Source organism: Pipistrellus hanaki (genome assembly GCF_964339955.1).
Source record: "Pipistrellus hanaki genome assembly, chromosome: 18".
NCBI classification, from domain to species: Eukaryota; Metazoa; Chordata; class Mammalia; order Chiroptera; family Vespertilionidae; genus Pipistrellus; species Pipistrellus hanaki.
Genome location: NC_140520.1, coordinates 30,222,368 through 30,487,194, shown reverse-complemented (window position 1 = coordinate 30,487,194; position 264,827 = coordinate 30,222,368). Strand labels below are relative to the sequence as shown.

Here is a 264,827-nt window from a genome sequence, read left to right as displayed (position 1 = left end):
GGGATATTTACAATGTTTAAAGAGAAGTGAAGAGCAGAAGTCATAAGACAAGAACAACACATAATGAAAAGGACTAGATCTGATTAAAAAATGACAAAGCAAATTCTAAAAATTAAAAAAATATATAGTAATTTACACTTTCGCATCTGGCCAGACAGCATAACTAGTGCCAGGCTTGACCTGCTACCATAAAATACAAGTCAACTGGATTACATATCGTAAGGTGACCAGATGGTCCCACTTTTGGCAGGGCAGTCCAGATTTCTAACCATTTTTCCCGCGTCCTGCTGCGTTTTTTTTTTTTAAAAAGTCACGATTTTTGGAAAGAATCTTTCCAATCTTTCTAATCTTTCCAAAAATATGGACTTTTTTAAAATGCCGCGGGACGCTGGAAAAATTGTTAGAAATCTGGACCAGGACGATGGAGAGAAGTTGTTTTCAGACATTAAATAACAGCTGAAGTAGGACTGTGATTCCTGAGGGAGGAAAACAAATTAGATGGCTCCTACACTTGCTCTGGCTTCTGCTGGAGACATATTTTGGATCAAAACAGAGAGAGGGACGCCCTCTCAAAAATGCTGAGAAGTGAAGGTCAGAGTTCAGGAAGTCTGAAGCGGCAGAAGCTGTAGGGTGGAACAATTGTAGGGTAGAACGTCAGCCCCAGGGTGAATTTTTCCTCCTCTGGCATAACACAGGTCATGTGTTAGACCTCCCTGACCGTTCACATCACTGGTCATTCAGTTCGGACCCTCCCCTGACCTTTCCTTTCCTGGCATTTTGCTGGCCATGTGGTTGACCCCCTTAGAGGAGGAGCAAGGGGCTAGGATAGCCTCATTCTACTCCCATAGAAGCCCTTGCACTACCAGTCCCTTAGCTTAAGCATTAAGGCCTAGAGATTCAATTGAGTTTCAGCTCCAGGTCCAGAAAAAGCAGCAAGGTCAGGAGGAGTGACCCCCATGGCTGACATCAGGACCAGCTGCAATGACTAATGATCCCTGTGCTGGCACCAACCAATCCGTAGAGACCACAACCCTGAAAAGACACACCTGGAAAGCTGATGAACATTCTAGTGAGATCCTCCCCCCAGAGAGTGCACCTGCTCTTCCCACCTCCCTGTCCCACCCTCTTCTCTCCCTAGGGTGCACAGAGGAGCTGTCTTCCTCTCTCTCTCTCTCTCTCTCTCTCTCATTCTTCCTCTCCTTTCTCTGGGTGTATAATGTTGCCTTACTTTCTCCTAAGCTCCAAGGACCCTTCTTTTGCCTCTGTAACTCAAGCATGTCAAATTCACAACCACAACAAATATTTTTGCAGCCCAGCCAATACAGTATAACGGTATGTAACAAACATTTTAATAAAATTTTCCTTATTTAATTTTTACAATATCTTGTTATATGTAATTATTAATAATGAATTACCACGTTCCCTAATAACTGATTACTATAATGGTGTTGCATTGATTTCCCTTACACACCTATGCGCAGGCACACCATTTCTCTCCACTAATACTAGCAGTGAATAGTTTAGCAGCCAACTGCCATGTCATTAGTCTTGGACTGACTTGTTTGGTGTGTGCAACAAATATTTTGCTTTCAGATAACAAGAAAAATAGGTTTATTTGCCTTACGCTTATTAATTTGTGCAGTTATTCGATGTCTGGTAAAAAAAATATTAATTACTAAAATGCTCTATTATTTTATGCTAATGATGATTCATTTACTTCAGCCATTTGTATTCAGCGTGTCTCTATTGAAATAAACCTCCGTTTCTACGAAAATTGAAGCTTTTTGATGTTTTGCGGCCCACATAAACTTAAACATTGTTTATTTGGCTCATATTAGTATTTGGGTTTGACATGCTTGCTGTTGACAACCTAGCTGACTCACTTCTTTCTATTTCTGTGGCTTCCTAAGGAAACGTTATCCTTCCATTGGATTTCCTTGACCCTGAATCCTTTCTTTGCCAAACTGAAGCACCGAGGTTGCTGAGCCAAGGTCCAATTATAAATAACACCTGGTACTGTTCTATCACTACCTTGTTGATAGACATTTGGGTCATTCCCATATTTTGACTACTGTGAACAATGCTTCAGTGAATATTGGTGCACAAGTGTTCATGTAAAAAAACATTCAAACTTGTAAAGAACTTTTGCGAGTTTATTTGAGCCAAACTGTGGACAATTGCCAGGAAGCAGGATCTCAACATATCGGGATAGTGCTTCAGAATGGCAGTTTTTCACCTTGCTTTGTATATTACCATCAAAGGAGGGGATGAAGTGGGTCACATGAAATCCATTGGTGGTAGATTGGGGAGGCGGGAGAAAGCAAAGCAAGGAAACCTCTGGGATTGGATAAAAAGTAAAATGATGGACACACACTTCTTTTACTTAAGGGGCTATGCAGTGTTTCCCAAACTTCTCTCATGATGAGAATCACCTGGTGGAGTTGTTAAACTACAAATTCCTGAATCCCAACTAAGAAGTGCTAAACTAGAATTTTTGGGAACATATAAGTAAGCTTAGAGCACTTGTTAAGTATACAATTTTATCTGTATGTTCCCAAAAATTCTAGTTTAACACTTCTTTTTTCTTCTTCTTCTTTTTAAAAAAAATATATTTTATTGATTTTTTACAGAGAGGAAGGGAGAGAGAGAGAGAGAGAGAGAGAGAGAGAGAGAGAGAGAGAGAGAGAGAGAGAGTTAGAAACATCGATGAGAGAGTCATCGATCAGCTTGCACACCCCCTACTGGGGATGTGCTTGCAACCAAGGTACATGCCCTTGACCGGAATCGAACCCAGGACCCTTCAGTCCGCAGGCTGATGCTCTATCCACTGAGCCAAACCGGTTTCGGCTAGTTTAGCACTTCTTAGTTGGGATTCAGGAATCTGTATTTTAACAACTCCCCTAGGTGATTCTCATCATGAGAGAAGTTTGGGAAACACTGGGCTATAGGATAGTTAACAGTCAACAACTAACTTGATAACAATAGCAATTAAGGAATTTGTGGTCTCCGTCCTGGTGCCCAGGTGCATGTGGTTGTGCCCTGAGGAGTCTGGGAAAGGGAAGTTACAAGTTACCCTGACATTTCACAGGATAGTTATCTTAGATGCAAAAAGACAATAGACTCAATAAAGATCCGAAGTTGATCTTTGTCAAGGAAGATACTGGCCTAGGACATGACTACCCACTACAAACTGCTTTTTAATGAAAGGTTTTTAATCTTAGACCATCCTGTGTGGTTATTTACTAGTAGGTCTCCATGCAGGCCTTCCCTGAGTTAGCCAGGTTAGCTATCAGCATATGGCCCTTTTGTGCACACAAGTATGTATTGGAGTTTGTGCTTTCAATTCTTTTGGGTCTATACCTGGAAGTAGAATTGCTGGATCATGTAATTCCTTGTTTAACTTTATGAGAAATTGCTAAACTTTTCCACTGTGGTTGCACCATTTTAACTTCTAGTCAGTAATGTATCAGGGTTCCATTTTAGTTCTTTTTTGGGGGGGAAATATTTTAAGTTGATTTTAGAGAAAGGAAGGGGGAGGAAGAGAGAAAAAAATCGATGTGAGAGAGAAACATTGATCAGTTGGTTGCCTCACACACACACCCCAAATGGGGATCAACTCTGCAACCTGGGTATGTGCTATGACTAGGAATTTAACCTGCCATCTTTTGGTATACTGGACAGGGTTCCATTTTCTTCACGTTCTTCTTTTTTAAAATATAATTTTACTGATATCAGAAGGAGAGGAAAGGAGAGGGAGAGATAGAAACATCAATGATGTGAGAGAATCATCCATTGGCTGCCTCCTGCACGCCCCCTAATGGGGATTGAGCTCACAACCTGGGCATGTGCCCATGACCTCCTGGTTCGTGGGTCAATGCTCAACCACTAAGCCACATTGGCTGGGCCATGTTCTATTTTTAAGCTACTTAAGTCAATATAGTTTTCAGATCCTTCCTGAACAGCTGGAAGGAATTTCATTCCTTCCTTTGCCCTTCACACCTACACCGGGACTGTAATGAAATGCAAGAAGTGGTGCTGGGCCCTTTGGTCCACACAGATTATCACTGAAATGTTCTTTGCTGCTGTCTGACACCTTCATGGTTGGCAGCTTTCTCTCACCGCCCCTTGAGACAAGGGACATTCTTTTTTTCTCTCCTTCATTTTTTTATTAAGGTTTTATATGTGTACATATCTTACCGATTCTTCTCCCTCTCATATATTCCCTCCCTCCTCGGAGTTTTGCCTCCATTGGTTATGCTTATATGCATACATACTGTTGTGGGGTCAAACCCTGGGTTAAAATAAGACCACCGGAGGCTGATTAATTAATTTAAAAAAGCAGGCAAGGATTTATTGAACTGGCCAGGACAGCCACAAGAGCACCACACGCAGGTGGACTCCAACTGACTGCACCATTTCAGGGGTAGGCAATTCCTTTTAAAGGTTTAAACCGCAAGAATTTTCCTTTTGTTCCTAAATCCTAAAGACTAAATTCTAAAGACTGGGGACAGCCTGCAGAGTTGGTTCCCAGTCACATTATGCTGGACATTGGAATGTGGCCCTATCTTGTGATAGCAATAACACAGAAGCAGAGCTCGGTGGTTAGTCTCTAAAGGTTATCTACAGTTTCTATCCCCAAAGCTACTGAGTCAGTGGGAATTGATCTCCTGTGGTCCTGGTCCCAGGCAAGGGAAAATTGCCTTAGCCTCCAGGTCTTTACCTGGAAACTGAGGTAAGTACCCAGTGTTTTAATCAGATGCAACAGCCACACTTAGCAGGGTTAACATTCAAACAGCAGTTTTTACCAGAGTATGGTTGCCACTATATTTCACATACAAGTCCTTCTGTTGCTCTCTTATCTCCTCCCTAAAGGGACATTCTTGTAAAGCAGAGACTCCCAAGGTTTGTATCTTCTACTCCCCACACATTGCTTGTAGCCATTCCCCTTTGAGGTTATGTAAGCCCCCAGGTCTACCACAGACCCCTCTCTCAATTCCTTAAAGCATTTTGCTCTCTGGGAGCAAGTCTTATTGCCCTTCCTGTTTGTTGAAACCCCCCAATTTCTCTGAATAATTTTGTGCATCTTTACATCCTCAAACAAAAGACCGGAAATCTTGCAGATAACTTCTGCTTTTCTGCCAGCCACATACTTTCCCAGAAACAAAGCAAGCCCCGGGTCACAGTAAGTTACCTGGTCAATTGAGCAGGGGAAGGAAATGGAGAAATTTTAGGAGGAGGGCAGAATTCATACTTCAGAAGACTATCCAGACTAGTAAACAGATAGCAGAAAGGAAGGGGGAGGAAGATGGAGGAAGAGCCATTTCTACTAGTTCTGAGAATTCTGAATGACAGACAACCTACTTACATTCTTTTGATCATTTTCATCCACTGTTTCTGGTTTTATCTAGATGCTTGGTGCTGCTGTTTATATTTAAATTAATTATATCTAAGAAAAATGGAAAATTCAAGTCCCCAGGCATACTAGTCACACTGAAAATATTCAATAAGCACATATGAATCTTATTGTAGAATGTTCTATTGGATGTCATTGCTCTAGTTCACTCTTGCTCATCTGAAATTGCAGTCCCCCATCCCCCCGCCACCCACACCTGCTTATCATTTCCTCTTTATTAAAAAATATATTTTATTGATTTTTTACAGAGAGTCAGAAACATTGATGAGAGAGAAACATCGACCAGCTGCCTCCTGCACACTCCCTACTGGGGATGTGCCCACAACCAAGGTACATGACCTTGACCGGAATCGAACCTGGGACCTTTCAGTCAGCAGGCCGATGCTCTATCTACTGAGTCAAACCCGTTAGGGCTTATCATTTCCTCTTATTACCTAGCTCCCTCTCCTATATTTTCCAAAACACCAAACCCACGTTGCTGCTGGATATTAAAATAAAGGTATTTGCTAAAGGTTTAGCAATAGCAGAGGACAAAGACAGGAAAATAACTGAAAAAGAAATAGCAGGTGTCGCTGTTGCTCAAATTCACTAACCTGCAGGTACAATGTATAAATCTAACCAACCAGTAAACTGACTGGGCCTCAGTTCTGCAACTGGTGGGTAGAGAAATAGTTACCTTTTTATTCAAGTTTTAACAGATTTTGTGTATTTGTCATGATGCTCTTCTCTTCTAATTAAAAGCACCGCGTAATAATAGATGGCAAAAAGTTTAAAAATTAAGATCAAGTATTCTTATATAACTAGAGGTTTATTTTCATTTCAGAAGCAATGTTTCCCTAGTGCCTGAACTTCTGCTCTATGGTGGACCTTCCTCTTGCTTCTTTTCTCTTTCTTGCTCAAGGTCTTGAACACCCTTTCAGGATACCACTGCAAACACTGAGACCTCGTGATATGATGAGAAATTTGTCTCTGAGTTTTCTAAATCTCTCCTTATCTAGACTGGCCTATGGCCTTTGTCCAGCGCCAGAGATGCCCCTTCATCTTTCACAAACCAAAGGGCAGCTTTTCTGTGTGAAGAACATTGTCATTCTTCTAAAATGCTGAAACAGTTCCTGGGAAGTTTCCCGTTATAACTGGCAATTTGTCTTCCTCCTTCATGCTGCTTTTTGAATTTCCCCATGTTTTCCAGATTTCTGTGTAATATTTCCTTTATAGATCCTATTTTACTTAGCTATCCATGCTTTTAGATATTTGCATGTTGGGTTTGTTTTCATCTTACTACAAACACAGAGATTAGTAACTTTGCAGGCACTACTCATTATTTCCCTAGGGCAGATTCCTAAAAGTGAAATCATTTGACCTGTAATAATTTAGTAAATATTCCCTGCTGGCCCACAGGAGAGAAGTTTACATTCCCTTACCCCTCCTCTCTCACCATTGATGTTGGCCTTGGCCAAATGACTTGCTTTGGCTAGTGAAACTTTAGCAAATTTGACACAATCAGAAAACTTAGATATGTGTCTGCATTTGCCCCACTGCCCTTTGATAAACAGCCATGAAGACCTTTAGACGAGGCCGTGGCCGGGGGGGGGGGGGGGGGGGGTAGGCTTGAGTCCACCTATAACCTTGGGTTTACCAATAACCTAGCCCAGCTTCCTCCTTCTAAAGCAGAGCCACCCAGTTGAGCCCATCCTAAATCAGCCAAACTGCCATCCACCTACAGAAGCAGGAGCATGAGAAAAAATATTATTCATGTGGCAGTGAATTTTAGAATGGTCACACAGCATATTGTAGTGTCCAAATAATGTGTTTTTCATATTAAGGTTGCATTCAGTTACAGGGTTTCCCAAATGTTCTTGACAAGGGTTCTAGACCAAACTTAATGGTTCTGTTTCCAGAAAACTCCAAGACAAATCTTTACTGTGACTAAAGAATTGTCTTATATTATTTTAGACTATTCGTTTGTTCTTTTTTTTTTAATTTATTGTTGATACTGTTATAGATGTTCACCACCCCCTCACCTGTTTCTCTCCTCCAACCACCCTCCACTCCCCAGCCCCACTAGGCCTTTGTGACGTTATTATCTGTGTCCATGGACTATGAACATATGAGTATCTGTTCTTTAGTTAATCTCTCCAGTCCCTTCCTACTCCCCTCCTCTCTTAGATTTGTCAGTCTGTTCCATGTGTCCATGTCTCTGGTCCTATTTTGTTCACCAATTTATTTTGTTCATCAGATTGGACATATAAATGAGATCATGTGAAATTTGTCTTTCCCTACCTGGCTTATTTCACTTAACATAATAATCTCCAGGTACATCCATGCTGTGTCAAAGGGTGAGGGATCCTTCTTTTTTTAGAGCTGCCTAATATTCTGCTGTGTAAATGTACCATCTCTTTGTTATCCATTTGTCTTCTGATGAGCACTTGGGCTATTTCCACACCTTCAAGATTGTAAAATAATGCTGCTATGATCATAGAGGTGCATATATTCTTTCTGATTTGTGTTCTGATTTGGATTCTTAGGATATATTGCTAGGAGTGGGGTCACTGGGTCAAATGGAAGGTCCATTTTTAATTTTTGGAGGAAACTCCATACTGTTCTCCACAGTGGCTGTACCATTCTGCATTTCCTGTGAACTAGTGTTCCCTTTTCTCCACTTCCTCACCAGCACTTGTTGTTTGTTGATTTATTGATGGTAGCTATAGTTCCCAGTGTATAAACTTTTAAATGTATTTCTGGATCCAATTTGCTAAATATTTTGTTGAGGATTTTAGCATCTATGTACATCAGCAATATTGCTCCATGATTCTCTTCCTGTGTAGTGTCTTTTTCTGGTTCTGGAATTAGGAAAATTCTGGCCTCATAAAATGAGCTTTAAAGTCTTGACTGCAGTGAGTGTCCTGTGGGATCCAGTGGTATAATCTCTTTGATCTCCTGAGCTGCGTGCTGTAGGAATGCCCATTATGTGGGTTATGTGGGCCACCCTGGTATAGCTGAGGTTTGATTGCTGTTGTCCGGATAATGGGTGGGCTCAGCTCTTGAGTCTACTGATAGTGCGGTTCAACCCCGGCAACATTGTGCAAACTGTTGTACAGGTACTGACAGAACAAAACAAGACAAAAACAGGATCAAACTGAAAACAAAAGGAAATATGAAAATCACCATAACCAACAAAAACAGAAACAACAACAATAATGCATAAGGAGAAAAAAGAGACACACACACACACACAAAAAAAAAAAAAATAACAAAAAATGCAAAAAGGATTAGAGGAGAAAAAACAACTGAAATATAGAAGAGAGAACATACAAGGAAAGATAGAAAAGAAAAGTAATAAAAATTTAAAATAAAATAACCTTAAAGAGTAATAATATTGTAGTAAATGATAAAATATAGGATAGAAAAAAATAGAAATAAAGAGAATAAAAAAAAAAAGGAGAAACCGAAAACCGAATAAGAGAAATATGAAAAAAGAGAAGAAAAATGGAAATACAAAATAAAAATAAAAAAGATATATATTTTTTAAAAAGTGGAGTGTCCCCTCTATGAGCTGCTCTCACCTTTCCCCACAAAACTGCACTCAGCAGGGCATCCAGGACCTGGCTGGGTGGTTTAAACAGACTCCCATTGCGGGTGATGCCCCTAACCTGTAGGAGGGCAGTAGGCACACTTCCTCTTCCTCCCAGGACTGCACAGGCTGACCTCACTGGAGAGCTCAGATCTGCTTCCCCATGATGCAGCCTCAGAGCCCAGAACATGCCTAACCCTGGCCAAAGGAAGTGCGTGGGGAAGTTGGCACTCTAATCTTTTCTTGTGGCCGGCCTCAGCTGGGTGGGCCCCTGACCAGGCTCCCATCAGGCCAAATGTACACTCTTCTGCCCGCACCTCCCCCCCACCCCAGCCCCCAGACACACACACCTTCAAACTGAACAGTAGGAGTGCACATTTCCAGCCCAGCACCATTCCCCTTTGCCTCGGATCACAGCAGGATGGGGCAAACCCAGGAGTTTAGTCGTTGGGTGGAAGGTGGGCTGGAGGTGTGCAAGATGAATCCTCTTTCCCAAGCCACACATTCTAAGTCTCTGACAGGTGCTTTACCCAAGGTCCTGTCAGAGAATAGAGGACCCCTCAATGACACTGCTAGGTGTATCGAGCAGACCCCTCTACCAGCCCCAAGTACTGGTGCGAGGCCCTTCCTGCAGTCCCAGACCAGAGCTAACTTCCTAGGCTGGTGTTGGAACAAAAAAATCGCTCTTTGCCTGGGATGATGCAGTTGGAGTCTCCCAGGTGGACCAAATCCTCACTGACTCCCACCACACAGTTGGGCCCCCTTTTCTTCTCTGTTGCCCTGGATAGGGGATCCTTGGCTAGGGCTGAGACCCTACGTTCCGTGATAAAATGAGCAGAAAAGTACCGTAAAACAGTTGCTATGGCCATATTTCATAGGTTCAAAAAAATAATTAAAAAAGCATGACATGTATAAACAGACATAATCCAAACTGCTGGAAGTTAAAACTAAAATATGTAAAATGAAAAAGAGTGGGTAAGATTAACAGTGTATTAGACATTACAGAAGAAAAGATTAGTAAACTTGAAGACATAGCAATTAAAACTGTCCAAATAAGACACAGAGAAAAAAAAAAAGTGCAGAGTATTTTTGGGCTGTGAGGTAACTTTCAGTCAACTAATACACATGTAATAATTCGATTTCTTAGAGATGAAAAGAAACACAAAGTTTGAAGAAAGAATGACCTACCCATAATTTTATCAATTTGATGAAACATTTAAAAGAAATTATTTAGTGTGCTGTCAAGATGGATTAGAATGGGTAAGGCACAATAATTGATTGGAAATTAATGTAAAGACTAGTATATTAATTCAGATTAGAGATAGTGGTAATATGGTAGCAGAAGATACGGAATGTGATTATGGATAGAAGAGATGTTTAGAATGAAGAATAGACAGATTTCGAAGATGGATTAAATATTGGAGTGTGAAGAGTGTGGTGTCTGAAAATTTTAAGTTATGACAGTGGATACAGGGTTGTTTCTGGCCAATGAGATTAGAAGCATTGGAGAGAACTAACTTTGGAGGGAGTTTGGTAGCTGACATAGTATTGAAACTGGAGCATCCTTGTGGAGATGTGAAATAAGATATATAAGGTCTAGGCTTAGAAAAGAGGTGTAAGATAGATTTACAATTTTTAAAAGTCATGTATATATATATTTGCCTGTGGAGATATAATAGAATGTGAAGAGAGACAGGCCAGGCTTGAGTCTTGAGAAGCGCCATCATTTTTTAAAATATATTTTATTGATTGTTTAAAAGAGGAAGGGAGAGGGTGAGAGAGTTAGAAACACTGATCAGCTGCCTCATGCACACCCCTTACTGGGGATATGCCTGCAACCAAGGTACATGCCCTTGGCCAGAATCGAACCAGGGACCCTTTCAGTCCGCAGGCTGATGCTCTATCCACTGATCCAAATTGGCTAGGGCAAGAAACACCATCATTTAATTAACAAGTAGAGGAGAATGAATCTGCAACAACAATGAAAACATTTTAATGATAGAAAGGAAGAGCAGCCAGAGAGTTAGGTAGAAAATCAGTACATAATATTCATGGAAGCCAGCAGAACAAACTATTTCAAGAAGGAATGTGTGGCTAACAATGTCAAATTTTACCAAGAACTGAAAAATGTCCATTGGGTATGGCATTATGGAGGTGATTGTTAAACCAAGTGAGAGGGGCAGAGGCCGAATTAAAGTAAATTGAATATTAGTAAAAGCTGTTGAATAGAATAGGGAATCTATAACTGTAAAAAATGTTATATGTTTAATTTTGAAAGTAAGAAGAAAGATTGAAAGTGAAGTATTTAGAAAGGGGTCTAAATATCAGAGGTTGAAAAATAGCTTTAGAATTTTATTTACCATTTAAATGTTTAAAAATGTTTAATTTTTTAGGTCATTTAAACATTTTTAGTTTTATTTGACATACAATATTATACTAATTCCAGCTGTGCAACATGGTGATTAGATTTTTTATACTTTACAAAGCAATCGCCCTGATAAGTCCACTATCATCTGGCACCATACATATTTATTATAATGTTATTGACTTATTCCCCATGTAATTCTTTATATAGTTGTAAATATAAACTAATCCCTTTTAACTTTTTTGTCCATCCATTCAACCTCCTCCCATCTGGCAACCATACAGAGATACAACCATCTCTGTATCTGTAAGATTGTTTCTGTTTTGTATGTTTGTTTCTAGATATCACATGTAAGTAAAATTATATGGTATTTGTCTTTTTCTATGTTATTTATTTCACTTAGCATAAAACCCTTTAGATCCACCATGTTATTGCAAATGGCAAGGTTTCATTTTATTAATAGATGAATAATATTTCATTGTTTATATTTACCCATTCATCTAAAGTGGATGCCTATATTGCTTCTATATCTTGGCTTCAAAATATTTTTTAGCACATTTAAATGCCACTGGGAATGATCCAATGTTAGGAAGCATTTGGATATGCAGAATAGAGAACTATTTGGTAATATAATATTTTTGAAATATTAGAGAAGAGTAGAATCCAAGACTCAGGTGAAAAGATTTACCTTAAATAGGAGTAGAGATGTGGGGGAAAAGCAGAAGATAGGTTTAGATGAAGGTTCATAGAATTGGTAGAGGGAAATTCAAATATATCTCTGATGGCGAACCAATGTTACCCAATAAATTCAATTTTTAAAAAAGAATGAGGCGAGAAGGCAGAAATGGGGGCAATACGCTTGGAAGAATAGAGAGAATAAAAAGGATTCAAAGTTATTACTAAGAAAATGAATTAAGAAGAAAAAAACTGTAAAGTTGCCTTGCAATGTGAAATAGACATTTGATATTGGTTACTGAATTTATCTACCAGTACAACCTGCAATTGAAGAATAAGAAGGTACAAGGGAAAGAGAAAAACAGAGTTGATCCAGATTTGGAGTTTTCTAAATACTTTTAATAAAATAACACTATATAATAAAAATCTAATATGCTAAGTCCCCAGTCGTTCAATCGGCTGTTCAGCCAATCAAAGTGTAATATGCTAATGATATGCTAAGGCCTCTCAATTGCTCTCTGTGACATCCACTGATCACCAGGGGGCAGTTAACCAGTCAACCAGTTGCTATGACATACACTGATGATTAGGGGGCAGACACTCCGACCAGTAAGTTAGCTTGCTGCTGGGGTCTAGCCAATTGCTCTGGAGTCCTCCTGCAATCCCTCCCCAGCTGGCCAACCTCCCACATTCCTCCCTGGCCCCGATCATGCACCAGTGGGGTCTCTTGGCCTGGCCTGTGCCCACTCACAATCCCAAAACCCTAAGGCACATGTGTCAAACACACGGCCTGCGGGCCAAATCCAGCTCGCCAGGCCTTGCAATGTGGCCCGCACCGCGCTGTCATCACTGCACTCCGCTGTCAGTTTATGACATTGTCAGTTTATGACTGTGCAGTAAACCATTCGGCCCGCGATTTAGGCTGGATTTTAGATTTTGGCCCCTTCTCTGATTGAGTTCGACACCCCTACCCTAAGGGAATATCAAAGAGCCAGTTTCAGCTAGACGATGGAATGACCAAGCTATGACATGCTCAATGCAGGAGCTGCCTCCTGGTGGTCACTGTGCTCCCACAGGGGGAGCACCACTCAGCAAGAAGCCAGGTTAATGGCTGGCAAGTGTAGCAGTGGTGGTGGGAGCCTCGCCTGCCTTTTCGGCAGTGCTAAGGATGGCTAAGCCATCAGTTGAACATCCCCTGAGAACTCCCGGACTGCAAACTGTGAGAGGGCACAGGCTGGGTGAGGGACCCCCCAAGTGCATGAATTTCGTGCACTGGGCCTCTAGTATAATATAAAAGTGTACCATGCAAACCGACTGAGCAACTGAACAGCAGAATAACTGTCCAGATAACCATGCTATAACACGCACTAGCATCAGGCCAGCCAAGGCAGGTGCAATGTGATTGGTCAGGGGGCGGGTCCCGCTATCACCCAATGATCACCCCACAGAGGGAGGCCCAGGCCACCCTCTGCATGGCAATTGATGTGAAGCCCCAGCAGGGTGAGCGTGGCTTCTCTCTGCTGGGCAATTGTTCATGAAGCCCTGTGATCGATCGCCCTGCAGCAGAATGCCCAGGCAACCTGGCTGGTGGCCACAGAAGAAGGCCCAGGCCACCCAGCTGCTCAGTGCTGCAGTGGGTGGGCGGGGCCACTGGCCAGTGATGCTTTGGGGAGTGTGCAGAGCTAGCCAGTAATCGACCTGCAGAGGGAGGCCCAGGCCAGCCAAGCAATTGCACTCCACACCTGTTGCCCACAGAGGCGACTGGTGGTGGGGGAGGGGAAGGGCAGCACCCCACAGATGGCAAGCGGTGGCAGAGGTGGGGGCAGGGCCAGCTGCCAGCAGTGGTGGGGAGGAAAGCCCCCAATAGGCCCTGATCACTGGTCAGGCCTAGGGACTCTGCTCGAGGGGTCCCAGATTCTGAGAGGGCGCAGGCTGAGCTGAGGGACACCCTCCCCCATACATGAATTTTATGCACTGGGTCTCTAGTTCTATATAATAAAAGCCTAATATGCTAAGTGTCCAGACATCTGGTTGGCCATTCAATCAATCAAAGTGTAATATGCTAATGATATGTTAAGTCCCCTCAGCCACTTGCTATGACATACACTGGCCACCAGGGGGCCGACAGTCAACTGGTTCACCAGTTGCTATGATGTGCACTGACCACCAGAGGGCAGATACTCTGACCAGTAGGTTTGCTTGCTGCTGGGATCTGGCCAATCTGGACTGAGTGAGGTGGGCCAGATATATCCTAGAGCCCTCCCTTGGTCTCTCCCTGGCTGGCCAACATCCGCATCTCTCCCCAGCCTCGATCATACATTGGTGGGGTCCCTTGGCCTAGCCTGCACCCTCTTGCAATCTGAGACCCCTTGGGGGATGTCGGAGAGCCAGTTTCGGCCTGACCCTGCAGGTCAGGCCGAGGGAGCCCATTGTTGCATGAATTTGTGCACCGGGCCTCTATAAGAAAATAGAGAGGAAAGGAGGCTCATATAATTGGTAGAAGTGCTATTGAATGTGTGGATTATAGTATCTAGATTGATTAAGAAACTGAAGAAAGAGTGAAGTGGAGGGGCTACACAAGGTCCTAATTTGGTCAAACAAAAGTCAAGAATGGTAGAAGTTTATTTTCTTTAAAAATTTTTTATTGTTTTCCTTTTTGTTGACTATATTGGGGTTGGTGATGGAAGAAGACTTGACTTAGACCAGTGAACATACAATACAGTGTATAGGTAATGTGTTGTAGAATTGTGCACCTGAAACCTGTATAATTTTGTTAAAGAGTAAGTAGAAGTTCCTAATAGAGTCAAAGGTCAAGAGTGAGTAGTTGAATAAGTAATTGGATATAAAAGAGATAATAAACAGAGAGCAGGATGTTGAATTTGGTGAATTAGTGATTTTGGAAGTTATGCAAAATTATGACACAACAAGGCCTAGAGTGTTACCAAGGAAGTGGTTTGTTTAAAAATACCTGCTTGAAACTATGCTAAATTTTAACCTTGCTCTTAAAGTCCATATATAGACAAGTATCATTTTATTAGTTGCTATTATTTTAAAAAACTAAATCCACTAGAGATAAATGTTCAGCCTCTCAATCCATTCTCACAGATTTTATTTACATATTTTAAACTAGCAACTGTAAAAATTTATATTTAGGTCGCATACTTCCTTTCAATAGCATTCAAATTTCTTTTACCCACCTACCAGTTCTACAGCCTTGGCTGATCACCAGAGTCACCTGTGGAGCTTCTTAAATTGATGAATTCCCAGCCTACCCCCAGGGAACCAGTAGATTAAGTAGTTCTCAGGTGGAGGATGGGGATATATACTGGCTTCCCAAGTAATTCTGACTATTCATAGGGGTGACAACATTGAACCATTGGCCTGAGAGATGGGGAAGAATTCTGCCTCTGATTTCCCAACTCCTCAGCACAAACTTTGAAACTAGTCATCTAAAAGGAAGCAGTGGGAACAGTGGGAATGCTTGAAGAAGGTGCCACAAACTATAACCAAATGAAGTCAAAATGTACATTTCATGGAGCCAAATTTATGGATTTTAAGTAATTTTAAAATATTAAGATATTCCATTATTTTATCTCCTGGTTATCTTAAAAAACAAGGAGCAAGGGCTATCTCACAATTTCTCTGTTATAAGAGTACAATCAAATTATAATAACTTTATTGTAACATTATATAATAACTGTATGATAAATTGACTTTACTATAAAATGGTATAATTATTTGTGACATTACTTTCAAAGTGTTCTTTTAAAATATTCTCCTTCTGCCGGGACCGGTTTGGCTCAGTGGATAGAGCGTCGGCCTGCAGACTGAAAGGTCCTGGGTTCAATTCCGGTCAAGGGCATGTACCTTGGTTGCGGGCACATCCCCAGTGTGGGGGGTGCAAGAGGCAGCTGGTCGATATTTCTCTCTCATCGACGTTTCTAACTCTCTGTCCCTCTCAATTCCTCTCTGTGTAAAATCAATAAAATATATTTTTTTAAAAAAAATAAAAAATAAATAAAATATTCTCCTTCATATATAATTTTTGAAGACTGAAAAAAGAGATAACTGGAAAGTTAATGTAGAAGACTTATTACAGGTGCTGCTGAAAACCACTAAAAAAGCCAAAGGAATACAAAGAAGAGAAAAGAAGAGAGTGATTTATGATAGGATAGAGACAACTTCGGATTAGGGATGGTATCCTCAGATTTCTACAAGAGCTCTAAAACTAACTTTGTATAAGCTATATCTTTTAAGTGACAAAAAAAAATAAATTAAAAAAATTTTATTTAAAAAGTAGCTTCAAATCATGTTTACTTCAAATTACATAACCATCCCTAATATTAGCTTATTCTTTAACAACAACAAAACCAATCAGAGACTTAAAACCAACTTTCAAAGTTGCTGTTGTCACAAACACTCTTTAACCTAAGAAGGACCAGAAAAAGAAGAATTGAAAAGAAGTGCAATGTACCTTGTTTCCTATTTCCCATGGGAACTCTGACAGCAGTAAGACTAAAACCTGCGGGGGAAGGAAGGAAGTGAAGTTAAGTAAGTCAAATCACAAAATAGCTAGAGAAAAAAACAGCACTAAGACTCACCAACTCCAGGTAGAGGCAACGTAACCCTTTTAAAGTCCATAAGTTAAGAAACCTAGTTCAGTGACTATACAATACTACTGTGAAGCACATACATGATCTACAACTTAGTGCTTCAGTTAATTTTACTTAAATCCTTACAAAATAATTTTTCTTTGCAATTGATAATTCACCTTAAATAGAAGCCTGACTTTGGTCCTCTCAGTGATGTGGAACAATTATTGATGGCAGGTGTATGAAATTTGTGGTTGCTATGAAGTATATTAATAAATGAATAGCTTACAGAAAGGAGAAGGATCCAAAATAATACTGACATAGGAAAACTGTAGGCCAAATCTAACATAAAGAAATTTTTAAAACATAACGATAAGTGCTGGTACTTAATTATTTTAAAAAAATCTTCAAATGTTCAAATGCTTAGGTTCAGCATGGGAACTAACATGACCTAAGAGCAGCATGTGTGGAAACCATTCAGTATTAAATTAACTCAGTTATTCGCCAGTAAGGTGATAGAACATACTAAATCACTGCTGTTGTTTTGGAAAACATTAGTGCAAGTATAGTGTTCAGGAAAAGGAAAATGATAATCTCATTCTTATCTTCACTGAACCCTGCATGATGGTGAGGTCAGCTCTGCCCACCATATTTCAGAATGAGCAAAAGCAAATGGGGCTGTTAGCAAAGGGAAGATGATGGTACAAGAACTTGACTCTAATGTAATTAATTAGAGAAGTGAAATAATTGGCCTATCGGAGAGAAAGATACAGCTGGTGTCAAATATGTAAAGTAGCATTAGCTCATTCTGTGTAGCTCCAAAGGGCAGGACTCAGTCAGCCCAATGGCTGATGGGCGAATTTTGTCTCCATGCCAAAACAAGTAAGGAGAAAATGCCTTTACCAATTTCAACTCAAGGGACAACTAGTAAAGCTCTCCGAGGATAATCCTATCACAGAGTCATGCTTTAGACAGAGGGATGAAATGTTCAGAGGCTTGAAAAGTTGTTCAAGTATTGGTGCCAAGCTAACAACATCAAAATAATAACCTGGGAGATCATTAAAAACAAAAGTTCTAGATCCTTCACTTGGGGCTTCTAAATTATTTGGACTTAATTTAGGTTGTAGCACAGGAATCTACATCTTCAACACGCTCTTTGGTCATTGTGATGAATCGTATTATTTCGGAAAGCCTATTCCAACTCTAAATGTTATAATCCCAAATGCATGCAAAAGATGCTGCTGTTGGCCAAATGGTCTAATGAAATATTCAGTGAGGTTAAGGTAATTTATATTTATTAATTTGTCATTAGTTAACTTATAAGAATATCCTAAAAATATAACCTGAAAGAGATTTTAGAAGAATTAAGAAACAAAAAACAACGCTAGGTCGTTTATTGTCTAATTATTCTACTAGACAATTTAAGATCATTGATGTTGGTTAGATTTTATCGAAGCTCTGGGGTCAAATATAATATTCCTTTGCTATCCTGCAGAAAGCACCGGTCTTTCTTAGTGTAATACAGGGATTTTCCAAAGAGAGCAAAGGACCTTTTGTCCAACTAGCCAATTGTACTGTCTCGTTAAAAAATACATATTAGAAAGAAAACTGATGAAAAGTTTCACAAAGCACAAATGTCCTTTAGTCAGCATGAACATAAGCCAGTAACTCTCAGGAATTGTTTATGTAATATCTGTTATCTACTCCTGGATTCTATTTCCACTTCATTGTACTCAAACAGGCAACACTGGGACCCCAGACAATCATTTGTTTCCATAGAGCAAGGACAGCTGAACTGATAAAGCTGTGATAAAGGCAGCGATTCTACAGATGAGTCTATAGGCCTGTTTTAAGTATATCAGTCTTAAAAGTGCTAATGAAGAGACTTAAAAATCATAAAACGTGAGAGCTAACACGGCTCTCAAGAGTATACATTTCAAAGGCCAGGAGAAGTAATGTGACTTGATGGAAGTCTTTCCCTTTGACACTGATGGGACTGAGAGACTAGAATCTGAAACTCCAGTCTCAGGTGTGTAGGAAAAAGAAAATCCAAGAGCCTCTATCTGAGATACCACTATTGGTAAAATTAGCCCCCATATAAATCCCCCATGTAAATGGAGGCAGGCAATTGTGATGGGAGATGTAATTAGCACTCAGGTTACTCCGTGCTGATGGAGGGGTAACTGATGATTTGCTTTTCATATAGAAGGTGTACATGTAGCTTGACTATGGTAGGGGAATCAATAACAGTGGTGATTCAAGAACAAAGGAAAAGAACTGGAGGCTAAATTCAGGATATTGGGATGGACATTTAACCTAGGGTCTCTGGATTAGGATTTATAAGATACCATTTATATAAGTTATAGAAAGAGAATCAGAAACAGTGCAGAAAGAAGACAATCCTGCAAAGCAAGAGATTTTTAATGTGTTCAACACCTTGTGAATTTCTTGAGGTACTGGAGGCAAGGAGAAGATACCTAGATAGGAGTAATGGACTTTATTTATAACACTAGAGGCCTGGTGCATGAAATTCGTGCGGGGGAGAAGGGCATCCCTCAGCCCAGCCTACACCCTCTCCAATCTGGGATCCCTTGAGAGATGTCTGACTGCCCATTTAGGCCCTATCCCGGTGTTGTTGGCAAAATGGCAGTCGGACATCCCTCTCACAGTCCAGTACTACTGGCCCCCAACTACTTGCCTGCCTTCCTGATTGCCCCCTAACCACTCCCCTGCCAGCCTGATGGATGTCTAATTGCTTCCCTGCCAGCCTGTCTGCCCCCAACTTTCCTCCTTTGCTGGCCTGTTCACCCCTAACTGCCCTCCCCTGCTGGCCATCTTGTAGTAGCCATCTTGTGCCAACATGGGTGCAGGATCTTTGACCACATGGGGGCAGCCATCTTGTGTGTTGAGGTGATGGTCATGTGCATATTATTCTTTTATTAAATAGGATTGGCCCTGAAGTAAAGTCCTAGAGCAATTTTAAAAAATCAAAATGAGTTAAATAGTAAAATTCTCAAATAAATTAGTGCCTACAAAAGAATATTAAAAATATTCTAGAAGAAAATTAGGATTTTGGTTCACTTATCAAATTGGAGACCAACTGTTACCGAACAAGAGATCATAGCCTGGAACCTGCAGAGTTGGAAACTGAACACCGGGTTTTGCAGTGAAGAGAGTAGAGTTGCTTCATTTGCAGAGAACTAAGCAAGGAGAATGAGAAGCTGTATTGCTTAAAGCCTGAATTCCCCAATGGCAAACAATCAGTAGGTTTTAAGGTTAGGAGCAAAAAGCGCACACCCAAGCTCTAGCTGGTTTGGCTCAGTGGATAGGGCATCACCCTGTGTACTGACAGGTCCCTGGTTTGATTCTGGCCAAGGGCAGATGCCCAGGTTGCAGACTGGACCCCCCAATAGGGGTTGTGCAGGAGGCAGCCAATCAATGGTTCTCCCTCATGATTGATGTTTCTATCTCTCTATCCCTATCCCTTCCTCTCTAAAATCAATAAAATATATTTAATAATAATAATAATAATAAAAAAAGCGCACAGAAGCCCTGGAGGGACAAGTTTGACAGGAGAGTTTTGGAACTTGACCATTTATGGCAGTGGTCTGCAAACTGAGGCTGGCTCGTTAGCCACATGGCAGCTCTCTGGCCCCTTAAGTGTTCTAACGCCACTTCTTCAAAATAGACTCTCCCAGGCCAAAAACCGACTTCTGCGCCATGAAGCACAGGCCATGAAGTTTCATTCGCACTGTACATGCGTGCCTGCACATGGCATTTTGTGGAAGAGCCACACTTAAGGGGTCAAAGAACCGCATGTGGCTCGAGAGCCGTGGTTTGCTGACCACCTGTTTATGGTAAGGGGCTTCAGCACTGGATATCCCTGGAAACAGCTTTTGCTTCTGAAAGGGTTCTGGTGTTCATGCTCCAGTTAGGCCCCAGTTTTGGGGTTCCATGGGAAGAAGCGAGATTTGCCAAGAGAAGTCTTCCCTCTTTGTTTTCCCAGAATCCCACCATAGTTAGAACGTAAGCAGAAGTTTTGGGGTATTTGATTCCAGCATGAAAATCCTTTGCAACTTGATATGACTAAGGATATTTTCTTTTTTAAAAAATTCTTCTCTAAGTCTTGATGTTTCAAGTTTTTAAATTATCCTTCACCTGCTTCTTTCATTGGCTCCTTTAAAAAAAAAATGTTTTTATTGATTTCAGAGAAAGGAAGGAAGAGGAAGAGATAGAAACATTAGTGATGAGAGAAAATCAATAGGCTGCTTCCTGTATGCCCCCTACTGGGGTTCGAGCCTGCATCCTGGACACATGCCTTGACTTGGAATCGAACCCTGACCTCCTGGTTCATGAGTTGATGCTCAATCACTGAGACATACCAGCTGGGCCATTCACTCCTATATTGATTTGAGTTGCCCCAAAAACAAATTTGAGTGCTCATGGTCCTTAGGGGAGACAACTCTGTAATTACTACTGGCAAACATAGTTTATAAAGTAGTAAATACAGACATAGACTATTGAAACGAGGAAAAGAGCTGCAAACAGGTTTGCCATGAGAAAAAAAAAATGTTACGTGAAGAAGAAAGAAGAAACTGTGTGATGTCTTATTTCATGTTGAAATTGGGAAACTGACATCAGACGCAGTAGAAGCATCTTCACTTTCCAAACACATTTAAGCGAAGAACAAAGGGAGAAGCATGACAAACTTTGCTGACGAATGAATGAGTTGTTAAGGGTTGAAGAAGTTAAGGTTAAAGGCACAAGGAGGGAGTGATGCCATGTGGGAGTTATTCAGAATTAAAGCAGTCAAAGGATAAATAACAACAAAGCCTTTTACTGAGGCCTAAGCAAGAGCCTCTGCAGGTGATTATGCAGTTTGCTCTGCTCAGAGGTGAAGTAGCTAAAATAGAGTCCAGTTCAAGTCCAGCTTCTGGGCACAAGGTTCCTTCTGCCTGAAGGGGGCCCTGTTCTAGAGGCTATGGCTAGGGGTACAAAGTATGTCAAGAAATCTTCATGACTGCTGGTAAGCTTGCAAAATCACCAGCCAAAGAAGCAGTAATAGCTTGTAAAAAATAATAATAATAAATAAATAATCCCTGGGGGAAAAACTGCATGTCTACTCACTCTGAGCAAGTTCACATATTATTATTTATTCTACTTCTTCTACAAGCTGTTTCAGAGAAGTAAATTTTTAGATGTATGACTTACAAATACCAGGGAATTCTTATATGTAATTTATGGAATTAAGTGATAAATGGTTAGTTACAGGAACAGAGAATATGTTTATTTTATTTTATTTTAAAGATTTTATATTGATTTTTATTTTTTTATTTTTTTAAAATCAATCTTTATTGTTCATATTACAAAAGTTCCTCATTCCCCCGCCCCCCACACTCCACCAGGTTCCCACCCCACCCTCTGCCCTTTCCCCACCCCCCATTGTCCTCATCCATAGGTGCACAGTTTATGTTCCGTCTCTTCCCCATCCACAGAGAATTGTCAGTCCACACCCCTCCCGTATCTCTGATTCTATTATAATCAACAGTTAATATTGTTCATCATGTTTTTTAATTTCCTTGTTTTTTAAAAAATTAATAAACTTTTATATTTTTAAGAATAAATTTTAAAATCTAATAATTTTAAACCTTGTTTTTTCTGCCCTGGGAACTGAGAAGCAAATTTGTTTACATGTAAACTTGCCCTTAGGCTATCAAAAGGTGTAGCCATTCAAGTGTAAATGGACACATTGTTTAAAGATAGCTGCTGGCTGGAATTGGATTACCTGTTCTGGGTTGGTAGGGCTTGTCCTCCCCTTTCTCCATTAAAATTAAGGTGTTAGCTTTAAAACCTCTTTTTGGCAAGAGACCTTAAACTTTCAGAACTTTAAATTTTTCAGGTAGCAAATCAATTACTTAGCATTTTCTCAAGTCAATAATACTTCCACATTCCCAAGGATACACTTCACACAAAAGACATTTCCAAATAGATCAACCAACCTCATCCAGGCCCCACACAAGGCACTCACAGATCAACACCCCAGCGCTATACTAACTCAACATATCCAGATCTAAGACTTCATCACTTGATTCAGCAGACCCTCAAGTTCCCCCAAAAGTTTTCAGCCACGTCTGAGAAGCAGCCCTGGGGCATGGGCAGGTGAGGAGCGAGCTGTTCCTGCCCGGAGTGGCCTGTTGCTCCTGCCTGTTGCTCCAGGCCTGGCCACTGTTGCTTCGGGCCGCTCCATGCCCAGCTGCTCTGGGCCTGGCCGCTGCTAGAGAATATGTTTAGATGCAGTGGTTCATTAATAGTTTCATGCATTATTTAGCTTGGATGCATGAACTATTTTCTTAAACTTTGAAGGAAGGAAACTTTTATTTGCTATATATTACAATGGAACTTAAAATAGTTGTTAATTATCACTTAAAATCATATGTTCACTAGCAAGAGTTTATAGACTTTCCGGGGGATTTACAGTTTGGGAGATAATAGATTGTTTAAATTTCTTATCTGCTGTCACTGTTGATTTTATATATCTTTGCTTCCTATTAATTGGAATCAATAGTGAGATTGTATATGCATGGGAAAGTCGTAGATCCTTAATGAAATTTGCCCTTTTCATTTATTTACTATATTTGCAAATATTAACTATCATTGATCTACTGCTATCAAATATATATAAAAATATCCCAATTTCAAATTGTGTGGTGCTGCCCAATGACCTGGGAAGTTTAAAGAGGGATCTTTGGAAATGCTTATAAAATAAAGTTTTTATTATATTTATTGTTGATGTTTTTTTTAATTGCTTTTAATTTTAGAGAAATTGATTTTATTTTTAGCTTTAAATCCTAGTCTTCATAGTGAGCAAAGTGATTTAGAGCTTTTATAGAGCTGTTAAAATTGCTTTTGTAAGCTTATTAATTTGTATGCATATCATTAGTCTTATCATGATCAAACTGACTTTTTCACTGGATTAGTTGTAATATTTGTCATATGAATTATACATTTTACAGCTTGTGGATTTAAATGAAATTCAAAACTACTTCACTTGATTATGCTTCATCTTGTTTCTAATGTTGAGAATAATTATTTCAAATTCCTCTTAATACAAAAGCTGAATTTCAACTCATGAAAATTTACTCTTGAAGATAAGTAATGATGGAAGAAGGACTTGACTTTGGGTAATGAATGCATGATGCAATATATAGATGATATGTTATTTAGAGTTGCACACTTGAAAACTGTATAATTTTATTAACCAAGGTCACACCAATAAATTCAATAAAAAATTTAAAAAGAGAAAATAAGTAAAATTGTATGAAATAAAGTAACAAAAAGAAATAACATGCTCTTGGTCTTTAAAAATGCCTTTAAAAAAAATCTCACTTTTGCCAATCTGGATGTGGCTCAGCAGTTGAGTATTTACCCAAGAACCAAGTGGTCAACCGATTTGCCTGGTTTTGAGGTCGATCCCCAGTTTAATTCTCTCTCATCATTGATATTTCTATCTCTGTCCTTTCCTCTATGAAATCAATATATATATATAAAATCTTTCTTTGTATATGAATATACACACATACATAAAAGCATATATACATATGTTTAATTAACTAATAATAATTCGTATAATTTGGCACTGTCTTTCCTCAATCTTAAAATTTTCAGTGAAAAACTTTTAAAAAAATGATTGATGATTAAATTAAGGAAAGTGCTTTCTTTTTAATGAAATTGTGTCTTCAGTGTTTGGAATTTAATGTAATGTCGTTAGTACATTAGTTTGTTAACATTCTTTTAACAGTGACTTGTAGGCAAGGAAGATGAGCTAAAGGACTTCTTCACGTGCCAAGGAGGACTAGGAATAAAGACAAAGTCATGACTAATCCTTATCTTCTAGAAACCAAAGATCTTTGTTTAACATTTGGACAAACCCAAGGAAGAAATAAAGGAGCCACTGAGAACGGGTGGTGAAGTCTGGAAGGAGAGTGAAGAGACACCCTCTTCCACTACTTACTGGCTCCTCACTGCTCTTCTTAGCCAGGCCACCTCAGGAGGCAGACGGGATGCCACAGATGACAGCAATCGGTCCCATTCCCAGGGGTGGTCAGGGGGGCATTCTGAGTATCCTGTACTTCTGAAAACTGTAATTTTTCAAACACAGAATCTGAAATAGGCTAAATGCAGTAAAATATGACATGCAAATCCATGAGTTTTGCAGGAAGGTAGGTCCAAATGGCAACAAAACCTTGTCTGCCTTGACTTCAAAGGAAGAAACTATAAATGCTAATGAAATTTCTGTGAATCGTTAGGTAGCCTGGAAAGCCCCTGTGAATGTCCCTCTCCCCTAGCCTCCTGTCCATCCCCCACCATTGTCACCACCAGCACCACCACCTGGTCTCAAGGTGGCAACCCGATATTTGACCATTTTCGTGGACAATTCATTCATTAACATCATGTGATAGAATTACACTGAGGTAATTTACAATACAGGGTGCTGGTTTTAAACTGGTCACTCGCTGAAATCGTTACTTGGTTTAGGAGGGAGGGAGAGGGGGAGAATTGTCCTAGCCAGGATCTAGACACAGATTCCGCTAGATCTGATATTACATTAATTCTGCTTTCCAAAAGGGAACAACATTGCTCTTTATGTGACTTCTGAATATACTTCTTTCACTATTGAGGATGCCACATTCCACACCACACAGCCAATATGGAAACTCCCCCACGAGAGAGCAGTTTCTCTTCTGCTTTTCAAGTGAACCAGATTTCCCCCAGTAAATCTCTAGGAATTGATTTTCCTTTAAAACACCCACACACACACGAAACATGATTTTTTATTGTATTTAAGAGACCCACATTCCAGTTAGATGGTGTAAACATTGAAGCTGTTTTAAACTCCATATTAATGTCATGACAGGATTAGTGTCGTGACAGATCCCTAAAACACTATTTGAGTTGGGGAAAATTAGGTCCCGTGGAGAATGATATTTTTCTCTGGTAGCTATGTGGGGGCTCTCTACCATGCCCAGACACTCACTGTACATGTGTGTTCTTAGCAACATGCCAGGAAGCTCAGGTCCCTTACCCTGTCACCACCCAAAACCCCAACTTGCATATGTGTTAGCCCCATTTGTACAATGGCAATCGTCATACAGCGTGCTAGCGCAAGGATCCCATCCATAACCTCGGGTTGCTTTTCACCATAGTACGGTTTAGCAATTCCAAAACTTTCTGTGTGTTCTAGGGTTAAGCAAACAAGTTCATGCATCGTAGATAATGGGAACTAGGTATCTCACTGTGGGAGAAGGGAGTTGCAAAGATGGAAAGAGGGAAGTTTACGTTATCTGTGGTAATGGACTGGAATGTGAAGAATTGATGAAATACATGACTTAGATATAAATCTATAATAATAAAAGTGTAATATGCTAATTAGACCGGATGGCTGAACGACCTTCCGGATGACCTTCCGGACGAAGCCAGGGCTGTGAGGGCTGACCCCCTTGCACAAATTTCATACATTGGGCCTCTACTATAGATATAAAAAGATTCAAATAGACATAGAATAGGTACACATACATATATTTCCCAGAACTGCTTTCTCAGAGGGGGTAGAAGCAATGGTACTCAAATAGCAATAAGCACACTCAGCATCAAGATCTTGGTTTTCAAATACTGTTTTTTTCTAGAAGAAACCAGCCCTCTTTGGAGAAATGACAAGTTCCATTCTATATATGAAAAAATACAAAGTGAGTCTGGGACATTTTGTGTTGCCAAAAAGAAAAGCCAAAGAATGAGGGGGTACTGGTCAATATGACACAGGAGCTAATTTGAGAATCCCACTGGCAAAAACAGGGCAAGCTGAGCACCAAAATAAATAATGATAATAATAAATTATGAGCCACTGAATAAAGTCTATATTGATATATTGAGTCCATGTTGATATAGATAAATGAATGAATACATAAATGGGAACATTAGCCAGTTTTTCTCAGTGGTTAGAGTGTTGGCCCATGGACTGAAGGGTCCCAGATTCGATTTCAGTCAAAGGCATGTATCTCAGTTGCAGGCTCGAACCTCACAAAGTTGTCCTTGATAAATGAAAGAGATAGAGATTTCTGGACAAGCAAAAGCTGAAGTAATTCATCACCACAAGACCAGTCTTATAAAAAAAATGTTAAAGGAACTTCTTTAAGCTGAAATAAAAGGGTGCAAATTAGTAATAACATATGAACATATAATCTCACTGGCAAAAATAAAAATTTAGTTAAATTCAGAATACTCTGGTGTTGTAATGGTAGTGGGTAAATCACATTTAAAGAAAATTCCATCTAGCAGCAGAAAAATACATATTTTTTAAGTGCACATAATACATCCTCTAGTATATGTTAGGCCACAAAACAAGTATTAACAAATTTAATAAAATTGAACCATTTCAAACATATTTTCTGACCACAATGGTATGACCTAGAAAACAATTACAAGAAGAACTGAAAATGTTTTAGATATGTAGAGATTAAACGACATGCTATTGAACAATCAATTGATCAAACATATCAAAATAAAAATAAATCTTGAGACAAAAGAAAAGGAAAATACCACACACCAAAACTTATAGAATGCAGCTAAAGCAATTCTGAGAGGCAAGTTCATAGCAATAAATACATCAACAACAAAAAAAAAAAATCTCAAACAACCAAACTTTATATCTCAAGGAACTAGAAAAAGAACAAAACCCAAGTTAGGATAATGAAGGAAATAACAGAAATATAGGCTAAAAAGACAATAGAAAAGATCAGTGAAACTAAGAGCTATTTTTTCAAAAGATAAAATTACAAACCTTATCTAGATTTACCAAGAAGTAGAGAACTCAAATAAAATTATAAATGAAAAAGGAGACATTACAACTTATACCAAATAAATACAAAGGATCATGAGAGACTATTATGAATAATTATAGACCAACAAATTGGACAACCTATAAGAAATAGATAAATTCCTAGAAACATACAACCTATCAAGATTGAATTATGAAAAAAAATTAAATCTTAATAGACCAATTACTAGTAAGGATATTGAATCAATAATCAAAACCCTCCCAACCTAGAAAAATCCAGGATCACGTAGCTTCACTGGTGAACTCTACCAAATATTTAAAGAAAAATTAATACAAAGCCTTTTCAAGTTCTTCCAAAATTAAAGAAGAGGCAATACTTCCAAACTCATTTTAAAAGGCCAGTATTACCCTCAGATGAGAACCGGAAGAGAATGCTACAAAAGAAGTACATTGCGGGCCAACTTCTCTCATTATATTTAAAAATCTTCAATAAAACATTAGCAAATGAAATTCAACAGTACATTAAAAAGATCATATATATCATGACTAAGTGATATTTATTGCAGGGATATAAAGATGGTTCAACATTCACAAATCAATCAATGCGATATACCACATTAACAAAACCATATGGTCATCTGAATAGATGTTAAATAACATTTGACAAAATTCCTGTTAGAATGGCTATCACCAAAAAGACGAGAGGTAACAAGTGTTGGAGATGATGTGGAAGTCTTTTAATGGGAATGTAAATTGGTGCAGCCACTAAGAAAACAGTATGACAATTCCTCAAACAACTGAAAATAGAACTACCGTATACTCCACTTCTGGGTATATATCCAAAGGAAAATAAATCACTACCTGGAATAGATGGATAAGTGACTAAGGAAAATGTCACACACAGAGACAGAGGAATATCATTCAGCCATTAAAAAGAATGAAAACTTGCCATTTGTGACAACATAGATGAACCTTGAGAGGGCATAATGTGAAGTGAAATAAGTCACATAAAGAAAGACAAATACTCTATGCTTTCACATATATGTGGAAGGTAACAAAACAGAGATCAGGTTGGAGAGTGCCAGAGGTGGGGGCCAAGAAGTGGGGTAAATGGATCAAGGTGGTCAAAAGACACAAATTTCCTGTTGACAATAAGTTCTGGAGATGTAATGTATAGCATGTTGACTATATTTAATGATACTGTATTGTATATTTGAAAGTTACTAATAAAATAGATTTAAAAAGTTCTCATCATAAGAAAAAAGGGTGATGGTAGTTAACTAAACTTACTGTGTTAATCATTTCACAATATATACATCTATCAAATCATTATGTTGTGTACCTTAAACTAATATAATATTATATGTCAACTAGAGGCTTGGTTCATGAAATTCATGTGGGGGGCTGGAGTAGGGGGGGATGCTCAGCCTGGCCTGTACCCTTTCCAATCCGAGACCCCTTGGGGAATGTTTGACTGCCTTCTCGCAATCTGGGACCACTGGCTTCTAACTGCTCACCTGCCTGCTAGTCTGATTGCCATTAACTGCCCTGCCAGCCTGGTTGCCCCTAACCACCTCTGCCTTGGCCTCCGCCACCATGGCTTTGTGCAGAAGGACATCCAGATGGATGTCCAGAAGATGTCCAGTCTAATTAGCATATTATCCTTTTATTAATATAGATTATACAACATAAGCTTTAAGGTAGAATTGCATTAGTAGAAATGAAGAGACATTTCATTTAAAAATGTATATTGGTTTGATATGATAAAATCCACTTTTTGAGACAAAAATCAAGTCTTTAAGAATAGGATTGCTTGCCCTAGCTGGTTTGGCTCAGTGACTAGAGCTTCAGCTTGAGGACTGAAGGGTCTCAGGTTTGATTCTGGTCAGGGCACATGCCTGGGTTGCGGGCTCGATCTACAGTAGGGCACATGTAGGAGGCAGCAGATAAATGATTCCCTCTCATCATTGATGTTTCTATCTCTCTCTCTCTCCATTCCTCTCTGAAATCAATAAAAATCTATTTTAAAATATAAAAGAATAGGATTGCTTTGCTATCAAAGCCAACCAAGGTGTGTCATGATGAAGTCTAAGCAGATCAGTTGCTAAGCGACTTCGCTGGGTTCTTATCAAATAAAATCCATGGAGAAGCAACTACACCCACCATGCATTTAAGCTATAAAGACGGAAAGTTGTGGAGGTCAGAGAGCTTCTGGGGTAGGAGACTGTGAGGGTCAGTGGCTGGGAGGCAGGGAAGACTGGAGAATGCCCAGTGCCTGGAAGCATCTGAGCGCCTGGGATATGCAAATCGGCTGGGGGTGGGGTCAGGCTCTGTGCTCTGAGAGATCAGGTCCAAAGGGAGGGCAGGGGTGTGGTTACAGAGATCCCCTTCCTCGGAGGCTTCTCCTCCTCCCTTTAATCCCCTAACCTGTCCATTTGGATGAAGGGGGGGGGGGGGGGGGGGGTAGCAGGTACGCAATGCCTGGGCAGTCCCGGATCTCTCCGGGTCAGGGGCGGGGTGCTTGTATTGGTTTATTTGATTCTTCTTACACATTGAAGGGGGTGGCAGGGGAAAGTCTGCCAGACACGGTTTCCTTCTGCTTAACTCACCAGAGCTGCCCCGTGTGATGCCTTTTCTCTTCCTTCCCCGCTGCCCCGAGCTAATGCACGTGAGATCACCAGGGACAAAACTGGGGTTCCTGTTGTATTGCGTGGAGATTGCACTCCACAGGAACCTGCCTGATCCAGGGAGGGTTAGAGTCATCTACTATAGGGAAGGCTCGATTTAAACCAAGCCCCCGCTTGTCACCGCTTTGGATAGGCTCTGGCTGAGCCATTTACAGAGGGTTTATCATCCCTTCTGGCTCTTTCCTTGGAAACCACAAACTCAAGAGAGCAGAGCAGGGGCTGCCGCTTCTCAGCGCTGGCTCTCCTCAGTCAACTGCTGAACTTACTTGAAGGATGTAGCATAATTTTTAAACTATACAAAAGTGTGTACAGTAAGGTCAAAGCATTATGCAATTTCCTATTAATTTGTATGATTGAGGGTCCTGAGTGTTTGAGGATGCCAGCTTTCACAGAGCTTAGTGATTGTAACTATTGAATTTAACCAAAGTCTCCAGTGACTCTTGTGGCTGGGTGGCCTCTGGGCCAGGCAATGTGGCAGGCCTGTGAGGGCCTGCATGTGCCTACACCAGTGGCCACTTCCACTGGGGGCCGTTCCCAGGCCCTGACTGGTCATAACTGCTAAGGCATCTGGGCTAATTAGCATATCACTCAATTATCATATAGGATTAGAGGCCTGGTGCATGAAATCTGTGCACAGGGTGGGGGGATGTCCCTCAGCCCAGCCAGCACCCTCTTTAATCTGAGACCCCTCAAGGGATGTTAAACTGCCCATTTAGACCCACTGGGATCAGGTCTAAATGGGCAGTCAGACATCCCCCTCACAACCCAGGACTGCTGGCTTCCAACTGCTTGCCTGCCTGCCTTCCTGATTGCCCCTAAGTGCTTCTGCCTGCCAGCTTGATCACCCCCTAACCACTCCCCTGCCAGCCTGATTGATGCTTAACTGATCCCCTGCAAGCCTGTTTGCCCCTAACTGCCTTCCCCTGCAGGCCTGGTCACCCCTAACTGCCCTCCCCTCCAGGCCTGGTCCTCCCCAACTTTTCTCCCATGCAGGCCTGGTTACCCCCAACTTTCCTCATCTGCCAGCTTGGTCATCCCTAGCTGCCCTCCCCTGCAAGCTTGATTGCCACCAACTGCCCTCCCTTTCAGGCCTGGTCCCTCCCAAATGGCCTGATCACCCACAACTGCCCTCCCTCACAGGCTTGGTCCCTCCCAATTGTCCTCCCCTGCTGGCCATCTTGTGGTGGCCATTTTGTGTCCACATGAGGGCAGGATCTTTGACCACACAGGGACAGCCATCTTGTGTGTTGGAGTGATGGTCAATCTGCATATTACTCTCTTATTAGATAGGATAGAGGCCTGGTGCATGGGTGGGGACCAGCTGGTTTCTCCTGAAGAGTGACCCAGATCAAGGTGGGGGTTCCCTTGGGGCTGGGGTGGCCTGGGCGAGGGGCAGACCCCCTGGCGACCCAAGCGGAGGCCCTGGTATCTGGGGTTTATTTATCTTCTACAATTGAAATTTTGTAGCCTGGAGCAGAGCCAAGCCTTCTGCTTGCTCTGTGGTGGCAGCCATTTCTGTTGGGATTTACGTATCTTCTATAATTGAAACTTTGTAGCCTGGAGCAGAGGCCTGGGCTGGCCAGGGTGTGCAGAAAGCTTGGCTTCCTCCATTGCCGGGAAAACCCAAGCCTCCCTCCTGCTCTCTGTGGCTGTAGCCATCTTGGTTGGATTTTTTGCATATTTGCTCCTGATTGGCTGGTGGACATGGCTTATGGGTGTAGGGAGTGATGGTTAATTTGCATATTACTCTTTTATTAGATAGGATGATATCTCAGTAGAACTTGGAAAAATAGGAATAAAAATAAATGTCAGTTACCACTATAAAAAATGTTCATCTTATTCAAAAGTGGTCTTACAAAAAGACTCAGAATAATGTTTGACCATTATCTGGGTTCATAAAATTAATCATCATGGTATCCAATGGGATATCATGGAAATAGCATAGTATAACTTTGGAGGATGGATTTTAAAAGACACTGTGGCTTATGCCTTTCTCATTATGGGAGAAGAAACCAGAACCATGTTTCAAACATGCTGGAAGGATACTCAGAGTCCTATGATGGGGTCCACATGGTAAGAATATGGGGCCTCCAGCCAAAAGCCATGTGAGTGAGCCATCTTGGTGAGGATCCTCCAGTCCCAGTTGGGCCTTCAGATGAGTGCATGTCTAGCTGATGTATTGACTGCAACCTCATGAGAAATTCCAAACCAGAACTACCTCCATAAGCTGCTCTCAAATTCCTGACAGAGATACCATGTGAGATAATAAATGTTTATTCTTGCTTTAAAACAATATGTTTAGGGTAATTTGTTACTATGCAATAAATAACTAATTTAAACGTCATTCTACTGCTGACTGGCATGGCTCAGTGGGTGAGCATTGACCTATGAATCAGGAGGTCACGGTTTGATTCCCAGTCAGAGCATATGCTCCAGTTGCAGGGTTGATCCCCAATATAGGGCGTGCAAAAGGTAGCCAATCAATGACTATCTCTAATCCTTGATCCTTGATGTTTCTATCTCTCTCTTTCTCTTCCTTCCACTTTGAAATCAATAACCATTTTTTTAAAAAAGTCATTCTATCAAAGTAATTGATGCGTACTCTTCAAAAATGTCAAGGTCATGAAAGACAAACACCTGCATGTGCATGCCCAAACACACACACACACACACACACACACACACAATACAAACAAACCTGAAGACTTTTATCAGATTAATTGAGACAAAAACATACATAACAGTCAAATGAAATGTATGATCTTAGAACAAAAAAAATGTGTGTGTGAGCGTGTGTGTATTTGCTAAAATAAACATCATCAAGGCAGTTGGAGAAATTTGAGTACTATCTGTTGCTTAGGTAATAGTATTGTACCAATATTAATTTTCTGGTTCTGCTCATTGCATTGTAGTTATGTAAGATAAGGTACTCATTTTTAGGAAATACACACTGAAGTATTGAGAGGAGGGGTGTCATGCCTGTAACTTATCTCAGACAGTTCCAAAGTAACAATTTTATATATATTCTAGAAGCCCAGTGTACGGAATTCATGTAAGGGGTGGGGGTTGGGGGGTGGGGGGAGTCCCTCAGTCCTGCCTGCACCCTCTCACAATCTGGGACATCCCTCTCATAATCCAGGACTGCTGGCTCCTAACTGCTCACCTGCCTGCCTGATCAGCCCCCACTACTTCAGCTTCGTTGAAGGATGTCCGGTAGGTCATTCAGCTATCTAATATAATTAGCATATTATGCTTTTATTATTATAGATATATATCCATATATATAGCACTATATCTATCTATTATTCTATATTTATTCTATATTCATCCATCCATCCATCCATCCATCCAAAGTGAGAATGAGAGAGAAAACAGTGAAATGTTAAATGAAAATTATATACATATTATAATTTGTACCATTCTTGCAAGTTTTCTGTAGAAATTATTTCAAAATAAAAAGGACATAATAGTAGAGGTTTGCTGCTATTCATAAGTTTCCTTTCTAAGTAAACTGTTGTTTTGAAATGAATTTCATGGACCCAAGCCAAAAAATTAAAAATAATAATAATAAATAAAAGGGAAGGGAAGGGAAGGGGAAAGGAGAAGGGCGGATTCAATCACTGTAGATTAATCAGAGTGATTACTATTTCGTGAAACTTCTGTTTCAATTCTCCAAAGAGGCAAAAGTGGATACCCTGAGATGCTTGGGAAGTTGGGAAGTCACTGCACTTGAGGGCTGGATTTGAGCTGAGGCTGGATTTGAGCTAGGGGCTGGATTTGAGCTGAGGGCTGGCGTCCCAGTTCCTCCTCCTGCCCGCCCGCCGGCACGAGTCCCGCCCCCAGGCAGGCGGCCTGCAGGTGCACGGAGCTGCACGTGGTGCCAGCCCCTATTTAAGAGGCACCTTCCCCGCATGCAGCCGCCTCCCGTTCCCGCCCGGCTCTCCCGGAGCTGCCAGCGGCTCGCGGGGCTCGGACACATCCCGCCGGGGCTGCCGCCGGGGCATGGGTGCCGCGGGCCTGCTGTGGGTGTCCTTGGCTCTCCTCACGCCGGGGGTCCTCGGTGAGCGGGGAGGGGGAGCGCGGAGGGAGGGCGCGGCTGTCTGGGGCAGGAAGACCTCTGCGCCGCCATGCAAAGCAGGGTCCAAAGCCAGACGGCGGGGGGCAGTGCCAAACGCCTGCCTGCCTCCTGCTCGCTCTGGGGGTCCCCTGGGAACTCTGGGTCCTGGAGATCCTCACGCTGGGTCCCTGGGGCTGGGACCACCAGACCTGGAGGCGGGCACTGTGGGATGTGCCTGGGGAGGCGGTGGGTGCGCTCTGGGTGCCTTCTGGGTGCCCTCGCCGGGCTCAGCAGGTGCTTCTCACTCTCAGACCGGAGGTCTCGGGACCACGCTGCAGGCTGCATGCTCCACCGGGCGCGGGAGTTTCTGCAGCCGCTGAGTCCTCCTCTGCCCAGTAAGAGCAGCGGATCCTCCTGCAGTCTGCCTTGAGTCAGAATCACTAACGCCTAGTGCCCAGGCATGGTGCTCACTATGCATTTCTATTTAACTTTTTGATTTGTCATATTGGTCATGAGATCCTCACCTGGGGTTATTTAGGACACGTGAGGCATGGATTAATGCTGGTTGTCTTTATGCTGTGTGCCTTCTGCCAGGAGGTCTCATTGAATATTATTGGTACCACTTCTAACCCTCAGGAGTGGCACAAGTGAAAGAAGTGTTTTATTTATTTATTTTTTAAGATTGGAGCCTCCTGGAGAGAAGAGAGGTCTCACTACCTCCAGGGTACAGTGAATTCCTCGTTTATTAAGAAGCTTGTGGCAGGCAGACCTCCCTCACTGGGTGACCTTGGGCAAGTCGTTCAGCTCCCTAATCCTCAGTTTCCTCCTCTGTGAGATGACTCCAGTGTTAAATAGCCTTCCAGATCTGCCCTGAGTGGCAGGTGAAATGGGCAAATGAGAGTTATGATGCTAGCTGTTACTACTGAATATCAGTAATAAGGCTACACTGTATGACCATTCTTACGGAGCCAGCACTTCAGCTTGGCCACCTCCAGGTAGCTAAGGGCAACCACACAAAGTGGTTCTGTTACAACAGATGGTGTCTGCCTCCCGACGTTTAACTTTCTCCTGACCAACAGCTGCCTTTGAACGCACCTTCACAGCTTCCGCCAACCCTTCTCTCAGGCTCAGTTGCAGACCTGACTTCTCAGCAGCATGGCATTCCCATTTCTAGATGTTAAAGAGGTTATTATCAAGGGAAAGTCAAGCTCTTCCCTAGCCCTGCCAATTCATCCTTCCTTCCATGCAGGCCGGAGCATCCCTCCCAGGACCTGCAGGACCCTCCTGTCACTCAACTCCACACACAACCTCCTCTGGCCATTCTGATCTCAGTCCTTCATTTTTCCAATAGTGAAAATCAGGATTTTGAAACTGTGTGTGTGTGTGTGTGTGTGTGTGTGTGTGTGTGTGTGTAATCATTATTCTACTTCTTTGCTCAAAAATCTAAAAGGATTTCCTTCTACCTATGGGATTTAAAAAAAAAATCCAATGTCTTCAGCCTTTCAGGCCATTTGTAATTGGATCCCACTAAGCATGACCCTCCAAAATTCCCTGTTCTTCTGTCATGAATGCATCATTGATTGTCTTTGCTGACTGTTGTTTCATGGTTCTTTGTTCATGCTTTGCCCATACTCCCATCCAGACTTTTGCTCCTACTGTGATCCTTCCCTGGACTATCCCTTGGCTCCTGGCCAGTCCTTGCCCTTGAACATGCTTAAGAAACACTCCCCGTGCCTTTTTAAAATGCAGTGTTCTTGGTCCACCTTTCCCCCCTCCCCAGAGATTCATAGATTTGGGTTGTGGCTCAGGAAGCTGAGGTTTAACAAGCTCTCTGGAACATTCTGAGGCTGGTGTCCATAAGGCACATGGCTGTGAACAGTCCTATGGGCAGCAAATTTCTTTCTTAGAGTCTTGCTCCACTTCTTTCTTTTGTCTGTTTGCATACACTGATTCCTTTGCTGTTTATATTTCTCTTTTGCCAAAAATCTCAACTGGGAATTTTCTCGTTTTCTAATCCTCTACCTCCATCAGAGATCGGATCCTTTTTCTCTGTTGATTAAAACCTGCCAAGGGCTTCCCATCACATTAGAACAGTCAATGCCCCTTATCCTTGACCCCAAGCCTCTCTCTCTCTCTCTCTCTCTCTCTCTCTCTCTCTCTCTCTCTCTCTCTCTCTCTCTCTCTCTCTCTCTCTCTCTGAAATTCTTCTCTGTCCTGCCCCCTCACCTCCTCTACTCCAGCCACATTGACTTTCTTTTCATTCATTCCTTGAATATACTCCACGTTTGTTTAGCCTTTGCACTGGGTGTTCCCTCTGTTGAAATGCTCCTCCTACAGATCATCTTGACTGTCTCCTTCTGGGCATTCAGGTCTCAACTTCATCTGGACACATCTCCGACTCTTACGTGAAACAGTCCTCTGCCAGGTCACTCTGGATCACATAACCACGTTCTATTTCCCAAAGAGCCCCCATCCTCATATGAAACATTCTTGTTTACTTATTTACTTGTTTGGGGCTTGGTCCCTCGCCGGAATACAGCTTCCAGTGGAGCAAGACTTTAACCTGATTCATTACGCAAGTAATTCTAGAGTGAGCATATAACTAGGTGTTCAATAAGATTGATCTTTTCAGAAGCATCGAAGAAACTGTCAAACTTCAACAGGAAGGTAGGGAAGATTTGGGGGCGGGGGTTGACAGTAAGAGATCAACCAAATGACTTGTATGCATGCATATAAGCATAACCAATAGAGACAGACACTAGGAGGGTGAGGGCATGTGCCGGGGGTGGGGTGGGGGAGGCCAAGGGGAGGTCAATAGGGGAAAAGGGAGACATATGTTCTACTATTTGTAATACTTTAAATAAGAAAAAAAGAAAGAGAGAGAGATGGGGGGGGAGAAAGACAAGAAAGAAAGAAAGAAAGAAAGAAAGAAAGAAAGAAAGAAAGAAAGGAAGGAAGGAAGGAAGGAAGGAAGGAAGGAAGGAAGGAAGGAAGGAAGGAAGGGAAGGGAAGGGAAGAAGGGAAGGGAAGGGAAGGAAAGGGGAGGGAGAAAGGAAGAAAGAAAGGGAAGAAAGAAAGGGAAGAAAGAAAGGGAAGGAAGGAAGGAAGGAAGGAAGGAAGGAAGGAAGGAAGGAAGGAAGGAAGGTTTTTCCTCCTGTAACAATGGAAAAGGTATTCTTTCTGCTGACAAAATCATCTCCTCTCCCTGTGTTCATGACCAGCTTCCATCCCCTCTTGCCTTTGGAAGGACTTTACTTCTGCAGAAGTCCCTGACTGGCATCATTGCATTTATGCCACTTGTGTCTCAAGCCCACCAGCCGTTAAACATGCCCTAGGACGTCTTCTATTTGGGAAAGGGAACTTCTCATGATATTATGGAGCTGCATTTTTCTGCCCCTCTTCTCATCATTCTCAGCAAAACTCATTGACTACTTGCCCACATGACTTAATCCCCTTAACCCACCCCAGACAGGCTTCTTTCCCTACCAATCTCCAAAAGCTGCTCTCAGCAACGTTACTGCTGCCCTTCATGCTGGCAAATCCAGTGGTCATTTTTTATTCTTGGCTTTTGCAGTCTTTTAGCAAAAGCTGAATAGTTCCAGCCTCTTTAAACAGCCCCATTTCCATTTTCCAAGACAAGACACTCCTTTTTTCTGGACTTCCCTGGCTGCGCTTGTTCCCTTTTGCCCTATCTCTAAATATTCAAGGGTTTGGAGGCTCAATGCTGGACCTCTTCTATTTTTCTCAGCACTTTTTCCTCCTAAGCGATCTCATCCAGTCTCATGGTTTTAAATACTTTTTATATGTTAATGACTCATTATCTTTAGTCCTGACCTGTCTCTGAGTGGCAAATTTGTACATCCAACTGCCTATCTGGCATCTCCATCTGGAGACCTAGTAAGTACGTTAAATATACCAAATCTAAGGTGCAATTGATTCTGTTCCTACTGCACTAACACACACACACACACACACACACACACACACACACACACTGGTTCTTTCCCATATCAGCATATAGTATTACAGGCAAACCAGTAGTTCAAGTCAAAAGCCTGGAAGTTATTACTAAACCCTTTCATTTTCTTATGTAACAAAATGTCTTAATTCTACTTTTTAAATACATGCTGAATTTCATCCACTTCTCACTATCTCTCTGCAGTCTAAGCCTCACTTTTCTGTCTGAACTGCTATAATGGCCTCCAGACTGTACTCTTCATTCTTGACAGTAAAAGTTCAGTCCATTCTCCATCCAATTGCCAGACTATTCTTTTTAAAAAGTAAATCAGACCAAATGACTCTCCTGTTTTGAACTCTCCAAGGATTCGACTCAGGATAACATCCAGACATCTTCCTGTGGCCTGAAGAGCCCCCTGTGATCCATCCTTACAGAGCCTGCCCACTTGATCTCATGCCACTCTGTCCACTGATCACCACATGCCCACCACACACGCTTTTTGTCTGTCCTAAAGTATAGTAAATCCATCCCTGCTGCGGGCCTCTGGCTAAAATGTGATTGTTCATTGATATCCTTCCTGTGCTTAGGACAGTGCCCTGGTTAATACTCATAACCACCATTCAGAAATGGATCAAGTAGCCAGTGTTAAGGCATTTGATTATGATAATTCTCAATGATCATTTCCCCTACCTATTTTCCGACTGAATTTTTGGTTTTATTTTTATTATCCTCTACAGTTATTCTTCATTAATTTCAAGTGGGTTTCTAAGCCATGCTAGGTAAATCCCCTTGGATCTAAATAAAAAGTTAAATCTATCATTATTCCGTAGAAACTGCTTCGCCTTGTTAGTTTTCACCATGGTTCAAGGGATGTCTATGTCAATGTCTTCTATTTTCGGTCGAGTCACGATTGACTCTGATTTTTATTCTGGATTTTAGGAAGATGCCTGCAGGATTAAGAAAATTTGTATTCCTTAACGATTCATCGACAAACCTTCCCTTTTCTGATATGGAACAGACAATGATTGCTGGAAATTCTGTCTCTGATTTTGGCAGTTTCATGACTAATGAGAGCTAGTGTCTGTCAAAAGAGAAAGAGTCCCCAGTTGTCCTTATTGGGGATAAAAATTTCCCACACTATTTTCCATTTGGGAAGTGTTATTCTACTTTCACTCCAGAAGGTCATGATATAAAGTACCTTTCTGCTTTTGCTACTTCAAAACCTTAAACCATATTGCTGCTGATCAAATCTTGTGGACTTACATTGGCTTTCCAACTGTTATTGTCCTTATTTAAATTGGATAATTGCAGGTTAAATCACTTGCTTAGAGTCAACTGGCCACGTCATGATAGTGAAGTTGGTCAGACCCTGTCTTTTCCTAGAGAGTCTTACTGATTGGCACAGGCAAGCACTTGGGAACGTTTGTAGGAGTTAATAGAGGAAACTAAGGAAATTCAGGGAAGAAACAGGAGGAGACCTACAGTGAGGTCTAGGTCCCAGCAATGATGGCTATTAACCCAGTCTATCTGACTCCTCCGACAGAAGTGTTGAGCTGCAAAAAGCCTGGATCTGGCTACAACCTTGGGAGCTCTGTTTGTCTTTGTGTCAGTCCATAACTTTTCTTTGACTTTCACCTGTATCTGTCTCAGACTCATTTGAGAGAAAAAAATAAATAAATTTCATGTTCAAATATATTGCCATTATGGAATTAAAAATTTTCCAGGCATATCTTCAAAGTATATGGGTATCATAGATTCTTATCTATCTCCTAGGATAAAATTTGTTTAATCATTAATATTATTTAACAGGTACTGACTTGAAATGACTAGTTCCTTTTATCTAATACAGTTCAGGAAGAAATTACTAAGCTCTCTTAGAGAGCATGTTATTCCACGAGGTTAATGGAATACAATCATAAAAAATAAAACATAAACATTTTTATTGCCAGGACCTAAAGTTTTAACGATTAAGATAGTAATATGAATTAAAGTAATGTTAGAGAATCAAACATGTGCTCAGTATATAAGGTCTCTTATGTACTTAAGTTTCTGATGCTATCCTGGAAAACGTTTTATTTGTAAGGTTTTAGTTTTTATTTATGAGGTTGAAAGAATATAAAATTATTCCAAGGTACATATGGAATTTTATGAAAAGTGATTTCCTCCATATCTTCCTAAAATCTCTAAAGTCTATCCTAAAATGTCTTTTTACTTCTGAGCTTATTTCTTTATGTATGTACCCCCAACTGTGAGATATGTTTTTTTGATGCCAGAATTTTTTGTCCCATATTAGGTTTACTTTCTAAAGATTAAAGTTGTCAGTATACTGGAGACAAAACAGAAGCGGAGTGCAAGTTTTAGCCTCTCTTATTTTGATATTCCTGTGGTTTTTGTCTGTAGGTCAGTGTAAGTTCCTGCCAAGCTATTCTTTTGCTAAGCCTAAAGATATGAGTAATCAGTCTGAGTTTGCTGTTGGGACATCTTGGAAATATGAATGCCTTCCTGGGTATACCAAAAGGTCATTCATAATCACCTGTCTAGAGAACTCCCAGTGGTCAGATGCCCGTCAATACTGTAAACGTGAGTATTCTATAATAGAGGCATCTTTGGGCCTATTAGTGTATCTCTGTGAGCTAACTTGCTATTTTTCATAGTAAATGACCAGCAAATTAGTAAATCCTCTTAAAGAAGGGGGTTGGGAGAGGCTGGGTTTTCCATGTTCTCTTTTACTCCTGAGGGCATTGAGTATTGAGGTTAAGTCATCACTGCTGGCCAATCCTCCTTACCTGTAATCTCTATAGTTTGCTCTATGCTCTCTGTGGTAGAGTGTTATAAGTTAGTATACAAGGGATATTAGTTTCACTTCATTCTTAACCCCATATATTCAAGAGATATTTTTTAGTAACTAATAGGTATGAAGCTTTAGGGGCTGGAAAAAACCATAAAGGTTTACCAGTCCTTTCCTGTGAAGAATTCCATTACTAATTATAAAGACTGACTTTAAACAAATACTATAATATGATGTAATTTCAATCATTCATAGAAATAAATTTATATGGGATCATAAAGAAGTAAATAAGAAATGCTGTCTAGATGAATTAGGGCAGGGGTCTTCAAACTTTTTAAAGTGGGGGCCAGATCACGGTCCCTCAGAGAGCTGGAGGGCTGGACTATATGAACTACTAATCCCTACTGTAACACCTCGGCTGCGCTCACTGCCCAAAAAACCTGGCGGGCAGGATCAGACTCCCCTGGGGGCTGCATGTGGCCCGCGGGCCGTAGTTTGAAGACCCCTGAATTAGGGAAATCCAGGCATTATAGGTTGAGGAAATAGCATATGCAACATCATGAAATATATGATATATGAAATACCATGATATCTGTGGAAAATAGAAAAATTCAGTGTGGTTGCAGTACCAGGTGCGTGATGAAGAATAGTAGTTGATTAAGTGGATTGGATCTTAACTATGACAGGCCATGACTTTTTTTTTTTTTAATCAACAATGGTAAGTCATTGTAAGTTTTTAAATGTAGGTGGTGGCATGACCACATTTGTGCTTCTGGAAGATAATGTGTGCAGTGGTAGATGTGCATAGAAGATGGAGACCAAGGCATTAGAAAGGGAAATTTTGTTACTCAATGATCCAGTGAGAGATTACAGCAGTGATGACATAGTTGGTTTGGAGAGTTTTGGAGTTCAGTCACTAAAATTGGGTGATCAAATGAATGAAGAGCAGGGGATAAAGAATGAGTTACAGAAAGGAAATAGTGACTGTACGTGTGCTTTTTTTAAGCCACAAGGCTTGGTAAATGATGCCATCACCCGACAGAATATAAAAAGGGGAAAGAGAGATTATAATTATGGTTGGCCACAAATTACGTTTGCATGCACACTCAAAATATAGACTATGTGCTTTAAACAAATACTGTTCTAGAGTTGACTGTTCCCTTGGGAGATAGAAATTTTGTAAATGTCAAAAGATTTCTTTGAATAAACGTAAATAAGCTAGTCAGCAAGTCCAGTCAGGTTGGGATTTAATATAAAACACAAAAGGTCCCTCAAATTCCAGCCCCAAATCCTGTTTCATTTTGTTTTCCCCTGTAGGTAAATCATGTGTGAGTCCTGGAGAACTCCTCTATGGCTCTGTCCTCACACCCATGGGTATCGTGTTTGAGTCAACAATTACATTTTCTTGTAATCAAGGGTGAGTTGGCAGGCGATATCTCCAGGGCACAGGGGTTTCACAGCAGCCTTCCAAGATAAATCTGAGTAATTGGCACCTACTCTTCTAAATAGATAAGCAGAAAAAGAATCATCTACCTGAATTGCTCTCTAGACTACCTTTCAGGACTATCCACTGGAGAGGATCCCTAGAAAACAAAATGGCGCCTGAGCTACTCTCCTATCTTCCAATTTTAAATCTCTAGTGTTACTGACAAGAAGGCAACTTTTGTTTGGCTTTAGATTCTTTAGCCTTTTGTATGAGTCCTTAGTCTATCACTGCTATTTTTCATACTTGGTTTTCTGTGTTTTTGCCATTCTTTCAGTGGACAAAGAACTAAGCTTTCCTAAAATGTACATGTAGCTGGGAGATGATCACTCATCTCTTTGTCTTTAGATATCGACTCATTGGTGAATCATCTGCTACATGTGTTATCTCACACAACAATATTCTAATCTGGAATAGGGACATGCCTGTTTGTGAACGTGAGTAAAATGAACCCTGTATTGCACCCTATGTAATTCTGCTTATAGCCTTCTAGAAGGAAATGAGGCATCTGCATATCAAAATGAGTACCCAGGAAAGTTATAGTTGGTTTGGGAAGTTCTGGGCACAGAGGAGTGGTTTGTTTATATACTTCTAATCCCTCCTATTCCTACCGCACTTTCCCTTGATGATAAGTTATTTTATAGTGAATAAGGGTAAAAATCTAAAATATGCTATGAGATTACAGACTGTCAAGTTTATACCATGCACAATGTAGGTCATCCCAGGTGCCTCCTACAACAGTTTATCTGTATTTTGGGGATGAGATCTACTGATAGGATCATAGCTTTGTGTTTTGTTTTGGTGGAGGTGGTGGTGGTGGGGGGGGTGTGTGTGTCTGTGTGTTGTTGTTGGTTCTTTGTTTTTTTGATGTTTCATTAGGGAAGATTCATGTATCTTCCTACCCTTTTCTTCTTATTTATAGCCATCTTTGAGATAAGGATACACAATTTTAAAAATGGGTTAATTGTAGGTTGAATTAGAGTTCGGTTTGCAAGACTGAAGACAAAATTCCTAGAAGATATAACATTAAAATGTCTTCTTTCTTTTCCCACCTAACCCCAAAAAAGCTATTCCTTGTAAGTCACCCCCAGACATCCTCAATGGGGAATTTTCTGGCAGCAGTACAGATAACTTTTACTATGGAATGGTGGTGACTTATTGGTGCCGTGCTGGACCGAATGGGAAAAAGCTCTTTGACCTCGTGGGTGAGAAGTCAATATATTGCACCAGCAAAGACAATCAAGTTGGCACCTGGAGCAGCCCTCCTCCTCAGTGTATTGAGTTAGTCAAATGCCCATTTCCAGAAGTTGAAAATGGAATTATGGAATCTGGATATAGTCGTTCATTTTCCTTAAATGATACTGTGGTATTTAAGTGTAAGCCTGGCTTTACCATGAAAGGCAGCAACAAGGCTTGGTGCCAACCAAACAATAAATGGGATCCTCCACTGCCAAGTTGCTTCAAGGGTGAGTTGGATTGAACATTCGGTGATCTATAAGTGAAATGAGACCTTTGATTGAATAGATGGCACAGAAGCTATGAGAAAGTAGTAGAGGTGCTTGGATATTCTTGTTAAAGAATTTGGTGTTGAGGACAAATATGTGAGACCTTAATTAATAAAGAAATTAAAAAAAAAAAGAATTTGAAAGTAAACTTGAAAGCAACATCTTAATGTTGAAAAGGTAGGAAATTTACCATATCTTGGAACAGTGTAGGGGAATTTAGATGCTTAAAAAAGAAAGAAAGAAAGAAAGAAAGAAAGAAAGAAAGAAAGAAAGAAAGAAAGAAAGAAAGAAAAGAAAGAAAGAAAGAAAAGAAAGAAAGAATGGAGATAGAGCAGAGCCAAGGATCAGAGATTTTTCTAAAACATATGATTAAATTTTATTTAAGTTGGGATAAATAAATTCTCAATCTTATTGGCCATGAGGTTGGGAGAAGTTTACTAGTGTCTGTATTTGATTCAGACTGTAGACATTATACATTCTCATATTGGATAACGTAGCCTTTATGAGGTTAGAATTAAGATTGAGTCTCTTCCCTCATTCTTCCTTTCTCCCCTACTCTTTCTGAGAAATGTGTAACTTATCCAAACTAAAAGGACAACATTTGGAGCCCCTCTTACACGACTCAGAACCTTTATCAACTTGGTTTGGGGAGCAGGAAAATTGAGGTCAAATTTGGTAGTGATTGTGTATTACCAGAGTTTGAATCTCTTGACTACAATATTAGTGAGAGGATGACCAGGTCATTTTAGTCAAATGAAGTAGAAAATGATGAGGGATGTAATGTTTCTTAGTACAGATCCAGAGACAAAGCAGGTGGCTGTATACTTCACCATGTCTAAAAAGAGAAATGCATGTTAGCCCCCTCCATCTCACCAAAGGAGTCTTCCCTTTACATTGGGGAGAGTTGACAGGACCATCTTCATTCCATCCCTGCCAACAACAAGTTGGCTTAGGTTGTAGAGAGGAAAGTTTTTATTTCAGAAATAAAAAGCCTCTGGCCCTGCTCTTTTCTCAGGGTGTCTACCACCTCCACATGTCCACCACGGTAATTATAACAAAATGGATAAGGAATTCTTTGCAATTGGACAGGAAGTGTCCTACAGCTGTGAGCCTGGCTACACTCTCATTGGAGTTAATCCTATACAGTGTACATCCTTGGGAACCTGGAGCCATACAGCCCCCAATTGTAAAGGTGCCTAAAGCTCTATTCCATCTTAAGGGAACTCTACTGTTAACTAACTCTTTGTGAGCTAGCCTTGTTTCTTTTCTTTTCCCCCTAGTGAAATCATGTGATGCCATCCCAAACCAACTTCTCAATGGCCAGGTGGTGGCTCCTTCAAATCTCCAGCTTGGGGCAAAGGTTTCTTTTGTTTGTGATGAGGGGTGAGTGTGGGGTGACAGGGTCTGGACTGAGACCGTGACTCGTAGCTAAGCATTGCAAAATGTGATTTGTAAAGACAGTTACTGGTTTTTTATTTCCTGTCTTAGCCTTTCCCTTTTATGACTAAGAATTCTCATTCTCTTATTAACCAAACCTTACTGGTTTTCTTCAAGTGTATGTATTGTGCATGGCCAGCCCAAACTGGGAATTCCCCACTTATCAATTGAAAAAGCAAAGTTTGGGGTCACAATTTAAGGATCCTCTTTTGGAGACGCATGGATAATAGGGGTTTAGTAAGTGGGGCTCTTTGGGTGAACTTAGGGAACAAGGTCTTTGATATCTTTTTTACTTTGAACCTGAGATTGTTTTCATTCTACATGGTCAAGAGATCTTGACATTTGGATACCAAAGAGAAAAGGGATAACTTTTTAAAAAAAATATGTGATCATTAGGATATTTTTCTCTGTGTTTTCACCTGGTCTAAAGTCTTCACCTGGTCTGATTCACAAACAATGTTGGACTTTTTCCTTAACCCTTTAATGCTGAAAATAATAGAGCTAATTTATATCACTTACGTGAGAGACATGATTAAGTCCATGCAACTGAGAACTGGTTTGTTCTGATGATTTGCTGCCCCTTATTGTTTAAGGTACCGTTTAAATGGCAAATCTTCTAGTCAGTGTGTCTCTGAAGGAATGAGAGTACTCTGGAATAATAAGTTTCCTGACTGTGAACGTGAGTAGAAGCAAAAATAAGTATGAATCTCGCCTCTTGAATTTTGGTGTGTTCTCATGCATTCATCAGTTATAACATCTTATTCATATGTATACTTTGAACATGTACATGCCACTCTTTGGTATGTTCTACCATGTAGACCAAGACTGAATTTATTCAGTTGAGTACATCTTGTTTTGAGTCTTCTATTTATATTAAGGTAAAGGCTCTTATCTCACTGGAACTGAGCAGCACTGCAGTGCTGAAATGGTGTGGTGTGTGTCCTTATCCCAGTTCCTCTACTCATGAGCAGCTCTTGGAGCTAAATGGAAATCAACCAGCAGTTCTGGAGATTGGCACTTTTCTATTTGTTCTGAGACTCACTCAGGAGAGGTGTGCATATACCAACACAGCTATAAATAATTAACAATATGATAAGTATCTTAAGAATATGAGATCATTATTCCAAACTCTTGATCACTTCCTGTGGCTTTTTCAGAGGGATTCAGCATCAAAGGATGAGAAATGACTGTAATGAGGCTGCAGTCTCTTTAGTAGAGAGGCAGAATGTACTTCCACCACTTGTTGCCCCCACTGTGTGTTTGAAATAGGCATCTGATAATTTGTACGCTTCAGGTATTTGTTCTTGTTCCTTTCAGGTACTTGCATCTCTCTGACTTCTCATTTCAACATTATGAAGTAGCTTAATTTATACAATAGACTAAAAAACTGAGGCTTAGAGAACATAAGACTTGCCTAAGGTCACTCAGCTTTTCAAAAACAGTGGGAATTTGAAACCAGGTCTGAGTTTATATTTCATTAGTCCATGGTACCTCCCCACATGTGATTATCATGTTATTAACATATTATTTTCACAGCTGTTTAACTTTAGTTTTATTAAAATTGATTAGATTCAGAATTATTTAATAAATTCTCTTTCATTATTATTGTTTGGTCAAGATTGTACTTTTAAGTCCTATATTGATTTTTTTGCTGAGAATCAAGAGAAAGGTAAGAATTTAGGAGCTTGGGGATAAGTAGGGACTCTGAGTCTCTAAGAAATAAATTATACAGATTTCTAAGTCTGTTTCTGGTAAAGTGACATACACTGTATTTGGAGCTTTAATCTACATCTGAATTTTTCTCTTGTCATAATCAATATTACCACATATTTCCTTTTCTATTTTTCAGGGATTTCTTGTGACCCTCCTCCTCCTATCCAAAATGGTCGGAATAGTTACACTTCTGGCCCCATACCTCTTAACACTTTGGTGAGGTACAGTTGTGCCAGTAACCACCGCATGATTGGAGAAAAGAATCTTTTTTGTATAAGTAAAGACCAAGTGAAAGGAATCTGGGATAAAGCTGCTCCTACATGTGAATATTATAGAAGAGTTTCTTGCTCTGAGCCCAGAGTGGCAGGGGGACACAAAGGTAAAACATCTAGACCGCCATACAGACATGGTGATTCTGTGACCTTCACCTGTAATGCCAACTTCACCATGAAAGGAAACAAGACTGTTTGGTGCCAAGCAAATAGCAGGTGGGGGCCGACACCACTACCAACCTGTGAGAGTGGTGAGTAATCAACCTCAAGGGAGTGTGGATCCTTGCATTTCTCTGCAGATAACGTTTTGTTTCATTCTGAGCAAAGAACAGTGTCGATGTGCAAAGGGTAGGGGTGAAGGAGGAAGCATAGCAAAGGCTGCAAATTATTGTTCCCTGTTTTTATTTTTATTCACCAAGGATATGGATGTTCATTTAACAAACATTAGTAGAACAGAAAAAATCTTAAAATATGATGAGAAAAAGTAATTGAACTGAATGAGTCTCACAAGATTGAGGGTGAGACTTTGATGGTGCTGTGTGAATTGTGTGGTTTTAAACTATATATGTGAGTTAATGTTAAAATGAGAAGAAATATACTGAATGTTTTAGAACTCACCTGTACATAGATATTCATATGGTTTGGCAGAAATGCCTGTTCTATGAGACCTCTATAAACACTTTCTGACATGATGCACTACTGTGCCAAGTCATCTCTCAGACATAACATTTCAAATCAAATGACTTTGAAAGTAAGGATTACTATGAGTTGTTTACTTATTTTTTACTTAGGTTTATGTTGTTGCAGAAATCTAAATCTGAATTTTAATCATACAATTACAGGGACTGTCATATTTGACTATTATAATCAAAAGTAGGTATTTATTTTCTTAGTAAAGCACAATATCAATTGATGAAGCTGAAAATTTTTTATTAGAAAAATATGATTCTATGTATTTGTAGGTAGATACATAATCTTGGAGGTAAGGAAGATGTGAAGATAGTCACAATATGAGTGACTATAGAAAATAAGCCATTCTAAAGATTTAGGTTGACCTATATGTGTCAACATGGGAAGATAACATAAATAGATTATTAAGCAAAGAAAGAAAGACATAGAATAAGACGTGAGTACTCATATAATCACCCAATATGTATGTATCGATAAAGTAACACATGTGGGATCCTATAAAACTATAGTACTAATATCTAGCAGGATAACCCCCTAATAATATGCAACTTTTGGACTAGAGAGTAGGATAAGAGTATTTGTGAAAATGGACTATTTTTTTGTAAATTAAAAATTTCACAAAAAAATAAAGAATAACTGAAAGTGGTAAATAATGAGCTATATGGTGTATAAAATGGATATTACATCACACTTGTTTTAAAGATTGAGTTGAAAATTTATGATGACTGGTTACCACAGATAATGTGTCATTTAGTTGGATGAATGTACTATGCCAAAATCTCGATTGTGAAGGATGTGTCATCTGATGGCCTTTTCTTCTAATGTGCGTGTGTAAAGATTTCCCCCTGGAGTGTCCACCACTTCCCATGATCCCCAATGGACATCACACAGCAGAGGGCATTGGCCTCTTTGTCCCTGGACTGTCTGTGACTTACAGCTGTGAACCTGGCTACTTGCTTGTTGGAGAAAAGACCATTCGTTGTTTGTCTTCAGGAGACTGGAGTGCAGTCATCCCACAATGTGAAGGTACCCCAAATTTACAATCAATTTTCAGAAACTAGGCTATTCTGTTATTGGCCTTGCATTGAGCATCTTTGGCTTGTTTCCATAGAGGCACAGTGTGATGCTCCAGGACCATTGCTAAATGGGCAGATAAAGGGGCCTGCAAGTCGACGGGTTGGAGTAACTGTGACCCTTTCCTGTAATGAAGGGTGAGTGTCCGGAGGACCTAGGAGATGTAACTTGCTGGGCTTCTCCATGCGTGCTATGACCTGTGAAAACTCCTCTGTGAGGATCTGATAGAGCCCGGGGTGAGGTTATGAGAAAAAATGCTAATAAGAGTTGATGCACACAAATGAGTTTGTATTGAGCTTTAAGTAGAGATTATTGATCCATATCAGAAGCTATCTAATAGTTCTTAATGACCACCCTCTGTCTCCAGATATCGATTACGAGGTCAACCTTCTAGTCAGTGTGTAATTGTTGGACAGAGAGCTTTATGGACCAAGATGCCAATATGTGAAGGTAGGTTATGCGAACTGTGGTTTGAACTTAGTTACTTATCTGAGGCTCAACAGGGCACTTTTAGCTAAAAGATTTTGATTCAGTCATCACTTTATACAACCTTATAGAGCCAATATCTCTCCTACACATCTTTAAGGGTTATAACTGAAGCATCCTTCAATTACCTCTCTATTCTCTGCTTATTCAAGTAAAACAGGCTTCCTAGGCTTTTCTTTCTCTAGAGCTAAGTAGACGTGTAAGCCAGGCCAGGCACATAAATGAGCTAGCATATTCAGTAACGGAAATCCAAGGATCAGCAAGATATACTTTCTTATATTGTTACTAGAGGCCTGGTGCATGAATGTGTGCATGGGTGGGGTCCCTAGGCCTGGCTGGCAACCAGGGCCAATCAGGGCCATCTAACCCAGTCCCAATCAGGGCCTGCTGGCCAGGGGGAGAAATGGAGAGAGGGACCACGGGAGGTTGGCCAGCCATGGGAGGTTGGCTGTGGGAGTGCACTGACCATGAAGGGGCAGTTGAGTCATAGCGACCCATCATTCCAGTCATTCTGTTGTCCAGTCATAACGTTCACTTAGGCTTTTATATAAAGAGATAGCTGCCTTGATGGTTCATCAGCGATTCAAATATTCTAGGTCCCTGAACCTAGGAGATGAGAATGGCATTTCAAATCTGAGGGTTTCTTGTGTGTAGTACAGCTGCAACCTTGTCATTTCTCTCTCATTTCTCTAGAAATCCTTTGCCCACCACCTTCTCCTATTCTCAGTGGAAGTCATACAGGCAACCCTTCAATGAATTTTCCATATGGAAGCACAGTCACTTACACTTGTGACCCAGGCCCAGAGATAGGAGTGGACTTCATCCTGATTGGGAAGAACACTCTCCGTTGTACCAGTGATAGTCAGAAGAATGGCATCTGGAGTGGTACTGCCCCACGCTGTGAACTTTCTACTCCTGCAATTCATTGTCCACCTCCCCAGATCCCAAGGGGCAAAATATCGTATGGGAAGAAAGATCAATATTCATATAATGACACTGTGGTATTTGGTTGCTTGTTTGATTTCACCTTGAAAGGGAGCAATAGAACAAGGTGTAGTGGCCGAGGCACATGGGAGCCATCTGAACCAGTCTGTGAAAAGGGTGAGTGTTCCAGTACCAAGAAAAGGTTCTACTGATTTTGTCTTTTCTAAGACTTATAGGTAGGGTCTTGGGGTGTAAGCAGGTTATTTTCCAGTTTGTAGTCGCTTCAGTTCTTAATATGTATAGTGTTTATAAATCACGTAGAAGGCTTTTTAACAACACACCCACCGATTGTTCATTTTGTAGAAGTGTCCTTGGGGAAAATAACATTAGGAACCATTAAGTTGCCTATTTCTGTATGGGAAAAGTGTTTGTTTGTGTTCATACTGATTTCTTAAAAGGAAAGTCATCGAAGTGCCCATTCCATGGGCACATTAGAATCTCTCCTTGAGAACATATGAGGCGATTCCTTAAGAAAGGAAGAAATGAGTGGAGGTAAAGCACCGAGTGGAAACAGAACAAAATGTGCAGCAACCTAAGTGCAAAGAAGAGAAAAAGATCGTGAAACGCTGATCTAAAATCATCCCAAGCTGGGCTGTAAGATGCCTTCTGTGTCACACAGCTGCCATCAGAGAGGAATTATAGCATTGATGTCCATTTCTTTGGCTGTTTCTCCCTGTTGCTGATGTTTATTCAATAAAACATTCCCCCCCCCCCCCCCCCCCTGTAGATTGCCAAGCCCCTCCTAAAATCCTCAATGGGCAAAAGGAAGATACACACAGGATCCGCTTTGAGCCTGGAGCATCCATAAAATACAGCTGTGACCCTGGTTACGTGCTGGTGGGCGAAGAATCCATACATTGTACCTCTGAAGGGGAGTGGACACCCACTGTCCCCAAGTGCAAAGGTATCAGGACTTGCATGCAGATGTTTTGTAGTTTTGAGATTGCTTGAGTTGATTTCTCATCTTAGTCTCTTTTTCTTAGTGGCAGAGTGTGAGCCCATAGGAAAGTATCTCTATGAAAAACCCCAGGATCGATTCATTAGACCAGCTGTTAACTCTTCTTGCGATGAAGGGTGAGTGAGTGCTGGCTCAGCCTGAACTGGGTCTGGCTTATCAGTGCATACTGCAAGCTGTGTGTAAGAGTTTACCTCAAAGACCCTCCCCTGGCCCGTGCCCATGGGAGTGCTAATCGTGCTAGCTTTCCATGTGCGGGGACTCGGCCTGTGCTAAGGGTGATGGAGCTGATGCTGGCTACACTCTGTTCGTGTTGCTTCTTGTCCTGAAAGTGGTGAGTCTGCTTTTGAGCCAATAGCCCTTGCTTAGTTCAATGGTCTCTAGACGGCAAAATGATGTGACTCTATCTCTAGGTTCCGGTTAGGAGAGAGTGCTTATCAGCTGTGTCAAGGTGCCATTCCTTGGTTTAAGGAGATTCGTCTTTGTACAGGTGAGTGACATCTATATCTGCCCTGGGAGATTTCTCTTCTAGGCTATGTTGTGGGAATAAGAATATTAGCCTCTGTTCCAAAGACTTTGTCAAGTTTTCCTGTCTTAGTACTGTCATCCCTATCCACTTCCAAGCATAGCAACCACTTAATTTACATGTGTTCAGTCACTGGTCCTCTTTTTCTAATTTAAGTGTATAAGATGATGAAAGCATATGAGTATATGAGCCATCATGTTTAATGTGGGGTTAAGCTATAGTTTGGGGAGAAAAAAGAGATTGGTGTGGGATCTGATCTCTTATTCTGTATCTATGGCTTCATATGATCTTGGGTGGTTTATGTAACTTCTTTGAATTTTTAGCCCCTCATCTATAAATTCAGCTTAAGATTACAGACTTCAACGTTATTTTACTTAATGGTATTATCTCTACGTTTTAAGTTACAAAATTGTGTGTTGGTAAGTAGATACTCAATCAAGAATAAATATTCTTGGCTCAACTAATCAAATAACCGCCTCACAAGGATGAACTAAAAAAAAAAAAAAAAAAGGCTTAATTCTGTGCCTCGGTGCCTTTTATTCATCTATTGTTTAGTTAAAAAGGAATTTTTGCTTTAATTAATAATTTACTACTGGCCTTTACTCCCTCGCTATATGATATTTATATACATGTTCACTTTTTTTCTTTTTAATATTTTTATTAAATTATTATACATGTTCACTTTTAACAAAGCTTTCCATTATAAAAATATTTGTTATGAAACCTGCTTAAATTGAATTGTGTACACATAGGAGCTTTGCTATAACTCATATAATCAAAACTCACCCACATCCTTCAGGAAATGTGTTAACAACAGATTTATATCCAGCTTCCTTTCTCTTCTATGGTGTCTAATACTGGAACAGAATTATATAGTCACTTCTCATCTCTCCAGAAATCACCTGCCCACCGCCCCCTGTTATCTACAATGGGATCCACACAGGGAGATCCTCAAAAGACTTTCCATACGGAACCACAGTCACTTACTCATGTAACCCTGGGCCAGAGGAAGGCGTGGAATTCAAGCTCATCGGAGAGAGCACCATCCGTTGTACAACCAATGATCAGGAGAGGGGCGTCTGGAGTGGCCCTGCTCCTCTCTGTAAACTTTCCCTCCCTGCTGTTCAGTGCTCACGTGCCCACATTGAAAATGGATACCTGATACAGGGCAAGGAAGCCCCATATGTCTACAATGACAGTGTGACAGTCAAGTGTGATGAAGGATATACTTTGAAGGGCAGCAGTGAGATCCGTTGCAAAGCCAGTAATACCTGGGATCCTGAAATACCGACTTGTGAAAAAGGTAAACAGCCCAATGAGAGAAAACAAGGTATTTACTTAGTATTCTCATCTCCCACACAAAACTACACTCATGGGAAAAGTCAATGGGACACAGACTACTATCCTATTTCTTTCATTTGTAACAATGTTATGGTCCATGTGTGTTGTGTATGTTCATTATGTAAATGGCTCTTGTATCCAGGATATATTCAGGGTAGATACTGAGAGGACCTCTTTATAGAAGTCTAGTTCTTTCAAACAAGCAGAAAGCATTCAGTAATGAATTAGAGCTTTCTGATCTGTGGCTAAAATGCTTAAGATTGTCTGTTGTCAAATGGTGTGCTGTTAATGTTCTTGAGTATAAATTCTTCTTTTGTTGGTATTTATGTGGGAAGTTTTTTCTTCAGACTGCCAGCCACCTGCTGGGCTGCACCACGGTCGGCACACAGGTGGAAATAGGGTCCTCTTTGTCTCTGGGATGACTGTACACTACACCTGTGACCCTGGCTACTCGCTTGTGGGAAACAAATCCATTCACTGTATGCCTTCCGGAAACTGGAGCCCTTCTGCCCCTCGGTGTGAAGGTACTTTAGCTCTAGCATTGCCTTTCCCTTTGATAGCCAGCATGTGTGAGTAACTCAGCTATGTTCCTCTAGAAGCGCCATGCCAGCCTATGGGAGAAGATGTTCAAGAGCTTCCAGCTGATTCGCATGTGGTTCTAGTTAATAGATCCTGTCCGGATGGGTGAGTATGAGATGATCCACCCTGGGAGGGTCCCCCTCTGTTTAGTGCGTTAGTTCCACCCTCAGCTTGTCTTGGTGACTCTTGTTGGGGTTCCTCATTGCCACACTCACAGAGAATATGAGGTTCCAAAGGTCTAAGTAGCATCTCTGACTTGTTAGTTCTTTTTTTTTTTTTTTTTTTAATATATTTTATTGATTTTTTTACAGAGAGGAAGGGAGATAGAGAGTTAGAAACATCGATGAGAGAGAGTCATCGATCAGCTGCCTCTTCCACACCCCCTACTGGGGATATGCCCGCAACCAAGGTACATGCCCTTGACTGGAATCGAACCCGGGACCTTTCAGTCCCCAAGCCGACGTTCTATCCATTGAGCCAAGCCAATTTTGGCTTGTTAGTTCTTTGTTGACATGGAAATAGCTTTGCTGTGAGCAACTCTCATCTAAAGAAGATTGCTTACTGGGTGGGTCAGGGATTTTAATTCCTCTGTACGGAAATTCTTATGTAGGAGTTCCTCTGTATTTATGGTGTGATGAGGTGAGGTTTCAGAGACATGATATTGGGAAAAAGAAATGTATTATAATCTCTCTCTAGGTACCGGCTGTCTAGGTATACTTTTCAGAAGTGTGAAGATGATGGGAATAGGGTTTGGTTCCAAAGGATTCCACTCTGTGAAGGTAAGAGAGAAATTAAAGTTTTAAGTGAGGTGGTTAGGGGTTAGAGAGGGCAGGCCCCATAAGAAGTAGCTTGTACCAGTAACTACTTAACTATCTGTATTCTATCTCAATGTACCTGAGGTAAGAAATACCTGTCACAGTTTGGTCAGCACTCTCATTGACAAGCAAAGTTGTCAAGTAGGAACTACTTGACATCTATCTGCTAATTTGTGTGTGTGTGTGTGTGTGTGTGTGTGTGTGTGTGTGTGTGTGTCCTATCTAATAAAAGAATACTATCCAAATCGACCATAACTCTGCCACACCCACCAGCCAATCAGGAGCAAGTATGCAAATTAACCCAATCAAGATGACTTTGGCCACAGAGCAAGCAGGAGGCTTGGGTTTTTTTGGCAATGGAGGATGCCAAGCTTCCTGCACACCCTTCACTCAAGGCTACAAAGTTTCAATTATAGAAGATAAATAAATCCCAACAAAAATGGCTGTGGCCCAGAGCAAACAGGAGGCTTGGGTTTCCCTGGTAATGGAGAAAGCCAACCTTCCTGCATACCCTGGCTGGCCCAGGCCTCCACTCAAAGATAAAAAGTTTGAATTATAAAAGATAAATAAATCTCAGATCCCAGGGCTTCTGCTTGGGTCACAGGGGCATGGCTGGCCTGCAAACCACCACAGGCCTGTCGCCCAGGCTGTCTTACACCACAGGGGAACTCCTGCCCTTATCTGGGACATCCTTCAAGGCAAACCAGCTGGCTCCCACCTGTGCACAGGCCTTTATTCTCCTATCTAATAAAAGAATAATATGCAAATTGACTGTCACTCCAATACACAAGATGGCTGGCCCCATGTGGACACAAGATGGCCAGCAGGGGAAGGCAGTTGGGGGTGCCTGAGCCTGCAGGGAAGGGCAGTTAGGGGAGACCCAGGCCTACAGGGGAGGGCAGTTAGGGGCACTCAGGCTGGCAGGCGAGCAGTTAGACATCAATCAAGCTGGCAGGGGAGTGGTTAGAGGGTGATCAGGCTGGCAGGCAGAAGTGGTTAGGGGCAATCAGGAAGGCAGGCAGGCAAACTGTTGGGAGCGAGCAGTACTGTATTGTGAGAGGGATGTCCCAGATTGGAGAAGGTGCAGGCTGTGCTGAGGGACACAACCCCCATGCACAAATTTCATGCACCAGGCCTCTAATATATATATATATTGCATGTATTTCTAGTTTTTGGTAATATAGTTGTATTTCTTATTACTTTATTTTTTAAATTTTTGGAATGAATTTATATGTATTACTCATATAATCTGAAACATTAATAAAGCTGTTTTGGTGAGAACACAATGCAGATTGTAACGCTAAATAATTATATGGTTATGTGTCATACATGCAGTCACATAGTTTTATTTGCATCCGAATGACGACTGTCCGCCTTGGTACACTAGCTGAAGCCGCATTTCCCAAATCTCTTCTGCAGCTATTCTCTGTCCACCTCCTCCACGGAAGATTGACAATGGGAGGCACACAGGTGTGATGGCAGAACAGTTTCTTTACGGAATGGAAATCTCTTATGAATGTGATCCCGGATTCCTTCTTCTGGGAGGGAGAAAAATGCGATGCATAAGAGATTCCGAAGGACATGGATCTTGGAGTGGACCTCCCCCACGGTGCTTAAAACCTCCTCCCGTAGCCTACTGCCCTCACCCACAAGTCAAACATGGCTACACGCTGAATAAAACTCGTTCATCGTATTCCCACAATGACACTGTATATGTTGCCTGCAACCAGGGTTTCATCATGAATGGCAGTGACTTGATTAAGTGCCATACCAATAACAAATGGGTGCCAGGTGTGCCAACATGTATCAGAAAGGGTAAGTTATTTTAAGAAGTTAACTATGGGATATTGCTTAGAATAAAGAAATGTTTTTTGAATCTGCACTTGCCATTTGAGCTAAAGAAAAGCATATAAATGCTGAGACAATTATAGTGTTTTATAAGACACTTGCCTTATCCTTTCAGTAAATTCTATCCCCGTACTCCCCTTCCTTACTAAGTCAGTTGAGCAAAAGTACACGAAAGGATTATGATTAACTTCCAAAATGATGGCTTCTACAAAATTTATTATTTTTCTTAAATTTGATTAATAAAAATTCACTTATCATTTTTGGGGGCAAATGTTGGCAGTAATATTGCTTGATAATTTTATATTTAAGGCTATAATACCAGTTAGAAAGAGAACTTTGAGTGTTCAGAAGCATGAAGCTGGCCTTCGGACCCAGTGAATTGTCTTTCTTGTCATTTTAGTTATCCTTTATTTTAGTTATCATTTAGTCTTATTCTTGTCAGTGACTAGGTGACTATGTACAACAGGGACTGGCAATTAATGACCCATGAGTTGAATTCAACTTACCAGAACTGTTCTCTTTGGCCAACACAGTAGTCTCTCTCTAAGTGAAACCCATATCCAAGCCCAAGATCAATGTTGAACCCGTGATCCAGTGAGGGCCTCCTCTGCTTTCCTGCAAGGCAACAATTGCTTGAATTGGGCTTTTGGCTGTCATTTGTAGAAGGGCACATACTTTCCCCTTAGTCATATCTGGTGGCTTCACAACCTGGCTACTTGTGTGACCCTTAGACTACAACCTTTCTGCGATTTAAAGGGAAAATGAAAGAACACTATTGGCTAATAGAGCACAATTGTGGGCTGCAACCACTGAAGTTTCATTATCTTACTTTTGACATTTTTCTTCAGGTCAGGCCCCATAAGAAGTAGCTTATACCAGTGACTACTTCAACTATCTAGGCACCAGCTGACTGGGTATACTCATCAGAAGTGTATACAACATACGTAGGCAGTGGAAATCTCTGTCCAGTACTGCTGGGTTTGTGTGGAATGGATATTACTAGATACCAGTGGGTTGGCTTGTTGCCTGCATTCTTCCTGTATGGCTCTCACTCACAGATAGTATTGGCTATGTGTTCCTCTGTACCAAATTAAAGACCCTTTTTTATTGGTGTTTAAGCCTTCATAGGATGTCAACCTCCATTTGAGATATCCAATGGGAATCATACTGGTGGTGAGAAAGCTCGATTTTCTCCTGGGATGTCAGTCGTGTACAGCTGTGACGAAGGCTACGGGCTGGTGGGAGAGGCACTCCTCATTTGCACACACGAGGGCACCTGGAGCCAACCTGCCCCTGTCTGTAAAGGTGCATTATCTATTTTGTTTTTTTATTTTTAACTCAGATCTGTCCCAAATCTATATATGCAATTAGGTACTTTCGATTTAAAGTCACCAAATAATTGCCTCAATTAGATAATTTAATTAAATGTATTTCTTTGGATTAATACATGTGGTTACTCTAAATACCACAGAATAAGAAAAATGACTTAGAGTGTAGTCGCTGTTGATTGATCACGTAGTAAGTCATTTAAATACAGAAAATGGAAATGCTTATGTAAATGAAACAATCAAAGTATAGATTGAAGTTACACTGTGATTGTAGATATTATAAGTATGCATCTGGAAAAACACTAATGAAAAAGCACAATGATTTTTTTCAGTGTATTTCCTTTGAGCGATGGTAGGATTATGGGTATATGTTTTTATGTTTCATTAAGCATATGGAATATGAGAATTGAGTTAATATGTAATATTTGTTGAGCACTTTTTGCTGTATGTCTGATACTTTGCACTGCATTTGGAGTGCTCTGTCATTTAATCTCTTTGAGAACCATATGAAGGTGGTCCCATTATTATTCCTATATTAGAGATGAGGTCTCAGTAGAACAGGGGTCCTCAAACTTTTTAAAGTGGGGGCCAGATCACGGTCCCTCAGAGAGCTGGAGGGCCGGACTATATGAACTACTAATTCCTACTGTAACACCTCGGCTGCGCTCACTGTCCAAAAAACCTGGCGGGCCGGATCAGACTCCTCTGCGGGCCGCATGTGGCCCGCGGGCCGTAGTTTGAAGACCCCTGCAGTAGAATGAAGAGGTAACTTTCCCAAAGTCACACATTAGGAGGTCCTAGAGTCAGGATTCATATCCAAAATCTCACAGTACTGACCCCCTACACTGAAGATATGAAAGAAGGAAAGAAGTATGTACGTGTCTGAAGAATTGGAGAGTAAGAGTCGATACTGACAAAACAGTAATTTAGAATTTGTACCCATTTAGCCCTAACAACTCATTAACATTAGCCAACTATTAGTTAGAAACTAAAGCATAAGGAAGGAAAATAATCAGGCTTAAGTTACCTAGAGATTATTAAAATAGATGACTGACACTGAAAGACTCTACCTAGGTTATCATTTTGTTACTTCAAGGAGGCTGTATTTACTGAGAATGAACTAAGTTAATGGTTTAATAAAGCTTTCCAGTAAGAGCAGTATCGACTTCATTGGTAAATTAGATTCCTTTCATTTCAGAGATAAACTGTAGCTCCCCAGAGTATATGAATGGAATCCAGAAGGGGCTGGTTTCTGGGAAAAAGTATCAGCATGGAGCAGTTGTTAATTTGGAGTGTGAAGAAGGGTATACTCTGGAAGGCAGTCCCCAGAGCCAGTGCCTGGAGGATCATGGATGGAACCCTCCCCTGGCTGTTTGCAAATCACAAGGTAAGTGCAAGGGACTTAGCTGGTACTTGTCTCACTAGAGAGAAGACAGTAAGGGGTATCCCTCAATGTTAAGGACTCCTGGATTTTAAATTGGCATATAGGCCTGTAACCAGTGATACCACAGATAGATTTGAAGTTGGATGTCTAATCTAAAAGAAATAAAATTTTTTCTGAAGGATGAGGGAAATAAAGAAAGAGAGGAGCACTAACTTAAAAGGTGCAAAACTATTGTAAGATTATATTTTGTAAGAAGTTGCTGCTGTGACTTTCCTTATTGCTATAGCTTGATTTATCATTGCTTAAGGATTTGACAGGGACCTCAGAAAATATGTTAACAAGCCAGTTATAACACTTAATATTTGCATTCTAACCCAGAAGTCCCTGGTTATACTGAGTATATTGGTTTTTTATTTGGTGAACTATTCCTACTTAATGAAAGTGAAAATATGTTTAAAGTCCAATGAGTTGTTATATAAAAAACGAAGGAAGAGTGGGTAGACTTAAGGTTTGGATTAATTTTTTAAGTAGAATGCGAGAGATAGGAGTGATAACTTAGAAAGAATGCGAACTTCAGACATTGCCCTGGGTCTTTGGACTTGACTGAATCATGCAATAGACTAATATGTTCATGATTTTGGATTCTCCTTAGGTTCACTCACTCCTCTCGTTGGTGGTAAGTTCTCTTAATTACTTAAAAAATGTCTTAATGATCTTTTTTAAATAAGCAAAAAATTTGAACAGTTTTAAGTCATTATTTTATTTTTAGCCTTAAATTTTGAAATAATTTCAAACTTAAAGTTACAAAAATATTGTAATAAAAGCTTTGATATATAATTTAACTATATTTACCAATTGTTTATATTTTGCTACATTTGCTTTAACCCATATATATCTCTCTACCTATATATATCCAACACATTATTATTATCGTTGCAAAAACAATTTGAGACATCAAACCCTTTACACCTAACTACTTTAGAGGGTGGCATCTCTGTTAGTTTTCATGAATTTGATCAAGGTGATATTTTTTTTAAAAATTTAGATAAAATTTGAGGTCTTGTATCCTGCCTAAGTATTACTAATCTTTTTTTCTTTAACTCATAAGAAATTGATCTTTTTTGGTGTTCATGGAATTTTTAATGTGCCCCTCACATTACAAGCTGTCACTTTTGGATCGAGTTGAATAAATAATTAGAACAGCCAGTTATTCTCAGTTTTTAAGCTGAAAGTTTAGTTTACATTAACTCTTAGTCTTTAGCATGGTTTGGCAGTATAAGAATAGGCTGGCTTATTTTACAGTACAAAAACTATTTCACAACTGACAGTCAGATGTTATACAGAATTGTAGGATCCTGGTCTTCTGAGCTCCTAATTTTACCCCAGTGACTGGAATATTACTAATAAAACTAAAAGAAAAAGAATAGTCCCACAGAGCTTGACTAGAATCATGTGGTGAAATGCTTGATGCTTTAGATTAAATGTGGACTCGATTGAATCAGAAACACCTTAACCCCAACTATCATTATTTGGGAATTAAATATTTATATGGCTCAGAAAGAATAAGTATAAAAGTAACATATTCCCCTCCACTTGGAACAGGCCCCACAATCACTTCAAAACCATATAGGTCACATTTTCCTGGCATTTGATACTTGCTGTTTTGTTTTCTAGGTCTTTCTGTAGGTTTGCTATTTCTTCTCTTCTTGACTGCTGTCACCTTATACCTGCTACCAAAACACAGAAAACGGTAAGTTCAATGCATGCTGGACCAAAATTCATTAAAGGTTTCGGCTTCAACTAAATAGGGAAACACAAGTTACCTGAAAGAATATAGCAATGTGAGAACCAGTAAGTGGCATTTTATGCAACATAGGGGAAGCCCTATCTGGCAGATCTTAATTGGTATCGGACGCATGTTTTAATGATATGTATTCAAATGACTCATTATAAAAATTCTAGAAAAGAGAAAGACAAAAATCCTAGTGGAAACAAATGCAGGTATTCTGGTATGGTCCATCTGATCTTTTTCTTACATTCTTTTTTCTTTTCAAATTGAAATTTTGACATTATAATCTCCTGTCTTAATTTTTTTTCATTTGGCGTATGTGCATAGTTTTGTGTCTTGAAATCATGCTTTCTTTTTAATTATATAATAGATCATTCTGTTTCACGTATTTCTATATTGTGGTAATTTTAGGTTGCTTCTGCATTTATCTTGATAATAAAGATATGATGAACACCTTTAATAAACCTTTTCATATACATGTACTTATTTCCAGAGCATAGACTTCTAGAATTTCTAGGGATAAGTGTATGATGTTTTAAGATGCTTAGTAATAAATATTGCCAAATGACTTTCCAGAAAGTTTGTCCTAACTTGATAGACTATCAAATTATTAATATATTTGCATATTTTGTATTTCTGGACTCTTTTTTTCTGCTTCATTGATCTATTTTATCAAAATCACCTTGTATTTAATAAGGATGGCATTCTACTCTTATAATATTTGGTAGGGCAGGAATCACCTCGCTATAATTTTTTTATTTTAAGGATCCCCCTCCCCCCATTCTCTTCTGTTTGTCCTTTCAGGTGATTTTAGATCATTTGTCATTTTCTAAAAACAGAAATGTTGTGATCGCATGTAAGTCCATAGATTAATCTGTGAGAAATTGGCATCTTTTCTGTAAAGTCCTATAATAAAGAAGCCAGTTTCATGATTTTTAAACCAGTGTTTCCTAAACTAATTGGACTATCCAACTCTTTTTATCCCCTCCTCTCTCTCACATAATGCATTTAAAAACTCTTGGAACTAATGTTCCACTTAACAGACATTTGAGGAATCTAAGGAGGAGTCAGGAGCTAGATCATCAAAAGCCTTCCGGCCATAAGGAGGAGTTAGGGTGTATCCCATAGGGACTGAGGCAAGAGAAAAGTGTGTTCAGATTCGCATTTTTTAAAGAAGGGGCGGGGGTGGGCCATCAGCCCTAGCAGTAGTGGCAGGGATCCAGAGAGGGGACAGATGTAGGATGTATCTTCCCTGTGGAGAACCTAGGATTCCAGGACTGAGTGTCCTGTGGAAAGGAGGGACAAGGGGCACAGAGAATGAGCCAAGTGGCAGTCACTTGATGGTTCCAGTGTTTCACCAAAAGAGGAAAAGGGCAGGTTTGTGGGGAAGATGATGAGTTCAGTGCTGACCTTGCCAGTTTGTGGTCCTTGGGATATAGGACTGGAGAGGGGAGCCTGAATTCAGATAGGTGATGTTTAAATCACCATGGAAGCCTTGGCACCAAAATAGACTTAAAAAGTAACAATAGGGCTGACAGCCAATTCCAGAAGGACAGTGTGCTTAAAAGACAAGAGGGGAAGAACCAGTCAGAAGTAGGAGAGCCAGGAGACAATTGTTGCACAGAATTCAAGGGAGAAAAAGGTCTCAAAAAATAAAATAAATAATAAATAGAAATGTCATTTGCATGGCTTTCCTCACAGGAAGTTAGAAGATAATTTTAGCCATGAGTAATAACAAATTTAAATAAGTAGAGAATGTGGTCTCTATCTCTTTCCTTCATGCTCCTTCCTAAATTTGCTATCAGGACCTAGCATGTGTAGGAGAATATGCAACCTTTGGGAATAATACAACCTGAAATAATTATGTTTATGACTAGAGACCCAATGCATGAAATTGGTGCCAGGGGCTTGGCCCTGGACCCCAACCACCACCATGGTAGCAGGGGCCTCTGCCAAGGCCCCCACCCACTGTGGCTTTGTCTGAAAGGAAGGACATTTGGAAAGGACGTCTGGTCTAATTAGCATATTATGCTTTTATTATTATAGATTATTATGAAGTGTATTAACATGATTACATTACATACCATTATTTAAGTGCCTCAATTGATATGAACCAAATGTTCATATTAAACCAAATTCCTAAGCATCACCTTCTTGTTTTATTTCCATTTTCTAATCAAATTCAATTTATTTTTTATAGTTAATATAAACATTTCATCTGCCTTAAGTACTTTTTGCAAATGAGATGAGGAATCACTTTAAAAAGGATGTTTTGTAACAAAATTAAATATTTATAAAAGCCATCTAAACATTTGAAGGAGAAACTATTCCTTTTTAGGCATCTAAAATCGTTTTATGAAATGTAAATGTTAAATTGACCTAAAATTACCAATTTATAACATTCTTAATGTATCTTCCTATAATCTGACCTCATAAATACCATACTTAGGGGCATGCTGTAAATAACCCTAGAAGTAAGCTTTTTTCCCCAGCAATTTTGTAATACTTTATTTCAGAGTTTTACGTGGTAGAACAATGACATTTTCTGGTCCTTTCCTAATTTTAGCAAAGTGGTTTTAGAAGCACAGCAAAGTACATGTGCTTTCAAAGAAGAAAAATAAAAATATTCACTTAAAATCATTTAAAGCTTTCAGTGGTATATGACTATGTTTTAAACATCAAATATAAGATTTTCCTTTTAAGTTGATTTGAAGATTATGTCCCCCAAAGGCAAATCTATGATGATGTCCTAAAAAAAAATAGCTTTGATTTTATTTATTTTTCTAACAGGGAGTCATAGTTATTAGTCATTGAGAGTCCTGAATCTAAAGTAAAGCTATGCTACATCAACTTTTGACCAGGGCACTTGGCAACCTAGCAAATCTTTCATTTTTATGGGCCTTTCCAAAATTGAGGATTATAGTGATTATTTCATAAGTTGCTTAGGACAATAAAGTAGTATCATCCATGCCCTAGCTGGTTTGGCTCAGTGGATAGAGCATTGACCCTGTGGAATCAAGGGTCCTGGGTTTGATTCCGGTCAAGGACACATGCCCGGGTTGTGGTTTGGGTCCCCAGTAGGGGGCTTCCAGGAGGCAGCCAATCAATGATTTTCTCTCATCATTGATATTTCTATCTCTCTCTTCCTCTATGAAATCAATAAAAATATATTTAAAAAAATAGTATCATCCATGAAAGTACTTATCATGTGTTGGGAGTTATGTAAAGAAAACAACTGTTACATCTTTATAGTAACCATGGCCTGTGAGTAAAGATTTTACTTTTTCTTCCTTCTTCCATTTAGCAATTATTATACAAACAAAAGCCCCACAGAAGGAGATCTTCACTTAGAAACACGAGAAGTATATTCTATTGATCCGTACAACCCAGCAAGCTAACTAGAAAAAAAAAGGTATTTAATTAAAATGTTTTAATTAATTTCTATGTCAAAATGTTATTCAAATTCTACTCATCAATAAGCACAGTGTTAAGTATTTATTCTATTGCAGTTTTTAAATCTTGCATAGAAATTAACATAATTAGACTATGTTGCCAATTAATCTTCCTGTTATTTTTTGTTCATCTATCAATTCAACAAATACTTAAATAGCAAAGTGATTCAGAATACTGTAAATAAGAAGATGGTAAGTATTATGAACACAAATAAAGCAGGAGAAGGGGATAGGGAGGGCAGGGCAGTCGGAAGGGAAGACTTCAGTTAAGAAAATGGCATTTGAGGAAAGATGGGATGAAGTAAGGAGCCAGCCATGTGGGGGAAGCATATTGCAGGGAGAAAGGACAGTAAGTGCAAAGATCATAAGGTGTTGTGTGCCCACAGTGGCCATGTGGCTTACTATGGACAGACCAAGGGAGAAAGTGGCAGAGATGAAATCAGAAAGAGAAAGGGGAGGAGGTAAGGGATGATTCATCAGTATGCTAGGTCTGTGGTCGGCAAACTGCGGTTCAAGTGCCACATGTGGCTCTTGAGCCCCTTGAGTGTGGCTCTTAGGCCAGCTTAGGAGTACCCTAATTAAGTTAATAACAATGTACCTACCTATATTAAGTTTCAAAAATTTGGCTCTCAAAAGAAATTTCAAACATTGTACTGTTGATATTTGGCTCTGTTGACTAATGAGTTTGCCGACCACTGTGCTAGGTCTTTGAACGGACTTGGTGTTTATTCTGAGCTGGAAACCATTGGAATGGTTAAGTGGAAAAGCTAATGGTCATCTTAACTGCTATGTTAAGAACAGAGTGTAAGAAGCCAAGTGCGGGAAAAGGGGGAGTCACTGAGGACTCTATCACAATTATCCAGGCTTAAGCTGTGAGTGGTTACACCAAGCTGGTGGGAAGAGGCGGGTTCTGCACACGTTTTTAGCACCGTGATCGGAGGATTTGCTGACAGTTTGAACTTAGGTTTGGGTCATTAATTGACAAGGGTAGAATTCGAGCTGACTTCAAACAGCTTTATCCCACACAAACTATAAAATAAAAATACCACTTCTGATCTCTTGGAACTTATATAGTAAAATAAAAAAATAACACACTCATAGAATATATTCCATAAGCAAGATACAGAAAAACTGCTGTGGCAGTGGAGCAAGAAACCTTTATATGCTGCTGGTGAGTCAGAAGAAGGTGGTCGAGGAAAACAGGGGGGGAGGGGGCATGCCAGAGGGACCTCTAAATCTAAACCTGTGGCAATCCACAGTGAACCTAGTACATCAGCATTTGTTCAATGCGTGTGTGAATGAATGAGGATGAAACCATGGCTTGATGTTCTATTGGTTCTAGCGCTTACAATTGGTCTATACAGAGAATGCTAACATTCCATTATTTAAGCTTTGGTTCGTACCAATGCTCTCCATGCTGCCTTCTCACCAGGAATTCTTCTTGCTTGGAATCCCGATGAACACGGGTTGGAAAGAAACCATCTATCAGCAAGCCTCTTTGCACGGGTGCCACCTCACTGAAATGATCTCTTAAGCTGTAGCTTCCTATTTGCACTTATTCTCAAGCGGCACAAGGAGCGCTCACCTGATGAGAAAGACGGGAGCCCAGTTTCACCACCTCCTGCTCTTCAAGGACTTTCTGAAGCCTCACCTGGGATGTGCCTGGAGCCAGGCTTTGGCTACAAGCAATTACATAGCTCTGAGGAGTCACCTTTTCTAGGAAGGCACTGAACTGAACTGTCTTTATATGCAGACTCTTCCTTTTTTGTAATCAGCATACTTACTGTTACCACATACTTTTGGTGATAGTGCGGTTTTAATTAAGCTAAGTATGAAGCGTTGTATGTGGTTACGATCGCATAACTTTGTTGGGAAGTCCAATTTTACTGTAATAGTAGTCTCCTCCTCAGATATGATTAAACATTTCACTTCTTTTTTCACTTGGCTTGAATTTTTCTCACAACATATTGCCTTTGGTTATTGATTTTTTTTTTTTGGCAGAATTTATTGGTTTATTTGCCTTTCCTCAATCACTCAGTAATTCTAATTTGCACAATTTTTTTTTTTAAGTTAAGAGAGTCAAGTTTTAATTGTAACGTTTTGGTGTACAATTTATACTTTGGGTGTTTCCTTGGCAGTTTTGTCAGAAGCTCTGGTTGCTTGTAAAATGTCATTTAATAATATGTACATTTGTTATTAGAATAAATTTTATCTTTAAGAAATGTGCCTTATATGGTATTTTTCTGGATTCAATGAACTCCTGAATACAATCATAGGGTTTTAGAGTTTGTGATTAAACATGTATTCATTCTAGATACCACCACTTTGGGGGCTTTTTTGGCCAAAGTCTTAAATCACAATCTTATTTCCTCATCCTCAAGAATTTCTCTTACAGAGAAAATAGGAAAGATGCAGAGGAAATGATCTGTTGGTTTTGGCTGACTCACCTCTTCAGGCCACCATTTTGCCAGCTTGGAGTAACAGAATTCCCTGAAGCCTTTCCAGAGTCAGCACGCCCCAGGACATGCTCAGGACTGCTGAGAACCTCTGTTTCTACCCCTCTCTTCTTGGAAATCCTCATACAGAACCCCAACCCCATTACCGTCTTAGCCCTGTCATGCCGGACCTCATCCCCAGCCTGGAACTGTCAGAGGCCACCAGCTGCTGGAAAGCCAGAGAGGGAGAATTGAAGTCTGCTTCTTGCTGCTTTAGAGCCATTCAACTCTGAAGGAAGGGGCCTCGTTTTATGGTTGAAGCAAAAGAGGCCCAGGGAGGACCTGCCTAAGGCCATGCAGAGCAGAGAATACAACACAACTCCCAGCCGGCAAGGGCCGGCTGGTCCAGGACTGGCATCGCTCAGACATCCCCTTTCCAGAAGATCTGCTGACTTCTTGACAGTAGAATTAGTTGTCATCGTCATCATCATCATCGTCACCATCATCATCATCATCATCATCATCATCATTATCTTCATGTACTAATAGGTCTTTATGCCAACTGCTTACAGAGGTATCTCAGTCAGTCCTCAGAACAACTCTAGGGAGTCAGGTATTATTTTCATTCCACAGATGAGGAAACTGAGGCTTAAAGAAGTCAAGTACCTTGGCAAAAGAAGGAAGTTGTATCTGAAATCAGGTTGGAGCCTGCATTTCAACTTACTCCTAACCACTGTGCTCTCCTGCACACAGCCAGCTCTCTGGAGGTATTTGTAGAGTGATTATGCCTGGAACAAAGCAAAAGGAAATGTTGCACAGAAATTAAAACAAACATTGTCCATATTAAAGAAAAGTCATTTCTTCCTTTAGCCACAATTGTGCTAGCTTAATTCTATTGCTAATTTTCCTTGAGGGCATTTATCTTCTGGACAAAATCATAGGGTGAAAAAGATCTATTTTGTGTTTGGTCAATACCAATGGTTCTATTAGTACATCTCTGAATAAACAGCTTAAATTTTAAGTTAAAAAAAAAAAGAATTTTTCTTCCATTACTATTAGCTTCCTCCAGCGCATCATCAACCCTCTTCTCTCTGGCCACTCTCTAAATCCAGCTGTTGATTTTCTCTGCTCCAGCATTTAATCTATTGAGAAAATAAAACCCTGCTTACTGGCTACCAATATTTACTCTCCCAATCTCCTCTCAGACTATACATGCTATTTGGCATGTTTTTTAAAATTGTGGTAAAAAGTATTATAACATAAAATTTTTCATCAGAACCCCCTTTTTGTAAGTGTACAGTTCAGAAGTGTTAAGTATGTTGACATTGTTGTGCAATAGATCTCTAGAACTTTGCTGTGCTATAAAAATTAAACATTACTTCCTTTAAAAAAAAACTCTACTTTCCCCCTGTCCTCCAGTTCCTGGCAACTACCATTTACTTTGTGTTCCCGTGAATTTAACTAATTTAGGTACCTCATATAGGGGGAACCATACAGTATTTTCCTTGTGTGACACATGTATTTCACTCAGCATGTTGTGCTCCAGGTTCATCCCTGTTGTAACATGTGCCAGAATGTACTTTCTTCTTCAGGCTAGATAAATCATTGCATGTGTATGCATTTTGTTTCTCCATTTATTTGTCAATGAACATTTGGCTTGTTGTCACCTCATGGCTGGTGGAAATAACACTGCTTAGAACACAGGTGTGCAGTGAATACCTTCTGAAGACATCGCTTTCAATTCGGTTGGATATATAGCCAGAGGTGAGATGTTGTTCAACATACATTATTCATTCAGAGTGCAATTTTCACTTCCCCACACTCTCTGTTCATGCACTTCAGACCATCTACTCTCTTCTACCATCACTTCCATTATTCATCTTTCACTTAGCAGATGAAAACATCACACGGTATCTCTCTCAATTTTCTCTCCCTCCACCTCTAAGCTTATCTATATCCATCCATTCCACTGACCACTTTCACAGACTGCACTGTTTTCCCCCCTCCCTGTTTCTTCCAGGACATGGCTCCATCAGTTATTCCCTCTCTCGTCGCTGGCTCCTTCCCACCTGCCAATCTGATTGAGCTAGAACCCATTTTATCTCCAAGTCACAGAAATCTTATCTCACACTGGCTTAGACCAACATTTTATTGCATCACATGACAGAAAAGATTACGGGTACTGCTGGCTTCAGTTAAAACAGGAAAACATTCATATCACATCCTCTTCCACTCTCTGTTTTGCTTTTCTTTTCTTTTTAAAAAAAATATATTTTATTGATTTTTCACAGAGAGGAAGGGAGAGGGATAGATAGCTAGAAACATCAATGAGAGAGAATCATCGACCAGCTGCCTCCTGCACACCCCCTACTGGGGATGTGCCCGCAACCAATGTACATGCCCTTGACCGGAATCAAACCCAGGACCTTCCAGTCCTCAGACCGATGCTCTATTCACTGAGCCAAACTGGTTTTGGCTGGTTTTGCTTTTCCATGCTGGCCTCATTCTGTGGTGGACACTCCCTAAAAACTGTGTTTGGCCTTGTCAGGAAAAGTATTTGCTGAGAAGGTCAAACACACACTTTGTCAGCTTAGCATTCTAGCACAGAGAGCTCTCTAATAACTTCAAAAGTCCCTTCATTAGCTCTAATTTGTCAAAAAAAAAAAAAAAAAAAAAAAAAAAGTCACATGTCTCCAACTGAACCACTTCCTGGGGCCAGGGCAGTGAATCAGCAGATGGCGAGGCCTGAGCTGCCTGCCCACAGGTGGAGCTGGGGTAGGATTGATGGACCCTTCTCTTTACAACTGCTCTACCTAAGAAAATAGTTAACCATAGCTCCCTCAATCACTTCACTCACTCATTCAACAAATAATCATGTGCATCCTTTGGCGTGCTAAGGAATGTTTTAGGTCATGGGATATAACAGTGATAAAATGGTAGTCCCCGTGTAGCCTTTATTCTACTGAGGAGAGAGACAATAAGCAGATTTCCAAATAGTAATAAAACCAAACAAAAGTACAATATTTTAAATGATCTAAATCAGTGAAAGAGGGAAGAAAGTTCAATGGACAGGCCAATGAAGGCGTCCTTAAAGAGTCACACTTGAGCTAAAGATTGAGGGAGGTAACCAAACAGACAGATATCTAGTCAGAAAGTATTCCAAGCAAAAGGACCATTAGGAGGAAAACAAAGGACCGTGCGTGCTGTTTTAGAGAAATGACATATCTGCATGCTTAAGGTAAGCTCTGTAAGAAAGGGGGAAACAGTGGTACGAAGAAAGAGAGGAGAATTCCTGGAGTGATGGTTTTTGAAAAAGTGAGAGCGGATGATCTATGCTGCTATAGAGGTGAGCCTTAGATAACCGTGTGAACAGGATAACCATGCAAATAGGAGAGAAGGAAGCTACAGAGGCCAGATACAGGCCTTGGGGGAAAGTGATGAGAGAAGTTTGTGGAAATTCTCTTGGATTGCTTCTATTTTTCGCAGAAGAAAAGCAGCAAAAGCATGAACAGAAATTGGGAATGATATAGGAGACGTCTCCAGTCAGTGTCAATATGAAAAATATGAAACAGCCACTTGGGAGTATGATAAATGGACTAGGCAAATATAGTAGGGATTCCTAGCAGCATCACAGTGGTCCATTTGAAAGGAGCCATCTTTAAAGTAAGAGTAGGTATCCTGGATACAGGTTTTTCTCTTTGCCTGTTTGGTAAAACCTATGAATCCTTTCTCAAATTATTGTTTTTAGCTAAAGGTCCAGTGCATGACATTTTTGCACTGGGGTGGGGGGCAGAAGGTCCTCAGCCTGTCCTGTGCCCTCCTGCAGTCAGGAGATGTCCACCTGCTGGCTTAGCTGGGAGCAGGCCTAAGCTGACAGGCGGACATCCCCCAAGGGGTCCTTAGTGCAGTGATATACAAAAAAATGTTAAATGTTTTCTTTTTAAAAGGCCTCTTCTTAAGTTTTTCTGGAAATCTAGCTTCATAATCAACACCCTACCTATATTGCCAAGCTTTTCCTAGAACATTCCCACATCCCCGGGACCTCAATATACTCCACCTGTCCCATACCCAAGGCTTTCTCAGTCAAAACAAAACAAAACAAAAATATTTTATACTTTTTTTCTTTTCTTTTTTTAAAAAAATATTTTTATTGATTTTTCACAGAGAGGAAGAGAGAGGGATAGGGAGTTAGAAACATCGATGTGAGAGAATCATCGATCAGCTGCCTCTTGCACACCCCCCACTGGGGATGTACCCGCAACCAAGGTACATGCCCTTGACTGGAATCGAACCCGGGACCTTTCAGTCCGCAGGCTGACGCTCTATCCACTGAGCCAAACCGGTCCCGGCTATTTTATACTTTTTTTTTTTTTTCCATCCAGCTACCCTCTCTTCCCTCCATATTAGTTTCCTGTCACTGCTGTCACATGTACCTTGCTGGTTAAAATGACACAGGTTTATTCTTTCACAGTTCTGCACAGAAGTCCATACAGAGTCTGACAGGGCTAAAACCTCGGTGTTGCCAGGACTGGTGCCTTCCGCAGGCAGGGAATTCCTGGCCTGCCTTTACCAGCTTCTGGAGTTGGCTGTCATTCCTTGATTTTGGCAGCATCTAACCTTTGCTTCAGTCATCACCCTCACCCAGGGTCCCTCTGCCTCCCTCTAACAAGGACCCTGTGATTACATTACCCAAATAACCCTGGGCAGTGGTCTGGGCAGTGGTCAGCAAACTCATTAGTCAACAGAGCGCCAAACCATGCTCACAAACGGCATGTGGCTCACGAGCCGCAGTTTGCAGACCACTGACCCAGGAGAATCTCCCATCTCAAGCTCCTCAGTGTGAGCACAGCTATAGAACCTCCTGTCACATCAGGTAACAGATTTTCAGGTTCTGGGAATGAGGACCTGAGCATCTTGGAGGAGCTGTTATTCAGTCTGCCAGACACATCCGTTTCTCTCATCCTTCTTAGCCCCATGCTCCAAATTATGTCCCACCCTTGATTTTTTCACTCCAACAAATGGCAAAACCATTCCTTTAGAATCCTGGGGTGAATTAGTTGATTTTGCTTTTCTCACCACTCACTTTCAGAAAGGAAGTAACCAAAGTGCAAGGCAAAAGTGGTGTTCATTTCTCCTCCAATATCGTGTAATTGCCCACTTTATCTAGCCACGGCCACCACCAAAACTACCCAGTCCAGTCTCCCTATTACAGATGAAATTATATATACAGTTAAATATATTTTATTGATATATATATATATATATATATATATATAATTTTTATTTATTTATTTATTTTTTTTACTGAGAGGAAGAGAGAGGGATAGTTAGAAACATCGATGAGCAAGAATCATCAATCAGCTGCCTCTTGCACGGCCCCCACTGGGGATGTGCCCGCAACCAAGGTACATGCCCTTGACCGAAATCGAACCTGGGACTCTTCAGTCCGCAGGCCGACCTTTATCCACTGAGTCAAAGCGGTTTCGGCCGGAATTATATTTTTAAAAAATTCATATCTGATTCAGTCACTCTCTTTAAAAAAAAAAAAAAAAAAATCATTCAGCGGCTTGGTATATCTCAATTCCACACAGAGAAATCGGTTCTTCATCGTCCCTGTACTCTGTGCCTGTTGTCTGCATCTGTCCACACACACAGCTGGCATTTAAGGAGCTGACCCACCCACGCCCATTTTTGCAAAGAGCACAGGTCAGGCAGGAGCAGGAGGGAGTGGAACCGGGAGAAACCGCCGCCTGGACTTACCCACCCAGAGCCACGGAAGTTCTGCTGGACGGCGACCCGGTGTTCACAGGGGACCTGAAGGTGGACTTTGGATGCCGAACTCGTCAGAAACAATGCAAATTGGGAGCGGGCATGGCCGCCCCCGCCCGTTAAGGGGAAGCTGTGGTCAAAAGCTTTTGGTTCCGCAACCCGAGCTGCGCTCCCCAGATCCTGGGCGCGCCTCCTGAACTCTGGTCTCCGGCCTCTGAGCTGTGCTTTCTAGTGACTTGGATTTGCTCCCCGAGAAGGAACATCGGTGACAGCTCGGGAGCTCGGGGAAGATGGGAGCCCGAACTCGGAGGAGCAGGGAGCAGCCTCTCCGGCCGCCAGCGCCCTCCCTCTCCGGCTCCGGAGGAGCCCTCCCGGCGGTGCTGGTGCTGCTCGCGCTGCCGGCTGCCTGGGGTGAGATGCGGGCGGGCGGGCGTGGGGAGCGGCTCCCGCGGGGTCCACGGATCCTGGGGTTTCGTTTCAGGGGGGCTCATCTTGCGAGAGGGCGATGCCCTCTGTGACCTCAGACCTGCCTGGCCTCGGGCTAGAGCCAGTTCCCCTCTGCAGGGTCCCACGCGGTCCCCAGCGCAGGGGAGGGAGAACGCAGATGCGCAGGTGGTGCCGCGAAGGTGACCAGACGTCCGCTTTTGGCGGGACAGTCCCGACTTTTAACAATTTGTCCCGCGTCCATCGGCGTTTAAAAAAAAAAAAAAAAAAAGTCCTTATTTTCCAAAATTTTTTAAAACGCCGACAAATTGTTAAAAGTCGGGGCTGTCCCGCCAAAAGCGGGACGTCTGATCACCTTAAGCATGAAGTCCCTGCCCTCCTTGTTAGCCAAGCCTGGCTGGGTGAGAAGGGGCGCGGATCCTGGTGCCAGGGAGAGGTCTGGGAATCCCACCAGCCTGGGTTCTACTCCTGGGAACTTCTTAACTGTGAGGGAAGTGACTACCCCAGCCCGCGTCCCCTTCCTCTTCTGTGAAATGGGAACACCATAGCCCTACCTCGGGGGATTGTTATCTAAATGGCATAGAGCATGCATGCTAGGGGTCCAACCCAGAGCAGGTCACTCAATTTCCGTTCTCCAGCCATTAGCTCTGCACGTTGCTCATGGGGGTGTTGGGATCAGCACTACCTGGAAGTGCAGTTTTCACCCAAAATCTGCCCTGCGTCAGGCCAATATTCAGCCCACAGCACCTCCATCATCAACAAGAAGGCACTGAGCGGCTACAGGAGGGCATGTTCCTGGCAGGACACTTAGGGTTAGGAGAGCTAGTGACGCCCCAGGACCCTTAGCGCAGCTGGCCTCCCCTAGAAGGCACCTTGGAAGTGTGGGCCCATTTTAGCTGTGTGTTTGGGGAAAAAATAAGCCCATGATAACTATTATGGACATTTTGAGGTCATGCCTCCCCTTCCTTCCTTCCTCCCTTTCTTGGCTTTAGGTCACATGTGTCAAACACAAGGCCCGCAGGCCAAATCCAGCCCGCCAGGCCTTGCAATGTGGCCCGCACCGCGCTGTCATCACTGCACTCCGCTGTCAGTTTATGACATTGTCAGTTTATGACTGTTCAGTAAACCATTCGGCCCGCGATTTAGGCTGGATTTTAGATTTTGGCCCCTTCTCTGATTGAGTTCGACACCCGTACTTTAGGTAAACAACTTCAATGAGGGCCCTTCACTTCTTATTTCTGGCTTTCCCTGAAGACCTTCTAGTGGCTTGGGCCCGTGGGCCACATCTCCGTTAGAGTGACAGTCTGGGTTGTTGGCCGTGCGTCTGCTGGACAGCTGAGCTTGGCTCTTCCCTGTTAGTAGACACTTTGCGTTGGTTATTGGGTGGCGCCCTCTCCCATGGGAAAAGAAAAAACAGGTTTTTAGAAAAGTTGGTAGTCCTGTGTTCTTAGAGAAATTGGGTTAATCAGAAAGTAACCCGTTGGGGAGGAAATGTAATGGAACCTAAGGTTTTCTTTTCAGAAGAGAAGTGTCCCCAGTAAGTGAAGGCAGCTGTTGTCAGTGCTTAGCTATTGCTGTGGACCTCGTGACCACCCGGCTCCCTTCTTACTGGAATGTTGTTATAGCCTCCCGCTGTTAACAACCTCAGACACTGTTAACTGCCCCCACGTTATTTTACGAAGGTGATCACACCAGCTGTGAAACAGCCTAAACCAGTGGTCTGCAAACTGTGGCTCTTTGGCCCCTTGAGTGTTTAGCAAAGGCCAGCTTAGGAGTACCCTAATTAAGTTAATAACAATGTACCTACCTATGTAGTTTAAGTTTTAGAAATTTGGCTCTCAAAAGAAATTTCAATCGTTGTACCGTTGATATTTGGCTCTGTTGACTAATGAGTTGTAAGCTAAGTAGTGATTTACTTGCCAAAGTAATTTAGATAGAGACTGTTGATGGGATGCTGAATGTCATAGCACTTTGGAGCTGAAAAGAAGTCTGGGAGAGCCATGCCTCCAAAGTGGATTCATATAGACCTATGGGTGAGGTTTTATGAAATCTTTATCATTAGGAGACCCAGCTTCTGGTTTGTCCAGTGTCTGCTACATACCAAGTGGCGGTCTTGGATCCAGCAGGTCAGTTAACATCCCTAACTTTCAGCGTCCATGACTATAAAATGAGCATATTTGACATGTTGTTATCTGAGAGGGCTCTTGCAAAAATTGCATGAGGTAGTGCATGTGGTAATGTTTTAGAACCTAGAAATCCCTCTGCAGATCTAAGAGACCCTGTCTAGGAAGCCACACAAAACCTCAAAGCCACAGGAGGTCTGAAATGGAGCCATCTCAGCTTCAATGATCAGAAAAGACTGAGTGGAAGGAGCATAGCTTAAGCAGCACGTAAGGAGGGAATCCAAAAAATCAGCTGTACAGGATGACTCATAGGGATATTTGATTTATATACCAAGCAGCACACTCAGGAGTATTACTAGTGTTCAGTAGAGCAGTCTCTGTTGCCCTCTCCTGGCCCTCAGGTCAGCTCTCACTCTTGTCCCCTGCTGTGTGGACATGCAAGGTCAAAAGGAGGGGCATTCCAGTTTGCTTCTATGTTTTGTGACATATTTTAGTTTACACACATAGATGCTCAGATGAGAAGGTGTGTATGGTGTCCATTGCTTAGTTTTACCTAATGTAACCTTCACCATTGGACAGGTAACTTCAGAATTGTCTTGCACAGAAACACTGAGTGAAATAATTGTAATACGGTGAACTCAAGCAAGTACGGAAATAGCACACCTGACAACACTCCCACACACACAGACACACAAACACATACACAAGCTTGTTGTCAGAGAAACACTGTCAGTCTCATCACAACTGACCAAAGGTTGATAAAAGGAAAAATGTAGAAAGTATTAAGCAACTAGGTGATAGATAGTTTTATATCCACCATTACTAACAGAGAAACTCAGTGTACGTAACTGTATTTTTGTCTCTTCAAATGTTAGTAAATGATCACATTATATTATGATTAGTAAAGCATTGATAATGTTTATTTCATCTCTATTCCATTTCTTTAAAATTCTATTTATATATAATATACAATGTAAGTATCTAGAATATTTGAGCAAATATGATTAATTGTTAATTGGGCCTCACTGGCATACCTAAGACACTAGACCCACTACCACAGATACACCTTTAAAAAAATACATCTGATACAGTTACATCAGTTGATGATATGCTGAGACATACAATTGTCAATAAATTTCAAAACTTGATAATAAATCTGCAGCTAAAAATTTTCTCAAATGTTTATAAATTATGCAAAACATTGCTAACTAAGCCATGGGTCAGTGAAGAAATCACCATGGCCATTACCAAACATTTTGAGCTGGAAAAATGCATTTGTACACTGGAAACCTATATAATTTTATTAACCAATGACACCCCAATACATTTAAGAAAGCTAAACTTAAGAAACCTGAAAATATGGCACATCAAAACTTTGAGAATACAGCTAAGTCTATCCTCAGAATAAAATAATATGAATGCTTATTTCAGAAATTATGTAAAGCTGAAAATAAAAAAAATCTAAGTTACCATCTTCAGAAATTTATTTTTAAACTCAGCAAATAAGCTCAATACACTTTTTATTTTTATTTTTATTTTTTTATTGTCAATGTTTAATTTTTTTTTTATCTGAATGATGGTTACATTAACATTATTTAAACTGTGCATGCAATATAAGTATTAAGTAATATTGTCAATATTTAGTTAAATGAGAATATAGTCATGATATGATATATGTAGGATGCAAAAAATATATTCTGTGGTCCCAATCTCCTGTTCAAAGGTCACCTTCTCAGTGAGAATTTCCCTGATAACTATTTAATGTAGAAACTCTGACACTTTCTGTTCCTCACCATACTGCTCTCCTTCTCTCCCCCAGAACTTTTATCAACATCCTTCAAAGTTATTGTTTACTTCTTTTATTATTGTCTGTCACTCTTTCATAGAAGACAAACTCCATGAGCTCGAGTTTTTGTATGTCTGAAATGTCTTGTAGATCTGTTTTGATTTTAGCAATATCAGAAGCATCTGGAAGTGTCTGGTGTTTGTTAGATGTTAAATACCTTTTGAAGGGAATGTAGATCCCTCAGGTGACAAAAGACATGTCAGTGCAAGATCACCAACTGGCAGCTTCTGTCTGTGTTTTCTCTGAACTGCTGAGTTTTCCATCTTCTAATTTGGAGCTAAATATAGGCTAAAAGGTTGGCTTTCCGGGAACATAGTGTGGGAGGAACTAGGAGGCCCACTGGTTAGTGTGCGAGGTTCACTTCATCTTCCAGGCTCAGTTGCAAGGCCTCTTTTTTTTTTTTTTTTTCTTTCTTTCTTTTTAAAAAATATATTTTATTGATCTTTGACAGAGAGGAAGAGAGAGGGACGGAGAGTTAGAAACATCGATGAGAGAGACATCGATCAGCTGCCTTCTGCACATCCCCTACCGGGATGTGCCTGCAACCAATGTACATGCCCTTGACCGGAATCAAACCTGGGACCCTTCAGTCCACAGACCGACGCTCTATCCACTGAGCCAAACAGGCTTAGGCTGCAACGCCTCTTTGAGCATGCTTTCCAAATCTGGATTACTGAGGGTACATTTCTCAAGCAAGGAAACCCTCGTCTCCATAAGAGTAAAATAATAGCCTCGTTGTTCTTGTTTTGAAGAGCTGTAAATAATTCTTAAATGCGATTCAGTTATCCCTTTCTCTGGAATTTACCTGAAGACCTCAGACTGAATGTAATGGATTCAGGACCACATGTGTCTGAGGTTTTCCATCATACAAGACTGTGTGATTTCAATGATGCCTTCTTCAGCTGGTGCCAGAGAATTTGAGGCCCTGATAACATGTACTGGCAGCACTCGTTCCATTATCTCATCCATTTCCAGTATCAAACAAACAGTGTCTCCGTGCCAGCCATTTCCTTAAAACTCAGTAGGTCTCAAAGTGGCTTGTGGACCACCGGCATCAGAATCCCCTGGGAAGCCTGTTTAAATGCAGATTCCTGTCCCCGCCCCTTCTTTCTGAATCAGAATATTATTTTGTAGGGTCTCAGTGATTCTCTTGCATATTGACCACCACCATTGACAATTTAGTCAGACAGCCAACCATGTATTCAGTTATTTAGAATTTTACACTGATCCTTAAATATAAACATATGGTCTTTTGGGGTTATATGACAGACAAGGAAAAGAACTACAAGAACTCATTATTTCTTAAAAATTTTCTACTTTTAGAGGGGCCTTTGATAGTCAGGGTATTGCTTCTGGGGAGGCCATTTTTGCAGCCATGGGTACTGCTTCTACACCAATGAGATAAGCATAGGGAATTACGCTTTCTCGCCTCTATTGGTAAACTTGAAAAATCTGGCTTATCTTCACCATCCATGATCTCTCTTAGAGAGAGAGAGAGAGAGAGAGAGAGAGAGAGAGAGAGGGAGAGAGAGAGAGAGAGAGAGAGAGAGAAAGTGAAAGGATACTTACCCTCTCCCCCAAAATTCACACAAATAAATTTCATACAAAAAAGTAAAAAAAAAAATTTTTTTTAAATGGTGGAACTCGGGAGGCCAGCCGAGCGGAGACATTGGGTGGTGGTGAATATGTGCTTTTCATATGATGGAGGCTTTCTTGATCATGGATGGTGAAGATAAGCCAGATTTTTCAAGTTTAAAGGAGGAAATTGCTTATTGGAAGGAACTGTCCTTAAAGTATAAACGAAGCTTCCAGGCAGCTCGGAATAAGCTAGTTGAATTTCAGGAAGGAAGCAGAGAATTAGGAGCAGAGTTGGAGGCACAATGAGTACAGCTGAACAAAGAAATAGAGACTTGGAAGCTGAAAACCAAAGGCTGAAATATAAAGTGGGAGCATTACAGGAGAAACTAGAATATGCACTGAGCTACAAGCAGGTCTTAGAATTAGAAGATGATTTAAGCCGAGACCGGTTTGGCTCAGTGGATAGAGTGTCGGCTTGGGGACTGAAGGGTTCCGGGTTCCGTTCTGGTCAAGGGCATGTACCTTGGTTGTGGGCATATCCCCAGTAGGGGGTGTGCAGGAGGCAGCTGATCGATGACTCTCTCTCATCGGTGTTTCTGACTTTCTGTCTCTCTCCCTTCCTCTCTTTACAAAATCAATAAAAATATATTTTTAAAAAAAGAAGAAGAAGATGATGATGATGATTTAAGTCAGACTCAGGCCACTAAGGAGCAGTTGCATAAGTATGTCAGAGAGCTGGAGCATGACCGCCTAGAGTGAGCATCCATAGTTTCACTGAGAGACTTTAAAGGCTAAGTCAGGCCATTGAATGGAATGCATTTTTAGAAAATGAACTTGATGAAAAGGAGTCTTTACTGGTCTTGTTATTCTAACAATTCTCCAGATTGGTGGACACCTATAATCAAAATGTCTTTATTTTGTGTGCCTTTTTTTTTTCTTTCTACTCTTAGACCCTTAGTGTCAGAAAGGTGTGGTAATGAATGGAGAATTAAGGCTCTATTTCTATCAATATAGCATGGGATATTCTTTCAAATCAGGATGAAAGAAAGGTAGAAGTCTCACTGTCAGTGAGTCTACATGGGTCTAATATAATACCAAAAATCTATTTAGGGAAAAGACTGTATAACATACTTAGGAAAAGCTGTTACATGAAAGGCAATGTGCTTTGGGAGCTGCATTTTATAGATCATTTGGAGGTGAGCTAGATTTCTGGCACTCAAGTCACAAAAGTCCTTAAGAGAACTGCAGAACAGTGAATGGCATTTCTGTAATATCATCCTCTGATGTCCTTAGCCTACATGTCCTATTATCCAAGCTCATTACAATGGGGTATTTCAGCTTTGAGCTCCCAGCATAATTGAAAATGAAGTAAAAGTATCTTTATTTATTTTTTTAAATAAATCTTTATTGTTCAGATTATTACAATTATTTTTCCTCCTCTCCCCCCCTAGCTCCCCTCTACCTGGTCCCCACTCCACCCTCTGCCTTTAACTCCCCCCCCCCCCCCCCCCCGCGCTGTCCTCATCCATAGGTATATGATTTTTGTCCAGTCTCTTCCCATACCCCCCACACAGATACCCTTTTCCCCCTCAGAATTATCAATCCCCTCCCATTCTATGCCCCTGGTTCTATTATATTCACCAGTTTATTCTGTTCCTCAGACTTTTTAATTCACTTGACTTTTAGATTCACTTGTTGAATATTACTTGCTACTCCCATCTGGCTTGCATAGTTTCTGTTGAGAAATCAGCTGATAATTGTATGGGTGCTCCCTTGTAGGTAACTAACTGTTTTTCTTTTGCTGCTTGTAAGATTCTCTCTTTGTCTTTTGCTCTTGGCATTTTAGTTATGATGTGTCTTGGTGTGGTCCTCTTTTGGATTCCTTTTGTTTGGGGTTCTGTGCACTTCCTGGACTTGTAAGTCTATTTCTTTCATCAGGTGGGGGAAGTTTTCAGTCATTATTTCTTCAAATAGGTTTTCAGTGTCTTTCTTCTTCTGGCATCCCATAATTCTGATGTTGGTATGCTTGAAGTTGTCCCAGAGGCTTCTTACATTATCTTCAACTTTTAAGATTCTCTTCTCTTCTTGCTTCTCTGGAAGAGTGTCCTTTGTCTCTCTGTATTCCAAATCTTTGACTTGATTCTTGCATTCTTCTAGTCTGCTGTTGGGAATCTGTATAATATTTTTTTATTTCAGTCAGTGTTTGTTTAATTTCTAGTTGGTTTAATTTCTTTTTCATATCCTTGAGGGTCTCATTATTTATCAGCCCTTTCTAGGAAATTCTTGAAAAACCTTATAACTGTGGTTTTGAACTCTATATCCAGTCTTTTGTTCTCCATTTCTTTTGTTTGAGATCTCCTTCCTTTTCTCGGCATTTTCGCTGCTTCCCTGAGTTGGTAGGGTGGCTTTATGTGTTAAGGTGTCCTATATGGTTCAGTGGGTCAGCCTCCCAGTTATCTGAGGTGGACATTCTTGGTGCACCCCTTTGTGGACCATGTGTACACCTTTGTTGTAGTTAAGTCTTAATTGTTGTTGGTGTCACTGGGAGGAATTGACCTCCAGGCCAATTGGCTGTGAGGACCTGCTGTGTCTATAATGGGAGAATTGCTATGCTGGAGACACGTTTATGGGGGAGGACTTGTTCTCATAGCGCTTTGGTGCTCACTGAGTCTGTCTCCTGAATGTATCCCTGATGAGATTAGTTGAAATCTGTTGTCATCTCATACCAACCACTAGATACACTAGTTTCCAGATCTCCAATGGGGTGCAGTTCAGCTACTGTCTGAGGCTATCCAGCAGGAGCTATCACAAGAACTACAGTTTTCTCCTCTTTGCTTGGGATTTGGTGGTTTTGGAGCAAGAGCTGCAGTTTATTTCGGTAAGCTGCCACAATATAGGCCATTTATATGCAAAAGCAGCTGTGTGGAGCTTGGGTGGGTTTGTAGAATGTGTGTGTGGGGGGGGAGGGGCCGGGGCCTGAGGGCAGGCGGAGTTTCAGGACATCACTAGGCTGGGATGTGGCAAACAGCAATGGCTGCCGTCAGCCATCTCTGCCTTTCCACGTTTCCATGTCCCTGAGTTTCCAAGTCCCCGTGTCCCCACGCTCCAGTGCAGTAAACAATGATTGTTGCGCACACCTCTGCAAAAAAGTCACCCTCATTTTTAGACCCAATGGCCGACAGACCAGCTTCTCCCCATAGACGTCTGGATCTCCTGCGTGACCCCAGAAACTGGATTTCAAAGTGATTGGGAGCTTGTTTCCCTTTGGGTTGAAAAAAAACCCCACACACCCAGTTGCCCACCACCAGCCCGATTCGCGTGCCTCTGTACCTAGGCTTTTCAGCTTTTCAGAGCTTGTGCTCCTTTCTCTTTCAGCCAGCTTTCCTGTGGTTCTGGGTGATAGACGTTTTGTCTTTTAGTTGTAGTTTTGAAATTATTGTGTGAGACAGCAGATTAGTTGTTTACCTACACCACCATCTTGATTTTTCCTCAATAAACTTTTTGAAAGGTAAAATAAAAATAAGTACAAATCAATAAATTTAAAAGTTGATTACTTAAAGCCTAGTAAAATTGAGTAATTGATTTATTGGTCTCAATCTACCCTCCATTATTTAAATTAAGTAATAAGGTGTGTAGAAAGAAATGGAAGATTAACCAAAACAGAAGAGAACCTATTTCTAATGTAAAATACTTTTCTAATAGATATTTCTTCTATTTCTAATGTAATAACATTAGAGGCCCAGTGCATGAAATTCATGCATGAGTGTGTGGGGAGGTGTCCCTCAGCCCAGCCTGCCCCCCTCACAGTCCAGGAGCCCTCGTGTGATGTCAATTGATGGCTTAGGCCTAATCCCCAGAGCAGCAGTCAGACATTCCTCTCACAGTCTGGGCCTAAGCCAGCCGTCGGAAATTTTTAGCTCTGCTGTGGAGGAGGAAGAGGCTATTGCCTCCGCCACTGTGCTCACCAGACATGAGCCCAGCTCAGGGCTTTTGGCTAAACATCACTTCCCCAGGGGAGCTCACTGACCACCAGGATGCAGCTCCTGCATTGAGCATCTGCCCCCTGGTGGTCACTGCACATAATAGCAACCAGTCGTTCCACCATTCAGTCTATTTGCATATTAACCTTTTATATTATATAGGATTGTTTAACTCGAAATGGTATTTTTATTAGTTTAAATTAAACCTTTAGAAAGAAGTGACTGAGTCTAATATTTAATTCAAGATATGCATTATAAAATATAGGCCCTTATAAAGCTTAGTTGTTGAGCTTGGTTGGCAACATCTTTTAACAGTTGTGACACTACTGAAGGCCAGAGAAGAGGCTGTTGTTCTTTAGGTCTGGGTGGTCTACTGCGAATGAAGATAGATGGTGAAATGCAAGCATGCTGCTTATTATACAAGAGGATGGGATAAATGAAGCAAGAATGTTCTGATTGACTAAAATGTGAAGCTATGAATTAGTTTTTCCTTCAGAGAAAGAACAGATAGATTAGAGATATAGATAGATGAAATAGATATAGATTAGATATAAATGTGTATTGGTATAGATATAAATATATCCTAATGGCCTTCAAAATAACGGGAACTTTTAAACTGCATAGATGCTGTTTTAAAAAACTCGTTTCTAAAGTTCCTGCTAAGGGAAGCAATCTTTTTTACCAGTATTAAAGTGTTCATTTTCTTCTTCAATCGCATCTATGAAACATATTGGAGGTGGAATCGAAGTTCCCTCCTTGACTTTGATGTCCCTGTGATCTTGGTCTTCAGGTCAATGTCAAGCTCCAAAACGTTTAGAATCTGCCATGCCTACAAGACTGACTGATGAGGTGGAGTTTCCCATTGGAACATCTTTGCAGTATAAATGCCGCCCTGGTTACCAGAGGAGAGTTTTCTATATCACCTGCCTAAGAAACTCAGACTGGTCAAGCCCTCTAGACTGTCCACGTAAGTAACTGGACTGAGAACTCCTCTGTATCAGTGAAACACCCCTAAGAACTGACGCAATTGTTCAAGTTTGGGAATGAAAACCTCTATGACTTGTAAGTTTGCCTCATTAGTAGGTGAGAGAGTGGTTAGGTCATATCTTCCTACTGCTTTGAATTCCTGGCACCTTCATTAAAAGTTCATTTCATAAGAAACTGTCATTATAGGGCATGAGAGGGGAAATCTCCATTCACTAGGCTAATGGTCGGCAAACTCATTAGTCAACAGTACAAGTATCCACAGTACAATGATTGAAATTTCTTTTGAGAGCTGAAAACCGACATCTGCGCATGGGCCACAAAGTTTCAATCGCACTGTTCGTGTGTGCCCGCCCATGGTATTTTGTGGAAGAGCCGCACTCAAGGGGCCAAAGAGCCTCATGTGGCTCACCAGCTGCAGTTTGCCCACCACTGCTCTAGGCACCTGCCATTTTCACAACTGAAACTGATATATGACTCAGGAAAGGGAAAAAAAAAGTGAGAACAAAAGCCCTGACTCTGAGACCATTACACTGATTGAATCACAGAGTAAACACTTTGGTAACAAATAAAGTTTACATTTTCCTGCAAGGCATGAGATGAGGATTAGATAGAGCTGGAGGGGAGGTCTTTTTAAAAGTGGTGCTTAGATAATAAAGAACATTATAAAACAATGAACGAAAAAATAAAGAGCCAGTAAAGCAACAAACAGACTGTCAAATTACAGTGGGAAGGTTAGGGAGATATGGGGGAGGTAAGAGATCAACCTAAGGACTTATATGCATGCATATAAGCATAACCAATAGATGCAAAACTCTGGGGGGTGAGAGCATGTATGGGAGTGGGGGTGGCAATGGTAAAATATGTACACATATAATACCTTAATTTAAAAAAAAGAAAAAAAGAAAGTGGTGCTTAGTAGGTGGCTGATTTTGAGATGGTCTTATGAAATTCCCCAATGTGGCACAATCTGTAGGACTACAAATGTTCTTCAGTAAGCTACAGCCCCATTGGGTCTTTACTAAGAGAAGTTCAAGGAATTCTACCCCAGTCCTCAACTTCTGCTTCTTTCCCATAGGTAAATCATGTGAAACTCCTTCAGAACCCATAAATGGCAAAATGGAAATAAATGGAGAAGCCAAGTTTGGAGCAGTTATTCATTATTCTTGTAATGAAGGGTGAGTTTGCAGTAGCATTTGGGGGGTGGGGGTGGGGGAAGGGTGACAGTCCAAAAATTGTAACACCTATTTCTAAACAATAGCATTAGAGAGGAGAGTCAAACTACCTATCCGTTCACACAAACCAATAGGATTTCTAAGTGGAAATACCCTTGAAAGGATTAAGCATATATTTCAAAAATAGAAAAAAAAAATCTAGAGAATGGGGGTGGGGTGGGGAGGGAGGTGCCTGTTGCACACCATATTAATGCACATGAAACAAGTGAAGAATTCGTTAGATGGGAGGACCAGCTCTCTACAGAAGCAAATGCAACAAACACTGGTTGACCCACAAATATGTTCTCCCCGCAAAGCCACAAGAGCTGGGGATGGTGGATTCAGGGGGAAGTGGGAGTGATTTGTTTGGAGGATGGAGCAAGTGTGAGGAATGGGCAGATAGAATTGCAATAGCACCTCTCCAGAAGCGCTCGCAGTGCAAGCATCATGCTGTGGACATATTCTTGGCATATCTTTGGGGGAGGCATCCCATTTAAGAAAGAAGTAGGGAGATTGCTTCAACTTTTGCTTTGTTTTTTGTTTTGTTTTGTTTTTTGTTTTTGTTTTTGCTTACTTAAAATACATACAAAATAATATACGTGAACAATTAAAATAGCGGTAACAATAAAATGAGCTCCAATGTGTAAACTATTCACCTTAAGAAATATTACTAGTACCTTTGGAGCCTCCTGTGTATCCTTCCCAATTCTCATTCCTCCACCACCACAAACCTCTCCAGAAGTAAGCACGATTTTGAATTTTATGTTTTTTATTCCCTGGAGTTTCTTTTTTTTTTTTTATCTTTTCCTATGCATAATCCTATATATTTTTTTAAAATACATTTTTATTGATTTCAAAGAGGAAGGGAGAGAGAGAAACATCAATGATGAGAGAGACCCATTAATCAGCTGCTTCCTGCACATCCCCTACTGGGAATCCAGCCCACAATCCACTCATGTGCCCTGACTGGAAATCGAACTGTGACCTCCTGGTCATTTTTCTGTACCTTTCCCATTTTTTTCTACAATGAAAAGCTATTGACTTTTATAACCAGCTTCTAAAGAGTTAATACTGCAGCCTCCAGTTTCAGGACAAGACGGGAAGACTCACTTTTCCCTGCCTGTCTCTGTACATATAATTAAATAATAACCTGGAAATAGTTCAAATGCAACCATTAAAAGGAACACAAAATTTGGAAAGAGGTGGGTGGTCTAAGGACCAAAGAACTTAAAGAATGACATAACTTGTGAGTTCGTAGGCTTTCTCTCATACTGGCTGCTGTGCTGGAAAGGAGTATAAGCAGGAAGTAGCAATAGGTAGAGAGAGAGATCCAGAGAGAGAGAGAGAGAGAGAGAGAGAGAGAGAGAGAGAGAGAGCAGCTCTCTGGTCATAGGACTGGGAAAGAGGGAGCCAGGTAGAACATAGTAGTGAGACCCATGCTTAGTGGCAATGGTGGTGCAATCTGCACATGTTAGCAGCATAAGCAGAAATCAGGGATGGAGGGAGGCTGTCCTTCCCACGTCCCACACCCATGTCCCACACCCATGAAGGCAGCAGGTCCACAGAAAAGAATAGCTGTGTCCATAGCAGATTATTCTGGGTGGTATCTCGGAGAAACCTCCCATGCCCATGTCTCCTGGTCCTCTACCCAGCAGCAAAAGACAGTCTAGATAAATGTCTCCTCCTGTTGGCACCAACACATATGAAGTGAGAAGCTCATCCTCACTAGAAAGCCAGAGAACAGGCCAGAGAGTTTATTCTTTGTCTCGAGGGATGGACATCCCCCATTCCCCATCTAGTGATATCAATCAGCCCAGCAGAGCACCTTCACTCACACCGGCAGCAGGGATACATCCAGAACTTAGCAGAGCCAGAAGAATGAAGGAAACCAGAATGGCATTGTAAGGCTCAGAGGCTGAGTTTTCATTGGAACTAAAACTTACAAAAGGAGGAGAGAATCTACCCAACAACTATATAACATCCACTGCTGTCACACTTTACATTTATCTCTGATTGGCTTATTTTGCTGTTTGAATAAAGCTTGCATTGCCAAATATATGTGTGTGTGTGTGTGTATACATACATATACACACATAGCTTGCATTGCCAAATATGTGTGTATACATACATATACACACATGTATACATACATATATAGACATATATGAATGTATATATGTATATATAAACACACTAGAGGCCCAGTGCATGGATTCGTCTGGTACATGGATTTGTGCACTGGTGGGGGTCCCTCGGCCTGGCCTGCTCATTCTTGCAATTCAGGATCCTTCAGGAGATGTGAGAGAGTTGGTTTTGTCCTGATCCCCACAAGCCAGGTCAAGGAACCCCACTAGTACATGAATCCGTGCACCAGGCCTCTAGTATGCATATAAGATCTTTGGTTAATCTCTTCCCACCCTCCTGCCTTCCTCCTTCCCTCTGAGATTCATCACTCTGTTCCATGTTTCTATGCCTGTACACTGAGCATCTGCCCCCTGGTGGTCAGTGTGTGTCATAGCTACTGGTCGAACAGTCAGATGGTTGCTTAGGCTTTTATATAGAGAGATGGCATTGTTCCAACTATACCAAATAACACTTGACAATTATTTGATATTATTTGTCTTAATTTGTAATAGTATCAAGTTTGGCCCTAGCTATACCAACTCTCGTGAATGGCCCAGCCCAGCATTCTATCTCTATACAGAGCTTCTCTTGAAGGAAATATAAATGCCATTAAAATTTCCAAATTTTATGGCACACTTTAAACAGTTTGGGGCATACTAATTAAGTATTTCTGCCTTTAATATTTAAAATATGAGATTAGTGTTCAACTATCTTTGTTCTGTTTGGATTTCTTTTGGTTCTACTTTGATGAATCTTATTTACCTTAAATTTACATAAAAATGTATCTGAAGTTGATAAAGAAGAGAGATTCCATCCAGTTTAGAAGGTATAAAGGAGAAAATTTACAAATCCCAATACAGACATAAAATTGATAGATTTTTAGAGAAATTGATAGTTTGACAGAAGGAAATTATTGATATGAATTCTTCAATATGGTGGTCGCTTGTAAATAACAATCTAAGCAGGGACACTAGAATGTAACATGTATTATTCTTTGCCTCTAGATACCAACTCATTGGTGAAACTTCTAATTATTGCAGCATCGTAGGCAATACTGTTGCCTGGGAAAATCGAGTACCTGTTTGTCAGAGTGAGTTGAAACCTTCTTTTCTCTTACCTTTACCAGTAGAGTCTAAGTTTCCACCTGAATTTATAAAAATTTGAATTGAATTCCTTTTATGCATTCAGTTCTTCAGATAGTTAAAGACAGCGCTGCTGTCCTCAAAGTACTTGTGGGTTTCCCGGCAACTGTTTAAGTTCTTCCTTATCTCGGGATGTGCCTTTTGTGAATCTGGGGATTTAAAGGCATAAAAGCCTCTAAAATGTATTTCTACTTCAGTTAATTTGGAATTGTGTTGGTTCTACCATCCCCAGTATAATAACCATTCTGCTTGGCAAATAAATATAGAATGATAAAGCTATGCTCTCCAAGATTCATGAAGCTATGGAAGAATCAACACCCTCATGTTCGAGGGTTCAACAAACCCTCTTGAAAGGCACCATCCTATCTAATAAAGAGGGAATATGCTAATTGACCCTCGAGCCATCACAAAGGTGGTGGTACCCACAGCCAATAAGGAGGGAATATGCTAATTTATGGCCACACCCTCAAATATGATGGTGCCCACAGCCAATAAGGGAATATGCTAATTGGTTGCCACATCCTCAAAGATGGCAGCGCCCACAGCCAATGAAGAGGGAATATGCTAATTGAATGCCACACCTTCAAAGATGGCAGCACCCAGAGCCAATAAGGAGGGAATATAATGCCCTCTAAGATGGTAGAGCCCACAGCCACAAGATGGCAGCACCCAGTCCCCTTAGCCCCACCCCTTAGCAAGAATTTTCATGCACTGGGCTTCTAGTGTACTATAAGCCTCAAAAGTACTACAAGACCTACTTCTCAGAATTCACACTGAAGAAATAAACACAGCTTTCTGTAAGGAGTTCACTGTAAATTTGTCATTGCTGCATTCTTTATAATAGTGAAATTGTTCCAGTGACCTAAATGTACTACATGTTTCAAAACATGATTTAGAAAGAATCTACCAGAAGGAAAGAAACATGATAAAATGACTACATAGAATTTCCTAAGGAACATAAAATAGCCATGCAGCATTAGAAGAAATAATCTGTACACTGGAATTCTATTCAGCCATAAAAGAAAAATACATTGGAGAAGCACTTAATGACATATAAAAATGTTTATTATATCTATCTGATGTGGGGGGGGGGGATCAGATGACAAAACAGTTTGTATGGCAATAGCTCTTTTATACGCATATAAAAATACGCGTATTTTTATATTTTCATCTTTATCTCTATTCTGTAACCATTTTTATATCCCAACCCTGGTAACTGGTTTTGAGCCTCTTTGGTGAAGGCTGAGGGGGTAAGGGGAGGTAGTTTCCTATGCCTTTTGGCTGTGTAGCAGGATGCTTCCTCAAGAAGATCCAAACTCCCATCTCTGGGACATTGAGCTTATACCTGTTTGTAGTTTCCATGGAAAATTGCTGGGATGGGGAAACAGAGTGGGGAAAGTCTGGATTAACGTTTACAAGGTATATTTTGTGGTCTGTTTCCCTTTTATGGTATAGGTAAGTGATAGGTATGGCTAAGTGGCTAGTCATCAGTCTTTGCAGGAATGTCCTTGGTTCCGGGGTCCCACCCTCATGGTCTGCTTGCATCTTCATGTCGAGCAGCACGGAGCAGGCCCCTGGCTTCACTTTGTTTGGCTTCAGTTCATTTATATCGTTTTCCTGCCCCTCTCCTCTATGAATAGGATGTCTTCTGAGGGATGTTAGTAAAGTTTTGGTCTTTCCACTTCACCGGGCATGGTCCACACTCAAACCATCACATTGAATTCAGACTCTCACTTCTTTGGGTGCATTTGTACCCTGGGACAAATATTGGAACAAATTTGGAAGCGGAACTACTATCAATGTTAGGAAATGAGAGATTTGTTATGAAATTAGACCTTGCTGTCTGAGGAGCTGCTCTAAAAGCTGAGAAATACCTCTCATCAGGTGCCAGGAGTTGGCACTTTCAGGAAGCTAGCTAAGCTCACCTGGCTGCTGGCCTGGAGCTGGGAAGGGCTCATGCAGGGAGCTGTCTTGTTGGCTTTTCACAGCTGCTGCTGCTGTCAGTTTAACGGGGATGCATGTGACCTTGGGGAGGAATCAGAGCAGGTGAGCGGGACCAGCATTTGCAGAGAGCTGGATGCAAACATAGGGAGAGCAAGAACAAACGGGGGGTCCCTGGCTTCTCTGCATCTGTCCCCTCATCACCTCCAACGGAGAATGACCTTCAGAGGAGAATGGCTGTTGCTTCACTTCTGCCTCTCAAATTTCAGGCCCATTTCTCAAGCTCCAACCCTAACCTAGAACCATGAAGGCAAAGTACTTCTGGGGAACCTAGTTCCAATTAGCCTGGGTGACACTGTACAAAACCACTGGATCAGCGGTTCTCAACCTGTGGGTCACAATGCCTTTGGGGGTCGAACAACCCTTTCACAGGGGTCGCCGAAGACCATCGGAAAACACAGATACGATTCATAACAGTAGCAAGATCACAGTTATGAAGTAGCAACGAAAATAGTTTTATGGCTGGGAGTCACCACAACATGAGGAACTGTATTAAAGGGTCATGGCATTAGGAAGGTTGAGAACCACTGCACTAGATAAATAAAACTTTTATTTTTTTCTTCCCCCTTTCCCCCCTCCCTCCTGGCCCATCTCTATCCACCTTTGTAGCTTTCTCTGTCTTCTTAAATTATTATTAGTAACTTATGTTTTTATTTATGTCATTTAGATTTTCAAAATGTTTAACACATTTGTCTACAGTTTCATAAATAGTCTCATGTATATGTAATATATTCAAATTTTATTTCTTACTGCTGTATATCTGTGTTGTCTCTCCTTATATTTTTTTAAATTGATTTTTTAAACTTTATTATTGAGAGTATTACAGATGTCCCCCTTTCTAACCCTGTTACCCCCCTTCACCTGGTTCCTGACCCACCCCAGACTTTCACCACCCTATTGTCTGTGTCCATAGGTAATGCAGAATGCATATAAGATCTTCGTTTAATCTCTTCCCTCCCCTTCCTCTGTCTGTTCCATGTCCTCATGCCTCTGATTCTATTTTATTCATCAGTTTATTTCGTTCATTAGATTCCTTCTTTGTTTATTTATTTTATTTTTTTCTTTATTGATCAAGGTATTACATATGTGTCCTTATCCCCCCAGTGCCCACCCCCTCCCCACCGCCACTCATGCCCTCACCCCCTGGTGTCTGTGTCCATTGGTTAGGTTTATATGCATGCATACAAGTCCTTTGGTTGGTCTCTCTCTCTTACCCCCACCCTCCCCTACCTTCCCTCTGAGGTTTGATGGTCTGATAGATGCTTCTCTGTCTCTGGATCTGTTTTTGTTCATCAGTTTATGTTGTTCATTATATTCCATAAATGAGTGAGGTCATGTGATATTTATCTTTCTCTGAGTGGCTTATTTCACTTAGCATAATGCTCTCCAGTTCCATCCATGCCAATGGTTAAGGATTCCTTCTTTTTTACTGTAGCATAGTATTCTATTGTGTAGATGTACCACAGTTTTTTAATCTATTCACCTACCGATGGGCACTTAGGCTGTTTCCAAATCTTAGATATGGTGAATTGTGTTGCTATGAACATAGGGCTGCATATATCCTTTCTGATACCAATATCCTTTCTAGTTTCATGGGATATATTCCTAGAAGTGGGATCACTGGGTCAAATGGGAGTTCCATTTTAGTTTTTGAGGAAACTCCATACTGTTTTCCACAGTGGCTACACCAGTCTGCATCCCCACCAGCAGTGCACATGGGTTTCTTTTTCTCCACATCCTTGTCAGCAGTGGTTGTTTGCTGATTTGTTGATGATAGCCATTCTGACAGGTGTGAGATGATACCACATTGTCATTTTGATTTGCATCTCTTGGATGATTAGTGACTCTGAGACTGTTTTCATCTATCTCTTGGCCTTCCTTTTATCTTCTTTTGGAAAATATCTATTTAGGCCCATTGCCCATTTTTGATTGGATTGTTTATTTTTCTTTTGTTAAGTTGTTTGAGTTCCCTGTAAATGCTGGAGATTAAACTCTTATCGGTGATAAGATTGGTAAATATGTTCTCCCATGCAGTGGGCTTTCATGTTGTTTTGCTGATGGTTCACTTTACTGTGCAGAAGCTTTTTATTTTGATTTAGTCCCATTTGTTTATTTTCTCTTTAGCTTCCATTGTTCTAGGAGCTGTATAGGTGAAGAAATTGCTTCAGCATATGTCTGAGATTTTGTTGCCTGTAGATTCCTCTAGTGTTTTTATGGTTTCCTGTCTTATGTTTAGGTCATTTATCCATTTGGAGCTTATTTTTGTATATGGTGTAAGTTGGTAGTCTAGTTTCATGTTTTTTTGTTTTGTTTTGTTTGTTTGTGTGTGTGTTTTTTGCATGTATCTGTCCAATTTTCTCAAAACCACTTATTGAAGAGACTATATTGATGCCATTATATGTTCTTGCCTCTTTTGTCAAATATTAATTGAGCAAAGTGGTTTGGGTTGATTTTTGGGCTCTCTATTCTATTCCATTGATCTATGTGTCTGTTCTTGTGCCAGTACCAGGCAGTTTTGAGAACAGTGGCTTTGTAATACAGCTTTAAATCTGGTATTGAGATCCCTCCTACTTTGTTCTTCTTTCTCAGAATTGCTGCAACTATTCAGGGTCCTTTTTTATTCCAGATGAATTTTTGAAGAGTTTGTTCTAGGTCTGTGAAAAATGCCATTGGTATTTTAATGGAGAGTGCATTGAATCTGTAGAACACTTTGGGTAGTATGGACATTTTAATGATGTTGATTCTACCAACCCATGAACATGGTATGTTATTCCATCTGTTTATGTCTTCCTCTATCTCTTTTTTCAGAGTCCTGTAGTTTTCTGAGTACAGGTTTTTACCTCTTTAAGTTTATTCCTAAGTATCTTAATTTTTTTGGTAAAAGGTATTGCTTTTTTAGCTCATTTATTTTGATTTTTAGATTCAACTATTGATAGATATGTATTTGTTCCTATTTGATTGTTCATATTTTTTTATCTTTTTTTTTCTTTTCCCTCTTCTTCTTCTTCCTCTTCTTAAAGAACACCCTTCAACATTTCATTTAATACTAGTTTGGTGGTGATTAACTCCTTTAGCTTTTTCTCCTTATATATATATTTTAAATTATTATTAATAAGGGTATTTTGATTTTATTTTTTTAAAGCTATACTGGTCTCATAACAAAAATGAAAATTAAGAAGGCAGTTGGAAAAGAGTAGGAGGAAAACTGTGTAAACTATGATATAATATTATTGAAGAGTTATTTGTAATGAAAAGAATGTGAATTGTATTACTATATGGATATGTTCATAGGAAATAATCTAAGTAGATAAAGCAGAATTATGCTTTTCATTATGCCCACATAAATTACAACTTTGGAAAACTTAATCTACCTGTTAGCAAAGATGAAAAGCAAATTAGTGTAAAAATCATAACCATTTAGTGACATTGGATTGCTCTCAGTAATTACTTCAACTCATTGTTATTTCAATGGCTTTCCCTTTTCCCAGGAATTCAATGTAAGCCACCACCAACCATCGACAACGGAGATTTCATCAGCAACAGCAGAGACTATTTTCCATACGGAATAGTGGTGACCTATCACTGCAATCCTGGGATTGGAAGAGAAAAGTTTGTACTGGTGGGCGAAAAGTCCATATATTGCACCAGCACAGGTCAAGTGGGCCGCTGGAGCGGCCCCGCCCCTCAGTGCATCATACCTAACAAGTGCACGCCTCCGCACGTGGAGAATGGCATCAGGGAGTCTGAGAACAGAAGCTTGTTCTCCTTAAATGAAGTCGTGAGCTTCAGGTGTCAGCCTGGCTTTGCCATGCAAGGTCCATCCCGTGTGCGCTGCCAGCCCCAGAACAGATGGGGGCCCGAGCTGCCCAGCTGCTCCCGGGGTGAGTCTGATTGAGGCTCCGGGGGGGCCTGCGGGTGCCAGGAGCTGTGCGAGGACCCACAGTTCAGTGTTTGTTCTGGGAGGGAGATGTGTGGGGAGCAGTGTGAGTATGTTTTCTAGGGATGATGCAGGAAGCATGAAAGGAAAAAGGGGTGTGGGTGCCCGCACTCCTGTGGGTGTGCCTTCATCCTGAGAAGCAAGAGCATAATTCATCAGGGAAGGGGGCATTTGGGATGCTCCTCCTGAGCAGTTCTCAGGGCAAAGCACCAGCTCTCAGTCAGAGAGAAGGGTTTGAGCCTTCTGGTCAGCTGTGTGATGAGTACTGCCTGTGCATCCTCTATCAGCTCTTGACAATCTTCCTTTGAAAGATGCTATTCTCTTATCAGTGTTTCCCAAACTTCTCTCATGATGAGAATCACCTGGTGGAGTTGTTAAACTACAGATTCCTGAATCCCAACTAAAAAGTGCTAAACTAGAATTTTTGGGAACATATAGGTAAAATTGTATACTTAACTAGTAGTGCTATAAGCTAGTTTGGGAAACACTGAATTCTAAGAGGTTGAAGAAATCATCCAAATCATGGGCCAGGAATAGAATGCACATGCGTCAGGCCCTTTGCTAGACCGGAACCCTCTACTTATGAGTTCCTGACTCTTTGGATGAGTTAAGATTTAGCAAAGAATATTCAACCCATCACTGACAGGAGCGTTGTGCCTGCTCTTTCCCCAGTTTGTCAGCGGCCTCCAGAGATCCTGCATGGCCAGCACAGCCCCAGCGACAAGGACAGCTTTGCCCCTGGGCAGGAAGTGCTCTACAGCTGTGAGCCCGGCTATGACCTCAGAGGGGCTGCCTCTCTGCGCTGCTCGCCCCAGGGAGCCTGGAGCCCAGCCGCCCCCATCTGCACAGGTGCCCACCCTCACTCCCCCCCCCCCCCACCCTTTTGGCAGATGAATGTCTCTGCACCTCCCAGGGCAGTCTCACTCCTCATTTGTTTCTCTCCAGTGAGATCATGTGCTGCCTTCAGGGACCAACTTCCTAATGGCCGTGTGCTCCTCCCACTGAACTTCCAGCTTGGAGCCAGAGTGTCCTTCGTTTGTGATGAGGGGTGAGTGTGAGCTTGCCGGGCTCCCTGGACACTACATTTGGAGTTAGAAGTTAATTCAAAAAGGGGAGGTTTGGTGTGGCTAAAAAATTAATGCAGGGGATTGCATCTTGGAAGCGTGTAAGGAAAGTAAGAGTAAGGAACAGATGAAAAAATAGCATGCGATATGAAGGAAAAATTGGGACATAGATGAAATGGCAGGTATAAAGACAAGCACAAGGACAGTTTATGAATATATATATATATATATATATATATATATATATATATATATATGATGCATTAATTGAATAAAATAATATTTCCAAGCAGAAAAGAAGAAGTAATTTGGAGAGTCCCACAAAAAATGTGATATGTGAAAAGAAGCGTACTAAAAATAATTAAGATTATTTAAGTCATTTTTCCCCATCAAAAGAAAGATTTGTGATAAGAGTAAAAGCATAAGAATGGGTATTTTAATCTAAGCATGTATCTTCTGGTTGGTGATGTGCTTGGGGCTCTGAAATGGGTCACATTGGCTGGTGAACGTTTTAGATAAGGACATTGTTCATGTTAGCCTGGTGCTCTTCCTAGTGTGCTCATCTCTGCATGGGAAGGATCCAGTGTGAGCAAAGAAGCACCTGACCTCAGACTGTTTCAAAGAACCCTGGCAGGCACCCAGTGACAGCACCCACTAAGATTTAGGAGCCATCGGGGTCTCACATGCATCGACCATTCTGGATGATCGCATACAAAAGTCATTTCTGACCTCCTTTTCCTTCTCCTAGAGCAGTGGTCGGCAAACTCATTAGTCAACAGAGCCAAATATCAACAGTACAATGACTGGGATTTCTTTTGAGAGCCAAATTTTTTAAACTTAAACTTCTAATACCACTTCTTCAAAATAGACTCACCCAGGCCGTGGTATTTTGTGGAAGAGCCACACTCAGGGGACAAAAGAGCTTCATGTGGCTTGCAAGCCGTGGTTTGCTGACCCCAGCCCTAGAGTACTCAAACTTACTCAATAGCCCAATGTGCCTTCTTCACAGCCAGAGAGACAAAAATCCAGTTACTCTCTGCTTTTTCCATCCAAACTGGGAACTGTTTTGCTCGCTGTCCCAGTATCAGGGTTAGGAGAATTAGGAGTCCGTTGCATAGAAGACTGGGTATCCCATATGACGAGGACATTTACCAGGTTGATCATGGGATGATCAGCTAGAGATTCACTTCTCAGAATTTGGGTCCTGGATCAAGGAGATGGCTGCTACACAATGACTGCCTTCTTAGTTCAGCCTGGCACTATAAGTTATGTGGCCAACTAACCGTCCTCCCTAACTGGAGGCTGTGATTTGTCCAGATCGATATGGCCTCCAAACTTCTGCCACCTGTGGTTTCGGATGCTGAGGTTTTTGGCAGGGCCTCAGATTCTTGCAGACTGAGACAGCTCACCTGTGCACTACCATTTTCTCCTTTAGATTCCATCTACAAGGCAGCTCTGCTAGCCATTGTGTCTTCGTTGGAATGGAGAGCCTCTGGAATAGCAGTGTCCCGGTGTGTGAACGTGAGTAGAAGGAATAACACTTTTGGACAGTTCCTCCCTTAATGTATTTAGTATTTTGACGTATGGCAACCCCAATATGGTTTTTCTATTTTCTAATTTGAATTATTGGGAGATAGTTGCTTTTTAAAATAGTGTTCATTTATGACCAATTTGTTGTGATGCATGTTATTGTACATTATGTGTTTTAGGAACCATTTTCTCTGTCTCTGTTATTTTGAATTCTTCACTCTAGGTGATATATCCTGCAATAGTTTGCCTCTAGTTCAGGAGAGATTAAATGATGTGAAGCTCCGACAATTTTCTTCCTTTCTTCTTTCCTTCCTTTCCTAATTCTTTCTTTTTCTAATATCAGGATGTAATCACTCCACATTTTTTTCTATCTACTGGCTAACATGTAAATATGAAACATGCATTCATTCAAACAACTGTTTATTTACTATGTGCATGGTATTTTCCTAAGCACTAGAGTTATAGCGGTGAAAAGGATAAGTTAATGCCCCGTCCCCATGTTGTTTATACCCCAGTGGGGAGATGGTCAGGAAAAACAATAAACAAATAAATGTTATGGAAGTGGTAGATCAGAGCAGTGAAAGAATGAGGGAGAAGTTGGGAGCAACATTACATGGGGTAAGCAGTTTATGATGTCTTAAACTTTCCAAACACATACATAAATAAATTATGTTGAAAGATTCAAAAGTAATCTGTTTAAAAAAAGAGTCTCCTGCTACAGCTGGGTGGCTAAGTTGGTTGGAGCATTGTCCTATACACCAAAAGTTGCACCTTGGATTACCAGTCAAGGCACATACCAAGGTTTCGGTTCTATTCTGGTCAGGGTGTGTATAGGAGGCAATCAATTGATGTTTCTCCCACACATTGATGTTTTTCTCTTTGTTGTTTTCTCTCTCAATCTCTCTCTCTCTCTCTCTCTTCAATAAAAACATATCCTCAGATGAGGATTTAAAAATAAGAGTTTCCTATATGTAGGGTCAATACTAAGTTCACCTGTTCTACCCAATTATATTTTGCCCAATAAAGAAAAGACTTTGCTTTATATCTTGACAAAAATTATATATATATATATATATATATATATATATATATATATATATATATATCACATTTTACTACAGTGTTTATGTTGCTAGAAATCTATTCAGACATCAAAATGTGCTGTTTATAATAAAACTTATGAAAAAATAGCTTACATACTGTTATCACTATCCAATGTTTCTTGATGGGAATGATAAGTGGCTGTCCTACTGGCATGCGATTGGACATCTTTCTTATTTTCACAACTCTTACTATTGATGTAGCTTCCTCAAAACAGTTAGTTAGAAACACCAATTAGAAGTGAGGAGGGGATGGTTTTATACAGACAAGCAGATACTAGAAAGAGGTAACAAGTTGAAGCCCGACAGAAAGTAAAGAAAATTCAGTCATAAACAGATCCATACATTTTAAAAAACAAAGTAATCTGAGTTGCTTAGAATTTTTATAGTGACTGCAGAGGCTTCAATTCCTTGTGTCAGCACACTGTCTGTCATAATCAAAACTGGTGGCCAGTATCAATAAGTTATCAAGGAAAATTTTCACATCTTTAAGGTGATTAATACACATAGAATACATTGTCAAAATATTTCTTGAAAATACTTTCCTTAGAGGACAGTGACTTTTTACTCTTCATCACTATACTGCAAGGCTCCAATGAGTGACTGACAGAGTATGTGCTGAAGTAATATTTATTAAGTAGTTGAATGAGTTATCCTCTAAAGGGTTTAAAGGGTTATTATTCTTTTTTCAATGTTTTGGGTGATATGTTTCTATTATCCAGAAGACTTAACTATCAGGAAGATTCAATATAAGCAAATTTCTTTTGTACTTTTTTCATGAACAATGAGATCGAGATCTTATTTCATTTAGCCCATCTCATCAAAGGCTGACAACAAAGATACAATCATTGGTGTTTTCTAGGTAGCACTAACCTATGCCCGTAGACTACCTCTAGTGAAAACTCCTCAATGAAACTAACAGCTCTTACGTTCTTTCCAGAAATCGTATGTCCAAGTCCTCCAGATATTCCCAATGGAAGACACACAGGGAAACCTCTAGAAATCTTTTCTTTTGGAAAAGAAGTAACTTACACGTGTGACCCCCATCCAGACAAAGGGATGGGCTTCCATCTCATTGGGGAGAGCACCATCCGCTGCACAAGTAACAGTCAAGGGAAGGGGATCTGGAGTGGCCGTGGCCCTCGCTGTCGATATCCAGGTTAGTACATACTATGCCACATCCCAAATGACTCCAGAAGTATCTAGAACTTCCAGAATCTTCTAATTATAGCATCCTGCTAATTTGTGCACTTGACACAATTAAATGCAAAATCAGTTGTAAATGATTTTAAGATGTGTTAACACGTAAGTGTTTGATAACTTTTGTTGCTAGAGAGTTGGTGAAAAGAGAAGATAGTGAGCGGTAGTTCTAATTATAACTAGCATTGGAAGAAAAATGTATTGAAAGCATAGAAAGTAAAAGCAAACACCTATGGCCTTTAATTAGCATAAGTTATGCCATCTACAGTTTCTGGAGGGAAGCACAGGTCAGTAGAGTATAAGGACAGGCAAAATCACTTTTTATTACCTATTTGGCCCAAGACCCCTGTGCATTCTCTGTGAAAACTGAGTTGCACTGTAGACGAACTACATGGATTACTGTAGCCAATTTGGGCTAAGCTCTAAATTAAAATAAGGCTTATTTGCTCCTTTGCCTCCAGTTATTTTAGTTTTTGAAATCTTCTCACTGAGGTGGAAAGAAAAGGCAAAGGAAAACTCAAAAAATAAAGACCGTGTGTATTTCTAAGGTCTGGAGAAGATTTCCTAAGATACCCAACCCCCCTGAGATATCAACCTTCAGGGAGTGAATAAGGGAAGGAAAAATTAAATTGTAGAAGGGGCATTATATACTGAACACTGGGAAAGTCTGAGAGAAAATAACAATTCTAAAAGGAAAAGGACCGCCCTGGCTGGTTTGCTCAGTGGATAGAACATCAGCCTATGGACTAAAGGGTCCCAGTTTGATTCCATGCCTCGGTTGGAGGCTCGATCCCCGGGGACATGCAGGAGGCAGCCAATCAATGATTCTCTCTCATCATTGATGTTTCTATCTCTCTATCTTCCTTCTTTCCTCTCTGAAATCAATAAAAACTATATTTAAAAATAAGAGGAAAAGGACCATGTGATCCCCAGCCAGACAGAAGTCATTCCAATCACTCAGAAGACATTTGGCCCTACTCTCCTTCTCTCTCACCAGAGCTTCCATTTGGGATGCACGTTTAATCTTGTTTACCAGTGTAGAGACCTAGTCCATATTTACTGAATCAATAACAAGACACAATCTTCTCTTAAGTTTTATGATTTTTTTTCATTAGAAACCTATCTAAGATGGCAACTTTAGTTTTATCGGCTAGATTTTTAGACTGGAGACCTGCCAGGCTACTTTCGTGTGTTTTGGCCTTCATGGTAAATTTCAGTCCTTTTTGATCTAGAAGCTAGTAGAGCTGATATTTAAGCTATAAGATAAAACTAAACAGGTAAGATAGATGAATACATTTCCTATTTAAAAAACTTTGCAAATAAGCCACATTTTATATTGAGAAAAATCAGTGAATTGTTTTTAAGAGATGAGAAATTGGTTTGCAAATCCTCCAACAGAAAATGTTCTGGGTGCAGAACTGGCTGTCGTATAGCCATAACTATTTAATAAATAACCTGAAAGAAGGTGGATGGCAGCTGAAAGAGAAGCTAAAATAGAAGGGATTGCCAAAACCAAGTGCATATGATTTCTATTTTTCCAAGCTTTGTGCTGTTTTGGATTCACATTATTTGACCCTAAATCTAATAGGCCACAAGAGCATGGAGCTAAAGCTAGAATTTGATTTATTTCACACTTACACAAACAAATGTTTTCTTCTAATAATAAGTGTAGTTTTGTTTGTTTCATTTTAAGGAAATGCTACTTATTTTCTCCTTGTGTTAAAACAGCTTACTTAGGAATCAGACCTACAAAATAGGTGGCCCCTTCCTAGTGTCAATGAATACCTTGAGTTCTCCTTTCATGCTTGTGAAACCTCCATTGGGGCTTTGATTCACTGAAGTACAAGAAAATTTCCTTTTTGGCCCAAGATCCCATGCATCCAGACAGAAATGGTGGGACCTGAGTGGAAGAACTTTTTTTGGCTCCTTAAAAATGTGAAAAATTGAATTGAAATTGTCTTTGACAGCAAATTATATGAGCAAAATAACCAGATAGCAGAATAGTTTTCCAGATAGTATATTTTCTAATGGGCTGGTGCTAATGGAACTTTCCCTCCCAAAATTACAATGAAATTATCTTTCCAGAACTAAAACTTTCTTTTGTTCTGGCATCAAATCTAATGAAAGAGAGAGGGAGTATGTGTGGGGAGAGAGAGAGAGAGAGAAGGAAGGGAGGGAGGGAGGGAGGGAGGGAGGGAGGGAGGGAGGGAGGGAGGGAGGGAAAGAATTGGGTATCTTTATGTTAAATCTGCTGTTCTTGATATCTTGGTTTTTAGGTTACTGTAATGCTCCAGATCATTTTCAGTTTGCTGAGTTGAAAACCCAAACCAATGAATCTTTATTTCGTATTGGGACATCTTTAAAGTATGAATGCAGCCCTGAGTACTACCGGAGGCCATTCTCTATCAGGTGTCAAGGCAACTTGGAGTGGTCAGGTGCCCAGAATGTCTGTAAACGTGAGTAAAACCTGTACTGGAGCTTCCCGTATCTATCGAACTCTCCATGGGATCTTCTTCAACTTTTACAAATTTTAGGGATAAGAAAACTTTGCTTCTCAAAAGTGTCCAGGTAGGTGAATATAAGAGTTGGTGTTGTAGGTCATCCCTAATTATTAGTTGAAATGTTTATTTCATGAACTGTTTTAATAAATATTTGCAGGGATGGGGGGGATCTTTTTTTTTTTTATGGGAAAGTAAGTAATGAACAACTTCAGACCAGGGAAAAAAACGTAAGGAGTCATACACTGAGTGGCCAGGTTATTATGATCTCTGAACGCATAATAATCTGGCCACTCAGTGCATAATTTATATATATAAATTAAAGGCCCAGTGCATGAATTCATGCATGGGTGAGGTCCGGCCAGCTGGCCAGGGGAAGGGGATATAGGTGGTTAGCCAGCCTGCCTGCTGGTTGAACGCCTGGTCGAGGGGACAATTTGCATATTAGTCTTTTATTATATAGGATATATATTGAGTGGCCAAATTATTATGTGTTCAGAGATCACAATAATCTGGCTACTCAGTGTATACTGTTTTAATAACCAGGAAGGAAAAAAATTATACTGGTAGGATATAAGGTTATAATTAACCTCTATATTTTGATGAGCAATTTGAGGTACATATAAGACAGGTGTAGATGGGAGATCTTTTTTATAGTGGTACTTAGAATGTGGCTGAACTTGCACAGTCTGATGAGGCAAAAATTTGTGGAACCATCAGAATTTCATGTACTCTTTAGTAAGTTACAGTCACATTGGGACCTTCTGTACTACAAAAATTCAGATTATTCTACCTGGCTCCAAAATCCTGTTTCTTTTCCACAGGCAAAGTATGTAAAACTCCTGCAGAGCCTAAGAATGGCATGGTGCACATTAACACAGACATCCATATTGGGTCCAGCATTAATTATTCTTGTAATGAAGGGTGAGTTGACAATAACATTTCTCGGGTCAAGATTTGCAGAATAGACTTATATTACAAAGGGAATGGGTAAAGTATATATATATATTTTGACATTAAAATTGAGAAAATAGGCTTAATATATGTGCTGAGTAATTACACTATATATGCACATGAAATGAAATTTCTAATGGAATAAAATTGGATAATAATTAACTTCCCAATTAATAGAATACCAAAAGAGGTTCACCTATTGGGTTCCTATACTGCAGAAAATAAGAAAGAGGAAAAGGGAACAGTAAGGGATATATCTGTCTCTTCTGCCAAAATGAGTCCCTCCTGTCTGAGGCAGATGTGTTTTATTCATTGCTGCATCTTCATCTTTGGACACTATGAAGCCAGTAGTCTAACTAATAAAGACAAAAGCAAGATCAAAAACACCATTTAATTCAGTAGAGCTGAATGGTTTCATCTTCCTATTGAAAGACAATGGCTTCTAAATGGGATTAAAAGCATCAAATATGGTATTAACAAGAAACTTGCCTAAATTAAAATTACATAAGAGTGTTCATTATATGTGTATATCAGGAAAATGCAAATAAGTTTTTAAATGGCAAAAATAATATGAGAATATAACAGGATTTAAGAAATTAGCAAATAGTTCCACAAGCGAATTATTTTATTTTGGTTCTCATACAATCAACAATGAAGCCAAAAATTAAGAAGCAGAGTATTGCCCTGAGAAATTAAAGGTGAAATATCCCTCTCAATCGTCAGAGGGTAGGAAAAGAGAAATGAGAAAACCCAGATAAAATAGGTGGAGTTTGGGCCAGTGCTTAGGCTTCTCCCAGATTGTACTCTGGCTAATCTGCCACGTATGCGTGCTGTGAGGAAGCTCATGGGAGGTGGATGGAATAATTTTCACTTTTTGCCTTTAGGTATCAACTCATAGGTCACTCATCTGTCAAATGTATCCTCTCAAGCAATACTGCCATTTGGGATAGGGAGCCACCAGTCTGTCAACGTGAGTTAACATCTCTTCCCGTCCATCCCACCAGTTCATCCTAGCGGTGTGCCCCGAGAATTAGGAAGACTCCATCTCATCCATCTTGGCAAGGGTATCCTTCCATCACTTGAACGAAAAGAGTCCTATTCTGAAAAGTGTTCACAGTGTTCCAGACTTCTAGTTCCTCCTGGTTTCCCTTATCTTGGGGTATAATTTAAAACAGCCCCCAACTTCCTCCTTTCTTGGTTGTGCACTTCCCAATTTGAAGATCACTCTCTTCTGCGAAGTAAACAAACACAAAGTTAGTGAAAGTAGCCCAGCTTCCTCTCTGCCCACTCAGCATCGGGTCATATTCTGAAGCAGTGGCTGTCTCCCTTCCTTCCTACTCTTTGAACAGTGGCATGCTGTCTTCCTGGGAGTTGTTTGGAATATGAGCTTCCTACACGTCAGGTAGGAAGAGCAATGAGCAATCACAAATTAGCCAAGTGTATAAAGGGGATACAGCCCTGTGTTTGGTGGCAATGTGAAGAAATCAACACTCTCACAGCCAACTCCTGGTAGGATAAGTGGGAACAAATTTTCTAAAAGGCCAATATACAATAGGTGTCAAAACCCTTAACTGTATACATGCCTTTAATTGAGAAATTTGACATTTTCTAATTTATCTTTTAAAAAACAATGACCATGTTTTTTCCCTCTTACCTACATTATTGTTTGTGATAGTGAAAAAGCCAAAAACAATATAAATGTTGAGCATATTTCAAACAATGTTTCAGAAATAATGTTTTATCCAAACAGGAGTGAGATGATCCTTTAGAAATTAGGAAGAAAATACAATCTCTGAATATATTTAGTTTTATTTTGTGCTTTAAAGATTTCTGTTTATCTGTTTTTAAAGTACTTAATACATTAGTATTTTGCATATGCACATTATTTCCAACTCAATAAATACACATATATTGAAAAATTAAAGAAACAAAGCATGTGTTCTGCAAGAAAAAAATAAAGTTTAAAATATATTAGAATGGATGTATTAGCCAAGAAAGACAGCTCTTCCAAATGGAATGAGATAGAACATTCTTACACGGAAATATTATTAAGCCAACAAAGATATTTTAGAAAAAAATGTATGTTAAAATTATACATTAAACAGTTAACAGTGTTTCTTGATAGATAATAGATTTAAAGGTATTTTTTATTTCATAAATTTTCTGCAGGAAAATATCATCTGAAGTCTTTTCTTTCTTTTTTTTTTTTAAATATATTTTATTGATTTTGTACAGAGAGGAAGGGAGAGAGATAGAGAGCTAGAAACATCGATGAGAGAGAGTCATCGATCAGCTGCCTCTTGCACACCCCGTACTGGGGATATGCCCGCAGCCAAGGTACATGCCCTTGACCGGAATCGAACCTGGGTCCCTTCAGTCCCCAAGCCGACGCTCTATCCATTGAGCCAAACCGGTCTCGGCTGAAGTCTTTTCTTAAAAGTAAAAATAAATAAATGTTCCTACTATACGGTAGAAAGATTTTGTATGCTCAGGAATTCTTTTAAATATCTAGGAGTTATCTGATACTTAAATATTAGATTGTATTTGTCTATAAAATTATCTGTGCTTCCTATCTTTTTAGGAGTAGCATTTTTTATACGTTTTCCCACTTCTATCTTCTACCATTTCCTGAGTCAATATTGGCAAAAATATCTCTATCTCTTATATCTACATTTTCTAAATTTTTAGCATAGACTAGTCACTAGCACATATATTCAATTATTTTTATTACTTCTGAATCCATGATTATTGTGTCATGTGCAATATTGCATATTTTTGTTAGCTGGGCAAGAGCTTTTTGTGCTTATTTATTTGATAAAGAAGCTATATGTATGCTACATCATATTACTCAGCAGTAGAATATAGCTGAATTACTTCTATAGCAAGAGAACTGAATTAAGAATAGTGAAGGAACATAAAAGTCCTCACATAACATGAGAAGCATGTGGACTGTATATGGACATTTATTTAACTAATGTTCATAGAGAAGAGCAGGAGCCATAGTATTGTGATTACCGAATCTACAGTTGTACATAAAGTCTGTATGTTAGAAAAGATTCGACAAGAGCCCAAGGGTTATATATAAATATTTGTATTTGGTAATTTGGGCTTTTTAAAAACTGGTTACTAACATTTATAATTAAACTAGAGGCCCAGCACACGAAAATTTGTGCACTCTGGGGGGGGGGGGGGTGTCCCTCCTCCCCACCTGCATCCACTCTCAGTCCGGGACCCCACAGGGAATGTCCACCTGCCTGCTTAGGCCTGCTCCCAAGGGGATAGGGCCTAAACTGGCGCTCAGACATCCATCTGGCAGCCTGGGAACCCTCAAGGGATGTCCAACTGACAGCTTAGGTCCACTTCCTACAGTCAGATATCCTTAGTGCTGTCCAGGAGGCAGGAGAAGCTCCCGCCAGTGCCACTGTGCTCACAGCCATCAGCCTGGCTTGAGGCTGAGCAGAGCTCTCCCTGTGGGAGCACGCTGACCACCAGGGGGCAGCTCCTGCATTGAACGTCTGCCCCCTGGTGGTCAGTGCACAGCATCGCAACTGATCATTCCAGGTCCTTCTGCCATTAGGGTAGGGTAAATTTGCATATTACCCTTTTATTATATAAGATATGACTTTAAGAAATTGAGGTTTTGTTTAACTTGCCATCCCTTCTCCAGGTATTCATTGTAAGCCACCTCCAACCATCGACAACGGAGATTTCATCAGCAACAGCAGAGATTATTTTCCATACGGAATAGTGGTGACCTATCGCTGCAAACCTGGGATAGGAAGAGACAAGTTTGTACTGGTGGGCGAGAGGTCCATATATTGCACCAGCACAGGTCAAGTGGGCCACTGGAGCGGCCCCGCCCCTCAGTGCATCATACCTAACAAGTGCACGCCTCCGCACGTGGAGAATGCCATCAGGGAGTCTGAGAACAGAAGCTTGTTCTCCTTAAATGAAGTTGTGAGTTTCAGGTGTCAGCCTGGCTTTGCCATGCAAGGTCCATCCCGTGTGCTCTGCCAGCCCCAGAACAGATGGGGGCCCGAGCTGCCCAGCTGCTCCCGGGGTGAGTCTGACTGAGGCTCAGGGGCGGGGGGGGGGGGGGGGGGTGCTGGTGCCAGGAGCTGTGCGAGGACCCACAGTTCAGTGTTTGTTCTGGGAGGGAGATGTGTGGGGAGCAGTGTGAGTACATTTTCTAGGGGTGACGCAGGAAGCATGAAAGGAAGAAGGGGTGTGGGTGCCGGCACTCCTGTGGGTGTGCCTACATCCTGAGAAGCAAGAGCATAATTCATCAGGGAAGGGGGCGTTTGGGATGCTCCTCCTGAGCAGTTCTCAGGGCAAAGCACCAGCACTCAGTCAGAGAGAAGGTTTGAGCCTTCTGGTCAGCTGTGTGATGAGTACTGTGTGCATCCTCTCAACAGCCCTTGACAGTCCTTTTTTGAAAGAGTGCTATTCTCGCTGAAACCGGTTTGGCTCAGTGGATAGAGCGTCAGCCTACAGACTGAAAGGTCCCAGGTTCGATTCCTGTCAAGGGCATGTACCTTGGTTGTGGGCACATCCCCGGTAGGGGGTGTGCAAGAGGCAGCTGGTCGATGTTACTCTCTCATTGATGTTTCTAACTCTCTATCCCTCTCTCTTTCCCTCTGAAAAAATCAATAAAATATATATTTACTAAAAAAAAAAAAAGAAAGAAAGAAAGAAAGAAAGAAAGAAAGAAAGAAAGAAAGAAAGAGAAAGAAAGAAAGAAAGAGTGCTATTATCTATCTGACTGTGACATTAGCTTGGTCTTTCAGAGGTTGAAGAAATCATCCAAATCACTTGCCAGGAATAGAATGCACCTGTGTCAGGCCCTTTGTTAGACGGGAACCCTCTACTTATGAGTTCCTGACTCTTTGGATGAGTTAAGATTTAGCAAAGAATATATCACTGACAGGAGCGTTGTGCCTGCTCTTTCCCCAGTTTGTCAGCGGCCTCCAGAGATCCTGCATGGCCAGCACAGCCCCAGCGACAAGGACAGCTTTGCCCCTGGGCAGGAAGTGCTCTACAGCTGTGAGCCCGGCTATGACCTCAGAGGGGCTGCCTCTCTGCGCTGCTCGCCCCAGGGAGCCTGGAGCCCAGCCGCCCCCATCTGCACAGGTGCCCACCCTCACCACCCCCCCTTTTGGCAGATGAATGTCTCTGCACCTCCCATGGCAGTCTCACTCCTCATTTGTTTCTCTCCAGTGAGATCATGTGCTGCCTTCAGGGACCAACTTCCTAATGGCCGTGTGCTCCTCCCACTGAACTTCCAGCTTGGAGCCAGAGTGTCCTTCGTTTGTGATGAGGGGTGAGTGTGACCTGGATAGACCCCTCTTCAACAGGTGCATTCATTATCGGGGTTAACAATTATAAGGATTCCTGGACAGTCATTAAGTAATAGTCATTCCATGAAGATCCGGAGGCCATTCAGGAGACCAACGTTCTGAAAAGAAACCAGGTGTTTTAGGATAATTATGCTCTAAGGAATCCTGAACTCCCTCCTCCTCCTTCTTCTTCTTCTTCTTCTTCTTCTTCTTCTTCTTCTTCTTCTTCTTCTTCTTCTTCTTCTTCTTCTTTTCTTTTTTTTTTGTTTGTTTGTTTGTTTCTTTGTTTGTTTTGTTATTTTGGCTCTGCTCTTCAATAATCCAGATATGTCATAAATGTCATTTAGCAATATTCCCAGTATACTGGTGCAAAGTACAGTCTCTGATATCTTCCCTCATGTTCTATGATTTGCCCACCTGAATCAGGAGCTGTGTCCTTCTGGTTCATTAAGAAAAGAAAACACTACATTTCGTGTCAGAGGAAAAAGTTCCTCCTTGTTGATGACAAGTGTGCTATCAGAGAGCAGTCAGGGAAAGATGGCCTCCTGGAGGCCTGGGGCCGGATCAGGAAAATGCCTGCCTGTTTCTTGTTCCTTCTTTGGGACAGGACTTTTACTCAGTGAGTGGAAGTTACCATTTTTCAAAACGTTCTGCTTTCTGAGCCTGTATCCCAAGAAACCAAATGAGCTGAGCTTTTTCACTGGGGGTTTAACTGAGGAATTACACTGTATTTTAGGAGAAAGGAAGGAGCTAAGATCTGACCATGAAGGGAAGAGAGAAAGGGTACGCTCACTCCGTCACTCCTGCTTTTGTCCCTTAGGTTTCACTTACAGGGAAGTCCTAGTAGTCACTGTGTCCTGGTTGGAATGAAGAGCCTTTGGAATAACAGCGCTCCTGTGTGCGAACGTGAGTAGAAGGGATAAGTGCTCAGGTTTGAATATTTCTTCTTCTTCTTCTTCTTCTTCTTCTTCTTCTTCTTCTTCTTCTTCTTCTTCTTCTTCTTCTTCTTCTTCTCACTTTTTCTTTCCATTTTCTAAATCGCCTATTCATCCATATATTATTTTTTAGCACTTGCTATAGCCAAACAGTCTTCTAGACACCAGGACTATGCCTGTAAACAAGATACACTAGGTCCCTGCCCCCATGTTGTCTATATTCTTGGATAGGAAGAAAAAATTAAAAAAACAACAAAAACAAATAGACAAGGAAACACATGGATAAGTAAGTTCAAATAACACTCAGTGTTATTAAAGGGGAAAAACAAGGTAATGAATAGAATAGTTATGGGAATGGGAATAAGGAATGCCAGAAAAATGATTAATGTTTCTATTTTAAGTAAGGCAATTAAGGAAGTCCTTAAGGAGGGAGTAACATTTAAGCATTGGCAGCAGTTAGCTGATGCCAATGTGAATTACATAGAGGAAGAACATTCCATTCAGATGGAACAGGAAGTGCAAAGAAAGACCCAAGGCAGATATTTTCTTGGAATTTCCTTTAAAAAGCCTGTTCTAACATTTTCTTGGAAGCTTATGTAGCTGGTGTAGAATGAATAGCTGAGGGGCCAAAAAGTCAGGTATAGCCAAGAAAATCTGATAGTACAAACTAGGAAGCTACTGTTAAAGTGTAATCAAATGTTAGCCCAGAATAGCAGTGGGAAAGGTGGTAAGAAGTACTCAAATTCTGGATGCATCCGGAAGGTAGAAATGACAGAATGTGCTGGTGGTTTACACATAGAGATTAAAATAGAGACTAAGTGAGGTCGCCTAGTGAGCGAATGTATCCATAGAGCGGATGCATGGGCGGTGCCTCCGAAACCCAACATTGAGCACTTAGCAATATGAGGAATCAGTAGAAGGGATGAGAAAGCAGCCGGTGCCTTAAGAGAAGAACCAGGAGGATGAGGGTATCTTTGGAAGCCCAGTGGAGAAATGATTTTAAGAAGATGAGACTGAGCAATCCTTTCAAATTCTACAGAGAAGTCAAAAATAAGATGAGGACAGAAAATTACCAGTGGGTTTAATGACGTGGAGGTAATGGGTGACCTTGACAAAAGCAGTTTTAGTAGAGTTTTGGGAGCATGTGCTTGATTGGAATGAGTTAAAGGAAGAACGAAGGGGAGGGACGAAAGGTCATAGGCAGCATCTTTTTATTTTTATTTTTTTACTTTAAATGAATAAGCTTTCAATTAGCCAGAAGTCTTAACTCTCTGAAGAGTTCAGGTTGCTAAAACCCCTTTTGGACTTCTGTAATAGCATTGATTTAGGTATTTTTTAAAAATTTTTATTTTACTGTTTAAAGTATTACAAATAGTAGTACATATGACTCCTTTTTCCCCCCCATTGGCCTCCCCCTGGCCTCTCTTACCTCATACCCCCATCCCAACCCCAGTGTCTTGTGTCCATTGGTTATGCTGATATGAATGCATACAAGTTCATTTAGGTGTCTTGTCATTGAACTGCATCTCGGCAGAGGATTTGATAATTAGTCCTCAAGATAATATATTTATTTTACAGTCCATATGCTTCCTAAGAGCTTACTTGTTCTTTAATTGGCAATGCAGTCATCGCATCATATATGTAGAATCAAGTCAGATTAAAATGTAAACATTTTAATATAATTTATGGCTCTTGTCTTCTTTCTAGAAATCTTTTGTCCAGATCCCCCTGCCATCCTCAATGGAAACCACACAGGAACTTCTCTCAGAGATATTCCCTATGGAACGGAAATATCATATACATGTGATCCCCACCCAGACAGAGGGATGACATTCAATCTCATTGGGGAGCGCACCATCCGCTGCACAAGTGACAGTCAAGGGAAAGGCATCTGGAGCGGCCCTGCCCCTCGCTGCGAACTTTCTGTTCCTCTTGGTCAGTACCCACCTGCATATACCCTAAGTGGGCTCAGAATATCTGTACCAGAACTTTTATATTTCTATAGTATGATTGCAGTGTTTGCTTGTGAGTTTAACTGCCATAAGTGGAAGTGTCAGATTACATGCCATCGCTGAAACAGATGGTTCCAGCAGTGCCAAGCTATGACTGAGCAGGGAAGATGCTAATAACTCATCTTGCTGGGTAAGTGGTGAGGAGAGTAGGGGAAGAGGAGAAAGGGGCAGGGTGGAGAGAAGATAGTAAGCACTTTCTGTGTAAATCAGGAAGAAAAATATATTTCTTGGAGAGGACAGAAAAACAATTGCCTATGCACACTAACCAATATCAGGATAACTGATAAAGCACCCTCTACAAGGTCATGGGCATGCAAAGGATAAAACTGGCAATATAGATATTATTTAGCTAAGGCTTTAGCTAGACTTATGCTCAATAGGTTAAGTCACAAAATAAACTCACTATACCAGTGGTCAGCAAACTCATTAGTCAACATAGCCAAATAGAAACAGTACAATGATTGAGATTTCTTTTGAGAGCCAAAAACCGACTTCTGCCCATGGGCCACGAAGTTTCAATCACACTGTATGTTCGTGCCCACATGTGGTATTTTGTGGAAGAGCCATACTCAAGGGGCCAAAGAGCAACATGTGCCTCGCGAGCCGTAGTTTGCTGACCACTGCACTATACCTTTGCAGCTCAAAGACCTCAACTCAAAGTTCGCCCATTTGTCAGCTCTCACCTAAGGGCCCTTCTTAATCTGTCCTTGAACTCTTCTGTTTGTTCTGGGAGTGAGAAGAACCAAGGAAAGATCAGCTCAAGGAAAACAGTACAAAAAGGAAGACACTGTTTCTTTCTAAGGACTGGAGAGGATGGCCTGGGACTTGAGGCCTTCCTAAGAATGAAGCATGGAGTAGCCTCCATGCAGCACCAGCCTTGGAATACCTCTTCCCCTGCAGGGAAGCCCTGAGAGAAGAGCAGTCCAATGAGAAAAGGCCATGCATGATGAAAAGCATTTAGCTTTTCTTTGATCTCTCTCACCTTCCAACTAGGTGTTCTATATCTGAATCTAATGATATTTCTTTAAATGCAGATACCTAGATCCCACCCAGGCCCATTGAACTGGCAAACAGAAGCAGTCTCCTCCACGGAAGAGACAGTTGAGTTCAAATTCTATTTCAAATGTGCAGCACACAATATTCCCTCTCATAAAGAAGACATAACTTCTGAGAGGATGCTGCTTAATGGCTTAATCTATTTGTCTTTGTCCTTAAATGTCTAGTTTAGCATCAGAATAAGAAGAATATTCTATTGGTTTCCTAGGACTGCCATAACAAATTACCACAAACTAAGTGGATTGAAGTAATAAAAAGTTATTATTTCATAGATAATGGGGCTAGAAGTCTGAAATCAAGGTGTTAGCAGGGCCCCCATCCTTCCTATGGCCCTAGAGGAGAATCCTTCTTTGCTTCTTCCAGCTTCTCATGGTTCCTGGTTTGTGGGCTCATCACTCTGACCCCTGCCTCTGTCTTCACATGGCCAATTCCACTCTGTCTCTGTGTCTCCAATCTCCCTTTCTTTTCTTTTATTACTACACCACCAGTCATTGAATTTAAGACCATCTTAGTAACATAGGATAATCGCATTTCACTATCATTACCTTAATTATATTATATCTGAAAACACCCCTATTTCAAATTAGTTCTTTGGGGGAAATATCATTCAACCCACTACAAGAAGTGACTGCTCTTTAGTGCCAGAAGGGCAACTTATGATGAGCATCCTGGGAAAGAGACAAGGAGGAATAAATGGAAAGAGATGATAAAATATGTCTTGATATACAAAGGTACATTGACACCAATAAATGAGGATATGAATGATTAACTCTAGGTTAACTCTAGGCATTCTGTTAGGAGGTCTGACATGTAAAACCATTAGCTAAATGTCTTGTTTTGGTGAACTATGAGGAGAAAGTTCAGAAAGGTAAATAGTCTTTAAGTGGCAAAATTTTTTGATGAGTAGATGTTATTTGAAAGCTCCATCCTAAGGTAACTTCAAAAAGAAGAAAATATTTGCCATTTTGGTAAGACTGTTTATGTGCTCATATATCAACTTAATTGGAGAGAAAGAAGAGTTGAGTGGAAGTCTCATTGCTCACTTGATACTCCTGTGGCTTTGGTCTCCAGGTTACTGTAAAGCTCCAGAACGATTTCTATTTGCCATGCCTACAACCCTAACCGATGAGTCTGAGTTTCCAATTGGGACATCTTTGCGCTACAAATGCTCCCCTGGGTATTTTGAGAATATGTTCTCTATCACCTGCTTAGAAAATTTGGTTTGGTCAAATGTGGAAGATGTCTGTAGACGTGAGTAACCCTGTCCTGGGAACTACGTTCTGTATGTCAAAGCATCTATGGGATCTGATTTAATTTGTTTTGATTTTGAAGGTGAGATATCTAAGTTGGCCCAAGATATTTAAATGGAGGGTGGACTTGTAAGTCACCCCATTTTATTGTCTGGCTTTCTGCAGCTTGACCAGATATTCATTTCATGGGAAAGACTCACACTAAAGGAATTGTAAGAAAACTTTCCATTCATTGGAGGGTACCTTTGATGGTATGAATGAATGAAAAAGGAACACCAAAGAAAATTATATGGGTCACAGTGAACTGTGCTTAGCTGACTTAAATGGAGGGAAGTCCCAAATTATGAAGGCTTTGATTTAGGTGGGGAGAGGGAGGGGGTAAAAAACCATTCTTTAGCCATGAATGGCTTTTACTGAGAGATGCAAGGTAGTCCTTTAAAAGAGGTACCCTGTAGCTACTTGATTCTAAGATCGTATGGTGAGTGTCCTCAAAGTGGCAGTTCCATAGGAAAAATCACAAATAAATAGGATAAGCGAGCTACACCCCAGTCAGAATCTTAAATCAAATGTAAATGAAACTCTACACCTACTCCAAATTCTGCTGCTTTCTCATAGGAAAATCATGTGGATCTCCACCAAAACCTTTCAATGGCATGGTGCAAATAAACACGGATACTTACTTTGGATCAACAGTTAAATATTCGTGTAATGAAGGGTGAGTTGGGAGCACTCTCTTTGGAATGTGAGTTCCAGAACCGCAATGTCCATCTCTGTCCCAGTCTAAGAGAGGCAGACTAGACAACTGACCCTGTAATTCAAGAAGTAAGCAATAGGAGTTCTAAACAGAGATGGTAGCTTGAACATGGGCACATCACCAAAAGGAATCTAAAAAGGGAGATGAGTCTCTATCTACATTATGAACCCATGTGGGCACCATGCCCTTGCCAAAGGTAGCCCATGTGAAACCTGGTATGATAGCCACTGGATAACAAGGACCAGCCTGCCAAGTCAGTAGAAGGATAAATTCTAGTTGAATCATACAATCAGCCTTAACTGAGGTTGGTGAGTACTGTAGCTGAGTTGGAGGACCCTAAAAAGAGGGATGGGAAGGTAAATCATATATCAGTTCTGGGAAACATATGCATTCAAGTGCACACAGTGTAGGAACGCTAATGGATTTTTTGCTCTTGAATTTTCTTTCTGAACATTCTCCTGTTATTTCACCAAAGCAAGACATTGAATTTTCCTTTCTAGCTTCAGTAACTGAGCTAGAAGCCATTGCCTCAACTTAGAGTGAGCAATTAAAGAAAGTATATTAATTTTTAGTTCCACAATAAATTTAGAGGAAAACAAGGTATCTAAATAGATCACATCTTTCTCTGTAAGCTGCCCTTGGTGATCAGTCCCATCCTGTCCTACTCAAGTAGAATCTGTGTATTGTACCTATGACCCAGCAATTTTAAACTAGAATAACGTTCACCCCTGCTCACTTTGTCTGAAGCCTGGAGATTTTAACAAATTTCCATACAATCTCTTCACCAGTTCTTTCTCACCTCCCATTGTGAATAAGACTAGAGCTCTTTCATTGCTGATCTAAACAAAGCACCATGAATACAAGGGAAGAAAGATAGAACAATTGAAAAGAAGAGACATTTCTTGCAGAAATCAGAGAAAATATTCCTCTGCAAATCAATGTATTCCAATAAATAAGGGAATGAACTCTAAAACAGGATACTAGAAATCTCTCATATCTGTTTGTAACATAGAAGCTCTGTAATAGTATGAGGATTTAATAATCTGATATCAGTTTAAGTTTATACATGAGTAAACAAACATAGTCTAAAAAAGCAACAATAATCAAAGATTGACTTCTAAGAAAAAGAAACCAAATAGATCATGAGAAAGGTGAATTAAATTCTCCAGAATAAATGAAAGACAACACTGGAAATTACACACACGCACACACACATTTTTACACACATTGAAACATGATAAAAAATTTAAAAAGCAAAAATTGGTGAAGTATCAATTAGCACAGAATGGAAGATACTTCCCCAGGTCAGAAAGAAAGATTAGATTTTTGGAATCCCAAGGCTTACTGAACAAATGCAGAATTAATGATAAGAGGCCCTTACCCTCTATGGAGAAAATTTATGACACTCAGATATTAAAACAATTTGCAACTCTCCAGGGCTAAAATAAACAGAAAAAAAATGTATGTTGCCATCAAATGTTTTTCCACACACTAAATAGTGGAAATTAGTATTTTGAGGGAAAATATTGTGCTACAAAATATCTGTACTCAGTCACATCGCAGAAGTGTAGTCTTACATGACCAAGTACCCACAACATATACCAATTGGATATATTTCTTGAAAAAAGAATAATTCCCATAATGGAAGTGTTTTGATATCTTCTATGTGAGTACAGTACAATAACACTGGAAATTCGTAAACAAAAATTAATTAAAATTCAAAGTTTGGATTTCGATCAAAGAAAAAATTTAAATAGCCATTGCAGATTACCTATAGCAAAGCAATAATGAATGATGATTGAGTGCAGTTGTCCCAAGCAGTCTACCAAGTGCTTTCCATGAATTAACTTAATCTTTAAAATGACAATTAGCAGTGGCACTGGCCAGTTAAAAACACAGGATTCTGTTACTAATGAGGAAGAGAAAAGCGGATACTGGAAATACCTATAGTTTCTGCTACAGATGGTTAACTGTTCTGATCATGTATCTTAGGTAATCAAGAGACAAAAAACTGGTCAGAAAACTATCCCACTGTTACATGACATTGCATTAGATACCTTACCTTTCACTTAACCGAGGTTAGTGCTGCTATACTTTGGAACACTTGACTAGCTTAGCAAATATCCTTTGTGACATTTCTTGGAGTAACAGTATAAGGACATAATAAAAAGAAGATACGATATTCCAAAATGTGTGACTTATTTTGAATGGTTTTATGGCACAGTGGACAAATACCCCCGCTTTCCACCATTAAAGTATGAAAATGATTAACTGCTTCTTCTGACTCTTCAATGAATCTTCAGAGTAAAGCCATCATTCATTCCTTCAATCAACAAATGTTTTTTGAGCACCCCGAGCTTAAATGTCTTTTGACTAGGGCCAGAGACTGCACATATTTCCGTTAAGACATTTTCTGCCTTTGAGGAGTCCCTAATTGCCTTGACAGTACACATGGATTAAAAAAAAAACAAAACAAAACAAAAAAAAACTTCAGTTTCCCTAAAGATAAGTTCAAAAATGTTCCATTATGAATAACACAGTTATTGCATTGAATTCTGAGGGACTAGGAATGACGGATTAAAGAGGTGGGAATTTAAGCTTGTTCCTAGCAATAAAAACTGGTGGAAATAGGGTTTCTTCTTTGCGGTCTCCCATGTGTTAGTTTGTCCTATACTTTGTAAAATCCTCTTGGCATTATTTTCTCGTGGTGATTTAAGTGGGAAACATGGATCGGCTATAATCATTTTTCATCTTGTTTCTAGGTATCGACTCATTGGCTCGCCATCTGCTGCTTGTAACTTCTCAGGCAATAGTGTCACTTGGGATAAGGAGGCACCTGTTTGTGAAAGTGAGTGGAAATATATCCCCCCATAATTCCCTCCAATTGACCCCGATTTGACCCTGTAGTTACAAAGAAGAAATCTAATCCTTTGTGCACAGACTAGTCTCTGAGATATTTGTAAATTGGAGTCAATTGCTACGGGGCTCTCCTGTTTTGCTTTTTGTTTTTAATTTTAGGAGGTCATTTATCTGAAACTGTGGGCTTAACCTCAGGTCAAACTGCCTTACTCTCCTACTTTTATAGTAAACTCTTTCCCAAGAAAAGATCATTCTCCTGTGAGTAAATTTAAAAGTCATTATAGAAAATTAAACCTATCTCTGCCACCTTTTAATAGCATGCAACAATCCCAGGAAAGAGATACATTACTCTCTTCCTTCTTGTTCTTGCTTTGAACTAAAGAAAATATTATACTTCATAACAATTCCCCAAGCCTCTGACCCTTTTTTTTCCCTTTGAATTCCTCCATGCTCGGGCCCTACTTGTATTTATTCCTGATTAGCTGACTCTGTGTATTCAATGGGATGTTGTAAAGCGAACCTCCAAAACTTGGATGACCATGGAAGACTAAATACAAATGGATAGAGTGTTAAGGCTGTTAAGGAATCAGTATCACCTGCAGAATTGATGTCAGTAAAAGTGGGCACAAACTTCTGGAAGGCTAAGAGGAATAGATACTAAAGCTGTAATGCAATACCTTTTGACCTAGCAATTCCATTTTTTAGAACATAATCATGGAATTTTCCTATGATTTTGGTCTAAAGACATTTTTTGCAATTATATTTATAATCATGGGAAGTGTTAAGAATCTAAATGTTCAGCTAGGTTGAAAATAGCTCATAGAAGAAACAAGGCTTATTAAAAATTATTATAAAATTAAAAAAAATGTAAGATGAAATTAGGGGCTGAGATGCCCCATCCAAGTGGAAATAAACACTATCTATATTTACCAGCATGCCTGAATATTATCCAGTACCAAATATATTGTTCTATAAAAAATATATTCAGATATGTGTATATGCACATGCATGCATGTGCATACATAAGTATCTGAAATAATATGCATTAAATTAAGAATATTTATTTTTGGACTGCAATTATTTTATTTTTGTTTGTCCATATTTTGTAAAATTCCTACAATGAATGTATCCATTGTATTCACAAGTATTCACACACACATACACACAAACTAACTTTAGCTTTTGAAGATCCAAATAAATGAATGAGAAGTTATACAAGGTGCATCCTTAACCTGTCCACAATTTGAAATTCTCTGAAAAAGTATAAATTAGCAAGGTATTATCAGTTTACTATAAAATTTTTCTAGGCCTAACACCTTATTATTTCAGAGAGGGAGAGAGAGGGGGGGGGGAGAAAGAGAGAGAGAGAGAGAGAGAGAGAGAGAGAGAGAGAGAGAGAGAGAGAGAGTTAGAGTTAGAAACATCAATAATGAGAGAGAATCATTAATCTGCTGCCTCCTGCACGCCCCCTACTGGGGATCTAGCCTGCAGCCCAAGCATGTACCCTGACCTGGAATTGAAACCCGACATCCTGCTTCATGGGTCCATGCTGAACCACTGAGCAACACCAGCTGGGCATGGAGTTCATTTTCTACTTAGGAAGGCTGCCCACAAACAAGAAAATAAACAAACATATAAAAATTGAATGCATAAAATATGTTAAAATTGATGTGTTATAAAGTTTAAAAAAAACAGTGTTAAATGATAAATTTGTATGTTACAGGGAGGTGAGTCAATATTTGAAATGATGAGTTGAGGCGCCCTAAATTTTCAAACCAGTTGTTTAATTAAAACATGCTGAAGATTCAGAAACTGATAAATAGATACAAATGTTTTATACACCAAGATATTACTGATTTAGCCTAATCTGTTTACTAAAGCAAAGAAAGCCTTTTTAAAATACAGTTTTTTGATGATTGAAAAAATATTCACTTTAACTTGGATTTTGATAAACTACTTTGCAAGAAATCTATTTGTGATTATGGTAGAACTTTATGAGAGTATTCTATATGTATAAAACTCAGATACTCATCAAACTACCTTTCCAACACATATAAAACTGAAAATAAATTTAAAATTAAACTTTGGATAACCCCAAACAAATCAATTATTCTTTGATGTACTAAAGCCTTCATTCTGATAAGCTTGGGTATCTCTTTCCCAATTTATATCAGTTTAGAAGCATCAAATTCGTTTTAGGGAGGAAATTGCTAGAAATAGGTACACTAACAGCAGGAAGAAATGACAGCTGGTGTCTTGGAAGAAAGAAAAAAAGCGAAAGAAGAAGAAAGAAAAGGCTACCTGGTGTTTTTTAGTCTGACTGTAGGAATCAATGTATTCTGATGTCATTACGGTGTATTTGATGAGGGCATTGACGATAATGGTCTCAGTCATCAAGAAACATTTATATCTGCTGCAAATGATAGTCCACATTTCATAAATTTCACAGAGATTTCCCTTGAACTTCAGACATTTGAGAGCCAAAACCTTGTTTATCTTGTATTGCATTGTTATCCCAGGACTCTTACTTGGTCTGACATAAAGTAGGACATCAAATAGTTGCTGGGAAAAACCCACACATAAATTAATTACCTTTCAAATTGATTACAATCTTAGCTGCCCGGAGGGTCTTTTGGATGTTTGCAATAAACTGCAAGCTATGTTTCACCTTACTCAGTTTCTTCTCTAAAAATGTTCTACATATATAAATTGCATCCACCTTAGTTATATTATCATAGAAAGAAATATGCTTAGACCTGGCTGGTGTGGCTCAGTGGTTGAGCGTCAACCTATGAATGAGGAGGTCACAATTGGATTCCTGGCCAGAGCACATGCCCCAGTTGTAGACTCCATCCCCAATAAGGGGTGTGCAGAAGGCAGCCAATCAATAATTCTCTCTCATCATTGATGTTTCTATCTCTCCCTCTCCTTTCCTCTCTGAAATCAATTTTAACATCTTTTCCCCCCCCCAAAAACAGATTGTGTTTATAACACAGTTCCCAGGTATCAATATTACATAATCATTTTGATTGAAACTCTATTGGAACCTAACTCTCTTGTCTTGTTTCTAGAAATCTTTTGTCCAGATCCCCCTGCTATCCTTAATGGAAACCACACAGGAACTTCTATGAGAGTCATTCCCTATGGAACAGAAATATCTTATACATGTGACTCCCACCCAAACAGAGGGATGACTTTCAGTCTCATTGGGAAACGCACCATCCGCTGCACAAGTGACAGTCGAGGGAATGGGATCTGGAGTGGCCCTGCCCCTCACTGTGAACTTTCTGGTTCTCCTGGTCAGTACATATTTCCCCACCTCACATACGGGTCAGTGTGTCTGGGCAAGAACCTCCATATTTCTACCGTGACAGTTTGTGTTCCTCTGAATATTTCTTTGTTATGAATATCAGACACAGAAGTACCTGCCAGGAGAATAATAGATGGTTCTAGAGGTGCTGCACTGTGCCCCGGCTGGTGGTATTCTGATGACCCTGCCCACTGGGGTGAGGAATGGAGGATGGTGAGGAGAGGAGGCAGCAGAGCATGGAGAGAATCAGTGAGGCCCAAAGTATATAGAGAATATTATAAAACCAGTGGAAATATTTGGTTGTGCCATCTCTATTCCTAGTTGTTCCATACTCTATAGGTGGTGTGCAAAGCAAAATGTACATGTCGATGGCATAATTTATTTCAAAATTGGTAATGCTCTAGAAGTAATTGGGCAAGTCCTGATGTGCTCCTCTTGTTACTTCTAAGAGTTCTGCTCAGCCCATGACCGCATTTTGTTGACCCTTCTTCTCGCCTTTAGCAAAAGGAGCTCAGGATGCCCTGGAGAAGTGGTGTGGGTGGTTGTGCCCTTGGCCCCTGTAGCTCAATCCTTTGCCATGTATTTGTAGCTTTAAGTGACAGTCCCTGGCAACCAGAAGCTCCTTTGTGGCTGTGATTGTCCACGCAGGCTCCGTCCTCCAGAGAGGACAGATGGCATTGACTGGGCAATTTGTAGATGCCAGTGGTGTTTCAGTCTGGTGCAGTCTGCAGGCAAAGGACACACACGATCCTGTTTAAAGGCTGAGAGGTCTGTGTTTAGAGAATTAGTCTTCCCACTGACCCGCAAACATTTAGTGCTTTGAGACCTGCCTGCCTAGGTCTTTATGTGGCTCTAAGAGTCAGAAATATTATTAGATGTGCTGGCATGTTCATACTTCTTCGCTGTCTTTTCTTGATCTTAGCATGCCCACCTCCGCCCAAGATGCACAACGGGCATCACACTGGAAGACAGGTACCTCCTTATCTTCCTGGGATGATAGTCAGCTACACCTGTGACCCAGGCTACCTGCTGGTGGGGAAAGCCTTCATTTTCTGTACACATGAGGGAAACTGGAGCCACGCTTACCATTACTGCAAAGGTAACTTCTATTCTTACTGGGTTTTTATGGGAGACTTCTGCATGAGGCTAATAAGATGGAGATCTTTTCTGAGAGGATGGTGAAATGAGTATCAATAGAGAAGAAAAGCAGAACAAATAGTAGGAAGAGAGGCTGCACAAATATCCTGACCTCTCCCCAAATAAGTAGGAAGAACAGAGGGAATTTTGAGTGATATAATAGACATCTATCACCAATTTAAAATGCTTTCCAGGCCTTTTACTAATAAACTATTTCAGCTTTAAAGGATCACAGATGGTCCTCACACACACCCTTAGAAGGTCAATAAGAGTCTAGAAGCACCTTGTTGTGAGGACAGTAGAAGTGAGGTCGGAGCAGTTAGTTCTGGAATTGCCGCGGGCGGAGTCTCACTATAACTCCCAAGTCCAAAGGTAACGAGTTTATTGCCTCTTACCTGCACCAAGTCTCAGAAGTGATTTTTGTTATTCTGTCTATATTTGCAAAAATGAAATACGACTTTAAAACCTTTCTTGGCAATATTCTAAAAAGCTACAAAATGTGGGATTAAAAATCATATTCTATGACTAGGCATGCTACTGAGATCTTTACAAAAGGGATGTGTGTTAGTCTCCTGGAGAATCTGATGAGGTGGGATGATTATTCTTGCTGTCTTACCGAGGAGGAGATTGAGGTGTAGAGAGATCCAGTTACTAGCCTATGATCCTCAGAGCACAAGTAATGGTACTAGGATTGGATCTAAGCTCATCCTTGCTTTCTAACTCTGCCCTTTATACTGTCTCCTTTGAAATGTGTTTTTTTGGCTTTTCAGAACTATAAGTTAAGGGCTTTTTTCTTTGCTTGTTTCTCTTCTATTTATTTATTTTTCAAATACTATGTTATATTCCTATTTCCTATGGTATGACCCAGGTGCATCTAGGCTAGATTATGCTTATCCTAACTCCTCATCTTTCCACAGCTTTTCAGTTTCAGAGTTGTTCACAATTAAAAGTGGATTACAGTCCATTCCATATTCCTAGGAAAATAAAGTTTGAGAATCTTAAATCATAAGATGTTTAGGGAGGGGATATCAATTTTTTCTGATTGAAAACATGACCCATTTTTGCTGAAGGGAAAATAGGTTTGGGGGTCATAGGTCTTTCCATTATGGTAGTTACAACTAAAGTTATCAACAAAATATTAATTCCCTTCTGATTTTTCTAATTTCAGAGGTAAAATGTAGCCTCCCAGAGTTTACAAATGGAATCTGGAAGGAGTCAGACAAGAGCCAAGAATTTCGATATAGAGACAATATAACCTTGGAGTGTGAAGATGGATATACTCTGGAAGGCAGTCCCCGGAGCCAGTGCCAGGCAGATAACACATGGGACCCTCCTCTGGCCACATGTACTAGTGCATCTGGTAAGTGCAAGAGCAGGTACAAGGAATGCAGATCCTCCCCAGTCATGCACTGTTCATTCATTCATTCATCTGTACTGGCATCAAATGTGGTGTGATTGTTACGGCACGTGATAGCGCTAAGGAGTGCAAGAGGAGCTCCTAATTCTTCTCCAAAAGCCCTAAGCAATGGAAGTCAAGCCAGCCTTGCTCTCTTCACAGTTCTCAACCCATTCATCTTTCCTTGGGGACCTCCCTGAACCTTTGTCTGCATCACTCTTGTTGCACACATCCCACAGTAATGATTCATTTATAACCCAGGGCCTTAAAAGTCAAGAGCCTATCAGAGAGAGATCAGACCTTCAAGAACTTCAGCCTGAGTCGGGAAACACCTTCCAGGTTGCTGAGACTAGCTCTTCCATCTCCCTCATTGCTGAAGGCTACAGGACTCTAAACTGGTCAAACTACATCAGCAGATTTAGAAATCAGGTGTCATTGAGCTCTATGGGCAACTAGACAGAGAAGTCTAAACCCTGAACTTGTACACATCAAGGAGCTGATGAGCAAAATTAGCAATGAATAACCTTTCTTAATCTAAGTTAGGGCTAGGCTTCCCTCACCCATTCTTGTGATTATTTGTAGCAGTGAATACCAAGATTGTTCAAGATGTTTTTATTTATTTTTATTTATTTTTATTTTTTTATTTCAGAGAGGAAAGGAGAGGAAGAGAGAGAGACAGAAACATCAATGATGAGAGAATCATTAACTGGCTGCCTCCTACACTCCCACTACTGGGAATGGAGCCTGCAACCTGGGCATGTACCCTTGACCGAAATTGAACCTGGGACCATTCAGTCTGTCCATTGAGCCAAACCAGATAGGGCGTTCAAGATGTTTTTTTATAATTAATCCCTTGAATGTGCTAGTTAATCTGACTTACAAATGATATTTCCAAATTATAAACTCGCCTTAACATCAAATTATATTCACTGTGGCAAAAGGCTCCCTGCCTAGCTGGCTGAACAAATGTCTTTAGACCAGTGGTTCTCAACCTTTCTAATGCCACAACCCTTTAATACAGTTCCTCATGTTGTGGTGACCCCCAACCATAAATTTATTTTTGTTGCTACTTCATAACTGTAATTTTGCTACTGTTTTGAATTGTAATGTAAATATCTGTGTTTTCACATGGTCTTAGGCGACCCTGCTAGTGGTTTTCAACCTGTGGGTCTCAATAAAACCAATGTTTTTTTTAATATTTTATATTAGAACAAAATTGGACTGTGCAAGGATAAAAATTGGGCTAACTTGTCATTGGCTGAGGGCTCCTGTTTAGTCACGTTGAGTGCTTGACTGATGCATTTATGACCTTTGTCTTCCTTTTAGGCCGACGTAATGCTCGCATTATTGGTAAGTTTTATAAAGGGTTTGCTGAGAAACGCTAGCATCTTAACAGTAAGTATCCACTTATAATGAATGAAATGTAAAAAGAGAGGTCAAAATATCCTACATTGCGATATCATTTAGAAAGGAAACAGTGATAAACTCAGGCCACAGTGTGGCAAAACTGGCATCCTCATATGCCTACAGAGTGTCCTCCACCAATGGCTCTGCACTGTCTTTGAACCATTAAAGATGGCCAGTCCTTCACCTTACTTTATTGTAGCTGGAGAATACAACCTGAGACTGTTGCAGTCATGCTCACTTGCACAAATTGGAAGCCTCAAAGACCACTAAGCCCATTTCTGGGATCTGAGTATATAAGTGGAATAGTGTTGTGACAGAGTTGGCTTCAGAGGGAATTGGCAGAGTTTGTCGTATAGAATAGCTGCTGTGCCTCATACAAGAGACACGCAGGGCCTGAGAGCCCTGGAGCCTCTGTGCTGTTCTCACATGTTGAAAATCTGCTGTTGGACTTATATTACAAAATGGCTCTGCTCATTCCTTACTCTTAACCCCATAGCAGCGACACTAAAGGGCTACATTAAACAAGAAGCAGAGGGGAAAGCTTTCTGTCGGTAATAATCCTCACCGGAGGATATTTTTTTCCATTGACTTTTAAGAGAAGAGCATTAGCGGTAGAGGTAGGGAGGAGTCTCGCCCCAACCAGGGCAAGGATCGAACCTGCAACCCAGGTAGGTGCCCTTGACCAGGAATCAAACCCATGACCCTTTGCTACACGGACTGAGCTTTAACCACTGAGTAATGCCAGCTAAAAAGGAAATCTTAAAGGTAAGCCTGCATCAGTGTTTTTTAAACCAGAATTTAGTTAGATTTTTTTAAAAATCATTGGCAATCTCTAGAGAGACTGGTTAGGAAGATAGAGATGAAAAGCTATGGGTTGTATTTTGCATGCACTTAATTACCTTGTTTTACTGCCTAGGCATATCCTCCAGCGTGGTCCTCTTTATTATCTGCATCCTCGTTTCCTGTTGGATGATTCTAAAGCGCAAAAAACGGTCAGTACAGCCATGGGGTTTGCAATCACTGAGACATATGCTCATACTCACTCACTAGCTTTGAACCCTGGGCAAGATATGTAGTCTCTCTACAGTTCATTTCCCTTGCCAGAAAAATAGGAAAATAATCATTCCTACCTCAACACAGTGCCTATCTTATAATGAATGTCACAAAATGTTAGCTGTTGTTATTTATACATGACTATTATTACTGACATTTAAAAGCAATTCAATACTTCTTTTACTATCAGTTCTTATGTACCTTCATGACAATAACTGCTACTTTCCATACTGTAGGTATTGTACAAAATACAGAACGTATATCTTCACTATGGGAGTGAAAGGAAGCCTCTGTCAGATTTCGGTGCAGAGCCATTTAAATGTCACCATCCTATTGTAACAGTATTTACCCATCAATATAACTTTGGGAACAGAGAAGTGTGCTGTTCTAAGGCATGGTTAGAGTTCCGACACAGCTTACAGAATGGTTTTAGTATTATTTTCTAATCCAAGTTTTTAGTTAGCTTTGAAAAGTGTGACTTGGTTACATTTTTCTCTTTAGAAAGTTATTGAATACCCTCTTTCAAAACGAAAATGTATATGATTATTTTCGTCATCTTTCTCCCCGGCCAATTAGCAGCGATACCGATGCAAAAGCTAAGGAAGTGGCTATCCATCTACAACCCCAAGAAGACAGCTGTGACCCTGCACGAAGCCTGCAAACAGACGCTGCTGGTGGTGTCTATATTGGATAATTGTTTCCAGTGCTTTGGGGTGAGGACTCCATCGGTGCTGCGCACAGGGACTGTGTTCCAAAGCATTCCCGTGTTTCTGTGCGTTTGTTAATCGATGGAAGTAGAGTTCTTGGGGGGCCATGGGGGAAAATAATTTTATTGATGATGTAATGTTAAGGGGGTTCCCTTCCAAGGTCCCATCTACTGGTATGTCAGTCCCACCATGGGAGAAGTCCGATTTTCTCTTCAGCAGGGCTAGACTTAGGGATGCCCCATCTCCACCCCACATTAAAGCACAGGATCCTGCAGGTGGGGTCCCCTTGGCCATGGGCTATGAATCTTCTAAGGCCACATGGCCATGGAGAGAAAACAGGCCAGGGCATGGGGCAAGTGCAGGTCGTGAAGCGAGAGTTCTACAGTACAAGGGGAGGGAATTCTTGTCTGGGGACGATGCATTCCCAAATTTTCCTGTGTTTGCCTTGGTGTCTACCCCCCTCGCCAATCCATTGTTCCTCAAGCCAGACTTACAGGCAAGCACCTGTTCTACATCGCTCTCACTTTACTGTGATTGTGCCATCTCCCTCTTCATTCATCTCCTTCCCCTGAGCATGTGCCCTGACTAGGAATCGAACAGGTAACCTCTTGGTATCTGGGAGCCATCAAGTACCTCACAAAGATATCTAAAATCTGAGACAAATGACGCCCTAAATTTCAAAATGAAATCTACTGACCACTTCTTTTCAAAACTAAAAAGTATATAATTTAGCTATTTTTCTCATCTTTTTCTCCCCTGCCAATTAGCACTAATACTTGGCCAGGCAGGGGTGACACATTTGTTTTCCTCTATTATCAGGGTACTTTGAAGGAAAAATTGTGCAAAACTTATTCTTAGCTAGCTATGCTACCAACAAATATAAATAGACTAAATAACCAGACCCCGAGGGCAATGCTTATCTTTATAAAATTTTATTTTAAAAAGTTCCAGAAGACTGCTTAAAATATCATTTGATTTACCCTATTCCTGCCAGGTTACCTGCCTAAAACACATTGTCACCTTTATTCCAGTCTAAGTTGTATGAACCCAGCTGAGAATTCACTGTCCCAAGAAGCTGTCCCAAATAACTCTAGTCCAAAGTGAAGTCTCTCTTTGGAACTCAAAGCACTTCCTGTCTACTCCACTGTTTAAAATAAATTATTTTCTTTCAAGGATAATATATACTCATTGAAAACAGAAAATACCCAGGAACATAAAACCAATAAAAACCACTTGTAATAACCCAGTGGTTAGTTATTATTAAGCTACTTTGCATATTATTTTATATTTGCAGGGTTATACTTTGAGATTATATGGATGTCATTTTGGTTTCACCAAATGACAACCATTCTTCTCATTGTTAAAAACAGTATATAAATACATCACACAGTATTTGACTTTTCATTTGTTGTTTTTTACCCATTAACTTTGTCACATTCTTTCATTCACCCATTCATTGACTCTACAAATTTTGATTAGTCACTTATCATTGTCACCGGACAATCAATGAGTCCGGGCTGCCTGTCACTACTTGGAGCCATTTCAGCAGACAGGATTGAATCCTATGTAAGCATTTATTCCAATATTGCCAGCAGCATGGGAGGGTAGCTGGGCATCCATAAAAATCTGCTCTGTTCTCCACCATAAGCCAGCTGCTTATATTAGGTAGGAGGACAAAAATTACATGGGGAAGTAGGCGAAAGGGATAAGAATAGGTATGTAAAATGGGCAGTTTACAGGTAATGCAGGCTGGGGGTTTGCAAAGGCCTGGGCTGCCTCTGGTTTCTGCAACAACTTTGTTAACCTTTAGATGATAACGGGCAGCTCCTGGATGTGGAGGATGGACCACATTCCCTGGTAAGGAGGCAGACTCCAAAGACACAACCACGCATTGAAACACATGAGAATGCTCAATGATGATGCAGCTAACATGGTGTTGGGAACACTTGTGAGCTAGAAAGGGGACAGTGATAAAGGTCAGGTGGCAATAATTACTGGGAGTGTCACGTGAGCTGATGGGAGTCTGTCCATTTGTGACAACACAGTGTTCCTGGCCTTAGGAAAGAGTGGCCAAGGAAGCATTTGGACACCTGAATTATGCAGCACCTCCTTTCGGTATTGGCTGTGAGAAGGGCAGGAGGACATGCTGTCTGAGGCTGCCCCTCCTCCAAACTACCAGATTCTGTTTTCTCCCCGCTGCCATAACCATGGTTCAGAAAGGAGACTAAAGGAAAGGTTTTGTGAGTTACTATGGACCTGTAGGTTTCTGGAATGAGGCTCTTTGTATTTAGTTGCTCAACTCTGAGGACACCTTTCTTTTTTGACAAATAAAGAAATGGGGAATGGTCAAGTTATTCATTAATCTCGTATCTGCTCAGTTTCTCAATTTATGCCATACTGTCTTGTGTTCTACATAGCTACCAAACAGAGGGCTATACACTTCTTTTAAACGTGTAAGATACATGAAGTGTCAGCATCATGATTATCAGCATATAAATTTGTTGACCCTGCTGTCATTTAAATAAAAATTCCTCTTATTTCAGTGTCCTTTCTTGACAAAATACTATAACTCTGAAGAACGTCTCAAATGAAAATGCTCGTCGGAAAGAATCCAATTCATTTCAACAGCATAAGATCTGGGACTCATGAAATCCTTGAAGTGACTTCACAGAGTTGCCTAAGTGTGCACATGAAGATGCTGAAGCTCCCAATTCCCCAGGAAGCACCCTCTTCGGAGTCTGGATGCTGTCACTCCATCTTCCTTCTTTGTGCTGAAATGTAAGAACATGCTAGCTAATCAGGTCCCATCTACTGGTATGGCAGTCCCACCATGGAAGAATGCACTGAGGGCTTAGAGGTGGTTTAAATTACTTAAAGGAAGAAGTTGTCACCTAGGATTTCTGTTTCTAAGTTTGTCATTCGTCTTTCTTGTTTTTAATTATTTAATAGGTGACCCTTGAATAATGTGGGGGTAAATGTGTCATCTGAGAGAAAATTATATATAATATATATATATATTTGATTTTTTTACAGTGAGGAAGAGATAGGGAGAGAAAGTTAGAAACATCAATGAGAGAGAAACATCGATCAGCTGCCTCTTGCACACTTCCTACTAGGGATGTGCCCGCAACCAGGGTACATGCCCTTGACCGGAATTGAACCCAGGACCTTTCAGTCCGCAGGCTGATGCTCTATCCACTGAACCGAACCAGTTTAGGTGAAAATGCTGTTTCTGATTGGCAATTTGCTAAATCCTGAATGTAAAATCCCAGGATACAGAGGGGCAACTGTACAGTTATTGAAAAATATTCAAGTATAGTTATTGAAAAATATTCACCGATGCAGTTCAAACACTTGTTGTTCAAGTGTTAACTGTAATATGGAATGGACTCAAAAAAGAGAATTTGGAAAATGCAGGAGGAAGATATAAAAAACAAATAGGTCACATATAATTATACTATGCAGGGATAACTACTGCTAATGTTTTAATTCACTTTCTGCTAATTTTTCTTCATATATATGGGCCTTTATATACACATAAGTCTTTCTTAAATACCTTCTTTTATGTTTGTAGAGCAGAATCCATTCCTTTTAGACAGATTGCAATAAAATATATGTTTTCACTATCTCCAAAACAATAAGACATTTCTGTTTATTAAAAAGTCATTAGATGATTATAGGAAAGATGGCTTAAGAAGTCTCAAGAGAAATTTTTTTTGGGGGAAAATAAGCTTTGGATATTTCCTAAGCTCTATTTCAAAAGTATTTGTACTATGCACTGTTTAAAAAACTTACTGAATTTTAAATAAAAGTAAAATTTTTATATAAAAGTAGTTTACTTTTGAATGGATTAAGACTACACTAAATTTACTAAGAAACATGACTTTTAAGAAGTTATCAAATTAATAACATGTATTGACACATTCTCAATAAGTACCCCTAGAGTGTCTAAAAATTCACATCCTTATAGATGAAAAATTTATTTGGGGTGACATTATAGGCCATCCTAGAAAATATCAGAATCTTTCTGGATATTTAAGAATAGATTTGTGTATGACTACTGCTACTTCTGTGTAATTCTGTTTTTAATAGTTGTTTTCAAAGTATATTCTGATATTTATATTGATAAATATCAATAGTGAACTGGACCTCAACTAGAAGTTCAATTTAAAGTTGTGCAAGAGAAACAAACACACATAGAAGAACCAAAAAGTCAACTGGCAAAGTGGGGGAATAAATTGCAACATATCATAAACAAAGGGTAACAGGCTTAATTGAGAGTAATTTAAAGACCAATTCTCCCTACATCTCTCTAAAAGGACAAGAGAGATTTATCCAGATCACACACACACACACACACACACACACACTCATGCAAGTAGTCCACAAATATATAAAAAGATGCTCAATGATTTGCTTAGCAAATCCCTATTGTTTCTTGGGTTTGGGGAATAGAATCTTTTAAAAGAGGTGTAGAAATTAACCGAGAATTAGCCTTGCTTAGAATTAAAAATCTCTTCATAGAAGAAAATTCTAAATTCTTTTCCCCCTCTGAATGGAGTAGGTTGGTGCATGATGTGATTAAGGAATATCTGATGCCTGTGACTTTTTAATTGTTAAAAATCCATGAGATATTTTTTAAACATTGGGTATCTCTGGGAAACAATGTGTAAAATACCATATCGCCTAACTTAATTGTATAATTGAACAATTCTGTTAACTTCTTTTTTTATTTTATATACATTTTTATTGATTTTAGAGGGGGGACAAGAGAGGGAGAGAGGGATAGAAACATCAATAATGAGAGAGAATCATTGATCAGTTGCCTTCTGTACATCCCCCACCACTAGGGATTAAGCCCAAAACCCTGACAGGCAATGGACTGACAGGCAATCACATATGGAATGGACCATTTGCCTAATATATGCCCTGACAGGCAATCAAATTGTGTCCTCCTGGATCATGGGCGGACACTCAACCACTGAGCCATGCCCATTGGGCTTCTGTTAACTTCTTGCCTCACATTTTTCATCCAAAAAGCTGCAGCTGAAACCATTACCCTCCAAAGCTATTTCTAATGCTAATCTAACTTTTTGTTGTACAGTTAGATGTGAGATTTAAGTTAACTTTAAGCTATAATGTTTTAATGAAATTTTGTCTCCCCCATTATATGAGAAAGAAATAGAAGATTTTATTATTGAAACTCTTCTTATGAAACATGTTTGCAATATATCTACTTTTTTGAGCTTTCCACAACAAGAGGAAACAAAATGAAAATGTGTTCCTTCTGAGAAATGCCCTCCTTTCTGTATTTGACTGGCTTCAAAAGGTCTGCGTGGGTGTGGCCTGCCACAGTAAGGCTCTGGCTGGTAACAGCTGTTGGCTGGCAGGTGCTTACCATGTGCAAATAGAGCAGGCATAGGTCATCAGGGCCAACCTCAGCAGCATGGCTCAGCCTCTGTTCAGCCAGCCACTCTCTTTCAGCCTTCCACAGACACCTACTGTGTGATTCACCGGGACAGGCAGAGGCCTTTTCTGAGAACACTCACAGGTGCATTCACCTCTGAGAAGCATCATGTAAATATACTAATGTAGGCGGCAAAGAATCATCCAACATTGTTTTCTTTTAAGGAAGTCAGACTCTGATAATGACATCCTCACATACCAACTACATCATACCACAATTCACAAAGCTTTAAAGGAGATCTGCCACACAGCTCAAAACCTGAGTATTCATGTATCTGTACCGCTCTCTTCTCCTTTTCTCGTTAGCAGTTTGAAAAAATCCTTAGAGGGAGTTAGAGGAGCCACTAGTTTTTTGGTTAATAATCCTCTCTGGAGATTTTTCCATTGATTTTAGCGAGGGGGGGGGATGGGAGAGAAGAGAGAAACATTGATGAGAGAGTGCCACATCTATCAGTTGCCTCCTGTACATACTCCAACTCAACTGGAGTGAGGAACCTGCAAGCCAGGTACATGCCCTTGACCGGAACTGAACCCATGACAACAGCCAGGGCAGAACCACTAGTTTTCACTCCCCTACTTCCCTCAAAGCCTTAACTCTTTTTGTATTTTCTCCTGTGAGGACCTTACAAAGTTCACTGTCCATGTTCTCCTTTCAACTCAGACACTAAAATGATCTCAATGCTAAGGGACAAACATTCACTCCACTTCATAGGTCAGCTCCTCTGCCTGATTAAGAAATGTTTTCAGTGCAGTCATTCATATCTCATTTTTTAAAGAGACAAATCCAGTTTTGTTTTCAGTGTCTACAATTATCAAAATCTCAGAATTTTTTAGCATTTGGTAAATCTATATAGTGAAGGGTTAAATGAGACATGTTCAATGCACTTGACAGCAACACCTGTTTGTTACATTCAGTACTTAATACATATTTATTATACATCTGCTACAGGACTAGAACTGTCTGGGCACTGGAGAAAAATCAATAAACTCTATTCCTGACTCATAGAGCTTGTCCATAAAAATAGGGAACAAGACGTGGCACAAATCCTGAGATGAGTCAACTCAAAATAAGTTGAAGCAATCGATGTGAAATTTTTAAATTGTATTTAGAATGCTTTGATTGTTACAGAGTTCCCGAATAATCAAACAATGCAGGAGAGTTTGGAGAGATTCACTTTATTCACCGTGCAGTGGGCTTTGAGAAAATGATTTCAAATTCTAAGCAAGGCTCCAAGCAGAACTTCCCTTTTTATTAAAGAGCCAGCCCTATGTGCACTTAGTGGTTATCTCGCTGCTGGCCTTGAAAACAAAACAATTCTATCCAATTAAAAAGTGCACCTAGCAGGGCATTGAGATTATGGGCATATCTAGTCTCTGGCCTACAAGGTCATAGAGCTAAGTTTATCTTCCTCATTATTCAAACAGGCTAAAGCAGGCTAGAAAGCAAAGTTATTTTAGAATAAGTGGCCATCTAAGAAAAATAGCAGAAAATTTTCAAACAGCAGTTTTTTACAAAATAGGGGTTTTCCTTCTCATGATGAACACCAGGTGTAGAAATTTCATTGACTGGAAGTTCCAGTCCTGAATCTAATCTAGTACATGTAACTAAGAAACAAAACACTAACCATATTTTCCTCCTATCTTTTGAATATTCTCACACACACACAAAAAAAAAACCTTACTTCCAATTCCCCAAATAAGTGGGAAAGGTTTTTCTCATCGTTATTGAGATATAATTGACATACAACATAGTGTACTAGTGGTTGTAGAGAATAGATTCTCTGTTTTAATAAGTGACAACATTAAGCTACTATCCCAGCAGTATAATTCTTTTACAATTGTTAGAATGAAGAGAAGTGATAATCCCCCATAATTGAGTTTCCTATTCACTGTCTCCTTAATTATACCTCCTTTAATCTGTTTCATTGTGGGGTATCTAGATTTAATAACCCAAGATATTTCTGTGTATAATTTATAATCATATCCACATGTAGCCTCTTACATGCCAATAATCCAAATATTAATTATGGTGGTCTGAGAGGAAGAGGAAATGCCATGGTTTGTTGACCCAGGAAGTCTTCAGGACATCTCAGATGCAGAGTTGTGTAAATATATATGAAGTTTGTAATTCCAGAAGGAGCATTTCAGGTTTGCATGGGGATCTTTCATTTCCTCACCAACATCTCATTCTTTAACCTGGAGCAGAACGGGCTCTATCCCCACCATTGTATGAACAAAATAGAAGTTGATATCTATATTGGATGGCTAAAAGATTTCTTCTTTACCTGAATCCAAATGTAACATAAGGTCAGTCAATACAGAAAACTGAAAATCACAAAAAATAAATATAATGTGGTATATTTCTGACCAATCTCTTTTTATGTGCGTAAATATACTGCTTTTGTTTCAATAAAGAAATACCAAAAGGTATATACTGATTTGAATTCTGCTTTTTTTAATTTATGAATATATTATAGCTTCTCACATTGATATTATTTTATACTGCTTGCTACATTCCTTATTACTATTAGTAGACACTTAAGGTTTATATTTTTGAAAATTATACACCTTTGCTCACAGCTCTCATGATTTCTTTGCTCTACATGGAACTGGTGGTTTAAAATCCATCTCCATTTCAAAACATTTCACATTTATAAAACTGAGGTTAAAAATTAAAAGTATGAGGGCGCTGGTCCCCTCAAAATGTTTACTCCCATTGGGTGATATATTTTTTTTTTCTTTAGCAACAACTAATGGGAGGAAAATGTCAAGTTTTGCTTCCTTTTCACTACCCATCATGCTACTCGCCACCCCCCTTTATTATCACACGGGTCAACGCACAGCCCTACAAATCTACAAATAAATCTTGCTCATTCTCAATTTCCCAGCATTGAGAGATTGTTTCACCAGAAAAGCTCTGTTTTTCTACTTCATCTCCAGTTCCTACCCATTCTAACTCTACTGATACTCATTGCTCCCAAGAATTTGCCAATCAACATCCCCTTTTCTTACCTTTTTCAGGCATGTATGTTTCCTCTTCAATAAAATGAAACATTTCGATCAGCAAGGGCATGGGCCCCATAGAGTTGAGGCTTAATATGCTAATGGCCCACTGTTGCTTAATACTTTCCCTTCCCAGAGAGTAAGGGATTTACATTAGGTGTGGGGAGTGCAGAGGCCAAACCCACCAGGGCCTGTCCTTCCCCATCCAGGCCTGACACAACACCCCTGGCCCAGACCCCTCCCTGCAGGCTTCCCATTGGGCCTGGAGCCCGCCCAGGACACGCCCCCTTGTGGGTGGGAACCTGGCATTGAACCTGGGGTTTGCTACATCTGATGAGTGAACTCAGTGAGGCACCTGCTCCTTGGCTCTCCCGGGATTCCCGCTGATCTCCCCGAAAATGACTGCTTCTGGCGGGATGCGAACCACACCTCCCCGCCGCCCGGGGAGCCCCCTTTCTTCTTGGAGTTTCCTCGGGGTCCTTGCGATGGCTCTCCTGTTCCAGTTGCCCACATCCTTCGGTAGGAGCTTGGAGAGGGTGTGCGCTCCTGGGGGCGAACTGGAACGGGTCGGGAGCCCCAGGCCATCCTCAGCCAAGGGCGAGGGAAGAGGGGAGGAGAGGGGTTCGGTTTGGTGGGGCGGGAGGAGGCACAGGACTGGGTTGATCCCCGTGTTGCGGAGTTGGGTGAAGGCGTGGCCCCAGGTGCCCTGATCTCTCTGTGCGCGGACCTGGGGCGGTGGGAGCCCGCAGTGCCCGCGGGAAGGTTGCTTGGTGGAGGTCTCTGAGCCAGGGCAGGCGCTGGGCGCCATGGGTCCCGTCTCAGCTGCGTTCCTGCAAACGCCGGCAGGTGTCTGGGCTCTGGGTCAATGAGGATGCGAAGCGCGGGCCACGTGCTCCAGGTGAGGGCTCCCCTGGAGGGCGCTGGTGCTTGAGGGTGTTGCTAGAGCCCTGGCTCTACCCTGGGGGGAGCGGGAGGGTAGTGTTGCGCTGTGTTCCCTGAGCCAGGGGACGCCTGGGGGAGCTGGTTGGGCTGGGATCCTGGGCGGGTGCAGTGCGGTTTGGAGTGAGTTTGTGGAAGTGCCCAGCGAGGTGGTTCAGGGTGTGGTGGGGCGGGGAGCACTCTGCTTGATTTGTATGGAGCCAGGGAGCACGTGCCCGGTGCTGAGCGCTGCAGGAAGGAAGGCTGGGTTCCTGGGCTCAGCGGGTTTTGAAAGGGCGCTTCTTGTACTCAAATAGATGGGTTGTTGGCCAATATTGGGGGTGGTTTTGTTTTGATTTTCTTTCTTCCTTTTTTGGGGGGAGGGAGTAGGGAGTCATCTTTGTGTTCCTATCAAATATAGACAGTATATTATACTATTCTGTCACCAAATGTCTTCTTGGAATTGTTTTTTCCCCATCACGTTGGGTCCTATAGGAGGGGAGTTACCTGGTAAATTTATTTATTGCAAAACAACAATATATATATATATATATATATATATATATATATATATATATATATATATATATATATATATATATATTAGTATTGGTAGCCAGCCAATGAGAAATGACTACCCTAAGAAATGCTAACAGGCTTCTCCCCTACAGCTCAAAACTACATCTGAGGGCTGGTCCATTAAGTTTATCTTGTGTTTCACTGAATGGAATATGCAATTGAAAATACATATGCCACAAAGACCATGCTTATCGTATCAAACATACACAACCAAAGGACAATGACTTTTAACGCTTGGGTCTATGTCCTTCTGTCTTTATGTTGGCTTGTGTTTCTCTCTTTAGAATTCTACCATATATACAATTTGTGTGCTGCATTCTGTCCTAAGCAGCCATCATTCTGCAAATAGTTGCCTTGCGTGTGCCATGTCCTGTGCTGGTCCTGGGGACACACCGGTGAACAATAACAAACCATTCCTATTTTCATGATTCTTACTTCATGATTTTTTATTATGTGCTCTCTCTCTCTCACACACACACACACACACACACACTCACACACACCACACACACACACACACATACACAGGAATATAAGCAGGGACTGTATTTTGCCCATTGTTGGATGCAAGCACACAGTAGGCAATCAATCAATGGTTGCTATAATGTACTGGGAGTGGCAGAAACTAAGCAAATCATAATAATAGTCTGTTATAACATAAGAGAGAGGCTCTGGAGGGATGGAGGATGATTCCCTGACATCATTTAATTACCAAATGACTGGTGGGAGGTAACAAGGACAGTAAATAGACTAAGATATAAATTTACCAGGTAACTCCAAAACCCTCAGAGGTTTATGGGGAGAAAATAAATGAGGAAATGGTGATTGCAACAGTGCTAAAAAGTTCCTGCCAGTGTAAGCATTCTAGGCAGAATTGTCCTCAAGTTCTACAGTATATGAACCCATCCTTGCTAGAACAATCCCTGTGAGTCACTGGACCATCTCAGCTGGAAATGGAGAAGCACCCTCTGCTCCACTGCAGTGGTGGTCACATGTTAGGACACCAGCAAAAAAATGCTGAGACAGAGATGGCATGTAAGACAGTTAATTAGGAAATGTTCTTAGGCTCAATATTTATGGAAAGGAGAAGGAAAAAATCAAAACCATAAAAAAAGAAGCTGAGTGTCATTGCATTCTCAATGAGAAGTTATGAAACTAGAATTACTCTCTAGAATGTATCCCAAGGTAAGGAGAAAAAGCCAACATTCTATTCCCAGTGTAGGTTAGTAATGGTATGCAGACCACCCCAGAAATAGAGTTTGATCATTAAATAGAGCTGCTTAAAACAAACAAACAAACAAAACAAAAAGAAAGGGGAGGGGGGGAGGGACTGGTAATACCAGAGCTAATGATCAAGAATTTTTCCAAAACATACATAAGATTAGATTTTATTTAAATGAGGATAAAATAAATCCTCAATCATGTTGCCCATGAAAATAGGAAATTAGCTGATGTCAGATTTGATTCAAAACACATGTTGAAATTGAAGTCTTGATTCTAGCCTTATGCAACAAGGCTAGAATCAAGATTGAGTCTCTTCCCCATTCTAGTTAATGAAATACAATAATAAAGAATAATAAACATTTTAATTCTGGCCTAAAGCTTAAATGACTAAGATAGTAATGTGAATTCATTAAAGCCATTTTAGAGAGTCATACCTGTGCTGAGCTTATAAGGTCACTGATCTATTTTATTTTCCGGTGCTATCCCAGAAAACTTTTTATTTATAAGGTTTTACATTTTATTTATTAAATTGTAGGAAGTTGAAACTACTCCAGGTCATTATGAAACTTTATGAAAAAGTATTTCCTCCATCTCTTCCTAAAACCTCTAAAGTCTCCCCTATAATGTCTTTGCACTTCTGAGTTTATTTCTCTGTATTTGCACCCCTAACTGCAGAATATATATTTTTGTCCCAGAAATGATTGCTATCCATTTTAGGTTTACTTTCTAAAGATTAAAGTTGTCAGGAAAATTAGTGACAAAACAGAAGCAGAGTGCAAGTTTTAGCCTCTCTTACTTGGATATTCCTGTGGTCTTTGTGTCTAAGTCAAGAGTTAGTTCCTGCCAAAGTATCCTGTTGCTAAGCCTAAAGTTCAGAGTGATCAGTCTGAGTTTGCTGTTGGGACATCTTGTGAATATGAATGCCTTCCTGGGTCTATAAAAAAAAAAAAAGTCGTTCTTTACCACCTGTCTAGAGACCTCCCAGTGTCAGACGCTCAGCAATACTGTTAACCTGAGTAGTCTATAATAGAGGCATCTTTGGACCTGTTCGTGTATCTCTGTGATCTAAGCTGTTGTATTCATGATAAATAAACAGCAAGCTAGTAAATTATCTTAATGAAGAGGATCCTGGGTTCTGCATGTTTTCTTTTACTCCTTAGAGGCATTGAGTGTTGAGGTTAAATCATTACAGTTAGCCAGCTGTATTTACCTGTAATCTCCATGAACTTGCTCTATGCTCTCTGCACTGTGTTAAGAGTGAGGTTAGAAGTTAGTATGCAAGGAATATTAGTTTTCAGTTCATTCTTACCCAGTTCAATTCAAGAGATATTTTTGAGTAACTAACGTGTTTCCCCGAAAATAAGACATCCTCTGAAAATAAGACCTACTTACAGGTTTCCTTCTGAGTGAAATATAAGGCATCCCCCCGAAAGTAAGTCCCCCCCCCCCCAGGCTAAACATGAGAGATTTGGTCACTGATTCTAAAAGAAATGGAGTCAGAGAAATTCACCAGGAAATTCAGGAATTGGATTGTTATGATGATGTTCCAGAAGATGATGACATGATTGTCATTGAATAAATGAGTAAATTCTTGATACTGTAGGATTCACAGTTTGTCTGGTTTGTGTTGACAACTACTGTACTACCGTACCGTATACAGGTAATAAATTTCCTTTATTTTCATTTAACAATAAATGTATACCGTATTCTTCTTCATGGAAAAATAAGACATCCCCTGAAAATAAGACCTAGCTCATCTTTGGGAGCAAAAATTAATATAAGACACTGTCTTATTTTCGGGGAAACAGGGTAATAGGTATGAAGCTTTAGGCTGATGGGGTTGGAGAGAACTGTAAAGGTCTATTTCCTGTAAAGAATTCCTACACTAATTGTAAAGGCCGACTTTAAACAAAAAATACCATACTGTGATATAATTTCATTTATTCATAGAGATACATTTCTATGATATCATAGAGAAGTACATAATAAATGCTATCCAAAAGAATTGTGGAAACAGGCATTTCAGGTAGAGGTATGGAGGTATGAAAGACCATGGGGTCGGTGGAAAATAGAAAAATTCAGTGTGGTTGCAGTACCAGGTGCACGGTGAGGAATAGTTGTTGATTAAATGGATTGAAAGTTAACTGTGACAGGCCATGATTTTTTTCCTGATCAACAATGGTAAGTCATTGTAAGTTTTTAAATGTAGGAGGTGGCATGACCGCATTTGTGCTTCTGGAAAATAATGTGTGCAGTGATAGATGTGCATAGAAGATGGAGACCAAGGGATCCCAGAGTCAGAAGGAAATTTTGTTACGCAGTGATCCAGTGAGAGATTACAGCAGTGATGACATAGTTGGTTTGGAGATTTGGGGAATCCAGTCACTAAAATTTGGTGACCAAATGAATGATGAGCAGGGGATAAAGAATGAATTGCGGAAAGGAAATGGTGACTGAAGATTTTTTCAAATGCCCAATGGAAGTTGCAATGGAATTATGGAGCCTGGATATAAGCATTCATTTTCCTTAAATAATACTGTGATGTTTAAGTGTAAGCCTGGCTTTGCCATCAAATCCATGGTTCTGACCAAACAATAAATGGAATCCTCCACCGCCCAGGTACTTCAGTGGTGAGGTGGGCTGGAAATCTGGTGATCTACAAATAAAATGAGATTTCTGGTTGTACAGATACATGGTGGTTATGAGAAGAGGAACAGAAAGATAGATAGTGGTTTGGTACCCTGGTTAAAGGATATGAAATTGTTCTTCCAAATGCTTGCTCACTTCCTGTGGCTTTTTCCAAGGGATTCAGCATCCAAAAATGACAAATAACTGTAGGGAGGCTGCAGTCCCATTAGTAGAGGAACAGAATGTACTTTCACCTCTTGTAGCCCTCCGTGTGTGTTTGAGATAGACATCGAATAATTTGTATGTTTCAGTCATTGTTCTTCTTTTTATGTACTCATCTCTCTGGGTTCTTATTACAACCTTATGATGTAGCTTAATTTATACAATAGACTAGGAAATGGAGGCTTAGAGAGCATAAGACTTGCCTAAGGTCACTCAGCCATTGAATGACAGTGGGAATTTGAAACCAGGTCTGAGTCCATTATTTTATTAGTCCATGGTACCTCCCCACATGTGATTAGCATGCTACTAATGTGTTATTTTCATGTGCAGTTTGCCTTTAGTTTTGTTAAAATTGATTAGACTCAGAATTATTTAGTAGATTATCTTACATTGTCATTGTTTGGTCAAGATGGTGCTTATAAATCCTATATTGATTTGTTCGCTGAGGGTCATGAGAAAGGTAAGAATTTAGGAGTTTGGGGATAAGTAGGGACTTTGAGTCCCTAAGGAATTTCTAAGTCTGTTTCTGATAAGGTGACATACACTATATTTGGATCTTTAATCTACATCTGAATCTTTTTCTTGTCATACTCGATATTACCACATATTTCCTTTTCTATTTTTCAGGGATTTCTTGTGACCCTCCTCCTCCTATCCAAAATGGTCGGAATAGTTACACTTCTGGCCCCATACCTCTTAACACTTTGGTGAGGTACAGTTGTGCCTATGACCACCGCATGGTTGGAGAAAAGAATCTTTTTTGTATAAGTAAAGACCAAGTGAAAGGAATCTGGGATAAAGCTGCTCCTACATGTGAATATTTCAACAGAAGAGCTTTTTGCTCTGAGCCCACAGTGGCAAGGGGACGCAAAGATAAAATATTTAGACCACCATACAGACATGGTGATTCTGTGACCTTCACCTGTAATGCCAACTTCACCATGAAAGGATACAAGACCGTTTGGTGCCAAGCAAATAGCAGGTGGGGGCCGACACCACTACCAACCTGTGAGAGTGGTGAGTGATCAACCTCAAGGGAGGGTGGATCCTTGCATTTCTGTGTAGGTCGGGCTTTGTATCATTCTGAACTAAGAGCAGTGTGGGTGTGTCAAGAGTAGGGGTGAGGGAGGAGGTATGGCAAAGGGTGAAAGGTATATTTCCCTGTTTTGTTGGTGTTGGTGTTTTTTGGGGGGAAGAGATATTAGTCATGAAGGATATAAATGTTCATTCCACAAACATCAATAGAAGAAGGAATTTTAAAGCATGATTGGAAAAAATAACTGAATATATCCAATAACTGAATTGAATAAGTTCCACAAGATGTGAGTACACATATATTCACAAGGACAATATATATGTATCACATATATAGGATCCCATATAACTATATTACTAATATCTAGCAGGATAAGCCCTAATAATATGCTCCTTTTGAAGCAGAAAATAGCCTTAAGGGTAGCATGAGAATAATTGTGAACATAAACTATTTTTTGGTAAATGAAATTTTTCACAAAATAAAATAATAAAGTGTAACTAAAAATGGAAAATAATGAGCTATAGGGTGTATAACATGGATATTACATCACACTTGTTTTAAAGATTGAGTTGAAAGTTTATGATGACTGGTTACCTCAGATAATGTGTCATTTAGTTGGATGAATGTACTATGTCAGAATCTCGATTGTGAAGGATGTGTCATCTGATGGCCTTTTCTTCTAATGTGCGTGTGTAAAGATTTCCCCCTGGAGTGTCCACCACTTCCCATGACCCCCAATGGACATCACACAGCAGAGAGCGTTGGCCTCTTTGTCCCTGGACTGTCTGTGACTTACAGCTGTGAACCTGGCTACTTGCTTGTTGGAGAAAAGACCATCCGTTGTTTGTCTTCAGGAAACTGGAGTGCAGTCATCCCACAATGTGAAGGTACCCCAAATTTACAATCAATTTTCAGAAACTAGGCTATTCTGTTATTGGCCACTAGAGGGCCGGTGCACAAAATTTATGCAAAGGTGTGTGTCCCTTAGTCCAGCCTGCACCCCCTCCAATCTGGGCCCCCCGAGGGATGTCCGAGTGCCCTCTCACAATCCAGGACTGCTGACTCCCAACCTCTTACCTGGCTGCCTGCATGATTGCCCCTATTCCTTTCTGCCTGCCAGCCTGATCACCCCTAACCACTCCCCTGCCATCCTGATCGACGCCTACCTGCTCCCCTGCCAGCCCTATTGCCCCTAACTGCTCTCCCCTGCCAGTCTGGTCACCCCCAACTGCCCTCCCCTGCTGGCCTGGTTGCCCCCAACTGCCCTCCTCTGCAGGCCTGGTCACCTCCAACTGCCTTCTCCTGCCAACCAGGTCACCCCCAACTGCCCTACCCTGCCGGCCTGCTTGCCCCCAACTGCCCTCCACTACAGGCCTTATCTCCCCCAACTGCCCTCCCCTGCAGGCCTGGTTCCCCCCAACTGCCCTCCCTTGCAGGCCTGTGTTCGCTGCCCCCCCTCCCTCACAACTGTTCTCCCTTGCTGGCCTGATTGTTCACAACTGCCCTCCCCTGCAGGCCATCTTATGGTGGCCATCTTGTGCCCACATGGGAGCCTCCATCTTTGACCACATGGGGCGGCCATCTTGTGTGTTGGAGTGACAAACAATTAGCATATTACTCATTTATTAGATAAGGATATCTTGGGCATCTTTGGCTTGTTTCCATAGAGGCACAGTGTGATGCTCCAGGACCATTGCTAAATGGGCAGATAAAGGGGCCTGCAAGTCGTCGAGTTGGCGTAACTGTGACCCTTTCCTGTAATGAAGGGTGAGTGTTCTGAGGACCTAGGAGATGTAACTCGCTGGGCTTCTCCATGCGTGCTATGACACGTGAAGTCTCCTCTGTGAGGATCTGATAGAGCCCGGGGTGAGGTTATGAGAAATAATGCTAATAAGAGTCGATGCACACAAATTGAATGAGTTAGTATTGAGCTTTATGTAGAGATTATTGATCCATATCAGCAACTGTCTAATAGTTCTGAATGACCACCTTCTGTCTCCAGATTTCGATTACGAGGCCCACCTTTTAGTCAGTGTGTAATTGCTGGACAGAGAGCTTTATGGACCAAGATGCCAAAATGTGAAGGTACGTTATGCAAACTGTGGTTTGAACCTAGTTATCTGAGGCTCAACAGGGCGAAGAATCCATACATTGTACCTCTGAGGGGGAGTGGACACCCACTGTCCCCAAGTGCAAAGGTATCAGGACTTGCATGCAGATGTTTTGTAGTTTTGAGATTGCTTGAGTTGATTTCTCATCTTAGTCTCTTTTTCTTAGTGGCAGAGTGTGAGCCCATAGGAAAGTATCTCTATAAAAAACCCCAGGATCGATTCATTAGACCAGCTGTTAACTCTTCTTGCGATGAAGGGTGAGTGAGTGCTGGCTCGGCCTGAACTGGGTCTGGCTTATCAGTGCATACTGCAAGCTGTGTGTAAGAGTTTACCTCAAAGACCCTCCCCGGGCCCGTGCCCATGGGAGTGCTAATCGTGCTAGCTTTCCATGTGCGGGGACTCGGCCTGTGCTAAGGGTGAGGGAGCTGATGCTGGCTACACTCTGTTCATGTTGCTTCTTGTCCTGAAAGTGGTGAGTCTGCTTTTGAGCCAATAGCCCTTACTTAGTTTAATGGTCTCTAGACAGCAAAATGACGTGACTCTATCTCTAGGTCCCGGTTAGGAGAGAGTGCTTATCAGCTGTGTCAAGGTGCCATTCCTTGGTTTATGGAGATTCGTCTTTGTACAGGTGAGTGACACCTATGACTGCCCTGGGAGATTTCTCTTTTAGGCTATGTTGTGAGAATAAGAATATTGGCCTCCGTTCCATTACGTTTGTCAACAGTTTTTCTGTCTTTGTACTGTCCTCTCTATCATATTGGGTCGGCAGCTAAGTAATTGCGGGTTTCACACATATATGGCTTCAGTTGAATTTTTAGTTTGCAGACGTAGTACAAATGTAAAACACATTTTGTTATTTGATAGTTGGCTATTCAGCTGTTAATCAGTAAAAAAAGTTTTTTGATCTGTTTTGTGGTTTTCGTTTGGCGTTCGTTGAAAAATGGAAAATCAAAAGGAACATTTTCGTCATATTTTGCTTTTTTATTTCCGCAAAGGGAAAACGCATTGCAAGCTCATAAAAAGTTATGTGCTGTTTATGGTGACGAAGCCTTAAAAGAACGGCAGTGTCAAAATTGGTTTGCCAAATTTCGTTCTGGTGATTTTTCACTCAAAGATGAAAAACGCTCTGGTCGTCCAGTTGAAGTTGATGACGCCCTAATCAAAGCAATAATCAATTCAGACTGTCACAGTACAACACGTGAGATTGCAGAGAAGCTTCATGTATCACATACATGCATTGAAAATCACTTAAAACAACTTAGCTATGTTCAAAAACTTGATACATGGGTTCCTCACGAACTGAAAGAATCACAGTTAACGCAACGCATTAGCAGCTGCAATTTGCTAAAGAAACGTAATGAAAATGATCCATTTTTAAAACGACTGATAACTGGCGATGAAAAATGGGTTGTTTACAACAATATGAAGCGGAAAAGATCGTGGAGCAGGCCAGGTGAACCAACTCAAACAACATCAAAAGCTGATATTCATCAAAAGAAGGTTTTGTTATCAGTTTGGTGGGATTACAAAGGAATTGTCTACTTTGAACTCTTACCACCCAACCGAACGATCAATTCTGATGTCTACATTGAACAACTAACGAAATTAAACAATGCAGTTGAAGAAAAGCGGCCCGAATTGACAAATCGAAAAGGTGTTGTATTCCATCATGACAATGCAAGGCCACACACATCTTTGGTCACTCGGCAAAAATTAATGGAGCTTGGTTGGGATGTTTTGCCACATCCACCATATAGTCCTGACCTTGCACCATCTGATTACTTTTTGTTTCGATCTTTACAAAACTCCTTGAATGGTAAAAATTTCAATAATGATGATGATGTCAAATCGTACCTGATTCAGTTTTTTGCTAATAAAAACCAGAAGTTTTTTGAACGTGGGATTATGATGCCGCCTGAAAGATGGCAAAAGGTCATTGATCAAAATGGGCAATACATTACAGAATAAAGTTATTTAGTTTCATGAAAAAATTGTCTTTGATTTTCTTTAAAAAATCCGCAATTACTTACTTGCCGACCCAATAGCAATCACTTAATTTAAACGTATGCAGTTACTGGTTCTCTTTTGTGATTTAGATGTGCAAATTGATGAAAGCAGTGAGTATATGAGCCACCATGTTAAATTTTGCGTACACTGTAGTCTAGCGGGGAAGGATACTGATGTGGGACATGATCTCTTATTCTGTATCTACTGCTTCATATGAAATTGGGTGACTTATGCAATTTCTCTGTAACTCTATCCCCTCATCTGTAAAGTCAGCATAAGACTGCAGACTTCAAAGTTATTGCCTACCAAAGTATATACTCAATCAACAACAGATATTCTTGGCTAAACTACTTTATCACCTCAGCACTAGGAAGGCATGCAACAGAAGCTCAATTCTACGCTCCCATGCCTTTTATTCAACTATTGTATATTTTTAAAAGAATTCTTATTTTAATTAATAATTTACTGTTGGTTTTTACTGCCTCACATTATGACATTGATGTACATGTTCACACTCAACAAAGATGTGAGTTACAAAAAAATCTTTGCTATGAAACCTGTATAAATTGAATTTTGCACACATAATGAGCTTTGATATAACTGACATATCACCAAAACTCACCCATATCTTCCAGGAAATGTGATAACAACAGATTTATAACCAGCTTCCTTTCTATTCTATGGTGTCTAATAATGAAACAGAATTATATAGTCACTTCTCATCTCTCCAGAAATCACCTGCCCACCGCCCCCTGTTATCTACAATGGGATATACACAGGGAGATCCTCAGAAGACTTTCCATACGGAACCACAGTCACTTACTCATGTAACCCTGGGCCAGAGGAAGGCGTAGAATTCAAGCTCATCGGGGAGAGCACCATCCGTTGTACAACCAATGATCAGGAGAGGGGCATCTGGAGTGGCCCTGCTCCTCTCTGTAAACTTTCCCTCCCTGCTGTTCAGTGCTCACATGCCCACATTGAAAATGGACACCTGATACCGGGCAAGGAAGCCCCATATGTCTACAACGACAGTGTGACAGTCAAGTGTGATGAAGGATATACTTTGAAGGGCAGCAGTGAGATCCGTTGCAAAGCCAATAATACCTGGGATCCTGAAATACCGACTTGTGAAAAAGGTAAACAGCCCAACGGAAGAAAACAAGGTATGTACTTATTATTCTCATCTCTCATTCAAAACTACACTCATGGGAAAATTCAATGGAACACAGATTACTATCCTATTTATCTGTAACAGTGTTCCATGTGTGTTGTGTATGTCCATTATGTGAATGGCTCTTATATCCAGAATATATTCAAGGTAGATACTGAGAGGACCTATTTATAGAAGTCTAGCTCTTTCAAAAGAACAGAAAGCATTCAGTAATGAATTAGAGCTTTCTGATCCTTGGCTAAAATGCTTAAGATTGTCTGTTGTCAAATGGTGTGCTGTTAATGTTCTTGAGTATAAATTCTTCTTTTGTTGGTATTTATGTCGGAAATTTTATTTTGTTTGTTGTTTTCTTCAGACTGCCAGCCACCTGCTGGGCTGCACCACGGTCGGCACACAGGTGGAAATAGGGTCCTCTTTGTCTCTGGGATGACTGTACACTACACCTGTGACCCTGGCTACTCGCTTGTGGGAAACAAATCCATTCACTGCATGCCTTCCGGAAATTGGAGCCCTTCTGCCCCTCGGTGTGAAGGTACTTTAGCTCTAGCGTTGCCTTTCCCTTTGATAGGCAGCATGTGTGAGTAACTCAGCTATGTTCCTCTAGAAGCGCCATGTCAGCCTGTGGGAGAAGATGTTCAAGAGCTTCCAGCTGATTCGCATGTGGTTCTAGTTAATAGATCCTGTCCAGATGGGTGAGTATGAGATGATCCACCCAGGGAGGGTCCCCCTCTGTTTAGTGCGTTAGTTCCACCCTCAGCTTGTCTTGGTGACTCTTGTTGAGGTTCCTCATTGCCACACTCACAGAGAATATGAGGTTCCAAAGGTCTAAGTAGCATCTCTGACTTGTTAGTTCTTTCTTGACATGGAAATAGCTTTGCTGTGATCAACTCTCATCTAAAGAAGATTGCTTAGTGCGTGGGTCAGGGATTTTAATTCCTCTGTACCGAAGTTCTTATGTAGGAGTTCCTCTGTATTTGTGGCGTGAGGAGGCGAGGTTTTAGAGATGTGATATTGGGAAAAAGAAATGTATTATAATCTCTCTCTAGGTACCAGTTGACTGGGCATACTTTTCAGAAGTGTGAAGATGCTGAGAATGGAGTTTGGTTCCAAAGGATTCCACTATGTGAAGGTAAGAGATAAGTTAAAGTTGTAAATGGGATAGTTGGGGATTAGGGAGGGCGGGCCACCTAAGAACTAGGCTGTAACTACCTCAACAGTCTATATGTTCTATCTCAGTGTATCTAAGATTAGAAATGCTTGTCACAGTTTAGTCAAAACTCTCATTGGCAAGCAAAGTTGTCAAGTAGGAACTAAGTATTTGGCATGCATCTGCTAATTGCTCACGATTTTAAAAAACACACACAAATATAGCCTATATTTATAGCTTATTTAAAAATTTTTTGGAATGAGTGTGTATTATTCACATCATCAGAAGTGTTAACAAAGCTGTTTTGATGAGAATACAATGCAGATTGTAGAGCTACATAAGTGTATGGTTATGTGTCATACATGCAGTCACACAGTTTTATTTGCATCCAAATGATGACTGTCGGCCTTGGTACACTAGCTGAAGCCGCATTTCCCGAATCTCTTCTACAGCCATTCTCTGTCCACCTCCTCCATGGAAGATTGACAACGGGAGGCACACAGGTGTGATGGCAGAACAGTTTCTTTACGGAATGGAAATCTCTTATGAATGTGACCACGGATTCTCTCTTCTGGGAGAGAGAAACATACGATGCATAAGTGATTCTCAAGGACATGGATCTTGGAGTGGACCTCCCCCACGGTGCTTAAAACCTCCTCCCGTGGCCCACTGCCCTCACCCACAAGTCAAACATGGCTACACGCTGAATAAAACTCGTTCATCGTATTCCCACAATGACACTGTATATGTTGCCTGCAACCAGGGTTTCATCATGAATGGCAGTGACTCGGTTAGGTGCCATACCAATAACAAATGGGTGCCAGGCATACCAACATGTATCAGAAAGGGTAAGTTATTTTTAATAATTAACTCAGGGATTTCGCTCAGAATAAGGAAACATTTTTTAAATCTGTACTTACCATTTGAGCTAAAGAAAAGAGTGTAAATGCTAAGACAAGTTATATTGTTTTATAAGACACCTGCCTAATCTTTTTGCCCAATTCTTTCCTCCCCTTTTCCTTTCTAAGTAAGGTGAGGAAAAAGTACATGAGAGGATAATGTGATGGTGTCTACAAAATTTATTGTTTTCGTTAAATAAAAACGCACCTATCTTACTTTGGCGCAAATGTTGGCAATAGTATTACTTGGCAATTTGATATCCAAGGCCAAAATACCAGCCAGTATAGTATTTCAGTATGTTCTAAAGAATGAAGCTGACTTTTTTAAAACTCATTGAATTATCTTTCTTATAATATAATTATCATTACTTTTACACACTTGTAAGTTATATAAGTGCTTACAAGTTTGACTGGGACCTCTAAAACTATATTAAGCAAACTGTTATTTTTTTAAATAAAAATATATTTTATTGAGTTTTTACAGAGAGGAAGAGAGAGGGATAGAAAGCTAGAAACATTGATGAGAGAGAAACATCCATCAGCTGCCTCTTGCACACCCCCTACTGGGAATGTGCCAGCAACCAAGGTACATGCCCTTGACTGGAATCCTTTCAGTCCGAGGCCGATGCTCTATCCACTGAGGCAAACCGGTTTCGGCAGCAAACTGTTATAATAGTTAATATTTGCATTTAACCTGAGAAATCCCTGATTATACTGAGTGTATTATTATTTTTAGTTGGTGAGCTACTGCAATTTACTTAAAGTGAACATTGTTTTAAAGTCCGGTGAGTTTTTGCATCAGAAATAAAGAAAAAGTGGGTGGAATCCAGGCTTTCAATATACCTTTTCAAGTAGACTTAGAGGGACTAGAGCTGAATGGGACATTGCCATGGGGCTTTGGACTACACTGAATCATGCAGCTACCAGTAGACTAATATGTTTATGATTTTGGATTCTCCTTAGGCTCACTTGCTCCTCTTCTTGGTGGTAAGTCTAAATTCTATAAATACATATATTTGTGGCCCTATAACTCACCTTTCACTTTAACTCATAGAAAAGTACCTAGGGTGTTTTAAGAATGTTTTAATGTACCCTTTACAGACTGTCACTTTTGAATATAGTTAAATAAATGTTTTTAAAGCCAGCTATTTCCAACTTTTAAGTTGAAAGTTTGGTTTACATTAACTCAATCTTTTGCATGATTGGTACTATAATACTAGCCTGGCTTATTCTGCAGTTGTAAAAATATCTTCCACAATTGAGAATTAAATGTTGTCATGCAAAGTATGGGACCCTGGTGTCCTGAGCTCCTAATTTTACCCCAGTAACTGGAATATTACTAATGACACGGAAAGAAACAGAAAAGCCCCGCAAAGCTTGACTGGAACCCTGTGATTAAATGCGTGGTGTTTTAGATTGAATGTGGACTTGATTGAATCAGAAACACTTTAAGCCCAAGTATCATTATTTAGGAATTCAATATGTATATGGCTCAGAAAGTTTAAGTATAAAAGTAACATTCTATAGTCCCCTCCACTAGGAATAGGCCCCACAATCACTTCAAAACCATAGAGGTCACATTTTTCTTGAATTTGACACTTGCTGTTTTATTTTCTAGGTCTTTCTGCAGGTTTTGTGGTTCTTATCCTCTTGGTTAGTGTCACCTTGTGCATGAGATTAAAACACAGAAAACAGTAAGTTCCATGCGTGCTTCACCAAAGCACAAATGATTTTGGCTTCTTCAGCGTTAGGGAGGATAAGCAGGTGAAGTCTTACCAAGTCTCAGATTCTACTGGGGAATGACTAAGCCATGTCACCCCAAATGTGTAACCCACAAACTCCAGCAAATTTTCATTAAAATACCAAGTCACCCAGTGCCATCTGATGACATTGGTCACAGTTGTATAATACCTATCACAGGCATCAAACAAAAAAAGGGTTGCATTGAAATTATGCAGTGACAGCCTCTATGCACTGAGTAGTTTGGTCTAAGCCTGACAAGGCCTGAGCACAGTGAGGGGTGACAGGTGGGATGTACTTTAGACGGTCGTGTTTACCAGAGGATGGTGTTGTGAATGAATTCAGGAGAGAGGGCATTCTGTGACAAATAAGGTTGGAAAATACTTCATTTATATTTTTCCCATAGAGATTCACAATCATCAAGAGAGTGACTGAAGTCCTATAATACAAAAGCCAGTTTCACGGTTTTTAAGCCAGTGTTCCCAAACTAATTGGATTACACAATTCCTTTCTCCTCCTCCTCCTCCTCCTCCTCCTCCTCCTCCTCCTCCTCTTCCTTTTCCTCCTCATCCTCCTCCTTCTCCTCTTCTTCCTTCTCCTCCTCCTCCTCTTCCTTCTCCTCCTCCTCCTCTTTTTCCTCCTCCTCTTTCTCCTCCTCTTCCTCCTTCTCCTCCTTACATAATGCTTTTAACAACCCTTGGGACTAATATTTCATTTCATAGACATTTGGATAATCTACGAAGGTGATCAGGAGCTAGATTATCAAAGCCTCCAGGCCATAACAAGGAGTTAGGGTGTATCCTATAGGAACTGAAAAAAGCAAAATAAATACGTTCAGCCCAGCCAGCATGACTCCGTGGTTGAGCACTGACCCATGAACCAGGATGTTCGATTTCTGGTGAGGGCAAACGCCCAGTTACGGTCTTGATCCCCAGTGTAGGGCATGCAGGAGGCAGTCGGTCAATAATTCTCTCTCATCATTGATGTTTCTATCTCTCTCTTCCTCTCCCTTCCTCTCTGAAGTCCATAAAATATATTAAATTTGTTTTTAAATATGTTCAGATTCGCATTTTTTAAAGAAGGGGCAGGGTTGGGCCATCAGCCCCAGCAGCAGTGGCAGGGATCCAGAGAGGGGACAGATGCAGGACGCATCTTCCCTGTGGAGAACCTAGGATTCCAGGACTGAGTGTCCTGTGAAAAGGAGGAACAAGGGGACAGAGAATGAGCCAAGTGGCGGTCACTTGATGGTCCCAGTGTTTCACCAAAAGAGGAAAAGGGCAGGTCTGTGGGGAAGATGATGAGTTCAGTGCTGACCTTGCCAGTTTGTGGCCCTTGTGATGTAGGACTGGAGAGAGGGGCCTGAATTCAGATAGGTGACGTTTAAATCACCATGGAAGCCTTGGCACCAAAATAGATTTAAAAGGTAACAATAGGGTTAACAACCAATTCCAGAAGGACAGTGTGCTTAAAAGATAAGAGGGGAAGAACCAGTCAGGAGTAGGAGGAAAGCCAGGAGACAATTGTTTCACAGAATTCAAGGAAGAAAAAGAACTCAAAAAATAAAAATAAAAATAGGGATTTGCATGGCTTTTCTTGAAGGAAGTTAGAATATAACTTTAGCTAAGAGTAGTTATAAATTTAAATAAATGGAGAAAGTGGTTTCTATGTCTTTACTAACTTCTAATTTTACTTTTAGCACATCTCATCTGAAAAAAATTTCCAAACTTTGGGAATGCCTACAAGCTCATTTGAATTGTTTCTATTGATAATAATTAAGTTTATTAACATGATTATATCAGTACTGGATGTAAATGCTTATATTGATATGAACCAAATATGTTACACTAAATTGCTTAGCATCACTCTCATTTTAGTTCTATCTTCTAACCCACTTCAACTCATTGTCTGATAGTTGATACAAACATTTCTATCATCTTAGTTACTTTTTGTAAATGAGATGAATAATCATTTAAAAATGGATGTTCAGTAACAACACTAAATAATTATAAAAGCCATCTAACATTTGAAGAAAAGACTGCTAATTTTTTTTAGTCATGTAAGATATTTTAATAAAGTCTGAACATCCTAACTAAAAATTAACATTTTTTATATTCTTAATATATTATTTATAATTTGACCTCTTAAATATGGTAATTGGGGACATTCTGTAAGTAACCCAAGCTTTCTTTCCCAGTAATTGTGTAATATTTTAGTTCAGAGTTCTACATGGTAGGTTATCCCATTTTCTTGTCTTCTGCTAATTTTAGCGAACTGGTTTTAGAAGCACTACAAAGTATGTATGCCCTCAAAGAGGAAAAGTAAAACTGTCCTCTTAAATATCATTTAAAGATTTTGTCATGTAGGACCATGTAAGGATTTTGAATTAAACATCCAATATAAAAATGTTCTTTTAAGTTAGATTGGGAGATTGTGTCTCAAATAGGTAAATGTATGATCACATCTTAAAATAAAAGCTTCTTTTGTTTTTCTCGTAAACCGGGGGCCATCGTTATTGGTCATTTAGAGTTCTAGGTCTGAGATAAAGCTGTGTAACGTCAACTTCTGACCTAGACACTTAGCAGCCTAGAAAATTATTTGTTTTTATGGGCCTTTCCAAAATTGCGGATTATATTGATTATTTCATAGGCTACTTAGGAAAATAAAATGGACTCATCCCTGAAAAGTGCTTACCATGTGTTAGAAATTATGGAAAGAAAGCAACTGCTATATATTTTAGCAATTATGGCCATGATTAAAAATCTTACTTTTTTTCCCCTTCTTCCATTTAGCAATTATGTTACAAATAAAAGTCCTACAGAAGGAGATCTTTATTTAGAGACACGAGCACTATACTCTGTTGACCCACACAACCCAGCAAGCTAACCAGAAGGTAAATGGGTGTCTAATGAAAATGAAATATTTTATTTATTTCTATGTAAAAATGTCCTTTTATTCATACTTATCAAAAAGCATAATGCTAAATATATATGGTTCCACTGCAGTCTTTAAAATCATGCATATAGCCTTAGCTGGTTTGGCTCAGTGGATAGTGTGTCGGCCTGCAGACTGAAGGGTCCTGGGTTTGATTCCAGTCAAGGGCACATGCCTGGTTTGTGGGCTTGATCCCCAATAAGGGGCATGCAGGAAGCAGCCAATTAATGATTCTCTCTCATCATTGATGTTTCTCTTTCTCTCCCACTCTCCATTCCTCTCTGAAATCAATAAAAAATATTAAAAAGAAAATAATGGATATGAATTGTGCATTTACCTATATCCTATTGCTGACTAATGAGTTTGCCGACCACTAGCTTATAGCCAAAGCCTGGCTTCAGGCACATCCCAGGATGAGCATGTAACATCCAAGATGAGAGAGCCAAGGTTAAAACTTCCTCGTGGCCAAGGTTTTGGGGTCAGTAGGTGGCCAAGGTAGAATTCAAGCTCAAATATGCCTTATATGCTTTATCGTATATAATCTATAAGGTAGAGATACCACCTCTGTCTTCTTGGAGTTTATTTTAGTTTATAAAACATACTGACCTACATATAACATACTCGTCAGGGAGTAAGAATATATGTCATGAACAAGATACAGAAGACCTGCTGTGGCAATGGGGAAAGGAATATTTGCTTGCTGCTGGTGAGTCATAGGAAAAGCCAAGAGGAGAACGGGGAAGGCCAGGCCAGAGTGATCTCTAGATCCAAACCTGCGGGGATCCAAAGTGAAGCTATTACATCAGTATTTGTCCAATGAATGTGTGGATCAAGGAGAATGCAGTTTCTCCTGCTCTTTTATTCATACTTATCTGTATAAAATTTGTTAATTGTTCCATATCATATGAGAAGGACCTCTTAATACAATAATATTTTTGAATAGCCTTGATGCTTCATTGGTTCTAGCACTTACAATTGGTCTATACAGAGAATGTTAACATTCCCATTATTTAAGCTTTGGTTCGTACCAATGCTCTCCATGCTGCCTCCTCACCAGCAATTCTTCTTGCTTGGAATCCCAATGAACATGGGTTGGAAAGAAACCATCTGACTACCAGCAAGCCTCTTTGCACGGGCGCCACCTCACTGAAACGATCTCTTAAAGCTGTAGCTTCCTATTTGCACTTATTCTCAAGCGGCACAAGAAGCACTTGCCTGATGAGAATGATGGGAGCCCAGTTCCACCGCCACTTGCTCTTCAAGGACTTTCTGAAGCTTCACCTGGGATGTGCCTGGAGCCAGGTTTTGGCTACAAGCCAAGTGGTTGGCAAACTCAATAGTCAACAGAACCAAATATCAACAGTACCACGATTGGAATTTCTTTTGAGAGCCAAATTTTTTAAATTTAAAATTCTTCTAACGCCACTTCTTCAAAACAGACTCGCCCAGGCCGTGGTATTTTGTGGAAGAGCCACACTCGAGGGGCCAAAGAGCTGCATGTGGCTCGCGAGCCACAGTTTGCCGACCACTGCATCAGCAATTACTAGTTGCTCTGAGGAGTCGCCTTTTCTAGGAAGGCACCAAAGTGAACTGTCTTTATATGCAGACTCTTCCTTTTTTATAATCAGCATACTTACTGTTACCACATACTTTTGGTTATAGTGCAGTTTTAATTATTTAGTCATCGTATGAATGAGTTCCTGTGGTTTTCATGGGTATATCTTTATAGAGAAGTCTGATTTTATTTTGATAGCAGTTTTAGCATTAAACATTTCACTTGAATTTCCACTTGGTTTGAGGTTTTCTCACCCTCTATGCTTTGTGTTCCCATAATCACTCAGTGATTCCAACTCAAACAAGTTTCCTCTTTTAATTATGGGAGTGAAATTTTAATACCAGAGTTTTTTGTGTACAATTTAATCTTTAGATATATTCTCGATGCTTTTGCCAGATCTGGTTGCTTGTAAAATGCCATTTAATAATGTATACATTTCAAATAAATTTTATCTTTAAAAACTACTTGCCTTGTATGATTCCTTATGCCATTGGGATTCTGATAGGGATTGCATTCCTTCTGCAGATCGCTTTAGGTAATACAGATAGTGGAACAATGCGGGTTCTCCCAATCTGGGAAGATGAAATGCCTTTCCATCTCTTTATATCGTCTCCAGTTTCTTCCAAAAATGCCTTTTAGCACCGGTCAGTGCGGCTCATGGGTTTTCTCCTGTGAGGACCTCGGGCTGAGGGGCAGGCATCAGCTGCGCTCCATTGGTCAGCTTACAACGCCCCATTTAGGCAAGTTTTCTGTGCAGACACGTTCAGCTCATTCCTTTTATTGTTTTGTTTTATTTTTAATTTAATTTTATTGTTCCAAGTATTCAAATAGTAGTACATACATCTCCTTCCCCCCCCCCCATTGACCTTCCCCCAGCCTCCTCAACCTCCTGTCACATGCCCTCATCACCCCCCCCCCCAACCCCAGGGGGGGGGGGGCAGTGTCTTGTGTCCATTGGTGTGCTTATATGCATGCATACAAGTCCGTCTGTTGATCTCTTTCCCCCCCTCCCCAACACTCCCCAGCCTTCCTGCTGTAATTTGACAGTCTTTACTGTGCTTTACTGTCTCTGTATCTCTCTTTTCATTCATCAGGTTATAATGTCCTTTGTTTTCCATCAATGAGTGAGATCATGTGGTATTTTTCTTTCATTAAAAAGAAGGAATTCTTACCATTTGCAGCAGCATGGATGGAACCGGAGAGCATTATTCTAAGTGAAATAAGCCAGGCAATGAAAGAAAAAATACCGCAGCTCATTCCTTTTAGAGATAAATCCCACTTTGTTCCTGCTAGCGTCTAAAATTATTGTAAGCATCATCTTCCAGAAATTTCCCAGGATTTGGTACTTCCTTGCTGGTGGAGAATAGGCAGAGACATGTTAAATGCAGTTGACAGCAACACCCACTTATTTTATCCATATTTAATAGGTATTCATTATGCGCCTACTACAGGCCTAGAACAGTCGGGGCACTGGAGGAAAAGCAAGAAAACTCGACCCTTGTCTCAATGAGCTTGTCCAGAAAATGAAGCAACATGGCCAGAACATATCAACTGGAGCCTCAGATGGGTCAAATCAAACTACGTTAAAGAAATCAAGGTGAATGTCTTCCATTATATTAAGAAAGACTTGATGGACACCAGGTGTAGAAATTTCACTGGTTGAAAGTTCCAGTAAAACCTCAGTCCTTTAATCTAGCACCTGTAACTAGCTTACCAAACTCAAGCCATGCTTTTTCCTTATCCTTTCACTTTTCTAACAGAAAAAAAAAAAAACTTATTTCCAAGCCTCCAAGTAAATGGGAAAGGGTTTTTCTTCTTTTTTTAAACATATATTTTATCGATTTCAGTGAGGAAGGAAGAAGGAGAGAGAGATAGAAACAACAATGATGAGAGAGAGTCATTGATTGGCTGCCTCCTGCATGACCCCACTGGGGATCAAGCCCACAATCCTAGCTTGTGTCCTTGACCGGAATCGAACCTGGGACCCTTCAGGCCAATGCTCTATTCACTGAGCCAAACCGGGTAGGTTGTTTTTTTCCTTCTTTATTGAGATATAATTGACATAGAGCACTGTGTAAAGATGATTGTGGAAAACAATAAATGTAAGGGTGGGCAAAAGTAGGTTTATAGCTGTGAGTACACAAAACACAGAGTTTATTTTGTATTATTTATTATTACATTGTTTTCCATATGATAAACTGTAAACCTACTTTTACCCAACCCTGTAGATTCTTGTTTTCATAAATAAGAGGCAATATTGAGCCGCAGAACATGTCTGTTACATCATTCTTTCACTACTATAAGACATAACAGTACAGTAAATACTCAATTTTGCAGGCCTCAGTTTAAAAGACTTCAGATTTAATGGACAAAATTTCCAGTCCCTATGTCATCTGTGAAAATCAACACTTAACACCCTGTTAATTTTAAGATGCTTATAACCACGATTTGTTTATAATTAAATTAACAGGTTACTTTTCGTTATTAATTCACAGCTTTTTATAAAGTACATTTTGATTTCAGAGAGGAAGGGAGAGTGAGAGAGAGAGATAGAAACATCAATGATGAGAGGGAATCACTGATCAGCTGCCTCCAGCACACGCCCCACCTGGCTGAGCCCACAACCCAAGCAGGTGCCCTGACTGAGAATGGAACCATGACCACCTGGTTCATAGGATGACGCTCAACCACCGAACCACACAAGCGGGCTTCACAGTTATTTTTTTTTTTTTAAACAAATTTTAGCAAACAAGCTATATGATGGGGGGGGGGGGGGGAGGGGAAACACTGTGGTAATTTCACCAACATAAATAAATATTACATATCTACAACTGTTGTCTACATATTTAAATCCAACAGTAACTGCCCATAAACCATGTTTGGCAAATGATCAGCTTGTGATCACACTATCAGGCACGGGAATTGGTTCTGAGGTCACGTGGCGTGACTTTCTGCAGCCGTTTGGATGCGTGCCGGCAGGTGTTCTCACAGGCACTTGCCCCAGCTGATTGCATTTGTTTACTCAAGGTGATGGGTGGGTGCAGCGTTTACTAGACATATTCAGTATAAAGCTAAAATGACGGTAATATGAAAACTTTTCTGTGAAATTAAACTTTTTGTGATACTTTTTTAATTGGACAAACTTGTCTACTTAAGTAAAAGCAGGTAAATTACCTAATTTGTCAATTTTTTAACACACATTTGGAAAACCTACTTTATTATATAACAGACTTTCCCCTTTAATGGACACCTCCTTGCCCAAATTAGTCCCTTATATTGAGGTTTTACTGTAATAATAATTACCCCTCAATGAGGGGTAATTTCCCATTCACTGTCTCCCTACTTATACCTCCTTCAATTGTCATTGTGGAGTGTCTGGATTTTATAATCTATATATATATATAAAAGGCTAATATGCAAAGTGTCCTCTCAGGAGTTCAACCTGGAGATTGAAAGCTCAATTGCTTGCTATGACATGCATTGACCACCAAGGGGCGGTGAAGAACAAAGGAAACACACACACACACACACACACACACACACACACACACACACACGCTGGCAAGTGGCACCTGGAGAAGGAAGGCCTTGATCAGCCCTGATCTCCCACCAGGCCTAGGGAGCCTACCAGTGCACAAACTTTGTGCACTGGGCCTCTAATATAACAAGGTGATTGTTTTATACTTCACCTTCACACTTAGTGTTTTATACACTCTCCCAGAATCTGCATTGTCTTGTTCTGAAAGGAACAGGAAATGCCATGATTCTGATGAACCCACATTCTTCAGCACATCTCAGGTGCAGCATGGTTTAAATACGTATCAAGTGGTGTAATTCCAGAAAGTGCATTTGTGGTTTATACGGAGAGCTTCCATTTGCTCAGCATTCTCTCATTCCTGAACCCAATGCAACTCAGGTTCTATCCCCAACATTTTATTAGCAAAACAGACGTTGATGTATACGTTGGGTTTAAATTTTTTTCTTTACTTGATTATATAGAAAACTAAAAAGCACAAAGAAAATAAAATATCCACAATCTTGTCAACTCTTCATTCATTACAGTGTTAACGTGAGAAACATTCAAGTCCGTGAAGAATCTTTGAGAGCTTATTTGAGCCAAGCTGTCCACAATTGCTGGGAAGCCAAATCTCACCTGGAGAACGACCGTTTGCACCATGTTTCATACATTACCCTCCAAAGAGGAGGCTTCAGTGGGTTCCATGAATCCATTGGTAATTGATTAGGGAGGCTGGAGGAAGCAAAGTGGGGAAACCTCTGGGATTGGATAAAAAATAAAATGACAGACACACACTTCTTTTGCTTAGGTGAGTGTAGGATAGTTCGTACACAATGAAATCATCCTGTTGGTGATTTTGAAATCTCGCAGGCTTCGATGGGACTCACTAGCAGATATCCAACTACAGACACCTCAAGTGTTGTCCCTAAGAAAGCCTCATTGGTGCAACATTGGAGCAAGGGCCCTGCGCTTCTGGCCGTCTGGAGGCCCCAGGACAGAAGGGGAGCCCTAAGAGGTGCTGGCCCCCACGCGGCCCACTGTCTAGGCTCTGGGTTTCTATGTTCAGGTCGATGCTCTTTATTCTTTTTTCTTTCCAAAGCTACCAACATATCCTGGTTGGTTAGGCCAGTGTTTCCCAAACTTCTCTCATGATTAGAATCACCTGGTGGAGTTGTTAAAATACAGATTCCCAAATCCCAACTGAGAAGTGCTAAACTAGAATTTTTGGGAACATATAGTAAAATTGAGTTGTTAAAATACAGATTCCTGAATCCCAACTGAGAAGTGCTAAACTAGAATTTTTGGGAACATAGAGTAAAATTGTATATTAAAATTGTATATTTTACCTATATGTTCCCAAAAATTCTAGTTTAGCACTTCCTAGTTGGGATTGAATACTATACAATTTTACCTATATGTTCCCCAAAATTCTAGTTTAGCACTTCTTAGTTGGGATTCAGGAATCTGTAGTTTAACAACTCCACCAGGTGATTCTCATCCTGAGAGAAGTTTGGGAAACACTGGTTTAAACAAGCTGGGGATGAATCTCATTCCCTCCCTAGGAGGGTGTTAACTGCGTACACCGGTGCTGGCCCCGCCTCCCTCATCAGCCTGGCCCCGCCTCCCTCATCAGCCTGGCCCCGCCCCGCAGCCGGCAGGGCACGCCCACCGCGGCGGGCACACGGCGAGTCGGCGATTGTTGCGTGTGGCGGCCGCCTCCAGAGAGGTAGGTGCCCGCTGCCCCCCGAGGGTTCCCGCTGACCTCCCGGAAAATGACCCGGTCTTGCGAGCCGCGCAGGGCACCTGCCCGGCCCCCCGAGAGTCCCCTTTCTTCGTGGCGCTTCGTGGGCATCGCTGTGGTGACCCTGGTGCTGCAGTTCCCCGCGTCCTTGGGTAGGAGCCCAGGGAGGGTGCGCCCCGGAGAGGGACGGGAGCGGGCTGGGGGGCCGGCTGAGCGGTGTCCGAGGCGGGCGTGGGGCTGGGGGTCGGGGGTCGGGGAGCGGGGGAGACGGGGAAACGGGCTGGAAGGAGAGGGTCTCAGCGGGTCAGGGTCTGGCTGGAGGCGCAGGTGCGGAGCCGGGCGGGGCGGGGCGGGGCTCAGCCACAGACAGAGCCTGGGGTCGTGCCACGGCGGGTCCAGGGGGGTGGGTTCCTGCAGCGGCGGGGATGGGGGTTGTAGGGAGGAAGGCTGCCTGGTGGTGGTGGGCACGGAGGTTTCCGGACGCTGGGGCGCTGTGGGTGTTTGCTGGGGGCGGAGGGATCTCTCCGGCAGAAGCCTGCAGGTGCAGGTGCTTTGGGGCTGAGCGGCTCGGGATGCGGAGCCCGCACCTGAGCGGAATGAATGGGAAGGGCTTGCTCTCCAGTGCCCTGTGCGTGGGGATGTTGCTGAGACCCGAGCTGGGCCCTTGCGGAGTGTTTGCGCTAAGGATGCCTGGGTGAGGGGAGGGTGGGTGCCCGCTGCGCTGGGTCGGGGGGCGGGGAGAGGAGTTGGCTGGGGGTGACCTGCTGTGTGCTCAGTGGAGAGCCGGCGGGCACGCTCACTGCCGGCTTTTTTTTTGGGAGGGGGTGGGGGGCTGGGCTGGGCGCGCAGTGCCTTTAAATTATATATATATATATATATATATATATATATATATATATATATATATATATATATATATGATTTTTTACAGTGAGGAAGAAAGAGGGATAGAGAGTTAGAAACATTGATGAGAGAGAATCATCTATCAGCTGCCTCCTGCACACCCCCTACTGGGATGTGCCCTCAACCAATTGACTGGAATCGAACCTGGGACCTTTCAGTCCACAGGCCGGCGCTCTCTCCACTGAGCCAAACCGGTTTTGGTGCCCAGTGCTTTTTCCTACATAAAGGTTACAGGCTCGTTGTTGTCCCCAAATCATATGCATATGTTGCTCCCTCCCCTGCGCCCCTTCCCCCCATCTCCTCCCCATCTAGGGAAGATTCGGAAGCAATCTTAAAAAACGTAGGTAGCTAAACCTGGGGAGAAATGAGTGTCGTAAGAAATAACCATAAGCGATGGTGATATTGTTTTCTCGTGCGCGGCTCATCAACTAAGCGCGAAGGCCATACCCTGTGTGAGACCTTTCACTGAATCCGAAGAGTTATGTGATCTATACATGAAAAGCACTTTTGTTGTGTAAAAAAAGACATATTGGGGATCCTCTTGATATGCTTTCCGTTACTGGGATTGCATGAAACAAAGGTTGCTTGCCTAAAGCAATCACGCCGTTGTGTGCTTGCTTTCTTGCTGGCTCCGGGAAATTCTAGAATGATCTTATGCATTTGTCTGAGAACAGAACGATACAGACTTTCTAGCTCTTTGTGTTCCTATTGTGAACGGGGATGTCCCGCTCAGGGTATTCAGTAGATGTAGGTGGAACGACCTCTCGGGGAATCCTCTTTTAAACAATGCCGCTAATGACCAGCAGCCAGGCCTGCTTTGTCTCGTCTTGGACAGTTGTTTGAGGAGCATTCGGACACCCAGGTGAGCAGTCTGGCAGGAGGTCCACGTTAGGGCGTGGTAGAAGTGGAACGTTTGATATATTTTCGGGTTTTTAGAATATGATAGGAGTAAAATTTGACTTGTTTGGAATACTCTTGACTGATCTCGCCATCTGAAGTGAGGCCAACCCAGGGAGTGAGAGAGGAGGAAGGGTCCTCAGGGATCAGAATAGGGACATCTCCTTCTTTAAGATCCTTATCAGATAGGAAAGACGGCTGCATGCTTTTAGTTAGCCCTGTAGGACTTTTACTTGATGTGTCTCCATCACATTATTTTGCATAATAGTTCTAACACATTTCTTTTTAGACTTTCAAGCCCACAGGTAAGAAAAGAAAAAAAAAAAAAAGAATTACTGAAATAAAAAGGCAGAGGGAGAAAAAGGACTTCTGAGAATTGAGTTTTGAAATGAATTTCCAAAGAAATGCGCAATGATGCATACCTACAGCCCTGATATTGGTCTCCTAAATTTACTGTTGGATAAAAATGCGGCTCTTTCCCCAACACACCAAAAGCGAATAGAATGCGACTGAGAGCCCGTGGCCCACTCCGAAGGCAGTTGGGGGAAAGCAGGGCACAAGTCTTTACAGTCCTGCCGAGGACCTTTCCATTTGTTCCGTCCTCCCTGGCTGTCAAAGAGGTTTCATATCTCATTTTTATGCTCCCGTTTCCTCACCTTTAGGTGACTGTGGTAAACCACCAGTGTTTCAATCTATGAAGTTAAAGGGTACGCCTAAACCTTCCTATGCAGCTGGGGAGAAGATATATTTTGAATGTAATCCAGGATATTATTATTCTTATTTTTATGGCCTCAGCACCTATTGTGAGAAAAATGACTCGTGGCGCCCCATTGACGAAGCTTGTTACCGTAAGTAAACAGACCCTTGTTGTATGCAGGTGTGCTTGCTCTGGTGGTGGTGGTGTTTTTCTTCTGATCACATACTTGGATTCGTTCTCCACTATGGCGATGATGATTTTCCCATGGGAAACAAGGTTTTAGAGAGCAAGACAGATGTTTGAGCTTCGACAAACCTCCCGGGAAGTTTTTTGTAGGCCGTTGTGTGGATAAATGTGAATTTCATGTTTTCCCTTATCATAGTGAACTTAAGAAAATGCTATGGCATGAATTGACAAGAGCGGTGTGGAATTATTTTTTTATTAAGTCTGTTTTGAAATTTGTATGGGGGGAAAAAATGAATTTGCAAATTTTCTTTTAGGAAAACAGTGTCCAGTTCCTAAGGTTCCTAATGGTGAAGTATATGAAGAATTTGAACCAAATACGGGCTTTCAATTTGATAAAAACGCTTACTTTTATTGCAACTATGGGTAAGTTGCTCCTTAAGAGAAAATGAGGTAAATGTTACTGATTCAAGATTGTTTTTCTTCTCTTCTTAAACATTCCCAAAAAGTTGATTTCACCTGCTTTCTTATGGAGACTGAAAACATATGTACTTAATAGAAAAAAAACTTAGCGGAAAGCCAAGTGACATTAACCTTGTCATAGGTAACAATAAGCTTATTGTAAGCATCACAGATGTGGTAATCATGGTGACTTCATCTTTGACAACAGTATGCACCCGATTAAAAAAAAAAAAAAACAAGGCTCAGGGTGGAAGGAGGGCCCCCAGGAATAGTGTATGGTTGAAGTCCTCTAATTCTTTATGTATTTTCTATCTGATGGTTCTAGACTTCATTGTGATTGAGGTATTGAAGTCTATAACGATTGTGGTAGAAATGGCTGTTATGTAGAAATGGGCATTTCTCCAATTCTGTTGCTTCCTGTAGTTTGATGATCTGTCATTAGGTGTCAGTGTTTATAACCATTTTATCTGCTTGTTTTAGGTACCTTTTATTAATAGCATTTAAGGTCCTTTGTCTCTTGTCAACTTCTTTGATTTTGAGTCTGTTTGACCTGATACTAGTTCAGCCACTCCTGCTTTTTTGGGAGGTTATGGTTTGCATGGAATATCTTTTTACATCTATCAAGTGATTTTGTCTTTGGATCTCAAATGAGTGTCTTGTAGACAACAGAGTAGGACTGTGTGTTCATTCTGCCAACTCTTTCTTTCGATTAGAGCATTTGCCATTTAAGTGTAAACCAGTGAGAAGGAGGGGCTCTGCTTTGTGGTATATGCTTTCTATATGCCTGGAAACCTTTTTGCTTTATTCCCTCCATTATTGTCTGTCTTTTAAGTTAGTTGTCTTTCTGTAATGAAATGTTTACATGTATTCCTCATTTCTTTTTTAGTATATTTCTTTGCTATTTTTGTATGTGGTTACCATGGGGATTACATTTAAAACCCTAAAGTTATATCAATCTAAATTGGAATTTATACCAGTTTAATACACAAAAACCCAACTCCTTTATAGCTTCATAGTCACCCCATTTGGTTGTTACTGTCTCAAAACTGCATCTTTATACGCTCTTTTAAACGCATTATCTCATAATTTATATACAAAACAAGATTTGGAGTTAAATAAAAACACAAAGTTGCAGCCCAGCTGGTGTGGCTCAGTGGTTGAACCAGGTCACAGGTTAGGGTTAGTTCCCAGTCAGGGCACATGCCTGGGTTGCAGGCTCCATTCTCTCTCATCATTGATGTCACTATCTCTTTCTCCTTCCCCCTTCCTCTCTGAAATCAATAAAAAAATAATATATTTTTTAAAAGTTACAGTACCACTAGTTCTTACAATAATATTTTATCTTTAAATGTATTATCTCTTAAATTGTGAAGAGAACAAAATTATGATTACAAACTTTTTTTTTTACTACAAACTATTTTTAAAACAATACAAGCTTTTGTAATTACCCATGTATTTACCTTTAGTGAGAAGTTTATTTCCCATATGGGTCAAAGTTACTTTCTAGTGCATTTTTATTTGACCTTGGAGGACTCCTTTGAAATTTTCTTATAGGGAAGTTCTAGTGGCCACAGACTCCCTCAGCTTTTGTTTACATGGGACTGTCTTAATTCCCCCTTGAGGACAGTTTGGCTGGATCAAGTATTTTTGGTTTAGAGTTGTTGTTTTTTCTTTTAGCAGTTTTAGTATATCTACCCACTGTTTTCTGGGTTCCAAATTTTCTGATCTGCTGATTATATTATTAAGGATCCCTTGTATGTCATAATTTATTCTGGTTCAAGATACTCTTCCTGGTTCAAGATACTCTGTTTTTGGTTTTTGAGTGTTTGATTACAGAAGTCCTTATGTTTCATTGGGGGATTATGTCTCGCACACCTCCCTGCTGATACTATTATAATCCAAGTCTCTAGTATAAAGAGACATAGAATTTGCACTTAACTATAGACATCCTCCTGTATATTTTAAATCACCTCTAGACTACTTATAATACCTAAAACAATATAAAGGCTGTATAAATAGTTGTTACATTTTATTGTTTATGGAATGATGACAAGAAAAATAAAGCTGTACTTTTCTTTTTTAAGAATATTTTCAATTCGTGGTTGGTTAAATCCACAGATGCAAAACCTACAGATCTGGAGAGTCTACTGTATTGTGTTTTAGTGTAGGTCATTTGAAATCATTTTACCTGATGGTTATTGAGATCTGGGGTGTTTATATTCCTGTCTATTATCAAATTTGGGGAGTTGTGAGCCTTCATATTTCTTCATATATTCTTTTTGCCCATTTCTGTCTTCTCATGTTGGTATTATCACAGTGTGCATGTTGGTCCACTTGATGGAATCCCACAGGTCCCTTAAGCTCTGTTCACTTTTCACTTTTTGCCTTTCCTTTAGACAATAATTTTGTTGTCCTAACTTCATGTTCACTGATTCATTCTTTGGCTGGCTCAAATCTACATTTAAAAACTCTAATGAGGTTTTTCAAGGTATATTGTACTTTTGAACTCCAGAATTTTTGTTGTTTTTTTTTTTCCTGTTTATTTATTTATTTATTAATCTGCTTAATGATATTTCAGTTTGTTCACACATCATTTTCTTAACCTTTCTTCATTTTTTTTTCCATTTAGTTCTTTGAGCATCTTAAGAGTTATTCTGAAGTCTTTGTTTAGTAAATCTGCAATCACACCTTTATCAGGGACAGTTTGTTGATTTTTTTATAATGGATCATACATGCCTCTTTCTTGGCGTGCCTTGCAATTTATTTTATTTTTTAGGAATACCACATAATTGAATCTAATAATGTGGTAACTCTAGAAATCAGCTTCTTTACCTTCCTTAGACCTTGCTATTTTTTGGAATTGTTTTTGGATACTTTTATTGTAGTTTGGTGTGTCTGAGCTGAGATCAGTCCGAGATATAAACTGAAGGTCTTCTCAGATTGTTTCTGAGCCTTTCCCTGAGCACAAGCACTCAATTTCTAATTTTCTAAATATATGCTTTCTTTTTGAAGAGCCTGGTTTTTAGTGTCTACCTCCTGAGGGAGGAAAGAAAAATGTGTAGTGGAGAGAAACGGTCGCAGGATCTTTAAATCCCCTGAAAGTCGTTTCAGCTGGGGAGGAAGGAGCTAGCTGGAGAACAATGGCCTCCCATCTCTCTGTCCACTTCTCTGTGATCCGAGGCAGTAACCAGAACACAGTGTTCTCATATGTGTAGGGCAGGGCCGTTTTGCCCACCTGGCTATTGCAGGCTGCTTGAAGGATACACACACAGCTGCCTGCCACTTTGTGGATGGTGGGAGGTGTATAGCTGCTATTTTCCTAAGAGCTGAAATTATGTTTACTTGTTGGGGTCTTTCCTTGGAAGTTTCAAGCCATCAGTAGACCACAGAGTTCAAAAATAGTTAAATCAAGCAGATTCTGCCTTTGAAATGGTTGTCTAGTTGGAGTGACAAAGTCCTACTCTTCCATCTTCTCAGAATTCTCTCTTAAAATACTAAAATATGGAGAAAATAAGTGAACCTTCTGAAACTATGTACAAACTGTTTCACTATTTTTTTTAACTTGATCAAGTGAAAATAATGGAACATCCATTTAATAGTTATATACGGAACAACTGCTAAAGCATTTTGAGGTGTTTCCACCATTTAAGACACAGATTTTTTTCTCACAGAAATTGTATCTTTATTGAGAAACACAATATATACAGAGAAATGTGATGGCAAAAGAGTAAAGGAGAAGTACCAAATAGTTGTTCTTGATTATTGCAATGAGAATTCAGAAGGAGGAGAGTACTGTGAATTTAAATAATCAGAGATTTCATCAAGTAGTATGTCTGAGCTATTCCAAAAAACACATTCTGATTTAAAGAATACATGCATGCCTGTTTTATTGTGCTTTGCTTTATTGCATTTTTATCAGCATTTGGGCATAACACTCCACTGGCAAAAGAGTCAAAACTTGGCTGAAGGCTCAGTGATGATTGGCTTTTTTTATTATTATTATTATAAAGCATAAAGCATTTTAAAATTAAACTATATACATTCTGTCTTTAGACATAATGCTATTGGACACAATATACTACATTATAGTATAAATATAACTTCCTAGGCACTGGTCACCCAAAAGTTTTGTATGATTCGAGTTCTTGGGATTTCACTTGATCGTGGTGGTCCAGAACCAAACCCATGATATCTGAGATATGCCTGTATTAATAAGAGCTAAAACTTACCTAGCACTCACTATGTGCCAGATATTAACTCATCTACTACTCAAACCCATGATATATGTACTATTACCCCCGCTTCATAAATGAGGAATGTGAAAAATGGAAACATGAAGGGACTTGCCCAAGGTCAAATAACAAGTCAGTGCCAGAGCTGGGACTCCAAGCTCTCTAGGGCCTTACCTCTGGACTGAGTTGTTGTGTGACTGAGCAGAATGGAAGGAGCAAAGCCATGGAAATCAGTGTGTTATGCAAGGGAGAGCCAAGAGGCCAGCCTGCCAGGCACGACAGGTTTACTTAGGTATCTTTACTCTTGGCCAGTGTGTGTGCAAATGCAAAAACTGTTTAATTAAACTTCAGATTTGGTTAGAACTTTCATGATAGTATGCCATCTAAGAAAATTCCCCCTCAACTTACTATAGTGCAGAAAACAACTACATGAAATGTTCCTCTGTATTATGTACATCTTGTTAGCTGGTAAATAAAACAGTAACCTTTTTTCCCCCTTCATTTAGTTATTACTTAAAAGGTGAAGCAGTTATAACTTGTAAACTTTCTGGAGACACAGTGTATTGGGGCAGTGATATCCCAACGTGTGAAAGTAAGTAAATTTCCACTTTAGAATTTAGACTAGCAATTCTCAATATTTTTGGCCTGGGATCCACTTATGCTGATTTTTTAAAAGTAAATTATAATTGACATACAATAGTATATTAGTTTCAACATAGTGATTCATTGTTTATGTGCCTTACAATGTAATCACTCTGATAAGTAACCATTTAAAAAAATCAGTTTTCTTTTGAAAGTTCATTTCTACATGGTTTGACTTTGGGGTAAAAACATTTTCTCACAGAAACATTCTAAATAAGTATTGGATTCACCATTAGACTATAGAAATAATATGGTAATGAATTTATTGCATTTGTTTTACTAAATGTTGTCTTATTCTTTAATTTTCCTCTCATTTCCTCTCTCTCTTTCTTTCTCTCTCTCTCTTTTATAGAGATTTTGTGTAAAGCACCTGCAGATATAGTTAATGGAAAACGCACAAATGACTGGAGGAATGAATTTGAATTTAATGAAGTAGTGAGTTTTACTTGTGACCCTTCAAATGGATCTCAGGAGTTTTCACTTGTTGGAGAGAAAAAGCTTACTTGTTCTGGGCCTGAGAAATGGAGCAGTGACCCTCCACAATGTAAAGGTAATGATACTTCCATTTATTTTCTTCTTCATTTGCAAATACAGAGCAAACACTTTGTAGATAGTCTTACCTATAAGTAAACAAAGAGTCATATGTGCCTCCTGTTAAATTGACTTTTAATTTATCAAAAATTGAAACAAAAATAATTCTAGTTGTATGAGTCCCCACCTCCAACATGTTCTTGGCACTTCAGTTTATACAATGTGAACTACTGTATACATGCTTGGAAGGACCAAAAACTTAACATGCACTGGCTTAAAAATAAGAAAACCCTTTTTATATTAAAATGTCTGAGATATATCACAATAAGTAATGGTGGGGTAAACTGTAAAAGACCAGACTCTCTTACTGAAAACAATAATAAACTCTGTACACACATTTTTTTAAAAACAGTGTTTTAAGGCATAGGGAGTAAATTCAAAATGAGGTAACAGAATAATAAAGCTAAAAATAAATGAATTTGAAAAGATAAAGTACAGAAAATTCAATGAAACTAACACCTGCTTCTTGGAGAAGATTGATAAAATAGATATACCTACAGCTAGAATGACAAATAAAAGGATATTTAGTTATTATCAATATCAAGAATGAGCCGAGCTGGTGTGGCTCAGTGGTTGAACATTAACCCAGGAATCAAAGAGGTCACTAGTTTGATAGTCAGGGCACATGCTTTGGTTTCTGGCTCAAACCCCAGTATAGGGAGGCAGCCAATCAATCAGCAATTTTTCTATTTCTTTATCCCTTTCCCTTCTTCTCTTTTCTAAAAGTCAATAAAAACATGTTTTTTAAAAAGAATGAGACAACACCGAATATCCTGTAAATGTAAGGAATAATGTATAATAAGTGAATATTACAGAAAACATGATGCCTATAAATTTGACATCTTAAATGAAATGGACAAATTCCTGGAAAGACACAAATTACTGATGTCCACTGATAGATTAATGGATAAAGAAAATGTGACACACACACACAAACACATATACATACAATGGAGTATTAACAATAAACAGGAATGAAATCTTACCACTGGAGACAACATGGGTGGACATAAAGGGTATTATATAAGTGAAATAAAAAAGACAAGACAACTATAGGATTTTACTTATATGTGGAATCTAAAACAACAAAACAAATTAACAAACAGTAACAGAGAAGCAGATACAGAAAACGTAATGGTTGCCAAAGGGGAGAAGAGTGAGTGGAGGGGTGGGTGCAAAGAAAATACTGAGCGCAATAAGATTGACCTTGAATCTTCACCCAAAATTTTCAGTAAAATGCTTTTAAACATGGGACCATCTTTTTTTTTTCCTTTTTCTTTTTTTTAAAAAAGGACTTTGTCACTTCTAAACCCTGCTCTGCCACTTAGTTGGCTAGGTTTATTTCTCTAAGGCTCAGTTTTCTTGTTAATAAAATGATAGTAGCCCAACAAGGTGGTCCTATAACTTAACAAAAAAAACCCAAAAAAACACAAAACTGTTTTTAAGACACAAAATACCAAAACTACTGAAAGATGTAGGTAACCCGTATAGTCTCATATTTATTAAAGAAAGAGAGTTAAAACTTTCCCTCAAGGAGAATTGCAGACCCAGATGGCCTACCTGGGGAATTCTACCAAACATTTTAGGAATAGACAATAGCGCCTCTACACAAACTCTTCAAGAAATATGAGAAGGGAATACTTCTCAACTTATTTCATAAGGACAACATTAGTGTGATAGCAAAACCAGACAAAGACACTGCAAGAAAATTATAAACAATATCCTTAATAAATATCGAACCAAAACTTCTAAACAAAATATTAACAAATCAAATCCTATCATATATAATACTAATAATGCATGATAATCTATTAAGATTTATCCCATAAATACAAGGTTGGTCCAAATTAAAAAATTAATCAGGGTAATTTATAATATCAAGAGACTGCAAAGAATAACATGATCATCTTATTAGATGCCCCCAAAACAACTGACAGAACTCATTATCTTTTTAGGATAAGACTTCTGAGCAAACTAGGAATCAAAACTGGATAAAAGGCATTTGTAGAAATCTTAGAGCTTACATTAATTTTAATAGTAAAAATTAATTTATTTCCTCCCAAGGTGGGAACAAGGGAAGTATATTCACTCTCACTACTCTATTCAGTATTGTACTGGAGGTCTTACAACAAGGCAACAAAGAAATAGGCTATATGTATGAAAGGAAGCAATAAAATTGTCTGTGTAGACATTTCCAAAGACATTAGTTTTAGCTAGGTTTCAAAATAAAAGATCAAGCTGCAGAAATCAATTACATGTCTATATAATTCTAACAGCCAGTAGAAATTGAAATTTTAAAATTGCTGTTTAGAACACCTCCAAAATACTTGCACATAAATCTATCAATATATGTGAAAAGATTTGAATGCTAAAAACTTCTAAGCACTAATAAAGAAAATTAAGAAAAACCTTAATATATGCAGGGACATAACATTGGTCATTGATTGGAAGACTCAGCATAATAAAGACATTAATTCTCTGTCTTTTATGTATAAATTCAGCACAATCCTGATAAAAAGCCAAGCAAACTTTTTGTAAATTGACTAACTGATTCTAAAATTTATATGGAATGACAAAAGAACTAGAATAGTCAAAACCATTTTGAATATAATTGAAGGATGCACTCTACCTGATATCAAGAGTCTATGTAAAGTAGACTATAAGATATATAGCCATATAGGACAATGGAACAGAATAGTGAGTCCAGAATTAGACTCTTGCAAATATGTCCAGTTGAGTTTAATCGCAGATATGCAAACAAATCAGTGGTAAAATGATTCTCTTTTCAAAAATGACACAGGCACAGTTTGGCTTCTATAAGGGAGGAAAAAAAGAACCAAAACCTATGTAAGCACTATTCTCAAACATTTACTCAATAAGCAGCATAGATTTACACGTAAAACCTGAAACGGTAAGACTTTTACAAGAAAACTTAGGAGTTATTTGGGACCTAGACAAAAATTTCTTAAATACAGCCCATAAAGCATGATTCTTGTCAAAATTTTAACAAATTGGGTGTTCCAAACTCAAAACCACTGGTCTGCAAAAGTCAAAGAGAATGAAAACAAAACAATAAATAAAAAATATCTGCAAAGCACACATCTGATAATGAGCTTTTGTCTACAATATAAATAACTCTCAAAGCTCAATAAGAGAACAATACTAATTTTTAAAATAGGCAAATATTTGAATATACCTATTTCATCAAACATGAAATACAAATGACAAAAAAGTGAAATTTTATTCAATATCATTAGTAATTACAAAAATGTAATTAAAAAACCACTAAGAGATGCCACTACCTTTTTTAAATGTCTGACATAAAACAAGTCTATTTTAACTTTCAACTTTATTTCAACCCACAACCTGGGCATGTGCCCTGGCCAGAATCATGCCAGTGACCTTTCGGTGCATAGGACGATGTTCAATCAACTTAGCCACACTGGCCAGGGCACATAACAAAAAGTCTTTGTTTTAAAAAGTAGCGTCTTGTCTTTCATTTCTTCTCTTCCCACTGGAAATTTCTACTTTGCACTATCTTTTCTGGCACTGGGTTAAAGCAACTTTCTTTTAATTCTGAAATTTCTCTACTCCTTAGTGGTACTGTGTGAACCGCCAGTGCTCAAATATGGAAAACCATTGTCGGAAATGAAAGAAAAATTTTTCTACAAAGATGAGGTTGCATTTCAATGCCTGAAGGGTTTCTACCTTAATGGCAGCAACCCAGTGTTCTGTGGTGGAAACAGTACTTGGGAGCCTGAGATGCCCACATGTATTAAAGGTACACATTATATCTTTTCTTTCTTTTTTAAGGTTTCATTTCTTTGATGTTAAATATCAGTGATACACAGTCATTGAAAAAAAGCAGTTTTAGTAATTATCTTATATGCATATCCATGACAGATGTATGACATAAAGTTCATATAGACTTTTGCTGTTGTGATTTTGTATGTGTTCATAGGGTTCTTAGCACATTATGTGATATATCATGATATATCACATAGTTATACACATGTATCTTGTTCATATTTTTATGTATAAAAATGGTTAGCAACCTTTTTTTTTTTCAGGATAAATTGAATGAATCATGGGAATTTTTACCTAAATAAGAATGGAATTTATGTAAATGAAAAGTGATTATTTTCAATTGATTGATTCACATTGTTATATTTTTCAATATCAAAACCTATTTTAAGTCATATTTAGTAATATCCTCCTTATATTTTTACAAAAATCGTTTGAATTCATGTTAACACTCATCACTTTTAGTAAGAGGAAGAACGTATTTATAGTCATTTTGATTGTTATTTTCACTGATTCTAAAATTATTTGCTATAGTCCACATATATAAATGGGTATATATACTTGGGCAAGTTATGTAAACTTCAAGTGTATTTGCTTACATGTAAAAGGACTTATTGCCTCCCTAACTGGGTGAAAATACAGCTTCAACTGGTTGCACTTAAAACATTTAGCATTAATTTCTGGCATTTGGTAGCCTCGTAAAGGAAGCTGATATATGACTTAATTGGTAGTAGTGAAGAGGAAGATGTGGCATTGGTTTTCTAACATGAATGCTTTTTGTGTCACCACTTTTGCTATTTTATTTATGTTTAATATATATATTTATTGATTTCAGAGAGGAAGGGAGAGGGAGAGATATAGAAACATCAGTAATAAGAGAGAACCGTGTATGTGCCCTGACTGGGAATCGAACCGTGACCTCCTGGTTCATAGGTCGACACTCAAACCACTGAGCCACTGCAGCTGGGCTAACTTTGCTATTTTAATTCATTTGCCATATTTAAAAAGTATCTTCCTGGTCCAGGACTATGTGTGTTTCCCAGACTGCAAGTTCTTTTTATACAATACAGTTTGAACTGGGAAATTTCTGCTGTCTCTAGAACAAGACTGGTGTTTATCCTACCTCATGCAATTCTTCTTTTTCTCTTTACTGGACATTTCTCTTTGGTAACAGAAACTAAATTTCAAACCAACTTAAAGGCAGGAAAAGTCCTTAGGTACTGGATTGAAATGGAGGACTTGTTGCAGGGACTGTCATCAGCCACTCGGCCTAAGACCTGAGGTTATTTTCATGCGGTGGGAGGAGCTGTCTTCCTGATTTCAGTGCTGCTTTCTCTGGCTTCTCTTTGGTTTCAGTGGAACCAAGAGGCAGGGGCAATAGGGGGAAGAGCATTAGCCTGGGCTCACCTCACTCAGGGCCCTCCATTGGTTCTGCTTACTCCTGGAACACCATTTCCGTGGGCTTTAATTTCCTGTTGGTTAAGGAGGGTGTTGAACACAAATCTCAATCACTGGCTTCTAATTTGGTTATTTTCTGTTGTCCTAAGACTTTAAAGAATCGAGGAGAATTACGCATGTTAACATGGTAATTTGAACACCTTTTTATAATATACCTGGTACCTGGTTAGCCTCCTTGAGTTTGAGTTGAGTGCTGTGAGGTTGGAGAGAGGGGAAGAGATGGTTTTGGTGTGGATTGATATATAGGATTGCATATAAATTTTATACTCATTGACCCATCCATGTTTACCTGCATGGTTCTAGTGGGTATATATACTGTGGGATACTGTGTTTGTTGATATGCTCTTTTGAAAGAGTTGACCATGATCACTCATAAAGGATTTATAAAACACATGTAGTTAATATTTGAAAGAGGAGGATTGAGGTGAGGAAAAGTGTATGAAGAGAAAAATGACAAGGATCTTTTTTAGAAATCATAACTCCTCATGGTATTATTAAATCAATTTTTATTAGAGAAGACTATTAAAAAGGACCAATATCATCATATAAATAATGGTGATAAAGTAGATCTGATTGTGCTATGAAAAAAATGTTCAAGACATATTAAACAGAAGAAGGCATACAAATGATTTGGTTTGATACTACCTAGGTGGTATATTTTAAAAATGTATGTTCACTCTGAACAAAATATTTTTGTGATTTGTTTTTTAGTTAACTTCTCAGGTTTTCATTATAAAATATAAAATAGTGAACTTTTTTATGTATGCACCTGTGTAAATATATTTAGGTCATATTCTCAGAAATAGAAACCCATAGTTTGGAAAGTGTGCATATTATAACTTTGAGGAATAATTAATCTTTCTGGAAAATAAAAAAAATCAACCCTGGGTGGTTTTGCTCAGTGGTCGGTCAGAGGGTCAGCCCTGGGATCGAAGGGTCATGGGTTCAATTCCCAGTCAAGGGCACCTACCTTGGTTACAGGTTCCTTAGCCCTGATAGGGGCGTGTGCAGGAGGCAACCAATCCAAGTTTCTCTCCCCCAACTCATTTCCTTTCACTCTCTCTGGAAATCAATGGAAAAAATACCTCAGGTGAAAATTTAAAAAATCAAATGCATATTTTTATTGATAACGGATAAATGGAACAACATTTATTTTTCCAGGTTTCAAGCCTACTCATCCAACCAAACCTCCAGTTTCAAAATATCCAGGTAACTCTTTATCCTACTTCTATTAAGAACTTTGTATGGTGATGATGAAAAGTATTATCTTTTAATTTGCATTTCTTTAATGAGGCTGAACCTTTTTTGTTTATATTTATTTATGACCTTTGCTCAGTTTTCTGTTAGGTTTCTAAAATGTTTTTTTGTTGTTGTTGATTGTGAGAGCTCATTACAAACCAAAGACCTTTTAATATATAGTGAATATTTTTTCCAGGTTTTTTAACTTTAATTTTTCTAGTTCATTTTTTTAAGGTTTTTATATAAAATTGTTTATATCTTTTGTTACATGAGTAATATACAAATGTATTTTATATATTTTCAAACATAAAAGTCTACAGAGCAAAAAATTAGTTCTCTTTCTCTAGTTCATTGTTCATTGTCATGGTTAGTAATTTAGCTATATTTTTATTCATTTCTGATGTATAAGGATACATCATATCCTTATATGATGTTATACATATTGGGCATTTTTTTCTTAACCAGAAATAGAATCGCATTGTTCATATTTTTCTAAAACTCTCAAACTAACTTAGATTGGGATTGTATTTAGACTTATTCCCATTCTTTAATGACAACTTTTATACCATATTTTAAATTTATTCTCCTATAATAGTCTGTTATATGTGCAGAAGTTTTATATTAATAGGCAGTTGAATGTATTGATCTTTTCCCTAATGGCTGTGTTGTCTTTCTTATAAAAGCTTTAAGTCTTGAAATTACATAAGCATTTTAAGAACCATGTATCTGATTGCATTCTTTGCATTTAAATCATTGGTATATCTGAAGTTCATTACGGAATGTGGAATTAGATTATGTTCTCCACTCTACCCACCCTAAATCAGTGGCTAAGTATCACTGTCTATGGAATAAATTGTCTTCTCTCCAACTGTTTTACTATGCACTGAACTCACTGGTGTTCTAGCCTCCTTTCTGTTCCCTTAACTCAGTCTATTCCAGTACTAACATCAGCTTGTTTTTTTAATGTAGTACTATGATGGTTTAATATCTGGCAGAACACCGCCTGTTTAGAAGTGTGCAGGCTACTGTTATGTTGATTTTTTCCAGACTTTTATTTATTTATTTATTTTTACCATTTCAGCCATTCTAATTGTACAATTTGGTGGGATTAAATACATTCACATTGTTGGGCAACCTTCACTACTATCTCCCAAATTTTTCATCTTTCCAAACTAAAACTTTATTCATATCCCTCCTCCCTGCCTGGTAACTTCTAATTTCTGTCTCTATGAACTTGACATGAGAGGTAACTCATAAGTGGAATTTTACATTTGTCTTTTCTGTATCACTTATTTCATAAGGCATAATGTTTTCAAGTTCATCAGAGTAGCATATATCTGAACTTTTTTTTGTGGCTGAAAATATTGCATTGTTTATATATGCCATATTATGTTTACCCATTTATCTATAAATGGATACTTGGGTAGTTTCTACCTTCAGGCTATGCTGAGTATTATTTCCTAAATATTGGCATTCAAGTATCTGCGTGAGTCCCTGTTTGCAATTTTGAGGGCATGGCTGGCTAGGAGTAGAATTGCTGGGTTTTATAATTGTTTCATTGTATGGAACCATACTTCCACAGAAGCTGCACCATTTTACATCCCCATCAGCAATGCACGAAGATTCAAATGTCTCTACCTCTTTGCCAATACATATTCTTTTCTGTTTTTTGGTAATAGCCATCCTAATATCTGGTAGGTAAAATAAGTGAAGTAGTATCTCATTGAGGATTTGTTTTCATTTCCCCCTTAATTAGTGATGTGTAGACATCTTATTTTGCACTTATTCCCTATTTGTATCTATTCTGTAGAGAAATGTCATTCAAGTCCTTTGCTCATTTTTGAATTGGGTTGGGATTTTTGTTATTTAGGAGTTCATTATGTATTTTGGAAATTAATTCCTTCTCAAGTATATGATTTGAAGATGTTTTCTTCCATTCTGTGGGTTGCCTTTTCACTATTGATAGTGTTTTTTGATGCACAAAAGTTTTTTTAATTTTGATATACCCAATTTATTTGTTGCCTATGCTTTTGGTGCCACATCTAATAAATCATTTTAGTGTATATAAATGCAACTGATTTCTGCATGTTGATTTTATAGCCTACAATTTTGCCAAATTAACTTATTAGTTTTGTAATTTTTAGACTTTTACATAAAAGATTATGTCATCTATAAAGAGATGACATGATAATTTTTTTAACTAGTTCCTCTGGTCCAAACTTCCAATATTATGTTAAGTAGCAGTTGCAAATGTGGGCATTCTATCTTGTTCTAGATCTTATGGAGAAAACAGTTTATCACCATTTGACTATGATGCTAACTATGGGTGTGTGTTTTAAAAAAATAAATGGCCTTTATTACATTAAAGAATATTTCTATTCCAAATCAACTTCTAAATTTTAATCCCTCCTCTAAAAATCTTAGGTAGAATCATATTTCATTCAAGGCAAATTTGAGAATACAATAATGGTAAATTCGCTTGCTATTCTACACAGGAAATGTCAGTGCAAAGGGAAAAGTTTGCTGAAATTTAGTATAAACTTTGAATATTTTATAATTCTATCTTTAATGAAAAAATAACAATTTATATGAAAATTACAAGCATTTTTATACAAATGCAAAAAAAATCAATGAAGTTATAGATCTTTAAGCTTTATTTAGTCTTTTCTTGTTTTAAACTTATTTCCTTTTTCTCTCTCTAGGATATCCCAAGCCTCTTGAATCACCACCAATTCATGAGCTTTTCGAAATAGGTATTTGTTATCAATAATTGTTTATCATGAGACTTTAGAGTCCTAGTTAAATATATTATGTTCCAATTATTTCAAGTTAGGGAAAAAAAGATTAGCAATAGTATGTGCAGATACATGTACGCAATTTTCTCTAATCTTGTGAATTCTAATTGTCCTATTAACCTTTACTAAATAACCTGGTGTGGTAACTATAGACAAAACAAGACACATCATATAGCTGGAATCTATTAGCAGTGTTCTGTAATCAAAATGATCTGAATGTACTAGTAGTCATGCTAAAACTAGAATACTTTTTAGATGATCAGATCAAAAGTAAAATGCAACTGCTACCTAGGATCCATACATGTTCAATATCTTTAAATCTACTTTTCATTTCTTCTCAGACCCAGGAGTCATTGCTCTAATTATTCTTACTATACGTAAGTATCTCAAACTTGAATACCACGTAGAATATTACTGTGAATTGCATTCTTTTCTAATGACTTTGTAGTTTCTCTAATGTTTATAGCTTGAAATTAAGCAAACCACTGTAGAAAAAAAACTGGCCTTTCATATGATATGCACCTTTTGCAGGTGACTGTTCATTCATTTATATTCTGTATGTCCATTTAATAACCATAAATTATTTTTTAAAGATAATTAGTTTTAATCTCAGGTGTTCTTCAGGTAATTTTCTAAACTAAAAGGACACTTTTCTGACTTACTGTAGACTATTTAAGTGATTCTAGGGAATTGCATTTAGATAGGGAAGAGTCCAGATGGACTATGAATGTATATGTGCTTAATTATATTTCTGACCACTGAAATGTAGCCGACAGTAATTTCTTTTGCTAGAATTTGAATCTTAGAAATTATTTTTGCGAGTTACATGCCATTTGTTCTCTGGTTTCTTATATTATAGTTGTTGGCCTTGCAGTAATTTGCACCTGTGTGTACAAATGTCTTCGCAAAGAAACAAAAGGGGTAAAGTAAACATGTTTCTTCTAATTTATTGGTCCTTCTCACTTTTGAAATACTTTTGTGTCACTTTTGTTTTTAAAATGTGCTATAATTAGTGTGCCATCCAAATTACATTTCTTGACTAAAATTATTCTCAGCTGCGCTTAATATCATTGCTATTACTTAATACAAAAGTAATCAGTGCAGAATTGCTTGAGGTATTAGCTGTTAAGTTCAGGTTCTGCAGCAAATCATGGACCATGATGAGCCTTTTTCCACTCTAGGTATACCCTATTTTCTAAAGTGAGCAGTGATCAAGATTACATTTAAAATAGTTCACTGCTGCATAGTAGAACAGTGAACTATTTTAAATGTAATCTTTAGATTCTACATAAGAACAAAATAGATCCACAGACATAGAAGCAAGTGGTCAGCAAAGTCATTGGTCAATAGTACAATAATTGAAATTTGAGAGCCAATTTTTTTAATGCCACTTCTTCAAAATAGACTTGCCCAGGCAGTAGTATTTTGTGGAAGAGCCACACGTGGCTCGCGAGCTACAATTTGCCGACCACAAGTATTATCCACTGAGTATGACTCAGTGGATAATGCTTCAGGCCATGGACTGAAGGGTACGTACCTTGATTGCAGGTTTCCCAGCCCTGGTCCAATATGTGCAGGAGGCAACCAATGGATGTCTCTCTTCCTCAAAATATCCTCAAGTGAGGGTTAACAACAAAGTCATAGAACACTGACTGTTGAATCTTAGTGGGAAGGCAGGATTGGGTGAGAAGAGATTAACCAAAGGATTTATGTGCCTAGCCCATGGACACAGTAGTGTGGTGAAAGCGGGGAGGGTGTCAGTGGGAAAAACATCAAAGGGGACATCGATAATACTTTCAACAATAAACCATTTTATCAAAAAATACCTAGAAAAAGTTTAAACAAGGAGTTTTGTACTCAAATTTTAAGACTCAAGAGAAATTGAAAATGGTACAAGTAAATGAAGCATATACCATGCTTATGGATAGAAAGAATAAACATTTTTAAAATGTCCATAATACCAAAAGCAATGTATTGATTTAATGCAATCCCTATCAAAAAACCAATGGCACTTTTTTCAGGGAACTAATAAATAAAACTTATATGGAATAACAAAAAAACCCAAAGAACCAAAGCAATCTTAAAGAAGAGCAAAGTTGGAGGTATCATGCTACCGGATATTCAAATATACTATAAGGCTTAAAAAAACTGACACACAAATCAATGAGCAGAGATCCCAGAAATAAACCCACATCATTATATATATATATAATCAGTTAACATATGACAAATAAGTTAGACTTTTCAATAAATGGTGCTGGGAAACTGGACAGATGCATGCAAAAAAAATATTAGACCACCTTTCACACTATATATAGGAAAACTCAAAATGGATTAAAGACATATTTAAGACTCAAACCATAAAAAAATAAAAGGAACCATAGGCAGTAAAATATCAGATATTTCCCTTAGTAACTATATATATAACTATATATATACACACACATACACACACACACACACACACACACACACACACACACACATATATATATATATATATATATATATATATATATATATATATAGTCATCTTAGGCGAGGGAAATAAAATAAAAAAAAATAAACAAATGGGGCTATTCAAACTAAAAAGATTTTGCACAGCAAAGGAAACCAACAAAATGAAAAGATGCTCAACATCATTAAATCAAAGAAATTCGAATTAAACCCACAGTGAGATAATCAACACACACTTGTCAGAATGGATATCAATAAATCAGGGATGTGGAGAAAAGGGAACTCTTGTGCACTGTTTTATGGGATGCAGATTGATGCCAACACTATTGAAAACATTATGGAGTTTCCTAAAAAAGTTAAAATGGAACTGGCTTATGACCCAGCAATCCCACTTGTGGGAATATTCCCAAAACACCAATCAGAATACATTCACCCCTATGTTCATAGCAGCATTATTTATAATAGCCAAGATCTGTAAATAGCCCAAATATCCCTCAGTGGATGAGTGGGTAAGAACTGTTACATTTACACAGTGGAATACTCCTCAGCTGTAAAAAAGAATTAGAGCATTATGCTAAGTGAAATAAGTCCGTCAGAAGAAGACAAGTGCCAACTGATTTTAATTATGTGTAAAGAACAAAAACAGTCTGAGGAGAGAGGGGTTACAGGACTGGGTGAAAAAGGTGAAGGGATTAAAAAAAAAGAAAAACCCCTATGGACAAATGAAAGTATGGTGATTACCTACCAGAGGGAAAGGGAGATTTAAGGAAATAGAGGAGGGTACACAGGCATAAATGGTGGTGGATGGAAACCTGACTTGGGGTGGTGAACACACAATACAATATACAGATGAATTGTACACCTAACACCTATATAATGTTATTAACCAATGTCATCCCAATAAATTCAATAAAAAGGAAAATGGATTAGGGACACTATTGGAAGTATTAACAAAGTTAACCACTCTAAAACACACCTTAATATCAAATGTTCAAAAGCAAAGAAGAGTAAACAAATTGAGAAAGAAATACAGTAAATGTCATGTAATAAACCTTATTGCTCATCTGGTGTTGCTCAGTGGTTACATTCCTGGTCAGGGCACATGTCTGTGGTTATAGGCTCAATTCCCAGTGTGGGGTGTGCAGGAGGCAGCTGATCAATGTTTTTCTCCCTCTTTCTTCCTCTCTGAAATCAATAAAAAAATATTTTTAAAAAACTAAAGCCCTAGCTGGTTTGGCTCAGTGGATAGAGTCAGCCCAGGGACTGAAGAGTCCCACATTCAATTCTGGTCAAGGGCACATGCTTGGGGTCACATGCTCAAACCCCAGTAGGGGGCATGCAGGAGGCAGCTGATCAATGATTCTCTCTCATCATTGATGTTTCTATTTCTCTCCCTCTCCCTTTCTCTCTGATATCAATAAAAATATATTTAAATAAAAAAACACAATTGTCATAAGATATGACAGAGTTGAGACCAAATTTAATAGTCCTCTCAGTAATGTGAAGTTTAACTGATCTATTTTTTAGATCAGTTAAACTAAACCATATTGGCAAATCATTTAAAAATGGCTCATAAAGCAAAACCTAAGTCCATACTACATATGAGATACTTAAATTACAGTGATTCACAAAAGCTAAAAGTAAAAAGTTGGACAAAGATTTACCAAGCAGATGACAAGGAAAAAAGGAGTTGTAACCTTAATAACAATAAATAAATAAATAACCTTCTGAAATTAATGTTAGAAAAGAACACTTCATAAAACTACCATACTCCACAATGAAGGTATGATAGTTCAAAATATCTATGCAACAAATAAAACCACAAGCCACCTACAAAATCTAGAGGAGATACTATAAGAAAACAGTTTGATTTTAAAACACCATTCTTATAAAACAGGTTAAATGGACAAAAATTATAAGTATAAGGAATACATCAGTAGTTTCCATAAAATAGAAATATTATAAACAATATTCTCTATTCATTATGCAATTAACACCAGAAATTGAAAATGAAACCAACAAACAAAAAAAGCCTTTCTCTGTGGAAGGATGGGATAGAATGCAGACAGGAGACCTGGTCAGTGTGTCTCAGAGATTGAGTGTCAAACCATTTACAATTCCTGGTCAGGGCACATTCCCATGTTGTGGGCTGAATCCCCAGGACGGGGCATGCAAGAGGCAGCTGATAGATGATTTTCATCATCGATGCCTGTCTCTAAAATCAATAAAAACTTTCTTTTTAAGTATACAGGAGAGAGTGACACTGAGTTTCACTTTACAGAGTTTTGACTTTTGAAAGCATATTTATTAATCTACAAACTCAAAAATTAAACTAAATTAAAAAATGTAAAACAAAAGCAAATTGAAACAAATCTAATGTTATTTCAAATATATACATACGATACCCACAGAGAAAGAAACAAATTAATCCAAGCAATTTATGAACACAATATTTAACTATATGCCCACAAGACTTGGGCACTAAAGCGGCAGTATATCGGTATAAGGAGGAAGAGTTGAAAACAGATCCTGAACTTTTAAAAAAAATATTTGGTCTGCTCATTGTAGTTACATAGGTGAGAAACAAACATTTTGGAGACATTCTGGGATTGAGCAACTACGCTGATGTCACGTAAATTATCGGGGTGCCCTTGAGAAGAACGTGGTGCTGGAGTTTTTATGGCCAGCCACCTTGTCAGACATCATTGTGGCAAATGTTGTCTGACCTATTGCTTCAACAAACCAGAGGACAAGGATCTGTATATGGGTTATGAACTAACAACAAAAAAACGGTACTTTATTAATTAGGGTTAATTTATAAATTAAATTTTAATAAAATATTGGTGTAGAAATCAATATCAGATTTTTAAATTTTTATGTAAACAGGTAAAATAGAGACCTGTCACTTTAGAATATTTATGTAAAACTATCAAAACATTTTTATCTGCACATAACTAATCATGTTTAGCACTATTAACGATACTGTACTGAGTTGCCTTCACACACTCAAATATTCACTCTATCCACTGCTCTATGCTCCCCACAGAATGGGTCCTTAAACCACTCACTCTTCTTGTGATCGCTCCAGGTCTCGGTCGGATCGGTGGTGATCACGGTCCGGGGAATGACACTTGGTGTTGGGCTGTATTGTAGGACTCAGATGATAAGCACTGCTGGAGTAATGCTGGCGGCGAAGTTTTTGCACAGCTCTCTCCCTAACGTAAAAAAGTTTAAAATAGAAATTTTTAAACTTCACATCCGGTGACATTACCAATACTGTGGTAAAACCGAAAATCAATGCCGCCATCACGGGACTGCCTGTTGTTATCTAAGAAGCAGTGCTTCTCAGGGTCAGTATTGCAGAGCTTACCATTCAAAGCGCTCTGTCCCTAGCTGTCTTCTGGTGATGTCTAAATCAGCTTCCAGTTGCGTTACAACATTCCTGAACTGGGCCACATCTCGACTCTGGATGGCCCTGTGTAAACGAACATAAGAATGACTTAAAATATGTCTAGGATGCCTAGGGTACACTAACCCATATTGGCAAGGTTTTTCTCTCCTGGATCCAAGCCAAATTGTAATTTTTGTGGACGTGTTGCCAATTTTAGATGTAGCAAATACACAAAGTAGCCTATATTTGAAAACCTTAAGCTGAGCCAGCCACATTCAATCAGTTAAAATTCCTCTATATCAGTTTCCCTGTGTTTACATGAAGTAATATCTGTTATCTAGCTTATCTATTTACTGCCAATTCTTTTTTATAAAAGTACTTCAAAGTATTACATGCAAATTAATTGTACAACCAATCAAAACTGGAATTTGTTAGCACCGTGATTAATATGATCTGTTACATATTAAATTAACCAAGTGTTTTATGTATACTTATAATTAAATTTGATATACCTGTACTCTCTCTCTCCAATTTAACAGGATCCTCTTTAGGACTAAGCAATGCCACAAACCCCGGTAGCAAGGCACACTAGCTTTAGGAGAATGACGGAGATGAATGCTGCTGGTACAGAACGCTCTATCCTTTCTGCTTGCTCCCAGGATTGCATTCTAGACTGCTAATATCTAAACGTAGAGGCTAAGAACACCAAAGTTGATCCTGTTTGCCAGTTCTAAGTGACATTACTTACCAGCCAGTCTAAAGAAGAATGTACCCTTTAAGGTGAAGTTTTGGCATACTTCACTAAGGCAGGGTTCCCCCTACCAGCTTGAAAAAGTGATTTTGCATAACCCACTGAAGGTACCACAACAACCCAGCTGCAGTGACTAAAAAGAACGCCTCGATGACAGCTGCTATACTGAAAACAGTTTCTGAAGAAAGCTGGCTTTGGCTTTGCAGATTTTGCTTAGTCAGGGGCTCCTGTGAGCTGATTCCTGAGATCATGATTCCTGTTCTTTCCTAGGTCCCAAGCTCAGACAGAAGGGCAGAGTTGAGTCTGGATGAAAATGTGTTCTAGATGAGATAAGAACAGGGGCTAAGAGTCCCCATCAACTTTTTGTGAGAGGTGACCAATTGTAATAATAGAACATTCACTCTCCAGGCAGGTATTTCTACTCTCCTTCCAGCCAGGGTAATGGAGTAAGCTGCTAATGGTGCCAGGGATTCTAAAAGTAGCAGCAGCCCAGTGGGCATGGACAACAGTGTGAGGTGGCTGGGGTGGAGGTAGGTGGGAGAGAGTAGGGCGGGGATAAAGGGTGATTGACAGAGACTTGACTTAGAGTGATAAACACACAAGACAGTACAAATGATATGATATAGAATTGTGCACCTGAAACCTGTATATTTTTGTTAACCATGTCACCCCAATAAATTCAAATAAAAAGGAAAATAACTAAAGCCAAAATCAATGCTCAAGTCTTCAATATTTAGTGAATGCAGGAGTTCTTCCAGGTACTTAGTATGTACAATGATAGGTACATAAGGAAATACTGTGTAACAAAATGGAAAGGTTAGTTAGCAATATCGGGTAGGTGGGTCCATAAATAGAAAACAACTTCTGGTTTCAAAAGTATTTTTGTTTCTAACCTGATTATAATATTTCCTAGAGGCAGTATTTTTAGATCGGACATTCTATTATAGCCAAAGCTCTATTGGGAATAACCAACAGAGATGGTCAAACAAATATAAATAAATTTATCTAAACATAATGTAAGTAAGTACCATATCTTAGGCAAATCACAATATTTCTGGTCTTTAATTAATGGCAGATTATGGATGCTTTATTAAATTGTATAAATTCCAGCTTTAAAATTCTAGTCTATAAAGTACAAAAAATTTAAGAAATATGACTTTGTTATATCATTAACCAACTCACATTTTATTTTCTGCCAAACAAAGGTGTTCCTTAAGAAGCTGAATTTCAGATTCTTTTTCTTGAAGTGCTATCTGAGACTGATATTCTTTGTCTTGGTTGGTCACCAGCAAAGCTTCTAGATTCTGTATGGAGATTCTCTCATTTGTCATCTGACTCCTGAGGAGTTCTATTTCAGAATGAGCAGAATCTAACTCATTCTCCATCTGTACAATAGGAATAGATCTATACTTACTCCCATTCATTCACTTAACTGATCGATTATCAGAGACTTAAAAATTTTCTGTATTATGTTATAAACTAACAAGCCCTTTTAATTTCTTGATTAGAAATATTGCCCTCCTTACCAAATATACACACTCAGTATCACTTTCCCCAACTCGTTTATCAGAAAATTCAATAAATAATGAGTTATTAATCCCAAACTACAAATTCCACGTCCAGCTTTGATGTTTGTTTATATACTGCACGAGGCACGAGGCACGGAATCTGTGCGAGAGTAGGCCTTCCTTCCCCCAGCTGCCAGCGTTGGCTTCCCTCTGGCACCAGGACATGGGCTTCCCTTGCAGCTCCAGCTTTGTCTGGAAGGACATCTGATCTAATTAGCATATTACACTTTAATTATTATAGATTTCTGCAAGACTGACATGGTGATACTGTGACTACTACTATGTACTGAAGCGAGTTACAAAACCCTAACACCTTATAAAATGCTATTGCACTGAATTGTTAAGGAAGATAAGAGGTCATTACACATTCCCTCTCTTGCATAAACCTGTGGAAAGCTTCAATTTCGAAGGTTATTTTGAACCTGCAATACATTCTGTAAGTCAAATGTTCCTTCAAAAGGAAGTAAACCAGAGATTACTATTTATTTTTAAAACAACCCTACAATTATCTCATGGGCCCAGTGCACAGATTTGTGCACCAGTGGGGTCCCTCAGCCTGGCCTGCGAGATTGGGCCAAAACTGGCTCTCCAGCATCCCCGGAAGGTCCCAGATTGCAAGAGGGCACAGGCCAGGCCAAGGGACCCCACTGGTGCACGATTGGGGCCAAGGAGGGAGGTGGAAGGTTGGCCAGCTGGGGAGGGACCACGTGAGGGCTGAGTGTGTCCAGCCCATCTCACTCAGTCCTGATTGGCCAGACCCCAGCAGCAAGCTCACCTACATTCACAGTGTCTGCCCCCTGGTGGTCAGTGCTCATCATGGTGAGGATTAAGTGGCCTTAGCATATCATTAGCATATTAAGCTTTGATTGGTTGAACAGCCGCTTGGACACTATTATTCTATATTATTCTATAGGATTATATAAGCACAAGTAAAATGTGAAAAGATAAAACTAAGAATAAGGAATTTAATAAAAAATAATTAGGGGAGGAGAAGGTAGATACAGAAATAAGTTCCTAGACTAGGAAATGATATCTAACAATACAATGGATAAGTTTTGCAGATAGAAAAACAACAAGGAAACAAACAAATAACACACTAGATCAGAGTTAATTGGTATTTTTAGAACATTTCACACAAAGCAACAATATACATTCTTTTCAAGCACATATGAAACATTTTCAAGGGTATACCACATGTTAGTACAAAAAACAAAAGATTCAATAGATTTAAGAAGATTAAACTCATAGCAAGCATCTACTCTGAACCTAGTGGTATGAAACTAGAAATCAATCATAAGGAAAAAAACCTGAGAAATACACATAGAGATGGAAGCTAGGTAACATGTTACTAAACAATTGGTTAACAATTATATCTAAGAAGGAATAAAAAAAAAAATACCTTGAAACAAATGAAAATGAGAACACAACCTAAAATCCAGTGTGAATTTATGATAAAAACACTCTCAAAGTATAAATATAGAAAACAAATAAACCTATAAAATTCTAATGTCACCCCAATTTTTGTAAAAAGTATGTTGCTCCTACATATATAGAAATACAAAGATAAATAAGATGGTGCTTGCCCTGAAAATCTAAACATATATGGATTTTCAAGGCAAAAAAAATGTATGCCAGAAGCATTTTAAAATTCAATGAGAATTATTAACCTGACAACATCCATTAGGATAGCTATTATTTTTTAAAAAGGAAGAAATTAAGGGAATGAAAAAATAATAAGTGTTTCAGATATTATAATATGCATTATTTTTCCCATTTGAAAATGCCAGGTAAAAAACATTTTTAAAGAAAAATTAAGGACATAGCATTTGAATTTTTACAGTGACTATCTATTCATGAATTATTTTCATCATTAAAATGTTCTTGCTAATTTACAATAGCTAAGATTTGGAAACAGCCTAAATGCCCATAAGCAGATGAATGGATTGGAAAACCATGGTACATCTACACAATACTGCTGTAAAAAATGAATTCTTACCATTTGCAATAGCATGGATGGTTATGGAGAGCATTATGCAAAGTGAAATAAGCCAGTCAGTGAAAGATAAATACCAGATGATCTCATTCATTTATGGATAATAAAGAACATTACAAACTGCTGAGCAGAAATAGAGGCAAAGAAGCATTGAACAGACTGTCAATGCTGTTGGGGAGGGGTAAGAGGTCAACTGAAGGACTTGTATGCGTGTACATAAGCACAACCAACAGATGCAAGACACTAAGGGTAGGTGGACGAGGGCAAATGCTGGGGGGTAGGGGAGGCCAGGGGGAGGTCAGTGTGGGGGTGGGGGGGTAGGGAGGGGAAGGACACACATGTACTACTATTTGTAATACCTTAAACAATAAAATAATTTTTTTAAAGAGTGAATGAAAAAAAATAAATGTTCTTGCTAAAAAAAAAAGTTCTTGCTGAAATAAAAAAGAATTTAAGGTGAGTTTGACAATACTGGCATATACTTCATTAATAAAATATTAATAATGCATTCTTACAGAAACCAGCTAGATACATGATTCTCAAATGCAACATATCCTCCTAATAAATAGACTAAAACTAAAATTTCAATAGGATTTGATAACAGAAATGTAAACATGACCAAAATTTGTTGATTCCTTAATTACACTATGCAACTCGTATACATATATTCCTTTAGGATCTGGCTCCATTTATCTCTCTAGATGCACCTCCAGCCATTTTCCCCCAGGCATGCTACACTGGCATTGAAAATCACTTACTATTCACTGAAGAATTCCTTTTGCCTCCATCTACTCCCTGTTGTTCCCTGTGAAGGAAATGCCTCATCTCTTCTACATTCCTTAGTGCTTCCTTGTGAAGTCCTTCCGGACAGACACAGGCTGAATAGGAACTCCCTGTCTGAAACCTCGAGTATTTCTTATTAGTATAACTTTCATCCCAAATTACTTGTTTGTCAATACTGAAATGTCCTTGAGGGCAGGAGCCTGTATCTTTTGCACATTACAGTCACATAGCATATTCACAGCAGCAAGCACCATGTCAGGGACATGTAGATAAATCAACGGAATTACAGTTTAAAAGAGCCCCGTTAGTAAATAAATTTAGCTTAAAAGAATGCCATTAAAGTTATAATTTAGCTGGATAAACCTCAACCTCATGGGATCTTAACTGACTGGTATGTAAATAAATGTGTTTTATAATTCTTCTGGCTAAAAGTAAATATAAATTAAATACTCAAAGAAAGATTTCTGTTTTGTACTTGAATTGTTCAAATACAGCTGTCAAATTAATCTCTTGGACTTAAAAAATAGAATCTAAAGATGAAAGACATGGCTTGATGTAATATTTTTTAAAAACTTGCTTTCTAAACTTGTAATAACTTTATAGCAATAGAAAAAAATTAATGCATTACATACCATTTCAATTTCTTGATCTTTGGCAACCAGCTGTCGATTAAGAATTTCTTTGCTTGAGTCAAGTTTAATACAAAGTTCCCTTGTGGAAGACAAGTCTGCAAGGGCAGACACCTTTTCTAAGTGAACCTTCTGAAGCTCCTCTTCCATCTTCACCAGAAATTTATGTAAGGTACAAATCTGGGACTTGTAAGACCTTTCTGCATTCAAGTGCTACAAAGACCACATTATTTTTTAACTTGGAAAAGGACTACGACATGAAACACAAAATGGGCAATTTTTAAATGATACTACACTTATAGTATAAAGAATTTCAGTCACAATTCACTCCTACCTTTCACCTGCCTCACTCAATTTCTCACTCATTAAATAATTTTCTATTCATCCATTTACACACCCACCCATCTATCCATCCATTCTTTATTTATTGAGTATATTCTATGTTCCAGTAAATGTGCCTAGATGTATATCCAATGGTAAGCAATATGATCTGCTCTCATAAAACTTTCGACAATGAAGGAGTCATGCATCAATAAAGTAATCACACAGGTGATGATTAATCCATATTAAGCAAATACTTCTAAACTTATATAAAAAAAAAAAGGAAAGTGACCTAAACTGAGAGGGGCGGGGAAGTCAGAAAAGGTTTTCCTGAGCAAATGGCAGTTGAGCTGAATGAGATCTGAAAGGTGAGTAGATATATATATACACACACACATAATGTGCACAGGGGATGGAGGGGTTGGGGAGCCTCTTTTCAAGTCAGGAGTGCTAAGTGCAAAGCTTTGGAGGGAGTGTGTAGAAGGAGGGAAAATGACATATTCCAAGAACAGAGACAAGGTTAGTGTGGCTGGAGCTTAGAGACCACCGGGAAGTGTTAGGGGACACAACTGAAAAGGTATACAAAACTTACAAGACAGGGCTAGTCTAAAAATCAGGTGTTTATCTACTGAAAGGTCTTAAAAGAAGGAGGTGATGCAATCAGTTTTGTGTTTTGAAAAGATTATTCTGTATGTTTCCAGTTCTAGTAAGTTAGTTGACTAAGAGGAAAACTTTCTCTTAAAGGCTAAAATAAAAATAAAAATGTTTTATTTTAAATTAAAAATAAATGTGCTTGTAAGGAAGAAAGAAAAATTCTCACATGCCAAAAAATGAGAAAAATAACCCAGAGCAGGAAGCAAATGAACATGCTTAAAAGTTTAAAAGCCCTAGCCAGTTTGGTTCAGTGGATAGAGCAATAGTCTGAGAACCGAAGGTTCCCGGGTTGGATTCCAGTCAAGGACACATAACTCAGTTGCAGGCTCCTCCCCAGCCCAGGCCCTGATTGGGGCTCGTGCGGGAGACAACCAAAGTATTTCTCTCAGACTGATATTTCTGTTTTTCCCTGTCTTCTACTCTCTCTAAAAATCAATAGGAAAATATCCTCGGTGAAGATTTAGAAAAGCAAGTTTAAAAGACATTAAAGAAAAGTTGGAAAGAAGAGAAATATGAAGAAGACTCAAATAGTACTTCTGAAAGAAAAAGTAGTCATAAAGGTGAAAAATTAATGAATGTATCTAAGAACAGACTAATAGAGCTTAAGAGGGAAGAATAAAAGACAGATCACAACACAGAGGAATAAATACATGGAAACTATGATTAAAATGTTAATAAATATTTGGGATAGAATTCAAAAAAGCAGCCTAGTATAAGCATCAGAACAGGCATATAGATAAATGGAACAGAACAAAGAGCCCAGAAATCAATCCATGCCTTTATGGTCAGCTAATATTTGACAAAGGAGGCAAGAGCATACAATGGGGTAAAGACAATTTCTTCAATAAATTGGGAAAATTAGGCACATGCATAAAAATGAAACTAGACCACCAACTTACACCATAACAAAGAATAAGCTCAGGGTGGATAAGACTTAAGTGTTACAAAACCATAAAAATTCTAGAAGAAAACATTTGCAGGAAAATATCAGACATCTTTCGTAGCAATGTTTTTGCCGATATGTCTCCTTGGGCAAGGGAAATAACAAGTGGGACTATACCAAACTAAAAAGTTTCTGCACAGCAAAAGCAACCATCAGCAAATTGAAAGGGGAACCCACTATATGGGAGAACATTTTGCCAATGAGACATGTGATAAAGGACTTTCTGGTGTTGAGTCGTAGAAGTCCAAATACATAAAAGACTTCTACAACTCAACACCAGGAAGACAATCAGATTAAAAAATGGGTAAAGGACCTAAATAAACATACAAATGGCCAAGAGACATGAAAAAATGTTCATTGTCACTAATCATTAGAGAGATGCAAATTAAAACCACAATGATATGTTATTTCACACCTGCCAGAATCAACAAATCAACTAATGACAAGTACTGACAAGGATGTGCAGAAAAGAGAACTGTAGTGCACATTTGGTGGGAATGCAGATTGGTGCAGCCACTGTGATCCCACTTCTGGGAATATAATCTACTGAAACACCAATTTGAAAGATTATATGCACCCCTATGTTCACAGCAGCATCATTTACAATAGCCAAGATCTGAAAACAGACCAAATGCCCATCAGTAGATGAGTAGATAAAAAAGCTCTGGTACATTTACATAAGGGAAAACTATGCAGCCATAAAAGAGGAAGTCTTACCTTTTGTGACAGCATGGATGGACCTGGAGAGTGTTATGCTAAGTGAAATAAGTCAGAGAAAGACAAATATCATATGATCTCACAACTTACGAACAAAATAGAAACAGAGGCATGGATACATGGAACTGACTTAAAGCTGTCAGAAGGAAGGGGCTGGATTAGATGAAAGAAGGTAAAGGGGTTTGTCAAAAAACATATGCATAACCCATAGACAAACAACAGTGTGGTGATGGCCAGAAGAAAAGGAGGAGGGGCAAGGGGGAAGGATAGGGACATCTGGAATAGTGTCAACAATAAAAATAAATTTTAAAAAAGAACCATGCGCGCGCACACACACACACACACACACACACACACACACACGTGCGCGCATGGTTTATACTCAGCAATCAGGAAAAGACTACAGCCATAATAGAGATAAACTATAATATATACAAAATCAATCTCAAATAAATTAAAGATTTAAATGTGAAGGGAAAAATATAACATACTTTCAGAACTTTTATATGATAATGTAAGAAAATATCCTTCTGGTATTGGGATAGTAGGAATTTCTTAAAGAAGACATGGGTTAAAAAGTTAACTAATTCCAGTAGTACAAAAATTTAAAACTTCTATTTATATTGCACAGTGAAAAGACATGCACAGATAAAAAGATAACTGTTAATATCTTTAAAAAGATTATTATAAAGAATATGTATAGTTCTTTTAAATCAATATGAAAAAGATAAATAACTCAATAGAAAAAATAGGGGAGTTTAAGAAAATTTGTTCCAGAAAATGGAGAGAAAATTCATAAAAGAGGAATCCCAAATCGCCAGGAAACATGAAAAGATTCTCAATTTCATTTATAATTGAGGAAACAAACTCAAAAAAAATATGGAAAAATTTAAAAGTCTGGTAACATCAAATATTGATTAGTATGTTAGAAAATGATAATTCCATGATTTCTGGTGGAAGAATAAAACTTTCATAGAGCAATCTGACAATACTGAGAAGAGTTAAAATTACACATATCTTGCATACAGTTACTCCACTTCCAGGCATAAACCTGGAGAAATATATATCCAAGTGGAAATTACAAAGGATGTGTGCTGTGCCATTTGATTATTTAAAAAAAGACAACTACATTTCCTTCAATATAATAATACATTTTAAAAAGAAATATTTAAACAATGAATATAGATGTAGTTGTTTAGATGTGCATTATATCAAAATAAACTTCAAAATTATAATATTGAGCAAAAAATGCAAGTTTCAAATGGATTCCTATAGTATTTTATCACTTTTTAAAAACTTAAAACATACATTATTATCTGTGGGTGATAGATATATAGAAAAGTAGAAACATATGCAAACGAGTTCTACAACTGACTGGAATCTTATATAGACTTACTGTGAGGGAAGAAGAGAAAGGAAAAGGATAAGGAGTTTGATCTTGTAATGTTTTGTTTCTTTAAATAAAGAGAGACTTGAAGCAAATAAGGCAAAATGCAGCAACCTTAAACTTGGGAGGAGAGCAGAATCATGTGTTTTCTATTACCTGCTTTTGCACTTTTTTTGGTATGTTTGAATTAGTTCCTAATTTTAATACGTACTACAGATTGTTCTTGTTATAGGGCAGGTGGTAGATTACAGGAGAACCAGAGTGCATATAAGAACAGTTATTAGGCTACATTCACAGTATACTTAAGTAATATAAGTGTTTGCTTATATATTTAACTTATGAAAACTCTTAAATGTGATGCAAGATGTACTACAAACACATTTTCCCAAACTCACCTGCTCAACCTCTCTATTGAGGGTATCTACCTTTTTAGTGATAAATTCTAAGTCGAGGGTATTTTTATCTGCCTCTGCTTGCTCAGCCTTATTTTCCAAGTCTTCAGCATCTTCATTGGTTTTTTGGAATTGGCCCATCTTTTGCCAATTCTCAGATTCCTGAAAAGCAAGTCTTAGGTATTACTTCAAAAGATATAAAATAGCCCAGCCAGGTGGCTCAGTGATTGAGCATTGACCTATGAACCAGGAGTCAACAGTTTAATTCCCGGTCAGGGCACATGCCTAGGTTGCAGGCTCAGTCCCCAATGAGGGGCGTGTAGAAGGCAGCCAATCAACGATTCTCATCATTAATGTTTCTATCTCTCTGAAATCAATAAAAATATTTTTTAAAATAAACATAAAATGTTCAATATATAATTAAACATTATTTGTCAGGTCACTGGGAATTTGCTAGCCATGAGAATCACAACCTTGAGCAATCCCATCTACCTACCCTCTCAATTTAGAAAACTGATCCTCCAGTAATTAACAAAAGACCAGGACCTCGATGAAAAAAATATATATATACCAAGTGCCCAGAATGACAGAACAACTGGGACGACCAATGGGCCTGATTGGGGTGGGGGGGAAGGAGGGGAGGATTACCCTCCCTCCCCCCCCACCCCAATCAAGGGTGGGGCCAGCCTACCTTCTGCAGCTCCCCCTGGCTGGCCAGCCTCCCATGTCCTCTCACTCTCACTCCTGCTGGCCCAGCCCAATGGAGGCAAGCCAGCCAGACTCCACCTGTGCACAAATTCATGCACCAGGCCTCTAGTGTTCTTATATTTTCTTCTGCCTTGACCTAACTGTGTCTATCTGTTCCCTTGTTTCTGACAACATTTTGAGTTGTACTGGCCACAGAGCTTCTGACTGCTTGCATATGTTAAGCATCAACTTCTGATAATTCTCTTGACTTAGTGCATTTGTCTGAATCCTACTTTTCATTCAGTACCCCAGCCTTAATTTTCTTCATCATGGACTGTTATATGATCCAATTTTGCTCACTGTTCTAAAAACTTGTTTTAAATAGCTCAGAAGTAAAATATCAAATCTATGCCAATAAACACAATTCATAAATATACATCCAGGTATATATTGGGTATATAACATAGAATCACATTTTTAAAACCTTAAAAGTTCTAACATGACATTTTGACTATGTAGGATTTTATTTCTAGAGGAAAACAAACAACACAAATAATATACTATGTTGAGTAATCATTTTGAGGCTATATTAAAAAACATATTTTAGTACCCTGTTTCCCCGAAAATAAGAGTGTCTTATATTAACTTTTTTTCCCAAGGTTGCGCTAGGTCTTATTTTCAGGGGATGTCTTATCTTTCTATGCGCTAGGTCTTATTTTCAGGGGATATCTTATCTTTCCATGCGCTAGGTCTTATTTTAAGGATGTCTTATTTTCGGGGAAACACAGTAGTATTTTATAACTTTGGTAAACAATTTAAAAGACACTAGAACTCCTTCCTTTCTACCTGTTAATAAATAGTGCATTTCCCTATCAGAAACACTGGTCTAAATTAATTAACTAAACAACGTCCCACTCTGTAAGGCTTTCAAAACAGACTTAAATTCTCACAAATATAATAAATCATGAGTCTGGCTGAAATTCAGTTAATATCACCACCTTGTGACCTGGTGTACCATGACTAATGTGAAAGACCTTTGCAGGCTGTTAGTTAATAAGTTAACAAGCCAAACTACTGTTTTGGCTTTTAAGATTCAGATACTCCAAATGTACCAGTAGGGATCTGATGGGTATTTACCATTTTACTTAAAATTACAGTTGTATACAGAGTATGTACTTGGGAGGTACATGATAAAATATAATGAACTAAATTTAACCCATGTCTATCTTTGCTCTCTTTAAATTTCTGTAGCACTTACTATTTAGGTCATTTTCTTAAAATGGCCTTATAACTTTATGTAATTAGGCATGGATGTACAGTCTCCCCAATAACTAGGATTTCTCAAAGATAGGAACTCATTTTTATATTAAATTTAGTTTTATGACTAGATGATATAGGTTCAAAGTTCAAGTGATGAAAAATAATTGCCATAAAATGTCTCTCCTGTCCTTTAACCATTTTGTGCCTCTTCCTGTGGCAACTAAGAAGCCATGTTTGATCCTTTCTTTGTATCTATTCAAGGCAGCCAGAGCAGTCTAGGGTCCTAGATAGGCAATAACATAAAAAAAGTAAAACTGCTTTTTGGTCTTCTCCAATTCTCTCCTCCTTCAAGACGTCTTTTCTTCTTTTTGGACATATAGTTAACCCATAATTGTCAACCCGTCATTGTCAACACTAAAATATGGTATGCATTAAAGGAAGGCTTGATTCAGCTCTCCTCATGAGTAGAACTGATCAATAAGTGTAGTGAAAACTCTTAGGATATCATTAGCAAAGAGGGGAAAATATATACATACTTCAGACTTTAATATATTTTTTAGCTTGTTAACCTCCAAATTAGTGTCTTGGACCTTCTGTTTTATATCATTAAGTTCATTATGTGTATCATTCAATTGTTTAGACAGTGCCTATGAAAAAAAGATAGCTAGATTTTAAAAATTTTTAAATAGCTCTATATCAAATACATCATAAATTTTAAAATATTTATTATAATATGAAAAGTTAAAGTAATATACCTACTATATAAAGTGAGAAAATATGAGTCCATACAGAAAATGGGCAAAGAACCCAAACAGATAATTCACAAAAAGAAAGCACAAGTGGATAATACTTTAAAAAGTTAAAAAAAAAAATGTTCCAATAATCTAATTAAGGCAATACTAATTAAGACAATGAAATAGTATTTTGTCTATCAAATTAGCAAGGATTTAAAGCTATTCTGTTATACAAGGAATGGACATTTCCATTATCATTGAAGTAAACAAACAAGAAGCAAATGGGTGATTTGCTATCTGGTGATATATTGAGAGACATTTTTAAATACTAATAAAAACAAGGAAGTGCCTAAACCGGTTTGGCTCAGTGGATAGAACATCGGCCTGAGGGCTGAAAGGTTCCTGGTTTGATTCCGGTCACGGGCATGTACCTTGGTTGCGGGCACGTCCCCAATAGGGGACGTGCAAGAGGCAGCTGATCAATGTTTCTCTCTCATAGATGTTTCTAGCTCGCTATCCCTCTCTCTTCCTCTCTGTGAAAAATCAATAAAATATATATTTTTTAAAACAAACAAGAAAGTGAAGTATGTTGCTTTTTGTTGAAGATGGGAGATGAATACATGCATATTCATTACATTTGAAAATATCTAATTTAAAAAAACATTTCATAAGCTTTTACTTGGTTTGAAATTAAATCTAATAAAATTTAATGAAAAGGAATGTTCATTAGGGATCTGATGGGTATTTTAATATATTTTTGTTATATTAACAATATTTTTTTTCATATTAAGTGAATGATGCAGTAAATAATAGTATCTACCTAATGGTATAACCACAAAGAACATTATATCTCTATGAAAAATGTTGGAATAATTTTTAATACAGAGAAAAAATATCCATCTATAATTAGTGAGGAAAAATCAGGATAAAACACTAAAAATAAATCATCCCAATTTGTTAAAAAATTGTGATATTGAGGGTGAAATTTTTTTAGGTTTCTGTTTTCCAAATCTGTGATAGGGGTTCTTAATCTGTGGTCTACAGAGGGATCCATCTTCTACCCTTGGGCCTATGACTCAAACAAAGGAAAAAAGTACTCTTGAACACATGAAACTTGTTATACTGATTTTGTTCTGATTACAAAAAAAATGTTTATAAAATGTTAACAAAGCAGGGAAGTGATTATATTATTATAGTAAGCTAACGAGCCTACAAAATATTTAAAAACTGATTATGCTGGACTCTCTAATAAGTGCTTTCTATACATATTCTCATTTATTCTCCATTTTTACAGATGATGTAATGAAATTCAGAGAAGTTAAATGAGGCAGGGGGATTCAAATTCATGTGAGTCTTAAACTTTTCACTCTACTGCCTCCCTATGAAACCAGGAGGTCACCGTTCAATTCCTTGTCAGGGCACATGCCCCAGTTGCAGGCTCAATCCTCATTGTGGGGCATGTGGGCAGCAGCTGATTATTCTCTCTCATCACTGAAGTTTCCGTCTCTCTCTCTCTCTCCCTCTCTCTCTCTCTCTCTCTCCCTTCCTCTCTGAAATCAATAAAAATATATTTAAAAAATAAAAAAAACCACAGACTTTTATGATGCAAACTAAACATATTGAGAGTGATAGCAAACTGGGGAAATCACTGGGGCTGAAGAATTTTCAGAGGGGAAGAAAGCTTCCAAATAAAATTTGACCTATTTTAGTGATCAAATTAAAATGATGATACTAGAAATGAAAACTGTGGATAAAGTACATTGGCTTAGAGAGGAAGTGATTAATTATAAAAGAAATTTTCCTGAAAAGAATCACAGTGCTAAATAAAATAAAAATTAAAAAATGTGGCCAAGTTCATGCACTCATACTTAAACAGAATAATAGTCTATCAAATAAATCTATGATTTTCTGAAAGGTTTCTTGCCCTCTCCGGTTTGGCTCAGTGGATAGAGCGTCAGCCTGCAGACTCAAGAGTCCCAGGTTCAGTTCTGGTCCAGGCACACAGACGATTGTGGGCACATCCCCAGTAGGCAGCTGATAGATGTTTCTCTCTCATCGATGTTTCTAACTCTCTCTGAAAAAAAAATCAAAATATATTCTTTTTTAAAAAGTTTAAGATTTTTATCTTCATTTGTTGAGTTACTTCTAAGGTTTAATACAAATTTATTAATCTCCTATTCCCTCTTTTCCTTAATATTTAACACTTTATGTCTGAGAATCTCATTTAGAAATTATGTTTCATATTGTGTGATAAAGATTAAAAAAAAATGGCTGGTTTCAAAGCCTGAGCTTTTCTATAGAATGAAAGGAGAATCAAGCCTCAGAATAAATATATATTTACTGGAAGAAAAAGATACTAGGAACAAATATACCTTGTTTTCCTTTTTAGCTTTAGAAAACTGTTCTTGGAGATTGTCATTCTCACGAGCCAAGATCTCTCTTTTCCTGGCAATCTGAGCCAGTTCATTATTTGTTTCATCCAACTGCCAGCGCAACCTGGAAATGTCTTGTTCACGTTTAATTAGCGCTTCAGTAGAATGCCTATTGCACAAATCAAATAGTACATAGAAGAGATATTTTACCAAAACAGAACAACAAATTTTCACATGACAGAAGAGGTACAATTAACAAGAGAACATATCAAGAAGTTTTAGCCGAATCAGGCTTGGCTCAGTGGATAGAGCGTCAGCCTGCGGACTGAAGGGTCCCGGGTTCAATTCTGGTCAAGGGCATATACATTGGTTGAGGGCACATCCCCAGTTGGGAGCGTGCAAAAGGCAGCTGATTGATGACTCTCTCTCATCAATGTTTCTAGCTCTCTATTCCTCTCCCTTCCTCTCTGTAAAATATCAATAATATATATATATTTTTAAAAAAGAAATTTTAAACATTTAAGTTTATAGGAATTAAATACTGCAAAGATAGTGCACTGGAGCGTCTCAATGTTGCCAACATTTCACAATAAAAAAAAGAGTGCTAAATATACATAATACTCAATGACTAGCTAAGTATTTAAAAACTTGTGACTTCAAATATAAGAAAGCTTTCTTCCTACTTCTAGCTGCCATGGCTTAGTCTCCTTTGCAGGCTCCTCTTCCTCTGCCCTCTTAAAACTTAATAGTTCTGAGAGCTTAACTCTCAGCTTTCTGATTCATCTTACTCTAACCTTCATTCAGACAAATACTATCCATATCCATGGCTCCCAAATCCATCTATACCCAGATGACTCTGAAATCATTACCTCCAGCCTCAGCCTCTTCCTTAGACTCCAGACTCATATTTAACTGCTTCCAAGACATATCCACAGGTGTCTGGTAATTCATAGAAAATCATATTTTCCCACACTTTCTACAAGTCTACCATTCATTCCCAGTCCCAAACCTGGAATTTTCCTAGATTTTCTTCCTTGCAAGCAGCTTACCCATCTTGCAACTTCCCAAACTCAATCTATCATCATTCTTCAGCCTGGGTCATCTTTGTAATGCAAAAATCTCCTCAAAATTCCTTTATGAATTATTTCCCAAAGGATAAAATCAATATCCATTTGTCTGTAACTGTTTCTCTGTGTTTAGCCTTTCTTCCCTTCACATCTCCTTTCACACTTTGGGTTCTAACACTTACCTATTTGTTATTCAAATGGCTCCTGAACATTATCTGTGGTTCTTTATGGTTTTTTTGTTGTTGTCTTTTCTACCTTAAATGTGCTTTCCTTCCCACCCCTTGGCAAACACCATATCCTTTTTTACTTCCCTACACATACTTCCCTATAATATTGAAAGGCTTCTCCTTCCAATATTAGAAAGTTTTAAACTCTATAGATAACACTAGACCCCTTGTTTTTTATTATCTTTTGCCTAGAGCAGTGTTTCCCAAACTTTTGACATATGTGTACCCCTTCTATAATTTTCGTAACGCTGAGTACCCCTCGTACTCATGAGAACGTAGAATTAGGCGCAGCTAAGCACGGTGCAGTGCATATCCCCACCAAACTCCGGTGCAACGTGTACCCCCACCAAACTCTTCCCGTACCCCTGGGGGTACGCGTACCACACTTTGGGAAACACTAGCCTAGAGCAAAAATAGTACTTTGCTCCTAATAAATACCCAAATTCTTATTGAATAAGTGGTTTACCTTGATGCATGTTTTGTCTCAGGGATAATATTCTTCATGCCTGAAATGGCCTTTTCCTTGAAAAGTAATAATAGTATGAAATAAAGAAATTACCTTAAACTGTTTTTTCAGTTTAAAACATTTATAGAAAACAGTGTTGGGATTGCCTTCAGAATCAGTTTATGAGCTAGAAAGGGGTATCAACATTTCCTGCCTTTTTGGCAGCCCTTTTATGCTGTTTGAACAGCAGCAGCAGCTCTATATGGTCTATAAGGTCAATGGCTAAGGACGTTGTGAACTAAATGTGCACCTAGTTCTGAACACAATTACAAAGGCAGTTTTAATAGAATAAACATATTGACTCCCATAGTGGCAACCTGGAGGTATAAGTTCTGGAGTACTTTTAAAACAAAATCAGTCATACTGCTGTATTATCATGCTTCACATTTTGATATTTAAATTAGTTATTGTCAGTGAATGTTAATCATAAACTGGTGGAAAATACCACATATTTCTTAAAGAATATCCTGAAATATTTCAAAATCAGATTTTGTTTCAGCTTTCTAGAAAAAAGAAATTTGAGAGAGCCCTATTATTTAAGATTCAAGTGCAAACATTTCTTTTAAATCACAGTTCTCAGAACATACTTTCATTTCCAAACTCTCTCCACGGGTTGCAATATTTTTGGATTTTTTATCCAAGCATGCTTGTGGGCATTCCTTTTCTTTAGCCAGATCAGTGAAGGTTGCACCAAGAGTGCTAATTTCTTCTTGCCGGGGAATACTCTGCCTTGTAAAATTATCTAAATATGTAATGATAAAGGCATTTTTAAAATCAAGATAATTTTTTTCCAGTTCAAGCAGATTGAAATATTTTTCAAAGTAAGTTCTGCTATATTATATTCAATGACTAAAAATAAGTACTGTATTCTAAATAAAAAACAGGGCTTTTATTGTTAGTGATTTAAAAACTAAGATGAATCAGGAAATTCTAAATGACTCATAAATGTAAAAGCACAACTAACACATTTGAATAAGAATAGCAAAGGAAAGCTCTATATTTCAAACTCTTAAAGTAGATTTACATGTGTGGTGGGGAGGAGAGTATAGGATGATGTTGGATGGAATACTAAAACAACCACCTCCACTCCCCCTAACTTCCTCTCCCCTCTAGACTAGAATCACTGCTGCATATGAGTTGGTAACTAATAGATCTTAATAAAATATTCAATCAGGTTATCTTCAGAATCAAATATCTTTTAATATTCTGAAAAATATTAAAAATTCCAAATTTTTCTGATATTTTTCTAAAAATTCCTAGGGGAAAAAAAATACCATCCCAGGATGTCTGGTTTGATTTGTGAAAACAATATCAATGCTGAAGGCTTAAATTATAGGGATAGCATTTAGTAGTTTTCAAGCTGTGTTTTCTCAACCAGCACTATCAGCCTCATCTGGGAACCCCAGCCCTATTGAATGACATATTATGAGTGGGCAGAGCAATTATGTTTTAACAAGCACCGCTCCCACATGATTCTAATGCACAACACAGCTTGAGAACCACTTGAGCAAAATGGTAAAGATACAAAAACCTTGTTCATGTCCTACTCCAGGAGCCTGGCTGGCTCAGTGGTCTGTGCTAGCTCTCCAGGGATTGGTCTGATACCACGACGGGCCTATAGTCTTAAATAATATGAGTTTAGCAAGATTGATCTTAGAAGGAAAGAAGCCAAAGGGTGTGATTGACATGATGATTACCTCCAGAGCAGTGCTACCCCATTTTTCTGCTACTCTTAGTAGCCAAACTTTTAAAGAGACTTTAGTCTCCTTTCTCTACTTCCTCACTTCCCAGTCATTCCTCAACCTATTCCATTTTCCATATCCAACACTTTATCTAAATAAACTTTGTGGGTGTTGCCTAAACCTCCAATGTGCCAAATCCAATCAACATTTTTTCATCCTTGTCTTACTTGGCTTCTCGAAAGCACCTGATAATTGACACTGCCCTCCTTTTTAAAACACTTTGCTCTCTTGCCTCCCAAAATAACACTCACTCATGGGTTTTCTTCCTACTTCTTTGGCTTCTAACTCAATCCTGGATCCTCTAAAATGTTCCCCCTGTTTTAAGATGGGCTCTTTTATAGTCCTAATCAAAAATTTACTTTACAATTATAAAAGTATTAAATTATAGCCATATTTTCCGAGATCATTGGTAAGAAACATAAATATAAGACTTTATAAAAAAATTTTCTCTATAAGTCCAAATAATATCATAGATATAGCCAAATATATGTACACTTTCCACCAAAAGTAATATATGTGTGCTATGTTTCATTACAACTATGAACAAGCTGCAGTATCATACAAAAAACTTGTAAATTTAAGTGTTATGCATATTTAAAAGTAACCACATTAAAAATTCAACATTGAATCCTGATTTTTTCCCTACACTTAATATTTAAGAATTTTAAGTCAGAAAAGTTTAGCGCCATGCTCTAACCAACTGAGCTAACCAGCCAGTTACTTAAGTCAGAAATTATAAACTATTATTGCTTCATTTAGTTATTTTTCTCATTGAAAAATATGAAGCCATGTCTAAGTATTTAAGGTCTTAAATCTAAGTAAAAAGTTTACTATCAGTGAAAAACACATTTCCATGATTGACTCAAAAACTTTTAATTTAAGGGCCTACTTCCAAGTTGATCTAGGTTATAACTAAAGAGAATAAGAGAATAAAACATTTTTCTACCAGACTTAAAGAAAAAGTAACACCAGGGGAAAAAAATAACTCACCGATTCTTTCATTCAAGCACATAATTTTCCCCTGAGTAGGCTGTAGCTCATATTTTTTCTTAGGGAGGTATCGCTGAGTATTAGAAAGATCTTTTTCTGTATTTTCATGTAAAAGTCTGTAAATATTTTAATAATAAAACTAATTCTGAAATGTTTATGTTTCATCAATCTCTTAGTGTATTTAAATCTAAAAAACGTTTAAGAACAACAGTAAACATTTTATTTTCATAAAGCCACATGTGCTCTGACCTGGAATCAAATCAGTGACTTCTTGGTGCATGGTACAATGCTCACTAACTGAGCCACACTGGCCAGGTGAATCCCTATTTTTTTAAAGCTCCTCATTTAATTCCAATGTGCAGCCAACGTTGGTAAGAAGTGTCTCCTAATACAGTTTAACCCAATGGGGCAACAAGCAAAAAGTGAGTGACTATGACTTAATATTATCTTTCCCATCTTAGGGTTCTTAAGTCCCCCATACTGTGAAGTTAATGTGGTTGACATGATGATTACCCCCAGAGCACTTCTTGACATAATATCTTATCTCCATGGAAAGAATATGTTCATAGGCCAAAATCATAAAACATTTGAAAGACCAGCTATTTAAACACACACACACACACACACACAGATTATAGAATGCAAAAAGATATATTAGAATGAATACATTAAAAATTAAATTAGACTAGTAAACATATTAAAAGAGGAAGATATTAACAATGTGAAAAAAGAACCAAGGAAAAAAACATATAACAAGTACGAAATAAGTATGAGAAATGTAGTAGTTGAAATAAAAAATATATACATGATATAAATAGCAGGATCTATATGTATGTGTATATATGCTCATATACATGGTCAATTAATGTTCAACAAATATGTCAAAAATCCAATGAGAAAGGAAACAACTGGTACTGGGACAACTAAATTGCCATGTGAGGAAAAGTGAATCTTGACCCCTAGATCACACTTTATATAAAAGGTCTAACACAAAAGCTAAAACAACAAAGCTTTGGGGAGAAATAATAGGCATACATGTAAAAAGTTTAACCAATTCTAGCAAATATAATTTAAGAATATATAAAAATTATAATGAATAATGACCAAGGGGAATTAATTTAGGAATATAAAATTGGTTTATAATCTAAAACTAATGTAATTCACCATATTAACTTAAAAAAAAACAATAAAAAAATATCAGATCATTAGATTTAGAATAGGCATTTGTCTAAATCCAATATGCACCCTTCATGAGAAATCTCAGCAAATTAGGAACAGAAGAGAACATTTTCCACCCAACAATAGGCATCTACAAAGAGCCTACAGCTAGGATCACAATATTGAAAGATTGATTACTTTGCTCCTAAGATCAAGAACTAAACAAAGATGACTGTTCTCATCTTTCTATTCAACATTATACCAGAAATTATAGTCACTGCAACAAGGTAAGATTGGATATTCAAATTAGAAAAGAAGTAAAATTCTCGTTATTTATAGACAACATGATAATCTACAAAAAAACTATAATAATAAAAGTATAATATGCTAATTAGAGTAGACATCTTTCCAGACAACCTTCTAGATGAAGCTGGGGCTGTGAGGGAAGTCTGGGTTCCAGGTGCCCGCCACTGACCAGAGGGAAACCTGGGTCCGAGGTGTCAGAGGGAAGCCGGTGCCGGCAGCCAGGGGAAGGAAGGCCTACTCTTGCACAAATTTCATGTACTGGGCCTCTAGCCTTAAATAATATGAGTTTAGCAAGATTGAAAAATACAAGAGCAATATACAAAAGTAAACTTTGCTTTTGTATACTAGCAAAAAGCAATATGAAACTTAAATTTATAATAGCATTAAAATATAAAATACTTAGGTGTAAATATAACAAAGGGTGTGCAACATTTGTACACTGAATATTTATAAAACACAGCTGAGAGAAATTTTTAAAGACTTAAATAAATGGAGAGATATTCTGTGTTATGGATCAATATGTTCAACAATTCTTCCAAAATTTTGAAAAATTTTGAATCCATAGGTTCAACATAATTCTAATCAAAATCCCAATAAACATTTTGTAGATAAATTGTTCTAATAAAGATGATTCTAAAATTTATATGGAAATGTGAAGGGTATACGATAGTCAAAACAATTTTAAAATGGAATAAAGTTAGAAGACTTACAGACTTGAAGTCTTGAAGATTTACTTCAAGACTTATTATAAAGCTTCAATTATCAAGACAGAGTGATATCAGCATAAACATGGAAAAACAGATCAATGAAACAGAATAGAGTTCAGAAATAGACTCACACATATATGGTCAGTCAATTTTTCACTAAGATGCCAAGGCAATTTAAAGGGTGAATGGATAATCTTAATAAGTAATAAGTAATGGATACCCATATACAAAAACAAACCTCTACTTTTAATCTCAGACCTTGCATAAACATTACTTCAAAAAAGGTTCATAGACCTAAATATAAGAGCTGAAACTATAAATCTGTTAGAACAAAACAATACAACAGTTATGGGTTCTTTAAAAGTTAAACATATCGCTGAAACCGGTTTGGCTCAATGGATAGAGCATCAGCCTGCAGACCGAAAGGTCCCAGGTTCAATTCCAGTCAAGGGCACGTGGTTGCGGGCACATCCCCAGTAGGGGGTGTGCAAGAGGCAGCTGATCGATGATTCTCTCTCATCAATGTTTCTCTCTATCCCTCTCTTTTCCTCTCTGTAAAAACATATATCCATCATATGGCTTAGTTATTCTATCTACTCTTAGGTATTTATCTAAGAGAAATAAAAACTTACCCCGATAAACGGAAACAAACTCTTGATTACATCTGACATGAATAAATCTCAAAATAATTATGGTGAATAAAAGTAGCATGATAAAAGAATAAATACTATAGGATTTCACTTATATAACACTTTTCAAAAATTCAAATTTCTATGACAGAAGCAAATTAGTGGTTGCCTAGAGATTAGCAAAGTATGGGAGAGGTTACAGAAGGACATGAGAAACTTTTGGGAACAATGGTTAGGGCCACTATCCTGATTGTGGTGATGGTTTCATGGGTACATATATATGGCAAAACTGACCAAATGGAACACTTTAATTATGTGCAGTTTGCACTAGCTGGTTTAGCTCAATGGACAGAGCATCCATCAGTCCCACACTAAAGGGTCACAGGTTTGATTCTAATCAAGGGCATGTACTTCGGTTGCAGGCTTAATCCCTGACCCAGGTCTGGGCACCTGTAGGAGTCAACCAATTCATGTGTCTCTATCACATCAACATTTTCCCCTTCCTTTCCACTCCCTCTGAAAATTAATTCAATGGAATAATATCCTTGGGTAGAATTAACAAAAAATAAACGAACAAATAAATTTGAAATGTATTGGCAAATATACTTCAATAATACTATTAAAAACAAATGTACACCGCCCTGGCTGGTTTGGTTCAGTGGAGTGTCAGCCTGTGGACTGAAGGTCCCAGGTTGGATTCTGGACAAGGGCACATACGTAGGTTGCAGGCTCGATCCCTAGTGGAAGGCATGCAGGAGGCAGCTGATCAATGATTATCTCTCATCATTGATGTTTCTATCACTCTCTCCCATCCTCTCTGAAATCAATAAAAACATATGTTTAAAAACGTTTATACTTAAATTTAAAAAACAAAAACATACCAAAAAAAAACCCCATAAATGTATAACAAAAAATTTTCCAATTATATATCTATCCGTTAAAATATTTTAATAAACTACTAAAAGGCTTTTGAAAAACCTCTAATGACATGGGGAAATGCTTATTGTATACAATTAAGCGAAATCGCTTAAATATATCACTCAATATGATGTCAATTACATAGAAAGCCTATTTACATAGAGATAAAAATATCTCTGATTAGAAAATGATCTACATTTTAAAAAGTTTTCCCTGAGTTATGGAAGCATGTGTGATTTAAATTTTCTTTAGTTTTCTCTATTCTCCAAGGTTGTTTTTTGTTGTTGTTGTTAAGGTTTTATTTTATTACTTTTTAATTTTTACCCAAGATTGCAATATCCTTTTAAGCAGCAATTAAAAATAAATAAAGGGAAGGAGTTGAGTAAATTTCTGTCCTGATAGTGATTCCAACGTATACTTCACAGACCCTTGAAAGATCAAAGAGAAGACTCCAGGAACTCATGTAAACCAAGTATTCTCTGTAACTGGTTTCACATTCACATGATTTACTATTTTTCAAATGTTCATAGATGCCCTAAAATTCAACCTTACTGAATCTAGAGAAATTCTATTTTTCACATCAATAGATACTAAAAGTAAAACAAAACCACTAGCATGGAGGTCTTCAAATTCACTTACTCTTATTTGCCTGGAATTTCTTCTGCTACAATATCAGTATGTAGGAAGTGCTGAGCACAGTACTTGACATTCAGTTAATAAATTCCATTACATATTCCTATTTCTCTATGACTTTTTACTATATTTTAAACTACACCTTTACTAAGCTACTGTAAAACCTATGCTTTATGTCTTCCTATACTGTTCAGACCACAGAACATAGTTTAAGTTATAAAGGTAAATTAATAATCAAATACCAAAATCAAAGATGCTCTGTACTCTGAATGGCTTTGTAGAAACTATTTTTTGCTAAACATTGAGACTTTCTCCAAGTGTAAGAATGAGATTACTAAAAGTTTTGAGTCCTGGCTAAGTGTGACACTATCAATCTATGATTGATCTTGGGGAAATCATTTAATGTATGCTGAGTTTCCTACAACTGCTTATTAATAATCCTCTCCAAAATTCAAGTCAACAAATAACTTAATTACCATTATAAAATACACTACAAAGAGCAGAGTTACTTATTATAAAACTATTAAGTTCTTCAAAGGCAATTTAGTTTACCTCAAAGAATTATTCTCTGCTTTTTGTCTGCCAAGTTCACTTTTTGTATCTATTGCCTTTCTTGCTAGTGATTTCATTTCTTTTCCCTCAGTGGTTACTGTTTTCTTCATCAAAGTCATACTTGACATTTGTTCCATAAGTTCATCATCAAGCTATACAAGGAGAATGACAAAGTTACCATCACTAAAAGTAATCTTCCTAAAGAGACATTCCCTCTTTGTAAAAACTGGTATATGACAAGATTTATACAATAAGATGATCAGATTAGACTTGAATACTGTGGAGGCTGTATGGACAAAGCATTGTGAAGTAGGACCAAGAATAGCATATCCATTTACATTTTCAATCTGGTTCAATTTGATTTTAGTATAGGATATGTATACTAAAATAATTTATTTGTTGCTCAACATTAACTAATTATACAGAGTGGAATTTTTTTAAGAAAATTATTTTTCCCCTATCTATTCCTTATGTGTGTGGGTTTTTTTAGTCATTATGTTACATAGATTCTCCCCAATTGGCTAAGATGGCAGCAGGAAAAGGTTCTTACACTGAACCAGCAAAAGCTAGAAATAAGAATGGATAGGATCCCAGCCTCCATAAGCTAGAAATATGAATGGATAGAACCACAAGCTAGACAGATGAATGGATGGGCCCCAAACACACCAAAAGTTACCAAGATAATTAGACAGAAAAAAATAAATTAAAAAAGCCATCCCCTTCCTATCCCTACCAGAACCACAGGCTTGGGCAGGAAGAGAGATTGGTCTTTCAGATGGGAATCTGCTATTCTCTCAGGTCATGTAGCTCGTGAATAAAAGCCCTTTCCTTTTGTACCAGCACCTGTCTCACGAATTTGGCTTTTATTGAGCTAGGAAGCCAAATCTCCATTTTTTTTTGTTCAGTAACAATTATAATACAGAATCATATATATACATATCCTATTAAATTTGGTAACAGAAAATCAAATTCCCTTGTTTATCCTATCTAATAAGAGAAACATGCAAATTGACTGTACATCTGCTACACACACAAGCCATGCTGAAAGACCAATTGGCTCACCAGCCAATCAGGAGTGAGTATGCAAATTAACCCAACAAATATGGTGGGAGCCACAGAGCTGGAGAGAGTTGGAGGCGATGGAGGAAGCCAAGCTTCCTGCCTGCCCTGGCTGGCCCTCACCTCCGTTCAAGGCTACAAAGTTTCAATTATGGAAGATAAATAAAACCCAACAAAAATGGCGGCAGCCACAGAGCTGGAGAGAATAGGAGGTTTGGGTTGTCCCCGGAATGGAGGAAGCCAAGCTTCCCACTCAACTTGCCAGCCCTGGCCTCCGCTTAAGGCTATAAAGTTTCAATTATAGAAGATAAATAAATCCCAGATACCAAGGCTTCCGCTTGGGTCGCTGGGGGGGGGGGGGGGAGGGGGGGGGCATGGCCAGCCTACAAACCACCACAGGCCCTGCACACAGGCTGCGCCATGCCAAAAGAGAACCCCCACCCTGATCTGGAACACCTTTGGGCAAACCAGCTGGCCCCCACCCGTGCACCAGGCCTCTATCCTATCTAATAAAAGAGTAATATGCAAATTGATCATCACTCCAACACACAAGATGGCTGCCCCCATGTGGACACAAGATGGCCACCACAAGATGGCTACCACAAGATGGCCAGCAAGGGAGGGCAGTTGAAAGGGACCAAGCCTACAGGGGAGGGCAGTTTGGTGGGGGGGGGAGGGGGGGAAGCAGGCCTGCAGGGAATAGCAGTTAGGGGTGACCAGACCTGCAGGGGAGGGTAGTTGTGGGGGACCAGGCCTGCAGGGGAGGGCAATTAGGAGTGACCAGGCTTGCAGGGGAGGGCAGTTAGGGGCAATCAGGCAGGCAAGGGAGCAGTTAGGCATCAATCAGGCTGGCAGGGGAGTGGTTAAAGGGTGATCAGGCTGGCAGGCAGAAGCAGTTAGAGGCAATCAGGAAGGCAGGCAGGTGAGCAATTTAGAGCCAGCAGTCCTGGATTGTGAGAGGGATGTCCGACTGTCCATTTAGGTCCAGTCCGATCCCGATAGGGGTCCCAGATTGAAGAGTGAGCAGGCTGGGCTGAGGGACACACACACACACACACACACACACACACACACACCCATGCATGAATTTCATGCACCGGGCCTCTAGTATAGTCATAATGTCTCAAATATATATTCATAGTATCTTAAATCTTTGATTACCGAAAAAAGGTGATGCTTCACATTTTAATTCATTACATATATTTTTCTCTTTAATTTTTATTTCATAATTTTTTCTACCCTAGCTACTCTTTAGGTAGAATAATCCAGATTCCCTGCTTCTGGCATTGTTATCTTGAATGAAATAGGGAGATGAAAAAAAAAAATGCTAAAATCTCTGAGAATGCAGCCCTAATGATTTTTTTAAAAAGCACTCTGCAATCTAACATAAAAAAGATTTTTAAAAGAAAATAAACAACAAAGAATTGACAATTTACACCATATATACCACCTTCAATATTTTAGGACTACAAACCTTATTTAGAAAAATAAAGTAACTTCTCTGAACATAGGAAAAAAAGGAAAAGGGGAAAGCCATTGACAGTTTATAGCCAAAAGTGCAAAAGAGATTTTTCTTTACATTAGGAACTGGACACTTCAGATCCTCTATCCTTTGTTCCAAGTGAGCTTTCTCATGAAATGCTGTCTCTGGGGCAATCTGGTTAAAAAACATAAACAAAACACAGCGCTTTCAATGTCACTGCACCGAATTTCACAAATGTTCATATAGATAAAACTCTTTCAAACCTTTAGCCTTTCCCTCAGACTATCTCGTTCTATGGTCATTCTTTGTAAATCAGTGAAGGCTGTATCTCTTTCAGTCTCCACTGGCCGAAGGATGGCATGTGCTGTTGTTGATTTAGGAGATTTACAGCTTTTCATCATTTCTCGCCGAAGTCGAGCAATTTCTTCCTGTGCCTATTATTTAAATAGATGGACTCCTATTTAACAAGCTTTAGAACAAACATAAATATAGCTATCTTATATCCAGCCAGTTAAAATCCAAATCTATGATCAATATGTATGGAATAGGATAATGGCATAATTTTGACTTATACAAATAAATGCCAGCAATGCCCCCAAATGCAAATGATGTATACAAATAGAGGTTTGCTTCACACACACACACACACACACACACACACACACACAAAAAAAAGTTTTAATTCATTTGGAGGCAGTCAATGCAAGAGAAAATTATTTACTAAATATATATGGTATACTCAATTCACTTTGAGATATAAACATGAATTCAGTACAATTCAGGTAGACTACTTACTTACTGGTTTAAGAAATATTATCATAGTGTTCCAGTCTTTCTCTACATACCGAAGTCATTCCTAGCTACCTTTACCTTGACAGAAAGGCCCACAAATCCTTACAGACAACCCAAAAAACTCTCTACATACTGTTCAACAATCCTCAGTTTCAAATCTATTCTATATTTGCAGATGATTTCACATATTACCTTGTGGCTTAAATCCTTATCTTCCTTCCTCCCAATTGCAACCACTATCTATTCAGCTGGTCTCCAAGTCTCAGAGAAGATAAATTACTTCCAAATTTCCATAAGCCTTCACCAGATTTCTGGACTTCATCTCCTGACGTTTCTTCTAAGATATCCCTGACTCAGTTATGATTGTTTCCTCTCACTTCAAATAGCACGCTCTCCCCTGGCTCTTTCTCCGCTGCCTTCAACTATACAACAGGCCTTTATATCTTGGAAAACTAACACTTAATCCTCTTGTGTCCATTTACCATCCTATGACTATCTTTTTCTCTCTTTTAAGTGTCTACATACCATAGCTTGTTCTTTACTAAACACATTCTCATCCACTCTAACTTGGCTCCCACACCCATCACTTTGCAGAATTACAACTAAGGACCTCATCTAATCTGATGGCTTTTTCTCAGTTTCTATTCTTAATATTTTGGCAACATGTGACATTTTCTTCAACACAATCCTTAAAATGTTTTCCTCCCTTGGTCTTATACCATAGTTCTGCCTTAGTTTCCTGTCTTCTTTCAGTTTACTCTACCCATTGAATAAAACTTCCCAAGCTCTCATTTAGAGACTTCACCCATTTTGAAGCCTCAGAACTTACCTCTAAGCAGATGACTTGTAAATTTACCTATACAGCTCTTGCCTTTCTCCTCACTCCAGTCCTACATTTCTTACTACCTGATGGCCATTACTACCTGAATGTCCTCCATCTTTCTGAAACCAAATACATCTTTTCCATCAATGACTTTCCTCATTATTTTTCTACTATCATAATTCTTCAGCCACTCAAAAACAGAACTTCAAATATTTCTACTCATCAAATCTTGTCAAGTCTTTCTTGATAGCATTCTAGCTTAGTTCCTGACGCCTCCCATGAACAACTATAATAGCCTTCTAAAAATTCCATGTTTTGTCTTAACCAGTTTGGCTCAGTGGACAGAACATTGGCCTGCAGACTCAAGGGTCCCAGGTTCAATTCCAGTCAAGGGCATGTACCTTGATTGTGGGCACATCCCCAGTAGGGAGTGTGCAGGAGGCAGCTGATCGATGTTTCTAACATTCTATCCCTCTTTCTTCCTCTCTGTAAAAATATCAATAAAACATTTTTAAAAAATTAAAAAGTCCATGTTTTCTTCCTCATCTAGTTCTTTTGACAGAGATTGTTATGTAAAAAGATAACATATATAATGTATGAGACAATACAAAATTATTGAAATTGTAAAAATGTGGCTTTGGTCATATTTCTCCTGCTTTAAAAATATAAACTGCCTATTGCTTATAAAGCAAAGTATAAACCCTTTGTAAGGCCCAATGAACAGCCTTCTCTATATAGTCCAGAAGCTGGTCAACTACACTGGCACATAGGGCAAATCCAACCCCATTCATCCATCCCTCAGTGCTCAAACTCCACTGAGTCCAGGAAAGATTCCCTTAATCACCATAAATAAAAATATCCATTTGTTTTTATTTTACAATATCTTCTAGACCATTTATACTAAAATAATAAAAATAAAAAAATACAAAGCAATAATATACTTTATCTCCCTAATTAGATTGCAAACATAGAAAACAGTGTCTGTGAATGTTTTAAACTGTGCTCCATGGTACTCCATGGTTTAATGAGACAGTGGGATGGATCACAGCAGCTTTTCATTAACTATTCTACACTTCAAATCTCAATATAAAACTGTCTGAAGAAAAAGAATATGGCATAGATTTAAAAATCACTTATACTATATGCAAGTATAGAATTTACAAGGCAGAGGTTTCAGTAAACTAATCTCGTACCTTACACTAATGTACACAGGTTTCTCATTAAGGGACTTTCCTCCCCCCCCCCCCCCCCCCCCCCCCCCCCGCAGCAGTGGTCTTATAATTCTGCATACATACATGGGCTCAGGTTTCATAGCACAGAAAGACATCAGGGAATTCAAAGCAAAGTAATCACCTAAACACTTAGAAGTGGTACTTGATTTTTAAACTGCTCAAACTACATATAAGAAAGCTAATTATAAAAGAGTATTCTCTATCGCTTCTCGGCCTTTTGGCTAAGATCAAGTGTAAAAGAGTATTCTCTAAATAGCTAATATATTTAACATTTTATATATTTAAAATATAATAAAATCTTATTAAAATGCTGAGAAGAAAAGAAATGAGCAAGACTGAGATTAAAAAGAAAACAATACTGTGATTTAACCAAAAGGATTCCATGCTATTACCTAGTATACACTGGGCATTTATTTTATATATTAAGATACTAGAGGCCCGGTGCATGACATTTGTGCACTGGAGGGGGGCTCCCTCAATCTGGCCTGACCCTAAGCCAGCAGTCAGACATCCCCCAAGGGGTCCATAGGGTTCCTGCCACCACCCAGCTTCTGGTTGAGCGGTGCTCCCCCTATGGGAGTGCACTGACCACCAGGGAGCAGCTACTGCATTAAGCATCTGCCCCCTGGTGGTCAGTGTGTGTCATTGTGACCGGTCATTCCGCTGTTGGGTTTATTTGCATATTAGGGTTTTATTATATAGGATATTCCCAGACTGATCCATTTCCACATGGGCCAATTCATCAACAAGCTTAACTAAATGGCAAAGAGCAGACACAAATAGGAGTCAGAAAATCTGGACTCTAAATCCTGCTGTTCTAGGGCAAATCAGTTAACCTTATTAGCCCTCCCTCCTCACATATAATATGAAGCAAACAGGCCATACAATCATGGTATCCAAAGTCACTTTGGTTATTTAAAAATAGATTTTTAACCTTGACTTCAAACTAAAGTAAAATCCACTGAGGCAAACTTTAAAACAAAAAAAAGCCCAAAACCGGTTTGGCTCAGCAGTAGAGCGTCGGTCTGCAGACTGAAAGGTCCCAGGTTCGATTCCGGTCAGGGGCATGTACATTGGTTGTGGGCACATCCCCAGTAGGGGATGTGCAAGAGGCAATTGGTCGATGTTTCTCTCTCATCGACGTTTCTAGCTCTCTATCTCTCTCCCTTCCTCTCTGTAAGAAAAATCAATAAAATATATTTTTAACAAAAAAACACCACCACAGTATTTGCATCTTATCACTTTATTCCCTTAGAGTAGCAAGCTCATAACCTGTACAAACTTGCTGTAATTCTTAATAAAATTTGATATTTTAAATGAAATTATGTTGGTAATGTATGGAATTTAATTTCTGCTGGATGAAGAAATGAATTTTAAGCTAAAAATAGAGATAAACTATAAACTGATTTTACTCTCTAAAATTAAACAAATTATATGGTAGTTTCTAAAGTGACTGATAGTATTTCAAAATGATGTGTCAGCGTTTTTAAATCCCCAATCTCTTATGGGCATGGGGATATCATATATATGTGTTTGTGTGCACATATACTGTATTGGAAATATATTACATTTCATTAAAAATATCTTAAAAACAAAGGTAATTTCCAAATGGTAAGTTAATTTGATTGGCAGATTAAAGAATTATATTTCTCTACAATTAACTGTTACTACTTACATATATGGTTTCCTTGTAAACAACTTTACCTGTTCATAAAGAAGAAAGGTCTTGTCTCTCTCAGATGTAAGAATCTTGATATTATCCTGAATTTCTGCCAAATGACGCTCATATTTTTCCAGCATGTCTTTAAGTTCTTCACGGTCTCTTGTCTTCAAAAGCTCTACATCACAGTTTGTACCCTACAATTATTATATAAGAAATTTGAAACTCTTCTTTTGACCTGTAGTATGAATAGAAAAGTACTACTGATGGCAATACACAGTCTCCACTTAAGCAAATATCCTATATAATAAAACCCTAATATGCAAATCTACCTAACGGCAGAACAACTGGTTGCTATGATGCACACTGACCACCACGAGACAGACGCTCAATGCAGGATCTGCCCCCAGAAGCTGGGCTGACGGCTGGCAAGAGCAGCAGCAGTGGCAGGAGCTTCTCCCACCATCATGCAGCACTAAGAACCCCTTGCTGGACATCCCCAGAGGGGTCCTGGACTGTGAGAGGGCACAGTTTGGGCTGAGGAATCTCCCTAATGACCCCCTCCCATTCATGAATGTCATGCACCAGGTCTCTAGTTACTATATAAGGAAAGGAAATGATAAAAGTTTAAAATTCAACTCTTTTAAATTCGTATTGATTGATTGGCATTAGAGAGAGAAAAAAGAATAGATAGATGGATGGAGGGAAAGGGAGATGGAAAGAGAGAGAGAGAAGGAGAAGGAGAGGGAAAGGGAGAAGGAGGCAGAGATCAATCTATTAATCCATTTAATGCAGAGGTCCTCAAACTTTTTAAAGTGGGGGCCAAATCACGGTCCCTCAGAGAGCTGGAGGGCAGGACTATATGAACTACTAATTCCTACTGTAACACCTCGGCTGCGCTCACTGCCCAAAAAACCTGGTGGGCCGGATCAGACTCCTCTGCGGGCCGCATGTGGCCCGCAGGCCATAGTTTGAAGACCCCTGATTTAATGCATTCATTGGTTGCTTCTTGTATGTGCCTTGACAGGAGATCTAAACCACAACCCTAGTGTAAAGGGATGTCGCTCAAACCAACTGAGCTAGCTGACCCAGGCCAAATCACCTCTTTTAAACAACTTCCCCCCAAATTGCTCCACATTTGTCATTACCTCCTAAGGATGACAAATGCTAGGGATAGAGAACCAGTTTCAATGATCCACTGTCCATCAAAGAGACCTCTCTTTGACATACCAATTCATGCTAATCAAACTGAATTACTTCCAGGTAAATCAAAGAACAGAAGTCAGTTTGAGCAACAAACTCCAAATTATTTGTAACTTTCCAAAACCTACCCGAGCAGAGGGAGACGGGCGTCTTGGACCTTCAGATGTGCTTTTGATCATCTTTCTCAAATTCTGAGCTTCGCTCCTGTAGTAGTTTCTGTCTGCTTCTAAAGTCTTGACAAAGGAATCAAGTCTGGAAGGAGATTTATTTTGTGCTTTTTCAGTCTCTAAGATTATCTTGTCAAGAAGGAAAAAATTAGGCCATTATTTCAAGCTAAACTTCAGCATCATTTACTACATGAAGTCGAACACAAAAAGAATCCTTAAAAACAATAAATGTGGTGAGTTTTAAAAATGCTTTTTAAAAATCGTAATTTTAAAAAAGCAATTAGATATCTTTCTTTTCCAGCATTTCTGAATGTTTTGTATGTTTTTATTGTGACGTAACATTTGACATTTTTTAATTTAAATTCTTTATTGTTTATAGTATTACATAAGTCTCCTTTTCCCCCCATTGACCTCTCCCGGGCCGCTCCCATCCCCCGCACATGTCCTTCTTACACCCCTACTGTCTATGTCCATTAGTTATGCTCATATGTATGCATACAAGCTCTTTGGTTGATCTCTTACCTCCCCTCCCAGAATGTCCTATATTTTTTTAAAAATATATTTTATTGATTTTTCACAGAGAGGAAGAGAGAGGGAAAGAGAGTTAGAAACATCGATGAAAGAGAATCATCAATCAGCTGCCTCTTGCACACCGCCCACTGGGGATGTGTCCGCAGCCAAGGTACATGTCCTTGCCCGGAATCGAACCTGGGACCTTTCAGTCTGCAGGCCGACACTCTATCCACTGAGCCAAACCGGTCCCGGCTGTCCTATATTTTTATTAAACTAAACATACCTCTAAATTTACTCAATAATTTTAAAGAAAAAATGGTAAAGATATTTCAAAGAGGCCAGAAATGCCCACAGATATGGTTACAAATCCTAGAAGCAAAATTAATGTACTTAGAATAACTTGTATAGCAATTAAGTTTTGTTCACTAAGTATTCAAGGGATGAATAAATTAAATGAATACTGGAAACATTTCACAACATTTATTTTACCAAAGCTATATTGGGAGGAATGACAAATATATTTACAGAGGTGTTTTAAATATTTTAAATAATAACATTAAAATGTCTAAACAAGTTTTCATTTCACATTGTTAAAGAAAACATATTACTTAGAATTAAACTAAAAATTTGACTTATAGAAATTTATTGCTAAGAATAAAAGTTAATGTGGAGACAAACTCATGTTATATTTTGAGAATTAAATTACTTACAGTTATTATTTTAAATTAACAGCTAAAGGCAAAAAACAAAACAAACAAACAAAACAACAACAACAAAAAAAAAAAGCTCTTCCCAGCTCTAGGAGTAACGATGAAATGAAGCAACAGCATTGCTCTTACAAATGGGGGTACCCTTGTGCACCCAGGCAGAGAGGGCTGATCATAGAACACAAACACTTTTATTGCTCACAAAATTCATGAGAATCAAAACATATGTACAATTTTTTGTAATTTTACTATACTAACAAAATAAAAATTATTCCTTTATATCTATTTAAGAAAAATGTACTTACAGATCTAAGTCTTCCTATTGTCTCTTCCAATACTATCATATTATTTTGTTGGTAAGTGAATTCAATCTGAAAATTGAGCCAAAAAGAAAATACTTTTTTAAAAAAAAGTTAAATAGTTGAGTTGGCTTAACTAGAAAGAGAGCATCAAAAAAGTAAGCCACTTAAAAATAAAAACATGCAGACTGTGAATATTTTACAAAAGAAAAGGAGAAAGGAGATGATAGTAGGACCCTGTTTCCCAAAAAATAAGACAGTGTCTTATATTAATTTTTTCTCCCAAAGTTGCACTAGGTCTTATTTTCAGGGGATATCTTATCTTTCCATGCACTAGGTCTTATTTTCAGAGGATGTCTTATTTTCAGGGAAACACTGTGAGAATTAAATTACTCACAGTTATTTTAAATCAATTAACAGCTAAAGGCAAAAATACAAACAAACAAACAAACAAACAAAAACCAAAAGCTCTTCCCACCTCTAGGAGTAATGATGAAATGAAGCAACCACAGCATTGCTTTTACAAATGGGGGTACCCTTGTGCACCCAGGCAGAAACAACGTGTTTCCCCGAAAATAAGACAACTTTGGGAGAAAAAATTAACATAAGACACTATCTTATTTTCGGGGAAACAGGGTAGTTGTGTGTGTGCATGTACTTTGAAGGGGGAAGCTCTTTATTTCGCCTTTGATTTCAAATTACAGTCTTGCTGGATAGAGCAGTTTTGATTGCAGGTACTTGCTTTTCATTACTTCGAATACTTCATGCCAATGCCTTCGGGCTGTAAGTGTTTCTATTGAGAAATCAGCGAAGAGCTTTATGGAAACTCCCTTTTAGGTGAATGGCCATTTCTCTCTTGCTGCCTTTAGGATTTTCTCTGTCTTTAACCTTGGCTGTTTTAATTGTGATGGTTTTTGTGTGGGTCTGTTTGGGTTCATATTGATTGGGACTCTCTGTGCTTCCTGAACTTGTGTGATATTTTCCTGAATTAGGCTAGAGAAATTTTCTGTCATTATTTCTTCAAAGGGTTCTTTCACTTGCTTACTTTTTTCTCCTTTTGGCACCCCTATGATGCAGATGTTGTTTCATAGTGTCCCAAAATTCCCTTCAACTATCCTCCTGCTTTTTAAAAAAACCAAGTTAATTAACTTTTACTTTATTTATTTATTTTTAATATATTTTATTGATTTTGTACAGACAGGAAGGGAGGGAGATAGAGAGTTAGAATCATTGATGAGAGAGAGTCATCGATCAGCTGCCTCTTGCACACCCCCTACTGGGGATATGCCCGCAACCAAGGTACATGCCCTTGACCGGAATCGAACCCAGGACCCTTCAGTCCCCAAGCCGATGCTCTATCCATTGAGCCAAACCGGTTTTGGCCAAGTTAATTAACTTTTAGAGAGAGATTATCTCTAAAAGTTAATTAAAAAGGGAGAGGGAGAAACATCGACATGAGATGTTTTGATCCACCTAGCAGGGATCAAGCCCACAACCCAGGTCTCTGCCCTGATGGGGAATCTAATTGGCAACCTTTCAGTGCATGGGATGATACCTAGTCAACTGAACCATAGTGGCCAGGACTCAGTGGTGCAGTCTCCTTAAACTCCTGACTTGGTGCTCTTAGGGAATGTCTTCTGTGTGGGTTATTCGGGCTCTCTTGTTGTAATTGGGTCTTGACTGCTCTTGGCCCATTCGTGGGTGGGATCAACTGTCAGGCTGGCTGAGTTTCAACCCAACTACTGCATGTAAACTGCTGTGCAGGTGCAGTCTTTACATGTCTTGTTGGGCTCAGCGGCATAATCATTAACCCTCAGGCTGGTTGTCTACAGAGTAAACCTGACCACCGGGTATGAGACGCTGTGCAGGCACTGTCCCCCTCCCCTGCACGTAGGGTTGTTCCCAGAGCATCTGGAGCCTGAGATCCCTCTTTGGGTGTGCCACTTGTGTGTCTAATTGGGTCAGCTCTGGTGTGGTCTGAAGACCATCCCTAGTTGTGTTGATTCTGGGTCCTCTTGGGTGGGTTTCAGATAAAGGTCACTGCTGAACATTGTGTGTAACTGGCCTTGGGCTACCTGTCTACAGCTATCACTCTATTTTCTGTTTGTGTCTGTGTCTATTAGACCGGGGGTAGAGGTAAGGGTGGGAGGGGGGGTTCAATTTGTATAACGGGTTGGCTTCTTTAAACTTAGAGGTCAGAGCATATCTGTGGTCAGACAGGGGTTCTCTAAGATCCCACTCACGTGACGGCTATTCTGCCTCTCTCCTAGGGAAGGTTGCCTGGTTTTCCTACAGAGCCTTCTGAAAAATGTCTGTAGGATTAACCCAGGTGAACCTAGCTCAGGCTAGTACTGCACCTGCTTGGGGATTACACAGCCAGGCACTGGGTGAGGGGAAATTAGTCCCTACTTCAAAGCCAAACCCATCTCAGCCACAGTCTCCAACTCTAGTTCCATCTGTCTCCCTGACAGAAGCCTCCCCAGTGGACAGTCCAAAAACCCCAGGTCTGCACGGCAACAATGACTCTACACCACTAAACCAAGCAGAAAGTCAGCTCTGCATGCAACTCTGATCTCTCCATGTGGCTTTTCTCAATGAAACAAGGCCCAAATTCCCAGTTCTGCTTGGGCTCTGAACCCTTCAGTGCAAGCCAAAATCCCAGACCTGCACTGCTTTCCTGTCCCCACCAGGACAGGGCAAGCATGGTGGCTCCACAGGTGGGGGGAGGTGCTCTGACCTTGTACTCAAGGTGGGAGAGACTGTTCCATTTCCCCCCAATCTATACTGTTTAGTCACTGCCTAGGGCTCTGCCCAATGCCTTCCCAGAAAATAGAGGGTCTCTAAAAGTTGCTGCTGGGTGCAGCCCATAGACTTCTTCGCTGGACCCAAACATGGCTGTGCAGCAGTTGGAGTGTAGAGCAAACTTCTTTGGCTGGGGCTGCTAACAATAGGAGTGCTTCTTCACTTAGAAGGCGAGGTCCAAGTCTCCCAGGCAGACAGAACTCCCCCCACACACACACACAATTCCCTTTGCACAATGCTTCCCGGGCTCTTCTTCTGGTCTCTCCCTCTGAGCTCCAGAGCCCTATGTTGAGACCCCTCACTCCCAGGCAGAGGAAGCTTTGCAGCTGCAATATCCCTCTGGCCTCTCAGCTGCCACACCTGCTGGAGAAGGGCTTTCTCTTTCCGTGTCTCTGCTCCTCTTACCAGTCTCTCTGTGGCTTCTTCAGTGCTCCTGAGATATAATATTTCAGATCAGCTACTCTTCAAGTTTTTCAAGTTGATTGCTCTGTACTGTGCTGGGAGCAGGTACACGCAGTCTCCAGCTAAGCTGCAGCCATCTTGTATCCCTCAAGCTGCTTTTCAATGACCTTTAAATACTTTAGTAGCATCCATGACAAGATAAATAAAATCCACAAGTTAAAAGCATATCATTCTTACCTACTCTCTCAAGTAGTTCTAAGAACCTCCTCAAGGCAGTATTGTTAAAAAAAAAAAAAAAAAAACAATAAAAAAAAAAGATGGTGTCCTTACATTAAAATAGTAAACTTCACATATTTAAATATTCAGACTTTTCACTAAGATAAACTTACTTATACTTTCTAAATAAGTGACGTTACTGCATATAAACACCACCAAGTTCATTAAATGAGCTTCTTATATTACTATAACAAATAATACCTTCAGTAACACTCATGTTCTCAGCCTAATCATTTAAGTGCTTTATCATATGCTACCAATATTATATTAAAAGGATGTTTAAGAAATAACATGTAAAGGCAATTAGCTTTGGGGGAAACTACCTTATTACAGACACATTTACTAATTTGGTGTCTAATGAAATCAAGTCAAATAAGCACATTAAAAATTAAATGGGCTGCTTTTCAGTTTTAAAATCCACTCTATATCTTCCTTATAAACCATCAGCAATTAGAAATGAAACTGTCTCCACTTTATAATAGTGTTGAATTTCTCAGTTTCTAAGTTTCATGGCAGTGTACTAAAACTCAATCAAGAAATAAAATGTTATCATGTCAGAGCTACAGTAATTAAAATAAGGTGGTAATGGCACATGAATTAATGAAACCAAACAGTACAGAATTTTTATCCACTTACATATGTGAATTCAGTAGCTGTTAAAATGGCACTTCAAATCAGTGACTAAAGAAAGAACTAGTTAACCCAAACTCATAGAACAAAAAGAAATGCCAGAGTATTAACACTTTTAAAAAATTATTAAAAAGTATTAAAAGAGTTATGGCTGGTTTTGCTCAGTGGATAGAGCATCAGCCTGCAGACTAAAGGGTCCCATGTTCGATTCCAGTTAAGGGCATATGCTCAGATTGTGGGCGCAATCCCCAGTAGGGGGCATGCAGGAGGCAGCCAATCAATGATTCTCTCTCATCATTGATGCTTCAATCTCTCCCTCTCCCCTCTTCTCTGAAATCAATAAAAATATTTTTTAAAGTATTAAAAGAAAACAAGAAAATAGTTTCTTGAAGTGAGAAGGCCTTTCTTTCTAAACAAGAATCAAAATGAGGCAAAGTACAGAGGATTTTTAGAGCTGTGAAACTACTCTGATAGTGTAATGGTGGATAAATGTCATTTTACATTTGTCTAAAACCACAGAACGGACAACAGATATTAACTAGGATGATTATGGTCATTTCACTACATATATATATATATATATATATATATATATATAGAGAGAGAGAGAGAGAGAGAGAGAGAGAGAGAGAGAGAGAGGAAGAATCATTATGTGTACACCTAAAACTAATATAATGTTATAAGTCAAGTATATGTCAATTTTTTAAACCTATCAGTGGTAAAACTTATACCTTTGCTTCTTCAAGTTCCTTATTGAGGATATCCACCACAAAACTTTCTCTTTTTCTAGTTGGTCAATTTTAATCAGTTCTTTACAAAGATGTTCATTGTGGCTCATTAAATTGTCTATTTGACAGCTTACCACCTCCTCACTATCCAAGAGTTTCCTATCATATCTTCCAAGCCATGATTTGACTGGTTGAGATCTTCAATCTGTTATCATTAGAAAGGAAATAATCATATTAAAACATGCCTTTGGCTTCCCTCTGAGAACAACCAGGTGCCTGGCATCAGAAAGGCAGGTTTGCTTCCCTGGCAAGGAGGCTGAGCTATAAGTCTTTTTCTGCTTTATGAATTTTGTGCTCCTTATTCTGCAGCGTGGTGATGATGGACATGGCTTGGCCAATATGCACGCTGGCCACTGTGGCCTAGGGCCTTCCAGAAGCACCCATATAGATTGGGAACAGCATGAGGTCAAACAGGAGTGTCCACTGGGAAGGGCTGTCTCCAAGGCGCCTTAGGACAAGAGCCAGAGCCTTAGACTAGCAGGTTTCAGTTTAAATAAAATCATTCCCCATCCCAAGAATCTGGAGGATCTCAATTTCAGGGAGAAAAGACAATCAAGATACGCCAACACAGAGATGAATTAGGTATGACACTTATCTGACAAGGATTTTAAATCAGCCACCTTATAAATGCTTCGGCAAGTAATTTTGGGCATGCCTCAGACACGCAAAAGAAACCAGAAAAATCTCAGCAAAGACGTAAGAGATAAAGCATAGAGACCTTTTCTAGGTCAGGAAGTTGGAATCACAGGGTATGTAACCTTTTCATATTGGCTTTTTTTTCACTAATATGCTTTCAAGGTTCCTTTACATCTTTTTGTGGCTTGATAACGCATTTATTATTTTTATAGTTCCATTGTATGGATGTACCACCGTTTGTTCAGCCATTCACTTATTGAAGAATAACTTAGTAATTTCCAAACTTTCCATTTGGCTCTTGGGTTTTAGTAAGCTTCCTGTGACACTGCTCCAGCCAGAAAAGGGGGACGCTCCTTGATCCTGCTGGGTGGCATGGAAGTCCCATTTCTGCCTGAGGTTTTTAGGGGCACCTAAGGAAGGTGGGGCTCCTTGTTCCTGCTAGGCAGGGATGCAAGTTCAGGCTCCTCACTGGGCCTCTGCTGATACCACAACAGCCAGGAAGAGCAGAGATGCCTCGTTACTGCTCTGACCAGTCCTCCACAGCCACTGTGGGTGGGTGAGCTTGTTACTATTGGGTCTGGTAAAAGCCCTAACTCTGCAGTATGTCTCCTCTGACACCACTCCACAAGGAGGAAAGGGGCCGCCTCTTACTACATCTTGGGGGTAGACTGTAGGCTCCCCATGTCCTTCACACTGGCAGGGTGGAGTTGGGAACTTCCCTCGCTGTCTTGTGGACACAACAGTGTTAGTTCTCAGCTCAGCCTTCTTCTGTGACACCTCCTTGTGGGGATGGAGAAACTGGAGGGGGTTAGGAAGGACTCTGAGGTGCAGCTGGAGCCCTTAATTACAGCTTGGCAAGGGTAGAAGTCTAGGCTCTTGCTGAAACCGGTTTGGCTCAGTGGATAAAGCATTGGTCTGCGGACTGAAGGGTCCCAGGTTCAATTCCGGTCAAGATCATGAACCTTGGTTGCGGTGGGGGGTGTGCAGGAAGCAGCTGGTCAATGTTTCTTTCTCATCTATGTTTCTAGCTCTCTATCTCTCTCCTTTCCTCTCTGTAAAAAAAATCAATAAAATATATATATTTTTAAAAGAAGTCTAGGCTCTTTGTTCAGCCCTTGCTGGCAGGAATAGTTTTCTCCATTTTGTTGCTTAGGGCAGGCAGTTATTGTCTAAAGTAGTCTGCCTTGCTAGGCTGTCCCTTTCCCAGTCCTGTGGCTAAAGAAAAAGATGGCTTTTCTGATACCTTTGTCTGCACCTATTGTTTTGAGTGCCAGTGTTTCCAGCACTCTGTCTGGAATATATGGATCAAAAAGAAAATCCAGGAACCCAGGAATGTGTCATTCATTGTGTGTTGAGGTCCCTAGCCAGAATTTCTTCTTTTCACTTCTCACTGTTATGTCTGTTTTATATTTAATGTTTGGGGCTTTTAGCTGTACTTAGTAGGAAAAATTAAGTTTACTCTTTCTTCTTAGAAGCCGTTTAATTAAATTGCATGTATTAAGAGCTACACCACAGATCAGGCACCAGGAGAAGAGAAACAATACTGAACTTGCAGTTCAGAGAACTGGGTTCAAATCCTAGCTAACTTAGGAGTTCAGAGGAATCCTAGTTCTATCGCTTATTTTTCCAGTATCATAATTCTTTAACCTCTTGGAACTTCAGCTTCCGTGTCTGTAAAAATAGAAGTAGCATCACTGTTTCACAGGCTGGGATGAAGTAAGATTATGAACTTCAAAGCACTCAATATAACACTTGGCACATAGTTTGTACTCACTGACTCTGAATCTATGTGTATCAAAATGGTTAAGATAAAAATAAAATTATTTTAGACCCATAAAAAAACATAAAACCAGCACTGAATTAATATTTATTCTCCTTAATTTAAAATACATCCAAGTCCAAAGTAATTCTGAGAAATACATATATATAAATTAAGTGTAACCTGTAATTTCAGTGTTGAGATGAATGTATCTTGATTTCTGACTTCTTGTTCTAGCCTGAGAGTATTCTGGTGTTTTACAGTTTCAGAAACTGGAGTCCATAGATCAAAATCATGTTCTTTGTTGGTAACCTAGTGGAAAGAATGGGCATAATACTGAGGCACACAGCCAAGGAAAGCCTGGGGTGGGGGACAGGGGCAATCTAGAAAAGTTCAATGGGAGAGGGGGAGAGAGAGACATGAATTACTTTCAACAATAGAGATTAAAATAAATAAATAAGATATATTTAATGTTAAAATAATAAAAATAAAACAGTCTTGTGATTTCTCACAAGTTTTGAAAATTAACAGCATTCTTAGATACATTTTTAATTGTTTTTAACCTTGTTACAACAAAGAAGATTTCAGCAAGCTTTACTTTCTTGAAATTTTATGTTATAAATTTTTTTGTGTTTTTCAAATATAAAACTATAATATTAAACATGCATTTAAAAAAATACATACCCCATCTCATCCTCTTGGTAATCACTCTACTAAGGAAATACAGGTCAGCAGCAAATTAAACATGCTAGGCCTGTGTTTTCCAATATGGTCAACATTCACTACCTATTTATTGTTGCTTTTGTATATTAACAAAACTGTTTGCTATCCATGTCACAAAGGACTTCCCTAGTATGTAAATAATTTGTATAAATAAAAAAGGAAAATACCCTACTAGAAAAATTGGCAAAGATATGTATATTTCATATATATAGATTTTAAATAGATTTAAAAATATTCAATCTCACCATTTAGAATACAAATTTTAAAAAAAATGAATACCATTTTTTAATCATCACATTGGCAAAGATAAAATAGTTGGATATATAACTTAGCATTCTTTTTTTTTTTTAAATATATTTTATTGATTTTTCACAGAGAGGAAGGGAGAAGGATAGAGAGCAAGAAACATCGATGAGAGAGAAACATCAACCAGCTGACTCTTGCACACATCCTACTGGGGATGTGCCCACAACCAATGTACATGCCCTTGACCGGAATCGAACCTGGGACCTTTGAGTCTGCAGACTGAGGCTCTATCCACTGAGCCAAACCGGTTTCGGCTAACTTAGCATTCTTATATATCACTGATGACAGTGTAAATTGACACAATATTTATAGAGAAGTGGGGTTCATTCCAGGGGCACAAGGTTGGTTCAATATATGTAAATCAAGCAATGTAATATACCACATTAACAAAAGGAAGGATATAAAGCATATGATCTTATCAATAGATGCAATGGATGCAGAAAAGGCATTTGGTAAGATACAATATCCATTTAGCCAGACACACACAATGGAGTAGATAGTCGCTTCAATAAATGGTGCCCAGCCAGTGTAGCTCAATGGTTGAGCATTGACCTATGGACCAGAAGATTGTAGTTCAATTCCAGGTCGGGGCACATGACTGGGTTGCAGGCTCAGTCCCAGTATGGGCACGCAGGAGGCAGCCAATCCATGATTCTCTTTCATCACTGATATCTCTCTCTCTCTCTCTCTCTCTCTCCCTCTCTCTCTCTCTCTCTTTTTCTCCCCCCCCACTCCCTTTTTCTTGAAATCAATAAAAATATTTTTTAATTAAAAATAAGTAAATAAATGGTGCTGGGAAAACTGTAAGGCCACATGCAAATGAATGAAACTGGATTACAGTTTGTCCCTGTGTACAAAAATTAATTCAAAATGCATCAAAGTCCTAAATATAAGACCCAAATAATAAGTTACAAGGAAGAAAATATAGATACCAAACTTATGGACCTCGATCATAGAGAACATTTTATGAACTTGACCCCAAAAGCAAGGGAAGTAAAGGCAAAAATAAATGAATGGGACTGTATTAAACTAAAAAGCTTCTGCACAGCCAAAGAAACTGACAACAAAACAAAGAGGCAGCCCACCAGATGGAGATATTTGCAAATAGTAGCTCTGACAAAGGTTTAATTTCCAAAGTATATAAAGAACTAATAAAACTCAATACCAAACAATCCAATCAAAAAATGGGCAGAGGAGCTAAAAATATACACCTTTCCCAAGAAGACATATGAACAGCCACTCCTATATAATAAAAGCCTAATATTCCAAGTGTCTGACTATTCATTAAATGTTCAACTAGTCACTATGACATGCACTGACCACCAGGGGGCAGATGCTCTGACCAGTAGGTTAGCTTGCTGCTGAGGTCCAGCCAATTGGGACTGGATGAGACAGGCCTATCACACCCTGGAGCCCTCCCCGGCCCCAATCATGCACTGGTGGGGTCCCTTGCAATCCAGAACCCCTTGAGGGATGTCAAAGAGCTGGTTTTGACCTGATCCCCACAGATCAGGCCAAGGGATAAATCCGTGCATTAGGCCTCTAGTAGATATATAAAAGGATGTTCAACCTCAGTGACAATTAGGTCAGTGACAAATGCAAATCAAAATTACAATGAGATACTACCTCATATCTATTAGATTGGCCACTATTAACAAGACAAGCACTAACGAGGGCTGGAGAGGCTGTGGAGAAATGGGAACCCTCATTCACTGGTGGTGGGAATGTAGACTGGTACAACACTATGGAAAGCAATCTGGCAATTCCTCAAAAAATTGAGAGTAGAGCTACCATATGACCCAGCAATTCCTCTCCTGGTTATATACCAGAAATCCTCAAAATCATTTATACACAAAGATATATGCACTCTTATGTTCGTTGCAGCATTATTCACTGTAGCCAAGACATGGAAACCACCAAAGTGTCCTGTGATAGCGGAGTGGAGAAAGATGTGGTCCATATACCCAGTGGAACGCTCCTCAGTCATGGGAAAGGATGAAACATCCCATGTGCGACAACATGAATGGACCTTGAGAACATTAAGCTAAGTGAAATAAGTGGGACAGCAAAAACTGACCTCTCTCATAGGTGGGATGTAAAATGGACACTTGTGAACATAAAGAGCAGTGTGCTGGTTGCTGTAGGAAAGGAGGTGAAAGGGGAAGGAAGTCCCAGTATATGCTGACAGAAGATTTGACTCTGGGCGGTGGGTGTTAGGCATTTTTGTGCTCCATTATATCCGGCTTGGCAAGAGCCCCTCCTGGTGTTTTTCCTGTTATTCTCATTATGGGTTCCATGATTAACAGCCTTCATTTTCCTGTAAACTGCCTCACCCACTTTCCAGTGGACCATCTACACCTGACCTCCACCTACACCTGGTCTAACCTTTACAAGAGACATAAATACCCTGACCCACTGATGCCATTTTGGTCTCAGCTCCCCTGCTACCGTGTTTCCCCGAAAATAAGACCTACTTACAGGTTTCCTTCTGAGTGAAATATAAGGCATCCCCCGAAAATAAGGCCCCCCTAGGCTCTGTCTCAGAATGCTATTGCTAAACATGAGAGATTTGGTCCACCGATTCTGAAAGAGATGGAGTCACAAGAAATTCACCAGGAAATTCAGGAATTGGATTGTTATGATGATGTTCCAGAAGATGATGACATGATTGTCATTGAATAAATGAGTAAATTCTTGATACTGTAGGATTCACAGTTTGTCTGGTTTGTGTTGACAACTACTGTACTACCGTACCGTATAAAGATAATAAATTTTCTTTATTTTCATTTAACAATAAGTGTGTACCGTATTCCTCTTCATGGAAAAATAAGACATGCCCTGAAGCCGAGACCGGTTTGGCTCAATGGATAGAGTGTCGGCTTGGGGACTGAAGGGTCCCGGGTTCGATTCCGGTCAAGGGCGTGTACCTTGGTTGTGGGCATATCCCCAGTAGGGGGAATGCAAGAGGCAGCTGATCGATGACTCTCTCTCATTGATGTTTCTAACTCTCTATCTCTGTCCCTTCCTCTCTGTACAAAATCAATAAAAATATATTTAAAAAAAGACATGCCCTGAAAATAAGACCTAGCGCGTCTTTGGGAGCAAAAATTAATATAAGACACTGTCTTATTTTAGGGAAAACAGGGTAGCAGGTGTCAACAATAAATGTATAATTCTTTACCCCTTTCAGCCACTCTAACAGGGTGCACATGGTGCAAAAGACAGATCCTGTAACAGAAACCCACACCTGAAACCTGTATGTTCATGCTGACCAGTGGCTCCCTGATAAATTTAATTTAAAAAAAAAAAAAGTCGAATAAAGGAACACAATGCAAAGAAATACTTAATAAAATTCCATTTATATAAAGTTCAGAAACAAGCCAAACGAGGATGTGCATGTTCACATACAAAGAGGGAAGAACTATAAGGAAAAGCGTGGAAGTGCCTATCAGAGTGCCTGCAGCTGGGGCGAAGGGCGTGTGATTAGAAAAGGGACTCAATGACACCTGCTCTAACTGCTTCTGCATCTGGAGTATTTTAAAGCAAATTACCTACATTTTAGGTCCTAAAACAAACTGTACTAAGCAACTAAAAAGAAGACGGAGAGTCCAAAAAATCTCTACAACTGATTATATGCTGGTCTAAAGTGAAAGATGAAATAGAGTGGGCGCAGTGATTTTTTTTCCCCATAAAATAAGATATACCTGGGAAGCTGCCATTAAATAATGTCATCAAAATTTATTATTAATAAATATTAATAATAAATTAATAAATATTTCATTAATGTATCTTTTGAATTATCTCCCACCAATTAAGACCGATTTAGTTCATTCATTCATTAAAACTAAAAAAAAAAAAAAATCAGTGTTATCCTGGAGGCAGATTTGAATAGCGTGACATATATATTATAACTAACCTATTTTCTTCTACTTAAAAACCGCATGTTATTTATTTCCTTACAGGAATTACACACACACACACACACACAGTAGTTGAAATGCCAGTAGAGGACATTTAAAACACCGAATACTCCGAGATATAAAGGCATGCATGGAACAAAGAAAACTCCGCAAACTTTTCCTGAAACCGCGAGTCTTGACTATTTAAAGGGGGGGGGGGGGGGGGGGGAGGTATTCCTACACGTGTTTAGGAATCGGGTCCATGATCGCCTCCATTATTCAACTTGTCTCATCTATTTTTTCAAACAAAAGCCACCTTCTCCTGCCTTTCCTGTGAACAACTTCTACTGATTTATATGAATTTTCATGCAAATGCCTTTGTAATCTCGGCTCCACCGCCTCAGGTTTTACAGGAATCAGGATAAGCCAGGTCGCACTCAAAGATCTGACTTGCCAATTCCTCAACTCCTCTCCTGAGCGTTTCTAAACCGAACGGCCCCCGTCTTTCACCCTCCACCCCAACATCCAAACGGAGAGCTTCTGCAGGAGCGAAGCGGTCACCATAGGAACTGGGCTCCGTCCTAAACCCCCAAGAAAGGGCAACTGCTCCCAGAGGGCTTCCCCGGACCGCAACTCTGCCTGCAACCGCCCTCACCGCAGCTCTAGCAGTGAATGCCTACCTGGGGGTCACGCTCAGCTCTACCTGGGGGTCACCTTCAGCTCCCGGCCCCCGCCACACACTCCCTCCGGCAGCTGCCCTCTCCGGGACCTTCCGGCCCAGAGGCTGCTTCACGCCCACCGGGCGCCTCACCGTGGTCCTACCTGGATCCCCAAATCCATCCCGCATCCTCAGCCCGCCGTGCTCCCGGAGCTCACCCGGGCGACTGCCAGGCTCCGTCTCCGCCAGGGATCCAGATCCCACCCATCCTCATCCTCCGCCCCTCTCCCACCCTTCCCACCTCGAAATCGACCGGCCCGCCCCGGGGCAGGTGGAGGAGGACAGGGCCCAGCGAGAAGGGGGCGGAGGCGGTTGGCCCCGGCCGGCGCCGCCCCCGGCCCCGCCTTCACGCTCTACCTGAGCCGGGCTCTTCCTCCGCCTCTCTCTCCTCGTCCGCTCCGCCTCGGAGCCCCGCGCCCGCGGCCCCTGTGCGCACGCGTACCGGGCCCCACCCTCCCTCTTGTGGGGCCTCCTAGACCTGCGCGCGCACACACGCACCTAGCCACGCGTGGACCCACTCCCCGGTCCTCACAGGTGCCGGGGCAAGGCCTTTTCCGGTCCAGCCTAGCCGCGCTGGCCGATGCCCCCGCAGAGCCCCTACGCCCCGCCCCCAGCGTCCCGTCTCCTAGCAACCAGCCGCCACTTAATTCCTAACACTTGATGCTGCCACCGCGCTGGAAGGGTCGCGCGTGCGCAGGCCCGTGCGTCCTTCGGCCACCTTCCCAAAGCTCAGGGACACCTGCATCTTGGATGCTCCGGCTTTGGACCACTTTTCCCAGCGATCAGGCACCACTCGAGACCCACGTTCAGTTGAACTCGTTATTCCCCAGAGCTTCTCTTAGGCGCTGGGAGGTTAGCGCGCTGTCCTGCCGCAGTTGGGTGGTTTGGGGGAGCCTCCCAGGTCGGGTCCCGCAGTGGCACCCAGGGAAGGAGCCGGCCTGTTTGTTGGGTGAGCACCGGTGGCCTGCAGTCTGGGGAGCCTGCAGACCCGCGGCCCCGGTCAGCCTCGCACGGTCCAGTCAGGGTTGAACCCGGAGCCCAGCTTGGAGGGAAAAAAATGTCTTTATGTTTCTTAATGTTTTATGTGTCCCACCTTTCTCAAATAGCCCGCAGGTTTCTGAACTTTAATGGTGGCTTTATCTCCCTGTCTTTTCCACAGATGAAAACAGATAACTAGGTTTTAAACTGTGCTCTGATTATCTTGATTTTGTATTGGCCTGTGTGTTTCAAAAGTAATCTCACATTTGAAGAGACTAACAGTTGCTGTTTTTGCCAGGTAAGTACTCACTTCTTCCCATTATATATTATTGCAGAGCATAAACAAATTTTATGTTAGAACAAATTTCTTCATAGAAGTACATTTAAATAAGTCCCATATATTTTTCCATTCTCTGCTCTGACTTTTTTTTTTCATCATTATGTGTGCTGTTACATTTTCTCCTATTTTGGAGCATTTATTTTGCCATATCATATACTTTGTAAGTATAGCAAGATACTATAAAGTTAAATTGAGTGTTGCTGCTATTTTAGTTAAAGAAGTCAGAGGTCCCAAGAGGTAATTTCCTCTGAAATATAATTATACCTAATTAAGGAAATAATGTAGGGAAAAGATTACTTTACGGTCAAACCAGGATGTGAAGATTTTCCTTTAAAAAATATTAAGGACTATTAATTTCTTCCCCAGCTGGTAAAAATATTCTTCCCTCATGAAAAGCCAGAGTGGTCAGTGCTCCATCCTGCCCCAATTAACCCTTTCATAGTACCTATGTGCTCTTCCTTCTGACACACTCCACTGCAATGCTAAGGTCTGAGTTTTTATTCCCTTAGTTTCTCTATCATTTCACAAACTTTATTAAGAAAAATTGGTATGTTGCCTTTTTTCTTTTTTCTTTTTGTTCTCCTAGTCGCAAAAAATAAAAATAAATTGGAGGCTCAAATTGCACATATGTTAAGCTGCTCGATGCTCTGTGTATTATTTTTTAGGTAGTTTCTATGATATATATTCAAGTTCACTATTCTTTCTTTCGGCGGTGTTAACCTCATCCACAATGGGATTTTTTTCTCATCAAGTATATTTTCATTTAGTAACTTCCATTTCTTACTTCGTCATGCTCACGCTTTGCTCTACCTTCTTGGAAATGTGGAAAAATTAACATAGCTGTTAAGGTCCTTACATACTAATTCTATCATTTGTGTCATTCCTAGGTATGTTTCTGTCAACTAATTTTTTCTATTTATCATTCACATTTTTATGCTTGTTTCCATAGCTCATAAGTTTTTATTGCCTACCAGACATTGCAGATTTTACATGGTTAGGTGCTGGAGGTTTTTGTGATTAAGTATATTTAGGCTTTGCTCTGAGATGCTGTACGTTTACTTGGGAACAGTTGGATCCTTTAGAGCTGTCCTATCGAAAATAGGTACTAGCTACAAATGCCTATTTGAATTTATGCCAATAAAATTAAGTAGAAGTTAAACTTTAGTTCCTCATTTGTATTATGTACATTTCAAATGTACACACGCAGCTACTGGCTACTATATTGTATAATCAATGAAAATAGTTCTATCGGACACTGCTGCTTTAGAAGCTTGCTTTTAAGCTGTTAGGTCCAAAGCAGTCTTTACCCAGGGCTGTTTTGGCCCCATCACAGAACCAATATCTTTGTGAGGACCCTGTCTCTGTAGGCATCTTCCATGTTTTTATTGGACAGTCATAATCTTTGGATTAACTTCCTTGGTTAATTGTTAAGTATTTTATTGTTTTATTTATGCCACTGTAAAGGAATTTTTTTAATTGATTTCAGAGAGGAAGGGAGGAGATAGAAACATCAATGATGAGAATCAATGATCAGCTGTCTCCTGCATGCCTCACACTGGGGATCAAGCCTGCATCCTGGGCAAGTGCCCTTGGCCAGAATCAAACCTGGGACCATTCAGTCTGCAGGCCAAAGTTCTATCCACTAAACCAAACCAACTAGGGCTGAAATTGGTTTTATTTCTTTTCAGGTTCATTGTTAGTGTATAGAAATGCAACTGGTTTTTGTTAACTGTTTTTTAACCATGTTAACTTTGTATCCTACTGCTTTGCTGAATTCATTTATTCTAACAATTTTTTGTGTGTGGAATATTTAGAGCTTTCTACATACAAGATCAAATTATCTGTGAAGACAGATAATTTTATTTCATCCTTTCTGATTAGTATGCCTTTTATTTCTTTCTGCTAGAACTTCCAGTATTATGTTGCATAGAAGTGGCAAAAATGGGCATGCTTGCCTTATTCTTGATTTTAGAGGAAACACTTTCTCCATTGAATATGATATTCACTAAGGCTTTTTCACATATGGTTTTTATTTAGTTTCCTTCTTTTTCCAGTGTGTTGAGTGTTTTTATCATGGAAGGGTGCTGACTTTTATAAATGCTTTTTCTGCATCAAATGAAACAATCATATGGCTCTTTTTCTTTATTCTGTAGTGTATTGCATTACATTAATCAATTTTTATATGCTGAATCATCCTTTTATTCTAGGAATAAATCCCACTTGGTCATGATATATGACCCTTTTAATATGCTGTAGTATTTTGTTGAGGATTTTGCATCAATGTGCATAAGGGATATTGGTCTGTAGTATTCTTGCACTGTGTTTGCCTGGCTTTGGTATCAGGGGATTGCTGGCCTCTTAGAATAAATTACTAGTAGAAAGTGGTCCCTCCTCTTTAATTTTTTAGAAAAAGTTTGAGAAAGATTGGTATGATTTATTCTTTAAATGTTACAATAGCATAAAAAAGAAAAGCTTTTCTTGTTTAGTTTTTTTATTATTATTATTATTATTCAATCTCCTTAGTAGTCATAAGTCTATTTAGATTTTGGTTTTTTCTTTTTTTATATATATTTTATTGGTTTGAGATGAAAGGCAAGGGAGAGATATTAACAGCAATGTGAGAAAGAATCATTGATCAGCTGCCTCCTGCATGTTTGCCACAGGAGATCTAGCCTACAACCTGGGCATGTGCCCTGATTGAGAATCGAACCATGACCTCCAGGTTCACAGGTCAATGTTCAATCACTGAGCTATGCCAGGTAGGCAGATTTCCCATTTTTTCATGACTTCATCTTGGTAAGTTTTATTTCTAGGAATTTGTCCATTTCAGCTAGGATATACAATTTTGTGGCATGTATTCATAGCACTCTCTGTAGAATTAGTAGTAAAGTCCCAGGATTTCATTTCTGATTTGTCATTTGAAACGACTTTTGTTTCAAAGATTTAATTTTTTTCTATTATTTTTCTAGTGTCTATTTCATTTATCTCTGATCTCTGATTTAATTTCTTCTGTTAACTATGGATTTTGTCCCTTTTTTTAGTTCCTTGAGTTGTAAAGTTAGGTTGTTAACTTGAGGTCTTTTTTGTTTGTTTAAAATGTTTATAGCTATAAATTTCCCAATTAGCACTGATTTTGCAGCATCCCATAAATTTTTATGTTGCATTTTTATTTATTTTATTTTGTTTCATCTGTACATATTTTCTAATTTCCCTTGTGATTTATTTGATCCATTGGTTGTTTCAGAGTGTATTGTTTAATTTCCACAGATTTGTGGATTTTCCTGTTTTACTTCTGTTGTTGATTTCTCACTTCATCCCACTGTAATCAGAGAAGACACTTTGTATATCTACCTTTTAAAATCTATTGAAAGTCATATTGTAGCTTAAACCATGGTCCATCCTGGAAAATGTCCCATGTGAATTGAGAATGTGTATGTTGTTGTTGAGTGGAATGTTCTATATATGTTGGTAAATCTACTTATTTTGTTTTCATATTTTCTTGTATTCTGTCTGATTGTTCTATTAAGAGTTGGGTACTGACGTTTCCAACTATTAGTGCAGAACTATCTTTCCCTTCAGTTATGTCTGTTTTTGTCTCATATATTTTGATGGTGTGTTATTATTTAGTAAATGTTTATAATTGTTTAGCTATATTTATTTTTTTAGAGAACAACTAGAGAAGTGTTTGGACTTCAGTAATTATTTATTTAACGTATTAATAATTAATTAAAATTGTTGACAGCAAGAATGATAGAAAGGGGTAAGTAGAGAAGTTCTATTTCCTGAAAGGTGCTGAAACATAAAATCTGTAAATTCTTTTAAAAAACATTTTCAAAGAATCTATAGAATCTGTGATCCCTTCCACAGAGAAAAAGTAAACTGAGATGTGGCAGTGTTTTACTTTGTAGTTTTGGATCCATCACCATGACATTCCATTAGCACGAACAGTGTCATGATGTTGGTTGAAATTCCCATTGTATTCACTTGTTTCCATTTCTCTCTCTCTCTCAAGCATTCAAGTTGAAGCAATCAAGTTGAAGAAACGTTTCCACTACTATATTTATTCAGCTGTTCCAATGGGATTTTCTATTAGTAAATCTGCTACTCAGGTATCTGCTATGTGTATGGATGCAAAAGTGGATGATCACTTAACTCAAGGGACTGAGAAAAGCAAGTTGGAACCAGTGACTCCGTTATTTCAAAACACTAAGAAAATAAGATTAGAAGACACAAACCAAGAAAACCTTGCAGGAGATAAAGAGACTGCCACAGGATCTCTTTCCGAGAAAGCCTTGGGTTCAGTTGTTTATGTTAAAGAAAGTGATGGAATAGAAATGACAGATGTGGAATGAAGGCATTTTGTACATATTACTACAGAAATCAAAACTTGCTTTTGACTAACAGGGCATATTGATTGAGAACTTGACCTCAATAGGAAAACTAACAAAATGAAGGAAGATGATTGCTTTTTCCCTCTGCTGTTTATAAATCACCTTAGACTATATTTTTTTGATGATACAAACTCAAAATAGTTGCTTTAGGGAGAGAAAGCTTTCCAAAATTCAAAGTAGATTTCTCTGGTATTCTATCCTTGTCAAAGTCAGTGTTTTGACTAAAAGTATTTAAATGGCACTAAAACATATTAATGATAAAGTATTTAACTAGTAATAAAAAACACAAAACAGTGCCCAAACAATTTGACATCATTATGTCATACTATTTCTTATGTACCAATTTTGTATGTTAGATTTCCAGTATGGGATTTTGCTTGAGGGGACTTTATCTTTCTACATTTTTACATTTCTGTTATATAAAAGTTCACTCTAGATAAACTATGCCAAAAAATCCTACAGTAAATTGCATACTTTGAAAAGCATTTCACATTTTAAATAATCTTTTTAAACTGTTATTATTTCTTCCATATCAAATTCATTTCAGAGTTACAACATAGTTATTTCAAAGTGTAGTTTATCTTACAGTTGCTACCATTTTATACCACCAATATTTAATATAAGGAAATAGCCTTAAAATTATTATTTAATATATATCATTTTGCCTTTCTTATTGAAATATGTAGTAATTTGAAATGGCAGTATTGTCTCAAATAATGCTAGATGAAATTAAAACTATTTTGTGTCTGGACATATTATGAGTTGTAACTATTTATATTATGTGTGTTTTGAACATTTACCTATATTTTAATATTTAATGACTATCTCTAATGCTGAGTAATATCCTTCATATCCTCAAAAAGAAAAAGAAAAGAAAAAGGCTTAAGGGGAAGCAATATTTTATAAATTAAACAGTACTAAACCAAGAGAGAGAGAGTGTGTGTGTGTGTGTGTGTATAAGGTGTTGAATGGGACATAACCAGTAAGATGATGCTTTTCATCATTTACAGAACATAATTCCTTAGGAGAGAAAAATATACACAAATCATTCATTTGTTCACCTAACCTGAATTGCTTGAGAGAGAAAAAATACACAACTCATTCACTTGTTCACTTAACCTGCCATACTTGGTGCTGGACATGCAGTGGTGAATAAAATAGGTACTGCCTTTACAGTGCTTATTGTCTGGCTACAGAGAAGATAGGACATCAGATAATAAATATATAAGATACAACTTGTGTGCCAAGAAGAAAAAGTAAAATGTTCAAAGAGACACTTGAGGAGACATAACACATAAACTTGATTTTTTCATAATATTACTAGAAAGGCTTCTCTGAGGACATGATAGGCATAGCTTTTGCAGGGACATGGTTGTCCAAATGAGATGATGGAGATGACTGAGGTGTTAAGAAGGGTATAGAGTCCGAGTAAAGTTTGGCAGGATGTACTGGTGATCTGAAAGTGAGGAGGAAAAAGGTGTTTCTAGGAGGAAAAAAAAAACAAACAAACTAAATGCATGGAGGTTCCTGGGGGAGGGGTATGCACAGGGCATAGTTTTTGGACATCCCGGGTTTCCAAAGTCTGTATGTGTGGAGCTAACCACATAAACATTTTGAAGTTGTATACAGAAATGCTATTTAAAGCCATAGGAATGAATGATATTGCTTAAGGTGAATGTAGAGTTTGAGATTAAGTCCTGAAAAACTCCAACATTTAGGAGCAGGTTGCGCCAGCAGGGGAGCTGGCAAAGGAGACTGAGAGTTGGCAGTGAGGTTGGTAATGTCAAGATTGCCCAGAGGAGTCGTTAAGGTGGAGGTAGTCAACTGAAAGTTTAGATGAGGACTGAAAAGTCCATTGGATCTAGCAACATGTCACCAGTGACCTTAGCAAAACCACTTAAAAAAGTTGGTGGGGGACTTTACTCAGGCATTTACAGACTGGTGTTTCACGTCCACACATGTCCAACAGGACATTTTATATCTGTATTGGATGTTGAATTTGGGATGATCTTTCATTGTGTGTGATGCCCCATTCCCTGCAGGATGTCAAATGTGGTAGCTGAAACAAAAAATACAAACATTAATTACCCTCATTGAGAACCACTACTACTAAGACTTCATAAAATTGGGATCCCCAAATCCCATGCAAGCCATAAATCAGAGGGCACACCTGGGTAGGGAAATTCCCAGACTTTCCGTGAAAGCGGTGCAAGGGGACAAGTTTCATCAGAACAACAGCGTCACTTGGGTGCTTGTTTTGGGGGAGACTTCTGTAAGTGGAATCCTCAAGTAAGCCCATTTTGGAGTTTTATAGTTTCTGATAAATAAATTTTCCATATTAAAAAAAAATGCAGTACAGTGTTCCTTTCCCAACTGATTGTAGTTTCCTCGCCTCCCAAGTGGAGTGACCGACTTTTGGGCTGTGGAGAGCGGACTGGGTGCAAAGCACTTATTCGCTGGCACCTGGCCTGGCATGTGACCTTGATGCCCCGGGTTTCTGGCGGCCTCGCCCAGACTCCCCACGAAGTGCCGGCTCCAGCCAGAGATGGCCGCCCCTCCCACCTCCGCTCCGATGGTGACGCAGTGCGTGTCCACCTGAATGGTCGGCTCTGTGGTTAGGTCGTGCCCGCGTCCTGGCCTCTAATCTGGTTTGGCGCTGGCTCGGCCACTGCCAAGGTCCCTCAGAAGTTCTTCCGGGTCACTCAGACCCGCGCGGACCGCACTAGGGAGCTTGAAGCCCAGGTCTTCACGGTACTTCCGGTGGCTATTAGGGCTACTTCCGGGGCGGGGCGGGGTCCGCTGCGCGCGCAGCCTGCCAGTCGTGGGGAGACCGCACTGCTGGGTGCTCAGCCTGAATCAGCGCGACTGGGAGCAGCAGGTGGGAAATCCCGGCTGTACCCGTGGTTCTGGGGCGCCGCTAGCCGGGGCGGGAAGGTGGGAGCCCCCCAGGCCCGGATCCGCGCGCTGGTGTCGGAGGCGCTGCAGTGTGCGCTCAGCACCTGGGAGTAGTCTGCTCTCCGGTTGGAAAAGTTTTCTCCCCAATATCGGAGGGTAAAACCTAAAACGTGTTGGGTGCCATCCCACCGATCCGGAAAGGCGAAATAAAACGTGCACAGGGCCGTCCTGAGACTCCGGGTCAGGGACGCACTGTCAGAAATGACAGGAGGACGCGCAGAGGTGTTCTGAAGGAGCTGGGGCTGCCTCGGTGGATGAGTGTGACTTACTGCTTGCTTTCTGTTTGGTTAACCCAGTGTTTCCCAAACTTCTCTCATGATGAGAATCACCTGGTGGAGTTGTTAAAACACAGATTCCTGAATCCCAACTAAGAAGTGCTAAACTAGAATTTTTGAGAACATATAGGTAAAATTGCATACCTAACTTAGTGCTCTGTATATAAAATCTGTCTTAGAGCACTAGTTAAGTATACAATTTTACCTATATGTTCCCAAAAATTCTAGTTTAGCACTTCTTAGTTGGGATTCAGGAATCTGTGTTTTAACAACTCCACCAGGTGATTCTCATCATGAGAGAAGTTTGGGAAACACTGGGTTAACCGAAGAAGTGCAGTCTGGCTGCAGGGACTTCCCAAGGCAATGTAGCATAGATGTCAGTGCAGCCAGAAGACTAGAAGTGTTACGTCTGTCCCTGGGGAGGGAGTCTCCAAAACATGCCTTACTAATAGATAACTTCTTGTCTTTTTGTGTCTGGAATATGCTACTCCCATCCACTTGGTAAACAGCAGATTTCAAGACAGTTCAAGTATCTCTTCCTCTATTAAACTGTCCTGACCTCTCTGGTGTAAATTGGCTCAACTTTTCTGTAGCATAACTTATCAAAATATATTGAGTGATGAAAATCTGAAACTCTTTAACTTGGGAATTGTGTTTCTAAGATATTACTTAACTACAAAAGACTTTGGCCTACTTTATGACCATCCTAAGAAACAGAATCGGGACAGAATGATTTCTTTACGACCATAACTAGTCAAAATATTTCATTGGTATAACTAGTATTTTCAGCCCATTGCCACTAATATTTAATCAGCACTGCTAAAAAAAATAAAATAATGTCCAAACATAATAAAGCTAGAGGCCTGGTGCATGGATTCATACACAGGTGGGATCCCTCAGCCTGGCTTGCAGGGATCGGACTGAAACTGGCTCTCTGACATCCCTTGAGGGGTCCCAGATTGTGAGGAGGTGGTTCTTGGGTGATGCACCCCAGAATCAGGCTACTTCCTTTCTGGGTGCATCACCCCAGAACCGCAGCTGCCAAGTCACCGCAGCTCCGCAGCTCCTGCATTGAGCGTTTGTCCTCTTTGGTCATTAGGTGTCATAGCTACCAGCCAGTTGGCCAGTCTGCAGTTCCCTTAGGTTTTTATGTATACAGATTATTCCATATAACCTGCTAATCAGATTGCCTCTCCACTTGACCTCAGGGAGTCCATCGTAATCTAATATTGATCTGAGTTATGTTGCCAGTAAATCAGTCAAATAAAATATTATAATAGCATAAAGCTTTCCACAGTGATGTTCATGAATACATTGCTGATAACAGAAAAACTATTGTAGAAACAAACTAAATTACAAAGATTGATTGAATAAACTATGATATATCTGACAATGGAATATTGTACAACACTAAAGCTGATGTGAAAACAGATTTAATTTGGAATGAAATAGTATAGTTCCACTTCTGTGGGGAAAAGTGTGTGTGCTTACACATGCACAGAGAAAAATGAGTACACACCAAATTGTAAACCGTGATTATCTCTCGGTGGTACTATGGAGTCTTTTAGTTAGCTCTTTTTACTTATCTATAATATTCTCATCTTTCCCAATTAACGTGTACTACCTGTATATTCAAAATAACTGGTTTGACTTTGAGATACATTATATATTTGAAAATTTATTGTTTGAAAGATATGGGCTCCCATGCCATTTCAACAGAAATTATTTGAGGTTTGTCTTCATTTACTTCTAGGTCTCTGTTGTCAAATTGCTAAAGACAAATGGTAAAGCTAAAAGGCAAGAAAAGCAACTGTCCTGGATAGAGAATTAGATGCGTTTGGATTAAATAACCAAGAAAGAAAAACAGTGTTCCGCTTCTCAACCATTTGTTTGCTTCTCATTTTTAAAAGTATGCTGATCCCATTTTCAAAGAATTGCTTACAGTCATTTTGTAACTTCAAGGTCCCAGCAACTGGCTTTAAGAACACAGTAAAAAGAGGGCTTATCTTACAGTCAGTTTCCAATGATGTCTACCAAAACCTGGCTGTGGAAGACTGGATCCATGACCACATGAACCTAGAAAGCAAGCCGGTTCTGTTCTTTTGGAGAAATTCTCCCTCTGTTGTAATCGGTAGGCATCAAAACCCTTGGCAGGAATGTAACCTGACTCTGATGAGAGAAAAAGGTGTCAAACTGGCTCGGAGAAAAAGTGGAGGAGGCACAGTTTACCAAGACCTGGGCAATATCAACTTGACTTTTTTTACAACCAGAAAAATGTATAATCGGATGGAAAATCTGAAGTTGGTTGTGAGAGCTCTGAATGCTGTCCAACCCCAGCTGGATGTGCAGCCTACCAAAAGATTTGACCTTTTACTTGACGGACAGTTTAAAATCTCTGGAACAGCTTCTAAGATTGGCCGGACTACTGCTTATCACCACTGCACTTTGTTATATCGTACTGATGCGACCCTCTTGTCGTCTTTGCTCAAGAGCCCTTACCAAGGGATCAGGAGCCATGCAACGGCTAGCATACCTGCCTTGGTGAAAGGTCTGGTGGAAAAAGACCCCACTCTGACCTGTGAAATCCTGACAGACGCTATTGCGGCAGAGTACGCTGCTTGTCATCACATTGAGAATCATATCAACTTGATAAACCCAACAGATGAGACACAGTTTCCTGGAGTAAATAGCAAAGCCCAAGAACTGCAAACCTGGGAATGGATCTATGGCAAAACCCCGAAGTTCAGTATACAAACTTCCTTCAATGTGTTACATGAACAGTCCCTCTTGGAAATTAAAGTTCTCATAGATGTGAAGAATGGGAGAATTGAAACCTGTAACATTGAAGCTCCTGATCATTGGTTGCCACGGGAAATATGTGACAAATTAAACTCAACTTTCATTGGCAGTAAGTTCTGCCCTGTTGAAACTACTATGCTAACAAATATGTCACATGGGACAAGTCCGGAAGACGATGAAGTACACAGTAAATGGAATATTGTCTGTGAAAAAATTAAGGGAATAATGTGACTGCAAGTAAAGTTAATATTGGCAGGTTCAGTGAGTAAATAAAAATTTTTGATGTGCATTGTATGTCTCTTAAAATTAAAAGGGTCTAGTTTCTTTGACTAACTTCTCCCCATTTGTGTCTATCCTCTATCCTTGTCCGTATTTTCTACTGACCTCCGGGATCCTCTGTCTCTTTCCTCACTGATTTTAATATAATACCTGGCATGCATTTGTATTTTAGCTCCTGCCTCTTTTACCACCTTGGGAATGTTTACCATATCAGACACTATGATTTTCATTCTTTATAAGATATTTCTTACTTCTGGGCAATATAGCCCAGGCTTCTTGCCACCTCTGATACCTTAAACTCTAAAATTCTCCCTTTTAGTTATATCTTCTTATCCTTCCATCCTGTCCCATTAAATCAAGCCTGTTTTAAATCTCAACAATTGATTTTTTTTTTCTTTTACTCCTATGTCGAAATGGCAGATAGTATGGGAAAAAATTTACATTATCATTCAGATTAACTCAATTCATATTTAGTTTTCAATTTGTGTTTCTTTTTTCTGTGGTGTCATATTCAACTCATCTTTTGATTCCTTATCATTTTTCAGAGGCATTATTCCTAAATGTTTTCACTTTTTGGCTCAGAATTCCACTATTCTTTTTAAAAAATATATATTTTATTGATTTTTTTAGAGAGGAAAGGAGAAGGATAGAGAGCTAGAAACATCAACGAGAGAGAAACATCAATCGGCTGCCTCCTGCACACCCCCAACTCTGGATCTGCCCACAACCAAGGCATATGCCCTGACCGGAATCAAACCCGGGACCCCTCAGTCCCCAGGCCAACACTCTATCCACTGAGCCAAACCAGTCAGGGCTCCACTATTAATCTTGTCACAAACCTTGACTCATGATGTGATAGCAGAGGTCTTCAGAAATGAGTGCCTTTAGTCCCCATGTTATCTATTTCAACATTTCTCATTTCATCCAATCTCAGAGAAATACCTCTTTTTCCTTAAACCTAACCCCTCTAATTATACCATCGTTTTTGTCCTCTCCAGCCTATTTGAGCCTTGTCTTATCATAATATTTATCTTCTCTCTTTGTTCTTTGTATTTTCTCTCAACTTTCACTGGATCCTTACCCATAGTGAATGAACGAAACTCTCCTGCTCTATTCATTGCCAAACTTCTAGAAAGAGTAACATCACTCCCCTGGCCAGGTAGCAGTTGGTTAGAGAGCTGTCCTTATAGGCCAAGTTTGTGGGTTTGATCCCTGGCCAGGGAACATACAAGAATCAACCAATGAATGCATAAGTAAGTGAGAACTGGGCCTGCATGAAGAACCAAGCCCTATATAAGCCAGACCCCAACAGTTCAGCCAGCCACATTCCTCACTGGTGTGTGCTTCCTTGATGTATCATGCTCCCTCCCTCTCTCTTTCCCTCCACCTTGTTTTCAAAAAACCTCTTCTTTGGAATGTTTCACCTCCTCTCATAATTTCTATCTTGGGAGAAGAGGGGATGGCAAGAACCCATTTACCAGTGACACATAATAAAGTTGGGCAAAACTAATTTGAGTATTTTCAGGTTCATTATCAGTACAACAGCAAGAAAAACATCAGGAACTTTTCTGGAATCCCTTCTTGTTCTTTTATGCCAACTCAATCCTGTACCTGCTGGCTCACAAAGGTAAAACAAACCTGGTGTCTAAAGAGGTCTGGGACTACTATGCTCAACCTTAGAACCATGGCTCCTTCCCCTGGCTTTGGTCATCCACACTATTTAATTTTGAATTTAATCTTCAATTTTCTGATGTGATGTTCATATGAGCACTCTTTAGCACCAATGCTACTATTTCTCTTTGTAGACTCTGGGTTAACTTAGTCTTTACTAGTAAGTTTCTAGATTGCCCATTGCTTTTACCTGTATCTTCTCTCCCAGTCTAACTCCATATAATCTAATTTTTTTTAAAAGAGGATGCTTTTTAAAAAAAATATATATTTTTATTGATTTCAGAGAAGAAAGGGAAAAAAAAAACCCACGAATGATGAGAATCATTGAACAGCTGCCTCCTGCATGCCCCCCACTGGGGATAGAGCCTGCAAGCTGGGCATCTGCCCTTGACCAGAATCAAAGCCAGGACCCTCTGTCCACAGGCCGATCTTCTATCCACCGAGCCAAACCAGCCAGGGCCAAACAACGTAGTTTTTGTTTCTAACCAGTCAATTGGCATCTTGATGGGTGAGCTTACCCAGAACAATTGATTGTAAACCTTTATAAATGTGCCAGCCAGGGTTGAATGAGCTGCAAAATGCATCTGAATAACTAAATAGGTTGAGTTGCCTTTATCGAGTTAGGTAATGGTTGATAAGTACATATTGGTGTGTGTCTGCCAAAGACATTCTATTTTAACAAAATTAACATTAATGCTTTTTTCATGGATATTAAACCCACACGCCCATCTGTCTCTTAAGAGTCCTCTTATCCATATTTTTTCCTCCTTGACTCTAAATTCCCAGGGGCAATATAACATCTAACTCATCTTTACAATAGGTACTCATTATTTGTTGATTCACTCTCTAACACCCAAGTAATAGAAAAGCTGGTAAAATGTTTAAATTAACTGTACGACTTGAAACACTGTAAATCTAAGTAATGTATTTACGAAGATATTTAAGATTGGTCACAACTGAACAACGAATCCATAAATTGGTAGGAATGTACAAGTTTATTATTCACATTTTATAAAAGTAATCTGTCCCAAGTATAAAAACATCTAATATTCACTTAAAATAGAAATATACAATGTAAATTAAGCTAGTGTCCATCATATTTTTTTTGTGTGCCTGTTATGAAAAATGTCCACTGTTGTCTCATGACACGGTCTTAAATCCAAATCACAATATCCAAGGGAAAAACGGCCCTAAGAAGAGAAGAAAATAATTTTTAACAAAGAACCAAAGCCATGCTAAAATGATACAGAAAGAGTGCTACCCACTCATAAGGCTATATCCTACCTGTGGCCTCTTAAAATAATCCAGTCCCCTTCCAATCTTAATCATCCATCCATTGTTGAACCTATTGAAATAAGCATGTGGTATTATATTCCAGACAGTTATGCCAGACAATTAGCAAAGCCGTAGGGTATGAAGTGTCAGCAAATCGCCCCCTAAAAGAAAACCATTTCCTCCAGTAGCATGAGTTGAGCCAAACCTGGGGTAACTCATGGGCTGTGTCTACGATGAAACAGAACATTCAGAGAAACCATGGGTTGATGTGATTAAGTGATAAGAGTTTAACAATTACATTAAACTTACTCTTGAGCCCTGGCCAGGTGGCTCAGTTGGAGCATCATCCCACACACCAAAAGGTTATGGGTTCGACTTCTGGTCAGGGCCCATACCTAGGTTTCAGTGAGATCCCTGGTCGGGCATGTGAAAGATGCAAATGATTGATATTTCTCTCTCACGTCAATGTTTCTTTTTCTCTCCTCCTTCTTCTCTCTAAAATCAATAAACATATCCTTAGGTGAAGATAAAAAACTTACTACTGAATTTCAGCTTGCTGCTGATAAACCTTTCCTGATCTGTCAACACATGGTTTCAAAGTATACTCAGGCAGACTGTGGTGGTGGTTCAGGGGTTTTCCTACCTGGTGATGGGGGACATAAGCAGGAAGAGCTGTGGATCCTAACCTCTGTCTGCTTCAACCACAGCAGCTGCATTGTCATAGGTTTTGCATTTAGGCTGTGCTTAAGTTTTTTCTAAGATGGGAGGTGCCATTGCTATTTATCCTATCTAATATAAAAGGGAATATGATAATTGACCATCAAGTCCTCAAAAAGATGGCGGCACTCACAGCCAATAAGGAGGAAATATGCTAATTGAGTGCCATGCCCTCAAAGATGGCGGTGCCCAGTCTCCTCATCCCTGCCAGGGCAGCAGGCATGTGGCATGGCCAGGCCTGCCCCCAGGTGGGTCCAGCTGCTCCATGCGCCTGCCTCCTAAGTCCCCCAGTTCCCTCAGCTCACCAGCTGCCCACGACCAGCCTGAGGTGCAGGCAAACCTCGAATGGCAGCTGTGCAGCTGCCCAGGGCTGGCCTGAGCCACAGGCAAGCCTTGGATGGCAGCTGCCCAGCCACTCAGGGCTGCCCAAGGCTTGCACTGCCAGCAGTGGCAGCAGCAGAGGTATGATGGGGGTGTTGCCTTCCCCTGATCGCTGGGTCGTCTCCCACCACTGAGGGCAGGGACTGGGAGAGGGGGCAGCCCGGACTGAGGGACCCCCACCTCCAGTGCATGAATTTTCATGCAACGGGCCTCTAGTATATATATAAAAATCCAGTGACCAGAATGGCAGAACAACCAGAATAACTGGTGGCTGTGACATGCACTGTGGCTTAATAGTCCTCTTATCCATATAACCAGCCTGATCCAGGCCCCAGTCAGGCCCCTCTCCCCAGCCTGGTCCCCAATCGGCCCCAACACGCCAATTAGGGGTGGCCGGCCAGACCCCACCTGTGCATGAATTCATGCACTGGCCCTCTAGTCAACATATGAAAGGCACTGTGCTAAACACAGGGAACATACCACTAAAGAAAAACTGCATATACTGTTTCTTTATGAACACAGTATACTATCGTGCCTACTAGAATATTTTATAAAGCTTAAGAAGTAAAGACACATTAATTAATTATCAGTATCACACAAAAGGAAATAAGTTATCTCAATACCATAACACAATATATAAAACTGAATAGACAAAAAAGTACTTCTCTTTTTACATGACATAGAACATGTAAATTTTATTCCATCAGGAAATAGGAAACACATACAGGACAAAATAAGCCAGATTATTTTTTTTTTTCAAAAGTGAAAAGAGCCGAAACCGGTTTGGCTCAGTGGTAGAGCATCAGTCTGCGGACTGAAGGGTCCCAGGTTCGATTCTGGTCAAGGGCAATGGTTGCGGGCATATCCCCGGTGGGGGGTGTGCAGGAGGCAGCTGGTCGATGTTTCTCTCTCATTGACGTTTCTAGCTCTCTATCTCTCTCCCTTCCTCTCTGTAAAAAATCAATAAAATATATTTAAAAAAAATGAAAAGATACTAGAACTGAGCTTTATTTTAAAAATTCAATATTTAAATGGAATATTTATGTGCAATTATATAAAACTCAAGAGAAGTAAAAATAAGTATTTTTCAACTGCACAGAAGTTAAAATATTACTATATACTAACCTAATTTCTCGGTCATGTATGGAAGAAGAATATTCTAATTCCAACAGCACTCCATGATTCCTCAGTGATGCTTTTATTTCTTCCAGGCCACTAATTTGCTGTCCTCTCCCACCGCCCTTTTAATAGGAAAAATAGCATTTTATGACTCAGTTATTAATATTTTATATTATCCCTTAGCTATGCAAAGTGTATCACAGGTGATTAAAATGGAAAGATTAAAAAATAAAACAAAATGGAAAAATTCTACACTAGTGTCAATGTCTATTAATCTCAAAGAAGCCAGCAAGGAATAAGAAATAGTTTATAAGCAATTGTTTTTATCAAAAGAATTGGTTTTTTTCTAATGTGGATATAACTCTGTCCTATCTCCTAAAATATACTTATAGTAATGCTGTTTAATTACTCAGATGGGACTGGCTTGTTTGTAAATTAATCCTAGAAATCTGAATTATTTAGAAGCATTCCTATGTAAGTCAAAATGAATAGATGCCCACTACCATGCTATGATTCCCCAGAATGCCAATGCAATCAATCAAGAAAAAGATAAACATGACAACTGGTAGGGAAAAAAATACACAAAATTGTCAACAGTATAGACAGTGTGATTGTCTCTTAGAACTTTCAAACTATTTGAATCAAGTTTAGCTAACTGGCCAACAGCAAGGTACAAGACACTAAAATCAACAGCATTTTCTCAAGGTGTATTATGCCCATTGTTAGAAAATAAGTTTACCCTAAGGAAATACCTCTAGTTGAAGCATTATGTCCAGGTTTTCCTTGCTTGAAATGAATCTTGTAACAGAATAACATGAAGTTAAGAAAAAGTAAATGCCTTCAGGTACCTACTTCATCCAGGGAGGTCAGAAGATGAATCGTTTGTACTTTACATGGCTTCTTGATAAGCATCTCACAAAACCGAAGAAAGTTATACAGCTGAAAGACATTAGGATAGGTTACTACAAACTTGCACATCCTATCTAATAAAAGAGAAACATGCAAATTAACTGTAAACCTGCTACACCCACAAGCCAATCAGGAGCGGGTATGCAAATTAACCCAACAAAGAATGCGGTGGCCATAGAGCTGGAGCCAGCGGGAGGTTTGGGTTGTCCCCAGAGATGAAGGAAGACAAACTTCCCAACTGCCCTGGTCTCCACTCAAGGCTACAAAGTTTCAAATATAGAAGATAAATAAATCCCAGATACCTGCTTCCAGCCTATGCTTGGGTCACTGGGGGGCATGGCCGGCCTGCAAACCAAAGATCCTGCCCCCATGTAGACAAAAAATGGCCACCACAAGATGGCTGGCAGGAGCGGGCAGTTTGGAGGGACCCAGGCCTGCAGGGGAGGGCAGTTGGGTGCAATTGGGCTGGCAGGGAGCAGTAAGGCATCAATTAAGATGGCAGGGGAGTGGTTAGGAGGTGATCAGGCTGGCAGGCAGAAGTGGTTAGTTACAATCAGGAAGGCAGGCAGGCGAGCAGTTGGGAGCCAACAGTCCTGGATTGTGAGAGGGATGTCTGACTTCCCTCAAGTGGTCCCAGACTGGAGAGGGTACATGCTGGGCTGAGGAACACACCCCCCATGAATGAATTTCGTCCACTCAGCCTCTAGTTTTAAATAACATTTCATCACATGTTTGTGTTATACTTACCTGATGATTAGTTCTAATATAAGGATCTTCTATCCAAACTTCTCTCACTGTCTCATTAAGGTATTCTTGAAAAACCGATTCATAACTGAATCCTGTTGCATTCTCCTCTATTTTAATTTGCTTGTGATACTTTCCATCTACAAAACATAAGCTTTACTAAAAAAAAAAAAAAAAACTAGCAACAATTTATTTTACTTTTATACTTATTACATTTATATATAGTGATTCATCAGGAGCAGATACAAATTAATTTTTTTAACTCCTCCACTCAGTAAACATTTCTTAATCCCTGGTGTATAACAGGCATGTGGCAGGATGCTACATATACAGAGGTAAATAAGGCAAAGCATTCCACAAGTGATTTCTGCCTTTACAGAGGCCAGGCAAGTGGGATTTCTTGGAACAGGTTCTTGAGCTGATTCCTAGGAACCGGCATTTTATTCAAAAGAGGACTGTATGCATAAAGATATTTGATATTCTTGTCACTATAAGTAGAACTGCAGTAGCTATCTGGTCCTTCTCTTTAGATTTAGGTCTTTAAAAAAAAAAAATGTGTATATATATATTTTATATTGCTTTTTTTTTTTTTTTTTACATCGAGGAAGAGGGATAGAGAGAAACATCAATGAGAGAGAAACATCAATCAGCTGCTCCTGCACATTCCTTACTAGGGATGTGCCCATAACCAAGGTACATGCCCTTGACCGGAATTGAACCTGGTACCCTTCAGTCCACAGGCTGATGCTCTAACCACTGAGCAAAACCGGTCTGGGCTAGATTTAAGTCTTTTATGTCCTGCAATTTATTAGCTAAAGTTAGTTTAAATACATAAATGCCATATAATGTGAAGTTCAGAAGTCTTTATTAGAACTTGTATGGGAGTATTTTAAACAGAAATTGGTAGTACTTCTCAATAACCCAAGCCAAAGACTAGGGTGCCAGAGGATCAGTAGGACTCACTAAAATTGAATAATTATTGAATAACTTATCAAAGATCTTTAAGATTTATGTTTGGAAACTAGAATACTCATGAGGAGAGAACTAATAATAAATAGGGAACAATAATATGCATCTCTAACTGAAATGTTCTGATTCATAACAAAACCCCAAAGACATCCCAGGAGTTTCCTTAGTATTTTAGTCATATTATAAAGAGAAATACGAATTAAATACAGGATTCATATTCAGTATTCCTCTGTAGTGTTAACTTAAACTGCGTCCACACATAAGCTTAATGGGGACCTGTGAATTCCTTAAAACAGCAGGCAAAGCTCTGCAGTCTTTATAGCTCTCATCAGATTATCAAGAGGGTGTCTGACTACTACCCCACCCTCTGCTCAGCCCCCAAAAAGGTTAAGAATAGCTTCTGTACAGGGGAGCAGAAATACAGAGTAAACGGGTTAACTCCACCCAGCTCCGAAGGCAGGGCCAGAAACACAGGGTGAAATGGGCTTAGGGGGGGGTGGTGGTGGGAGAGGGTCAATCGGGGGAAAAGAAGACATATGTATTACTTAAATCAATAAAAAAAAAAAAATGGGCTTTGGCAATAGTGTATGAACACATTCTCTAACACGGCCACTTTACCTTCTTTTTCTTGGTCCAAGTATTTCTTTATGTTTTCTGCTCTATCCATGTAGTCAGAAATTTTTTTTCTGAGATTGCATTTCTTTGTATCATCTTTGGTGCCTACAAATTAGACAGATAGAGTCCCAAGTTTCAAAACAGCTTTTCTATGTAGGATAGGCATTATTTCCCAGCTTCCCAAGTCCCCCGCACATTTCCTGTCCCATAGCAAGGTTTGCCTCGGTCCTGCGGAGATCAGGCTGAAATTGGAGTCCGACACCCCCCCAATGGGTCCTGGATTGCAAGAGGGCACAGGCCAGGCCAAGGGACCCCACCAGTGCACAAATCCGTGCACCGGGCCTCTAATAACATTATAAACAGGCTAAAAGGCAAGGGGGTGTTGGGGGGCGGGGGCCAGACTGGGAGCTCCAGGGTGAGGGAGGCAAGGGGTGATCTTAATCAATTCAAAACAATGACTGGGTATCTACTATGTACCAGAGATTGTGCTGGTGTTAGGGTTATTTGGTTACTTCACAACACTGTACCCAAACTTTGTAACAGTCTTACTGTCCACACCCACAATCTAGCATTCCTCACACCAAATATCAGTAAATTTAATTCTTACAGGGGGAAAAAAAAGTTTTCTTCTACCACCTTGTGATTTTATTTTTGTTTACTTTTAAAGAAACTCTTAAACAGAAAAGCAAGAGTACCCGTGCGAGGAACATCCTTATTCCCCAGCACCTAGATTTAAACATTGTCAGCGTTTTTGCCACATTTGTTTCAGCATTTCTTCCCGAAATACTTTGGTCTGCCTCTCTAAAAATTAAAAAAAAAAAAATTTAAAGTTTTCTAAGAAAACCTTACTGTCTAGCAACGATAACAATTTTAATGTTTCCAAATCCGTAGTCTAACCTCCCAAGATGATCTATAATAAAAAGGTCTTCTACAGCTCGTTCAAACACAAGTTCTGTAAGGGCATATGAATTCTATTTGGTTATGTCTCTTAATCTTCTATAGTAGTTACCCTCCCCACCCCCTTTTTCTCGCTGACATCCATCTATTAAATATGTAAAAGAAACCAGACCTTTTGACCAGTAAAAGGTGCCACCTTCTGTATCTGGCTGCTTCCTCGGGGTGCCCAAGACATCATGAACTTGTACCCCTCTGTCCAACACAGCGGGAGGTTGCTCCTTTCTCGGTCTCTCCCCTCCCCGCTCCCCACCTCAGCCCCACCCCCGTCTCCAGGGCTCCAGGCTCACCTTTGAGAACCTGCAACAGCAGGTCGATCCCCTCCTGGTAGCACACCAGAGCCTGCTGGTACCTGGACTCGGCGTCCAGCTCCACCGCCCGTTTCAGCACCGCGGCTGCGGCGACGCCCCCAGGGTCCAGCCCCAGCCCGGGTTTGGCCATGACCCTGGGAACTCCTCTCTGCCTCTAACCCGGGCGGAGCGCGCGGGGTCCGCGGCGCTTCCGGGAAGCGACCACGTGACACCGACACGTGACCGCTCCCGCTCCCGGCGGCCCAGGAGTGGCAGGGAGTCGGCCGGAACCTGGGAAGGGCGTCACTCTGCCCAGGCTGTGACGGCCGAGTTTAAAGGTGGCACTCGCTGGTGTCTCCGGTCCAGCTTCCTGCCGGCGGGCCGGTTCAGGCTGCGCACCCTCCAGCACCCGGAGGTGAGTGAGTGGGGCGTGCGTGGCCCCGAGGATTGCGGGTTTGCCGGGAGTGCCTGTCTGGATGCGGGGTGATTTCCCCCATTTGTGTTTGCGGATCGCACTTGCCGGCCCCTGTCCCTCGGGCTTCCGGAAAGCCAGCAAAAATGGGTGATTTCAGCTAGAAACTGTGAATGCTGTATTGTATTGATTGAGGTCCAAAGTCATGCATCTTATCTTTCTGCTTTCACTATATATATATCAGTATAGTGAGCTATAATTGTTATGTGTCTAAATAAACATGACTATTTTATTTAAGTCATAGAAGCAATGTGTATTTGTTAAAAAATAGTTTATAAAAGCACAACTAGACAGAAAAGAGAGTTCCGCTTTGCCTTTTAACATAAAGGTGTTATGATTTAGTGAAAATGCATTGGACTGGGTACTAATGGAACTGAGTTCTAGACCGTATACTTCCTGGAGAGCTGAGCACCCTTGGGGGAACTTTCTGGGATTCATTCTCCTCCTATTTAACATAAGAGGGTTGTCAGTTCTAACGATAGGATTTGGGATTTCTTCTGTCCCTTCAGCTCTTTAACTTTTTGTGATTCTATGACAAAGCGTTGTTTATGTGCCCTCAGTGTTGGACAAGATTTTTTAAGTTATGGGCGTTCGTGGCCCCCATTGCTCCCAGTTTTGTTGAATCCTCTAAGGCTATAATTCATTTGGTGAAAATAGGATGTGGTTCATGTCTAATTACTACCTAAGGTTTTGCTGAACTCCAAATAAAACATTTACTATAACTTAATCCTTGCCTTTATTATACTAAAATAACCAAGGTTTTATTCTTAAACTTTAGTCAAGTTCACAATTAACTTGTTTCATTTTTGTAGGCAGAGGGGGGATGTTATCAAGACATATTTGACTCCAAGATCTGTTTTCTGCCTGCCACAGCCTCCTCTGCAGACAGCCATTCACCACACTCATGGCTGGGATTTTGCGCTCAGTATTTCAGAGTCCTCCGGGCAGACTACCCGTAAGTTTTCATTTTCAAGAGTTATCTTTCTTTGTTTCTTTCTGTAAAATGTGTATGTTTCTTTTCTAATTAACAAAATACATGAGCAAGTTAAACTTAACTATTTTTATAAAATTCATATTTTAAGGTTGAGGGTTAATTTTGTTTATTTATGATTTATCTGCTGTTAAGTCCTTAAAACATTTAGAATCTACAAAAGGTCTATAATTTTAGGGTTGTTTTTTCTTTTTTTTCCTTCAATTATGAAGAGAGTACATTTTCAATCTTAGGAAATTAGAAAAAAAAAATAGAAAAGCAGAAAGAAGAAAAAACAGTATTCCGGAGACCATTCATGTTTGTATTGTCATGTATTTCCTTCCAGTCTTTTAGAAACTGTGGTGGTGCAGCTTACCCTATTCATGAGGCCCAGAGTCTAGATCAGGGGTGAGGAACATCCTGCCAAGGGCCGAGGAAGGCCTGTGAAATCCTTTGGTCTGGCCCCAGCCAGTCTGGCTCAGAGGATAGTGCACCTTCTCTCATTGTTTGTGCCATCTCTGCAGTACAGGGAGGGCATGATGGGAATGATTATAACCCATTCAGAGAGCAGTTTCCTGGAGTGAAGGATGGGCACTGAACCCTTTCTCTTTTGCAGGCCGAGAGAAACAGGACTGGGGCAGAGGGGGTGGGGGGAAGGGGATGGTTTATAGGAAGGGGACAAGAGATAGGAACTAGGGGTGATGGAATTGTTGGGACTAGAAAGAAAAGTAGAAACGCATTTTGACTTTTACATTGTATTGTTGAAGGTGAATAATTCCACATTGTCTAGAGCAGGGGTTGGCAAACTGCAGCCTGCAGGCCAAATCCACCTATTTTTGTAAATAAAGTTATATTGGAACACAGCCTCCTCCATTTGTTTATTATATTGTTTAGGCTATTTTTGCCCTACACTGGCAGAATTGAGTCTTGGCAATGGAAACCATATAGCTCCAAGCTGGAAATATTCACTATCTGGTTCTTTACAGAGAAATATTGCCAGCCCTGGTCTAGAAGTCTATATATAATTAATGTGTTTTTTTTTTAAATTTATTTTGTAATATGTTAGTAAGATTCATGTAGGGGGCTGAGATTAATGCTTAAAATTACAGGTTAGGCCCTAGCTGACCTAGTTTTGGCTCAGTGGATAGAACATTGGCTGTGGATTGAGTGTCCCGGGTTCAATTCCAGTCAAGGGCACATACCTTGGTTGCAGGCTCCTACCTGGCTTGGGCCCTGGTTGGGTCATGTGCAGGAGGCAACCAATCGATTTGTTTCTTTCACACCAATATTTCTCTCTGTCTTGCCCTCTCTCTTCCACTCTCTCTAAAAATCAATAGAAAAATATCCTCGGGTGAGGATTAAAATAAATAAGTAAGTAAGTAAAATAAAAACATTTAAAAAAGTAAATAAATAAAATTAAAGGTTAGGTAAAAACAGACTTTTATCACCCAAAAATTGATACGGGTTTCTGCACTATCTGAGTTCTAAAAAGCTAATGTTTTATATTTTAGACCGTGACAAAAGGTGTGGAGTCTCTCGTTTGTACGGATTGGATTCGTCATAAATTTACCAAGTCAAGAATTCCAGATAGTGTAAGAACAAGAATTTATTTTTGTTTTAATGTTACTGTTTTTTAAACATTATTTTTCTTTTAAAAGTTTCCTGTTTTTTGTAATGTTGAAAACTTTTATATTAAATCATTTGTGGATGTACATAGTAGTGCAGAGTTTAGAACAGAGAAGGATTTATATAAATGATTATTAAAAATAAACATGTGCCTCTTGCCTTCCAAGTAATGGGTTTTCATGATCTCAGAATCTGTTTATTACTGTGTGTGTTTTTCCCCTTAATATTTGTTATTTGCATATCACCATTGTCCAGAGAAAACAGTCTCCTTGTTCCTGCTCCCAAGCTCTGCCTTTGTGGCTCTTCTCATTCCTTTCTCTGTTGACTGTTGCCACTTTGGATCTTCGAGTTTTCTCTGCTAAGTTTATGTATACATGCTAGAGGCCTGATGTACGAAATTCGTGCAAGAGTAGGCCTTCCTTGCCCCAGCTGCTGACATCGGCTTCCATCTGACACCCGGGACTTGGGCTTCCCTCACAGCCTGACTTCATCCGGAAGGACTCCCAGAAGGACATCCTGTTTAATTAGCATATTGTGCTTTTATTATAGATCTTTTTTAAAAAAAATAAATAAATAAAATAAACCCACTGACTAAGCCAGTGAATAGACTTATTTCCTAGAGAAGTTTTAAATTTATAGAAAAATTGAACAGAAAGTACAGAGTTTTACATAATCCCTCTCCCAACTTTCTTACGTTGGTAGACATTTATTAGATTGACAAACCAATATTGGCTCATTATTATTCACAAATTTCAAACCTACTGCAGGGTTCGGTCTTTGTATTGTACACTCTGTGGGTTTTGACAAATACATAATGTCCCGTACCCACCATTAAAGTGTCATGCTGAATAGTTTCACTGCCCTAAGAATTGTGTGTGCTTCACCTCTGTATCCCACCCTCTCATCCCACAAGTCCTGATAACCATTGATTATTTTACTGCCTATAGTTTTGCCATTTCCAGAATGTCATGTAATTGGCATGATGCAGTATGTAACCCTTCCAGACTGGCTTCATTCACTTAGTAATAAGGAATTAAGGTGCCTGCCCTGGCTGGTGTTTCTCAGTGGTTAGAGCATTGGCCTATTCACCAGAGGGTCACAGGTTTAATTCCTGATCAAGGGCGTGTACCTTGGTTGCAGTTCGATCCCCACTGCCAGGCTGGTCAGGGTGTGTGTGGGAGGCTACCAATCAATGTCTCTCACATCAATGTTTCTGTCTCTCTTGCCTTCCATTCTTACTAGAAATCAATGCAAAAACATTTAGAGGAAAGGATCTAAATGTTAAATTGAATATTGATTTTAATCCTTGGGTGAGGATTAAAAAAGAAGTTAAGGTGCCTTGATGTCTTGGCATGACTTGTTAGTTCATTTCTTTTCCTTTTTTGTTTTTGTTTTTAGTTAACTATATATTTAAACCAAGGGATGATACATTACAAATTAACTAGAAAATCCCTGGTTAGAACTCAGGAAAAACATGCATTTGCAAATATCAAGTTGTTTTCCAATAAATTATCTGGGGACTCAGAAATCCAAAAAAGGAAGTAATGAAAGCTCCATTTTTATAACCTGAGTTTTGTGACTGTGCAGCTCACCTTAGTTTATGGATAGATAATATGCCATTGTCTGATGCTTAGGTGCAGGTGGCTCACAACCAAGAGCAGCCACCAACATGGCCAGGGAGCGGGGAACAAAGAAGTTCCCTTCCAACTCTTCGGTGTTATTTGGTTGCTCCTGCCTTGCCCTTCAAACAAACAAAACAAAATCTTTGCCTCTGATATTTTCTTAGAGCAGTGCTTCTCAACCTTTCTAATGCTGCAACCCTTTAATACTGTTCCTCGTGTTGTGGTGACCTTCAACCATAAAATTATTTTTGTGGCTACTTCATAACTGTGATTTTGCTACTGTTATGAATTGTAATGTAAATATCTGTGTTTTCCGATGGTCTTAGGCGACCCTGCTAGCGGTTCTCACAGATATTTACATTAAGATTCATTAACAGTAGCAAAATTACAGTTATGAAGTAGCCAACCAAAATAATTTTATGGTTGGGGGTCACCACAACATGAGGAACTGTATTAAAGGGATGCAGCATTAGAAAGGTTGAGAACCACTGTCTTAGAGGATGAAATCTTAGATTCTATAAGTAATCAGACTGGTAGAAATGTTCAATTTGAGGTTGAGAATTATAGGAAGATTGGGGATGAGACCGTTATGTTGTTATTTGTTTTGAAGTTTTTGTTGTTGTTAGTTTATTTTGGGCGGGGGAAGGAGGAATATATAAATTATATAAGTTAAAAGTTTACCATTTATGATTCTTTCTTTCTAGGTGTTTCAGCCTAAACCAGAAGATCATGAAAAATACGGTGGGGATCCACAGAACCCTCATAAACTGCATATAGTTACCAGAATAAAAAGTATAAAAGGCCGTCCATATTGGGAAAAAGATGTAATAAAGATGCTTGGAATAGAAAAGGTATGCAAGTATTTCAGTCATCTTTCGCATGGTTTAAATTTGTTTTAAATTTGGCACTTTTTAAACTTCAAGGAATATATTTAATATTTTTTGTTTAAGTGTGTTATTTAGTGGAATGTATTTGAAAGTTTGACTGAGACAGAACGAGCCTTCATTCGTTTTACTGAAGCATGGGACCGTCTGTGTTTTGGAATTGATCTCTAACAGTCTCCCTTTCTTTGTAGGCGCACACTCCCCAAGTTCACAAGAACATCCCTTCGGTGAACGCAAAACTGAAGGTGGTTAAACATTTGATAAGAATCAAGCCCCTGAAGTTGCCACAAGGACTGCCCTCCGAGGAGGACATGGCTCACACCTGCCTCAAGAGCAACGGCGAGTTAGTGGTCCGGTGGCAGCTGAAACCCGCGGACCAGAAAGCCATTAAGTCCTAAGGCCAGAGCTGTTCCAGATTAAAAAGTGCAGATTGTTTTTATTTAAAGATGTTAGAAGGTGTTCTCATTAAAATATATTTTAAATGCTAGTCCTTTTTACTGACTAAAGTTGGTGTGATTTTTTTCTGACTATAGGCTTGGAGGTGTTAGTGCTATTACTTGGTTTAGTTCTGCCCCCTTTGTCCCTAATAGTTTCACTGCAAATAGGTAAGAATGGCATTGTTTGAACATTTAGGTTCAGATGTCTCCTTAGGAATCATCACTAGTTTTTAAAAAATTTTTGTTTCCTTGTTTAATTCAGCCAGTTCTGTGAAAGGCGCTGTGAGTGAGCTTTGTGTTGTGTGCTGGTGAAATCCAGTGCTGCCCTTCAGGACCTCCGGTCTGTTCTGCCAGAGACCAGAGCTTCGGCCAAAGTCATGGGTGCGGCTAGAGCGGCTGCTTTGTGCGGTGGACTTGGCTTCATTTTATACTTACATGTAATACCAAAAACACTATTTTCTCATTATAAATCTAATTTGGCCTAAAGTTTACTGGCGTTCTTTGAATTCCTAAGAAATCTCTACCAACAGTTGAGTTTGTTTTTTAAAAGAAGAGAGAAATATTTTAGGGAGAATTGTTCCGTTTCTTTTTTTTTTCTACTTCAGGTACCTGGAAGGTCGGGGGAAGTAAGACTCTTAGGAGAGATGCAGTACTGGGCAGTTTTGTTGATGATGGTGAAGAACCTTTGTTTTCCTTCCTTTCTTACAAAATTTGGGTTGGGCAACAATAACATTGGCATATTCATTGTTTGTGGTCCCAGTATCCATATGTCATAGGTCTTTATGTTTTAGGCCATCAAGCAGAAGTGCCACCTGAAATGAAGCCAGAACAGATATTCCTAATTAATAAAGGCAATTACATTTTTAATTCAACATTTATGGAATCTTATTGAAGGTCAAAGAGCTCAGTTTAACTGAAGATAGACTTATGCCAAACAAAAGGTGTACTTGCTGCACTTGGTTGAGGACAATTGTGTATGTTTGGCCCCTGCAGATTTATTGCCATTTCTTTTACGTTTGAAATATTGTTTAAAACAGAAAAGAACATAGGTTAATTTTTACCCAAAGAATATAATAAAGTTGGGCTAACTTTTTAACTTCAGCAGTCCGCAACTAGAGGAAAAGATCTAAATGTTAACCTGTTAACCGAGCGGGACCTATAAATGCGTCAAACGTAAACAATATCGGGAATGGGCAGGACGTATGAATACGTCCTTGAAATATATGTTGTGCCCTGAGAGGGACGGTATATATTTTTTGTAATCTTTTTTTCTTTTTAATATTTTATTGATTTTTTACAGAGAGGAAGGAAAGGGGAGAGATAGAGAGTTAGAAATATTGATGAGATGAGAGAGAAACATCGATCAGCTGCCTCTTGCACACCCCCCACTGGGGATGTGCCGGCAACCAAGGTACATGCCCTTGACCGGAATCGAACCCTGGACTCTTCAGTCCGAAGGCCGACACTCTACCACTGAGCCAAACCGGTTTCGGCTATTTTTTGTAATCTTTATCATTGTTTGTAAAATTTATAATTTTTTAATTCGACGTGTCCATTTTTTTTTTGTCGGTATTTTCTATTTTTTTTTTGTAATTTTGTATTTTCCTTTGTGCTTTATATATATTAATAAACGAATATATATATATATATTTCATTTATTTTCATTAAGTATAAAAAAAATAATATGAAATTACGTCCTCTGGGCGTGACGTACTGACACGTCCTAGTGAAAGAGTACGCGCCCATTACAGGTTGCGTCATTAAAAAGGGAACTCCCTGGTTAACAGGTTTAAGTTGAATATTGAGAAATGAAATTGTCTGAAAGATGAAAAGTCTAGAGGGAGAATATGGACATAGGCTAGTGCATTCGTTTTCTGTTGCTGCGTAGCACATTACCACAAACTTAGCTGCTTAAAACAACACATGCTTATTTTCTGACCCTTTCTATGGGTCAGAGTTCTGCGTTTAGCTGGATAGTCTATCCAGGGTTTCACAAGGCTGCAAAAAAAGGTGTTGGCCAAAGCCAGGGGCTTGTCAGAGCCCTGAGAAAGGGTCTGCTTCTGAGGCCTCTCAGGAAGGTGGCAGAATTCATTTCCTTGTGGCTTTAAGTTTCATGGCAAGTTGCTTTTTTCAAAACCAGCACTGGGAGACTTAGCGAGATGTGTGATGCACTATTAGGTGACTGTGTGAATGCAGTCGCATCCATTCCATTACCATTGTTGCATTGCATTGCTTAGAAGCAAGGCACAAGTCCTGACCTCACTCCAGAAAGAAGGGAATTACCCAAAAGTATGCCTACTGGATCTGAGATCTCGGGCTTCCTTAAAGTTTACCTGTCCATCCTCAGGCTGTGCATACGATGCCCCAGATGGGCATTCCTTTGCCTCATGTCATCCTTTCAAAATCTGGTAAGAGCTTCTTCCTAAGCCTTGTGTCTCTGAGAAAACCTGTAAGAATTTTTATGAGTTTATTTGAACTAAACTAATGACAGTTGCCTGGAAGCAGAATCTCAATAGATTGAGAAAATGCTCCAGAGAAGAGCAGTTTTGCACCTTATCTTTTTTTTTTTTTTTAATATATTTTATTGATTTTGTACAGAGAGGAAGGGAGTCATCTATCAGCTGCTTCTTGCACACCCCCTACTGGGGATATGCCCGCAACCAAGGTACATGCCCCTGACCGGAATCAAACCCGGGACCCTTCAGTCCCCAAGCTGACGCTCTATTCATTGAGCCAAACCAGTTTCAGCTACACCTTATCTTATTCATTACAATGAAAGGAGGGGGCATAAGCCAGTTTCATGAAATCCACTGGTGATAGATTAGGGAGGTAGGGAAAAGCAAAGCAGAAAAATCTCTATGAGTGCATACTAGGCGTACCAGTTAATAATGGTGGATTTTTGTAATCAAAGAAAACACAATAATTTCAAGAGAAATATCGAAAGTGCTTTATTAAAAGTAATGTCCATTGCTAGCTACATATTTCCCCAATCTTTCAGGTAATTTGTGGATACTGCCCCAATAGAACTTTTCTTGTTTTGAGGCAAACCATTTAAAAACCCAAATTTCTACTGCTCAGAAAGTGCGTGTGCCATCAATCGGAATAAGTGGTAATCTGAAGGAGCAAGGTCTGGTGAATACAGCGGGTAGGTTAATACTTCCCAGGCAAGATCTTTTAATGTGTCTTTAACTGGTTTTAAAGTGTGTCATGGTGCATCAATAATTGGTCTAAAAGCATGCATAGTCTCTCCAATTTTCACTCCCCTACTTTATTCAAAGCCTTGACTCTTTAGGGTTCTCCTGTGAGGACTTAGGAAGTTCACTGTCAACACTTTCCCTTTGAACTCAGTCATTAACATGATCTCAGGGCTAAGAGGCAGACATGAGCTCCACTTCATAGGTCAGCTTACAATAACCCGATTTAGGAAAGTTTTCTGTGCAGACACTTGTAGCTCATTCCTTTTGGAGATAAATCCCACTTGGTTCCTGCTAGTGTTTAAAATTATTGTCATCATCATCTTTCAGAAATTTCCCAGGATATGTTACATCCTTGCTAGTGGAGAATGGGCAAAGACGTGTTTAATGCAGTTGATAGCAACACCCACTTATTTTACTCATTCTGTGCCTACTACAGGCCTAGGACAATGTGGGTACTAGAGAAAAAACAAGAATACTATACCCTTGCCTCAAGGAGCTTGATCAGAAAACTAGATAACAGGACTCAGATCATATCAACTGGAGCCTGAGATGGGTCAAATCAGAATTAAAGAAATCAAGGTGAATGTCTTCCATTATATTAAGAATGAGAAGCCCAAAGCATGAAGATTCATGCAAGAATGAGCTTTCCTTCCCCTTTGCTCCATCCTGAAGCCACCTTTCTGTCTTAGCTCCACTCGGAGCCCCCTTTCAACCTTCTCACACTGCCCAGAGGCCCAGAGCGGCTGGGGAGGTGTGGAATGGCGACAAAGCAAGTGTCCCACCCCTGGTCGGTGGGTGCCTGTGTATGCAAATTAACGCTCCATCTTTTTCGGGTTCGTTTGCATACTCACTCCTGATTGGCTGGTGGGTGTCCCAAAGATACAATCAATTTGTACCTTTCTCTTTTATTAGTGTAGATGGCTTGATGAGGGAAGGCAAGAATGGGTGGGAAGAGATTAACTGAAGAATTTATATGCATATATGCATGACCCATGGACATAGATGGTGGTGTGGTGAAGGCCTGTGGCAGGGGGTGGGTTCCAGTTGGAAAGGGTCAATGGGAAGAAAAAGGAGACATCTGCAATACTTTCAACAATAAAGATAAATTTTTTTAAAAGAATGGCTTGATGGACACCAGGTATAGAAATTTCACTGATTGAAAGTCACAGTAAAACCCCAGTCCTTGAATCTCATCTAGCACCTATAACGAGGTTATCAAACTTGAGCCATATTTTTTCCCTACCTTCTAAATTTTCTCACAAAAACTTATTTCCAAATCTCAAAGTAAATGAGAAAATTTTTGAGTACACTAAACACAGAGTTTATTGTGTATTATTGATTAATTATTGTATTGTTCTCCATATGAAAAATTGTAAATCTATGTTTGCCAACCCCTACAGGTACTGTCTCCATAGATAAGTACCAACATTGATCCACAGAACATTTCTGTTACTACCTCACTCTTTTACCACTGTAAGATGTAACAGTAATAATAATTCTCCCTCAATGAGTTTCCCATTCACTATCTCTTTAATTATACCTTCTTCAGTTAAGTGTCATTATGGAGTGTCTGGATTTTAAAATCTAATATACTAACTGGTTATTTTATATTTCACCTTCACACTTACTTGTCTTATATGCTCTCCCAGAATGTAAACATTGTCTTGGTCTGAAAGGAAGAGGAAATCCCACAATTTTTTTTGAACCCATGAAGTCTTTATTACATCTTAGATGCAACATTGTTTAAATATATATAGTGTTGTAATTCCAGAAGATGCATTTCTTGTTATATGAAGAATTTCTATTTTATCAGCATCCTCTCATACCTGAACCCAAATGCAATACAGATTTCATCCCTCATATTTTATGAACAAAGTAGACAATGATACATAGGTTGGATTTTAAATTTTTTCTGTACCTGATTCCAAATGTAACATAAGGTCAATACAGAAAATTAAATATCCATAATCCTATAAACTATTAGTTATTTGTAGTATATTACTAATAATCTCTTTTATGTGTTCAATATACTAATTTTGCTTTAATAAAAGGCATACCAAAAGGGGTATATACTGATTTAGAGGCTGTTTTTTCCACTTATGAATAGAGCAGTTTCTCACACTGACATTTTTTCACAGTGCTTGCTGCATGGAATTCCATCCTATAAAGTTACCTATAATTGATTCCTTAATACTTTTGCTAGACACTTAAGGTTTACATTTTCCCCCAAATGCTACACCTTTGCTCACAGCTCTGATGATTTCTATGGGATAATCTCTAAATGGAAATGGTGGTTTGAAAGCTGTGTCCATTTGAAATATTCTCACACAGAGTAGTTATGCTAAAAACTAAAACTTGGAGGGCTCTGGTCCTGTCAAAATGTTCACTCACATTGGTTGATGCTTTCATCCTTTGTCAAATAATATGGGGGGAAAATGTCAACCCCTTTTGTTTGCTCTTCAACGGCCATCACGTGACTCCTTTTAAAAAATTAGTCATACAGATTTACTCAACTCTACAAAAAGAAAAAAATCTTGCTCATTCTTACCTTTTTAGCATTGTTTGAGAGATTGTTTCACCAGAAAAGTTCATCCTATCTACTTCACTTAGCTAATTCCTAACCTTCATAGTGCTTATAACATTCATGGCTTCCAAGAATTTGCCCTCTAGTACACCTTGTCTTTACCTTTTTCAAGCATGTCAATTTCGACTTCAATAAGTCATTTAGTTCCGAAATGGCAAGGGCCCCATAAAGTTGAGGCCCAATATGCTTAATGTCACGGTGTTTATTAATGTGCCTTCCAGGGTCCTCGAAAGGGAAGTAGGGGCAAAGGCATTTCCTTTAGGGATTGGGGGGTGCAAACCATCTTAGTGATTTGGGAATCCAGCAGGCTTTGATGGGATTCCATAGCGGACTTTCAACCACAGCAATCTCAAGGGTTGTCCCTAACAACGCCTGCTTTAGAGCCACATCTGAGCAAGGGTCCTGGCACTGCTGACAGCCCGAAGGCCCCAGGACCAAAGTGGAGCCCTCGGGCTGGATGCTGGCCCACAGGTCTGCGCTCTGGGTTTCT

At 39.5% G+C, this 264,827-nt stretch overlaps 9 protein-coding genes across 34 annotated transcripts; 7 read left to right on the top strand and 2 right to left on the bottom strand.

The window, feature by feature from the left end:
• Positions 1 to 34,070: 34,070 nt before the first annotated feature.
• Positions 34,071 to 68,544, top strand: CR2 (complement C3d receptor 2). Of its 17 annotated transcripts, none has more exons than XM_084865284.1 (27): positions 34,073 to 34,194; positions 40,550 to 40,729; positions 42,255 to 42,354; positions 42,769 to 42,857; positions 43,488 to 43,886; positions 44,941 to 45,117; positions 45,206 to 45,308; positions 45,956 to 46,041; positions 47,212 to 47,598; positions 48,875 to 49,063; positions 49,149 to 49,248; positions 49,479 to 49,561; positions 50,291 to 50,698; positions 51,309 to 51,485; positions 51,565 to 51,655; positions 51,950 to 52,026; positions 52,958 to 53,365; positions 53,751 to 53,927; positions 54,000 to 54,087; positions 54,679 to 54,761; positions 56,217 to 56,612; positions 57,765 to 57,950; positions 59,172 to 59,360; positions 60,010 to 60,033; positions 61,032 to 61,107; positions 64,451 to 64,558; positions 66,031 to 68,544. In XM_084865284.1, the coding sequence occupies exons 1-26, from the start codon at positions 34,137 to 34,139 to the stop codon at positions 64,542 to 64,544; spliced, it is 4,425 nt and encodes a 1,474-aa protein (XP_084721410.1). In that variant the 5' UTR covers positions 34,073 to 34,136; the 3' UTR covers positions 64,545 to 64,558; positions 66,031 to 68,544. The 17 variants fall into 17 exon arrangements, with proteins under 17 accessions (XP_084721404.1, XP_084721406.1, XP_084721405.1 ...); XM_084865283.1 differs by having other exon boundaries at positions 53,739 to 53,927; XM_084865274.1 differs by having other exon boundaries at positions 52,958 to 53,392.
• Positions 68,545 to 72,762: 4,218 nt separating this feature from the next.
• CR1 (complement C3b/C4b receptor 1 (Knops blood group)) lies at positions 72,763 to 133,622 on the top strand. 2 transcript variants are annotated; one of them, XM_084865292.1, is made up of 27 exons: positions 72,763 to 73,213; positions 83,564 to 83,740; positions 84,836 to 84,935; positions 88,100 to 88,185; positions 93,727 to 94,119; positions 94,848 to 95,024; positions 95,121 to 95,223; positions 96,675 to 96,760; positions 98,810 to 99,028; positions 101,346 to 101,525; positions 102,392 to 102,491; positions 103,406 to 103,491; positions 106,189 to 106,581; positions 107,475 to 107,651; positions 107,739 to 107,841; positions 108,678 to 108,763; positions 110,500 to 110,727; positions 112,932 to 113,111; positions 113,726 to 113,825; positions 116,627 to 116,712; positions 119,795 to 120,022; positions 120,956 to 121,132; positions 122,339 to 122,530; positions 123,893 to 123,916; positions 124,890 to 124,965; positions 125,606 to 125,739; positions 128,277 to 133,622. In XM_084865292.1, exons 1-26 carry the CDS (start codon positions 73,093 to 73,095, stop codon positions 125,718 to 125,720), a joined length of 3,993 nt encoding a protein of 1,330 aa, XP_084721418.1. In that variant the 5' UTR covers positions 72,763 to 73,092; the 3' UTR covers positions 125,721 to 125,739; positions 128,277 to 133,622. The 2 variants fall into 2 exon arrangements, with proteins under 2 accessions (XP_084721418.1, XP_084721417.1); XM_084865291.1 differs by having other exon boundaries at positions 125,603 to 125,739.
• A 906-nt stretch (positions 133,623 to 134,528) lies between these two features.
• LOC311612390 (complement receptor type 2-like) lies at positions 134,529 to 154,837 on the top strand. Of its 2 annotated transcripts, XM_084865293.1 has the most exons (16): positions 134,529 to 134,721; positions 140,401 to 140,790; positions 141,508 to 141,696; positions 142,477 to 142,576; positions 142,812 to 142,894; positions 143,087 to 143,177; positions 143,472 to 143,548; positions 145,659 to 146,093; positions 146,457 to 146,633; positions 146,706 to 146,793; positions 147,148 to 147,230; positions 147,701 to 148,096; positions 149,111 to 149,134; positions 149,766 to 149,841; positions 152,677 to 152,777; positions 153,876 to 154,837. In XM_084865293.1, exons 1-15 carry the CDS (start codon positions 134,601 to 134,603, stop codon positions 152,768 to 152,770), a joined length of 2,424 nt encoding a protein of 807 aa, XP_084721419.1. In that variant the 5' UTR covers positions 134,529 to 134,600; the 3' UTR covers positions 152,771 to 152,777; positions 153,876 to 154,837. The 2 variants fall into 2 exon arrangements, with proteins under 2 accessions (XP_084721419.1, XP_084721420.1); XM_084865294.1 differs by lacking the exon at positions 146,457 to 146,633 and having other exon boundaries at positions 145,659 to 146,066.
• A 4,736-nt stretch (positions 154,838 to 159,573) lies between these two features.
• LOC311612398 (membrane cofactor protein-like) lies at positions 159,574 to 184,988 on the top strand. 2 transcript variants are annotated; one of them, XM_084865322.1, is made up of 11 exons: positions 159,574 to 159,616; positions 162,094 to 162,279; positions 162,629 to 162,737; positions 167,512 to 167,597; positions 168,000 to 168,197; positions 171,837 to 172,019; positions 174,662 to 174,709; positions 177,442 to 177,492; positions 177,876 to 177,911; positions 178,394 to 178,455; positions 183,922 to 184,988. In XM_084865322.1, the coding sequence occupies exons 2-11, from the start codon at positions 162,126 to 162,128 to the stop codon at positions 183,931 to 183,933; spliced, it is 939 nt and encodes a 312-aa protein (XP_084721448.1). In that variant the 5' UTR covers positions 159,574 to 159,616; positions 162,094 to 162,125; the 3' UTR covers positions 183,934 to 184,988. The 2 variants fall into 2 exon arrangements, with proteins under 2 accessions (XP_084721448.1, XP_084721447.1); XM_084865321.1 differs by lacking the exon at positions 159,574 to 159,616 and adding an exon at positions 159,652 to 159,783.
• LOC311612402 (testis-specific gene 10 protein-like) lies at positions 182,551 to 231,459 on the bottom strand. Its single transcript, XM_084865327.1, has 20 exons — positions 231,383 to 231,459; positions 225,422 to 225,550; positions 222,787 to 222,988; positions 221,153 to 221,325; positions 217,952 to 218,017; positions 216,388 to 216,555; positions 215,101 to 215,253; positions 210,813 to 210,983; positions 210,646 to 210,723; positions 208,008 to 208,159; positions 203,105 to 203,220; positions 200,960 to 201,114; positions 200,334 to 200,389; positions 198,574 to 198,742; positions 196,004 to 196,114; positions 193,524 to 193,682; positions 189,110 to 189,319; positions 185,316 to 185,518; positions 183,362 to 183,466; positions 182,551 to 183,206 (listed from the first exon to the last, which is right to left on the bottom strand). Exons 5-20 carry the CDS (start codon positions 217,988 to 217,990, stop codon positions 183,056 to 183,058), a joined length of 2,196 nt encoding a protein of 731 aa, XP_084721453.1. The 5' UTR covers positions 217,991 to 218,017; positions 221,153 to 221,325; positions 222,787 to 222,988; positions 225,422 to 225,550; positions 231,383 to 231,459; the 3' UTR covers positions 182,551 to 183,055.
• Positions 231,460 to 231,543: 84 nt separating this feature from the next.
• On the top strand, positions 231,544 to 237,344 carry LOC311612401 (uncharacterized protein C2orf15). Of its 3 annotated transcripts, XM_084865326.1 has the most exons (4): positions 231,544 to 231,726; positions 232,044 to 232,160; positions 234,866 to 234,961; positions 236,215 to 237,344. In XM_084865326.1, exon 4 carries the CDS (start codon positions 236,279 to 236,281, stop codon positions 236,552 to 236,554), a length of 276 nt encoding a protein of 91 aa, XP_084721452.1. In that variant the 5' UTR covers positions 231,544 to 231,726; positions 232,044 to 232,160; positions 234,866 to 234,961; positions 236,215 to 236,278; the 3' UTR covers positions 236,555 to 237,344. The 3 variants fall into 3 exon arrangements, with proteins under 3 accessions (XP_084721452.1, XP_084721450.1, XP_084721451.1); XM_084865324.1 differs by lacking the exon at positions 234,866 to 234,961 and having other exon boundaries at positions 231,552 to 231,726; XM_084865325.1 differs by lacking the exon at positions 234,866 to 234,961 and having other exon boundaries at positions 231,552 to 231,736.
• Positions 237,345 to 239,380: 2,036 nt separating this feature from the next.
• LIPT1 (lipoyltransferase 1) lies at positions 239,381 to 242,916 on the top strand. Its single transcript, XM_084865489.1, has 2 exons — positions 239,381 to 239,471; positions 241,577 to 242,916. The coding sequence occupies exon 2, from the start codon at positions 241,735 to 241,737 to the stop codon at positions 242,851 to 242,853; it is 1,119 nt and encodes a 372-aa protein (XP_084721615.1). The 5' UTR covers positions 239,381 to 239,471; positions 241,577 to 241,734; the 3' UTR covers positions 242,854 to 242,916.
• Positions 242,917 to 245,483: 2,567 nt separating this feature from the next.
• On the bottom strand, positions 245,484 to 252,786 carry MITD1 (microtubule interacting and trafficking domain containing 1). Its single transcript, XM_084865456.1, has 7 exons — positions 252,546 to 252,786; positions 251,305 to 251,406; positions 249,721 to 249,857; positions 248,917 to 249,003; positions 248,071 to 248,186; positions 245,857 to 245,917; positions 245,484 to 245,762 (listed from the first exon to the last, which is right to left on the bottom strand). The coding sequence occupies exons 1-7, from the start codon at positions 252,694 to 252,696 to the stop codon at positions 245,667 to 245,669; spliced, it is 750 nt and encodes a 249-aa protein (XP_084721582.1). The 5' UTR covers positions 252,697 to 252,786; the 3' UTR covers positions 245,484 to 245,666.
• Positions 252,787 to 252,805: 19 nt separating this feature from the next.
• Positions 252,806 to 258,606, top strand: MRPL30 (mitochondrial ribosomal protein L30). Of its 5 annotated transcripts, none has more exons than XM_084865459.1 (5): positions 252,806 to 252,960; positions 253,891 to 253,972; positions 255,499 to 255,579; positions 257,940 to 258,086; positions 258,311 to 258,606. In XM_084865459.1, the coding sequence occupies exons 2-5, from the start codon at positions 253,922 to 253,924 to the stop codon at positions 258,515 to 258,517; spliced, it is 486 nt and encodes a 161-aa protein (XP_084721585.1). In that variant the 5' UTR covers positions 252,806 to 252,960; positions 253,891 to 253,921; the 3' UTR covers positions 258,518 to 258,606. The 5 variants fall into 5 exon arrangements, with proteins under 5 accessions (XP_084721585.1, XP_084721586.1, XP_084721588.1 ...); XM_084865460.1 differs by having other exon boundaries at positions 253,830 to 253,972; XM_084865462.1 differs by having other exon boundaries at positions 252,810 to 253,028.
• The last annotated feature ends 6,221 nt before the right edge of the window (positions 258,607 to 264,827 follow it).

Excerpts from the sequence above, each read along its gene's own strand:
- LOC311612398 (XM_084865321.1), top strand. The coding sequence starts at position 159,663 with ATGACCCGGTCTTGCGAGCCGCGCAGGGCACCTGCCCGGCCCCCCGAG. Across the intron at positions 162,280-162,628 it reads CATTGACGAAGCTTGTTACC|GAAAACAGTGTCCAGTTCCT; the intron begins GTAAGTAAACAG and ends ATTTTCTTTTAG. Across the intron at positions 177,912-178,393 it reads TCTAATTATTCTTACTATAC|TTGTTGGCCTTGCAGTAATT; the intron begins GTAAGTATCTCA and ends CTTATATTATAG.
- MRPL30 (XM_084865458.1), top strand. The coding sequence starts at position 253,022 with ATGCGGGGTGATTTCCCCCATTTGTGTTTGCGGATCGCACTTGCCGGC. Across the intron at positions 253,108-253,890 it reads CGGAAAGCCAGCAAAAATGG|CCTCCTCTGCAGACAGCCAT; the intron begins GTGATTTCAGCT and ends TGCCTGCCACAG. Across the intron at positions 253,973-255,498 it reads GTCCTCCGGGCAGACTACCC|ACCGTGACAAAAGGTGTGGA; the intron begins GTAAGTTTTCAT and ends TTTATATTTTAG.
- LOC311612402 (XM_084865327.1), bottom strand. The coding sequence starts at position 217,990 with ATGATAGTATTGGAAGAGACAATAGGAAGACTTAGATCT. Across the intron at positions 201,115-203,104 it reads GTGCTTGAATGAAAGAATCG|ATAATTTTACAAGGCAGAGT; the intron begins GTGAGTTATTTT and ends TTACATATTTAG. Across the intron at positions 200,390-200,959 it reads GAGAGAGTTTGGAAATGAAA|GAAAAGGCCATTTCAGGCAT; the intron begins GTATGTTCTGAG and ends TTACTTTTCAAG.
- CR1 (XM_084865291.1), top strand. The coding sequence starts at position 73,093 with ATGGGAGCCCGAACTCGGAGGAGCAGGGAGCAGCCTCTCCGGCCGCCA. Across the intron at positions 110,728-112,931 it reads CGAACTTTCTGTTCCTCTTG|GTTACTGTAAAGCTCCAGAA; the intron begins GTCAGTACCCAC and ends TTTGGTCTCCAG. Across the intron at positions 113,112-113,725 it reads TGTGGAAGATGTCTGTAGAC|GAAAATCATGTGGATCTCCA; the intron begins GTGAGTAACCCT and ends GCTTTCTCATAG.
- LOC311612390 (XM_084865293.1), top strand. The coding sequence starts at position 134,601 with ATGACTGCTTCTGGCGGGATGCGAACCACACCTCCCCGCCGCCCGGGG. Across the intron at positions 134,722-140,400 it reads CCAGTTGCCCACATCCTTCG|GGATTTCTTGTGACCCTCCT; the intron begins GTAGGAGCTTGG and ends TCTATTTTTCAG. Across the intron at positions 146,794-147,147 it reads AATAGATCCTGTCCAGATGG|GTACCAGTTGACTGGGCATA; the intron begins GTGAGTATGAGA and ends ATCTCTCTCTAG.
- LOC311612401 (XM_084865326.1), top strand. The coding sequence starts at position 236,279 with ATGGGATTTTCTATTAGTAAATCTGCTACTCAGGTATCTGCTATGTGT.
- CR2 (XM_084865274.1), top strand. The coding sequence starts at position 34,137 with ATGGGTGCCGCGGGCCTGCTGTGGGTGTCCTTGGCTCTCCTCACGCCG. Across the intron at positions 49,249-49,478 it reads ACCCTTTCCTGTAATGAAGG|ATATCGATTACGAGGTCAAC; the intron begins GTGAGTGTCCGG and ends CTCTGTCTCCAG. Across the intron at positions 50,699-51,308 it reads TGAACCAGTCTGTGAAAAGG|ATTGCCAAGCCCCTCCTAAA; the intron begins GTGAGTGTTCCA and ends CCCCCCCTGTAG.
- LIPT1 (XM_084865489.1), top strand. The coding sequence starts at position 241,735 with ATGCTGATCCCATTTTCAAAGAATTGCTTACAGTCATTTTGTAACTTC.
- MITD1 (XM_084865456.1), bottom strand. The coding sequence starts at position 252,696 with ATGGCCAAACCCGGGCTGGGGCTGGACCCTGGGGGCGTCGCCGCAGCC. Across the intron at positions 248,187-248,916 it reads TTCTGACCTCCCTGGATGAA|GGCGGTGGGAGAGGACAGCA; the intron begins GTAGGTACCTGA and ends TCCTATTAAAAG. Across the intron at positions 245,918-248,070 it reads ATACATGACCGAGAAATTAG|GTTCAACAATGGATGGATGA; the intron begins GTTAGTATATAG and ends TTATTTCAATAG.